At 38.0% G+C, this 269270-nt stretch overlaps 1 protein-coding gene across 1 annotated transcript; it reads right to left on the bottom strand.

Annotated features, from left to right (window-relative positions):
- Positions 1–117349: 117349 nt before the first annotated feature.
- On the bottom strand, positions 117350–255173 carry TTC39B (tetratricopeptide repeat domain 39B). Its single transcript, XM_078152486.1, is given in 21 exon segments — positions 117350–121138; positions 124687–124803; positions 131203–131320; positions 136941–136983; positions 136985–137028; positions 140955–141066; positions 145261–145384; positions 149200–149291; positions 149830–149991; positions 151036–151095; positions 151186–151253; positions 152011–152119; positions 153145–153210; positions 154019–154124; positions 156372–156436; positions 159572–159639; positions 164254–164330; positions 165417–165548; positions 168570–168674; positions 202164–202202; positions 254933–255173. Coding segments are annotated over 21 exon segments (1830 nt in total). The 5' UTR covers positions 254959–255173; the 3' UTR covers positions 117350–121041.
- Between the last annotated feature and the right edge of the window lie 14097 nt (positions 255174–269270).

The following is a 269270-nucleotide window of genomic DNA, read 5'->3' as shown; positions in this document are numbered from 1 at the left end:
AATGTGTTAAATGAGTTATATGACTCTAAGATTCAGTTTCTTTGTCTGTAAAATGGGACTAATAATGTCTTACAGAGAGGCTTACAGGAGACAATATATGTAAAGCCTTTTGCAAAACATAAAGGAGTTATACATGTCAGCCAATATTATAGGAATTGAGTCGATTCCAGAGTTGAGAGGCATGAGGGCTATAAAAATTAAGGTAACAACAAACACTTAATGAAATTTCTCCCTAAATCTAGAAATTTAAGGCAGCATTTTTAAAGAAGCCAACAAATTTATAGAGGTCAATAACAAAATATAATAATAAATGTCCACATTGTACTGTGTCTAAAATCTATGGCCAAGATACTCTGAAAAAAATTCACATACAACAACTTTTTGCAATATGCTCTGAACCCAGGCTAGCATTCCAGTCCCATGATTGAGTAGAGTTAATTCAATATATCTATGTATGAAGGACTTCACTTAACTACAGATAATGAAATGTTAGGAGGAAATGTCCCACCACACTATCACTTCTGCATTTGCCTGAAAAGTCAAGTCCAGAAATGGAAATCAGCTGACTCATTCCATTCCTTGCAGATTTCATAACTAAAAATCAAACATGGAATGTAGTTCTCCATGATAATTAGCTAGACAATGGCTTGAATGTACTGGGATTGGTGCAAACAGCCAGTAGGCTTTCCAGATGCTTTCCGTCAGCATGAAAACAGTTAGAAGCCATTTTTATCCCCACGTTTTATAGGGAAGGGGAAAATGCACCTTATTAAAAAACATTTTTAAATGCTTTTCATATTAAAAGTAATTGATGCCTTGGTAACAATACAATCTGTCCATGCAAACACAACCTCAGGAGTCAAGGTGTCTTAGCCTAGTGACCAGATGCATGTGACCCTGGAGAAAATATCCCACCTCATCTCTCTTGGGCTTATTACAATTTGATTAATCCATAGAGCTAATTAGCAAGTTAATGTTCCTTTTGTAATTTAACACTGAAGCCCACAGCATTTGGTTTTATAACAATAAAGTATTCAGCCCTGTAAAATCTATGAGGCAGCTTAGCCCAAATAATGTACTCTCAAAATTGCCACACACACACAAAAAAAGGATAACCAATCTGACCCTACAAAACTCAAAATATTTAAAGTGTTTTGCTTCTTGGGAGTGAGGGGCATAGCCTACAATATATCTATTAATGTATTTAGGAGGGCTGTGACCATTTTAGTTACATCCTAAGCAAGTCCTAGAAGAACTGGGTATCCACCCCATCCAAGTACATTGTCATCATCATCAGGTATTTATTGAGTGGGATATTTTCTCCAGGGTCCCATGCATGTGGTCACTAGCCTACTAGGTATATAGCAAAAACACCATCCCTGCCCTCAAGGAGCTCACATTCTAACGAGGGAGACAACATGGGAATAACTATATACGAAATATATACTGTGACCCTGTGCACAGAGAGAAGGCACTAGCAGTAGTGGAGAGGTGGGAGGATGTCACATATGCAAAGTCCTCTTGCACAAGGTGGCATTTGATTCTTGAAGGAAGCCAGGGAAGCCAGAAGACAGAGGTGAAGAGGAAGAGTATAGGGGGATAGTAAGTGAGAAGGCCCAGAGTCAGGACATGGAATGTGATGTGTTTGAGTTACATCAAGGAAGTCAGTGTCATTAAATCGCAGTGTGTTAAGGGCAGTAAAGTATAAAAATACAGGCAAGATAGGAAGGGGCCAGGCTGTGAAGTGCTTGTGTAGTTGATGTTTTTTGAATCAAATGTCAGAATAAACCACTAATGGATATGCCTTAGGGCTTTACTTTTATTCAAATTTCATCATCTTTGTAATGTTGTGAAAGGGGGCTGACCTTTAATCCAGGAAGACCTGGCTCAAGTCCTACTACTGTGTAATCTGGGGCAAATCACTTGGGCAAGAACACTCTTAATGTTCTAGACAATTCTCTAAGACTAAGTTGCTGAGGAAATGTTGAACTGCCTTAGTAAAGGGAATTTTCTCTCAAGGGAGTTCTCCTACATCAATAAAATCACATATCTAGTCTCTATCCTCATTTTCTATGAGATCCTCACTAAAAAGCTCAAGGAAGAGCCCATTAAATGGAACATACTCAGAAGTAGGAAGAGTTAAAATTCCCAAATAAGATTTTTTTAAATGATGTGATAATACCCTTGGTCATAGTCACTGGAGCAATCATCAGTGAGGAAAGGAGTTCTTGCAGATTCTACAAGTATGAAACCATTAAGAGCTGGCAGTATTTGGATCATGGCAAAATATGCCAACCACATTTCTGTTCTAATTTTTTTTTTAATCCATGTGTATTCACTTAGAAATACAATCATATGTTCCTGATTCACTTATAACCAACTCATCCCAAATGGTGTTTTTATAAGAACTATTTGAGGTTATAGAAGTTATTTTTCCTAAAACTATTTTTTTCTTAAAGAACCAGAGACTTAAAACAAAGGAGCCCAAGTTTGGGGAAGCCCTTGGTCTGCTGTAGTGTTGCAGTGGAATGAGCTACTGGGTTTGGAGAAAGATGTTCTGGATTCATATTACAATTCTGCCCTTTAGTACACATGTAACTTTGGCCAAGACACTTCACCTCGCTTGGACTCAGTTTCTCATCTGTAATAGGAAAGAATTAGACTAGATGACCACTAATGTTTCATCCAGCTCTAACATCCCTTGATCCTCTAAAAGTACCTGCCTTATTTGAAGCCATTTATATTTTCTGAGTTCTGACTTTAGCATTTGGGAGGTAATCATGCTGGACCAGCCTGAGGTTTCTTCCCTATAGCCCCATCTCCTCAACTCCATCACAGCTTTTTTGGGCAATATGGAAGCAGGAGATTTTTTAAAAAATAATCTCTCCTACCCACCAATACACACGATTTCAGAAAGTGGCTTCTGCATTTTAGACACAAACTACAAACATCAAAGCGTGTACATGCCACTCTTCTGGCCGTAACCTCATCTCTAAGGAAGGCAGTAGTTCTGTCTATTGTAGAACCTTGCCCCCTATACTGTGCTCCTTTGAGGTTTTCTATTTCAAGACCTAAACAGTGAGGTCTATTGAGGATATAAAGATGTTAATAGGCTATTTAATTTTGTATTCCAGTCAGCACTCTACCACACAGAGATAAAGAACACAGAAGTGTCACCAAAAACAGAGATATGATTCTTAGAGTCATAGAATGTCAGAGCTTGAAATGGAATGTCTACTTCTCCAGGGCAGCCGGGTGGCACAGTGGACAGAGTACCTGGGCTGGAGTCAGGAAGACTCATCTTCCTGAGTTCAAATCTAACCTCAGATAATTACTACCTTGGTGACCCTGGAAAAGTCACTTAACTCTGTTTGCCTCAGTTTCCTCATCTGTAAAATAAGCTGGAGAAGGAAATGGCAAACCATTTCGGTGTTTTTGCCAAGCAAACCACAAATGGGATCACAAAGAGCCAGACACGACTGAAAATGACTGAACAACAACTCCTATTCCCTCAAGGATAGGAGATGAGGTCACATAGATAGTAATTGGGAAAGGTGGATCTAGAACCCAACTCTTGACTTCCAGGGTGCGGTCCATTTCTGTGCTAGATGCTGCCTCCCAATGTCTGTGTTCATACTTCAGCATTTTGTGATACTGTTATTTCATTGATAAAATGACTTCCTCCTCCTCCCATTGTCACCAAGCTTTTATAAAGTAGCTACTATGTGCCAAGATACAAAGGCAAAAATAAAATCATCTTTGCCCTCTTATGGTACAATGGAAAGGGTCCTATCACCTGGGTTCAAATTCCTCCTCTGAAGCTACCTGTAGGACCCTACATCAGGGGTGGGGAACCTGAGTTCTCAAGGCCTAGATAAATCAATTAATCTCCTTGAGTCTCAGTTTCCTCATCTATAAAATAAGGAGGTTGGACTAGTGGCCTCTGAGGTCCCTTCTGGCTCTAGTTTTATGATCAATCAATCAATAAAAAATTTATTAAGCACTTATTGAAAGCCAGGCACTGTGGTGATCCTGCATCCTATGCATTTTGTCATCCCTCCATAATTTGATATTGTTTTCAAGAGTTTCTGTGGGTAGAAAATTCTTAACCCTGTAGCCAGTCTGATGATGAGCCTCCTCGAACTTAATGAGCCTAGTTCTCAGATAACATGCACACAATCCATGCCCAGGCCAGTCCTGGCTGTATTAGCCAGGTCTCTGTATCATGTAAATCCAGGCTCAAAGTGAGCACACTGTAGCCAGACACTGGCTGGGTTTGGAAGCCCATGAACTCATGAGACCTGTGTTCCAATATCAAGCATAATAAGGCATGGCCATGGAGAAGCCAGGGTCAACTCCACTCCATAATGAGGCTTCAGATGAGAGGCCTGCATGTACAACAATCTTTAAAGCTGTAGAAGGGTCTCTCTCCTAACTTCCAGCAAATCTGACTTCACAGGATCATAGATTCTGAACTAGAATAGACTAAGAGGTCATCCAGTACAACCCCCTAATTTCACAGATGAGGAAACTGAGGGCCAGAAAGTTTGCATGACCCGCCCAGGGCCACCCAGCTATTAAATGTCTGAGGCAGAATTTCAACTCAAGTCTTCTTGACTCAAGTTCAACACTCTATTTATGATACCACCTAGTCCATGTTCTCTAACTCCAGTATGAAAAGTGGGTTCAGGAATGCTAGTCAGTTATATCCATTGAAAAGTAGTCAGAGAGGGACTAATACTTACTAGTCAGAGGATTAAAGATGCAGCTGAGAAGGAAATGCAATTTGGGTACTGCTTGCAATACTACCTCCTTTCATTTCCTTGTCTAGCTTGATGATACAAAATATAATATATAAGTAGAGGTGGCTATATCCCAAGCATTCCCTACAAAGCTTGGAAGTCCAGTAATTGAGTGTAAAGTGTGGCATAGTAGAAAGAAAACTGGTTCTGGAGTCTGAGGGCCAGGGTTCAAATCCTGCCTCACTAACTTATTACCTGGATGACTATAGACAGATGATTTAATATCCCTGGGCCTCTGTCTCAGCACATATCTCTCTATAGCACTTCATTTATAGATAAAACTATTTCCATGGAACAGTTTCATTTTATTTCTTTTGGTCAAGACATTTGGCAACAAAGGTTTCTAGTTCAATACTTCACTTAATCTAAATGTCTTCCTCTTGTTCACAATGTTAGTATGGGGGTGGGGAGGAATGGAGAATTTTTTAAAGCATGTATTAAACATGGGTTTACTGCAGCAAGATGGCACAGTGCAGACTGGAAGGCCTGAGTTCAAATTCAGCCCCAGACACTTAGATGCTGTGTAACCTCAGGCAAGTCACGACCTTTATTTGCCTCAGTTTCCTCATCTGTAAAATGGGGGTAATAATAGCACCTTCTTTGGAAGGTTGTTATGTGGATAAAATGAGACTGTATTTGTCAAACCCTTAGCACAGTGCCTGGCACATAGTAGGTGCTATATAGATGCTAGCTATTATTACTAAGCATCTTACTATGTGCCAAGCTCTGTACTAAGTGCTAGAGACACAAGAAAGGCAAACATAGTCTTTCCTCTCAAGGAGCTTATTATAATCTAATGGGAGAGAAAATAGTCAAACAATTGTGTATCAGGCAGAATTTCTGCCCTTTTCCCTTAACACGGTTCCTTAGTAAGCATTTCACACCCGCAGCCACCACCAGTACACCACAGTTTATATTCATAAAAGAATTTAGTTTAAGTGTTCATCTCTGAGGAGTAGGAATTTAGGCCCTTTTAGCGCTCAGAGGACGGCTTCCCACATAGAAAACATAAGCTGATTGCTCCCTCAGAAAGTCAGCATAGGCATGGAATGCTGTTGGGCTCCATGAGAGCTAGGCTGTATCTATGGAACAGCTTTACAGCAGTGACCTGGGGTCTGACAGACACCCAGCTACCAAATCTCCAAAACTACATTTCTGTAACTGAAGAAAAAAGTGTATGCCACCAAGTCGCTTCCCTTCAGCAAACAACCATCAAACACATTCTTGGTAAAGAAAGCATGGCACAATGGATAGAGCTCTGAACTTGGAAGACCTGGGTTTAAATTCTACCTGAGACATTTACTAGCTGTGTGACCCTGGGATAGTCACTTAACCACTGTCTGCCTCAGTTTCTTCATCTATAAAAGGGGGATAATAACAGCACCTACCTCCCAGGACTGTTTGGAGATTCAAATGAGATAATGTATCTAAAGTCCTTCGTAAACTTTATGATTATCATTATTAGATTACAAACTCCTTGAAGATTTTGTAGTTTTTCATCAGTGTATGCCCATCCCTAAGCACAAAGACTGGCATATAATAAATAGTACTTAATAAGTAAACCTCATTAATTCAAAGTACAATTGAAAAAGTGGGAAATTAAATTGACCAGTTAATGTTAGATAATATTTCTGTTAAAGAGCAACAGAATGGATTAACCATCTAGGAGCTAACATGCTATTTGTAACAATACACATTTAGCGAGGTTTTCTTCCTGTGCATTCAGCTTCAACTTTTCTTTTTAAGGCCCAGGCTTGCTACAGGATCTTTGAAGAAGGTTTATTTACTTAATTTTATGACTGAAGGTTTTAGGTCCTGACATAGAACAACAGCCTCACTGCTCCTCACGACACTGAGTAAAATTCATCCATTCATCCCGCAAGTAATGTAAGTGCCTAATAGCTGTCACACATCGTTGTATATTCTAGGAATACAATGACAATAAAATGAACTGCTATTTCTGTCAACAGTGTCACCAACCCTATTTTTCTTACTTCTATAAAAAGTTTTATATTAAAGGTTTCCCAATTTAATGGACACAGGAGGATGGCAATAAGAACATTCGATTGGGTGCCATAGGATCTAAGTCCTTTTTCTCATCTTTGTCCTCTAACTGAGAGACACTCTCATTTCTGCTGACAAATAATTGACCTGTTGACCTTCTTCATTCTTGACCCATGATTTCTCTGTTTCCACCCCTCCACCCACCTAAGAAAGCCTACAAATGTGGCCTGATGTGATGGAGAAGCTTCCTTTTGTAGAGGCCTGAGGAAAGTTTGTTTATTCCAGGAAAGAAAGGAAGCTGCCTTTATCACAGAAACTGATAGTGCTTGGACAGCAAGTTGATCTTCCTGTCCCACCCCCATTTGGGATAAGTAAACAGAGAGGCTGCCCTTGCCTTGTCAGAGAACTACGGCTTGCTGTTGCTTTCATGATGTGCTGATAATTTCTTTTCCCCCCTCTTTTTTTAACCTATAGTTTTGTACAATTGGATTTCATTTAAACTGGTGAATTAGCAGTCTCCAGATTCTCATTTTTACTTGAGATTAATAACACGTATGCTTCTAATTGACAGCAGTCATCTAAAAATGATAGACCAAATGAAAATGCTTGTAAATGATGTCTGCTGGTTAAGGAGCACTGGCCTTAATTAGGTAGGGTCCTAAGTGTCAAGTTTCAATTCAACAAGGCTGTGTGAATGAATGGTTTTACCTACTAGGGAGAGATCAGGTTTAGTGAGAGGGCCCTAAACTTGAATTCAGGTGAACCAAATTTGAGTCCTGGATTTACCATTTCATATAATATACTCCCTGAAGGCAGATAGCAAGTCTTAAAGTTCTTTGTGTCCCCCAGGTGGGGCAGCTAGGTGGCATAGTGTCAGGCCCGGAGTCAAGAAAACCTGAGGTCAAATCCAGCCTCAGACACTTACTAGCTGTGTGACCCCGTTTGCCAAAGTTTCCTCACCTATAAAATGAACTGGAGAAGGAAATGGCAAACCATTCCAGTATCTTTGCTAAGAAAACCCCAAATGGGGTCATGAAGAGTCAGACAGGAACATGACTGAAAGAAAATGATTGAACTACCATGTAAACTCCTTGGGGGTAAGGGATTATCTTTTGTCTCTTTTTGTATCCAAAGTTTTGCATAATGTGACATTTAGTAGGTGTTTAATGAATTTTTGATGATGGATTGATTACCTTCTATATACTTTATCTCTCTCTCTCCACATACACACACACACATACACACACACACACACACACACACATCTTATGTATACTTTCTCAGAAACATTCATCTAACCAAATTCATGTCAATTTCTGGCAGTTTCATTTCATATCAATAAGCATCCCAAGATAGCATGCAGAATACTGGATGGCATGTCAAGAGACCTGGGTTCTAATTCCAACTCTGTCACTCACTAATGGATAACCACTTCCCTTCTAGATGTCTCAGCTTCCTCATCTGTAAAATATAGGCAATGGACTAGATAACTGTTAATGGCCTTTCTAGTGCTAACGTTCTGTGAGAGGACAGCTGTTCTATGATCCTCTTTGGTTGCTATCACCACTAGAGAGTAGTTGCTTGATACGATGGATCAGATCGATGCAAGGTGGAACGCATCTGGAAAAATGAATACTTGGCAAGTTCCCTAAAACTTCAGCATATGAATGAGAATCCATTCATCTGGAACTGTGTTTTATAGACTATGATGACCCAGGATATCCTAGAGCTTGTATGAGTTCATAAAACCACAAAATCATAGGTTTAGAGCTAAAAAAGAACCTTATGGGCATCCATGGCAACCCCCTCATTTTACCAATAAGGAACCTGAGACAGAGAAACTAAGTTACTTGTTCAGGGTCACATGACAGACAAATGAGTCACAACAAAGTAAAATAATTAAAATTTTATCATTTTTATAGCATTTGTATAGCACTTACTACATGCCAGGCACAGTGCTAAGGACTTTCCAAACTATCTCATTTGATCCTGACAACATTGGAAGCTAGGTGCTATTATTATCTCCACTTTACAGACAAGGAAATTGAGGCAAACAGAGGTTAAGTGACTTGCCCAAGGTCACACAGCTAGTGTCTCAGTCTGGATTTGAACTCAGGACCAGGGCTCTATCCACTGAACCACCTCGCTGCTTCAAAAAATTACATAAAACTAGGTCTGCTCTCTCCTTTCTCCAAAATCACAACCTTTTACGTGCAGAATTATCCCTGTTATCACAAAGAATTTCTGCAAAGTAATCCTCTTTTGAGTAGCTGTGATGTTTCAATTTAGAGATTCAGTTATAAGGCCAGTTCCTATGAATTACTGTCATTGGAAGACCAGACTAAGCCCTGTAGTTCCTCAGATCAGGCCCCATGGTTACTTGGAGAATGCTATTGTATATGGGAGGTCCCAAGACATATTTTAAAGAACTGTTGCAATTCAGTCAGACCTACAAGAATTGTGCCTAGGAAATTCTAGGTCCTAGTGACAGTTCACTAAAATACATGATAAAATTTTGCCCCTCTTCCCTTTTTGTTCCCCCTAAGTCTTAGGGCCTAGAATATGGCCTTCATCTATGACACTTTCAAACACCTTACTGCACACTAGTACCATCCTAAATAAGTCATTGCAAAACGATTTCTGTACAATGATTAGAGGCAGCAAGGTATAGGGCAAAGAACTTGGAATATGGAGTCAGAAGGCCTGGGTTTGAATTCCAGTCTTGCTATTTAGTAGTTGTATGATCTTGGACAAGTCCTATCCCTTCTTTGAAACTCAAATTCTTCACTTGTGACACAAGGGATATAAACTAGAAGATGAATGGATAAGGTTTTCACCTTCTAGCTTTAAACTCTCTGGGCATTTATCCCTACGTGTAAAGGAAGCTATCTGTTCAAGGTAATGAAATTGGGGCACCTACATGGCACAGTAGACAGAGAAACAGGCCTGGAGTCAGGAAGCCCTGAGCTCACATCTGGCCTCAGACACTTACTGTGTGACCCTGGGCAAGTCACTTAACCCTATTTGCCTTGATTTCCTTATCTATAAAATGAGCCAGAGAAGGAAATGGCAAACTGTCCCAGTATCTTTGCCAAGAAAACCCCAAATGGTGTCATGAAAAGTTGGACATGACTGAAACAAATGAACAAGAACAACAACAAATGAAATAATAGATTTTGAACCGGGAGAGATTTCAAAGATCGTCTAGTTAAATTGCCCTATTGATGGAGAAACTGAGGACCAGATAGGTTAAGTGAATTACCTAAGGTCATGGAGGTGGCAAAACTTAGATGTGAACCCAGAGCTTTCTGATTCCAGGTCTAGTGCTCTTTCTACTACACAAAGCTGGCCATATACAGCAATAGCCCCCAAGTAGGGACCTCAGGAAGCTGAAAGGAAACCAGAGAAATCTGTGGGCATATGGAATTCCTTTGTCTAATCAATTTCTGTTCCCTTAGAACACAATGTCAAAATAAATTTATTTTATTTAGGGTGCTTGACTTACCCAAAAGCTTAGAATCTGGGTGACCACCTTTTATCCTCCTGCTGAAAGCTCTAAACTTTCAAATGACCAACATCTTTAAGCAATTTACAAGTATAAATAAATATTTATTAAAGGAACTTTCTTTTTAAATTGAGATTGATTTCTAGCCTAATAGAAGTCACCTTGGCCAAGTAAACACATTCAAATCTTTCTGGCAGATTCTGCCCCACGGGGCAAGGGATTTTGTGATGAGGTTTTGTGTTTTTATAGATGTATATCTGCTTACTGTCAAGAAGCAAGGTAACTATTTCCAGGAGAAATGTAAAGAACTATTTTTCAACATGACATTCTTTTTAACCTCAAATTAGCAGCACTTTTACAGCCACTGACCTTGTTTTACAATGGGACTCTGGAGTTGGGAGTAGATTCATTATAATCCCTTTGAAGTAGACCAGTGCCCTACAGAAGAAGGTGGGGAGGGGATAGGGGGAATGAGGAGGCAGAGATAATAGGTACATTTTCATGCCTTTCCCATAGCAGAATTGATTAGAAGACATTTTAAATTTTTGATCCAGGATCAAATAAAAGTCCTCTGCTTAGCATTTAAAGTCTTTTTTTTTTTTATATACTTTACTCCCATCCGTACACTTCACTATTCAGCTATACTGGTCTATGTGCTCCCCCTCAGACATGATATTCTATTTACTGACCCCACGCATTTGCATTAGCTGGCTGTCCCCCATGGCTAGACTGCTTCCCCCTCCTCACCTCTGACTCCTGTTTTCCTTGGCTTCCTTCAAGACTCAGGTCAATCTCCTATTCTGCAGATCTTTTCCAGTCTCTACTCTCCCACCACCCTGGTTGAAAGAGCCCTTCCCTTGAGGTTACCTTCTATTTACACTGTATATGTCTTGTGTATACATAGTTATTAGTGTGTTATTTCCTTCGTTAGAACGTGAGCTGTTTGAAGGCAGGGACCATGTTTTTGCCTTTCTTTATATTCCTAGCACTTAGTACAGTCCCTGGCACAAAGTAATTATAAACTAGCTTTCATTCTGACTGGCGTGCATTTGTTCATTCAGCAAACACATATTGAACTTCTACAAGACATCATGCTACTCAGTGGAAATACAGAAATAAAACAGTCCCAAGCCTTTAAGACATGACCTGTATGAAGATCCCTCAAAGGAGAATGAGAAGAAGCTGCAGACAAGTGGGAAAAGAACTAGGTTAGAGCAGCCAGAACCTAGAGTGAAAAGAGTATCAAGAAGAGGGTGATTGACAGGGTCAAAGGCTACAGAGATGGCAAGCTGGATGAGAACTAAGAAAAGGCCTTTAGATTTAACAATTACAAGATCATTGCTGTTGTGCTATAAGAAATGATGAGGGGAGTAGTTTCAGGAAAACATGGCAAGACCTACATGAACTGATACAAAGTGAAGTGAGAAGAACCAGAAGACCATTGTGCGTAGTAACAGCAATGTTTAATAATGATCAACAGTGAAAAACTTGGCTACTCTGATCGATACAATAATGGAAGACAATTCCAAAGAACTCATGATGAAAAAAAAATGCTATCTACCTCTGGAAAGAAAACTGATGTACTCTAAGTGCAAGTTAAAATATAATTTTCTCACTTTCTTTGTTTTTCTTTTTTTCTTTTTGAAATATGGCTAATATGGAAATGTTTTGCATGATTTTGCTTGCCTTCTCAGTGGTGAGGGAAGGTTGGGAGGAAGGGAGAGAATTTGGAACTCAATTTAAAAAGAAGAGAATATTAAAAACAAGTAATAAATTATTTTTTAAAAAGATCGTTGGTAACTTTGGAGAGAGCAGTTTCAATTGAATGATGAAGTCAGAAGCCAGGGGATGGAGGCAGGTGAGCTTGGGAGGTTTGAGAAAGGATGAAAAAGGCTTTGGAAACACTGCTGTGCTGAGTGGGTGAGTGAATCAATTAGAGAGGTGAGAAAGAAATGCCATGCCACAATGAGGGCTCAACTGAGATTATATACCATAAATTTGTAGTTGACCCAGTCATTATGCATCATTATATTTTGTTATGGCTGGTTGGCTTAGTTAGTTCCTATGCTACAGAAACTAAGGTCATAGACTCTACTCCCATGTGAGCTTTTACCTTTGTTCTATTCTGAGGTCACTCCCAGAAACCTTCCCTGGGATAGCAGTGTGATTGATATCCTGGAAAGATCACTATTCTTGAAGTCAGGAGAGCTGGGGATGACTCTTGTTTCCATACCTCATGATTAGGGACCAGAAATATGATATATCATTGGTCTAGGGAACTTCAGGATTGAAGAAACTCCTACCAATTAAAGTCAGTACCTTTTCTCCAACTTACAGTCTTGTCTGTCTAGAGCACTCAGAGGTTGTGTGGCATACCCAAGGTTACAACATCAACTATGACCTTCTACCTCTGAGTCTATGATTCTATAGGCAGTGATTGTCTATAGATAAGGGAAACAGTGTTTTTTAGTGAATAAAGCACTAGACTTGGAGTCAGGAAGATCTGAGTTTAAAACCTGTCACAAATACTTACTGTGCAACCTTAGGCAATTAACTTAAGCTCTCTTAGGTTCAATTTCCCCATCTATAAAATGGGGATAATAATGGCACCTATCTCATGGGGTTGTTGGGAGGATCGAATGAGATAACATAATTGAAGTACTTTGGAAACCTTAAAGTAAGCTCTTATTGGGGCCAGAACTGAAATGCCAGACTGAGTTTGGACCTTCTTTAGTAGACTACAGAGCATCATTGAAGATTCAATCACGCCAGAAGGCACCGGAAGCCTAGCAGCTACTTGGTCCCAAGAATTCAGGCAGAGTAGGCCAATAGGTCTGGCAGGAGAGCCAGATTGTTGTCTGGTGGCTATTTTAAGATGAAAACTTCAAGCAAAAAGATAAATGGGGGAAAATATAGATATATAGATATATATTTTGTTTCTTTCTTGAAAACCAGCTGCTCCTTAAGTCATAACAACTTTCAACAGTCTGCCAAGGCAATCTGCACCACTAAGGTAGGAGCACCCAAGCCAGCCTGTTGGCAGCTGCTAGAGGCTTTAGAAGTTTGCAAGTGTTTGTGTTTATTTTAAGTGGGAGAAGAAAAACAGTGGGGGAAAACAGGAAGTAAATATTGAAAAGGTGACACTTTAGAAGAGCCATCATGCATACTGAAACCAAGTGACAACTTTGGAAAACATAGACCTTATCAGGGTATCTCCTTCTGAGGGCCTTTCTGAGGGTTTTGCCTGGTAGCTTAATTAGAGGGCTGATTCCCACTAGGGTTACGATGTCTGGGTGCTGAGACGCATTAGGTGGCAGTGGGGCATTAACTCAACACAAAGGAGGAATCAGCAGAGCAGGTCTAGAGGCACCAGAATGGCCACAATATTGGGATAGTATTATCCCAACAAATCACTGAATGGGAGGTTCTCTGCAAATGAATTGTTCTGGTATGCATCTAAAGGGGATGAAAACGGCCATATCACAACAATTAGTATATATTGTGACTTTGACTTTACTTAATTACATACATTAAGACTGTTAAAACAGGGAGGGATCCTAAAGATAATCTAGTCCAACTCCTTGATTTTACAGAAGAGAAAACTGAGGCCCAGAAAGGGAAGGAAGCAAGCATCTATTAAGCACCTACTATGTGCCAGGCACTGTGCTAACTGCTTTACAAATATTATTTCATTTGATCCTCATGACAACCCTGTAAAATAGGTGCTATTGGGCTATTATTACCTACATTTTATGGCTGAGAAAACTGGGACAGACAGAGGTTAAGTGACTTGCCCAGGGTCACATAACTAGTAAGTATCAGAAGTGGGATTTGAGCCCAGGTCTTCCTGACTCCAGGCCCAGAACTTTACCCACTCTACCATCTAGATTCCTAGAGATTAAATGACTTCCTAAAGGTCATATACTTAATAAGTAGTAGAGTGTGGATTTGGACATATCTTCTTTTTCCAAATGCAATAATCTTAAATATATATATGAATATATGTATGTATGTATGCATGTATGCGTGTGTACATGTGTGTATGTATGTATGTATACCCATATGTATATAAATATATGTATGTGTATACACACACATACTGTATATGCTTTCTATTGTATTCTCCAAACTAGATTGCTGATTGCTCCCCATCCTACCCTCATCTATTTTGATTCTTTTCCTCCCTCAAACTGACCTTGTGCCTAGACTTTATTTCTATACGGAAAAATCTTTCTCTTTTCAGGTCAAATTGCCATTCCTCCACAAACCTTCACTTAACATCATAATCTCAGTTTCCTCATATGTTAATGTGAGTATAATAAAACCTAAAGGGCCTATCTCACAGGGTTGTTATAAGGCTTAAATGCATATAAAGCTCTATAAAAATGCTAGTTATCACCAGGATTATTGACTGATCTCCTCCAGCTAATCATCCTATCTTATATTTCTCAAATTTGCCCGAAATACTTTTTCTTAATCTACTCTTCTTTACACCATCACATTCTGTTCTCTGCATATGGTTTCAGAGTAAGAAATATAAATGATCAATAGCCACATGAAAAAAAATTATCCCTAATAATTAGACAAATGAAAATTAAAGCAACTCTGAGGTTCTAACTCACATCCATCATACTGAAGATGAAAAAAAGGAAAACAACAAATAGTAGAGGAAATATGAATAGATAGGTACATTAATGCAATGTTGGTGGAACTGTGATTGGTACAGACATTCGGGAAAGCAATTTGGAGCTATGTCTAAAAAGTTGCTAAACTATGCATGCCCTTTGACCCAGCAATACCACTAGTAGTCTATACCCCAAAGAGATAAAAGAAAGACGAAAAGGATCCATATGTGAAAAAAAATATTAATAGCAGTTCTTTTTTGTTTTGGAAAAGAACTGAAAAATAAAGGGGTACCCATGAAGTGAGGAATGGCTGAAAAATTATGGTATAATAAGTTAGTGGAATGGCATTGTCCAGGAAGAAATGATGAAAAGAACAGTTTGAGAGAAATCTGGGAAGATTTATATGAACTCATGCAAAGTGAACAGAATCAGAAGAAAACCTATACATTAGCAACAACACTTGGAAGACAAACAACCTTGAAGTATTTAAGAACTCTGATCAATGCAAAAACCAGCCACAATTGCAGAGGACCCATGATGAAACATTCCACCCACCTGTTCACAGAGAGATGAAGAACTCAGGGTATAGATTGAGACATTTTTGGACACGGTCAATACGGGAATTTGCTTTGTTTGAATAAATATTTGTTAGAAGGATTTTGTTTTTTCTCTTTCTTTTCCCTGGGATGAGGAGAGTTGGGAAGGAGAGAAAACAGATTTTTATTGTTTAAAAAAAAATTTAATTATATATGTATCGATTCCCATTCTTCATAGTAGACTGTAAACTCCTTGAAAGCAAGCATTATGTAGTTTTCCATCTTTGTATCTCCAGTGACTAACATGGTACTTTGAATATATTAGGAGCTAAAATATGCTTTTTGGATTGAATGACTGACTTGTGAAGAGCCTTAACACCACTATCCAATATAGGCAAAGCCAGTCCTAGACAATGCTAAGCTAGAATCTTTTAGTAACTTGGGATTTAAAGATAGTCTACAAAACCCAAAGCGGTTCTCCTAACATTTTCCCTAGAATACAAATGATGGTTTTCTGTCTTGGTCTGGAAAAGCAAAACTTAAAAAAAAAACCTTAAAAAAGAAAAGAAAAACTTGCCAAGTATATATCAAGTTAACAGATAACGGAAAAGAATATCAAGATTCTTCAGCTGATGTGAGCCAACACTGTCCAAAACACTAGGAGAAGGGCAGGGAAGGAAATTAATTTATAGCTACAGGCACAGGAAAGGTACATTAAAGACAAAGAAGAGAATGTAGAGTCAAAAATGGCTCCTGCCCTCTCACCATTAACATGCAACAACTCAGAGGATTTACCAACTGGACTACAACTATTTGGTCCCCAAGACAGTGCTCGTTAATTCAACCTGATCTTGACAAATATAAAAACCTCAATACAAGTCTTACCAAAGAAACTACTGTTATCCTCTTACATCAGTCTCAAGTTACATATGCAGTTGTACCAATGGAAATTACATTGACATGTAATTTGGACTCTGGACTCAGACTTGATATGGCATTTATAAGACAGTAAGTTTCACTACTTTAAGTCTGTTCGCTGTGGCTAATTACTCTTGTCTCCTATAAGGAAGGATAGAAATGGCTTTAAACAAAACAATTAAAGGAAACTAGACCAGTGTTACCACCTACTGAGAAGTGTGTGCAAAGCTGTAACTAGGAATTTAATGAGGAACAAAAATAGTTAGGGTAGACAAGAAGACAGTTCAGTGAGGGCAGGGTAAGACAGGGGGTGGTCTGACCACCTGGGCAACTGCAATGGGAAAAGGGTTGACCCAAAAAGTCTCACCTATACACTCCAGTACCAGTGCCCTGCAGCAGAGCCCCCACCGCCCCATCCTTGTTACCTGGGTGTTTCTTTTTTCCTATAAACTCCTTTTGTGTTACTTAATATGTTTAGTAACTCAAGACTGTCAGGATATATTGGGGGATCAGAAGAAACTTTCCAAGTCCAAAGAAAGAATGGCAAGTTTACTAGACAGCCAGCTGCAAAAACTGATTTAAATTATTTCCTATGAACTTTCTGAACTTCCTACTCCTAAAAATCAGGAACTCAAATTCTGAATTGTATAACCCTTGAGAGATTCCACTAATGTTCTCTCCAAGTGGAGTGCAAGCTCTGACTTGAATGTAAACTCCAATAGGATTTTCTTGAAGGCTGAGAGTGATTTCCCTGCTTCCTCTGACCCTTATAAAGTATATTTTAATCAGCACTCCTATTAAGGTGTTTCACACTCTTCCAGGAGAACAGTGATGGAGTGCTCTCATGTCAATGTTTCCTAAGCCCGTATCTTGGCAAAACTGTAGTGGGGATACAAAGGCACAAATAAAAGTATCCACATCCTCAAGAGGTGTGATTTCCTAATTACTTGTGAGCAGGTTAAAGGGGGAGATTCTGAACAAGGCAATTCTGAGGAAGATTTATAAGCATACCCCTAATCAGTGTCTCCACATGGTTATTGCAATATGTCTACCTGTATGTTTCAGACAACAGTTGACATGATAAATTAATGGTGTTCATCCTAATCAATTGTTCTTCCTAGCTTAAAATTCTAATAAACTGACTTCTTTAAGTAAGTAGGATACTGTCCCACGCAACCGGTGACCTCCACCTGCCAAAAGTAAGATCCAGGTTCCAATGTTTGTTTACAGAAAATCAAAGGGGACTAATTAATGGGATGTGGCAAGAGCAAGGTGAGATTGATGCCTGAAAGAATTTGGGGAAAATTAATTATAAATGCTGGTTTAAAATAATTAAAAAGAAAAAAGAAATTAAGTGTCACTAACACCGAAAATTGGAGAAAGAAATGGCAAACCACTCTAGTATCTTTTCCAAGAAAACCCCATGGACAGTATGGTCCATAGGGTCATAAAGAGTTGGACACAACTGAACAACAATATCAATATTAAAAATGCAAATTGATACTGATGCCTTACTTGGTCCTTTTGACAGAAGAAAGTAAATAACAAATATGGTCTGTAAGGTAGTCTAAGACAAGAGTAGGAGTTCCATAAAGAGGGCTAATTGGTGCCCTCAATAAGTTCACTTACTTTCAATACATGGCAATATGTTGCTGCAAAGTGTTAGAGATTTTGAAAAATAACAAAACTTAATCATATTTGCAACACTAAAAATTATTGATATTTTTATAACATCAAAAAAGCTTTTGAACTATAAATAAAACTTAGAAATATTTTTAAAACATTGTTTCCATCATCTATCTTTTTATGCCTATTTTATGTCTTATAAAATATACCTTATATTAGTATAGAAATACATTATATAATTTATAAATATATATGTACGTGTGTGTATTGGTGACAGTACTCAATTTTTTTTTACTGGGAAGGGTGCACAACCAAAAACATTTGGAGACCACTACCCTAGAATACTGTTCTCTTAGCTGTACTCCTTTATTAATCCCTTCCCATATCTAGTTTATCTCTGATTCCATGTGTCTGCCAGGACTCTCAGCCTTGCCCCTTTCAGGCCTGGTGCATCCTCCCACAGTCATATCCCTGGTTATAACACCAACATTTCCCAAATGCCATACATTCTAAATGCCAGGAATATGTTACTAACTGCATCCACATTATAATTACAGATGTTAAATAAGGTCATAAAATGTTTAGACAAATATTCTAGAACATGTTGCTAATTACATACACATATTAGAGATGCTAAGGTCAGAAAAAGTTTAGACGAACATTCTGGTTGTAGATGTCTTTGATGGTTATAAGAGACAATAAATAAGGTCAATAAGAATACAGAAAGAACTAGTTCAGTTTTCAAGGTGATTATTGGAAAAAGTCTACTATATAGGTATCCCTTGCATTATGGAATAAACGCATTTGCTAAAAGTACATTAAAAAGTTCGGACAGAGCATAGTATAATAGACAACGAGCTTGCCTTGAAGGCAGGAAGATCTGTGTTCAATCCTGCCTTTGACATGTGCTGACTATGAGATCCTGGGCAAGTCGCTTAACCTTTTATTCCCTCCCACCACCACCCCTCACACTCCATACCAAAGAGCTCCCTAAGACCCTAAATTGAAGAGGCAATGATCTTCCCGGCTAAAACAAGTTCCTCACTAGAAATTCCCAATAATAATGAGTCACTGATCCAGTTCTTTTTAAAAATGTTACAAAATACATATCCATCTTTACCTCTATCCGCCTTTATGTACATGTGTGCTTGTTATATTTAAGGTACATTAAGAACTGCACAGTGCTGTATAATCTGAACTGGTCTTCAAAACAACACTGTGAGATAGATAACGGAGATATTTTTATCTCCCTTTAATAGCCGAGAAAATGTAGTCTAGGGTTGAATTCAAGGTCACATAAGTATTACATATCAGAGCTGCATCATTCTATTAGACCACAGTATGCCTCTTAAAGAAAATTTTGCTTTCCCTTTGACTTACATTACAAAATCAGAAGTGTATTCCATAGGGAAAATAGTACCCTAGATTAAGGTGAAAACTTTTGATTAGGAAACTCTAAATCATTAAATAACAAAATGATAAAAAATGACAATACTACTAAAATTAATTTATAGATTTAGTACTATACCAATCAAACTACAAATAGGATTCTTTATAGAGTGAGACAAAATAATAACAAAATTCATTCGGAGAAGCAAAGGATTGAATATCAAGGGAAATAATTTTAAAAGTGGGTACAAAAGGGGAATAACACTGTTTTCAGACTTCAAGCTATATTATAAAGAAGTAATTGTTGAAACTATTTAGTACTGGTTTTAAAAAAAAAGTAGACCAATGGAAAAGACACAACAAGGAAAAATCAGAGATAATTGAATGCAGTATTTTATAAACCTGAAAACATAAATTACCTAAGAAAGACTTTCCTTTGACAAGAATTCTTAAGGAAATTGAGAAAGCAGCCTAGGAGAAATTAGATTTAAACGAAAATTTTACATCAATATACTACAATAAATCTAAAATGGATATGTCTTAAATATTAAAGATAATACCTTAAAAATTAGAAGAAAAACAGATCATATCCCTTGGACAGATATAGCTAGGAATTGAATTCTTAACCAAACAAGTGATAGAGGAAAGTAAAAAGGTAAAATAGATCGTTTTAATCACATGAAATTGAAAAGCTTTTGCATGAACAAAGCTCATGTAACCAGGATAAGAAAGGAAGTAGTGAAATGGGAAAATTTTTGTATCAAATATCTCTGAGAATGGTGTTATATCCAAAATATGTAAACACCTAGTAGAAATATTTAATTCCAGAAGTCATTCCCCAATAGTGAAGAGGTCAGAGGATATAAACATACAGTTCTCAAAAGAAGAATTCAAACTATTAACAATGATATGGGAGAATGTTCCAAATCATTGATAATAAGAATCACAGTTCAAAACAACTCTGAGACTTGACCTCACATGCAGAAAATTGGCAAAGATGACAAAAGATTGAAACAGTGAATCTTGGAGGGGCTGCAGAAAGATGGGCACACTAATGCACTCTTGGTGGAGTTTAAATTGGTCTAACCATTTTGGGAAACTAATTATGCAAAGAGAATAACTAAACTATCCATACCCTTTGACCCAAAGAGTTCCCTGCTAGGCTTATACTCCAAGGAGATCAATGATGAAAAAATTCCCCCATATACACTAAAATTTTAATAGCAGCACTTTTTTCAATAGCAAAGAATTGGAAACAGAGTAGATGCCCATCTATTGAGAATGGCTAAAGAAATTGTGGTATATGAATATAATGGAATATTACCATGCCATACAAAGGACAGGTAAGATACATATAGAGAAGCATGGAGAACATACATGAACCAATGTAAAGTGAAGTAAGCAGGAGAAAAAATTTGTTTGGCACCAAAGAAGAGATAGGAGACAGCAATTCCTTGTCCCTTCTTCTTTGAAATGATAAGGACTACGACTGTGGAACACCATATATAATCAGGTTTTCTGATGTGTTGGTCAGTTTTGTTGAACTTTTTTGTCTTTAAAAAAGAAGGCAAGGCTTAAGGGGATGGGAAGGGGAAAGAGATACATTAGTAAGCGTAGGTGATATGAAAACATATGGTATGAGTACCACTAAGGTGTTGACCGACTCTGACACGCTGAGAACATCATAGTACAACAGTCCTCTGTCTACTAGGCATCATAGACATCACCTAGTATTTCCTTTTCCTTGATAGCACTAAGCACTTAGAGGATTTGATCATTTTCTAACACTTTCCAGATTTCAGTATCTTCCCTCACCCATACTCCATCCCTCCAATATCTCCAATGATTTTTTTTTCTTCTGTCTGAGAAAATCTAGGATGTCAATCTAATCAGGAGTGGGGCAGGCAATCAGCAGAGATTTGAGCGAGCAGACACTCAGTTTATCTTCAACATTTAGATTATAGTCGAAGGCTAATGGAGAAGTTCACAAAATTCCAAATGGGCAGGCAAGACCCCCTCATCTTCTCACTGGAAATCTTTTGGTTTGTCTACAGAGTTTCTTTATTGAGAGTAGTAGAACTGAACTGGAGCTGTTTTGTGAGCCAAGACACTGTAGAGCAGACCTAAGGCACAAGATCACTTTGCCCCTAGCTGAAGTTATCTGGGATCTAGCTGTGGGTCTTTTGGCTGAGGAAGATGTAAAAAGTTTTATATGAGGGCATTGGCAAGGAGCTTCTGAGGCCCCAGGAAACTTCCTTGCCATATGCTTTTAATTTCCCTGTCAGTGACTCTTAACTTTTCCAATCCACCTTTTGGACTGCTGGTCTTAGGGATGCTTATACCTATGGGCTGTTGAATATGTTTTTTATCAAAAAAATTGAATATCTGAACCTCAGGCTCTGAGTGATCCATAGTACCAGAAACGGTACCATAACCAATACACTATCCCTCCTGAACTCACTGTAGGATTTTAGGCCAGGGGATCCTTCTGATCATTTCTCTGAACCCTTTGAAACCTGCTATCCCAAAATCTAGGACAGATGCCATTCTATGAAGGGGAAAAAGAAGTAAGAACAAGGGGTAGAAGTTACAGAGACAAATTTAGGCCTGAATTAAGGTAGGATTTCTTAGCCACTAGAGCTATTCAAAAGTAGGATGGGATGCCTCAGGTCACACAAAGAGGGTTCCCTTTTGCTGGAGACCTGGTTGCATATGCTATATCAAGGATTCTTGTTCAGATAGCTGATCTCTGGGTTCCGCTCCAACTCTCAGATTCTGTGACTATGCCTGGATTTCCTCTTTTTCTTAATCTCAAAAATCTAAGGCAGTGATTATTCTTTCCTTTCCCCTCCTCGCCTCAAAGGGCCATAATATCTCCTTCATCAATCATGTTCTTCTTTTTTTTTTGCCAGAATCAAGAATAAAATAGTGGTTTCTTTCATTGCTTCCCTCCCCCCTTTTGTTGGATAAGATTATCATTAAAATAAGGCAAGAAATTGTTAACTGCCCCAACCCTGGCAGAGTGAATTCTATCAGATGTCTGAATAACTGAGGTTCTCCCATCACTCCTATGTGATGCTCCTATGCCAGGTTTGTGATGTTTTCTGAAGTTGTTATCTATTTCTTCCTTTTGTCCAGGTAGGCTATAGCATACTCCCACAACAGCATTGCCTGTGTTTCTTCACCCAAATGTTCTATATCATGCTTCTCCTATTTTTGGCTCCTAAGATATTATCATATAAGTAATGCTTTCTTAACATACAGTGTTGCTTTGTTCCCCCAGTCCTGTTCCTTTTGAATATAATATATCCTTCCAGTACAATATTCTAAGCATGGGTCTTATCAGATTTCAGTGATATGCATGATGTGCATGTCAAATGTATTCCTTACATTAGGCTCTCTAGTAAATCTTGCTAGTTACCTATAATTTATGCAATTGTACATAGATATCTGAGCCTGAGGGCTTTATTAATGGTCTTTAGGCATTTCTACTACTCTTCTTCTTATATTACAGTTACTTTTTCTGGTAGCTAGCTTAGTAAATATATACAGAAAGACTTCTTTACCCCCTTTCCCTTCCTTTTCAGTTTAAAGTCCTTTTCATAGATTTGCAATACTCCAGGCTAATATATTTTTACCAGTTTTTATTAAGTGTATTTCATCCCTGGTCCACCATTCTTATATTTTAAATTGTGGTCCACAAATCAAAATTCCATTCTTAGACGCCATCTCATTTACCAACTGTTTACTTCCCAAAATGCCTTTCTCTTCCTGTTGCCTTCAATCAACAGCTATAACAAAAACACCACCTGTGACCTAAGGTCTTCAATTTCTTGCCTAGGACTTCATAATTCATAGCAATTCTTTCTAGATGGTTTCTAGTAGTGTCTTTTGCTTCCATGTGAATTACCAGAAGTCATGATGATCGTCAGGTTAAATACGTCATCCTCTTTATAAGATCATAGACCTGGGCGGGGGGAGGGAGGAAGGTGGCACAGTGGATAGAGCACCAGCCCTGGATTCAGGAGGACCTGAGTTCAAATCCAGCCTCAGACACATAACACTTACTAGCTGTGTGACCCTGGGCAAGTCACTTAACCCCATTGCCTAGCCAAAAAAAAAAAAAAGTAAAATCATAGACCTAGAATAGAAAGGACATTAGATGGGATAATCTAACCCCCTCCATTTTACGGGGTTTGGAGTTTCTCCATTATGGCTTGGATGTGAGCTCTTCAAAGATAGCAAGCTTCTCGGTTATATTTAGGCAGGACAAACTGTTGCCCTGACACTCTTCCAGCAGGGTATCTCAAGCTGCAATTCATTTCTTCTTCTTTTGACCTGCACAGGATGCTCCATGCCCTAAAGCTCCTGTGGACCCACATCTTCATTCCTTGGACCCTTCCTCAGCACTTCCAGCTCCTCACTCTATGGGAAGAACCTTATAACTATAACTTAACTCTGAAACAAGCTACCACGAAGGAAGAGGCTGAAGTGTAACAGCAGTAAATCATGCAATGGGTAGCCAATGTCAAAATTAGGGCTAACAGCAAATCAGATGATTCAATTGAATTCAGTAAATATTTTTAAAATAGCTGCTACAAAGACTATGCTAGGTGTTTAGGGCTATGAAACTGGAAAAAAAGGCAGTCCTTGACATCAGCAATCTTACAGTCTTATAAGGAAAACTACTGTAATCTAGTTCCTTATGTTTCTAAAGTTAGGATTGATCTCAGAGATTAAACCAAGGCTTGGCAAGGAGAAAGTAGGTAGCAGGCCCAGCACCCAGAATTGGCATGTAAGTGAGGGGATCCTAGAAGATCACTACACTCACCATAATAACAAATGTTTACAACAACGACTCTTACTCATAAAAAAGATTATTTTTGACGTTATTTAAGAAGGTAGGAAAATATGGAATATGTTTTAGAATGACTCCTCCCAAATGAAATTTTGAGGCACTTTAATTGTGCTAGTTTCAATTATCCAAAAAGTCCATCTATGGTTGGTTATCTTGGATTAATGAGGTGATAGAATTTAGGGCTAAGAAGGAATTTGAAGTACAATAATAAAGATGAGGATACTCAGAGAGATTAAATGATTTGCACCACATCACACCAGATTTAAATAAGTGGAGATAGATTTTTAACCTAGTTCTGTTTATTCTAATCTAGGGCTTTTCCCACTATCACATGGGTATAGCTTAATTTTTACATCCAAATTCCAAGACTCCCCCTAAGAAAGTAAACCTGAGGCAGAGCAGGCTTATTAAATCTGACAGCCCCAGTCTGGTTTCTAATCTGAGTCTCTCTACAAAGCAGGCCAGGAAAATGTCCAGGTTGTCATGACACTAGTCAGTATTTCTAAGGATTGACAAGAGGTCTGATTTAAGTCTTTCCCTCCTGGCAAAGGGTCAAAGAGGCCCAGATTATAGAATCAATACCCAATTACCCTCTGAGGGGCAGCCCCCAAATCTTTTTGGTCCCATAGAAAAAAAGATTCTTCATAGGCTAGACTATACTAAACAACTAAAAAACAAGAGGAAAGAGAATGAGGCTTCCAACTAAATTTAAAAAATTGAAAGGATTTGTGTGTATATGTATTTAGAATGTTAATGAGAGCAGGGTGGCTTCTCTGAGTGGGAGAGGAAGAAAGAGGCAGAGAGGAGGGTAATGAGGTTTGAAAAACTCTGAAAGGAGGCCTGCTAAATACGGCCAAATTGAAAGGGGTAAAGCAACTCTACTAAAAAAAAAAAAAGGAAAATAGAAGGCAGCCTCCTTTATCCAATCTACTTCTCCCACACAAACTAGTGTGAGCAAGGCTTCTGCGGAAAAGGGCAATTAACGCACTCAAAGTGAACCTCACACAAAATCTGGGGAAATGTCAAGTGATGATGATGAAGGAAATGTCGAAGAGTAAAACAAAAATGAAAAACATTATAAAATTAGTCTCAGAAAAAGAATTTTTAAGATTACAAAATAAAAGATGTTGTATCGAAAGGGTACTGTGAACTACAGGCCAGCAAGGGGACTGAAAGAACTTTCCAAGTAGCAAGGCAAAGTCTTCTTTCTTTCTACCAAGCTGCTAATTCTACAAGCCAAGAGCAAAGGCAGCTTCTAAGCAGGACTTAGTTAAATAGCTCAAAGAAAAGACAAAAATAAGAAAAATGAAATTAGTTGGGCGTCCCCAGATTCTTTCCCTCTCCAAGTGTCTGTTGATCCAAACAGGGAAATGGAAAGTGATGTTTTAATAAAAGTATGCCTGAGTTCCCAAGTCTTAAAGTCTGGTGACCTTTGCCAGCACTTAAACTGCACTGAGCACCCCCACCCCAACATTTGGCCTTCATAAAGGATTCAGATGGATGATAAAGCAAACCATGTGTCCCATTTTATAACCAATCATAGTTCATACAGTGCTTTCAATGTGCTCTAAATCAAAGGAGCTACAAAATTTAAGACCAAAAACTTTATTAGGACATCAATTCTCTTGCATGGGGACAATGTACTTTTTAGCTACTAGACTAATTTGGTTTAAGACCATGAGAAATATATCACCCATCAACTAGGTCATTATAATTAATATTATTATTACCATGGCATTGTTTGTCATATTTTCATTTCACTGCATTTTTGTTGGAAATCACCTATCCTACTCTCAGAGAATAAGTATACCCATTATAAGATAGAAGAGGAAAAGAAAAAGGAGGCAAAATTCAAACTGATCAATACTTAGAGTTAGCATGCACTGGGATGTAAGCTTCTTGAGAGCAAGAATTTGGGTTAACTTTTGTCTTTGTATTCGCAGTTTTCAGCACAGTGACATATAGGTGCTTCATACATGTTTGCCTAATTTATTGAAATGTACTGAACATCTGAGAAAGAAGACTCAAAGTAATGAATGGATAATCAAGTTAAGAAATTAAAATCTTGGTACAAAAAGCCTGTAAGATGGAAGAGAGTGTACAAAAAGCAGAAAATTAATCTGAGCAAAATTAAATGACTTGCCCAGGGTCACACAACTAGTAAGCATCTGAAGCCAAGTTTGAATCATGGTCTTCCTGACTCCAAATCCAGTAAGCTTTCCATTATACTACCTAGTTGTCATATCCACATGACATGTAGATATACACACCTAAATATCCACATACCAACGGTCTCCCTGGGTCCAAAAGGAACAGGAAGAGTCCAATAAGAAAGTAGAACACAGTAGCCAGACACTATAATTAATTTTCAAGGGCTTTCTTAACTTTTTTCAAGCTTCTGGGAGATAAAAATATATGTTGTGCACACCATTGTTCTAGAAACATGTCTGATGCCCTTGTCTGTATACAGACACTCAATATCTAGGCAGACAGATGGAGTAGAGCTAGGATATGTGCCTATTTTTGAAACAAAGCCCAAGGCTGAGCCTTGGAGATAATCTATCAACTTCAGTCATCTATGGCATCTTCTCTATTAAAGGCCTCCTTATAGCATGGAGGTGACCATAGGCTTTCTTTCTTTCTTTTTGCTAGGCAATGGGGTTAAGACTTGCCCAGGGTCACACAACTAGTAAGTGTCAAGTGTATGAGGTAGGATTTGAACTCAGGTCCTCCTGACTCCAGGGCTGGTGCTCTATCCACTGCACCACCTAGCTGTCCTGACCATGAGTTTTTGAAGGCAAATCCTAACCAAGCTGAGCCCCAAGCAGTAAAATGTGTGTCTCTTATACAAGCTAAGTTCAGGGAGGATCATATCAAGTAGTGAAACTATCCACTATGAAATGGCAGATCTATGATTTTCCTCAGTAGAGGTGGTACATTCTTGGATAAAATAATTGATTCCTAAAGAATTGAAGATATATACTATTTATAAGTAAGAATTATTGCGGCGTAGTGTATAATATGCTAGCCTTGGAATTAGGGAAACCTGAGTTCAAATCTTTCTCTGGCATAGACTAGTCATACAGCTGTGAGAAAGTCATTTAACATCTCAGTATCCTGGGCAACAATTTAAGACTATAAGTTGATAGTTTGTGTCAGGGTTCCCCATGCAAATGAAACCACAGGTGTAGATTCAAAAATATTATCTAAACCCACTTCATGAATCATTGTCTATAGCAAAGGTGCTTAACATGGGGTCGATAGACTTATTTTAATATTTTGATAACTGTATTTAAGCATAGTTTGTTTCTTTTGTAATCCTTTGTACTTTATATTATTCATTTAAAAACATTATTCTGAGAAGGTATCAATAGTCCTCACCAAATTGCCAAAAGGGTCCATGACAAAAGGAAGATTTAAAAACCTCTGGTCTTTAGGGATATAGGAAAATATATTTCTTCTCAAGCAAGAGATCAAAGTTCTGTTTGATCTAACACTGTTTTCCAGAGTTGCACACATAGTGAGTCGATGCAATGAGCCCCACCAGACCCTTAGATTCTCTTCTTTCATTGTGCTCTTCATGACATAGTATGCAGTAATCAAAGCTACAATATGAATTTGGGCCAATCAATCAGTAAGCATTTATGTATTAATTTCTTACTACATACTAAACACTGTACGAAGTTCTGGGGATTTAAAAACAAAGATGAAACAGCCCTTGCCCTCAAGGAGCTCACACTCAATGAGGTCCTCTTTTCAATTACATTCACATACACATACAAATATACCTACAGGTTTAATTTTCTAATATTTGTGCCTTATGTCCCAAAATCAACTTGAAGTCATGCACCAGGTCTCACTCTTCTTTGCATTTTCCATAGGACCATACATAAGAACCTTACACGTAGAAAGCTCTTAATGAATAGTTGTGATTGATTTTAGCCATTTAAAAAAGAAATTTGGGGGACAGGAAGCCAGAAGGAATACATGGGACTATGTCTATTTAAAAAACTAATTCTGGTAGAAGATTCCCATTCATGTGACAAAGAAATATTTATTATATGCCTACTGTGTGCAAGTCCTTGGGAATCCAAGATAAAAACAACAAAGAATTAACTCTAAGGATCACATAATTTAATGAGGGGAGGGAAAGAAGACAGACACAAATATCTCTGATAACTTCCCAAAGTGAAGAAAAATGATCCTGGCCCTATTCCTGAACTTTTGATAACTTAGGCCAGACTAACCAAACAATTCCACATCCCATTTCTGGGAGGAAATTAATTTTCTAATGAATGCGCTGTTGGGCATAAAGCCACCAAAAATATGCAAGCCTTCATTGCTGTTTGAGCTGACCTGGTCCAAGGCGATGTTAGAGCAGGTAAAATTCAGTCACCAGAAAAGCTGCCAGGCAGGGAGAGGTAGGTGCAGATGGCAATGATTAGAAGCCTGGGTGACATGGGTGAGCACTGATGTTTACATTCTCAGCATCCTCTGATGCTATCTGATGTAACCACAAGTAAATTGCATCTAACAAATGCTTTTCAAAGGGTTTATGAGTGTTCAAAGTTCCTTCCCCAGGGCTATGACTTCAGCATCTTGAATATCCATATTAATAAGGATCCCTGGCTTTAATTCTCCTGGATTAACCACATTGTTTCCTGTGCACAGACCAGCTGAACACCATCTACAAGAACTCAGAATGAGGCCCTGGTTTTTCCTAAACAATAGGTCTTATGTGCTGACTGACCTGCTCGAATCAATAAATTCAAAGCTGAAAACCCCCTCTCTGCAACAGAAATGAAACTTTTTAAGACACACAAACATGGTGATCACAGTACAAGACTGTGAATTCCCCTAATGACTTTCAGGCGATTTGTATGAAATGCTATTTCAAACTGATTGCAATTTTAACTCTCAGCAACATAGTTTTGCTTGGTGAGAGAGAGAGGGCAGCTAGGTGACACAGTGGATACAGCACTGGGCCAGAAGTCTTGAGTTCAAATCTGCCATGAGACATAAATCACCTAACCCTAATCTGCTTCAGTTTCCTCAGCTGTGAAATGAAGGTAATAATAGCACCTACCTCCCAAGGTTCTTGTGAGGATCAGTGAGACAATATCCGTAAAGCACTCAGCACAGTGCCTAACATAGTAGGTGCTTAAAATATGTTTTTTTTCCCTTCTCTTTCCCCTACCTGAGAGCTAGAAGTCTCCACAGAGATCACCTAGTGCAGCTCTCTGGCTTTACATATGAGTAAACCAAAACCTAATTCATTCATTAAAATATGCTTGAAGAATGGCTGGATGTTAGGCATTCTTTTTTGTTTGTTTTTTGTTCTTTGTTTCAAAATTCTATTGGTCTTCCACACTGAAAGTTTTCCAAATGACTACGAACATAAGTGATGTTCTAACATCCATGCTGAAGAAAATCTGAATGCTGGAGTTTCAGTTTAAAGCTATCCCTGAGGTTGATCTGTAGTTTTGTAAGTAAAAAATTAACTTCACAAGTACAAGATGGGGGGATGCAGCTGTATTCTTAGGGTTTTAGTGGACTGCAAGCTCAATATAATTCAGTAATGTCAAATGGCAGCTGAAAAAGCTATTGTATTCTTAGACTGAATTCAGAGGCCTAGTACTCAAGACGAGGGAGGTGATAGTTCCACTATACTCTGCCCTGGTCAGATGACATCTGGAGCATTGCATTCAATTACAGGTGCCACATTTTAGGAAGTACATCAGTAAGCTAGGGAGCTTCCAAAAGAGCATAATTAGGGTGGTGAAGAGCTCCAAAAACATACCATATAAGGGTAAATTGAAGGAACTGGCAATGTTTCATCTGAAGAAAGAAGACCTTAGTGGGAAGTGAAGAGTGGGGCTGTAAAGAATGAAAGTTATAATGATGCCTTCAAGTATTTGGAGGGTTGTAACATAAGAGATCTGCCGCTTTTGTTGCTGTTTTCCCACCAAAGAATAGAACCAAGAACATGGTAGAAATTACCAAAAAAAAATTTATTGAAGTTTGATGTAAAGGATTAAAAAAAATTCCCAACATTTAGAACTATCCAAAAATGTGCTGAGCTGCATCAGAGAGCAGAGGGTCCCCCTCCATTGGAGGTCTTCAAGAAAAAGGCCGGGTGGATGCCTGTCAGTTATGTTATAAAGGAAATTCTCGTTCTCATACAGAATATACTAGACAGTCTCTGAGGACCCTTCCAACTCTGGAATCCTATGATTCTGTAAACCTGTGAGGCAACTAGCATTTTAGTTGTACATATGAAGAGATTAAGAGAGCTAAGAGAAATTAAGTGACTTTTCCATGGTCACCCAGCTAGTAAATGTCACAGCCATGGCTTAAAACCTTCTTCAAAAGTTTTCTCTATGCAATGTCCTCTCATACCATGATTCCAAAGTCAGTTTTTCTTTCCCACACAGAACAAAGACAACTCTACATCTTTGTAAGAAGGTAAGCTCATTTTGAGTAGGAGCACTTTCATTCTTTCTGTTTGTGTGCCCAGCACCTACCACAGTGCCTGGCACATAATAGGCATTTAATTAATGCTTGTTGATTGATTAATAAGAGACAGCCTTGTAAAGCAGCATTTTGATGAAGCCAGAGAAACCCAAGTATTGCATGGAAACATACTCTCTGAGCGGAGACACAGTTGTCATTTATAGGATTTCAAATCCTGATAAATATAATTACCAAGATGCTATTTTCCTGTTCATTTAAATATCAATTTGGCCATTTGACATTTCCACCATAGCGATTATGAAAGATAAAGAAGTGCTTTACTGAGGAGTAAGTATGAACTGGAGGTAAGGAAAAGGGGTAATGGAGTAGATAATAGACCCAGAAGGAACCACAGAAGTCAGCTAATCTAACAGCCTCATTTTACAATTAAAGAAACTGAGGCTCCCAGAGCCCAAGTGATTTACCTAAGGTGACATAGGTAATAAGCTATGGAGGTAAGAGTTGAACCCAAGTTGTCTGAATCCAAATCCAAGACTCTTTCCCCTTTACCACATTGTCTCAAGAAAGAAGTCAATACACCATCACAACACCATCCAATCCCAGATACAATCCTGACCCTATAAGCTTTTTTCAGGTACCCTTTTTCTAGAAACCATGGCAGAAAAAGAGGGATTCCAGTGGGTTAAATGGTTTGTTTGTTTTTTTTTTTAAAGATAAATGAAGTCTGCCTCGTATTTGTGATTCAACCTTATGTCCTGGAGCCAATGAACACGACTAATCAAAAGGCAAGTGACCAAAAAGCACATGTACATTTCCAAACGGACATGTTCCAACCTGCCAGACAGGGTCAAAGGTGTTGAAAACTCTCTGTGGTGCCAACTTTGACCCCTAGCCAATCTCTCTGCAGCTGCCACAGAAAGAGTTTGGACACACGAGGACTTAAAATTTGGAAAAACGAGAAGACAAAGCCATTTTTTTTCTTGCAGCTACATGTCCTCCCTTCCCCCAAAGCAGGGGAAAAAACAGTCAAACAATCGACCTGACCAAGGCCACAGAAAACATCCATCATTTCCAGTGCACTGCACTTTTAATTAAAAGCTCTACATTTGGCAGGGAAGGCATTTAAGTCCTTTAAGGAGCCGGGGATATTTGAAAACAGGTCTCAGCGGCATTTACATTGAATTTTACACAGGGTCATAAAGTTTAAATAAAGGCCAACAGTTAATAAAACACATACTGTACTACTGAGCAAGACTAAAATGTGGGCGTCCACCTCATCTGTAATCCAATGTTAATAAAACTAGAGGGAGAAGACTAATACTACCTCCAAAAAAATGTTACTCCCCTGACACAGCAGATAACTCTCAAAACAGATTACTGGGTTATTTTAAATGGCAAATTATATCTCTTATGCTTGGCTCCCTTCCATGTAAGGCATTCTCTGAAGCCTCATTGTGGTATGGAGGTGACCCCAGGTTCTAGAAAGCTATATCAATGAAGTGCACATGCTTTCAGATCCTACCATTCTGGAAAGGTTTTGGGAAAGCAGTGAAGAAAGAATGTGTGGTCTAAGTATCAGTGTACAATTACACAGGGGTTTATCACCAGCTTGGTCATAAGGCAATGATGAACTTTTCAGCCACAGGACCTCTTAAAGATTGTGGACTAAGTCATGGAGAGGTCACCATCTCTATCAGTGAAGGGAGCACACTCATTAAGTAATGCATGATGCGACCCTGACATCAGGAATAATAAAGCTACATCTCCTAGCTATGTGATCCCAATAAAATCATCTGACCCCTTTGAGCCTCAGTTTCATCTATAAAATAGGACTGATAATATTAATACTGGCACTACATGCATCACAGGGTGATTGTCATGAAAGTGCTTTGGAACCATAGAGCACTATGTGACTGGGAGATGTTACTGTTCTGATGGAAATTTCCTTCGCCTCCTAAGCAAAGGCACGATCCTCTGTGGTGACGAAAATTTTAATGGCAACCATGATTTTTGTTTCTCAGGACAGGAACTTCAGACATTTTGTCTCTGAAGCCGTCAGTTTATCCACTGTACTACACTGAGTCTCAGTCAACATCATAAGCAATTCTCTAAAATAGTAAGTTAATGTGAGTGGCTGATCTGCATCAATAGTTTCCTCAACAATGAAATCACAGGTCTAGACCAAAAATAATAATTGACATTTCTACAGAGTTTCAAGGTTTGTGAAGCACTTTGTTTGCATTGTCTTATTTTTTTCCTCATGCAATCTTTTGATATGGGTACCATGGGTAATATTTGACAGATAAGGAAATGGGCTCAGAAAAGTTGTCCCTTGCTGAGGGTTACACAACTGGTAGAAATTGAACCTGGGTCTTACTGCTACCAGTCAGCAGATAAACAACAGAGCCCTGGAAGTAGAAGTGCTTACCAAGCACCAATTCTGTTTTCCAAACCCACTCTCACAGCTTGGAAAGGAACCCCTATGAAGAAGAGCCCAGCCATCTCCATCAACTGCCAATCAACCATCACCCATGGAGCAGAGGGAGATGGAGGAGGAAGGATGCACCAAGCAGATCAGACCTCTGCCACTATCTGCTATGAGACCCTGACGGAGACAGCCCAGGATCCTGAATCCAACAGCCTTGAGAATGAATGGCTATGCTTCCAACCTGGTACCCAAAGCCATCATCCTGGTAAACAATCCCTTGGAGATACAACCTGGCAAGTGCTCCTGTAGGTGCTATAGACACATCTATTAAAATGCCAGAAAAGAAAGTTCTTGTCACCAAAGTCTTTGGCACTGTCAAATTAATCAGCATCAGAACCATCAGAAACTGATGTGATTTTATCAGTGAAAATGACATTAAAGAAGAGGCATTACCATCTGTTTTGCCCTTACACCCAAAGGACAATGGGACCTTTCTATCTGACTTGCAGCTGAAACCTTTCATATGGATTATCTCCCCCATTTGAATGTCAGCTCCTTGAGAGCAGGGACTGTCTTACTTCTGTGTAATCCCAGCTGTACCCCAGTGCTTTGTAATTAAACACGTCATTCTTTCATTCATTTTTTCCTCCTTCCTAGGACGCCTTATAACATAATATCCTCTAGCATTTTATAATATTTATCTATGTAATTTTGTGCTGAAGGTCAGAATAGTCAGAGTCAAGAAGCTTGAAATGGATTCCCAACAACTTAACTCTGACAACTTTGAAGTCATGCTTAATTCAGCTACATGACCTGATGAGGCATTACAAAGCCGATCTCTTGCTAAGTTCTTTGAGCTCCTCCATGGAAAATCTCACAGATGAGGATTCAGTCTTTATGCAGGTACAAATAAGGCAATTTTAGCAATGTTTCAAGATGTTTTCAATAAAGAAGTCTCTGGTAAATGCACAAGCTTTTTCTCACATCAGAAAAGACCTCTTATACTTTTGTTGATTTTGTGAGTCACCATGGCCACAAAATTCATCATTTGATGACTTACCTATTGGTGGTGAGCCTCTTCATACTTAACCAGGCTGATTTTCAAACTATAGACCCAAGCTATTGCTGGACCTATCCTCAAAGTATTTAAAGATTGGTAGGGGACCTACCCATCAGAGCTGGCACTCCACTGACATAACCTTGTAGAAGACAAAAGCACTGGAGGGTGTCATCAGACAAATATGCTAGAATAGAAAAATTTAGGCTCCACATTCTCCAACTTGCTTAACCTTGGCAGTGAAGAAGTTTCTCAAATGTTTCCAAGAAAGTTGACAGCCACCCTCATTTTAATATCTTGGCTTCAAAAATTCTCTAGCCCAAGTGGGCAGAAAATTAAAATAAGGGGAAAAAAGTTATGGGCCACAATTCTGAACTTTCACACTGTCCTATAGAAAAGGGATGAGAAGATATCGGGAGGGAGAGATTCACATTTGAATGAAATCTACTACCCTGTCAGGTTTTCTGCTGAGAGAGCTCAGTGAGAAGTTCAGGATACTGATACCCAGAGCAAAACTGAGCAGCTGCTATGAGGATCACATTGAGTCCAATTACTCTAATTGTTTCCAGGTCTGGCCTAGCAAGTGGTTTTTCCAGTCTTAGGATGGATGAAGGCTGGAAAGTAAGCCCTGATACATGAAAAGGAAAAGGAAGAAAACCAGTACACCAGAAAAACATTTTCAGAGCATCCTTGGACAGTGTGATGATTCTCATAGGCAGCTAGGAAACACAGTGGATAGAGCACTTGGAGACTGGAATCAAGAAGATTTGGGTTCAAATACAGCTTCAGACACTAGCTGTATGTCCCTGGGTGAGTCACTTAAACTCTGCCTCAGTTTCCCCAGCTGTAAAGTGGGGATCATAATAACACCTACCTCCCAAGGTTGCTGTAAGGCTCAAATGAGATACTATTTACCAAGTGCTTAGCACAGTGCCTGGCATATAGAGGTGCTTTAAAAATGCTTCTTTCCTACCCCTCTTCCCCTTTAAAATCTTGAGTTTCATTTAACTCTAGGATTCTAAAATCTCATCCAGCTCCTATCCTGACCGTGTATCGCATCCATAGAAACCATTCCAAGGATTGCATCTTCTCTTTTCAGAACTAGCTGAAACATATACCTTTTAATTCCATTCAAATCAATAAACCCGTATTAAATGCCTATGGTACTTTGTATTGTATCGGTCGTTAGGTATCAAAGGTGAAAATAGTCCCTGAAGCAGTTTCTTGCCCTCAAGGAACTTACACTCTATGAGGTGGTATACAGAATATACAGATACACAACCGTGTACAAGTTAATATGATATAATAATCAAGAAGCAGAATATGCTAAGACCTGATGGGATCAAGGAAGGCTTCCTCCTCTAGCAGGTGGCACGTGAGCTTTGAGAAGTTGGCAGGAGGTGTAATTGTAACAACCAGTCCTGCCTTCGGAATGCACCTTCCCTTCCGTTCTTTCTCCAAGGTAGGAGGTATGCTGAGTCAGCTGAATTTACTGCATCATTTGTTTGCTTAACTGTTTTTCTTTGTCACAGGCAGAGGCTCCGTGGGTGAGTTTGTGGTGGGGAGGGAAAGAGAACAATGAGGAATATTCAAAAATGGCCATGATATAAAAACAAAAGGTATTAATAAAAATTTTAAAATAATTTTTTTTAAAAAGACACAGAGATATAACTATGGTAGTTTGAGTTTTCCCACCCAGTTACCTTCAGTGCTGCTTTATGAGGTCCTGAATGCTACATGTACTATGAGTAGGGTAATCAGAAGCTCATGTGGCAGACCTGCAGTTCCTACTAGGTGTCTTGCATGAACCAAGCTGGGGCCTTCAGCTCTTTTGGAGTCAAGACACAGGCAATATTCAAAAAGGATTCTAATTGATAATGACAAAAGAAGCCAGATGTGATTATCCTCAACTAAACTCTGTTCCCTATCACTGAGGAAGACTGCCCAGAGGTGGACATTTTCATGACCTAGGGTACCCTATGCCCATCCAAAGAAATAGCTGAATAGCATTTATTCATTCATTCAACAAGCATTTATTAGGAGCCTACTTTGAATACAAGAATAAAAAAAATGATAGTCTTTGACCTCAAGCAACTTACATTCTATTGGGGGAATAAAATACATAAACATATGATTAGAACATGAAATAGGATATAGTAGGCACAAAGGAAAGCCAAAGCAGGTAAATGAGTGTGGAGGCATGGTTTGGAAATGTCAGGGAAGTGACCTGGACACCAGGTAAAATAAGTCAAAAGCTCACCTCTCAAAACCCAGGGTGGTTCCAGGGGCAGAGTCCTAGATATGGGTGAAAGGGGAATGAGATGGATGGCAACTGGGCCAACAACATCATTTGGGAATGAAACAGAATGGATGGTAAAAAAAAATACCCAAAAATCTATAAAACTATGCATACTTTTTGACCAAGCAATAACACTACTAGGTCTGTTTCCCAAAAAAATCAAAGAAAAAGGGAAATGACCTTCTTGAGCAAAAATATTTGCAGCAGCTCTTATTGTGGTAGCAAAGAATTGGAATTTGAGGGGATGTCCATCAATTGGGGAATGGCTGAATAATTATGATATATGATTGGGATTAAATACCATTGTGCTATAAGAAATGATGAGCAGGATGTTTTCAGAAAAACCTGGGAAGACTTGTATGAACTGGTGCAAAGTGAAGTGAGCAAAACCAGAATAACGTACACAAAAACAGCAAAATTGTAAGAATGTGAAAGACTTCGCTATTCTGATCAAGACAATAATCCAAGACAATTCCAAAGGACTCATGATTAAAAATGTTGTCCACCTCCAGAAAGAGAACTAATGAACAGTAAGTGCAAATTGAAGCAAAGATTTCTCACTTTATTTTTCTTGGGGCTTTTTTGTCTGTATTTTCTTTTGCAACATGGCTAATATGGAAATATGTTTTGCACGACTTCACATGTATAATGGATAACAAATTGCATGCCTTCTCAAGGGGTGGAGGAGGTAGGAAGGAGGGACAGAATTTGGAACTCAAAACATTTTTAAAAGAATATTAAAAAATGTTTACATGTAATTGGGAAATATTTAAGGAAATAAAAATATTTTTTCAAATTTTAAAGTAGTCCTGTAATTATCAAATTACACAATGAAATAGCCTCTAACATGAGCTAGCTTCATTCTTTTGGGTCAGAACCAATTTTTTCTTTGTAAAGAACAGAATCTGCGGGTGGACTGAAGCTTCTCAAGGAGTCACAAGTTTGTGACTCAAAAAACAGTTGTGTTTTAAAAAAAGTGGGACTTTGCTCCAGGGAGCAACCGGGGTAGGAATGATGTGGGAGTCTTCATCCCAATCTCCATTCCTTCCAAAGCAGTGAATGGGAAAGCAATCTGTTCTGTCAGGGAAATCATCTCATGGCCTACAGTCCATGAGGAGCCCTGGGCATCATTTTTATTTATTCATGAAGGGATGAAGTTGATATATCTTCCCTGTTCTGCCCTTTCCACGGACCAGTTGGTAAATTCTAAAGTTAACTCCCCAACTGGACCTGCTGGGAATCATGCTGTAGAGCTTTAAAGTAATAGGAAAAACAACAACAAAGAACAGAGAGATCTTCAGAGGCCCCCAGCAAAATGTTTCTCCAGAGCAGTGCCCGGGAGAGAGAAGAGTCAGTGTGTGCCGCAGGCCTCTTGGCAAGCGTATTGGCTGACTGTCTCTTCCATGACAAAAGCCAGTCAGTGTTCAGCGTGGAAATGTCTATGAAACCAGCAGCAGGAGACTGAAGTGCTTCTAGCCACTGAAAAGTCAGGGGGATGGGGGCAGAGGAAGGAGATCCTGACAGTTTGAAATATTGAAATAGGAGATAAAATTTAATTCTGGATCAGCTCAAGCTGGGCACTGCAGCACAGCTGTAGATAAATAAAGCCCGACTCTGGCAGCAGACAGTCCAAGGGGAGGGAAGGTCTAATGCTTCCAAATGATGGATGGTAATCATCATAATAGTTTAATTTATAGAGCACTTCAAGACTTTCAAAACTCTTTGCATCTGTTATCTCACTTGCTTTTCAAAAAAAAAAAAGAATCCCTATGTGAGAGATGGGTCATACAAATATTCTCCCCATTTTACAGATAAGGAGACTGAGGCTGGAGAGGGTAAGCAACTTGAAAAGATCACAGGGAAGATATGTGGCAGAGCCAGCTACATGCCCAACCTGAGGCAAAATTGTGAGGTAGGCAAAGTCTGTTTTCTGCAAATTTTTAGACACTGGGTGATTATGGATGCCTAACAGGCAAGTCCCTACACCAGCAGTTGCTATGAAGATAGAGATTGAGGCATTCCAAACTTGTGTGACTTATAAGGCTTAATATGTTACCCCTCTCAAGGGTATTTACATATTAACCAAGAAGCAATTAAAGGATTAATCGTCTGGGGGGGGGTTGTTTGTTTTTGTTTTGGGGTTGTCGGTTTTGTTTTGTTTTGTACTGTTTTTTTATGCCAGGCATCAGCAAACAGGTGAAGAGAAGTAAGGAATTATGACTGAGCTGAAGAAGTTGAGGGTTAGTGAAGGATAGGACCTTCGAAGTAACTCTGTTGTATGACCGTCCTGGGAGTAATTATGGTGTTTGAGATCAAAGTTGGAGGATTGTGGAGAGAATGGGAAGCGTTATCTTGTCCCACATTATTCCATGGAAGAGAAAATGAAAAAAGTTAAGAGGAAATGAAGAGGTAAAGAGGGGAGGTAATTGAAAAATTAGGGTAGGATACCATACTGTACAATACAACACAATATAGTTCAATACTTCCAGGAATCTTTTACCTCTTCCATCATCAATTTGGGTGTTCCTCTCATAAGTACAAATAGAAAGTTTGTGCTGTCTTAGCCAGTGTGATTATTCTTCACATTCTTCCATAGATCCTAACCAAAAAAGAGGTCTTCCTCCTGGGTCTTTTTACATTTCTTAGGTACCAGTACAATACTTCAATTCGAGCTCTCACTGATTGAGAAGTCCACCTGCTTTTCCCACCACACACTTTCTTCTCTTTTACTCCTTACAACACTTCTTGAATGTAAGTCATCAATAAAAATATAGCAAGTCTGCTTGTCCCCACTGTGGGTCTTTTCATGGTCCTTTGAGTCACTGATAACCTTGAATCATTAGAGATAATGCTCTTAACAAGGTTTAAAACCAAATAACATAATAGGGAGAACAGTTGTATTTTTTTTAAATGAGGCTTTGCTCCATGAAGTACCTTGGGAACAAGGCTATTTCCCAAAATGAAATCCAACTTCCTTCCTTCCTACTATTTCTGGGCTCAACTCACTGTCTAATTTCAGTATCTGGTGAATTTCCAGACTTTGTATCCTCAGCACCTCAGTCGGAGTTTTGCATATGGTAGGTACTTAATAAGTTTTTGTTGAATAGAATTGAATTGAATTTGATATTGTACCCAAAATGCATATCAGAGTCTGTACAATAGAATAATAGAATGTATTATCCATTTAGTTTTTCCAGTATGATTGTTAGGCCAATCTCTTTTGAATAATCGTGATTTTCATGGAGGAGGATTGATAATGTTATGAGGTTTGATTCAATCACAAATCATATTCAGACAGTTGCATGTAGAGGACTTCACCACCTATAGCGGATCTCTCTTCCATTATGCTATGTGGAAAGCAACCTACAGTGATGATCACATTTTGTGAGAATGCACGTCTCTTTTCTTGATATCGATAAATCATGGGTTTATCGAACAGAGCTAATTATCTTTAGAGTTGCATCTATTAAGAAACTGTTGCAGGCCAGTATGCTGATGGAACTGGGGAGACCCGAGTTAACCCTCCCAACTTCTGATGCCTCACTCCCCACTCTGCACCCCATTTCCACAAAACCAGCCAGGAATACTGTAAGAAAAGAATGGTATAGATCTGGAGCAGTTTGTTAACTTTACCCCAAAATGGATCGATCTCAGATCCAGCTGTGAGCCATTTGAGCCAAAAGAATGTAAAACTGGTTTCTAGGACTTCGGTGGGGATCCCCTGAAATTCTAGTGAACCTCTTAGTCAATCACTTTAAATGTTTTTGCCTGCAGCTTAGGCCTGCTTTTATGTTCATGAACTTAGCTTTAATTCTATGGGGAATTAATTTTACCTGGGGCTATATGTTTATATTTTATTAAAGGGATTGATTATTTGGACCCTCACATTCCCAGTAATCCATTGTACCAGATGTGTAATCTGCTATCTGAACTGAAATCCTAAATAATATTAGTATATTCATAAGTCATTAAGTTTTCTCTCTGCTCTCCCAAGTCAGGTATGGTTTGTTTGTTTGTTTGAGATAAAAGTGGATTTAGTAATCAACAAAAATAGTGAGATCTTATATTCTCTGCACCTTTCAATATAGTGTGTGGCTTTAAAGACATCCTCCATTAGAGAATTTTTTATGAGACCTTGTCTGTGCCTTTCTCATATTTCCACCAAGGATACCCTCCATACATATGTAGATCATTCTCACAGAGATTTCTATAAATGTCTATAGGGTCGTAGTTATCCATGGTCTCTAGACCATATTTTAAGGGTAGTGATATCATCCATTGTTTTTTTTTTCCTCTTGTATTTGTTGTGCTATTTTCTCCTTCCTGAGATATCTTGTAAATACTTTCAAGATTATATCACTTCAATCACAAATTCTCTCAATGTGTATGTGCTCTCATTTAGCCATTTGATCCAACTTAAACACACATACCAATGCTATATTATATTAAGTATGAAATACATTAAGTACCTACTGTGTGAAGAGATCTGTGCTAGGCATTGGAGAAGAAATAAAATATAGGAAAGACATGGTTACTACCCTCATGGAACTTTTAGTAAAAGGGTAAGAAACCAATAGCAGGACAACATACAGAGATGCATTTTTTTTTAAATGGGACCCCTGCAATAGGGAATTACAAATTCCTGTATAGGGAATTCCTGATGAAAACTGTTCGCAACTTCTCTATAATTTACAGTCTCAGAGAATTATTGAGAACGGGAGGGCACTGAGAGGCTCTGTGAATTGCCAGGGGTACAGAGCCGTTATATATCTCAGCCATGCCTCAAACTCAAGACTTCCTCACTCAGAGGCCAGTTCTCTATCCACTAGACCTCATTTCCTTTCAACAAATGAATTTTAAAATAAATTTTTAATTTAATTTTTAAAAATGTAAGTGAAAAAAATTACAAGTATAGAATTTAAAACGTGTAAGTGCTCTATGAGGGGAAGGTCTCTGAAGGACATCTGAGACAACTATTCTGGAAAGCAATATGGTGCTATGGGAAATAAGGAGTCAGAAGGTTTGAATCCTAGTTGGGTTATTTACTACCTGTGTGACCTTGGGCAAGTTACTTCACTGCTCTGGGACTGAGTTTCCTCATCTGTAAAATGGGGTTAGGCCAGATTGGAGGTCAGTAAAGTTCTTCTATAAAGGACCAAGATAGTCAATATTTTAGGCTTCATGGAACAAAAGACAAAATTGAGAATATTATATAGGTACTTATGTAACAAGAACAAAAACATATTTCCACAAATTTTCATTGACAAAATTCTAAATATAATCATAATAATTGAGTATAATTGTTTCTAATACAGGTCTAATAAGAAGAATAGAATTCTTTTTGGGGATAACATTACAATTAATTGGGGTTCAAAGGTAGTTTTCCCTGTCATCAAAATTGATTGCAAATGTTCATCTGTTAATGCTGATCTATAATGAGATTTTACATATTTCGTCTTTAAAATGTTTTTTCACATATATAGGAACTGCTAAATACTGATACCAGTCCCTGAGCATGTGATTTTAATTAAGCATGTTCATAGCTTGATAGGCATTTATAGAATTCTTTTCAGTTCTTTTCTTGATGTTTGCCTTTTAGCATGTCATTACATGGATGTTAATCACTTGCAGTTGAAAGTTAGGCAGAAGTTCCTCAACTACACAGTTAAATGGATTTTGAAATATGGAAATTTCTTTTGCACTTGCATTAAAGTCCAAAAAACTCTGTTGCAACTGCAGTTTGAGCTCAGAAAATATATCTGCTGAAAAGTTGTGTAGGAATGATTGTACTTCTGTTTTAACTTTTGACAGCATGGGAAGTGTATAAAGCATTTTGATATTACTTGTGGTTCAAACAACGTTGGTTGTCAAACTGACTTTACTGAAATATGTTTTGCATAAAAGCACTATTTTGCCTTGTGATTTTAGGTTGAATTCATTAAAAAACATCATCAATGTGATTTTAAGTTGAATTCATTAAAAAATGTCATGTCTGTACCAGTAGCTAATTTCCAAAACCAGTGTTCAATAGTAATAGTCGAAGAGAGTTCTAATTCAGAAAAATTTCAGTCTCATCCCTGAGCTCTAAAAATAATCATAATAAAATTTTTTTTCATATTCTTTTCTGGTTTCAACATGATAGCCATGCACCGATAATTTTTTAAAGTGATAGTAGAGAGATAGGCATTGCATTTGAAATACTGTCAAGTCATAACTTTGTCGCTACAATCTGGAGTGTCTAGGCAGCAGTGCAAATCGATGAGAGTAGCACGTAGGGTCTCTGTCCCAACTATCCAGCTCTGCTATTGTACCACAAAAGCAGCCATAGACAATATGTAAATGGATGAGCATGTATTTCAATAAAGCTTTAATTATGGACACTGAAATTTAGATTTCATATAATATTCATGTGTTGTGGAATATTATATTTAATTTTGATTTTTTTATCTTTTAATTTTTTTCAACCATTTAAAAAGGTAAAAACTGTTCTTAGCTTGGGGGCAGCACAAAAACAGATGGTGGGTTGGATTTGGCCTGCTCACTAGACTTGGCATGTGCCAGATTCTGGACAATGATCCTATGATCATGTATATGGGAGAACAAATAGAGTTAAAGTTGGCAGAACCAGCGTGTTATACCCTTTAGGCTTCTGCTCCTCAAGAACTAGGAACACCAAAGAGTCAGTATCATGTGTATTAATAAATATCCGGATCCCAGTTCTTCTGTACCATGTCCCCCTACCCGTCAGCAAGCCACAGGGTGATTGTGATTAAAAATAGTAACAACTAATTTTAATACAATTCCCCTCCCTATACCTTGCCAGGGTTATACTTTCCTTGGTGGAGGTATGTGTGGGGTCAGGGGAACTCTAGGGTATAATTTCTTAGAAAATATAATTACTATCAAGTTCAATGGACCAAATTCATAAGGGTTCCTGAGGCCTCCAAATCATCACCATTTTAACATTTATTGAAATTCAGTTGCTTGTGAATTGAACCTTTCATGTAACTCCCCCATCAAATGGAAGAATAGTAAAGACAAAAGAAGTAAATGAAAACAACAAAAATGACATCAGATTTCATCAAGTAAGTTGAAATAATGTGGAAAGATAAGAAGAAAATAAGAAGATGAAGTGAGGTGGCTTCAGAAGACATTCACAGTAACACTTTCTTCATTTTGTGAGGAATGGAGCATAAACTTATCCCACTACTATACACCAGAAAATCACGAGTATTCTGAGGGGAGAGTTTAATGAAACCAATAGCCACTTATACAAGGCACAATTATACAGCTGCAAAGATGACCTGGCTTTCATGGTGTTTGCCAGACCAGCAAAATGCAAATCAGTCCTCATAAATGCTAAGAAACGCCTGGTGAACTCAAGCAGGAATATTAAATGAAACTCCTTGTAAAGTCATGTCGCCAGCCTAAATGGGCTCATCTTGGTGAATGATTAATAACTCACACTTAGTGCTTTAAGGCTATTGACCTCCTTCACAGCAAACACCCAGCAAGGCAGGTTCCACAAGGATTATTCACCCCATTTTGCAGAGATAAAAATGGAAGGTCTAACTCACCCATCATCCCATGGCTACTTAAAGTTTAAAGTATGATTTGAGACCTGGTTTCCTGGCTCTGAGTCTCACTATCCTATGCTGTCCCTCAACTAAATATGATGCCTCCTGTGATGGAAGAAACTTTATGTGGAGTAACAAGTAAATACATTGATCTGATCCCTAAAACCATAGGTAAAGGCAATCAAAGGTGAATTTAGATCATTAACTTTGTCCCTAGGCTTTTTGTGTGTTTTCCAAATGTGTTCCATAGATTTCATGAAGCGATGGGAGTGAAAACACTTTCTCTGAAAAACTTTACTATGACACTGTGAAATCATTAGCAAGGGAAATGAGACAGTGGCCCTTTAATTTCCCCTCCACTCTTGCCTTCTATTTTACATGGTTAGTCACACACAAAAATTACAGTAAAGGGGAGAAAGTGATAATCTTATATCTAACAGTACATGAAATATAAATGCAAATTTCATAGTTTTCTAATAAAAATAACTTATGTTTCTATCACTCTTTAAAATTTCCAAAAAATTTTCCTTTCAGCAACATGATAAGATAGGTAGTGGGAGGATTATTATCCCAAGCAACCAATAAATCAACACCTATTGCATGCCACCACTAGGGATACAAAGACAAAGAACGAATCAAGCCCTATTTCCCAAGTTTCCCAAGTGGGGAAACTGAGGTTCAGGGAGGTTATAAATTACTTGTCAAAGTGGCATAGTTAGGACCAGAATTCAACTCCAGGTCTACTAATTTCAAACCAACTGCTCTTTCCTGGACATCACACTGCCTCTGCTTTATTTCTTTTATTTTTCTTTTTGTTAGTTTTCAAGAAGTTCACAAGCTAATAAAACCTACTCAGAATAATAGAATTAGAGGGGCTTAAAAGATCTTGATTTTATAGATAAGGAAACTGAGGCCTACAACTATTAACTGACTTGCCCTAGGTCACAGTTAATTAGCAACATCTGGGGACTCCTATGCTTTCCCCATAGCACCACAAGAAATGAATGCTATGTACTGTTTGTCCTTGTCTGCTATGATTTTATTATCTGTATTAGATGAAGGGGATAGCAGGGGTCAAATCTAGGGCTAGCAATGAGGGGAAGATGACCCCCTGTGGTCTCAAAAAGAGAAAAACCTACAGAAGCAGGTGAGGAGGAGGGAGGAAAGATTTAAAGGGAGAGGAAGGAAAAATGGGGGGGGGAAAGAAAGGAGACCCTGCTTTGGTGGCAAGAGGGGGTTATACTAATGAGTACTTCTATGAATGAAGAAAGATGATCTATGAAAAGAGAACCATGGGGCAGTGTCCTCTCTGACACCTACAATAACTGGCATTGTTCTGGGCAAGAGGCACAATGGAAAAGGGGAATCCACAATGCAAGTTCTACAAGGCAGTGGCAGAACTGCCTAGAGAGGAGAGCCTAGAACAGATACCTTGGAAATTTTGATTACATGAAGAATACAGAGAAAAGAGAGAGTTATAGGAGTCATGAATCAGAAAATGAGGGTCTAGAATAGAGAGAGAGGATTGATAATGAAGAAAGTGAGAGAAATCCTTTTTGGAAAGGGGTTAAAAAATGAAATTTTAAAATCTAATTGGAGGAGAGAAGGGGTAATCTACTTAATTAACAAAGAAGGGAAAAGGTAAGGAAGAATTATATAAACAGATAAAAGCAGGAAAGAAAAAGGTCCTAATAAGCAAAACCCCAAACGGAAAGATGTAATTCATGAGAGAAGAGGATCAGGGGTATGAGGAACAGAGTTGGTAGAAACAGGGTCTCCTTAAAAAAAAGATTAAGGTAAAGTAATTAAAGGGACATAGTACTATGCTTACAGTAGAAGAAGGGAAAATGATAACTTGGAAAAAAAAATGTTAGACACAGATGGATGAAAATATAAGCCTTATTCTCATAACTTTAAATGTGAATTGATTGAATGATCCAATAAAATAAAAAAGAGTGACAGATTGGAAAAGAAAACAAAACTACAATCTGTTGCTTATATTAAACACATTTTAAAAAACAAAGATATACACAACATAAAATTGAGGGGAAGAAAAAAATGTACTAAGTGTCAAATAAATCCCAAAAAGCTGGCATTGCAATCATGCTATCTGACAAAGCAAAAACAAACATATGAAAAATAAAAAAGGATAAGCAAAGAAACTATATTCTGCTGAAAGGAACCACAGACAAAAAAACCAATATCAGTTATAAACTTATATGCTCTAAAAGCCTTAGCATCCAAATTCATAAAGGAAACATTATCTGAGCTACAAGAAGACATAGACAGTAACACAACAGTGATAGGAGACTTCAATAACCCTCTCTCAGTTTTAGATAAGTAACAGAAAGATAAACAAAAGGGAAAATATGGAACTGAAAAAATTTCTGGAGAAACTTGAGTTAAAAGACTTAAAATATTTCTAAATGGAACAACAAAAGAATATACATCTTTCACAGCATCGCCTAGATTTTTTTTAATTAACCCTGTACTAGGGCACAAGAGCTTTTGCAAACAAATATAAAAATATTTTTAAAAAAGAAAGAAGAATCACAAGAAATAGAATTTACTATTCCAAATAACTATAAAATGTATAAAATATCTGGGGATCAATCTACCAAAACACAAAAGAATTGTATAGATTAAATTGTATGGTACTCCTTAAAGAAATAAAGAAAATCCTAAACAGGTAGAGGAATATTTTCAGTGCTTGGGGCTAGACCATACTAATATAATAAAAATGACAATACTACCAAATTACTAAAGGGATATTTTATAGAACTTGATGAAAATAGTGACAACATTCTTTTGGAAAAACAAAAGATTTAAAATATCAAGGAAAATGATGAAAGAAATAGGGCTGAAGACAGAATAGCATTTACAGACCTCAAAGCAGCAGTAATCAAAAATCATCTGATTTTGTTCATAAAATAGAAAGATAGATACATGGAATAGTCCCATCAGCACAATTAATCAATACATTGAAAAAGTCCAAAAACATGTGCAGTGTGATTGGGACTGTCTTCTCACATCTCTTCAATCGAGTGCTACTTGATCTTTATATTTTGTTACTTTTACTTTTGATTTTTGGGTGTGTGGTTGTTCTTTCTATTTACATTGTTGTAGTTCTATCACAGTCATTAACTTGCAGGTTTTAACCAGAGGGTTCTATGATTAGGAGCACAGAGTTGGTTTTACTCATGCTTTTAGTTGGTAATGACCACCTCCAAAGGAAGATTACACCAGTCTTGAACAGGAAAAACTGAGCTTCCTCTCACAGTTAAATGGGGGCCATATTGGCAGCTCCTGGTCCTTTGACCTGTAAAGGTAGGAGGAGATATAGTAAAATGAAAAGAAAACTGGACCTGGAGTCAGAGGATCTGCATTCAAGACCCCACATCTGCCGTTTACTTCCTGTGTAGCCTTGGGCATATTACTTAACTCTCTAGACCTCTTTTCCAAAATATAAACTGAGATTGCAGACCAGACAACTGTGGCACAAAGTGTAGATTATTGGACTTGAAGCCAGGAAGGCCTGGATTCAACTCTGCCATTCAGTCAAGCAACTAGCTAAAAGGAATGAAGAATAAAAGACATCATTGTGCCTGTTGACTATTTTTAAAAAGCATTTTATTTCATAGAGTAAAATGAGACCTTAAAGGCTTTCATCCAACATGGATTCACAAATGTATATAGATATAGATATAATTATAAAATTTTCCTTAAAAGTTACATTAACTGAGATGATTTTGTTTGATAACCCCTTGTTACAGATCACATGAGACATAAGCTTGCCAAAAGTGTTTACCACCATCATGGATGATGTCCAGTGTTGACTCCAAATGGAAGAGTTATTTCCTAATTATGGTGAAGTCCACTAGATATTCTTGTTTGTAGATGACATTGTACTAATTACATCCAGCACTGAATTTGCAGTCTTCTAGATGAGATGCATATGAGAACTCCAGAGAGTTTGGCCTAACTATCCACATTGGAAAATATAACTAGAAGAAGGCCTGTTTTCCAGATTATGTTATTTAGTTGAATTGAGATTCCATACAACCAGTCAATAAGTAATAGATACCTTAGACAGATACTTCCAAGGAATAATAACTGGGCTTACAATTGGAAAGGAAGAGCAAATAGGCTATATTGCTTTGGAAAGATGAACAATGCTTTTAATGACGGACTCCAAGCTTCATCTTGAAATAAAATTGAATGGTTTTAACCCCAATATTCTTCAGGGAATTCTATATATCTAAGCACAGAATAAACAATATCCAAATAATTAAAGTTGCAGATCAACCAAATGTCAAGGAAGATACGCATAGTGGGTATGAGTAGGCCTTGACACATTAACAACAAGGAACTATGAAGTACAAGCAGACTAAAAGATATGATCAAAGAAATATCAAACCAGAAAAAGAGATGGATTAGCCATGTGGAAAGTTAAGTATGACTTATAGACGGCCTGTGTGCTCCATTGGTATCCAGGCCATCTCAAGAGACATAAGGAATAAAACGTTAAGTGGATCACCTGTTGAGGATGGGAGGACATGGACAAAGGATAAGAGGCCTGGGTCGGTTGTAATTAGTACCAATGGACAAAGCGCATACATTGATTAGATCATAGATTCATCAATCCATGGAAGTATTTAATTATCGTCATCATTAACTAGAGAGTCAGCCTTACCAGGCTGATGGGAAAAGCCTGAGAGTTGGATTCATAAGATCTTTCACACAACTGTCAATTCCACAGCAATAATGGACAATATTAGGAAGAGATATCAATAACTTCAACTTCTTCTGAACTGTGTGATCTGGATAAGTCATTTAGCCTCTCTGCATCTCAATTTATTTGTTTGTAGAATAGGGAATAATAACGTCTGTTCTATCTCAGAGGGTTGTTGTTGGAATCAAATGAGATTCTGTGAAAGAGTTTTGTTAAAGTGTCATACAAAAATAAGGCAGCATCATTAATAATAATTAATATTTACTGACTATTCACATACCATTTCTGAGAGACAGACAGAGACAGAGACAGAGACAGAGACAGAGACAGAGAATGAGAACACAGGGGTTTGGACAACTTTCTCTTATTTTCCATGTAATCTTACTTCTTGCAATAAATCCTCCTGTAAGATGAATACCCGGCTCTAACTGATTTTTTTCTTATGAATTAGGATTTTCTTTTATTGAAACTTCTTAACTAAGACATGTATATTTGTCTAGTAAGTTATAGAAATAATTCATGTTCAAGTATGGCCTAGAATTGATGGCCTCTGAGGCTCATTCAAGCTCTTAGATTTTTAAGACTTCATGATTCAGAAACATAGTGAAATAATTACTTCTTACTACCAGATCTTCTTAGTAAGGCTAATAGTCCAGGGATTTACTGAAAAGTTTAATTACTTTGGCTTACCTAGCAACAGAGAGAAGAATATATTTGAAATAGCTCAAATAAAGAGTTTAATAGTTTTATAATCAGTGAAACCCCAGTTTGTACCTGTTTTGTTGTGGGTTGTTAAGGGGAGGTGGTAATGGCAGAAGGGAAAACTCCAATAGTTAGACTTGCATAAATTTTTAAATATTATTATTATCATTACACAAAAAGTAAAATGAGTATAGCAGGCTTTTTATTATGTGGCAAAATCACTCATGGGTGAACAGAATAAATCTGTGTTTCTGCATTACTGAATGACGCAGAATTATTTTTCCAAATACTTTAGTCTCAGAAAAGCCTCAAATGTCTCCCCTCCCATCCCCTTAAGTCCATATTAATTTACAAGGAAATTTAATCCATATGTCTTTGTCTAATTTTCATACAGGTCAAAACGTTTTCTGGGAGGGAATTTATTTCTATTTGAGAAAAGTTTTGTTCATTTGTTTGTTTTTTCCCAGGCCAGGGACAGGAATATAGAAATAAGGAAAGGACCATAATGAGGGAAGAAAATAAGAAAGATCATGGAATCATAGAATTTAGAACTACAAAGGACTTCACATATCATTTAGTCCAGTGATGTGATATAGCGGAAGAGCCCTAGATTTGAGGTAAGAGGACATAGTTCAGATGTGACTCAGCCACTTATGGTCAGTGTCACTTAACATCTCTAGGTTTCAGTTTCCTCATCTGTAGATGAGAAAGTTGAAATAAATGGCTTCTCAGGTTGCTCCCTGCTTGTCCTCAGACACATACTACTATGTAACTCTGGGCAAGTCACTTACCTGCCATCTGCCTCAGTTTCCTGATCTATAAAATAGGGATAATTATAGCACCTACCATGGTTGCTGTAAGATAAAATGAGATAATATTTATAAGGTACTTTGTAAACCTAAAGCTCTTTATAAATTATAGTTATCAGCATTATTATTGTTGTTGGTGTTATTATTTCATAATCCCTATTATTTTAGGATGGAGAAAACTGAAGCCCAGAGGTATAAAATAACATACCTGAGGACACAGAACAGCTAAGTAGAAAAGCTGGATCTTTACAAAGATTCACTATATACCAAGGCATTTAAAAAACCTCATAAACAAATATAGAAAAACACAACAGTTACTGACCACAATGTTATAAGAATTATAATTAATAAGGGGAATTTAAATTAAGAATTCCTATTTAAATGCAAGTAAATAATAAAATCCTAATGAAAAAAAGAAGGTCCAAAGAGCAAATTGGGGAAACAATAAATAATTTTATCAAAGAAAATCATATGGGAATAACATACCAAACTTTTGGGGTTTAACCAAAGCAATCATCAGGAGAAAATTTCTGTCTCTAAACATTTTCATCAACAAGAAATAAGAGATCAATTAATTTGGGCAAGTAAAAGTAGAAAAGTAGAAAACAACAACTAAAAAGCCAAATACATACAAAAATGGAAATTCTAAAATTAAAAAAGAGATTACAATCAAAAACAGAAAACTACCAAGTTGATAAAGAAAACTAGAATCTGCTCTATTGAAAAAAATTAATAAAGCAGTGAAACTAATAGTTAATTTAGTCAAAGAAAAGACAGCAAAACCAAGTTAACAAAATAAAAATGAAAAGGAGAATTTATAACAGATGAAGAAAAAAATAAAGAAAATTATGAGAAACTATTTTACTTGTTTACATGCCAACAGAACTTGAAATTTAAATAAAAGATTTAAACATTTTCAAAAATATAAAATAAATTAAAAGAATAAGGAATTTAAATCACCAAATCACAGGAACAGAAAAAAAAACCCATAAACTCTGAAAAGGAAAAAAAAAAAGACCCAGATAGACTTACAATTGAATTGAATAATCAACTGCAATATTATATAAATTATTTGCAAAAATGGAGAATTTTGCCAAATTGTTTCTTTGAGACAAATATGGCCATAATAGCCACACCAGAAAAAGACAAAGCAAAAAATATTACAGATAAGTATCTCAAGTTAAATATTGATGAAAAAGAATAGCAAAGAGTCTACAACAATATATTCAAAAATTATTCATTACATGTGGGTTGGATTTATGCCAGGAATTAAGAGTTAGTTCAATAGTATGGAAATTATAAACAGAATAGACCATATTATTAACATAACAATAAAATCATATGATTATATCAATACATACAAGAAAAGCATTTGACAAAATACAATTCATTGATTTTAATACTAGAAATTATAGAACTAAACAGATTTTTCCTTAATAGAGCACCTACCTAAAACCCAGAATTATCATGATCTGTAAAGGAGAAATACTACAGGTCTTTCCAATAAGATCAGTGGTAAAACCAGAACATTCATTGTCACCATTATAATATTGCTAAAAATGCTATGTAAAGTTGAAAAACCATAAAAATCAATTAAGGGAAAAACAAAAAGGAAGCAAAATTATCACTATTTACCAGTTTATTTAAAGAATCTTAGTAATTCGACTAAAAATTAATTGAAACCATAACCTCAGTTAAGTAACAAGATATCAAATAAGTATACCAATTACCCATCTTTATGTATATTACAAAAAAAAAAATCCAGGAGGTAGGGATTAAAAATAACCACAAAAGATACAAAATAACTAGGAGTAAATCAACACACACTTTGATTTTTTTTCTTAATTTTTTGTTTTTGTTTTTAGGCAATTGGGGTTAAGTGACTTGCCCAGGGTCACACAGCTAGGAAGTGTCAAATGTTTGGTCTGAGGCTGGATTTGAACACAGGTCCTCCTGACTTCAGGGCCGGTGCACTATCCACTGCTCCACTGCTCCACATAGCTGCCCCAACACATGCTTTGAAATCAGATGAATATAACTACAAAATGTTATTTCCTGAAATAAAGGAATGAGTGATTTAAACTGTTTATGGCTGGACAGCAGTATAATAAAAGTAACAATAGTAACCAAATTAGTGCATAGATTTAGTTCTATTCTAATTGAACTAACAATGAGTTACATTACAAAAATAGACAAAATAATAACAAATTTCACCTAAAAGAATAAAATGTCAAGAATTTCAAGGGAAAGTATGAAAACAGTAGAAATGAAAAAAACTTAGCACTGGCAAATCTCAAACTAGAGTACTAAGTAGTAATAATCAAAACTATTTGACACTGGATTAAAGCTAGAAAATCTGGCACTGGCAAGTGGGGTCAATGGAGGGATGGCTGCTACAGATTACAAGTTTCTAGTGGTAACCCTGAGAGTGCCTATCCTCCTAGCACTAGCTCACAAGCCCCCACCACAGTAACTCAGTCCTTTAACAGTTATTTATTCAAATGACATAGCAAGAACATTGTTTATAAAGCAATATCCCCTAAAACCCAGGGCATATTCTCCAGCAGCTACAAGCCATAGGGGTGAGAAGGGGTACCAATTTAAAATACTATGGAAATGAAGCATACATATAAGAACACATGGTCAAGGCAACTCAATATTATGGAACTACAGGGCCTCAATGTTCTTTCTTTCTGTAGAGGGTCCTGGAATTTGCTGTGGGTCATGTTGTTTGTGATGAATGAGTTATTCTGCTACTCAGTTTGGACTGGCTCTTCAGTGTAGTGTATTGACTGGATGACTTCTAGGCTACAAGTCTAAGGGATTGGGAGGTTGGTGTTACCCTCCACAGTAATAGGAAAGATAGGAGCGGGATGGGGGGGAGGATTTAGGGGGAAAGATAAGGAGCTTTAGGCAAGTTCATTGTCTCACTGACTTTAGTCAGCATAATTGCACCAAAATTGTGCGACTTCGGTACCAGTCCTTTTTGTAAGATAGAGGATGTCTATATCTGAAGGCCTTCTTTACATTTAAATGGTTGTGTTGTTCAGCCATGCCAGACTCCCAGCTTTTGCTGAAATCTCATGGGGCAAACCTCTTACACAAGGAATTAATACAAATATATAAGAACAGGAACTATCCCGTAATAGGTAAGGTGTCAAGAAATATGAACAGAGAGTTTCTAAAAATAACACACAAAAGCTATCAACAACCATATTTTGGATCAATGCCCCAAATACTCACAATAAAAATTGTGAGTTTTTAAACTCTTAGGTTTCACCTTCCATCCATCAAATCAGCTATCCTATAGCCCTTCCAACATTTGCTATTTTTATCTTTGCTAATTTGATAGATGGAATAATTATTGCGTTGTAAGAAATAACCAACATGAAGAATTCAAAGAAAAATTAAAAGACGTATATGAATTAATGCATAGTGAAACAAGCAGAACCTGGATAATGATCACTTGATGACCACAATAATGTAAAGAAAAACATAGAAAGACTTCAGAACTTGCATCAACTTAGTGGCCAAGAATGACTTTAGAGGACTAATGTTGATGCATGCCTCTAGCCTTTTGTCTGAGAGGTGATGGTCTAAAGGTACAGAATGAGATATATTTTGAGAAATGGTCAATGATTTGATTTGTTTTTGCTTAATTGTATCTATTTGTTATCTATTTATTATCAAAATTATCTATCTATTATCTAAGTTATCTATCTATTATCTAAATATGTTTGTTTCTATGATGGGGGTGGAGGGATTGTGAATTAGTGGGACATGATAGAAATGCAAAAAGAGGAGACAGACAGAGGAGAGAGAGAGAGAGAGAGAGAGAGAGAGAGAGAGAGAGAGAGAGAGAGAGAGAGAGATAAAAGACCACTAACAAAATATTAAAAATACTGAAGAAAACAACCAATAGTCCCAGAGAGGGCACAAACAAGAAGGACAATTTTGTTACTACCTTGTTAAATTTAACATGTATTTTTTTTTATTATAAAACAGAAATGGAGGGTTTCATACCTAATTCTCTTTTTGGTCCTTTATACGTCAAGGATTTGGTCCTTTGTGTTTGTTGATGACATTTAAATTCATAATAAAAAAGAAAAAAAATTTTTTTAAAAAAGCAGCAGAGCCAGGACTAAAATAGGTAGCATTTCAAAACTAGGCCAGAGATGGAATGTCCGTTACTAACTGGATATCAGATACAGTTGAAGACATAACACAGTTTCTATACTCTTTGACATTCCTTATTTGCAGCTGAGTCATAGCAAATAATTTTGCCTTAAGCATAAGAAAATGTTTTAACCAAAAGAAAGATTAGATTAGAATCTTCACATAAGCTTTAAGCTAAGGTTTAAAAAAAAGTTTCATGCTCTTAATCACATATGTTATGATGCTATTTCTGTTTTATTTCTTAAGGATGAGCCAGCTGCATTAGAAACATATGGCAGCTGTGCAGTCCTTTACAAATACATTTAGATACTGAGAGGAAGAGTCACCGAGTATTGGAATGGGTTACTGCATAAAGTTAGAGGGATGCTTTCTCAGGCCAGGGAATGAAAGGAGCAAACCTCAGAGTCAGACAGACCTTGGTTCAAGCTAGACCTCTGACACATACCAGCTGCATGACCATGGGCAAGTCACTTAACCTCCCAGCGTTCCGGGCAGCTCTCTATGACCAAGTAACATAAGCAATCTGCATCACCAGGGAAATTTCCATACTGGGAGTTTCCCACAGGAATGATTTCAGGAGTCTAACAAAAGACAAGCAAACAAATCCCAGTTGAAGAGGATTTTATAACTGATCATTGCATTGTCAATTACTTAATCAAATAACCATGTTTTAGAATCACAGTACCCTTGGATTCAGGAGGAGCTGAGTTCAAGTCCTAAATCTGACACATACTATCTGTGTGACCCTGGCCAAATCATTTAACTTCTCAGAGCCCTCAGGCTAATTTATTCTCCAGGAGTCCCTATCACCCATGAAATCATAGATCAAAAAAAAAAGAAAAAAAAGGAATCACAGTATCTCCCACAATGCCCTCTCACATCCCCACAACAAGAATCCGAAGAGCGATCTACAGGCTACATAGGGAGGCAGTTTGGCACAATGGGGAAAAACCTCCCTCTAGGGTCAGAGGACCTGGGTTCAAATTTTCCTCTGACCTTCCTACCTGCATGATAATGTTAGTAAGTCACATAACTTCTCTGCGCCTCTGTTTCCTCCTCTGTAGGGTGAGAGAGTTTGACTATATGGACTCTAAAATCCCTTCCAGCTCTTATTCTGTGATTCTGATCCACCCCCTCCCAATTGTTAGCACTCTCTTCAAAATCACTTCATATTTATCTTGAATTTATTTATCCATGTCTATATTGTTTCCTACCAAGAAAATGTAAGCTCCTTGAGGGCAATGACTATTTAATTTTTTTCTCCCTATCTCCCGTGCCTAACAAGTGCCTGGCGCATAGTAGACATTTAATAAATGCTTTTTGGATTGCATCAAATTAAGTAGATAAATCGATTTGAACTTCCCACAGCTTCAGTTTTCCTAATCTGTAAAATGGGAATAAGAATAGATGTACTACCTACCTATAAGACTGTTATGAGAAAAGCATTTCATCAACCTTAAAGTGCCATATAAATGTGAATTATAATTCATAATGAATCTGAGCTATTAAGTTGTCAATCATTATAATTCACATTTCTATAGTGTTTTAAAGCTTACAAAGCACTTTCCTCACAACAAAACAGATAGTGTAAGCATTTTATGCTCATCTTACAAAAGAGGAAATCAAGGTCAGAGAATTATAGAGACTTGCTGCAGCTAATAAAGATCAGAGCCAAGGTTCAAATCTGAATCTCCTAACTCCAAATCTAGTACTATTTCCATTATACCAGGTTGTCCTCTCCTCCACGAAACTACCCAAAAAGAGATATAGGATCCCTAAGGTCACAGAAGCCTGGATAGAGGCTGAGGAGCAAGGAAAGATACTTGAAGGATTCCTGGATAGTTACAAAGAAGGTCAACTGTAGTAGGAAGAGAACTGATTCATTTAGAAAACAAATGGCTAAGGCTAGGCGTGGAGAAACCCGCCAGCAGTCCTTACCATCAAGGAAGCTGAGGCTGGTGAATCACTGGAGCTTGGAGTTGTGAGTTGTAGTAAGGCTAAACCAGGGGTGGGCTAAAGCAATCAGATGTCTGCACTAAGTCTGGCACCACTATGGTGAGCCCCCTCCTGGCTCCTTAAGGAGGGGTGAACTGACCCAAATTGGAAGTGAAACAGGACAAAGCTCTTCTGATGAATAGTAGTGAGAGCTGGCTGTGAGTGGCCACCCAGTATACTTCTAGCCTAGGCAAGATAGGGGGAATTTGTCTCAAAAGGTGGGGGGGGGGAAGAATAGGGAAGAGAAGGAAAAGAGAGGGGAAAAAAGGAGATGAGATGGGGGGAGGAGAGGGGAGGAGAGAAGATTTCAGGGAGGTCTCTTTCCTACATGGTGCCAAGCTTTTCTCAACACTCACCAAAGGCAGAGGGGAAAATGAGCTCTAAACTGCAGCATAAAAGAATTCAGTTTAAGTAAAAGAAAAAATCCCCTGAGAGTGGAAATTGGTGGGCATGGGAATGTAGGAAGCTGGAGATGTTTCTTCTTGAGGAAGAGGAAGAAACCTATTCTGACCAATCTAATTTAAGTGTAGCCTGAGGCTTGGAGGGTAGGGGGAGTTTGTAATGCTTCCAAGTGCCTAACCACTATGAGCATCTTATGAAGCATATTGCAGGGCTGAGCTCCCACCATCTTTCATGTGCATCATGAAAAAAAGACAGGAAGTTCAATAACTCTACAGATCAAAGTTAAGCAATCCAAGAATTCTACAGTATTGCCAAGAACCTTCTGAGCTTATTAATGAATGTTAAGGATGAATGAACAAGTTACAGGAGGAGAAGAAAAGGAAAACAAGCTGATCAAAAGCTCAACCACTTCTCCAAAACGTTCACTCTCTTCTCTCTAATTACACCTTCTTCTACCCTTCTTTCTCCTGTTGCAACTGCACCTTGAGAAATCATGGTGTCATGATGTGTGATGGTTTGCTGTTTTCACCTCCACATCTCTTACATACATCTCCTCCCCTTTATTCCTACCAACACCACCCTAGCAGAGTTTCTTATTATTATCCCCACCTAGTCTCTTTCTCTCTCTCAATCTCTCTCTCAATCTCTCTCTCCTCCTCCTCCTTCCCTACCTTATTTCACCGGAAAGGGTACCCTCCTCCCTCCCCAGCTTTCAGCTCCTTTTTGTGTATTATCTTCTCTGTTAGACTGTAAGCTTCTTGAGGGTAGAGACTATCTTGTAGCTTATATTTATATCTCAATGGCTTAGCACAGTGACTAGTACATACTAAGTGCTTAAACAATGTTTATTCTCCATTTTCTCCCTCCCTCCCTTCCTTCTCTCCCTGCCCTCTCCATTTCTGTCTCTCTCTCTCTGTCTCTCTCTCTCTGTCTCTCTCTCTCTCTCTCTCTCTCTCTCTCTCTCTCTCTCTCTCTCTCTCTCTCTCTCTCTCTCTCTCTCTCTCTCTCTCTCTCACTCCTTGCTACCTCTCCCCTATCTTATCCCTCTTTCATGCACTACCAGACTAATCTTCTTCACTTTTCAGGCTGGTAATGCCTCTCCTCCACTCAAAATCCTTCAAAAGATCGTTTGTTGTAGATGTCATAGGAGCCAATTCTGCCCAGGGACTAGATGACATAATAGGTCCCTACCAGTTCTGAGATCCTGTGAGCCTATATGAACCTATGAGACTGAAAGAAGTTTCTGTTCCTTATGGCCATAGGTCCCCAAAATAGGAAACACTGCCCCCTGGGGGGCACTGGAATGACCCAGGGGGATGATAGTAGCCTCAGGTACAATTGTGGATCATTGAATAAAAATAGGGGGTGGTGGAAGCATAAAGAAAGAAGAGAAGAGAAGAAAAATTTGGAAAACCATTTGTACAAGTTTCATCTGTTGTGTAACAGAGTTAAAGTCATAGTGATTACATTATTTTCAAAACAAACACACAAAATGCAAGTTATAAATGATTAAATCTGCCAACAGGTCTTAAGAAGCAAGTGTTGGCAGATGAGCATGCTGCGCATTGTCAGGGAGTCCAGTATGCATCAGCAGGAATATGTGCATGTAATGACTTGTTTATAATCTGATACTACACAATTACATGATGAAATATTGTGTCATCAAAATTTCAATGCAGGAAAAAAAACTCAAACTTACAATAAATTATTAAATTTAAGATGCATCTTTTAAAAAATATTTTATATTTTTTTGAAATGATACTAAATTTTTTTAAAAAACCATTAAAGGGTTAAAGAAAGTAGATTTCCAGGGGAGTGCTGAATAATTTTTTAAAGGGGGAGGTAGGCCAAATAAGTTTGGGAACCTCTGATTATGGCTAGTTAAAGGAAACAGGAAAGAAGGAAGGGGAAGCATGAAAAAAGGGGAAATGAAAATGTGAGAAGGGAGAGAGAGAGGGATATAAGCACACCCACAGGGAGAGGAAGAAAGACAGATACACGAAGGAGAACAGAGATGCAAATGTACAGAAAGAAGCAAAGAGCTGAGAGAGAAGAGACAGAAGTAGAGAGTCAAGTGTACAGAATCTTGGGAGCTTCTGAGGTGAGTGTTCATAGACTTCTCTTGTCACACTCTGCTCTTCACTTGGGCTCTAGCCTTCGGAGAACTTCATTAATACTTTTTTAAGTTATAGAGGTGGGGGATTGAAGGGTGTCTAGAATTGCGATTTCTCCAGTTAAGGGAACTCTCAGTGTGGAAACTCTCATTTCTGTGGCAGAACAAAGTCTTAGTATCTCTAGTCTGTGGGTATATAGAGATTATGAATTGCTAATGTTCACACAGCTAGTATAGGTCAGAGGCAGTACTTGAACCCAAGTCTTCCTAACTCCAGTATCAACCCTTTATCCACTATGCCTATCATTATATCCTATCATTAATATTCTTATGGCTTCCTTTGACAAGGCTAATAATTAGATGACCATAACTCTTCAACTGCTTTTATTAAATATTCAATGATTCTGTTCCAAATTCATTCATAGCTTCTCAATTCTGTAGCATATCAATTAAGCTATTTGATTTTTCAATTCAATCAACATCTGTTAAGTACTCATTAAATACTTACTAGCTGTGTGACCATGGGTAAGTCACTTAATCCTATTAGCCTCAGTTTCTTCATCTGTAAAATGAGCTAGAAAAGAAAATGGCAAATTACTGTAGTATCTTTGACAAGAAAACCCTAAATGGGTTTATGAAGAGTCGGGCATGACTGAAAAACGGCTAAACAACAAGAACAAATGTATAAGTTGTGATGCTGGGTGCTGGGATTTAAGAATAAATGCCATACATATTCTGATGTCAAGGAACTTAAAGTTTTTTGGGAAAGGAAAAGTACACTCATCACTGGTACTACGGAGACTAAGATAAGAGCAAAGGAAATTACCTGCCTCCACCCCTGGTCAAAGTGGAGGTTCTTATGATGCTTTGCCTGAATTCGTTTGGAGAAGGGGTCAGCCATCTCTACCAGCTACCAACCAACTGTAACCCACATAGGAAGCAAGCCAACCTAAATGAAGTTGGTAAGGCACCTGAGGGAGAAACAAGAGGCATCACCAGCCGGACAAGTTAAACCACCACCATCACATTAATAGAGACATCCAGGACCCTGAATTCAAGAGCCTTGGGAATAGCCATACTTTCAGGCTCAAAGCCATCATCCCAGGAAGCAACCCCTATGGACCTGCAGCCTGGCAACTGCTGCTACTGATGCTATAGCCACACCTACTAATGCCCTAGAAAAGAAAACTCTTTCCACCAAAGTCCTTGGTACTATCAAATGATTCAACATTAAAAGCTGATATTTTGTCAGTGGAAATGGCATTAGAGTTATTACCATTTGCTTTACTGTTTTAACCTAAGGATCATGGGACTTATCCATCTGACTTGAACCTGAAACCTTCCCTATGTCTTGCCTCCCCATTAGAATGTGAGCTCTCTGAGAGCTCAAACTATCTTACTTCTTCCTTTTGCAATCCCAGCACATAAGCACAATGCTTTGCCCATGGTAAGTCTGGCTTCTTTTATTAATTCTTTCCAATTTTCCACCTGAGTTCCTGGTAGGGTGGTGGCATGTTACCCAAGAGAAAGAGAATTTTCCAACCTCCCTAAGTCTCCGCAGGCAACTTCACAGATTTGTATCACAGGAAATGGGCTTTCCAAAGCACAGTTTAGTTGCTTTTGAATTGTCAGAAAGTCACCAGATGTTGCTATTACAGTGAATATAAAACATTTTGTCTAAATGTGTGTGTGATTAGATCTAGGGGAAATACTCTATCATTACAGTAATGGGGAGGAATTTTTTTCCCTATAAAGTTGAGTTTTTTCTCCTCAAAAATCTCCTTTGAATGGAATAATTTCCCATGTGTAACCAAAATATTGTTGGTGTCATTGTGCTTGGAGCTATTTTTGCTCAAATTTACCCACATGGAAATTTCACCAGAAATGTTCCTTGACAACAATTTTTGTGAGCTAGATAAAAGCACGTGTTTTAAATAGAACCACTCTTGCTCCTTCATCTCCAGTACTTTTCTTGAAGCAAACAGGCGTCCCCAGCTGCAAAATGTTTAAAGACATACTTCCTATGGAGGCTGGAATCCCTTGTTCACTCTGATGTAATGGTCTGATGCTTGTATTTTGTAATGTGGGGAAACTAAAGCCCACTTCCAGACCCCAAGCAACCTAATGTTAAAGATTTTAAAGGAAATGAAATTTAAAATGTATCACATTTTTTGTGGGGCAGCTAGGCAGTGCAATAGATAGAGCACTGGGCTTGGAATTGGAAAGACTCATGTTCATGAGTTCAAATCCATCCTCATACCCTTACTAGTTGTGTGACCCTCAGCAAGTCACTTAACCCTGTTTGCTCCAGTTTCCTCGTTTTTAAAATGAGCTGGAGAAGGAAATGGCAAACCACTATAGTATCTCTGTCGAGAAAATCCCGAACAGGGTCATAAACAGTCACACATGACTGAAATGACTGAACAACAATAAATTCTTTTACATTTACCTGCCACTGTTTCCTATCATAGTTCTACTACAGGTACAGTATTTCAGTTCAGTTTAGCAGACAACTATTAAACATCTATTAAGCATATTAAGTATGCATTAAGTATGCAGGGTACTGTGCTAGACAATAAGTAAGATATAAAATCCGGACAAAACGTGGTTCCTGCCCTCATGGAGTTTCATTTAAAAGTGGACCAATGTAATAAAATGAAATTTAATGGGGTTTCAAAACTTGGGTTGAATCTACTCCACAAGGACAAATTGAAGGAGACAGAATATAAAAAACATCTTTGGGGATTTTAGTGGACTACAAGCGCAATATGAATCAACAGCGTAATATGGGAACCAAAAAAAGCTAATGCAACATTGGTGTGCACCTTCCACAAATAAAGAAGTGATGGTAGTCCCACTATATTCTGCCTTGGTCAGACCACATCTGGAACATTGTGTTGAGCTCTGAATACCATATTTTAAGAAGGAAATTAATATACTAGAGATTGTCCAAAGGAAGGCAACCAAGATGGCAGAGGGCCTTGAAACCAACAAAGACTTGGCTGACAGAACTAGGGATGTTTAGCGTGGAGAAGAGAAGACTCAGAGGAACATTATATTTAAGTATTTGAACAATTTTTTTATGTGGAATGGAAATTAACTTCATTCTGGTTGACCCCAGAAGGCAGAGATAGGAGCAGTGGATAGAAGTTGCCAGGAGGAAAATACTGGCAAAATGTCAGGGAAAACTTCCAACAATTGAAGCTGTCCCAAAGCAGAATGGGCCATACCTCAGGAGGTAGAGAGCTCCCTTTCCTGGAGGACTACAAGTAGTATCTGGACCAACACTTTTTTATGTTGTAGAAGGGATTCTTTTTTAAGGCACAGGCTGAACTGGATGGCCACTGAAGTCCCTCTCAGCAATGGAATTTTATGATTCTGATCATCCAACCTCAGCTTAAAGACCTCCAATGAAGGACCTATTACCTCCAGGAGCAGCTCCCTCCACTTTGAGGTAGCTCCAATAATTAAGATTTTTTTCCTTACATGAAACCAAAATCAGTTAGTTTGCAAATTCTACCTATTATCCTTAATTCTGTCTTCTGGGACAAAGCCATATATAAAACTCCAATCCTTCACCAACATGGCAGACCTTGTACTTGAAGAAACCTATCACACATCCCTTAAATCTTCTCTTCTCCATGCAAAATTTCTCCAGTCCTCTCAGTCAGTTAAATTTAATTCAACAAACATGGTTTCCAAACCTCTCCTCCTCCTGGTCTGCATCTGATACAGTTTATCAACGTCCTTCCTAAAATTTGACACCTAGGACTGAATAGTACGCTCCAGATGCAGTCTGCCCAGAATAAAGTACAGATAAGCCTATCACCATCCATGTTCTCAATACTGTGCTTTTATTATTTACTCTTATTAAATTTCATCTTATTAGATTCAGCACAGTTTTCTACTCCAATACCCTAATCTGTTATCCAATATGTTAACCATGTCTTCTGGCTTTGTGTCGGCTGCAAAACTAGTTAAGTATGACATCTGTGCTTTCATCCATGTGTGACAGGGATGTTATGCATGCCCAGACCACCTCAAATGGAGGCACCCATATGGGAGAGACAAGTGATGTGGTTCATCTGGAGTTAGTGACTTGAACTCATTGAATGCTGCCTTACCAGCTCATTTACTTAGGGCTTCAATTCATTTTTAACCATTTTTGTTATAGCTTTCCTATGCCCTGTATTAGCTATCTGTGTTTTTGGTGCCTTACTACAGTACTCAGCACATTTTGGTTGTTGTCCTTTGTGCTTGAAGAGGACCAAAGCATGTCACTATGTTGGGGCAATGTACAAGTATGTCTGACTATGGCTGATCAGACCAATACAAGCTCAGAAGGCTCTACCACAGGTCGAGCATAGATAGTCCACATGAACATTTGGAGTGAAGATGTCTCTAAATTTGCACATCTCGTGTTTCTTTTGAAGTGCTTAGCAAAATCTGCCTGATTCTTGTCCAGTCATTTAACTTCTCTGGTACTCAGTTTCCTCATATGTGAATTAAGCATCTGGAACTAGATTATATTCCAGTTCTAAAATCTGGGATTCTTTTTGACAAATGCCTTTTGGAGTATTCCACTTTAGTGTCTTCATGTATAGCTTTGTGAATATAACGATCCCTTCTACAACATAATAAAGTGCCCAGATATGTTTGTAGATGTCCAGTGAAAGGGAGCTCTCTACCTCCTGAGGTGTGGCCCATTCCACTTTGGGACAGTTCCAATTGTTAGGAAGTTTCTCCTGACATCTTGCCAGTATTTTCCTCCTTGCAGCTTCTACCCACTGCTCCTATTTCTGCCTTTCTGGGGTCAACCAGCATGAACACGTACTAGCTTTATGAATCTGGTCAGGTCACTTAATTTTTTAGTGCCCTAAGACTCTAAGTTATAGAACGATTGCCTATCTCCTTGGTAGAGGGCATTTCCTTGCCAAGAATATTGTACATCAGTGAAATCACAAGTTCAATACAAAAAAGAAAGCTATGGAGGAGGGAGAGATGGAGAAGGGAAGGAAGAGAGAGAGACAGAGACTGAGACACAGAGAGAAAGATACATGATATATCATTGATTTGGATATGATTCAACCCATTGGATAACCAATGAAAAAGGATTTGCTATTTTTAAATTTTTCATTAGAGTTTTTTAGGTTGCTCTTTATTAATGGCACAGGGAACAATGTGTGATTAGCTCTTCAAACTTAATCCCATCCCAACATACATATTACAAAATCTTTAAAGATTCAAGGTAGTTTCATGATAGATAGGATCTACCCAATTTGGTTTAATTAAATTCAATGCACATTTACTATGCACCTAATATGTGCAAGGAAAGCACTGTACAAAATGTTAGGAATCCAGATATGAAAAACGCTGTCCCTGTCTGCAAGGCATTTATGATCAGATGGGAGTGGTTAAGCCACATATGCATGTAACTAAATACAGAATAAAATATCATTCAGTGCATGGAATTAGGTAGAGTAAAATGAAAGATATAAAAAAGTTGGGATGTTCTACTAAGGGGATCAGGAAAGGGTTTATGGAGGAGAGGGACTTAAAGGGAGAGAAATTCAATAGGTAAAAATGTGTGAAGACCATGTTCTTGGTATACAAGTATGCTTTGTGTAATTAATAATAATAATACTAACAATATCTAACATTTATATAGCTCTTAATATGGGCTAGGCACTAAAAGCTATTCTAACGGCTTTATAATTATTATCTCATTTGATCCTCACAACAACCCTGGGAAATATGTGATATCATTATATCTTCATTTTACAGATGAAGAAACTGAGGCAAACAGCAGCTAAGTGACTTGATAGAGGTTAAGTAGAAACATGGATATGGAAGTAGGCAGAATTTTAGAATAGGAAACCACCAATAAACCAATTTGGCTCAAACATGTGTGAAAGGTTATAAAATGAAATAATTCTGTATATATAGATTGCGAAAATATTGTAGAGAGCCCTGAATGCCAAGCTAAAGATTTATATTTATATTCAGCAGGCACTAGAGAGCCACTGAAAATTTTAGAGTGACTTGAATAGACCTATGCTTTAGGGAAAATGAATCAATGCAAAGGATGAACAGTAGAGGGAAGAGGCTGAAGGCAGGGAGATTAATTAGGAGGGTCTTGTAACTGTCTAAAAGTACACTTTATTAGAGAGTGTACTGAGATAGCAGTGATAAACATGGAGAACGTATAAAGAAAGGAATGGGTATGTAAAGTATTACAAAGATAAAATCAACATAATGATGAAAAAATGACTGAATGAAACAACAAAAAAGAGCTATCATTCTAATGTTTCTTCCACATGTTCCCTACTATTTAGATGCTCAGCGTCATATGCACCAAATATGCTAAAAATATGCTAACTTTTCACTTTTTATATGGATTTTGCATTATATGGCCATAACCTCCCTATTTTTCCCATTCATTTCAGAGCACTTTATCTGCTAATTCTAAACTAATGAACCCATAAATGAGCATGTCTTCATGTCTGTTTTAGGATAGTACAAGGGATTTCATATAATCTGAAACTGTGTCCAAGGATTTGGTCTGACTTTAGCTGACTTTGTGCATCTAATACATAGCATGTACGTGATAATCCAATCTGGACGAATGGCTCTTGGGTATCATTTTTAAAGTCAATAGGGAGATATAAAGTATTAACAGGGTACCTTGACATTTGAGCCTTGACCCAGACTGCCCTAATGTTAAGCAATGGGGATTTGGAGCATTTAAGAATGGTGGGACCCAGATCTACACTAGAAATTTTAAGAAACCAAGAGCCTCTGTGAATTTATGGATTAACCACGGAGAATTGAATTTTGAAGTAATTTTGCTTCTTTCAAAAATTACCTAAAATTGCTGCTGAATATTTTCTTTTAGTGTGAGTCCCATTCCCCAAGGACACACACACACACACACACACACACACACAACACATACACATACACATACATATGGAAATTCACATGCATGCCTTTCAAACTGTCATAGTGTTACTCTGAAAAAATAACAAGAAAAAAATGCATTGAGTTTGCCATGACCTGACCTATTATACCAAGGAAGAAGTGAGTATTCAATTTTAAAATACGCCCAGCCAATGCCTTTTGGAGGACTCACAGATTTAACCTCTCTGGGCCTCAGTTTACTCCTCTAAAAAGTGAGAGGGTTGGAACAAATGTCCTTTGAGGTCCCTTCTAACTCTAAATCTATGACCCTGTGATCCCATGATTAGTCAACAAATGTCTTTTGACGTAAATTCAGGACATCACACGTACCCTCCAAAGGAATAGAGGACAGCTAAGATCATGTCTGCTTGGGAGACTTCTGAGAGGAGGTCAGTATTCCTACCACTCTCTCTGCTGAAAGAAACCAGGACCATATTTTTTTTTCCCTAGGAACTTTTCCTCTTGAGCCTCAGACTATGGAAAGAGCACTCAGAGTCAGAAGACTTAAGTTTGTATCTTGACTCTTGATTTAGAGTCAGGGGGCCCAAGTTTTAATCCGGGTCCTGCCACTTGCTACTTGGGCAATTCATTTTGCCTGTTTCTTCATCTGTAAAATTATGAAATTGAGCTAAATGACCTCTTAGGTCCCTTTGAGCTCTGAATCCATTATCCCACTTATACCTCTGTGACCTAAGGCATCACTTAACTCCTTAGGCCTTGGCTTCTCTTAGATTATACATAAGTAGCTAGGTAGCTCAGTACATAGAGTTTTAAACTTGGAGTCAGGAAGACTTTGGTTCAAATTCTACCTCAGACACTTAATAGCTATGTGACCCTGGGCAAGTCACTTGAGGGTTTGGCCTTGGTTTCCTCATCTGCAAAATAGGAAAATAATAACATCTACCTCTCAGGGTTATTATCAGGATCAAAGTAAACAATCAAAACAAAGCAAACAAAGCACTTTACATATCTTAAATATGTTTATTGATATGTTTAAACTATGTATAAATTATTTTGTTATAATATAAATTATATTATATATAAATTAAATTGTTATGTATAAATATGTTATTACTATTATATGTTTATTATTATTACATGCAACAGCTAATAATTACATAGTGTTTTAATATGCTTTTCGTATATTTTATCATTTCATTTGATCCAGAAGACCCTGTGAAATTAAGTGCTATTATGATCCCCGTTTTATAGATTTGGAAACTGAGACTAAGAGAAATTAAGTGACATGCCCAGAGTCACACAACCTACAATTACGTGAGGCAAAATTCCCTCTCAGGGTCCTCTTAACTCCAAAACCAGCACTTTCATCCATGGTGTCACCTATTATTATTGGATTGTATGTTCCTTGAGGAAAAGGACTCAGTTGTTTTTTATCTTCATATCTCCAGCACCTAGCACAGTGCTTTACACAACTGAGGTATGCCGTAATTTTTTTTAACCCAACAACTTACACTGTGTGCCAAGCATAATTCTAACTGCTGGGAAGGCTAGGTAAGAGCATTGCAACAGCTTTGATGTTACATTACAGAAAAAGTGCATTAGAGAAGTGCAAAGTCCTCTTTGAGGTTGGGGGGACATATTCTTATTCCCACCCCAACATTTATCCTCACTTCAAGATTTGTTTGGCTTGATTTTTTTTTAATTCAAGATTTTAAATGAAAGAAAACAGCTCCTCTTCTAAATGTTTAAGTTAGGATATAAATTACAGGTAACTCCCCCTATAAACACAGCTGCAGCATCTCTTTGCATGACATTGAAGACAAACACTCCTGCTCTGGGCTCTCAGGAAATGCAGCAGATTCTTGCCTTTGTGAGAGCGGAATCAAGCCTGTCCTTCTGCCACCCCCCACGCTCAGTTCTTTTTGAAGATGTGGGCAAACAAACTCCTTCCTCCCTTCCACCCACCCCCATCTCTCTTAGGGTGGGAGATAAGTGGGAACATTTCCTCTAAACAGTTTCTACATGAAAGGAAAGGGTTTCCAGCTGGAATAGGAGACTGTATGTCAATTATAAACACATGAGCTAAATGGCAACAGCACAACAGAAAGGAACAGGGCAGAAAGAGCCTGCCATGAGGCTGTTAAGTGTAATGGTGGTTTCTTTGTGTTGTTGAAACATATTTACAAAGGTTGGAGGGTACATATTTCAGGAGTTGCATCACAGGTGGCACAGTAAATAGAGTGCCACACCTGGAATCAGGAAGACTCATCTTCCTGAGTTCAAATCTGGCCTCAGACACTTACTAGCTGTGTAACCCTGGGCAAATCACTTAACTCTGTTTTCCTCACCTATAAAATGAGCTGGAGAAGGAAATGGCAAACCACTCTAAGATCTTTGCCACGAAAACCACAAATGGGGTCATGAAGAGTCAGACACAACTGGAAAAAAAACCAAACAACAAAAGACTAGCCTTTGTTACTGTAAGCTATAAATTGGGGTGGGGGGGGGGCTGGAGGGAGAAGTCATTAAAAAAAAAAAGTAAATGATTTATTATTCCGATGCGTCAATGGATCAGTTTTCTTATTTTCATGGGTATTGGGTATCACCCTTTGGTGATACAGATTTCAACCCATTCATTCTTGCCTATCCTCTGTGTCTCTTGTTCATCATCATCTTCACCAGCAACAATAAGTGTTTATTAAGCACTGTGTGCCAAGAATAGTGCTAAGCACTTGTGATGGAAAACAAAGAAATGCAAAAAACAGTCACTATCCTCTAAGAGCCCATGTTCTAATGAGGGGACAACATGCAAACATATAGACAGATAGATATAGATATAGATATAGATATAGATATAGATATAGATATAGATATAGATATAGATATAGATATAGATATAGATATAGATATAGATATAGATATAGATATAGATATAGATATAGATATAGATATAGATAGATAGAGATAGAGATAGAGATAGAGATAGAGATAGAGATAGAGAGATAGAGATAGAGATAGAGATAGAGATAGAGATAGAGATAGAGATAGAGATATAGACGTAGATAAACATATATGTATACATACATATTAGTATATGTGTATGTGAGTACATATATATAAAATATACATATTATATATATATATACATATTGTATATATATATATAAATATACACACACACACATGTATGTTCTAAAATGAAGACAATCTCAGAGGGAAGGAAATACATCCATGTGTTCCCATAAATTGGTTTTCAAACTATGAAACAAATGATTTGCTATAAATTCAAAATCAATCAACATAACTAGTTAAACCTATTTTGTTACTACTTACATTTAAATAAATTAGTTTCAACACAAAATGCCAGGAGATTTCAGACACTTTCTTCAAATCTTTATTAAGATTCTTTGTCTATTACTCGATTGTGGGTATTCTGTTCTTCTGCTTATGCTTTTGTTTTGTTTTGTAGTATTTCATAAAGGTCTTTCCAGATTTCATTGTATTCCTCATACTTGCCTATCTTAATTTCATTATGTATCCTATTTGCATCAATATGCCATAATTTATTTAATCTTTCCTCTATTGATAGACACTAGATTGCTTCCAGCTTTTTTCTCCCAATTACAAATAATGCTGCTATAAAAACATTTAATTTTAATATTTTTTTTCTTTTAATAATGCTTTCAGGGCATAGTACCAACAATAGAATTACTAGGTCATAAGGTTCAATTGTTTTCCCAACTTTGATGTTGTTGACTAATTAGGAGAGTTTCCTGATCAACTTAATGATCTCACAGGAAAGTGGTCATTTGTTTGGGACATTGAGTTTCTATTCAATTGGGGATGAATTATTTGGCTCTGACTGCTACCCTTTTGGGTAGGATCTATAAAAGGGAGTCAACAGAATAGCTACTCTTATTGCCTTTTTTACCCTGAGGGTGGATCTGGTCTGTGGAAGGTGCCCTCATATTGGCATTACTACACACACACACACACACACACACACACACACACACACACACACACCCTCCAAGGAACTAATTAATGGTCCACATTCAGCCCACTGGGATGACAATAGCTCGTACAATGATGGAATATTGAGAGACCTTGAAATCGTGGACTAGCCCTGAAGAATCAGGAGCTGAATCACTCATGCTTTCATCTATGTGTTCCCAGCAGAGGAAAACCAAGAAGTCAAGCAGTGGAAATTCAGCCTTCTACCCTGAAAAGGAGTGTTTCCTATGAAGTATCAGCCTCTTAGAGAGAGAAGAGGATGGTGCATGTGGTCCCCATAGAAGAGATGACCAGTAAGATAACTAAAACCATAATATAGGTTGGGGAGAAGTTGAGTCAAGGCAAAAGACCTACTACACCTGAGATATTCCAATAGTGAAGGTTCAATGGGAAGAGGGTTGCCATATACAAGTTCATTTCTCTCCCAGGGAAAGTCCAAGCCCTCAAGAGAGTAAATACCATAAGGGTGGCAGCATACATATGAGTCTCTGGGGTGAAAGCAAGACTCACCAGAGTATCAAGAGTTGCCCTATTAACAACCTGAATTTGTTTTTCATCTGAAGAGAGTCCAAGCCACAGGATGTTCTGTAAAGTCTGGAAGAATGCAGAGCTCTGGGTAAAGTTTAGACACACTGGAGGAAGAGAAATGTATTGATTGTTTATGGGCTACTGTGAGTTTCTTTTGTCTTTTCTACTTTTTTTCTGGAGTGAAATAAAGTCTGTCCTGTAGTACCCAAAATTAATTTTTTTAAACTTGTGCTTGAATGGAATATTGGAACCCACATTTATGAAGAGCTTGACACACGCTTTATTTTGAGATTTCCCAAAGTAAGATATGGGCAAGGGCAGAGTGAACCAAAGACTCGACCCAGTCTATGTAACCCAGAGTTACAAACAGACTTTTGAATAGAGGACCCATGTGATCTTTTTTTGAGGCAGTTGAGGCTAAGTGAGCATATGATCTTAATATCAATGAATTCCTTTCTAACAGCTCTATTGAATTTGGAATAAAAACAAAACACAGTAATTGAACACACTTCATATTACTAAAGGAACTAAATCTTTAGTGTCTCAGAAGGAGTTAGCCAAGGAAATTATAATAACAGTAATAATAGCTCAGAAACACAGAATCTGAGAATTGGGAGGAATGTCAGGGGCATTCTAGTTCAATCCACACACCAAAAGAACCCCTATTGTAACATACCCACCAAGTGGTCGTCTGGCCTCTGCTGGAAGACCTCCAGTGAGGGAAAATGCATCACCTTTGCCAGCAACCCATTCCAGTTTTGGACTGCTCTGATTGTTAGGAAAATTTTCCTAACATCAAGTCTAAATGGCCTCTTTGAAACTTCCTCCCTCAGCTCCTGATTCTGCCCTCTCAAGCCAAAATGAAATAAACCTAATCCATCTTCCACCTAATAGCCATTCAAGGAGTATTGAAGACAATTATCATCCTCCCCTTCCCAGCTCCACTTATTCTTCTTTTCACCAGTCTAAAATGACTATTTCTTTTAAATGATTTTCATATATCATGAACTCAAAGACACCATTCTGTTTGTCTCCCCTGGGCACTCTTCTGAGTATCAATTTCCTTAACCTTTAAGCCATGATGCCCAGAACTGAATACAGACTCCAGGTGAGGTCGACAAGGGCGAAGTACAGTGGAACCATTCCTAATCCTGGAGACCATGTAGCCCAAGATCACATTTGCTTTTTGGATTCATATCATGGCAGCTGAAACCTTCAGATCATGTTTCAAAACTGTTGATACATGCCTCCCATCTTATACTTGTAAACTTGATATTTCTGTATTCAAGTGAAACACCTTAAATGTGGCCCTGGATTCAGGAGGACCTGAGTTCAAATCCGGCCTCAGACACATAACACTTACTAGCTGTGCAACTCTGGGCAAGTCACTTAACTCCACTGCCTAGCCACCCCCCCCCAAAAAAAAGATAAGATATATGAGTTGCTTGAGATGTACAACTGGGATACCAAAGGGATCCATGCTTATCCCTGTGCTGTTTAACATTTTTACAAGTGACTGAAATTAAGGCATAGATAATACGCTTATCAAATTTGTAGGTAACACAAAGCTGGCGTTGGGGATACAGAGGATGACAGGCATGATCCAGAAAGATCTTGATGTGACAGAGCATTGGGCTGAATCTATTAAGATGAAATTCAACTGGCCTTGTCCTGATCAATCAGCTATTGTTTCCATGTTCCTTTCATTTTCATAGACACCTAGGGGGAGTGGGACACTTTTCCCCCTCAATTTAGGGAATTGCATCTGTTCATTCTCCCCCTCCCAACTTGGAAAGTTCTTAATTTTTCCTCCAACTAGAAATCAGATTACCTAATGTTGTACTGTTTCCTTTTAATTAATTGGTCTTATTTGATTAATTGTTATTAATGTATAAAAAGGTCTATCTCTCTCCCTGTATTCTGGGTCCAGGCCTAAGCTGAGGAGTCTACTGGAACCAGTTGTTGGGCAATTGCCATGCATTGCTTAATACAAATAAATATATTATAAATACATAAATATATAACATAAATCAGTATGCTCAGAAGATCAAACCTTTTTCCTCAGTCATTTCATCTTTCACCCACCATACCTGGGAGGAGGTTTCCTCATCTGTAAAATGAGAGGGTTAGACTAGATTAGCTCCTAGATCCCATGACATGCCAGCATTCATTAATTTGTGATTTTTTTTAAGGCACTAAATATTTGCAGGGTAAACAACATTATTTTAGTAGAAGCAGGCATATAAACCATAAAATGTATTAGTGGACAATCTCGGTAGCATTTAGCCTCATGACGTAATTGCATACAGTAGTACGAAGATTCTACATAAATTCTACCCACATAAATTAGCCAAGGCAGATATGGAGACCTCAACAACAAAACATTCAAGAGGGACCTACTGTCTTAAAGATACGAGGCCAAATATAAAAGAAAACTGGCAGTAAGGAAATCATCTGCTATTCTTTCATGAAGCCAGGGATGTCTAGAGTATGCCCTATGGCTGTGTTGGAAGCAGAGATAAAGGAGGGAAGATACCAGAGTGTCTGGGGGAGGGTGGGGAATGACAGCATCACTACCTGCCTGCCGGCCAGTGGAGGAGTACATATTTCTTACTGCCCTGCTCAGCACACACTGGCCATAGATAGAGAGGGACAGCACCAGAGTCAGAGGCTTCCACACTCTAAATAGCTGTGTGTCTCTCCTCAGTTCTATTATGTTCTTTGTGCATCCCAGTGGGTTTTCTTATGCACCCTTCTTGGGAGACCACTGCTGCAGACCATCTTAACAGGCTTCTGGGAAACAATGAAAAGAATCTTGAATGGGGTGTCGGGGGACCTTGATCTGCTACAGCAGCTATTACCTATGTGACCTAGAATGAGGTGTATTTCTTCTCTGAGCCGCAGTTCTTTCCTCTGTAAAATGAGGGGATAATACTAGGTCATTTGCAAAGTAACTTCCAACACTGATATTACCTAATTCTGCAATTCCTTGGTTCAAGTACAGGTTCAGGTACAGGGACACTACAATTTGGTATCCAAATCGTATGTCAAAAAGTTAAATAATTACGTTAAATAATTATCTTAATTTAGCTGGTATTCATAGATTCATAGAAAAGGGACCTTAGTCTCCAACCCCCTCATTTTACAGATGAGGAAATTACGGCACAGAAAGGTACAGAGATTTATTTAAGAAAACACAACTATTTGTTGCTAGACCTGGGACTAAAATCCTGATCATTAAAGCTCAGCCAAGTTTTTTTCTCTTCTTACTATACCTGCTTCTCAATATTTGGGGTCAGGAGTGGGGAGATCCTGAAATAATTTTTACTCTCTAGAGGGAAAGAGGACAAAACTACTCTATCATCTACCCTGTCCTCTCAGGTTTCTCAGAACACTTTGCCTCATCTCCTTTGTCCCAAACACATTCTCATTTTTATCACATTAATTTATGTACATTTCACACCCTTTCTCTTCCCTAGGAGATTGTAAATTCCTTAAGATCAGGGACTGTATGATTTTTCATCTTTGTCTCCCTGAGGTCAAACACAGGACACGGTACATGGTAGACACAATAAATGGTTCGTGGAGTCAAATTTTTAAATCAATTCTCATGTCTTTAAAGTGATATTTAACACTTCACTGTCTCTTTCCCACTTCTTAAGAAACCACAATGCACCATCATGTTATCCAAAGCCAAGCGAATACAGCTGCTATATTGCAAACAAGGCAGGGGATGCCTTTAAACATTGACCTTGACAAAAATGGGGAAGCCCAATCCAGAAATGAGCCTCTGGGGAATCCCAAATATAATGGAGTACGATTGATCGACAGAGCTGTGCACTGATTCGTACTACAGCCCATCCATTTGTCATACAAATTATAATGAATCCTTACTCTTGATTTACATTTAGGTCTTCACACAATTTGCTGCTCCTGCCATGTTTACATGGACCATCTGGAAGAACTAATGAGCCAAGCCTCACTAGAAATTAGAGTTGCTTTGACCAAACCTAGAAGAGTTTTACTGGCAGGAAATGGTTTGCTTTTCTCTGGAATTACAAAGAGTTTAAAACATGAATTTCACTAAATGCAGGGAGAGAATATACAAGCTGAACTCAGGGTCAGCTGGCATCCCCAGTTAGCTCTCAACTCTTTGGTCATGGCAAAGAACACGTTCAGACATTAGAATTCATGGGCTGAACTGGAATAGACCTTCATCCAAGCACATAGGATCAAAATTATCATTCATGTCCTTCTTATTGTTAAACAAGGGGCAGTTTCTCCTTCTAGATTTATGAAGTCAAAACAATTCTAATTTAATCCAATCCTTTCATTTCACAGACGAGACAAATGAGACCCAGAGAGGTTAATGTAACTACTCAAAATCACCAGTAGTGAGGAGGAGAAATGGAATTTAAACCCAGATTTTCTGATTTAAAATCCAGGCCCTTTCTATTACTCTGTGTTTTCATTTAACAACAAGAAGTGCATGAATGATAATTTTGTTACTTTCTGCTTGCTTAACTACCGCCATGGCAACTGTCTCTCCTATAGCCAGAGAATCTTGGGACAGGTGAACTGTCATTTTTTTTAACCTTTCTCCCACCTATCTTTTAGCAGCTCAAACCCACTCATGCTTCTCCCACTAACACTGATTGAAAAACCTTGCAAAAAATAATAATACATAGGAAGGAGACAATAAAATGTTAAGTATTACTTTAAAGCCATGAGAATTAATTTGAAAGTTAACTCCATAAGCCATTTATTGTGTCTATTATGTACCATGTCCTGTGCTTGATGGTACAGGGACAACAGGTGCAGGAACTCTGGTGTGTGTCAATAAGATTTGTTTTCTTTTCTACCTTCAGAAGCATCGTGATGTATGACAAGAGTGCTGGACTGGTATTCAAGAATCCTCAGATCAAGTCTCAGCTTTGCTTCTAACATTCAATTCACTTCATCTCACTGACTCTCAGTTTCTTCACCTGTAAAATGCAGTTCAATTAGAATTTCTCCAAGGTCTCGTTAAGCTTTACCAATTCTATGAGTCTAAAAGAAAAAGTGGAAGTTAACCTATGATTTTCAGATTCCCTGATTACTGAGCTAAATGTGGCCCATCTCTTGGAGAGGAGATATCCATGGTAGGGAATCTTGTAATGCCCAGTCGCCAGGATGTTTATTACAGCCTCATGAAAATGTAAGAAGGGTCAAATGGAACACCTGGAATCACTTACCTAGCTAGCAGCAGAGCTAGTCAATATTGATGGACTACAAGATTCAAAATAGCTACTACTTCCATTACAGGAACAGAGACCATCAGCTTCCATGTGTTCACAAAGTGGGAGAGATACTGTTTGCATTTCCCTGTACCACCCTAGAAGCAGTAACAATCAAGATAACACAGAAGGAACTGAAGACGGCTTGCCTGATCAATGTTTATGCTCTCCCCCCTCCAAAAAAAGAGTAATCTTTTTATACTTCTCTAATTGATTCACTATTTTTTTCATCCTCCTCAAGCCTCCCACAGCCCCTCCTCCCTACTAAGAACCTTGCTTTTTATCACTAAAAAAAATTGCGACCATTTATTGAGAGCCATCTCTTATTCCCTCCTCATCTTACTTCAGATGCCTTCAGATACTATTTCCTTCACCACTGTCTCACATGAAGATGTGGCCCTTTTCCTTCTCAAGGCAAATGCCTCTCCAAGCACAAGTAATCCCATTCTGTCCCACCTTCTCCATCAGTTTGCTTCCTTTATCATCCCTACTCTCTTGCTCTCTCCCTGCCTATTGGGTGCTTCCCCATTGCCTACAAACACATCCATGTCTCCTCCATCTTTGAAAACCCTTCAGTTCATCCTGCTAGCTTTCCTATATCTCTCTTCCTTTTCATTGCTAATCTCCTTGAGGTTATCTGTAATCTGCTTCCACTTCATTTCCTTTCACTCTTCTGAGTTCATCATCTTGATGAAATTGACCTCTCCAAAGTTACCAATGATCTCTTAATTGTCAAGTTTAATGGGTTTTTTCTCAATCCTCATCCTTCTTGACCTCTCTGCAGCCTTTAACACTGTCAATCACCCTCTTCTCCCTTGACACTTTCTTCTTTGTTAGGTTTTAATGACACTGCTCTATCCTGGTTCTCCTCCTACCTGACTGATTTTCAGTCTTCTTTGCTGGGTCTTTATCCAATCAGGGGTGGAGAACCTGTGGCCTTGAGATCACATGTGGCCCTCTAGGTCCTCGAGTGCAGCCCTTTGACTGAATCCAAACTTCACAGAACAAATTCCCTTACTAAAAAGATTTATTCTGAAAAACTTGGAGTCGGTCAAAAGGCCATACCCAAGGACCTAGAAGATCACATGTGCCTGGATTCCAGATCATGACTGTTAACTATGGGTGTCCCCCAAGGCTCTGTCTTGGTCTTTCCTCTTTTCTCTAACACTTTTCAAAAACACTTAAGAGTCAATATTTAACATTTTTATGTAAAATGCATTAAAAATTAACTTCACAAGCACAACATGGAGGACCTATGGTTAATTTTTTTTTCCGAAAAAGATCTGAGGGTTTATTGGATTGCTAGCCTCATTTGAATAAAAAAAAAAACTAATGAAATCTTAGAATGCAGAGAGGCTTAGCTTCCAGGAATCTGGATGTGATATGATGGTCCCTCTATACTGTGCCTGGTTAGACCGCACACCTTGAACATTATGTTCCATTCTGGGCATCACAATTTAGGAGGGACATTGATAAACTGGAGATGCTCCAAAGGAGGACGACCTAAATGATGAAGTACCTTGAGTTCATGTTATTTGAGGATCTGTTGAGGAAAATGGGATTATTTCACTTAGGGAAAAGAACACTCAGGGGAACACATAATAGTTCAAGCATCTGAAGGACCATCACATGAAAGGATTGAACCTGCTCAGTTTGGCCCAGAACGTCAGAGCCAGAAGGAATGGGTGGAAGTTTCAGAGACAAATTTAGACTCAACAACAGGAAAAACTTCCTTACAGCAAGAGCTAGTCTAAGGTGGAATGACATCTTGAAAGGGAGCAGGTTCTTCCTTCTTAGAGGTCTTCAAGAGGAGGATATATGACCAGTTTGGGGATATATTGCACTAGGGATTCCTTTTGGAGTATGAGTTGGACTAAATGTCCACCGAGATCCATTCCAGCTCTAAAATTCTGTGATTGATTCTGTGTGGCTCCATAGGACAAAACTAGGAAGATGGGTGGAAGCTACAGAGATGTATTTTTTGGTTCAGTATGAAGAAAACTTGCTAATAATTCAAGCTGTCCAAAAGTGGAATGGACTACTTCAGATGGCAGTAATCCCTCCTTCAGTATATAGTGTGTTCTTCAAACAAGACACTTTATCTCTCAGCTCTGAGATTTTCACTGCCTGTCCCCCATGCCTAGAAGGTTCTTTCTCTTTATCTCTGTCTCCTGGCTTCCTTCAAGTCCCAGCTAAAGTCCCACCTTCTACAGGAAGCCTTTCCCAGTCCCCCTTAATGCTAGTCTTCTGTTGATGATTTCCAATTCATCCTGAATATATCTTCTTTATACATAGCAGTTTGCCTATTTTCTCTCCCATTAAATCTTGAGCCTCTTGAGATCAGAGACTGACTGTCTTTTGCCTTTCTTTGTATCCTCAGGGCTTAGCACAATGCCTGGAACATAGAAAGCACTTAATAAATGTTTATTGACTTATTGTGGAAGCTGATGTCTACTCGTTGGGAAATGGTAGAGAGTATTCCTATTTAGGTAAGGTTAGAGCAGATAATAAATCTCAGAGTCCTCTCCTTGGTCTCAGATTCTGTGATTTTGATTTTGACATGATTAGAGGGATCAGCCACATCACTCATTGTCCAGTGTCCTTTCCCTCATAAATATGTATTTTGATGCTTCATTAAATCCCACATAACCAACTTAAAATTATACATTGCTTGTTTACATAGAGGCTATACCAGGAGGCCCCAAAAATCAACATTTGGTTTCAAAATGACTAGACCCTGGGCAAGTCACTTAAAACTCCTACTTTATATAGTAATAATAATTGCACCTGCCTCCCACGTTTGTTATGGAGATCAAATGAGATGTTGTAGATAAAGTCCTTTGCATACCTTAAAGTGATGTATAAATGTTAGCTATTATTATTATGGGGTATAAGAAAAAAAGTCATAAATCAATTAAGGAAAAGCTACCAGTTTCCTCCTCAGTAAACTTGAAAATGTAGTAATACATTGCACAACACTCTTACCGTTATATGCATAAAGCATATAAATGAGGACTTTGTTAATCATTCATTCCCAAAGGAGGATGCTAATATGATGACATATCTCTTGTTCAAAAATGAGAAAACATGTAAAGCTCTTTGCAAACCTTAAAACTTTTGACAAGTGATAGCTGCTGTTATTATCTAATATGAGCTTGGAATCAAAATAAAACCAACAGCGTTTAAGCTAGAGAAGAAAAGGCTTGGAGATAATGAGATCATGATAATTGTCTTTAAATGTTTGGTGGGTTGTCACATGGAAGGAAAAGAATACTTGATTTGCTTAGCCTCAAAGGACAGAACTAGGAAAAAAGCGTAAATGTTGAGGCAATTTAGGCTTAAGGAAAAAAAATTTGGAATGGGCTTCCCCAGAACCAAAGGACTTTTTCTTTCCTGAAGGTCTTCAAGCAAAAGCTGGGTTTCAGCTTTATTATAGAGAGGATTCTTATTCATACAAGTAAGGGATGGAATAGTCTCTGACATTCCTTTCCAACTCTGTAGTTCTGGGATTCTGACCTAGGATCCAGTCTCGACTCTAATACTGCCTTAATTTTTTTCTATCATGGACAATTTATTTATCCCCTCTGAGCCTCAGTTTCCACATCTGTAAAATAGAGACCTGAACTATTTGCTCCATATGGTTGGTGTGAAGAAAGACCTTCATAAACCTTGAAGCAAAATTATAGGATTATAATAATAATGATAACATGCATTTATACAGGACTTTTAGGTTTGCAAAATGCTTCACAAATACTGACTCATTTTAGCCTCAGAACAGCCTGGGATGATAGGTGCTGTTGTTATAGGATTATAGATTTAGAGTTGGAAGTCAGTCAGCCAATAAACATTAAGTGCCTACTGTGTGCCAGGCATTGTGTTAAACACTGGAGATACAAAGAGATGCAGGGATGGTTCCTGTCCTTGAGTTCACAGACTAATAGGGGAGACAGCATGCAAACAGCTACGTGCAAACAAGCCATTAACAGGATAAACTGAGATGATTTCAGAGAGCAGGCACCAGCACTGAGAAGGGCCAGGAACGGCTTCTGACAGAAGGTGGGACTTGAGCTGAAATGTGAAGGAAGCCCAGAAGTTTAGGTGAGGTGGGAGAGTTCCAGGCCCTAGGAATGGCCAGCAAAAATGCTTGGTTTGGGAACACGAAGTCTCTTTTCTGAAAAAAGCAAAGAAGCCAATATCACTGGATAGCAAAAAAAAAAGTGGAGTGGAGTTAGAATACTGAAAGGTAGGTAGAGGGTGGGTTTTCAAGGGCTTTAAAAGCCAGACCAAGGATTTTATATTTGATCCTGGAGGTAATAGGGAGCCACTGGAGTGTAGGGGAGTAGCGTTTACTTTAGGAAGACCACTTTCATAGCTGAGTACAGGATGGACTGAAGTAAGGAGAGACTTGAGGCAGAGAGACCATTTTTTAGATGAAGAAACTCCCTCTAGGGAAGTTAGGTTACAAAGACAGTAAGGGGAAGAGGCATGAATTTGAACCCAGGACCTCTGAGCCCAGAGCCCATATTCTTTCTACTGTAATCTTCTCTCACTCCTCCATCTTCTTCCTTTTTCACTTCTCCTCTTCTTCCTTACCCTCCTCCTCCCCCTGCCTTTTCATATTTTCATTATTATTATGCACAATTTAAATTATAAAACAAAAGACCCTAACAAAACACAAGGAAACCAAGTGGAAATCTCAAAGGATAATAAAAGTAAATAAAGCAGAAGACTAGCACGAATCACCAAAAGAAGATCACATTTAAATGATTTTTCCTTATCGGTTAGCAGACCCCAGCCTGGCTAGGATCAGTGGGTTTCATGGGACTGAGTGAAGATACAAGAAAAACATCTGGATGGAGCATTCCACACAAACTCAGACTCTTGGAGGGAGGGACATGAATAATCTTGACAATTGAGCTTGGGGAGGAATGGAATTCAGGTTTGCCTCTGGGCTTGGGCAACAACAGCCTGTCTGTGATAAGGCTTTCTCCGTGATGTTTCCCAGCTGAAGCCAGGACATCTCTTCCAGACTGGGACTTCAGCACAGAGCCTTTTCTTTCCCATATCTAGCCACCTACTTTTCAGCCGAAGTCACTCCAGTCGTCCTAAATTAACATGACTTCCATTAGGGCCCTGGAGTCAGGAAGGCAATTGGCCATCCTATAGCTCCAAACAACAATCCGCATTCCCTGGCCCCTACTCCCTATCTCCTTCTATTCAATATCTGACAGTCAATTTTGGATCATAGATTTAAAGGTGGAAGTGATGTTAGAGTCATTCAGACTTTAACTGATGTAAAGTTAGTTAGAGGCTATTCAGTCCAATACCCTTATTTTAGAAAGAAAAAATAAAGCTTAGGGAGATTGAGTAACCTAAGGTCCCTTAAGTTGTAAGAAGGAAAGCCAGGATCTGAAACCAGGTGTTTAGACTCCAAAATCCAGCACCTTGGCCCTGGAAAATGCTGTCCACATTGATTTTTAGTGTTATGCAAATGGCTAAATAATCAAAAACTTTTATGAAAAAAAAATCACTGTGTACAATTGTCAAGCACATCAACTCCATGTATGCATACACTTAAATTATAAACATGAGTGTAATAAGTTTATAAGGGCAGCTAGGTGGGTACAGTGGATAGAGCACTGGGCCTGAAGTCAGGAAGACCTGAGTTCAAATCCAGCCTCGGACACTTACTAGCTGTGTGACCCTGAGCAAGTCCCTTAACCCTGTTTACCTCAATTTCCTCATCTATAAAATGAGCTAAAGAAGGCAATGGCAAACCACTTCAGTATCTTTGTCAAGAAAACTCCAAATGGGGTCATGAAGAGTGGGACGAAATTTACATATGTATTCCTCCTTGTGTCTAACCTGTCCATTTTGAGGTCTTTTCCATTTAAATACATGCATTTAAAAGCCAAAGCTTCTCAGTAATCTGATTTCTGGGCATATATACCAAGGAGATTGAAAACAGAAAGAAAAGTCCAAAATATTTTTAACAAAATGTGTGTGTGTGTGTGTGTGTGTGTGTGTGAGAGAGAGAGAGAGAGAGACAGAGAGAGAGAGAGACAGAGAGAGAGAGAGACAGAGAGAGAGAAGACAGAGAGAGAGAGAGAGAGACAGAGAGAGAGAGAGAGAGAGAGAGAGAGAGAGAGAGAGAGAGAGAGAGAGAGAGAGAGAGAGCGAGCAAAGAACCGGAAGCAACATGGTCAGCTGGGAATGGCAAACTATGATATATAAATGTCATAGAACATTACTGTGCAGTAACAAATAAATAATAGGAGAACTTTAGAGAGATCTAGGAAGACTTATATGAACTGATACAGAATGAAGCAAGCAGAATCAGAAAAAAATAAAGATTATAAATGAAAAGCTCATGAAAAGGAAAGGTGGCCTAACTCTGAGTAACTGAGAAACCTATAATAGCAGTAGGGAACAGAGAATGAAACATATCTCTCTCCTCCCAGCAGAGAAGAAAGAGGCTATGGGGAGGGAGGGAGAATAGTATATACCTTACCAGATGTGGTTACTGCATTGATTGTTTTTACTAATTTTTTCCCTTTCTTACAAAGGAGGGTTTAATTCCTGGGCGAGAGGTGTCTATAACTGTGCTGTAAAAAAAAAAAATTAAAATTAAAAATAAAACAACCAAAACCAAAAAGCACCGATAAAACATGATGTTTTAAGCTTTTTGTTTGTTTGCCAAAGCTTTCTTTTCCCTGGGGGCACTCAGAGAGTTTGTTGAGAATCCATTTTAACTTGGCAGGCAAAAATGATAGCTCACTTACACTTGGTGACAAAGGAATGGCCAAACAATATGGCCACAGCCCTATCTCTCGTTGTAGAAGACCGGACCCTGTCAACACTTTCATTTTCCTGGGGAAGGAAACAATGAGCCAACACCCAAAGGCCAGTCTCAGCTCATTGTAACATAGAGCCCTCCATCACAGCCTCAGAATTCTTGTACTATTATACTTCAAGTGTGTCAAGTGCACCAAACATTTAGCTTCACCACCTGTTCTGGAAATGAAATATCCAGGCCAAAATTCTCCCCACCAAAAAAAATGCATAGATATTTTCAGTGTGGATTCAAGTATGTTCCACATTAGAGTTTGTAAATTGCATCAACGCTGCCTGCCACATGGTTGCTGGGTGAGCCTTTTTATGCTTTGGGTCTGAGCCTTGAAAAAGCAGGGCTCTGCTTTCCCCGAGTTTTTAGATTTATTAAAACCATAAAATCTCTTGGTAAGTCCCTTCCCTTCTGCCCTCCAAAAACAAAAACAAAAACAAAAAACACCTCAACAATCTACAAACATTGATGATCTACACACAGAGTGAGTAGAGTGCAGGACATCCAAGGAAGACCTGGATTCCAATTCTACCTCAGAATATATCTCATTTATACATAGGGGTTTGCGTGTTGTCTCCCTCATGAGACCTTGTGTGCTCCTTGGGAGCAGGGGCTGCCTTTTAGCCTTCTTCGTATCCCCAGCACTCAGCACAGGGCCTGGAACATAGCAGCACTTAAGAAATGCTTGCTGGCTGACTGACTGACCTCTGCCAGTTACTACTAGCTGTATGATAATAGGCAAATCCCTTAACCTCTTCTGTGAAATTAGGGAACTAGATTAGATGATCTCTAAGATTCCTTGCAGCTCTAAGTCTACGGCCCTCAGTTATAAAGGTCTTTGTGGATCTTTGTAACTGGAGAATGTTGCTACACTGACCTCAATAAATTGACCTACTTATTCCTTTGGGGGGGGGATTGAGGGAAATTTGAAAAAGAAAACATGCTCTGCCCTCATGGAGTTTACAGTATAGTTGGGGTGATGGGACAGGCATGTATGAAAAGTTAATGCTCACTCGTATTCCTATAGTGCTTTAGGGTTTCCAGTATACTTCCCTATAAGTAGGTATCAAGAATTATTATCAGCATTTCAGAGACAGGACAATCAAGGCTTACAGAGGTTAAGATATCCAGAGTCCCAGAGCTAAGAAGTATCAGAGCCAGGATTCAAACCTAAACAGATCAGCAATTCTGCCTGTAACTAACAGTCTGAGAGAGTTGCCTGGGTCACTCAGGCATTGTGATCTGCCCATAACCATAAAACTAGCATTTGAACCTAGAACTTTCTGACTTTTAAGGCTCACACACACACACACACACACACACACACACACACACACACAGCATCTAGCACAGTACCTTGAGAGTTTTCAGTCACTGTTTGTTAAATGAATGAAATTGAATGCTATCAACACAGAAAAAATTCCATAAACTCACACTTCTAAAGTGCTTTAAAGTCTACAAAGCACTTTCTTCACAGCAATCCTGTAAGATAAAGGGATAGACATTCAACCACTTCAATATTGCAATGGATCTAGAGTCTTATCAATCATGAGTATTCCCTCCAAGGACTCAGATCACAGTCCATACATACCAGTTCCATATGACTTTAGCCTTGTAGTGACAAACCCAGGTAGGCCACTAATCCATGCATAAGAAACCCCGCAGGCTACATATGTTTTGTTGTATTTTTGTTTATTTTGTTCAAAATTTCCCACCCGCTTCCCACACTACTCAGGAATGTTGATGGTATGTTGATTTCCTCTGCTCTAGTCTGTGTCCTCCCGTAATATTGCCTCAGAGAGTCCACCAAAGGTGCAGGATTGCTCTCTCACATCCTCCTGACATCTTTGGGCCCAGATTTGAACAAGAACAAAAAGAAAAGGAGCAGGAGAGTTAACCCAATTGCCTTTGGGAAGTTCAAAGGTCATTTAAAGACCCCAAGCCTATGGAGACAAATAATAGCTGAAACATCTAATGTACTTTCATGATTTATAAAGCACTTTATGTTCATTATAGCATCTGATATTTACAACCACCCTCTGAGGTAGGTAGCAAGAGATTATTAATTCCATTTTACAAACAAAGATACAGAAAAGCAGAGATGACAAAAGAGACGAATAATCAATGCTGGTGAAGTTACAGACAGGAACAATAATGCATTGTTGGCAGAGCTGTGTGTTGGTCCAACCATTCTAAAAAGCAATTTCTTATGAAGGGTTTTGCAAAAAAGCAAAATGTTATGAAAGTGACTAAAATATTCATAACCTTTGACCCAGGTATAGGTTGCAAGGAGGTCAATTGTAAAAATAAAGTCCCCATATTCCCCAAATATTTATAGCAGCATGTTTGGTAAGCAGCAAATAACTGAAAACAAAGCAGATGTTTGGGAAATGGCCAAACGAGTTGTGGTATACAACTATAAAGAAACGTCACCATACTACAAGAAACAATGGCCATGTCAAACGCAGAGAAAGATGGGAAAATGCTTATATGAACTAATGCAAAATGAGGTAAACAGAACCAGGACCACCATGTACAGAGTTCCACAATGTAAGTGGAAAGAACATCTACAAATTAATCAAATTTGAATATTGTGTAGCTCCAATGACAAAACTTTGGCCCCCAAAGAAGAGAAATTGAGAAGGCACTTCCCACCTACCCCAACCCCACTTGTCTTTGAAGAGGTGGGGGACCATGGATGTAGAAAACTGAATACAATATCAAACCTTATCAATGTATTAGTTTTGCCAAATTGCTTTTTTTGCCTCTCTTTTTTATTTTTGTGATGGGGCATGGCTTTCTGGGTTTGGGAGAAGTGAGGGATACATTGGAAAATGTAGGTGATTTAAAAGCAAAAAATACCAATAAAAATGAATTTAAATTTTTTAAAAAAGTGCATGAAATGTTGTGGGAAATCATAAAAAGAGCAAGAGCTAAGGAAGATTATATAAGGGGATGGAATTTCAGTTGAACTTGAAAGATGAGTAGGATTTCAACAGGTACAAATTTGAGGAGAAGGTAGGACAGGCATAGATCCTGTGGTACCAAGCCCAGTGTCTTAATAGGACAGGCACTTGGTGAATGTTCAGTAAGGAATAGCAAGGGCAAAGGCATAAAAGAATAAAGTATGAGAATAGCAATAGTATGGATAAAGTATGGGAATAGTAACAGACGTAAATGACAGGGATAAAGGTTTCTAGTCAGAGGTCCTGGATTTGAATCCTGCCTCTGTCACTAATTAACTATGTAATCTGAAGCAAATCACTTTTCTTTCTCTAGAAAGTTTTTTCATCTGTAAAATGAGGAGGCTGGATAAGACAATTTCTAAGGCGTCTTCCAACTCCAGATGACATAACTTGTGTGAGATATTAGCATTCTCTAAATTTTGGTACCCGAGGGATAAAGACCTAATTTTCTCTCCCTAGTTACAACCTTGACTATAGCCAATATTTGTTTTAAAATTATTTCCCAAACTGCCTATAATATACCTAATCATAACAAGTTTATCATTTCCCAATATCAATCAATCAATAATCAGTCAATAAATATTTATTAAGTGCCTAATTTGTGCCAGGCACTGTACTATGAGCAAATGCTGCCAGAATTATAGAATCCTGATACCTTTCTAATAAGTGAAGAAAAACATATACGTTTAACCCACAAAATGAGATATTCAAAATATTTCTCATGCTTTTTGGTATGGTAAATCCTGGCTCTGTACAGTATAACCGCGATGCCACGATGACTCCTATAGGTTCAAATCTCACTTTGGACACTTCTTAGCTCTATGACATTGAGCAACTCATTCATTCTCTTGGAGCCTCAGTTTTCCTTTCTGTAAATGGAGCTAATAACTACACTTCCCTCACAGGATTGTTATAAAGATCTACCCGGACAATGCATGTAAAATACCTTTAAAAACTGCTGCTGTGTTGTTATTATTATTACTTTGGGGACTTTACTTTGCCTCGGAGGTGGACAACCAAAGAAGAGGCAGGTAGTGGAGGTCTTTGAATGCCAGAATGAGACTATGGATTTTATTCTGTAGGCAATAGGAAGCCACTGAAGGATTTTAAATAGAGAAGTGATATGATTAATGCTTTGGACAGAGAAAACTTATCTGGCAGATTCATGAACAGATTAGAGGAGGAAGAGAAAAACTGCCTTCAGAATCAGTTCATGGAAAGTTAGTCTCTGATCTTTGTAGTCATTCCTAGGGTTTGACGAAAAGTGATGCTATCGCAGCTTCATCCCATGCTTTGTTGACCAGGTTTTATTCCAAATGACTTTTCACTGCTTCCAAAAATCAAATTTGTCCTCAAATGAGGAAGATTTGCCCACCACTGAGACGTTTAAAAGAATGTGCCTCTGAAAAAAATTCCAAAAGAAGAGGTGGTTTGGGGCAAAGACACTGTCATTGAGATAGTGAGTGTTTAATAAGGAAAGGCAGCTTTCCAGCATCCAGTCTTCCAAAGAAACTCCTCTGAAGGGGACAGTGGTCATTTAGGTAGATGAGTTTTTGCAAAGCTGTAACTGGCATTGGGCAAATGGGGGATAGCTCCAAGGCAGCAACATCTGAAGGAGTAAGTCTCTTTGGAGGGGTAGGTGCATTCCTCCCTGGTTCTCCCACCTCACTTCAAGGTCCTATACTGACCTTGCTGTATATAGCAAAACCAGCCCCACACCACAGATCAAGGTCCTACCACTATGGTCTCCCTCCTACAAGTCTACGGGCGTAAGAGTGGTAACGTCTCTCTTCTGGCCCAACTGCATTGATGGTCAGATTGTCCTCTGCAAGCTGTCACAGAGAAAATATTCCTAATCACAGCTCTGAATTCTGACGTGCTTCTTTAAAATGTCTACTTAGTGTTTCTTACAAATAATATTACATTTTCCACTTTCCTGACTTTGTTCATAACTGTCTCCCAGGGCTAGACCGCTCTCCTTCTTCACCATCCCTTCTTAGAATGTCTAGCTTCCTTCAAGACTCAGGTAAGGCACTACCCCCCAGTGGCCTTTCCTGATCCTCCAGTGGTTGGTTACTCCCTATCCCCCAAATTTACTTGGCTTTTTCTTTATATATTTACTTGTCTGTGGAGATATTGTATTCTCTTCCCTCAGTAGAATGTGAGCTCCTTAAAGGCAGGGAATATTTTTTTTTGTCTTTGTAACCCTCCCCTCCCTGGAGCACCTATTATTATTATTAGGTCATTCAATCATGTCCAAGTCTTCAGCGACCTCTTGGACCATAGCACAACAATACTGTCCATGGGGTTTTCTTGGTAAAGATACAGAAGTGGTTTGCCATTTCCTTTTCCTGTGGATTGAGGCAAACAGAGGTTATGTGGCTTGCCCAGGGTCACACAGCTAGTGAGTGTCTGAAGCTGGATTTAAACTAAGGTCTTCCTGACTCCAGGCCCAGTGTTCTATCCACTGAGCCAACTAATTGCCTCCGTCTTGCATCTAGTAGGGACAAGATAAATGCTTATTGAAATTAATTGAAAAATCAGACTGATTACTTTGTAGTCACACTTCTCATGCCCATGAAAGTGAGGGTAGGTTAAGGGCACTATAATAGATCATTCTAGATTATACATGTGTAACCTATAAGGTAGATTTACAAAATATGGCCCATTTTCATGGATCGTGAACTTAGAAGGCTGGCTATGTCTTATGCTTATGCCCCCAGGTGGAGAACGAGCTGTCTAACCACGTATTGGCTGGGATTTGAGCTCCTCACTAAGAAAGATCCCTCACTCCTATGTGGCCTCCAGTGCGTCCTCACGCTGTAAACAAAGGGACATCTGGAAACATATGGTTCAGCCACAGGCATGTATGAGGAATAATATTATATCCAAAAATATATTCTTCAACAGAATAATCTTTTAAAAAAAAATAAGTGTAAGTAAAACTAGGGAGGGTTAGGGCCTAGCCATGGTGAACTTGTTTCAGCTCTTTCTACCAGAGCCAACACCAATTACACACACCTCCTGGTTCATCCATTTCAGTGTCTTCTCTCATGGTCTAAAGAGAGGAACAACATCCCTGACAGACACCAGCTGCTGCCACAGTCAAGGTACTGTCATGGGATGACCATCATCTCTCCCTTTTCTCCTCTTGACTCCCCAAACTCCCTCTGTCAAGGTAGGTGGAAAAACTCCCTCCACCACCAACCTCCACTTCTAAGGTTCTGATCTTGTATAAGTTTCCTCTCTTCCCCAGCTGAGTACTACAAATCCCAGGGATTTTTGTGTCCAGTCAACTCATTGGCCGGGGTTGTTACTCATGGAAGGAGATGGATTGTGAGCTGTACCCTAAATGCCGCAATCAACACTGATTGGTGGCAGGGGACAGTGGCGTCAATGACTGAAAGAGCAAGAAGTTAAAAAAACTTTGTTCCTATGAGTGAATATTTGGATTCTACCCCAAACCAAAGGGACAAGAGGCTAAAAAAACAATCCTTATGTTGGAAAATAAAACAGTCAAATCTGGATTATTTATGCAAAAAGAGGGAAAGAGAGAAGAGAGGGGAAGGGAGTACAGGCATAAATAATATTTCAGGTCAGCTTTATAAATTATTCTTCTCTTTTAAAAACTGAGTTGCTCTGTTCTGCTTGACTTTTTCTTTATCGCAAGGGAGGTTTGGAAGAATATGGAAAGGGTATACCAAGAAATGATGTATATGCTTTCAGATATGTCTCTGTTCATTTGTCTTGCTTAATTATACTTCTTAAATAAAAGGGAGAGTTCTGTTGTGTGTTGGGTGCAGGAGTAGGGAGGTGAAGAGGAGGTCAAGTCAAGCCAGCCAACATTTATTAAGCACCTACTGTGTTCCAGGTACTCTGATAATGGGTGCCTTTTGGTAGATAAAAGTTATGTGTATTTCCTCATCGATTAGGAGGAAGTTATGAATTTTGAAATTCTAGCAGTAAAATGTGGGTGTTTTTTAAGCATCAGTAAAACCAAATAATCATGAGTCATTTAAATAAGACTTTAAAAGGGCACTTGCATCCTAGACACAACTGAAACTAGCAATATCTGAGCCTGAGGCAGATGCATTACTAGAAGAGATGGGGGACACTTGAAATCCCCTGATGGGAGGGGCAGCAGAGCTGGGCAGGAGGACATGAAAGAGCATACCTAGGGGGCAGCGATGACAGGAATTATTCTTACTAACAGTGCTTAGCTCAGTTGTTTCTCCATTGTATAAGCATCCCAAGTGCTGTCACTGCCCCTTAAATTTGGGGGGGCCTGGTCAACAAGGCCCTAATAGCCTTATCCTAGTTATAGCTCTGATTAGATAAATTTAAGACGCTAATATTTAGCTTCTTCCCCCCCAAAAAAAGGATTATCTCTCAATTGAATTCAATAAGGCCAACTCCAGCATATTCAACATTTTTATGTATTCACTCCCCAATCAGAGCAAATGCTGCCAAAATTTCAGATTTCGTGACTTCTTCCTAATCAAAGAAAAAAATGTAACTTTTACCAAACACCATTTAAAGTATTTCTCGTGCTTTTTGATATGTTAGGTTTAGGTTCTGCTATAACCTAATTCAGTGACTAAAGCAGATTCAAATCCCACCTTAGACACTTGCCAATTGTATGCCTGACCCAAAGCAATTCTACTTCTTCTTCTCAATCTCCTTCTTCCATTTGCAAAATGGAAATAATAATTTACATTTACCTCATAGGGTGTTGTAAAGATCAATTGAAATAATATAGGTACATAAGTAGCACTTTGTAAATTATTATTATTATTAATTGTCACTCTAGACCTCACAGTTTCCTTATCTGTAAAATAAAGGCACATAGAACTAAATTATTTTTAAGGGACCTTCCAGATCTGAAATCCTATTAATCTACAAGTCTCTCTTTTGATACATTCTAGCCTGGAAAAGGGAAAGATTTCAAAAACAGCAAAGGGAATGATTTCAAACACCGGATTTTAAAAAAAATAATAATAATCGGGAAGGGGAAGAAAAATAGCTAGGTTTTTCCAGAGACAGAAAACGAGAATAATAGTGGGAAATTTTTTCGTGACTCCGAGGAAGCAAATGTTTCTGATTAGTAAACAAGATCAGCTGAGGTAGCTCGCCCTGCTGCATCTGTAACTTCCATTATAGAGGCTGAATTATTGACATTCAAAACAGCCCATGATGGTGGGATCGTTTGTGAAGGCTGCCATCTAACGAGGATTGGAAGGAAGCACAGCCACACTCAGAGTCAGTAGGGAAAAGGCAGAGCAGGGGAAGAGGGCATGCTGACAACATTGCCTAGGACTCCAGGCTTCACATTCTGTAAAACAAAGACCGAGGCAAAAGGATAGTTCTGTTGCTGGTATTGCTTGGTTGGTCGGCTATTTTTGTTTGTTTCTTTGTCTGGACCTGGACCTGTAATTTGATCAGGGTAGGGATGGCCCAGTAAGGAAATGTTTTCTATGCAACTTAGAAGTGCCTCTGGCGTTGCTTACCCAACCTCAGTCACACAACCAGTATGTGTCTGAGGATGATTTGAACCCAGGTCTTCCTGACTTCAAATCCATTGCTTTGTGCTGCGATGCTGCACTGCTGTCGTTAGATTCTCAGTCCTAACATGGCAGAGCAGGAGAAGATCAGCATTGGCTAGATGAGGCAGAATAGATGTGGAGTCACAGGTCCAGATCAGCAGTGTGGGTCCTGATACTTTTACCTGCATGACTTGGGCACGTTCCATGAGATCAGAGGATTTAGACCTAGGAGGGTCCTTAGAGATCAGGTGATTCAACTCCTCATTGGTTTGAGGAAGCTGAGGCCCAAATAGGGGAAATGAGTTTTCTAAGGTCACTCAAGTAGTGAGAGGCTTAACAAATAACAAGAAGCAGGGAAAATACTTTTGTTCCATGTTTCAAAGTTAGGTTCTTTCTCATGGATTAGTTAAGAAATTGTGAAGTCTGAAATCCTGGCAACATGTATTCTTTTTTGTTTGTTTTTGGCTAGGCAATGGGGTTAAGTGACTTGCCCAGGGTCACACAGCTGGTAAGTGCCTAGTGTCTGAGGCTGGATTTGAACTCAGGTCTTCCTGACTCCAGGGCCAGCGTGTTATCCACTGTACTGTAGCTGCCCCAACATTTATTCTTAAATGCTGGATAAAGTTGTTGGAGATGCTGGGGACAGTAACATTGAAACTAATTTGGAAGACAGTCAATCTATTTTTTAAAAAGGAGCTTTCCTACATCCTATAACAGTTCACATAATAGGGACCCGAAAGAAGTTGAGTGGATTGTTTGTACCAGTCCTCCCTCTCTTTCTCTGTCCTCCACTGACATGAATAACTGAGAGCCAACTGTGCTGTAACATAGGATTTACATTATATACGCTACTCTTCTTTATGTATTTTTATTTATTTCATTAAATATTGCTCAGCCTTCTTTTAAGCTGGTTGGACAGTACTCAGGAGCATTAGTCAAAAGACGGGAATAAGCTTTCATATGGTGCCTACCACGTTCCAGGCACTGTATACACACACTCTTGATTGTTTTCTTTATTTTTAAATAAATTTTTGACATATTGAGTTTTTACATTGCCTAAATTACTCCCAGCATCCTTCCCTATCCTCCCTCCCGGAAAGCCAACCTATGTAACAAAGACATATCTAATTTTAATTTTTAAGACGAGGTCTCCCTATTTCACCCAGACTAGCAACGCATCAGCCATTCTGTCCTGACTCCACTACTGATTGACACAGAAGCTTTGACCCGTTCTATTTCTGACTAGGACCTGTTTGCCCCGTCTTTGGCGGTCTGGTGTCATAATATTTTCTCTGTTCTGAGATGGACTCAGTTCAAAATTTATCTCTAGTAGAAAACTTTCCCTAAGAGATTACACGACCTCGTCTGTAAAATGAAGGGTTCGAGGTCTAAATTCGGTAATTGTTATCTAGAAAGTTTTAAAGAAGGGGGAGTTGAGACAGATCTAAAATCATGGGAGAATGTAGAGGGTGGCCATCTAGTTCAACCCATACTTGAACAAGATTCCCCCTACAACCTACCTGACAAGTGGTCACCTAACCTCTGCTTGAATACCTGCAGTGATGGGGAACTCATTATCTTTCATGGCAACCAGTTTTACTTTGGATAGCTCTGATTGCTAGGAAGTCTTTCCTTATATTAGGCCTAAATTCTTACTTCTGCCCATTCACTTAGTTGTGTTTTTCTTTGGCCAACAAGTACAAATCTAATTACCCTCTTCTACATAAGGACCCTTTAATACTTGAAGACAGCAATCACTTACCCCCGTATTCTCTTTTCCAAGCTAAATATTCCCAGTTCTTTCAATCAGTCTTCATGTGTTATGAACTCAAGATCAGAGAGATTTGGGCAACCAGTATTTTTAGCAAGTATACAATATGTAGCTTATGCCCCAACCTGAATTCAAAATTGCTACCTCTAAAGTTAACTCAGGTCTAAATACTCAATTATTAATGTGCTAACAGTAACCTAGGCAAACATTAGCATAGAATTGATGGGGAGGTTTTAAGCATTTAGTTAAAATGGCAATGGAAAAAAATACATTAGATACATTCTTAGCAAGCTTTTCCCAAATAAATACATTTGTACTTTCCCTCTTCTGCAACAAAATTCAGAGAGTAAGCTCCCCTTTATGCAGGTTCTCTACTTCAAACTATACAAAATTATGTAATACTTCACCACCCCATGAGCTCCTTGAGTGCAAAGACTGTTTTTTCTTTGTATCCCTAGAGTTCAGCACAGTGCCTGACACATGGCTGGTGCTTAATAAATACTACTTTACTGATTGAAATGTATTTGAGTATCATTGGTTTCCTTTGTGATCCTATATATATATTTATGTTTTGTTTTTTGCTTTTCAGTCACGTCCAACCCTTTGTTACCCCATTTGGGGTTTTCTTGGCAAAGATACTGGAGTGGCTTGCCATTCCTTCTCCAGCTAATTTTCCAGAGGAGGAAACTGAGGCAGAGTAAAGTGACTTGTCTAGAGTCACATAGCTAATAAGTGTCTGAGCTCAGATTTGAACTCATTAGGATAAGTTTTCCTGACTCTAAGCACAGTGCTTTATCCAGCACACCACCTAGCTGCCAAGAAATTATGCTCAAACAAGATTAGATAGATAGATAGATAGATAGATAGATAGATAGATAGATAGATAGATAGATGAATAGATAGATGGATGGATGGATAGATGTTATATATGTATGTATGCATATATGTACTAAGTTAGGGGTAGAAGGCATTGAGATTAAAGATGATTGAGACATTTATCAAAACATAAGAAAAAGAAAGTTCAGGGATCCCATTTTAAGGATGTTAGTGTTCCCTTTCACCCTTCCCCCAAATCACGCTGTATTTAGATAATAACACCTACTTCTGAGGGGTTTTTGTGAGCGTAAAATGAGATATTTTTAAAGTGCTTTGCAAACTTCAAAAAACTATATAAATGCTAGGTACTTTGTACTTATTTTGTATTTACTTATATGTGTACATATGTTGTCCCAGCAAAACACACACTCCCTCTGGGCAAAGGCTGTTTTGTTTTTGTATCCACAACACCTAGCACAGTGCCTTGCCCATGGAAGATGCTTAACGAATTTGAGTGGAATGGAAGAAAGGCACTTGGAAGGATGGACATGCAAGGGGCCACTATTCCAGGCATAGGGGACAGTAGGAGGAAATGCAGGGATATGTAAGAGAGAGCAATAATGGAACACAGAGTAGTTTCTTCATTTGTAAAATAAAGAAAATAAGTCTGGTTCGTCCTTCTTCTAAGGGCTGTTGTGCAAATCAAATGAGATTATGTATTTAAAGTGCTTTGTACATCTTGAAGATGCCAATTGTCATTCTTTGGTTGCCTTCTAAGAATTATAATCTTGATGCCCGTCTACCTCTACAGGTTAAGGGAACAAGTTAAATATGCTTGTTTCTGATTGGATTCTGTCCAATTTTTACATTATTTCTCTTTTCTCTTTCTTCATGACAAAGGGCATCTTCATTATCTCTCAAGATCCTCCATTTCATGAGATAAAGTCCTTTTTTATACTGAAAGCCTGCTGGTGCAGCTCTGTGTCTGGTAACAGTAACTAATCCTGCCCTGGGAATGGCTTCCTCCAACCAGATCTGTTTGACCCTAGTAAAGCTGGCCTTAGAGGTTCTCCAGTCTCATAATTGGGTGCCACTGTGATTGGGGTTAAAGAAAAAAAAACTATATGAAGTACATATTTCTTTATTGTTTTTCCTGCCTAGTGAAGTTAAAATAAGGAGAAGCTTCTTTGCTTCCTGAGCGTGTTTATAAACCTCTTCTAAAATTGGAAGTAATTTATGACTGAATGTTCTGTAAAATTCAGCTGTGTATCCATCTGGTCCTGGTGCTTTATTACCTGATATGTCTTGTAGGGCATGTTTTAATTTCTTTTCATCCAAAGAACTTATTTAATTTTCCTTTGCGTCTGGCTTCAATAGTGCCAAAAGCTCTATTTCATTCCTTCCTCCAGACCCTCTATAATCATCCCCTCCGTGCAAACACACCCAAACCAAAGCCATCCCATAATCCTAGTATTCTATCTTCCAGAGTTCGTTTTTGGAAGAGTCATAAATCAACTAAGAGTTATACGTATATGAGTGTGGTGTAACTAAAAAAGCACTGGTCTTGGAAAGATCTGGGTTAGGTCTTGATTCTGACACTTAATAGCCATGTGACCTTGGGCAAGGCATCATCTCTGAAACCTAGTTTCTTCTGTAAAATGAAGATAAAAAATAAACTTGAACTACTTCCCTCTAAAGCAGGGATTCTGATAACTCACACAAACATATACATGAGTATATCTATAGTTGCTATCTTATTAAATGTTATAGTTAAAAGAATTGTATATAAGAAATGTCCAGTATTTCTTTTTCCCTTTTTTTTTTTTTGCAATTCTGCAAGAAGAAAGTCTATTTTCTATCAACATATTAAACAAAAAGTAGGGCATGAATGCCATCCCTTCCCCTCTCGGTTTGGGGGAGTCCTCTGTACAGGCCTTGTAGTGAGGAGGGGGCCACATGAAAGCCACATTCTTCTAAGTTTAACAGCAGACTTTTGTTTCCCATTAGCTCAGGGCAGGAGCACTTGGACTCTGCCCTGGGGCTTTTCCCTGAGCTGGCCCAAGAGCCCCCACCCTTGCCCCATAAACACAATCTTATTTGTTGTTCTCTGTTTATGGATATATTTATACTTGTTGATGATTGTAAAGTTCATAAATAAAAATGAAATTTTTAAAAAAAAATATTACCATCAGAATCAGATGCAATTCAGGAAATTCACTACATCTACAAGAGTGACATCTGGTGGGTTTCAAGGCCTATTGCAGTTCCTTATGAGGAAGGAGAGGACAAAAGTATAGATAAAATCTAAGCAAAGATGAAACGGTTGTACCAATAGCTCGTCATGGATATAGTCAAAATAGAGATAGCCAGATCTACAGATTAGTCAGACCTGGAGCAAAACAGAGGCTCTGGGAATGTACAAGTGTTAGACCATGAGAAAAAGCATAGACAGGTGGGTGGAAGGTCAAGGTAATTTGGCATCCTAAATTTAACATGTTCCACGTTGAACTTACTGTCTTTCTTCTCTAACCTGACCCCTTCTCCAGTCTTCCATTTCTGTTAATGGCACTACTATTCTTTGTCACCAGTGTTTGCAATCTGAGTTATCATTGACTCTTCACTATCATGTCATTGGAGCATCATTTTGTTCTTCCAATTCAAATGCTTTTCTAATAGTTTGCAAACAATAAGCACCGTGGGATTTTCTTGTCCTCTGCACCTTGAGTAAATGTAATGATGAGGTAGGCTGTAGAGTATCATTTGCAAAAACCTGACCATTCCTTTCTCATATTTGCATCAAGTATACTCATAGTGCATATGTAGATGGTTCTCATAAAATATTTTAGAGGTGGGAAAATAGGTATATAGTTGTTATTGATATTGTCTAGGTTGCCTTTTTTATGAAGTCCAAGGTTTTTATGGTTTCTTTCTCTCTTTCAGATACTATGAGAATTAGTTCTTCAATTGCCCTCAAAAAATATTTATTACCTCCAGTTCAGCCATCTTTTTTTGTACACTTGGTCTAAATTTTTTTTTCTATTTTGTTTTCTTCAGCACCATTTCTAATTCTTTTAGAAGCCCTTCTGAGACTGATATTAACATTTAAGTGGGTTACCTCCATTGTCCTTGCCGGTGAAATGAGTTTATTATAATAATCTTTACAGATCTTTCCCATTTTCCATCTGTGTATTGTCCTTCACCCAGTTTCATCTTTAAATGGCTTTGGAATGACTTTGTTGAGTTTCTCCCCAGCTTTTCCTTAAACTTGTTTTTGCCTCCAGTAATTCTTCTTTTGGCAGACATATTGCTCTGAATCTTCTAACATTGTCCTCTATTAAATTTTACAATTCAGTTTATATTTTAAACTGGTTTTGTCCTTGGCTGCCATCTCTTTACTACACAAGAAGAAAAGTTGTCTGAGATGCTTTATTTTCCTCATTATAGCAAGTGACCTATAAAGCTTCTTTAGGAAATAGTTATTTTCTGTGATAATGTCCATTCTTCCATCCATTTCTCTTTTTTGATGTCAACAGTTTGCTTAAATATGTCATGTTGTAGTCCTTTTGGTTGCACACATAGTCATCTCATCTCATATCACACAATAATATTCTGTTTATGTGTGACAATTTTTTTAGTCACTTCCAAATTGATGGGCATCCACTTTGACCCAAGTTTTTGCCACCATCCTCCTGTATCTTTGCTAGCAAGGAGATAAAGTACTTTATAATAGGTGCTGCTATAAATATTTTGGTACCTATGAGACCTTTCTGTCTTTGACTTCCTTGGGACCCTTAATGAGTAACGGAATCACTAGGTCAAAGGGTATAAATAGCTTAGTACCTTTTCTTGCAAACTGTTTTTCAGAATAGTTGAAGTATTAGTCCAAAGTTCTACTAATACTGTATTGTTTGTCTGCCTTTCTATATAGTCCCTGTAGGACTGTTTCCACTCTTCAACATTATGCCAGTTTGATGGGCATGAAATGAAACCTCAAAGTTGCTTAAATTTTTATTTCTAATTAATGAGTTGGAGTTTTCATATTGTTGATGGTTTTTTTAAGTGTTGATATCCTTTCACCACTTGTTATATTTGTGTCAGTTTCCTATATACTTTAGACATCAGGCTTTTTTGTTGGAATATTTTTAACAAGGTGATAAGAGTGTTGGGTTTTATTTTCTTTTTCACTGATGTCTGCCCTCTATGTCTTTTTGTGATTTTAATTTCTTCAAAGGCCAGGGCCATGTGTAACACTATCCTTATCTGAATCATCCAATCTCAGAATTGGAAGGGACCCGAGTTCATTTAGTCCAACTTCCTTCCTGGTTCATGAATTCTACAGCAAATGGAAGCTCCCATTTTCACAGCTCTCATGAAATGCCTAAATAACAACCATCACAAGTAATAACAACTCCGGTGTCTGTTCCACGTGATTGTCCAGAAGCCCAGGCTCACATGCCAAATGCCAGCTCACTCAGTCTTGCTGTGACCTATCCGTCTCGTTCTGTAACTGGTCCTGCCAGAGTACCAAAGGAAGATGCTAAACTGTAACAAGCTTCAGCTTTGTCTCCGGGTCCTCGCCATGGCTCCTCTGGCAATGACGCATTCTAAGATACAAAGGGACGTGGGGCCAGGCACAGAGAGGCTGGGGAGTCTAGAAATGTTAGCAGCATCCAAGGAGAAGCCAACACAAAGCAGCAATAAGGAGACAGTTAGTAGCTGGCTGGGCTCTAGAAGCCATCTGGAGTAAGAAATCTGTTAACAGCCTTGGAGTGGGAGAGTTTGGGGTTTGGAACAAGTTACACTGCCCCTCCCTTACAGAACAGATTACTTCCCAAACACATCAACAGACACAGGGGTATAATGAAGAAAGTGCTGGACTTGAAGCCAGGAGATACCAGAGTTCAAATCCCACCTCTGACACTAGTCAGTAAGCATCTTCTTGCATTGAAAGACCACGCAACTTGAGAGTCAGAGAACCTGGATTTGAATCTTAGCTCTTTCACTTACTACCTCTGAGTCATCTGACCTCTCTGGGCCTCAGTTTCCTCAACTGTAAGAAATGAGAAAGTTGGACTAAACGACCTATAGATCTCTTCCATCTCTAAATCTATGATCAGACTATCAAAGAGTTCTGTGACTATAGACACATCAAAATTGTCCTAAACCTCAGTTTCCTCATTCTTAGAATTGTTACAGTAACATCTGTATCGCTTACTTCAAAGGATTGGTAAGGCCAAATGGGAAAATATACATATGTGCTCTGGAAACTTTAAAGGCACACATATAGGTCAGGCATCAAAGGAATAACCTTACACTGAGACAAGAGAAGGGCGAATGAACTACTGAAACAGTATAGCCACTTTGGCATGTCTCCTTCTATGATAGAGTCAAGAAACTCTGACTTCTTAAATAAGAATCTTTATTTAAATAAAAGGAAATTCCATACATATGCAAACTAGAAATGCATGAAACTTTGAACTATATTCAATGGACAGGAGAATAAGGAAATGTTCTTTTGACTACTACAGAAATATAACCACTTGCTAGGTTTGGAATCTAATTCTTTCTCCATTCTGCTTAAAATGATGGCCCCTTTTTACTATGTACATCTTTCTCCATCTATCAGCATGTCTCACTAGTCTTTTCCATACCAAAGGTGAGAGAGGGGACCAGGTGGATCACACGTAATAAAAGGAAAGCACTTCATACATGGAGGTCAGTCAGCCAACAAGCATTTATTAAGGATTTACTATGTGCCAGTCACTGTGTTAAATGCCAGGGATACAAAGAAATGCAAAAATCATTCCATCTTCAAGAAGTTCTCTAATGGAGAAGACAATATGCATAAACTGTACACACAAGATATATGAGGGGAACTGGAAGGAAATCTCAGAGGGTAGGCACCAGAAGTGGAGAAGACTTCCTCCAGGAGGAAGAATTCAGGCTCAGTCTTGAAGCAAGCCAGAGAAGCCAATAGGGGGAGATGAGGAGGGAGGACATTCCAGGTATACAGAATAGCCAATAGAAAGGCATTTGATCTGGTGATTGAGTATTGTGCGTGAAAAGGCCAGTGTCGCTGGACCATGTGGTACACAGAAGGTAGAAAAAAAAACCAACAGGAAAGATAGGAAGGGGCAAAGTCAAATGGGCTTTTAAAGAAAAACAGAGGACTTTTATCCTTTCATCCTGGAGGTAACAGGTATCCATTGCAGTTTACTGAGAGAGGGGTGACATGGTCAGATCTCTGCTTTAGGAAAATCATTTTGATAGCTGAGTGGAGGATGAATTAGAATAGGAACTGAGGAAGGGACACCAACCATAAGGGTATTTCAAAAATCCAAGTGTGAGTTGGTGACTGTGAATGAAAGGAGAGTTCATAGGTAAGGGATGTCATAAAAGTGGAAATGACAGGGCTTGGTCCCTAGAACTGAAATGACTTACCCATGGCTAAGTAACAGGGCTGGGATTCAAACATAGGTCTTCTGTCTCCAAAACCAGTTCTCTCTCTACGAGACTGTATTCTTCGGAGCCACTGAATCCCTAACACCAGATTTCTTTACTACATTTTGTAAATAATGTTCCTTCCCAGTGCAATGAGATCAGGTTCATTCTACCATAAAGGACTTCTCTAGGATGTATCTGCATGAGATTTGATATCAGCTATTTCAGAGAGAAACTCGGTTGTTGATTCCCAGTTTTGTTTTGTTATGTTGTGTGTTTTGATTAATGCCCCATAAAATATCCTACTTCTTTGTACCTTTCCAAAGGGGAATTATATTCCACTGAGTTCAGAATAATAAAAATTGCAGGTGATCTGTGATAAAAAAGAAAGACACCACGCACACTAAAATACTTAGAGCAGAACTTTTTGTGGTAGCAAAGAACTAGAGACAAAGTAGATGGCCAATGATTGAGAAGAAGCTAAACAAGTTGTGGTACATTAATGTAATAGAATGTCACTGTTCTGTAAGAAATAATGAATACTAGTAATTATCAGAAGATTTATACAAACCGATATTGATCACAGTGCCATATTCATAATAAGAATTTGTTGACTTGATACAAAGTGAAGTAAGAAGAACCAGGAAGACAATATACACAATGACTACAATAATGAACAACAAAACAATTGACAGTAAATATTGTGAAATTCTAATGAAAAAGCTTGGCTACAAAGAAAAGATATGGACCTCCTTTCCTTCTTCACAGATTTGGGGGACTATGGTTGTAGAACCCTGCAGACTTTTTCAGCGTGTTGGTTAGTTTTGCTTTCTTTATTTTATTTTATTTCTTATAAAGGCTGGCTCTCTAAGAGGAGTTTGGGGAAGGTTACACTGAGAAATGTCAGTGACATAAAGCAAAACGTATCAATAAAGTTTTTTTAAAAGAAGAAATATGATTAAAGATAAAAACAAATCATTGGTGAACCAGAGGGTAATGGGAAAATACATGAGCTATACAATAGTGACTTAGAAAATACCCTCAAAGATATGTATGACCAGGAAAAAAAATGTGGTTAGTCATGTATCAAAGAATGTACAATTGGAAGGGACCGTAGTATCCATCTAGGCCAACTGATACCTGAAAAGGAACTCCATCTAACAACATATCTAACACATAGTCATTCAGCCTTTGCCTGAACATTTCCAGCGTAGAAGTGTAGTCCTCTCTCCTCAAAAAAGCCATTTTCACTTTCAGATAATTCTAATTGTTAATTAGGCAAGTTTTGTCTTACCTGTAGACCTTTTATGTGACCTTTTATAATTTCCACCCATTTGTGCTAGATCTTCCCTCTGGAGCCACGCAGAATAACAAAATAATAATATGTCTTCCATGAAACACCCTCCAATCATCACCAGCAGCTCTATCAACTGATCCTTCTATTCTTCAGATTTTTCATCATCCTGGTTGCCCAGCCTCTGAAAGCTCTGTAGCTTATCAATGTGTTTCCTAAAACGTGGTGCACCATGCTCCAGTTCTGGTCTGATTAGGGCAGAGCATAGCAGCAGCATCTTCCCTCTTGTTCCTGGACTCCATGCCTTTCTTCATGTAACCTTCTTGGCTGTCATATACCACCCTGTTGACACACATCAACCTTGCAGTATATCCACTAAAATGTCCATATCTTTTTTTTTTAAACAAACCTCCAGAAAGTTAGATGGACCTGCCATAAATTTATAGTAGGACATAGATGAGAATGACACAGAGTGGGCAGGCAGGGATGGATTGCAATCTGCATACCCACATCAATGAGATCACAGATCCAATTTGAGTGTTTAAATAAGGAAGTGGGACACATTATACATTCTTCAGAGAAAAGAAGACAGGAGGTTTGACTGTTATTGGGGTATTTTTTAAATTTATTTTTACAATTTACTGAATATCTTAGACACAGAATAAAGGAAATTTTGAACAAATTACAAATTTATTCATAAAAAGGGCAAGTATCCCAGCTGTTGTGTGACTAATATCCAGAACTACAGATATGATTCATCCGGTTAGTTTAAATTCAAAACATCTTTCAGTCAGTTGTTTTCAGTCACGTCCAATTCTTCATGACTCCATTTGGAGTTTTTTCAGCAAAGATACCAGAATGGTTTCCCATGTCCTTCTCCAGCTCATTTTATAGATGAGAAAACTGAGACAAACAAGGTTAAGTGACCAGGGTCACACAGCTAGGACTTGTCTGAGGTCACATTTGACCTCAGAAACATGAGCATTCCTGATTCCAGTCCTGGCACTCTATCCACAGCGCCACCTATCTGCCCTTCAAACATGTTAGGTATCCTAAATTTCATGTGCTTCGGCCATTAGTAAAAGCAATTTAAGGTGTTTCTGCTGCCTTCTTACAGGTCTTTCAGTGCTGTTCACTCTTGCATTACTCAGGACACTTCCTAACTGAAATCCTGAACTATCTGTAGGTAGGAAATTGTATATGTAATGAGAATCTTTAATAGTCATGAAAATTAGTCTTCTGTCCTATTCAAGTTATGAAATGTCTAAGATATAACATCCTACAATATAACTTTCTTCCCCTCCAAAAAAAATTCTAAAGTGCATGGATGTCTTTACTACAGAGAGCAGTGTGGTATAATGGAAAGAGCAGTGGACTGGGAGTCAAGGGAGACCTGGATTCAAATGCCACTACCTCTGACACTGTGTGATCATGGGCAAATCACTTAACCTCTCTGACCCTGGGGACAATAATCTGTAGTATTGACCTCATACCAAGAATGAAAATAGTATAATGTCTGCAAAGCACTTCTCACCCCTCAAAACTTGTCCTCACAGAGCTCATAGCTGTGACATTAAATTAGGAAAATATATACATGAAAATTACTTAGATATTTAATAGGAATTTAAGGAAGATAAAAAGTGTTACATACACACATTTCAGAACACATTTACTGCCTTCCTTTTTAGAGTAATGAGTAACACCATTAAATTTCACAGGGTCCATATTAAAAATGTTCTTTATGTGTTTATGACCTAATTCTCTCTGGGGGGTGGGGACAAATGGGAATTAAGATTTATCAGTACTACTTTGCACAAAGGAACGTTAACACCATGATCATCAGAAGATTTCCAAATGACATTAATGTATCTTTCCAGAGAAGCTATTTTATGAACAAAATAAGGATAAGGTTTGATCAACTCACCTATTTTGCTTTGATGAGTACCTTTTTTGATTTTTATTACCAAACTCACTGCATGTTCTCTGGATCCCCCTCTCCCAAACTGAGATCTGAGTATCTGGTTTGGTTTTAGGGGTTTTATTTTTTGGGGGGAAGGGGAAGTCAATGGAGAGAAGCCAAAACAATCTCTGGACAGACCTTACAATGAGCTTCTAGAAACCTCACTGTGATGAATCAATGATTTTACCTCAAGGATGCATGATCTTATTCTTCTGTGTAATCAGTCTCTCCACCAGTACATATGGTGGCTCATCCATACCTTCCCATCCTGTGCAATTCTTGATCATAGCTTTCCTGTGTTCTCCCTAGAGCATCCAACTAACACACTAGAGATATTCCTCTGGTTCAGTTAATATTTTGTGAATCCGATTGTTGTCCCACTTAGTCTGCTAGATGAGCAGGTCACCTCCTTTTCCTGTTATGTTCATCCTTGATGTCTTCATCCACTTCTCATGAACAAAGTTTTTAACCCTTAAAATCTGGGGATGGGAAGGTAGAAGAACACTCTTCCTATTTGTTAGTAGGATAAATTAAAAAAAAATTCCCAATTATTTTATCATCCTTGTTCAAAATAACTATCAATTTCAAAATTTTAAAAAATCTATTAATATTCATTGTTTTAAGTCAACAAAAGGAGAAAAGTTTCTGGTCTAAATTACTTTAGTACAAAGTTTATGGACTGCATAGTACTCATTTCATCTGGGAAATTTCTTCTCTTCTGTAGATTATTTTGCTAGAAACAATCCTTGGAGATGATTGCAAATGCAATAATTACTGAGTTAAATGAAAATAGATTTTTGAACTAATTCCTTTTCGTGTTATTTTTGGCATGCTTGCTGGAGCAGAGGCATGGTGTAATGTTGACATAACTGGTTTCTTGGAAAACAAAATTTGTGACAATTTGCTCCATTCTGTTTCAGAGACAATCTGAGGCTTTTAAAGTGGGGCTAAAAATGCACATAAATCTGCCCACACACAGCTGCTTCTTGTTTGACATTGTCAAATTTTTTTAATTAAAATTTGAGGTTTTATGCTCAGCCTTTTTTTTTTTCTTTTGTAAATTCCAAATGATGATAAGCTTCTTTTAGATCTCTGGAAGCCTGTGAAAAGTCAGATTACAAAGGTCTTAATTGTTTTATCTGAACTCCTGATTCTTAACTTTATATTTAGTGCAGTTATGTAAATTTTTTCCCTTCCATCTAAGCCCGAATAGACTCAACTAATCCTTGGTAGGGAAATGGACATAATTTATATAGACAATTCGAGTGCTGGACGTAAAGTCAGAAAGACTTAGGTTTGGATCCCATCTCAGACACTCACTGTATGATCTTGTGCAAGTAACAACCTATTTGAAACTCAGTTTCCTCATCTGCAAAATGGGGATTATAGCACCTCCCTCACAGTGCTGTTTGTAAGACTCAAATAAGGCAATCTATATAAAACTCTTTGCAAGGGAAATACAGTTAACAATAATAACTGTGAAAAACTTTAAAACAAGTTTCTCTGATGAAGGCCTCATTTCTCAAACATATAGAGAACTGAGTCAAATTTATAAAAATAAGAGCCATTCCCCAGTTGATAAAAAATCAAAAGATATGATGTTTTCAGATGAAGTAACCAAAGCTATCTATAGCCATATGAAAAAATGTTCTAACTCGCTATTGATTGAAGAAATGCAAATTAAAACAATTCTGAGGTACTACCTCATACCTATTAGATTGGCTAACAGGACAGAAAAGGAAAACGATAAATTGGGAGGGGATGTGGGAAAAAAATGGGGCATTAATGCACTGCTGGCAAAGTTGTGAACTGATTCAACCATTCTGTAGAGCAATTTGGAACTAGGCCCAAAGGGCTATAAAACCATGCATACCCTTTGGCCTAGCATCACCACTACTATGTCTGTATCCCAAAAAGACAAAAAAAAAAAGGAAAAGGACCTATATGTACAAAAATATTTATAACAGCTTTTTGGTGGCAAAGAATTGGAAATTGAGGGGATGTCCATCAGCTGGAGAATGGCTGGACAAGTTGTGGAATATGATTACGATGGAACACTATTGTTATGGGAAATGCTGAGCAGGATGCTCTCCGAAAACCCTGGAGAGACTTGCATGAGCTGATGCAAAGTGAAATGTACTGTGTACAGTATTGTAAGATGATCATCTGTGCAAGACTTAGCTATTCTCAGCAATACAATGATCCAAGACAATTCTGAAAGACTTACGATGAAAACTGCTATCCATCCCCAGAGAAAGAACTGATGGTGCCTGAATACAGATTGAAGCATACTTTTTTTGCTTTCTTTATTTTTCTTGAGGCTTTTTTTGTCTATGTTTTCTTTCACAACATGACTATTATGGAAATGTTTTGGCATAACTACGCATGTATAACCTATATCGAATTGCTTGCCTTCTCAGTGCTGGGGGTGGGGGGCAGAGAGGGGGCCTTCAGGAGGGAGGGAGGAAGGGAGAGAATCTGGAAGTCAAAAGTTTTAAAAATGAATGTTAAAAATTGTTTTTACATGTAACTGGGGAAAAATAAAATACTTAATGAAAAGAAAACTCTTTGCAAAACTTAAAAGGATATATAAATGTGAGTCATTATTAAACCTTATTAACATTACTTTCAAGTTCATTGCAAGTACTACATAAAGTATCCATTTCTAGGAATAAAATGTGGCTTAATGGTAAAAGGTATTGAAATGAATCCAAAGTTAAAACTTCTGAACTATTCTGCATATGACCCTACTCACCTCTTTAGCAGAACTTTGGGTGGGAATAAAGATTAAAACTGGAGTGACCCTGGAGGCTAAGGTTTTCATGTCACCTAAATTTGAATTTGCTTCACAGCTGATTTTATCAAGTTCTTGACAACTGAGTTACGTAGGAATCTTACAATGGAAACTGTTTCTTGGTTACTATGAGAACCCTGCTTTATAGACAAAAGGAGTCAATCCCAAGCATTCTTCATATAACTGGAGCAATATGGATTATAACTGGATGCTTCCTCTCTTTTCACATACTTTTTTCAGTCCTTTGTAATCCTGTTTCCAGCCTCATCCATCAACTAAAAATGTTCTCTCCAAAGTTATAATGATTCTTAACTGCCAAATCTGATGTCTTTTCTCAGTCATCATCCTTTTCAACCTCTCTGCCAAATTTGACACTGCTAAGGACCCTCTTCAAGATGTTCTTTCCTCTCTGGGTTATCGTGACACTGCTCTCTTTTACTTCTTTTCCTACCTGAATATGACGAAACTTCATCAGTTTCGTTTTCTGGATTAGTATCCACATTATGCCTCCAAATTGGGGGTGAACTTGAAGGTTTTGTCCTGGACTCTCTTCTTCCCCCCATCTCTATTATCCACCACCCCCCCTTATCATTATCCTCCTTCCCCCTACCTCCCAGGGGCACATTTCTGCACAGTTGACTCTAAAATCTAAATTTCCAACTTGGTCTCTCTCTTGAGCTCCAGTCCCATATCAACAACTGCCTATTGGACAGTTCTAACTATGTCCCCACAGGTACCTAAAACTCAACATATTCAGAATGTAATTTATTATCTTTTCCCCAAAATCCACTATTTCTGGACTTCCCCATTTCTGAAGGGGGCACCATCATCCTTAGAGCCCCCAAGGTTTGCACCTTTGGTGTCATCCTTGACACCACACTCCGTAAACCCATATATTCAGTAAGTTGCCAAATCTTGCCTTTTTTACCCACATGTCTCTTGTACCTGTCCTACCCATAAAGTCAGCACCCTAGTTTAGGGCCTCATCACCTCTCACCTAAAACTATTGCAACAGTTTCCAAAACGCCCCATATCTCTCTCCAGTTTTTTCTATCCTCTAAGGAGCTAATTTTCCTAAAACAAATGTTTGACCAGATACATATTCCTACTCCTGTGAATTCTTCTTAGCTTTTTGTTCTTCAGTCATGTCCAACTTTTCCTGACCCCATTTGGGGCTTTCTTGGCAAAGATACTGGAGTGGTTTGCCATTTCCTTCTCCAGCTCATTTTACAGATGAGACAACTGAGGCAAACAGGGTTAAGTGACTTGCCCAGGGTCAGGAGCTAGTATCTAAAACCACATCTGAACTCACGAAGATGAGTTTTCCTGATCCAGGCCCAGTACCCTGCCCCGTACACTACTTAGCTGCCCTCTTCTTACTTCTAGGTAGGATCAACGTATAATTCTCTGTTTAGCATCTTAAGCTCTTCACAACCTAGCCCCAACCTATCTTTTTAAACTTACTATACCTTACTCTCCCGCCCCCCCCGTTCCGGTCCAGTATGATGGACCTTCTTGGTGTTCATCACATGACATTCTACTTCCCATCTCCCTTCTCTTTGCCTCTGACTGGCTGTTCTCCAATATGCCTCTTAGAATCCCTTGTTTCCTTCAAGGCTCAGCTCAGGTGCTACCCTCTATATGAAGCCTTTCCTAATTCCCCTAGCTCTTAATGTGTCCCCCAAACCCAGCCTCACCAATTCTTTTATATCTACTCCTTGTGTGACACAAGAAATACCCCAAGCCCTCCCCATCCTACCTGCAGGTTAGACTAGTTTTTCCTTAAGAGGTATCGAGACATTCCTTGAGAGTTGGTTGACTTAGTTAACTAAGGGCTCAGACTGTTGATGTCACTTTCTCATTACCTAAGTACAAGTATCTCATTTTATTCCAGTATTACACCTGAACTACTAGGGCACTGGCCTGATTTGGGCCCAGCCCAGAACACCCTGTTTATGTTGTTGTCATTTTTCAGTAGTGTCCAACTCTTTGTTACCCTATTTGGGGTTTTCATGGCAGAGATACTAGAGTGGTTTGCCATTTCTTTCTCCAGTTCATTTTACAGATGAGGAAACTGAGGTAAACAGCATTAAGTGACTTGCTCAGAATCACACAGCTAGTAAATGTCTGAGGCTAGATTTGAACTCAGAAAGATGAGTCTTCCTGATTCCAAGTGTGGCACTCCATACACTTCATCACCTTGCTGCTTACCCAGAACACCTTGCTAGAGTATAAATTCCTCAAAGGCAAAGACTGTTTGCACTTTTTGTCTGTCTATATTCCATTTCACTTAATTCCAATCATTCCCTAAACTCCTACCCGTTCCCTTGGGGCTAATCTCACTTTGCTAATCTCACTTTCAATTACCTGGCCCCCTCTCACTGAGGACATAATCTGTGACCATGTATCTGGATAGACTCCCAGGTTCATTCTTCGGGACTTTTTTAAAAATAGTATTTTATTTTCTCCCCAGTTACATGTAAAAATAATTTTCAACATTCATTTTTTTAAAGTTTTGAGTTCCAAATTCTCTAACTCCTTTCCTTCTATGCCCCCTCCCTGAGATGGTAAACAATCTGATACAGGTTATACATGGGCAATCATGTAAAACATATTTCCATATTAGTAATTTTGTGGAAGAAAACTCAAACAAAAAAACAAAGTAAAAAATAGCATGCTTCAGTCTGCGTTTAGACACCATCAGGTCTTTCTCTGGAGATGGATAACATTTTTCATTATGTGTCCTTTGGGATTGCTGAGAATATCTAAGCCATTCATAATTCATCATACAATGTCTGTTACTCTATACGGTGTTTTCTCCATTCTGCATCAGTTGATGTCTTTCCAGGTTTTTGTGAAATAATTCTACTCATCATTTTTTATAGCACAATTGTATTCCATTGCAATCATATACCACAACTTGTTTAGCTACTCTCCAACTGATAGGCATCCCGTCAATTTCCAATTCTTTGCCATCAGGAAAAGAGCTGCTATAAACACCCTTGTACAAATAGGTTCTTCCTCCCCCCCCCACTTTTTTTTAATCTCTTTGGGATACAGACCTAATAGTGGTATTACTGGGTCAAGGGGTACATACAGTTTTATACTCTTTTAGACACAGTTCCAAATTCCTCTCCAGAATGGCTGGATTAGTTCACAACCCCATTAACAATGCATTAGTGTCCCAATTTTCCTACATCCCCTCCAATATTTATCATTTTCCTTTTCTGTCTTACTAACCAATCTGATAGGTTTGAAGTAGTACCTTAGAGTTGTTTTAATTCACATTTCTGTAATCAACAGTAATTTAGAGCATTTTTTCATGTCCATAGATAGCTTTGATTTCTTTGTCTGAAAACTTCCTATTCATGGCCTTTGACCATTATCAATTGGGGAATGACTTGTACTATAAATTTGACTCAGTTGTCTATATATGTGAGAAATGAGGCCTTAAGAAAAAAGAAAGAAATGAAGCCTTTATCAGAGATACTTACTGCAAAAATTTTTTCCCAGATTTCTGCTTTGCTTCAAATGTGGGTTGCCATTCTTAGGGACTTTTACAAGAAATCCCTCCTGGCCAATGCTCTTCCAGATTACCTGTTGCATAACTTTGTTGGTGCCACACATGGAGGGAGACTTCCTCCAGCTCTCTTATACAGATGTGAAACAGGCCAACAGATTGGAAATACTGCAGTGTATTGGGGTAAAAAGGGTGGAATTAGAGTTGGCCATTCTGGGTTCAAATCTCAGCTCTGCTTCTCACTAAAGAGGTGATGGTGTACAATCTACTTCACCTCTGTAGCTCAGGTTTCCTCTTTAGAATGAGGAGACTGTACTAGAGGATATCTAAGACTCCTGATAGCTATAAAATCCTATGAGTAAATGAGCAAGTCAAGAAGCATTTATGAAAGGCCTTCTGTGTCCCTGACACTGTGCTAAGTGCTGGGAATGCAAATAACTGGGGAAAAAAGTGAACAGCTCTTGCCCTCAAGCAGTCCACAGCCTAAGAGGCTGTGATAAATAGGAGTTAAATTGGAGATCTTCTCAGGGGAAGAGAAGACATTAAGGCTGAGAAGGACTGGGAAAAGTTTCTTGCAGGAAGCAGGACTTTAGCTGAGACTTTGAAGCTAGGGAAACCAGGAGGCAGAGATGAGGATAGAGTTCCAAGCATGGAGGATAGCCAGAAAAAATGCCTGGAATTGGGAGATGGAGTGTCCTGTGCAAGGAACAACAAACAGGCCAGTGTCAATGGATTGTGGCGTATGTAAGAAGACTGGAATGGTAAGGAGATAGATTATGAGGGTCTTTTAAAGCAAAATAGAGGAAAGCTAAGAAATGTGCCCACATAGGCAAAATGAATCAAAAAGTAAACTGTTTCCTAAGATATTTAAGCATTAAAAAGAAAAAATAACTGTTAGGACATATATCCCTTCTCTACCCCAAAAGAGCTGTTCCTCTTCAGAAAAGAGTCTATTGAATGGGTAGAGTTTTATATCAGAGAAATGAGGGTTAAAATAAGATGAAAATCCCATCTAGAAACAGAACTTGAAAGGCAGCAGTAAAACACAAAAAAGCACAACTGCTGATTGGCTCATGTCACCCCTGGACCAAATGTTCTCAAAGTGTGACCTCAAGATCACAGAGGATCAGGTTCCCAAGGCACTTTCAGGGAGTTCATGAGGTCAAAACCATTTTCAAAATAATTCTAAATGTTCTAATTTCTAATCTGGTAAATATAGATAGACATAATCCACATACACAAAAACTTTTTGGCAGCCCTTCAATAATTTTTAAGGGTGTAAAGGGGTCACTAGACTAAAAAGCTTGGCCCTAGGTGATCCTGGGGCCAAAACAAACAGAATCAGATTTTAAGCCCTTTCAACATCAGTTATACAGGAACTTAAATCAAAGGAACATAATGTAGAACTGTAAGGCACTCTGGAGGCCATAGACTCTAACCCCCTCAGCTTACAGATGAGGAAACCAAGGCCCAGAGAGATTAGGGTGTTTGATTCAATGACCTCTGAGGAACCTTCTAGCTCTAAATCAATGATTCTGTCTGTGACTTACCTAAGGTTACACAAGTAGTAGCTAGTAGAACTGAGATTTAAACCCAAATCAGTCCACTCCAAATCCAACTTTCTTTCCAATGCATCACACTAATTACTATTCCCTATGCCTGTGGTGTGTCTGATGAAATGTCACAATGCAGCTAAATGGCCTGTGGGACCGGAAACAAAAAAATCTGAAAACCAGAGTAGGTTGCTAGAAATTTCAACCCATAATACAAAAACAGAAATAAAAAGTAAAAAGCAAGTTTGTATCTTTGGAGATGAGATGGTTTATTAGATACTTTAAAAATACAGCTTTATGTGATATGGTTTTTAAGTATCTCAATGTTAAAAATCAAAACACAGGAAACTGTTGTCTTTATCTTAAAGGTCTGAGCCCATATAAGTGTCCACTTACAAATGACAGAGAACATGAAACACAAAATACTCTGAGAAGAATATAAGCTTAAATAGTATAGAATAGTCATTGGAAATATATTAATTTTATTAAAAAATATCTGAGGTTTATATTTTTCTTTTGGATTAAGGATCATAGAAAATTTTTATATCTGTAATTTTTTTTTTGGTTACTCGATTCCTCTCCTATTTCAGCAATAAAGGATGTTACTCCTCTATACTCATATTTGTCTTCCAAAGAACTCAAAACATCTTCAATCTCTTAATCTATTTTGCTCAGCAAAACTGTAATCTTTGGGGTTCAGAGAAACAGGAGAAGAGGAGGAGAGTAGGAGGGATAAGATATTGACATTTGTCTAACATAACATTTCATTATAAAGTGCATCCGTGTGACTTTAACGACTCATCAGCAAAGAACTCAGCTAACCGAGCAGCCCGTTATATAAGCCCCATGCAGCATCACATGGCTCCTGTTAGTCCTCAATCTAGATTTATATTTTGGTGTGTTCATTCAGAGAATGCAACAGTGAAAGATAAAATACATGGCTTGACAGAACTCTCGAAAAGCTCTCAATCTCAAGTTAGAACACTGGTTTAAAAAAAAAAAACCCACCACTACCACGAACAAATAACCTGTTCACAAAATATCAAAAATGTACTTTGAAAAAGTAAGTCAGAGTTTCCCAGGTAAAGACACTACAAAAATAACTCCGGAAAATAATTTTACTCTGAAAAATGAGTTGCACTTAATAAAATAATACTTTTCACTTATAAGTTTTGTGTTTTGCCTCTATGTGGGCTCTAGCAATTTACATCCAGAAGTCTCAAAGTGCTCTATGAGCATTAGCAAATGAAGATTCAAAACACTGGCACACAAGTGAGTCATTTGGTATTCATTAAGGTGCTGGGATACCATCTGTCAATGAAAGGGGGAAAATGGTACAAAAAATAAACCTAGATATAAAAATATCACCTAAAACATTGAAAGAATACAGCATATTGTTAGAAGTTAACTGATTTCTCTGGATAGATCAGTGAAACATTTATATGAACCTTCCTTCTACAAATTTTATTTGTACAGAGGACTGAACAGTTCCCTGAAGCCTCTAAATTTTTAGAGTTGTACAATATTTAAAAATTGCACATGGTATAAATCTCTTTTCATGTAAACCAGTTTCTTACAGAAGAAACACACTGATAAGGAAAAAGTATCTGACAGCCACAGAGGATAAATCATTAAGAAAAAAATGATATCATAATATACATTTTTCTAAATCTATTGAACCAAACACTGCCACCTGAACATTTGGCTTCATTAAAGTTTTTTTTTTTAAAGCTATAGCTATAAGGGCAGCAAGGTGGCACAGTGGATAGAGCACTGGTCCTGAAGTCTGAGTTCAAATCAGGCCTCAGACACTTGACACTTACCAGTTGTGTGACCCTGGGCAAGTCATTTAACCCCACTGCCTAGCCAAAAAAAAAAAAGTTATAGCTATAATGTATACATTACTTCCAATGTAGATAATCTCACTATGTTCAATTCAGGCAGAATTTCCTGCATTTCAAAGGACAACTTTCTCTAAATGTTGAATTATCTAACTTTATACCTAATTTTCCAACTATTCTAAGGTTTTAGTTCTTCCATCTCTAGAACACTTTGTTTTTTAAAATAATCTGCCATTAGTCTAAGAAAATTTACTAATAACTACTGAGGAGTAGTGAATTAACAGCTCTTGAGAAGACACCAAAATTTCTCAAGTTCTCATGTTCCAAGTGAGGTATGTCTAATAACTATTTCAGAAAAGGCAAACTAGGTATTATTGAGAAAAATCTACTTAATAAAGCTTGGCATTAAAATACCCCGACTTCTACTAAAGCGCGCAATTTGTAAGCATTCTTTAAAATCTAAATACAATAAGCCTGCTGTTTTAATTTTCTGGTATACAAGGCTGTTAAGTATTATTCTGTAAAATATAAGCAAACTTGAAGACTGTAAACACAATGAAAAGGCCTATTGGGATTCCTCAGAGGAGAGAGGGTGTTTGCCTTACTCTGAGAATAGGTCTAGATAATCGATCTAGACCAGGGCTTCTTAAACTTCTTCCACTCACAACCCCTCTTTGCATTTCGGCAGCATTTGTTGGTGTTACGTAGCCTGAGGGCATGCACAGAGCAAAGTGTGCGTGCTTCTCTTTCAGAACCAAGGCTGCACAGCACTGCCTTAAACCTTAAACCTCGAATTCATTACACATTTGATTTTGAACTAATTTTTGGTTATTGTGTGTTCAGAAACTTTTTTACTGTTGCTATGGGGTCACAACCCACAGTTTAAGAAGTGCTGAAAAACACCAAGCACATGCATGCTCTACCCACCAAATCAGCAGTGACCCTGGGTTCAGTAGTTGGTACTACCGTTTATTACAAAACACAAAAAAAATAGCCCTGGAAGAGAATTAAAGAGATCATCTGGTCTAAGCCCCTGTTTTCAGCAGAATGTCTAAACCCTCCATGGATGGTCTAAATTAAATTTCTAAACCTTTGGAGATGGACAGACAACTAGTCTTTTCCTATGTCTCTGTGAATTAAATAATGGTAAACATAGAAATTAATTTTCCATACTCCAAATTCTTACAAATCATTCTCTCTCTCAATCTTTCACCCAGTAATTTAAAACAAAGAATAAATGCTCACATTTCTACAGAACCCAGTAGTTTATGAAGCACTTTTCTCACAATTCTCTGCCTGTAGGGTAGGTAATAATAAATCCTAATCCTAAAAAACAAAGTATAACTACAGTAATGAAAGGCAAAAGTACTGAAAGGTATTTCCCTCTTCCCCTTTTTTTTTGACAGTTATAGGAACAGAAATGGAGGAGAATGATATAATATGCATATTCTAGTCTAAACAGACACTATAACAAAATTTGGAAAAATAAAAAGCTGGGGTGGAACTTAATTTTTTTAAGGTCAGAATTAGATATTGGTCTGTTTACTTTTTGCATGCTGATATGTCAAAGATCTATCCAAAGCCAATTTTAAATGATATTTATGCATAACATTTAGCTACTATATACAAGCACAAAAGTTGATAAAAAGGCAAGAAATTTATATTTTAAGTAAATAGCCTACCAAATTATTCTCAAGTTTGACTACAGTATAAAAATATTTGCAGAGTATAGATTAACTGGGCTAGCACTGAAATGCTGAGTCCAAAATTAACAAAGTAAAACTTTCCCCCCAAAACCTACTGAATTAAATGCTTTTTAAAAAAATCTTAGAGATCATTTTGTCTAACCTTATTTGAAAGACAAATAAAAAGAAGCCCAGAGGTAAAATGACTTGATACTTCTCAGTCCTTCTACTGTATCATTTAGTGCTGCCAACTCCATTTCACAAGTGAGCCAAATTAATTCCATAACTAAATTGTAGATGACAGCATCTAGCTTGAGAATGATAGGACCCACATTTAAATACCACTGCTACTTACTACCAGAGTCTTTGACTTTGGTCAATTCCCTTTCCCTCCACAGGGCTCAGTTTCTTCCTCTGCAAAATGTAGGAGTTGACCAGAAAATGCCAAAAGCTTATGATCCTAGCTCATTAATATAATGAGTAGTTCCAGCTAATAATTATAGCATAGCTCGTAATCATCAGGTCAGTTGCTGCCAAATAACTATTTAGAAGATATTTAAATACTCTGAAGACACTATTACACTGACCCAAGAGTCCATGGCACAAGTGAAATTATGGCGAATGGAGACAATTAGGTTATGATGGCATCCACTTAGCAATCCTGATAACTGAACTTCAGTGAAGGGTTCCTATGCGAAGGCTTGTTATGTTGATCTCCATGCAACAGGTTATATTATAGTGAAATTCCAGTTTATATGGTTTGGTTGGTATACTTTTTGATCGCTTATTCCCAAGTGGCCATAAAGAAAAAGAAACTTCCCCTAACCCACAGAAAAATGAGGATAAAAAAATAAATCTCCCAAGAGTGAATTTACAATTGGTCAGAGGCATTTATAAACTGAGAGTAAGAAAGCAGTAACAAATGGAAAACACTTGAAGTACAGGACACTTCACTTAAGAGAGAAAAAATAAGCAATACAAATACAGTCTGAAGCAAGATGGACTTGGTGCAAAAAAATGAGAAACATCTAGTGATCTCATCTAGCAGTCTACATGGTAGAGGTGTCAAACACTCAGCTTCAGCAGTTGGAACCAGATTAAAGTGTAAATGGGAAATAGTTAATAAAATAAAAATACAACACAAACACAGAAAATATTAATGTGTTTTTCAAGTCAATATGAGGCCTCCAGGGATCGTTCTTATGGTACAGTAGGCCCATTTCTACTTGAGTTTGACTCCACTGGTCTACTGGAGCAGTACTGAGATGGAGTCCTCTAGTGCTATACACTAAAAAATGAGCATAATCCTGAGATGGAGACTGAAATACAGCATAACAGAATCATTAATTAATCCCCCTTCACTAATTAGCACTAATTGAACCAATCCAAGATGCCACAGCTAAAGGTATGATATAAATTCTAAACAATTTCTAGTGCTAAAAAATAATTACTAATAGGCAGGGGAATTAATTCTACTCCTTTAAAAAAAAAGACTAAATGAATAAGTTTTATTTAGCCTGGAGAAAATGAAGATGGTAAGATATAAAAAAGACATTCCAAGCACATGAAGTTATTGTTAAAGCTAGCTGTGAATGACTATTCTGTTTTATCTGAGGACAAAACACAAGCAGAAGTCAAACTGTGCCTGATTACATTTGGATCAGACAACAAAGAACTTCTTGACCATACCAAAGACAGTCAAGAGTCTTCTTCTGAAGAAATGATAAAGGACTAACCAATACTCTAATAGAGACCACACTAAATTCTATTCAAAACCAGGGGTATTAACTAGATGTCATAAGAGCTCTTTATAGTTCATGAAGTATTAATTACTACCAGATGCCAAGAGAATACACTGTAACCTTACTACATTTTCACCAGGAACAGCATAAAGAGGTAGGTAAATTCAAGGATAAATTAATGAGCATAATTCCAAGACAATCTCGAATTTTGTCAGAAAGAAACTATTTTTATATCAATGAGTAAAATCATTAACTGTTATACATATAATACAGACATCAAGAAATTAATTTGAAAAGAAAATGTACATAGGGCTTCAAAAATGAACAACTGTGACTATCTGTATGAGCCATAATACAACTGTCTGAAGATAACTTCTAAATTGAAAAAAAAAAACCTTCATTAGAGAGAGGGAATTTTTCCATGAAATACCTTCCCTCTTGAAATCACAGTTCCCATCAATCACAACCAACTGGAGATTGTTAGACCCATAAAAAACATACAAGACTAGGAATGTGAGAGTTGATAAAAGATACTTTTTCATTACTTGTCAAGTACTAATGGGCAGTTTCTCTGTCAAAAGATTTAAAAGAACACAACTTCTTGGTATCTATATTTAGAGACTGTTATCACTCAGCTGCCATCAACAAAGGAATGAATGTACATTAGGTACCCTACAAGTTATCAAATATACTGATAAAAACATACTATACAATCACAAATCTTGACCAATATGGCTCTGATTTCAAACACAGTATGATTAACAGATGATTTAGCAAGGTACCCTGTAAATAAAAGAGTGGGTTGACAGTCAATTTAATTCACTCATTTATTATGCTCCTACTGTGTTCAAACCACTGATAAAGTTTTTTGGGAATTACAAAGATCAGTAAAAAAGCATGAGTCCCTGCCCTCAAGGAGCTCACAGTTTAATCGGGAAGATAAGACTTACACACAAATGAATAAAATACAAGGGATGAAATACCAATAAAGGACAATGAAAGATATAGAGAAGGATAAGGGGAACCTGAACTTCTCTCTTTGAAGTGGAATATGATCTGGGTTTTGAGGACAGTAGACTTTCAACAGGTAGAAAACAAGGATTTTGGGGGAGGGAAAGGCAGAGCAGATTGTAGAAACACACACACAAACACACACAAAACCTTACATTCATATGGTGCTTTAAGGTATAAACGAAATGCTTTCCTCCTAACATCCCTGGAAAGGAGCCAAAGGCAAAGACTAGGATGAGTTTGGGCAACAATTAAGAACATGAAGTATACGAGATAAGGCTGGAACGGTAGGTTACAGACGTGAGTTTCTTGAATATCAGGATAAGGAGTCTGAACTTTATTCAGGAGACAGTGAGAACCCAATGACGGCTTCTGAGTAGGAGAATGACAACATGATCAGCACTATCCATTAGAAAGACCACTCTGGGACAGGTGTGTAGAATAAATTGGATTGAAGAGAAACTGGAGAAAAGGAGATGAATAAGAATACCATAGCAATAATATAGATATAGCAAGATACAGATGAGAGGCTGTACTACGGTAAAGATGATGGGAATGAAGAGTATGGGACAGATATGTGAATTATTCCACCAACTGAGAGGATTTGGGAAATGATTCAACATGGGGGAATACATGTTTGGAAGAAGAAAAGGTCAAAGTAATCCCGAAATTTTAAGTTTCAGTTATAGGTAGGACAGTGGTACAATGAACAGATAGGGAAACGTTAGGAAGTACAGATTCAAGCAAAATGGAAAAGTAAGTTTGGGACATAAATATGAGGTGCTACCTAGGGAATGTGGTAGAGATAGTTAAAGATCAAGTCTGAATATATAAAATTGAGAGTCACCTATAGAATGGTGATTATGGTGACAGCTAGTCACAGAAGTGAAAGAGAACCCCAAAGGAGAGACTCTACAGGGAGAGAAGAAGACCAAGGGTAGTCCTGGGGAATTCCTCTACCTAGGAGGTAGGAAAAGGAAGAGTCTGTGAAAGAGAAAAAAAAATGGTCAGAGAGGTTAGAAGAGAACCATGAGAAGAGGAAAAAGTTTTAAGGAGAGGTAGTCAACAATATCACAAGCTACAAAGATTCAAATAAAATGAAGATGAAGGAAAGGCTGTTGGATTTGACAGTTATGAAATTCATTGTTGACCACCAAGATAATAGTTTTAGTCAAGTAATAGAAGTGGAAGCTGGACTGCTGGATTTGGGGAACAAGTGGTTGAGTGAGCAAGGAAAAGCAACTAGTGTAGACTGTTACTCTCAGAGGAGACTGGTGCCTTATAAAAAGGTGGCACTTAACAATTATTTGAAGACTGAATGAACCATATTAAGACCTATAAAATTAATTCTTGCAAATTTATCCATATTGCTTAGCATTTTAGGAAATAAATTAAAAGCTGAAGGTAAATATGAACATCAATTACTTTGGAGTTATCAGATTTTTTAAAAATGTGGTTGGCAATTTAGAAATAAAATAGTTTCTAAAAACAACAGAAGATTTACCATGGGTTTTTTAAAAGGCTGTCTTACCTTTCTTAAGAAAGAGAATTTTTATTGACTATGTGGCTCTGAAAACTGCCTGTAAATAATGAACAGGGGTGCTCAGTTAAAACTGATGCAACCAAAACAAGTCCAACCAAAGCCATAACAGAAGTGTTGTTTTAAATGATGTCATCAAGGAAAAGTCACTACAAACGTGTAGAAATTTTGGATTTACTGCACTTTTCCAATCTAATTGCCACAGCTGAATTTTAAAAATTATTTTTCTGAATTCCTTTTTCTCTATAATTATATATAGCAAACGTACTCATCATATTATTAGACCAATCAAAATTTATCATCATGGTATTTTAAGTGTCACCATTTAATATCATATAACTGCTAAACATGAGTTAATAACTAGGAACAGGATAGTTAATTTCTGTTCCCTACATGTCTTATTGTCTATTCCAATTTGGAGATGCTAAATAGATATCTTTTGAATGAACAAAAAGGCAAATATCAAGCACTTAACTGTGTATCAAGCACAATATATTTTTTAACCTGATTAGTTCCATGAGTCAATATAAACATGTTTGGATTTTCACATCTTCCAACTCACAAAAGCAGCACTTGGACCAGCCAATAATCATGTGCCAATACCATCCCCAAAAAGGGCATAGTCTTTTAATTAAAGTAATAAATGCTATTTCACAATATAAATAAAAGAACTCTGCTACATACATGAACTACCTGACCTTTCCTGCTGTAGTCCTTAGCAGCTGGTATTTGGTCCTAAGCCAGAAATATCCCTCCTCTCAAAAGAAAAAAGTGGTGGCAATTGTGAAATATGATGTGCTTGAAAGAAGTAATTTTCAAATGTTTGAAATTCTATGTCTTATGTATTTTGATATCAACTATTTTTGAAAAATAAATGTTAATTTAAGCGCACCAAGACGGTAATTTTCAAATAAAGGACTGAACATATTACTAATGTATACGAATAGAACTTTAAAAAATTAAGAGCAATGAGAGATCATAAAATCAGACACTGAGCATCAAAACATAACAAATATAAAGACAGTACAAGATTGTACAAGCAACGTTAATTGTGCTTTGCTTCCTGAGGAGAAAACAAACAAACAATCAAATTTATACTTTCAGGCCTTCCTTTCTCACTACTGAATGCCTAGGAACTCCATGGTCTTCCTTTTCTCATTAGAGAGACCCACACATTCTGGGAAATACAAATGAAAATGATTTCAATACATTCAAGGAGAGGCCAACATCTCTTTCAAAAAAAAAAAGTTGCTTCCTCTTATCAGATGGAAGAAAAGGCAACACTTTGGTTTCAGTTCAAGTGAGGGAATGCCTTTAAGCCTAAAACATCAATGCAACAATCATTCCTGTCCTTTGTTAGTTTTGTACCATATTCTTCAGAAGGGTATAACTGTAAGAAATTTCATATTTCTAGATGAAGGTGATTTTTATTTTTGTATTAAAAGTAAAATATCAGGTTATGAAATGCTCATGGAGACTAACTGGCTGATAGGAGACTCAGCTCTGGAGCTCAAAGGGTGTAAAATAGCCCAGTACAGAAATATCATCTCCCCTGAATACTGTAGCTGTGATCCAGGATCACAAGATTTCAGCCTGCTAGCTCAATGATATCAATCTGCACATAGAAAAAAATTATCTAAAGTAGACTTTATTGCACCTGCAAGTCTTAAAATAAAACCCTCACACCTCAATTCAATTCTTCTTACGAGACAAAATTAAGACTTTCTAATAACAGACTGAACAAAGCTATGGTAAAATTCCATAGGAAAACATGGAAACAAGAAGACAACATCCAAACAGAGACAGATGAAAGAAAACGGTGATAATAAAACCAATTTGCTTTTCCCCTCTCTCTCTCTCATGTACATGATCATTTATCTACTTTAATACAAGGACTTCTCTAGAGTAGAAGCTCCTGCCAGTTCAGAAAACTCTTCCCTCTATGGGGCTTCCATCAAGGAGTAGAAGCAGGAGAGCCCTTCAAACTGCTGAGTGCTGCATGGATCCTGAAGTGCAGTCTGGATTCCATGGAGTAATCTTTGTAGTTGGTTCTAAAAGGCAAAAAGAACAAACTGTCAATAGGAAATCAGAGCCCCTCACACTCAGATTAGCCTTTTTCTTGAACTTGGGTTATCTTTTCTCTACCAAGCATATTTCATGAACAATACTAAGTATATAAACTATTCCTAAACTGTGTCAACTCCCTAAATTAGATGGAAAAATCTAGGGCAGCCTAGCTCTTTAAACATATCACAGGATCAAAACAAAAAAAAAAAAACAACATTAAATTGGCACAAATCATTATGGTAAGAGTTAAGAAAACTGTATTCTAAGAAATGACAGGCTGTATTCTAAATTCAGGCAGCTGGGTGGCAAAGTGGATAGAGTGTCAGGCCTGGAGTCAGGAAGACTTATTTCCCATAGTTCAAATCTGGCCTTAGACACTTATTAGCTATGTCACCATGGGTAAGTCACTTAACCCTGTTTGCCTCAGTTTCCTCATCTGTAAAATGAGCTGGAGGAGGAAATGGTAAACTATTCTAATACTTTTGCCAAGAAAATCCCAAATGGGGTCACGAAGAATCGACACGACTGAAACAACTGAACAACAATTCCAAATTCATCTAAATTCAGCACATTTTTGCTAAATGCCTACTATGGGAAATGCTTGGTGGGAGGCCTTCAGCATCAAAAGAAATAAAGAAACAGTTCCTGTCATCAAGGAATTCTACCCTAACTCCCAGAATACAGCAAATAACTTCAGCTATTAATTAGGGCTCTCACGTTTCTGCTTTAACTAGCTAACAGTCATCCCCCTCTGCAAGAAAAAGTTTGAAGCCAGTAATATCAAAAGAGGAAGGAAGAGGAGGGAATATTTTCAAATATGCCAGCCAATAATCCAGTTGTTCCTGACAATGGCTCCTACTTCAAAATTACTGTATCTCTGGACTGTCAGGGATCTTAGAAATCACTTAGTTCAACTCCCACCCCGAAGCATGATTGCTCTAAATCCATGACCATCTATGATTTTACTACCTAGAGCCCTTCTCACCATTCATCCTTCCCATATGCCAGATGTATGTTGTTTACTGATGTAATTCTACTTCTCAAAAATCTTCATGGGCATCCCCTGGGGAAAGCTCTAACTCTCTTCTCTGTCATTTAAAACCTTTCACAATCTGCTACCACCCTCCCTTTCCAGTCTGTCCTCAACACACTCTCCAGGAAAACTGGAGACTCCTTGAACCCTCTAAGTTGCGTCTCTAGAGTGTTCTTCCTCTCTTTTCTTGCCTACTGAATCCTACTTTTCAGGCCTGCCTCCAAAGCCAACTCCTCCAAGAAACCTTCCGTCACCTCCATTGGTAATGGCCATGCATTACTCCTACCTTAGACCTCTCATTGGTATTTCCCACTCCTCCTCCCGCCCCAGGACTGAGCATAGGAAGAGCTTTGGCAAGTAAGTAAAGTATCCCTCCTTATTATCCAAGCTCCCTATTTGAGAGGGATGATATAATATTAAGAAATAACAAAGAAACAATGGAAAGACAGTTGATACTTCACTTCTATTTAAGTGGCAAGGCACCACAGTATCCAGCAGTACCCATTGATAAATGTGTCCTGTGTGGCTGAACTAAGGGAAAGCAATCTTCAAATTGGGAAGAGGAAAACAAAATTATTAAGAAGAAACTGAAGGACAAAAGAGGCATGGAGCTATTTTGTGGGGTCATTGTGACATACGTGAGGGAATTCTGCACATGAATTCAGGAGTGCTAGACTTTGGTCCAGGTTGTCATTAACTAGCTGTGTAACCAGGAGAAAAATCACTTAACCTTTCTGGATTATAGTCACCCAAGAGAATTAAGTCACTTAAGTCACTGTTTCCTTTTTGTCTTTGTACTCATACCCAATGCCTAGTACCGTGCTTGGTGAGTAACAAGTGCTTAACAAATGACTACTGAATTTAATTGGGTTTCAGTTTTCTCATCTATAAAAAAAGTGAGTTTTACCTGCATGACCTCAAAGGCTTCTTCCACATCAAAAATTCTGATTCAATGATCTTACAATAGTAAGAGAATCTTACTGATTTAAATGACTTCAAATATCCTAGTCTAAATGAATTGAATCCAGTGCACTAAAATGATTTGCAGATATTTCAAATATCCCATCATTAGTGATTTTTAAGGAATTATAAAATCTGGAAGTCCTATAGGATCTGAAATGGCCAAATTTCCTAATGTTTTCAAAAAGGGCAAATAGAATTTCCAAACTATGGACTAGTGGCCTGGAAATTCATTCCCACCAAAATTCTAGAATGCATTGTTTTAAAAAATGAATTGTGAGTGCTTAGAAAAAGTAGAGCAATGATAATCATGCATCAGCATAGGTTCAATAAGACCAATTCATGGCATTCCCTTTTGACAGTGTCGGGGAAAGGACAGAGGTCTGGACTTGTAGTTAAAGTTGGTTCAAATCCCACTTCTGACACTAGCATTGTGACCATCATGCAACATTTCTAAGCCTCAGGTACCTTTTTAAGACAGATTTATTAAATTACAGACAAGCTGTAATCCCTGATAACTTGACTAGTGGATCAGGTGAATGCTAGAGTTAAAGCATTTGACAATATATGCTATGTGGCCATAGTAACTGTCACATCATCTGAATTTAAGCCAGACATTTATCTAGGCTGTACGTTAGTATAATCAGTAGATTCACAGCTGGCTAAATGACTGTAAAAGGTGTTAATTAATTTGGACTGATGACTACTATCTGGTGACATGCCTTCAATGGTAGTCCACCAAGACTCTGTCCTCGTTTATGTTTGTTTTAACATTTTTATCAATGCCTGGGATAGAGACATAACTGCATGCTAATCAAATCTGTAAATGACAGGAAACTGGGAATAACAGCAAATGTGGTAGATGCCAGGATCTGGACTTTAAAAGATCCTAACACCCCGGAACAATGGGATGAATTTTATATGAATAAATTTAGTAAGGATATGTCAAAAAATCTTTCAGTTAGGTTAAAAAAAAATACAACCATGCAAATAGAGTAGTGACAAAGGGTAGCTGGGGTGGGCAGAATGTTGGTGTACACACCTGAGTCATTCCACCATTTTCCTCAGTATGCCCAAAGCCAGGGTTTACATAAGTGTTAATATACATAAAGAGATCCAGAAAAAGGAGAAGCACAGATAAAAGCCCAACTGTAACAGCAATCATGAAGTCCATCCTTACACGTGTCTGGGATTTTGTTGGCTTCAAGCACTCGTGGTTGATAGGAACTAGAACTCTATTCAAGTCTACAAATGTTTATTACACATAAGATACAGAACATGCTTGAAAAACAATACAGTTTCTCATTTTCAAGGATCACAAAACACTTGACAATGATTGGGGAGAGAGGAGGATATACCATACATGCAAATAACTAAGACTTAAGGTAGAATGTGATGAAACAAAAAGAGACCTGAGTACCCAGAGAACTCTTTAGAGAAAGAGATCACTTTAAACAGAGGTAATCTGGGAACGCTTTAAACAAGCACCTGTCAGTGACTATGTGATTAGCAATGTGAAAAGCTACTAGCACAACTTACTTTGCAGTTTCTATTATCCGTAAGGCCTTCTCTGTGTCTCCTTGCAGTTGGCATAAAAGTCCCAGTTCATACAGAGTAAATGGCACAAGGTAGTGGTCAAATTTTAGTTGTTTCTCACTAGAAATAAAAATAAACCAGTTAGTTTTGACAGTTGGAAGAGGGTACATGTACACCAACATTTTATGCATTCTTCATTAAGACAGATATAAAAACAGGCCTATTTTCTGAACAAATATAATTATTTTTAAGTTGACATGCAAAAGAATATAAAAGAAAAAAACATAAAAGAAAAAACTTCAAATGAAAAAAAAATTTATTGTGTTTTTATTTTAGGCAAAACATTGTCACTGATATGTCAGGTATTTCGGCCTCATGATTTATTCCAGAAATGTAAGTCTCCATTTTGAATAAAAACATAACTGACATTTAGGGGAAACCTTCCTTTTAACCCCTAAAGATGATTTCAGAATTCAAAACTATTGCGTTTCATTGGGCAAAAATAAAAAAATTGAGAAAGTTAGCATCTGTTCCCAAGACAACAATCTAGTGACCATTTTTCTGATTATAAAGAAAAGCTCCTTTCTTTCAGATATTAGACCATGCAATCAAAATGGGAGTATACATTTCAAACTTCCCTTAAAATATTTTGGTCCTAAAATCCTCAATTCTAACATTTACTTTTATTATAGCATCTAATACTGATACATGCTATAGGCCCACACTTCTTATGTATCTTACCTTTATACAGATGCCAGATCTCATTTTAAGCACCTCTCTCAGAGCTTTATTTTTTTCATTTTCACTCTTTCAAACAATCCACACATACATATTAAATTTAAAAAAAAAGAAACTAAAGCTTTTCACCTCTTCAGAAACAATTTAACTAGTGCCTCACATTCTCTAATAGGAAAAGCACTACTGCCACCCAAAGATGGCTGAAATCACATCTTGATTTTTAATATTGAAGCTTTTTTTCCTAAAAGTAATTCACTATAAGTGACTTTATCCATAATAAATGATAATCTAATTTGCCATTAAGTAACCAAAATAAACCCAAAATCCCACTTTTACATTTTTCTTGAGCTACTTTATAATTTTTTCCATTTCCAACAAAATTTTCTTTCTGAAATTTCTCTTTAAGTGAGAAGCATAATGAGAATCAACAGTAATTCTAGGATTGTGCTAGGGTTTGGATTTGTTTTAAACCACATGTCATACATTAAAATAAGCTCCTATTTCTAAAGCTTTTGAGGGTTTATAAAGCACTTTCCTCACAACCCTGCAGAGTACTGACCAGGGTCACATAACCCTTATTTTTCATGGGAGGAAACAGAGCTCAGAGCAGTTGTGACCTGTGCAAAGTCAGAAAGCTGGTAAGGTGCTGGAGCCCTTTCCATTCCGCTGGGTGCTTCTTCTTGGTAGCTCATGAGAACATGGCTCTCTGGCACCCACAGACAAGTTTACTCCTCCCGGGAGTCAGCTTATATGGGTGTTCCAAAAGTCTTGGTGCAGTTTTAAGATTTAATAGCTTCGAAATACACTAAGAGTTTTTGGATGCCTCCAAGAGCTCTAGGCTACAACCATCTGTTGGAGCTGCTGCCTTGTTCATTTATGCTGGTAGGTTCAAAAGCGAGACACAGTGTAGTATAGTGGATAGAGGTGACAGATTGGCTGTGTGACCCTAGGCAAAACATGTAATCTTTCAGCATCCCAAGAATCTGATTAAGGCTCTAAGCTGCAGTCAGAGTTCCCAAGTTGTTCTATAGCTGTTACTACATAAATTGCTCTCCTGGTCTTGCTCCCTTCACTCTGCATCAGTTCATATAAGTCTTCCCAGGTTTTTCTGAAACCAATCCTCTTCGTCCTTTCTTAAACCTCAACAGTATACCATCACATTCATATACCATAATTTATTCAGTCATTCCCCAATTGATGGGCAAGAAATTATTATTATTTTTTGCGAAGCAATTGGGGTTAAGTGACCTTCCCAGGGTCACACAGCTAGTAAGTGTCAAGTGTCTGAGGCAGAATTTCAACTCAGGTCCTGCTGACTCCAGAGCCGGTGGTCTATCCACTGTGCCACCTAGCACCCCAAGGAATAATTTTTAAACACAAAGTTTATCACATTATGAGAAATGGCAACAAAGCATAAGATAGTGGCAAGAAGATGACTAGGATTACCATCAAGGACCACCACTGGTACCAAGATTCCTGTCCCTACTTCTACCTGGACTCTCATCAATGGATCCTGACTGCTGGTTGTCCAGCTCACAGTCCCCTGAGGGAGTAAATTTGGCCTCCCTACCCTGGAATCTACTGACACAATGGAGGGTGCCTTTAGTTTTCCAGTCTCACCAAAAAGCATGAGAAAAGCAATACTACCTTAGGCCTCAGGAACCATGAAGGGCCAAGACACCAGAGCTTCTTGTCAGTAGGACCCCATCCAGGACCAGAACATGCCCCAACACCAGGCTCGACCAGGAGCTAATTACATGTTGTCTTTTGGATACGTTCCATCCCCCAGTATCTCAGCATGAGACAAAGAAACCCATCGCCGAAGCTGTAGTTCTTATTGGCTCAACCCCTTCGGCTCTAGCTTGGGAAAGAACAGATTGAAGACACCTTTGGCCACCCCAGAAGCTGAGTATGGAAACACCAGGAAACAGGTACTTATCCTGACCTCTGGTTAGCAAACTTCTGCTTTCTGCTTCCCTCTAATCGCTCTGTGAATCACTGTACACTGAGGTGGGGGAAAAAAAAAACCTGGGGCAGCTAGGTGACGCAGTGGATAGAGCACCAGCCCTGGAGTCAGGAGGACCCAAGTTCCAATGCAATCTCAGACACATAATACTCACTAGCTATATGACCCTGGGCAAGTCATTTAACCACAATTGCCTCACCAAAGAACAACAAAAACAAAAACAAAATAAAAACCTTCTAAAACTTCTCCTTGCTGTCTCATTCTCATAGATGTTACCTCTCTCCCTCCCTAGTTCCTTAATTCCCAACTTACTCTGCTCTCTCTTCCCCCATTGTGTGCTCTCAAACCTGGAAAACACCTTCTCTAGTACTGGCTGCAGCTCCTCTAATGCACTCAGTGTGAACACCTTGCTTCTCACTGCCTCTGAGAACTCCCCACTGCCATTCTTCAGTAACCTCGCCTCCTTAGCAGTTCATCACATCCCACTCTATCTCCCTATCTAGAACCTGATGGTAGTTATATCCCAGTTCAACTCAGTAAACATTTATGAAATGTCAATGTGCTAGATAACTTGTCAAGTGCTGGTGATACAAAGACAAAAATGAGACAGGCCCTGTCTTGAAGGATCTTGAATAGCCCCAAGTCATTCTCCCATCTTTCTTGAGTTCAGTACCTGGCTCACAGTCTTCCTCTCTATTCCAACCCCTAGTCTTACAATCAGGGACTTCAATGTACTTGCTGATACCCCTCAAATACCCAGGCCACCCAATTCCTCAACCTTATCAGCTCCTATGACCTGCACCTTCACTCTACCTCAGCCACACACAGTCCACATCTCAGATCTCACCTCTGCTGTCAATAACTATGGAGCCTCCATGATGCTAAATTCTGCAGTTCCTCTCTCTTTTCACATCCTCCTACTCACCTGTCTCCTAAACCTACTCACCCTCTTCATCACAACCACTTTATTTCTCCCAACACATCATCGTTCTTCTGGACTCACTTTTTGCTTTGGCCCCAGTTAACTAGTTTAGCCATACCCTTGCTCCCTTGTCCTATTGCTACTAATGTCTTTAGTCAAATAAGTTACACAACTGGGCCAATGCATCCAGATTTATGCCACATGCTCTTACTCACTGCTGCATGGCAATATTTTTATATATTCTTCTCTGATTAGCACATGACTCATATCAATTATACCAAATCTTCTCTTTACTCAAACCCCCCCAAGTTTATTCTCTGCTTCTTCTCTCTTTAGCAGAGAGGTGACATAAGCTCCCTCTCCTTTCCTATTCTATATCTAAAGCATCTCAAAATCATTTCTCATTCTCTCTTCCTTTGCTTCAGCCTTTGAAGAAGAGGTACCTTTTTTCCTTGCCAAAGCCAATCTCTCCTATTTGAATCCATTTCCTCTCTTCCCCCCTCCATTATCTCTTGAAGTTTGCCTTTTCAATCATTTCCTCTCTCACACTTATTGTCAATCTCTCCTTACATAATGGCTCCCTCTCCAATATCACTCCTATAAATTACACTCTCCCATTGCCAATGTCTTAATGGATATCTCATTGGCTGGATGCCCTATTAGCATCTCAAAATCAAAGAGCCCAAAATGGAACTCTATTTTTATAATCAGCTGGCAAATTTTATTTTTCTATCACTTCCTACAATATCTCTTGCATCCATCCTTTTCTTTCCACTCACACTAATATTCATCTTAGTTCAGATTCTCCTTACTAACTCTGACTCCTACAAAACTCAGTACCTCTTCTAGACAACTGCAAAACCCTCTAAATGAGTCCCCAATTACAGTCTGTCCCCTCTCTAATCCATCATTCACACAAATACCAAAATAATATTTGTAAGGTTCTGCTCTGACTATGATACATCCCTGGTCAAAAATCTTCACTAGCTTCCTGAGGCCTCTGGATTAAAATGTAAATTATTCCACTTAGCATGTAAAGCCACCAGCAATCTGATCCCCAACCTACATTTCCTGATACACTGCACGTTACTACCATCATAGATTTCCTGCTCCTGCCAAACCAGCTCACAAGCTGTTCCCTGACCTTAGAATTCCATCTCCCATCTCTATGTCTTTGCAAAGGCCATTCTCCACATCTGGAACATACTCCCTCCTTCACTTCAGCCTCTTCAAATCCTTAACTTCCTCCAAGGTACGGCTCAATTGCCACCTCCAGTATGAATCCTTCCTTTCTACCTCCAAAACAGTTAGGAGCATTTGCTCCCTTCTCATATTATCTTGTTTTTAGTTATCTGTATAAATATTATATCTCCCTGTATAAAAGAGCTCCTGGAGAGCAAGAGTTGTTTTCATCCTAGTCTTTGTATCCCCAGTACTGAGCACAGTGACATTTGTCTAGTGGTGGTGGTGGTGGTGGTGGTGGGGCTGAGTCATTTTCAGTTGTATCCAACTCTTCATGACCCAATTTGGGATTTCTTGACAAAGATACTAAAGTGGCTTGCCATTTCCTTCTCCAGCTCATTTGACAGATGAGGAATTTGAGGCAAACAGAGTGAAGTGATTTGCCCAGGGTCACACAGCTAATAAGTGCCTGAGGCCAGATTTGAAGTAACAGAGATGAGCCTTCCTCATACCAAGCCTGGCACTCTATCCACTACACCACCTACCTCCCCATTCATCTAGCAGATAAGAAGTAAACGTTGGTTAAACTCAGGGCAAAGAATAAAGAGCAGTACTTGCCTATTATCCCTCACAATGCACTTTTCCATCATACATCCCCAATCCCACCCAAAATGAATTTAACATGGACATTCCTTAAGTGTCTGAAAGTCTATGTTCACATGAAACAGATCTCATCCAAACAAACAAGTCACTTCTCAAAGCAATTCTCAGCTCAGTTAAACAAATATCACTGACTCCAGTATTTGAAAATAGAAATGTCTGGCCTACCCTTTATCCAGAGTTAAAATACCTAAATGGAAAGTAATGAACACAGAATCATGTTTCTCTCAGCCAAGGTCCACATCTACATACTGCAGGTCCTTAGTTAGAAAGGATTTACTCCCATTTCTCCATTAACTCTTTCTTTTTCTCACTGTGGGGAGACAGTATGCTGTAGCTGTGATAGTTGCAGTGATGAGGAACATTTTCTTTTGACTCTGGACTCTCAGTAAAAATGGTAATGGCAATAAAGAGGCCATTGGTGAGGAATGTAGGCACAGGAATAGGCCAGATCCAGGAACAGAATCACCAACCTGCTTATCCATATCAGTGGAAAGAATATTCCTGTTTCAAAGAAGATAGAAATGCTCTACAGAAAATGAGCAGACACCATTGAAACTAGTCACCTGGAATTCTTACCTATTCTGGAATTGTAAACCTTAAATATCAAAGGCAAGGTACCTCCATTTAAGTGTCCAGTATCCAAGGACCAACCCTAGCTAACTTTGAAAATACAGATCCCCTGAGTGCCGAACAACTCTTGTGAAACTTTTTCTTCTTTCATCTTTTTCTTTTGAGGGGAAGAGGGGCACAGCAATTTGTGAAAATATCTATTAAAGCATATAAGGGTTGGAGTACAACTGCCATCAGTGGAAGAAGACCTACACTGAAGAATTCATGTATCTTTTTAAGTAAATTCAAGACACTGAGGAAAATTCAAACTTCAATTCAACCAACATAAAAGTTTTCAGGAAAATCAAATACACACAATAAGCCACCACACTGTATTATCCAACAGCAAAGAGGCAGTAACAACAAGAGGTCAGAGTACTCTGCATCCATCTCTCAGAGCAGCACTCAAATAACCAACAACAGGATATCCTTGTTTTACCTTTGAATAACCTGATTGAAACACAGTTCAGCTTGTAAGAGTCGTCCTAAGTGCTTCAGACAGAGACCTTTCAGTAACTGCACCAAACAGTGGTCATCCGCGAAGTAATCATTGCACTCTTAAAATAGAAATGAAAAAAAATTATTTTACAATTAAATTTAAAATCAAAAGCTAGAGCTGTCATTTGTGACATTTCTAATAAAGGACCTGCTTAAAATTATGGGAAATGTTTGTCATTTCAAATTATGAAAACTTATGCTCTTTCTCTCAAGACAGTGCCTCTGATACTCCTGGAGAATATCAACCCTATTTTAAAAAACAAATGTTTGTTCTTAAAGGATGTTTATTTTTATTTATCAAGAATTTAAACTCTACCTACTTTAAAATGGATTTGAGACAAATGTGGGCCAAATTTCAAGGGCCCAAATGCAGTGTTGGGGAACCTGAAAGGCTAAAAAAGCCTAAAGGCCCAAGAGAAGGCTCCAGGAAGTCTATCAGAAGCAAGAAGGTAACAAGGGGGCTGTCTTAGCTTGTTGTTGTACCTCATAGCAGTGTTGGCTGCAACAGGAGGAGAGGGTAACACACACATATGGAGAGACAGATGGCTTCACACCCATTAAAAATTCAGGAAGTAAAATACCCTCTTCAGATCATCATGTTTACAACTCATTATCAATTCTCCTAGGTTCCATTCTTTTTGAAAAAGAACTACCAAATAAAAGTAGACAAAACAGTGCTAAGGCAGATGAAAGGCATTTTAGGTTTTGATCAAACTCCTGACTACCTGACTAAAAATATTAACAAGGACTTTTCTTTCTCCTTTAAAGATTTATCTTTACCTTATACTTAGACCATAAGAAATGAAAAGTGAGTTTACTATTTAAGTCAGGGAACAATGTGTGACATCCATACAAATAAGATGGCCTTGGATATGATCTCTTTGCTGTGTTTATTTTTGTGAACCATTCAAACCGTTTTTTCAAGTGAGGTGAGGCGAAGAGGATTGGGGGATTGCAAGTGTGCATAACGGAATTTTTTAGTTGCTAAAAATTCAGATTAAATGAGGCTAAGACTAAGGGGGGGGGGCAGGGGGCAGGAGAGAGTCATTCCAATCCCAGAATAAGGTTAAAGTGCAAATTCAAAGACCAGGTAAGAATTTCTAGTCACACCCAAAAAAGGAAGAGAGGAAGGGATGGAGGGAGGAAGGGAGGAAGGAAGGGAGGGAGGAAGGAAGGAAAGGAGGGAGGGAGGGAGGAAGGGAGGGAGGGAGGGAGGGAGGGAGGGAGGAAGGAAGGGAGAGAGGAGGAAGGAAAGGAGGGGGGGGGAGGGAGGGAGGAGGAAGGGAGGAAGGAAGGAGGAAGGAAGAAGGAAGGAAGGAAGGAAGGAAGGAAGAAGGAAGGAAGGAAGGAAGGAAGGAAGGAAGGAAGGAAGGAAGGAAGGAAGGAAGGAAGGAAGGAAGGAGAACAGACTAGAGAATCTCTAGTCCCTTTCTCTTTCCATCCTGAATTCTCTTCTCTACAAACCTGAGAAATATTTCATGCCACCTACTGAAATGTGTAACATTTCAGAGAATAAACTGCTACCTGAAGGAAAGTTGATGATACTACTTAGTGCCCTGGAAAGGAACTCCTTTACTCTGAAGCAACTAAAATTCACTTCCATGTTCTGGCAGTTGACTTTTAACTACAGACTTGGAAATGATGCTACTTTTTCAAAGGTTACACCAAGAACTCTCAACATTGTTTTAAGTGTCAAGGATACTTACAAAAATAAATACTTAAGAAAGAAAAATTCTGGAGACCCAGAGGATAACCCAATTTCTCTAACAGGAACAATGGAATAATTTGCAACCATAGTTCCAGTCACTCAGGTGACCTCTCAGGCCCATAATGAGGAATCCATGTCTAAAGAAGCTGCAAAAAGTAATGTATAAAAAGCAATACATAAATATCTATTATTGTTATTATTATGATTAAGGATCTTTCACCTTGAGCAAATTTTAGTATCTTGAGATTAAGAGCTGGAAGAGATTCTAGAAATCATCTCATTTAACTCACACATTTTACAGATAAGAAACTTAGGCCCAGAGAAGGGAAGTGACCTGTATTCAAGGTTAGTCAAACAAAATAATCAGCATGGTCAGGATTCTTTCTGAAGTCCTCCAACCTCAAATCCAATGTTCTCTCCCTTCAATTATACTACCTCTGTATCATTTTATGCTATAAAGAGTTGTGGTAACATTTTGTCAATTGTGCTACCAAAGTGAGTTTGGACACCATGGAATAGATTTCAATAAGTAAATTAATAGGACAGACATTCCAAACATGTCATCAGAAAACATGGGCCTTCCTTTCATTCATAAGATAAGAGCAGAAATAAAATAGATGGCTCAAAGTTACCCTATTTCTCCAAAATCCTTACTAAAATAATTGTCCTTTTTTTCAAATTGCACAGCTTTGTGAGAAGCATGATAGTTATTTAATTCAAAATATAAATCATGAGATCATGGGACTCAGAGCTAGAAAGACCCTTAGAGATTTTACAGATGAGAAACCTGAGTCCAGTGGAGGGAAAGTGACTTGTTCAGTCACATTATGAGCAGTCAGGTTTTAAACCCAGATCATCTGATTCCAAAGCCAATTTTTTTTCACTACACCAAATAACCTCAGAGATTAGAAAACATTTATTTCTGCTAACATACCAGATTTTGGAATCAGTTAAAATAATGCTGAGTAAGACCTGCTGACATTTGTATTATGTTAAACTAAAGGACATTTTTTGTTGTTGTTCAGTCATTTTCAGTCATGTTCAACTCTTTGTGACCCCATGTGGGGTTTTCTTGGCAAAGATACTTGGAATGGTTTGTCATTTCCTTTTCCAGCTCATTTTACAGAAGAAAAAACTGAGGCAAACAGGGATAAGTTACTTGCTCAGGGAAACACAGCTCATAAGTGTCTAAGGCCAGATTTGAACTCAAATACTCCTGACTCCAGGCCTAGTGCTGCACCCATTGCAACACCAAGCAAGAAGTTATTAGGTCTCTCTCTCAGTGAATCTCAAGGTTAAAATATGGCATTTTAATTTGTATATAAAATTCATTTTTAAAAACATGAAATAGGTGTAGCAAGTGAAAAATAGGAGAAGCAACAAAGGAAAACAGACGACTTCCTTTTCTATAACTCAGGTAATCTTTGTGACATGTGGCAATGTACCAAATTGAGTCAGCTTTAGTGTCAGGAAGACTTGGGTTCCAGGCTTACCTCTGATGCATACTAAATGTGTGACTATGGGCAAATCACTTAACCCTTCAGTGCCCCAAGCAACTGGCAAAGACTATAAATTACAGGAAAGTTGTCAAGATACATCAGTGAATGGAGTTTCCACACTTAGAGTTCTCTATACTAATAAAATCATAGCTACAACCTCATACCATGTTTATTACCTACTTTTCCATTATGCCAATTAAGTTCAACAAGCCATAAGTTAACTGACAGCTCCTTGTCAGATTTATTTAAAAATTTAAAATAGACCTCCACTAAAAATGATTATAGGCTACTGACTCAAGGCTGGCTAAAATCCCAACTTTTATGAAAGACCTGGAAAATCAGTCTTCATATCTCCCAGGCAGAACACTGACAAGAGAGAACACCAAATGCTTCCACTATCATATGTGACTTGGGTTATTTCTCTTATTTCCTTCAAAGGTCAGAGACACAACAAACAAGTCACCCACCAAAGGCAGGAAATGATGAGGCTGAACCAGCCAGGTTCACAATTCCATTCCCATTTTACAATAACTGATTTCCCCCTCTAAGGTCAGCAGCATGGCTAAAAGGTCAATACCGCCTCTTGATTAACTGGAGGGAAAAAAATCTTCCTACAGGTACAGGCTGAACAAGAAGCCCTGTCAGTGAGGCACAGTGAAAAGAACACATCTGGAGCTACGAAAGCTAGGATTAAGTCAGAATCAAGGCATTTACTGACTGGATAACTAGCAGCAAGACACAAATTCTGAGCCTCAATTTATTCCTCCAAAATGAGGATAATAGTACTTGCATGAACTGGAATTATTAATACCCGCATTTCTCCAGGATTGTTTTCAGGAAAGCATTTTGTAAACTTTGAAGCACTACCATAAATATCTGGAATAATAACACAGCATCTGGAAAGTGACCTTTAGCAAAACGCCAATGCTTTCACCTAATGCTTTGCCTCTCCACTGCAATAGCCTCTTCCTGTTTCTAATGACATTTATGCCCTTGATATGAAATTCTACACCTGCTGCATCTATCATCTCATAAGGTCAATATATGAGAACAAGGGAAACAGAGGGAGACATTCTGAATTGGGTATTTAATTATTCTCCTACTCTAAGAAACTACTTACATTTTACCTTTTTGTTCATATTTTAATACTATGTATTCTTGCCTGCAGTTAACTATTTTCCACATCACATGCTGGGCACACCAACATATATAGAGAAAACCTGTTTGATTTGGTATGGGTCATGCTCTTCTCTGGCAGGAGTCCCTGCTACCCAAAGTTTTGAACTGCTCTCAATTAGCTGGGCAGTAGGCTCATTGAAAGAAAAGACAAATGCTTTCAGGCCTTGAACAGAAAATTCATAATACAGAAAATTCACAATTAGAAACTTGTTCTATTGAACTAACTTGCAAGAAGCAAGAAAAAAGCCTACATTATTTGTTACTGTGTTTTCAGAAAATTTAAGTGATGTTTTATGGGAGAAAAATTATAATAAAGGAATACTTTTCACTCAGTGAAAAATAATTTCTTCACCCCTCCATGGACACTCACTCATCCAGCAAATACTTATTATGATTAAGTACCTTAAAGGTGGCATAATAGATAAAGTGTTGGGCTTGGGGTCAAGAAGATTTGAATGTGAATCCAATCTCAGAATCTGTCACTTAACCTTTCTCTCCTTCAATTTCAATGGCGATAGTACCCACCTCGTAAGGTTGTGGTGAGGATTAAATAAAACTGAACACGTAAAATACCTTGTAGATCTTAAAGTAGTATAGTATATAAATGTTAACTATTGTAGGCAGGAAGTCAAATATGGACCACATTGTATTAAACACTGAAGGATGGGGGGAGATGGGAACGACACCTGGAGATAAAAGTCATGAGTTTTATTTAATATCTCTAGCCTCTAAGTTTTGTCTATAAGATAAGGATAATACCAGTACCGCATGGAGGTTGTTGGGAATAGAGCATTTTATAAAACTTAAACGATTATATAAATGTAAATAGTTGTTAGCAGAAGTATTAGTAGCAATGATACCTGCACATATATATTTGACCAATGTGGTTGTATCTGAATACTTTAGTTAGCTTGTAATACCTAAGGACAGGAACAAATGCCTTTTCTATGTGATTTGTTTCTGCTCTGTAAAACTGTATATTCACAAATTAATAAATACAACCAAATTAGGTGAATAAAAAGTTAATTTATTCACGAGATTGCACAGATTTTGTAAAGCCAATTTTTAAAAATCTTAGCTTCAAATTGGTGTGGTCATTTATTTGTTCTTTGAAATGTCATGCATTTGGATTCATTTTGCATTAAAGTCAAGGGGAAGCTGTTTTAATCTGGCATTTTCACATCAATATGGCAGGTCTGTCAGATTAGTATGGTTACAGGATTGTAAAGCTGAAGACAACACAGAGGAAGAAATGTGTTATCTTCATAGAGTCTAATATGTTCTTACACATACTTTCATGTGACCCTTTTCCAAACTGTGAAAATCTTTCTCTCCTTCTTTGTGTGCTCCCATCTTGTTGCATTCTCTTCTTCATGCTCCCCTGTAGCCCAGAATTCAAAGGGATCGTTTTTATATCTATTGCTCAATTCCTGCAGATAAACAATTCAATTTTTTGGCTATTCTACCTAAGCTCCAGCCCAGCTATGACACTGAAGTTTTATAACTTTTCTGTGAAAAGGGGGTGAGGAAAAAAGAAAAAAAAAGTTGTATAGTTTTAGTTGCATAGTTATTCTTTCGGAAATTCACTGTCCTTCATGTATAAGGTGACATTAATGATCTATTTGTCAGCAGAGTCATTTTAAATTTTTTCGGTAAAAGAACAGAGTCATCTATTATCTCTTACCTTATCTTCCCTGTGACCAATGATCCTAGTTGTGAGATGACTGGATGGGGTTAAAGGCTCATCAGTGGCCATTTTTCCTCTGTGATTCCAAAGTTCAGTGGCCCATTTGGGGCCTACAGAATGATATATTCTTAGAGGATATGGAGACTTTAGGTTACATCTAGTCCAGGGGTTCTTAATCTGGGATACATGGACCCATAAAGGGTCTATGGATAGACTTAACAAGGTCCATGAACTTGGATGGGAAAAACACATCTTTATTTTAATATAATTGGTTTCTGTTGTAATAATTTTATCTTGTATATTTTAAAACATTATGTCCATAGGCTTCAACAGACTGCCAAAGAGGTCCATAATGCAAAAAAAGTTAAGAACCCCTGATCTCATCCACCTTTCCACCCAGTAAAGGAATCCCTTCTGCAACTTTCTTAAGAAATGGTGTAGACTTCATTTGAATAACTCCAGTGATAACAAGCTCCCTAATTTGTCAGACAGTCTGATCTGTTATTTAACAGCTCCAAATACTAGAAAAATCCTTATGATGAACCATTATCTGTCTTCCTTTCAATTTTACCTCTGCCTTCTGGGGGTGACACTGAATTACCATATTCCCATTTTCCCATTATATACTTTCAAATAATTAAAAGAGTGCTATCCTTTCAACCTTCTGTCTTTTCTTTTTCAGGTTAAAAATGCCCAGATACATTAACAGCTTTTCATTTAACCTGATTCTCAGATAACTCAACCTTCTGGTTACCTTTACATTGATACTCTCTAGTTTAACTAGACCTCTAAAAATGTGGTTCCCAGGACTAACCACAGTATTCCAGACTGGTTCTGACTAGGTCCTAATTAGTGTGAATAATGAATCCTGTGAATGATCCCATATATTCAAATTTACACTATTGGAAGTTATAATTGTGTAAACATGGTGAATAGTTCCAGCCCAATGGAAATATGCAGTACATATTTAAATGATGCATTAGATTCACTGTTGTTCTCACTAATTGGTACCAAGCTTTAGTGCAGAACACAGTGGGACAAAGTCCTCCTCTCTTGATGTCTTTTAATAAAACCTAAGTTTGCACTAGTTTTTATTAGCTTTTGTATCAGAATGGTGGCTCATTTTGCAATGAACTAAAACCCACATAGCTTTTTATCATTAACTTCTATTCAAGTCTTTCTCCCCTCCTATAGCTGTACAATTCATTTTTCGAAACTAAATGTAGGACTTTATATTTATCCCTGCTAAATTTCATTTTTTGTTTCAACCCAACATTCTAGCCAATTAATATCCTTCTGAACTCTGATTGTCATACAATATATTAGCTAACCTCTACAACTATAAATTTGATAACCATGCCTTCTTTGTCTTTATCCAAGTCACTGATTTTTTTTAAATATTAACTAGTAGAAAGTCAAATATAGAGCTTTGAACCTACATCACTAGAAAATTTAAAATAACTAAAAATTTCACTCCAGAATAACAATACATTGATCAGCATTTTTTTTAGCATTGTTACTCAACTAGCTTCAAATCCACCTAAGTAAATATAGTCTGCATTTATCCACCTTGTTCACAAGGATACCATGAAAGACACTACCAAATGCCTTGCTGAAATTAAACAATATACATCTTTATAAAGGCCCTCTAATCTACCAATCACATGATGCTATTAAAAAAGGAAATGACATTTTGATTTAATGTTCTTAGTGAACCTATGTTGGTTCTCATCATCGCTGCTTTTTTTCCCTTCTAAGTGTTAACAATCTAATAATCCACTCTAGAATTTTGCTAAGCATCAACATTAACTTCACCAGTCTATCCCATAATCTTAAATTTATTAACAGTATGCATTAACCAAGGTAAATGATTTATCTGTAATTATTTGATCATCAATGGAGGGAAAATGTAATTTATGACCAAGAAGCAGTAATTTTAGCAGTGATAAAAGCTTTCACAATCCCAGTTCTCCTTAATCTTAATGCCTCTCTCCTATGAGATTATTCTAATCTATACTCCGTATGTGTGTGTGTGTGTGTGTGTGTGTGTGTGTGTGTGTGTGTGTGTGTATTTGCATACTATTCCCCCAACCCCCGTCAGTGAGCAGGAACTGTCTTTTTGCCTTTCTTTGTATCCCAGTGCTAAAGCACAGAACCTGGCACATAGTAGGTGTTAATAAATGCTTACTGACTGATGATAATTTTTTAAAATGTACTTCATGTTGAAGAATTAATTTAATACTCTATATTTTCTTGGCTTAGCCAAGGCACTTTTATTACTTGTGCACATAAGGAGAAAAACTGGAATACTGACACTCAAATATGTCTTATAGATATGCTTTTCACTCAGAGTATGGCTAATCAATTTATAGTCTTACAATTGAGTTGAGAAAAAAAAGAATAAATTGGAGAAGGTACAGAATTACAAGAATAGGGGCATGCTAGGACTTGGAAGTACTAAGTTAGGGGATTAACAAAGATAGCAGATAGCAGAACAGTGACTGTTTTGTGACTATAACATTCTAGGAAAAAGCTTCACAAAAAGAGCAGAGGTTGTCCATCCACTGTCGTGCCTTGAAGCAGCACTGTCTCCCATGGGAATACATTTCCCCATAGTTTCTCAATAACTAGTCTACTCATGGGCTTTTGCAGTGATGTCAGTCTTTCCAGAAGCACAACAAAATCAGACGGGCCATACTTAGTATCAGAGGAGAAGTAAGAGAAAATACACTAGCTTTCCATTTTCATTTGGTTCATGTAGTTTAAGACTGAGAAAAGCATTCATCAGCCAAACAGCCACATTTATTACTATCTATCAAAATAGAACCAGATCTAGTTAGTTGTAACTTTTTCCAGTCAAGAAAATTATAAACTGAAATTTGGACCAAACCGATGTGTCCCCCTCAGAGATCCTCAAGTGCCTTTGCTCTTTACCATCCAAGAAGTTGCACTGACAGATTACAATTCAGCTCCAATCTATAAATCATGACTTTTTTCCCAATAATTTCTTGAATTTGTGGTTTTTACTATCTTTGATATTGACCACTTCAATAAAATCTTATGTCCAAGTGATATATGGCCATGTACGAAGTAGTTATGCTGTTATAATAGCCTTAGTATTTATGGTAACCTCTTTACTTTGGTAGCATTACAAAAATGATTCGGAGGCTGCTGGAATGTGAAGGCAACAACCCATGGAATTTATCAAAGACAACTCCTTAAGACATGGAAGTAGTTTACAACAGGTAACTCTCCTTCCAAAGTGGAGAAACATTTAAATTTTGATAATATCTCAATATGGAAACAAACATTTCCCTTTGCATTTCAGAAATCCAAGATTCTCTAACAGACTTCAACAAGATTTCATGGAAATCACAAACAATCAGAATCTAGGTTAAAGCAAATTTGGCTGGTGGCACTCTAACCCAGTAACAATTGCTCCATGCAATACAAATGAAGCAGAATCTTGTGGAGAACTTCACTTCAGTTTCTTCTCTTCTCTCCCAATGTTTGTCTATGACACATATAAATTGAAATCATTGGGAAATGAGCTAGAAGGACAAGTGGAAAAGACAGAAAGAAAGAGGTACAGCTTTCATGTTCTTACCTTTCATACTTACTTGTTTCATTGTGTAAAGCCGTTTCTGCTTTTTCAATGGTGATCAAGAGATTTTCTGTGAGGTCAGGCCTTTTGCCTACTACAGTAAAACCATTCCAGATGTACATCATTTCCTAGAGGGAGAAAGAAGGGAAAGAGGCAAGAATCATATTTAACTGATCTTATATAATAAATGATTCTGTATAATCTGGATTTCTGTTGATGATTTTTAACACATTTTTAAAATGTATGCCTGTTGTTTATATAAAATGTTTCCAAGAAATTCACTGAAATGAACATTAGGAATATTTTATTGGGCTCATGTTCTTTTATATCATTAAAACATGTTGCAGCCCAGTAATGTAATCCAATATGTGGAAAACTAGTTTATTCAAAGACCATATGGCTAAATGACAGCTCCTGAAAATGTAAACTAATGCTCTCTCACTGCAGGTTACACTTAATAGGCCAAGAGATGAGAATTTTTTCTGACGAAGAACAAATGAGCTTCTTCCCAGAAATATTTCCCTTTTTTATCTGAGAATACTTAAAGGACATAAACACTAAGTAGGAAAAAAAATTAAAGAAAAGAAAAAAGTAACATTCTCTGAAAAGATTTAAAATTGAGAAGTGATAAACTGGAAAAGAGGCCTTTGAAGAAAACAGCAGGGAAAAAAATCATTTTCACTCACAGCACTGAAAACTATACTGAATCCAACTCAGAAAATTATTTTAGAAACAATAATTATGCATATCTAATACAGCAAGTCATACCTTGTATGCTATGGCTGGTACACTATAATTTTATAACATGGGGAAAGTTACAAATAAACAGCTTTCATCAGAAACTGAATAAAGACCAACATCTTCCAGGGAATGCCCTAGAGTCAGGATGCATTTATTCCAATCTCCTACACTGTATCCTCTACCAAACTTAAGCTAGAATATTTGGGTATTTCATCTAAGCAGAGTCAGTTACATCAATCAACCAATCAACAAGCATCCACTAGATCCTTACTATAATAGGGGCACATTTTAGAAAGACTGTACACAAAAACCACTGAAATAACGTACAGGTTGATAATTAACATACAGGTAAACAGCATATTCTGCACAAGTCAATTACCTCTCAGTGTCCACAGGCAGCTCTTAGACAATAAACTGCAAAGGGTTCTATATTCCAGGGTAAATCTGAATTTTAAATTAAGCAAAATGCCCAGAGTTTTGTACATGGTGCCTGTGGGTCTCATGTTTTCACTGTAAAATGAAGAGGATTACACTAGATTACCTCTGAAGTCCCTTCATGTTTGAATTCTGTAATCTTCTGACCCCGTCCTAAAGCACTATGACTAACTGAGGTTTTTCTGCAGTTACTTTCTAGTCATAATTTCTGATCAAACTACATAGAATATGAAAGCAACAATCAAGTGATTTTTCAAATGTCAAAAGTCAAACGTTTTGGATGAGCTCATACCTTTAATTCAGCTATGCAAGAACAAGAAGGGGAAAAAATCTTATGTCTGGCAACTGTGAGCAGCCACAGTGGCTACAACAGCTGAAGAAACAGCAGAAGAGATATCGTAGAAGAGGCACTCTCCATTCTTGCCCCCAGGTGTGGCAAGCGGAATGGCCACTAAGACAAACTAAATAAAGAAGGAAACCATAAATGGAGCAAAGGTAACTTAACTTGAGGACTGGACGAGGATCACAGAATTCAAGTTTGAAGGGACATCTGAGGTTATCTAGTTTAATGCCTACGGGACACCCCCCCACCCCCAACCCCTATTCTACAACAAAAACCTGAGATCCAGAGACCTTGTGACTTTCCCAAGTCATCTAGGTAAAGCCAGGATTTGAACACAGATTTTAGGACTCTATGTACAAAACTCTGAGCATTCTGGTTAATTTCAAATTTCAGATTTAGCCCTGGCTATAAGACCTCTCTGCATTTTATTGTTTAAGAGTTGCCTGGGGACATGGAGAAGTTAAGTAGGAAAGATGCTGTTTCAAATCCAGGGCTGTCCCCACACCATACTTGTCTTCTTACACTGTTGGGAAGGTACTGTATATTACAACAATAAAAGGGCAAGATTTAGAATCCTAGGACCTGGGTTTGAATCCTGGCCCTACTACTTATCTGTCTATGTGACTCTAAATAAGTCCACCAACCTTTCTTGGCTCTTAATTTCCTTATTTATAAAATAAGGGGGTTGGAGGACTGGATTATGTCTAAGATTAATTCCAACTCCAAATATATGATCCCATGATTCTCATGTTATGACTCTGGCCTCATCTATTTTTTTTTAAATAAAATATGAAAAAGTCAGTTAAAACAAGATGTAGTGAATTAAGTGGGGTTGGGGTGCAGGGGGACACAACAATCTTCTTCTGAAAGGAAAAAATCATTTGAACAGTGATATTACTTTATATTCAAACTCCTGACAGAAGTACACACCACCAAGAACCATCCCGAAATCTTACTGTAACACTGTCTATTTTAATAGTACTGTTTTTGATTTTTAAAAAGTACTATTTTTAAAAGATCTAGAGAGTACTGCAGGTTCCATCCCAGCTAATCTTTTTAAAATCCCTTCAAAGTATAAAGGCAACAAGTGTTTCTCACACACCACACCTAATAATAGTAAAAAATCCATCATCAGAAATCCATGTGTGTGCAGCTGAACTTTGTACAATTAAAAACACTAATTATTTCAGGAATTATAGCTTGATACTAAAACACTGCAGAGGTGAGTAGACCCTAATGGCCCTCCCCCACCAAAAGACCACTTCTTTATTGTTATAAGGAGTATAAAGCATGTTTCTCTCAAAGCCCAGTGAGTAAGGTAGTGAAAATCTCTCCCTTCTTCCACAATGGTGAATGACGGCAGTAAAACCTAGGAGGTGACCTGGGTCTCAGATCCTCACCCAGTCCTCAAGAGCTAAAGGAGCATAAACTCTGACAGGTCCAGTCAAGCTGGAAAAGGTTAGAGTTGGGACCCCTTGATGAACACTGTGTCTGTCATCTGAGGACCAGCCTGACTAAGTTCAAAGAGGTTCACCATCAAGGCAGTTGCAGGGTAATGAATTTTTTCATTACAACAGCTCTCTAAGACCATTGATTAAGTCATAAAAGTGCTTCCATCTGTCATAGGAAAGAGAACCTACACAAATAAACATCACATATCACTGAAATTAGTATCTTATAGATGAGGAAACTGAGATCCTAAGAAATCAATTGGTTAACCCAAGGTTATAAGAAGGTGTTAAAGTTGGGATTGGAACCTGGTCTTCCTAACTCCAAGTCTAGCACTCTAGCTTTCAACTACACCATGCAGTGACTAATTTGTGCTAACTGATTAGGTGGAAATGACTTAGCCAAAAATCTCAGGCAGCCTGTACTTCTGGGATCAGTAAAGCCACATGTTGGATGACAAGGTACTACAATATTATGCTGTTCCTGAAAAATGCCATACAAAAAAATCTAACCAGGATTAAGAAAAACTATTCATCTTTGCTACTGATCTGAAATTAGAGGACCTGAGGTTGCATCTTCCATTCAACTACTTCCTATATTACCTTGAGTTTAACTTAACATCTTAACATCATCAATATCCTTATCTGTATAACAACAACACTGACACATGCAATATTGTCCAGAGGCCTGCTGTGAGGAAGTCCTTTGTGAACCTTAATTCACACCTACAGAGTAAGTGTGATCATCTTTACAGATATTAAAAATTAAGAGGGGTACTCAATTCTATGCAATTTAACTTATATAGCTCAAACAGCTCCCAAAGTAATTCACAAAGGACAGACTAAATAAAAAATGAAAAAAGTACAGATCAGATACCACTTTCTAACAAAATTGTACCAGCCAGATAAACTGTATACATTTAAATTTACAAGAGATAATCCAGATGCTTAAAACAAAGCTCATGAAGAAAAGATTTCCCATTACAATTCCCAAGATAAAAATAAAACCACAGGACCTAAACTCAGCACTGCTGCTGATGGCTGGCATTTCTCCATTTTTTGTGTGTGCAATTTAACTCCTTAGAAAAACTAAAGCTTTAAAGTTACAAGTGATAATTTTGTGAAGAGAAGTTACTTTTGGGGAGTAGCTTCCATTAAGAAAATCCCTGAATTTTTTTAAACAGAAAAAAAAACCTGAATGTAAATGTGCAAGTTATAGAAATCCTTTATAAATGTGTGAAATTGAATAGAACTGCTAGGAAAAAATTAGATGGAAAATGATTTTTTGCTGCTGCTAAGATACAAGTTTACTCTAGTCTTCAGACACAAACAAGTAAAAAGAAGCTCTGGCTTACCAGAGCAGGTAATATCAGCTTTACGGGAAAGGCTGCACTGGAATAACGCCGGGACTTCCTCACTGCAAACTTCTCTGTTGGGATAGATTTGCCAGCAATTCTCTGCTTCAAGCCCTCCACCTGCCTGTAAGAATTGCCAATCCACAAAAAAAAAAAAAAAGACAATTAAAAAACAAATATCTGCAAGTCTATGTCCTATCATTTGACTTAATGTGTTAAGGTCTCTAACATCAAAAACAGTTTTACAGGTAGCAATCTGCTTATGACCTTACAAAGAGCAGCAATTTCTAAAAGGTTCAAAAATCATTTCGAATTTTCTTCATGTGACCATATATGTGTCATGAGAGGAGAGGGAATTAGCTACCAGAATTAGCCACTGCATTCACCTGCAAAGCTAATAAAGATTTGTAGAATAAAGCAGCTCAAAAGAGTATTTGTCAACTAATTTAAGCCCAAGTTATTTATTATCTATCATTATCTATTTAGTTCATATCAATCAATCTTAAGGAAATGAAGGCCTCTGGAAAGGCAGAACGTACATATTCAGCCTCTCAAAGTGACCTTTTTTTTTTTTTTGGTGAGGGAATTGGGGTTAAGAGACTGGCCCAGAGTCACACAGCTAGTAAGTGTTATGTGTCTGAGGCCAAATTTGAACTCAGATCCTCCTGACTCCAGGGCCATGTTCTATCTACTGCACCACCTAGCTGCCCCCAACAAATCATTTTCTTGTGCTATAAAAGATTTCACAGAATTAACAGAACCACTCAAATGAAGAGAGATAGGGCAGTCTTGGGAGATTTTTTTTTACTTTGTAGTTTCTCTTTCACATTACTTTCATCTCCTCAGCATATACCTTGCACGTATCTAGTGATTTACCTGCTGCCTTCCCCATAAGAAAGTACACTCCTTAAGGCCAGGGACTGCTTTCTGCTGTCTTCTGAACCTTGCCAGTGCTCAGCAGAGGGTCTGGCACAGAAGAAGAATGGGCTGGATGCTTGTTTGGCTTCAATACTCCCTAGGGCAGGCACTCCCACCACTGCAGCAATTTCCCTCTAGCCTGGTATCTGCTCTGCGAGCTGCTGTGGCTATAAGATTCATCACCTTGAAGCCATCCTGGTGATGAGCCTGGCCAGATGTTAACTACAGTAGCAAAGTCTTGGAAAACACAGACCCAGAGTGGAGGGGCTGCAGGGAAACGGGCATGATGATGCATTGTTGGTGGAGGGAACTTCTCCAGTCATTCCAGAGAGCAATTTGGAACTATGCCCAAAATGTTACATGCATGCTCTTTGTCCCAGAGATACCACTACCAGACCTATATTCCAAGGAGATCAAAGAAAGAATGTCCTATATCACAAAAATATTTATAACAACTGCTTTTGTAGTAACAAACACCTAGAAACTAAGGAGGGGGGGAGTGATGGAGGAGAAGAGTGTCCATCGATTGAAGGGCTGAACAAATTAGGATATATGACGATAATGAAATACTACTATGCTTTAAGAAATTAATAAAGATAATTTCAGAGAAACCTAAGAAGACCTGTACAAACTGATACAGAGTGAAGTGAGCAGAACCAGGAAAATGATTAATACTATAACATCAATATTATAAAAACGAACAATTCTGAAAGACTGCTTCTTAAAACTCAACACAATGATTAACCATGATTCCAGAGGAATGAAGATGAAGACTGCTGCCCATCTCATAACAAATAAGTGATGGGTTAACAAGCAGAATGAGACACACATTTTCAGATGTGGCCAATGTGGGACTTTTTTTTTTGCTTGAGTATACTGTACTTATATGGTACAAAAGATTTTTATGGAGAATCAACACAAAATAAGCACACACATGGAAGTCAGAAGAAGCAATACAAGGACACTCTCAAGGTCTCTCTGAAGAACTTTGGAACTGATTGCTTGACATGAGAGACAATGGCAAAGCACTGCCCAACATGGTGCACCCATATTAAAGAAGGCACCATGCTCTATGAGCAAAGCAGATTTGCAGTTGCTCATGAGATGTGCAAATTTAGAGACATATCCACTCCAAATGTTCATGTGGGTTATTTGTTCCTGACCTGTGATAGAGCCTTCCAAGCTCACATTGGTCTGATCAGCCATAGTTGGACACACTGTACCTTGACACCAACATAGTGATGTCATTTTGGTCTTCTTCAAGAACAAAGAATGATAAACAATGTAACAAGGGTTTTATATTTCTTTCTCTCCCTTCCAGTAGGATGGAGGGGAGATAAGAGGCAGAAAAAATAAATACTAGATAAATGAATGAAACATTACTGAAAATTTTTTAAAAAAGAGGGAAAAGAAAATGCAGAGCTAAGCTCAGTGCTATGATAGGACATTAGAGGAAGACAGTGTAGAGAGAATATTCCATGGTTTTAAAACATAATCACAAAAACCTTTTTTAATGCTTTACTTGAAGCAACTTAAAGCCCAATATAATAGTCAATTCCCCTCTACTGATCTGATTCTGAGTCACTGACAGCTGTGTATACAACACGCTACAAAAGCAAGCTCCAGCAGTTCCTACAATTTGGAAAGAATTTGAGAAAGGACCCAAGACCAGATTCCATGAGCGTGTCGTATAGAGACCAGCCTAGGCTAAGTTTGGAGAGGCTCATCAGAGGATATGATGGAGGATGATGGATTTTCCAGCACATTAATTATCACAGACCACCTAAAATATCTAGTAAGGATGTGATCTGTATACGCAAAAGGAAGACCCACACTGATGAAAAACAAATCCCCAAAATACTTGAGTAAAAATATAATCATCTAAGAAACAATCTAATAATAATCACATGAAAAAAATGTTCAAATTCACCCATAATCCAAGAACTGCTATTCAAGACAATCTTAGGATATCATCATACACATGAGAATGGCAAAAATAATAATGATGATGATCAATACTAATGTTGGCAGGACTGCAGGGAAAGGGGCCACAGAGTTAGTACAAGGAAAAAGCATGGATTTAAATCAGACCATCATGGTTTAAATTCTGGCTCTGTAATTTACTGCCTATGCAACTTTGAACAAGGCATTCAACTTCTCATCTATAATGAAGGGTTTGGATTACATTACTAGTCAACTACCTTATAGCTCTAAATCTATAATCCCATAATGTGCTATTAGAGAAACTGCAATAAGAATCACAAAACTGATAGATCTGTACCTAGGAATTCCACTGCTAGGATTCTACTGCAAAAACCAGATCAAAAAATAAAAGTAAAAAAGGACCCATGTGTACAAAAATATGAGTATGTACTCCCTTTGTAATAGCAAAAACAGCTGAAAAATGTAATGAAATGTTATGGTGCTATAACTTATTAGCCATGTGACCCTGGGCAAGTCACTTAACTCTGTTTGCCTGAGCTTCTTTATCTGTAAAATGAGCTGGAGAAGGAAATGGAAAACCACTCTAGTATCTTTGCCAAGAAAACCCCAAATGGGGTCATGAAGAATCAGACATGACTGAAATGATTCAACAACAAAATTAAAATTATAAACATAAAGAATACAAGGAAACATAGAAACATGTATAAGAGGTGATGCGAAGTGAAACCAGCCTAACTTGAACTATCTATATACACGTGGACAATGACCACATAAAGTTAAAAAGGAAAGAAGGAAAACAAAGCCAAAGGCAGGAAAGAATTCAGCAGCCCTATTAGGAAACAGAACACAAACATTTTGATTCTTTGAATTTCTTTGGTTTTTTTTCTTGGTCAAGGCTAAGGGTTTGGAGTAAGATTCTGTTTACTGCACTAAAGAGGTTAGAGGTTCCTCCTCCAAATGAAGGATTGTCCTAGGGAAGGGGAGAAAAATCCATGGTAGGGGATATATCAGTGTAATGATAGATAGGGCCTGCCCCTAAAAAGTGGCCTCCTGTTGCAGTGATAATACCCTCTTTACCTAAACAGAGACACAATATTCTCTCCAGTTGGCTTCACCTCTTCATCTGGGAGCATACTTAGGATTGCAGCTTTCTGAAACACATATGTTGCCTTTAAAGAAAAGAAAAAGAAGTCAATTTTAATGCAATTCTAAATTCCTGGAATTTCCACAATACTGCATTTCAAGAATAATGTGCAAATTTTCCAGAAGCCACATAGAAATGAAAAGACTGTCAGGAAATTTTAAAATATCACCAAATGAGAAATAATGACCAGTTTCAATTGACTCTGCTAAACCAATAATTGTTCTAAAACACAAATAACAGTTCACTTCAGTGAAAGAATAATAGAATACAATACATCGATGCTCCCAGACATTTATAAGTTTCTTTTAAAGACAATCAATTTTTTCCTCAACAATGAGAAAATGCAGGAGGTAGAACTAGGTCGAATACCCAGGTATTTTGACTCCATGGTCGGTAAGTACTCTTTCTACCATTCCATGCTGGTTCTCAATAATTATCAGCTGATTTTATCAACTCCATGTATGAAGCCAGGATTTGACATACTACTCAATTAAATGATGTCCAACCAAACAAAAGGATACACTGTGATTCTCCCGAGAGGTAAATGTGCTCATTCTCCTTACCTTGGACCATCTACTTTCTTTGCAAAGCAGATCAGCATAATGATATGCCTTAAGCCATTCTTGCTGGAATGTATAACACCACATCAGTTCCCAGTAACAGAGGTGATGAATCTGTTTCCATTCTTCCTGAGATTTAATACAGTTTTGGAATATCACCTGTGCCTACAATTAAACGTTATAAATATGATCCTGTAGATATCAGACAACAGTATAAATAATAAATGGGAAAATTCATACAATATTTTGTGCAAGAAGAACAAAACTACCACTCATTTAATCATTCAATAATACAACAGCTTCTTCTCCTTAAATGAAACAATACAGCCAAGTACTATTTTTTAAATTAAACTTTATCTTTTCAATCAGCAAAAATCTGCCTTTTCTCCCTCTCACACTCCACCCACAATTGAGAAAGAAAGGAAAACAAAATCCCTGCTACAAACAGATATAGTTAAGCAAAATAAATTTCTACATTAGCCATATCTGAAAAAAAAAACAACCTATAGAATGTCTGATTCTGCACTGTCTTTTACCTCTCTATCAGCAGTTGGGTAGCAGGTTTTATCATGAGCTCTCTGGAATTGCAGATGGTCACTACACTGATCAGAGTCCCTAATTCTTTCAAAGCTGTCTGTCTTTATAACATTACTGTCACTGTATAAATTGTTCACCTAGTTGAGCTCACTTCACTCTAAACCAGCTCATACATGTCTTTCCAGTTTCTCTGAAACCAATTCTTATGTTACTTCTTATAGCATGATAGATTCCATCACTATCATACAGTATGACTTTTTCAGTCATTCATCAACTGATGGGCACTCTCTCAGTTTCCAATTCTTTTTCACCACAAAAAGAGCCATAAATGTTTTTGTACATCTTTAGTCAAGAGTTTATTTTGCTTAGTACTAATCCCTCCTTAATCTACCCTCCCTCTTGTTCCCCCCTTCTCCCTTTTCCTGTTTGCCTCCTGTCTCTTTGTTGAGTGAAATCTATTTCCATATCTATGTACATGTACTCCTATACTTCTTATCCTGGGCTGCTCATTAAAAGTGTTCCTAACACACACACACACACACACACACACACACACACACACACACACACACACACACACACACACACTCCCCACTTCTTACAGAGCGGCAAAAAAAAAGTCAAGGAAAAACTAACATCAAAAGTAATGAAGTAAAATCTGAAATTAATTACCTTTTCAAAATTCCCTTTGAGTAGCTCTATTCTTGCAGAATAAAACAAAATTAGAGAGCCCTGGAGAGAAAGAAAAAAAAATCTGTTCAATAACTCCAGAGTTAGTTGACTAATTGTGACTGGAAAGCAACGTAAAAGTACTGAGCATACATTTGGAAACTTCTGGAGATAGGGTTCAAGGAGAGTCTCAGCTTCCTCAATATTGGCTTCTCCTGTGCCTAGAAATTCAACACACAACAAACACAAAAACAACACTCAGTCTCCACAGAACACAGTATGTGCTTACAACCTACACCTCAAACTTCATTACTGCAAAGATGTATGCCTAATGAACTGGTAATTTCATATGAAAGGAGAAAAACTTTATTATTGTGTCATATTAGTTTCCATTTGGGAAATAAGATAAATATCACTGGACTTTTTTAGCGCAAGATTTTCTCAGGGCAGAATGACTAAAAGTAATGTAGGAAGCTGCTCTTAAATTCTAAATCTGATTCTTTTTTGTTTTACTGGCAGTCATGATCATCACACTTTCAACTTTATGCTTGCAGCTCTAATTTAAAAAAAACAAAAACATAAAACTAGAAATCAAGTGATTAGAAGCATGCAAACACTTTGTAGACTCCTTTACAAGAAAAGCCTGGCATTTATTACTACAAATAAGACTAAACCAATCTAATCAATCAATCAGCATATATTAAGCACCTACTCTGTGCCAGGTACTATGCTAGGTACTGGGGGACATAAAACCAAAAATAAAACAGCCCTTGTTCTCAGACCACACGTGGCTACATGCACATCTGATTAAAACTTAACTGCTTACTCCCATGATGCTTTCTCAGTCTTAGTACACAGATCTAACAAGATATATTTATCTGCTGCTATTTCTCCTTACTGACTTTTCTCAATGATTTTTACTCTCTTCATGAAAAATAACCAACTTTCAGCAAAGTCAAAATGCAATTTAATCCTTACCAAGGACTAGTGAGACATAAGTATGAAATAAGAGTAAAGTTAAACTGCACAGTGTAGACCGCAAACTGGATCCAGATGCACCCTCTCGCAACTGTACAAGGCCCAGTTCCTGCAGAGAACAAAAATCTAATTATCTGCTTTATAGATCTTCATAATAAACTACAAGTCATTTCTATTCAAAAAATTTAAAAATATCAATCTCTTCTTTTCTACCACTTTCACAGTTTGCATCAATATCGTTTATAGCTTCCATGGCTGTTTTATATGATGATAATGTATTTTTTGTCACTCTTTAACACAAAGAAAATACTCTGTTTCGTTTGTTTTTTGAAAGCATAAAGGAAGTCTAACAAGTATTTTATACTAATTGATTTAGCAGTTTCAGGGGAGAAAACCAATACTCATTTCAGAAGAATAATGTTTCTCAGACAGATATGAACAGTATGGATATTAAAGTTATAAAATGCCGTAAGACTTTTGGTGTGTGTCCCCTCCCACCACAATATATATGACAAGCACTACAAATAAAGTGATGAAGAAATTAAAACTTATTGAAATAAGTTTCTCTGTGCTTGCTTTCTTGAACACATATTTTGTAATGGGGCAACCGTTTTTAATATTTAGATGAGAGGTATGATGCATAAACCAATTACACCCTATAATAGCTATACCTATAGTAAAAAAACATAATAAGCATCACTAAAATTAATAAAATTCAGGGGGAAAAGGGTTCTCTCACTTAGTGTTGTGATACAACATATAAGAGCAAGGGTATGTTAAGTACTGTTGCCATGTATATCATATATTGTTTGAACCTTAGAAGTATTTTTGAAATTATTTACCACCTAGAATAATCTGAAATCAGCATATTGCCAAAAATATTATTTTTATATAGAAGCCTAGCTTTAAAGGGGTAAAAGATTAGTTTGCATATTTAATCAATCAAAAATATTTTTCAATCACCTACTATGTACTAGGCACCGTACTAGATGTCATATTAACAACCGTGTGCAACTACTAAAAATATGATCAATAACTGACATCCCTTTGACTGATCTTAATTGCTAAGTTGATAAGCTCTATGAAGAAGGGATTTATCTTCCCTTTGAGAATACTTAAAAGTTAAATTTATACCCTGTTGCCAGAAAACCCAATAAATTCTAGTAGTCGGAGAACTCTTGCTGGTAAAAGAGATAGCATCTGAAAGAAGAACAAAGTGGATAAAGAAGTATTAGACAATTGTAAAATGTCTAACGGGGCTCAAAGCCTTTTCATTAATATGAAAAAATAAAATTAAGTGAAGATTAATGAATGCCACCAAGAGAAGAGGTGATCAGTTATACAAGTAATTCTTTCACTGAAGCAGATGTACAACCAAGAACCTCAGAAAAAAAATACAAGATCATAAACTTTCCCAGGACATGCTTATTCTCCAACTAGCCTGAATGTTAATTACCTGCCCTCTCATTCTAAGCCCACTTCCAACATAGTTTCTTTAAAACTGGCTTTCCTGGGTTGATGCAAAGACTTACCAAATAGTACCAAAGATACAGACAGGATGTCCCATAAGTCTCAGTACAATTTTGTGCTTTAATAACTTTAAACTGCATTAAGACTTTTGGGACACCTGGTCTATTCAGACATTCTGTTCCAATCACCTCTCCTAAGTTCTTCACACTCTTCTTAACCTTCTCTACTCTCTCAACCACTTTCATTAGCAAAGCAACAAGTATTTTTCATTAAGAAAAAGCTCTGACTCCCAGTCTCATGCTTCTTGAAATTCTATGCTCAACTTTCATTCCTTTAAGCTTTTTTTGGTTTTGAACCTTGCAGGGGCAACAACGAAAGTACTGAAAACCTGTGAAAAGCCTGATGATGCAAAACTTTCAGTACCGCCCTGCGGGCTCGCTTGGCCCTGTCTGTGCACAGCAATCCAGGTGGAATCAAAGAGAAAGGGTGGCATCATTTCGTACAGTAAGGTTCTGGTATAGATATAAATATATCCTACCAAATTAAATGCTCCTATTCCAAGCTTCACTCCCCCTTCAAATTGATAATAGGTTTCCTTCTGTTTTTTGTTGCCCTGAGTCATCTGCAGAACAGAATAACATTCCCTGGATTGAAGAAAAGAAATAAAAAATATTCCATTTGTGTGACACTTTAACACAAACCTAATTTCAAATCAAATTTCATATTTGCATATGACATAACAAAGTCTACCCTCCAAAATATTAAGGGGATTTTCAAATTGCTGAAGCTATAATGAAACTACTCCAACTATTGCTAAATTATAATCACACCAAGGAGGGGGAGCTTCCACTTCTTAAATCAGCAGACACCTTATACCATCAGCACATAACGTGACTCTAAGCAGCATCCTTTATCAAGTCTGACATTTCAGTTGTAAATACGGGGGGGGAGAGCGTCAATTATGAGAGTTCCATGTATCATTCATCTAGGAACACCACTATCACTAACAGGAAGTTTTATGGGAGGTAGAAAGAGAAAGATCTTTGATTTCTTCAGACACACAGTTGGAAAAAACTACTGCAGTGGCCTGAAATCATATTCCTCTCAGAAGTGACCAGGAAAGACACCATCGGTAAGTTCTGAATTTCAGTACGTAAGTGCTCTAATCACTTTGGCCCTAAAGTGACTCAATCCAGTTATTCTGGTTTGGTGGAGAGGGATTATAAATGGAAGAAAAGTGGTTATTTCCACAATTATCCTTCATCTATGCTCTCGTGTTGCTCTTTTCCACAAGGCCTATCTCCCTAACTTTTCCTTTCCATTTTAATTTTTTTTTTTATTTTTCCTTTTCAAACCTCAAAAAAAAAGCCTGAAAGTGAGATTTTGCAAGGCCCTTACCACCTGACATTAAAAGGACGAGGGAGGAGAGAGACACGGATTCTATTTAAAATCCCTAGCTTCCTTTAAAGGTTCAGGTGTCACCTCCAACATGAGGCTTCTTCTGATCAAACTTGCCCCTTCCACTCTCCCAATTATTTGTCTCTCTGTCTTGCAATTCCTTTGTCATTTTGTTTTTTTTTTTTAATTTTCTGGTATACGTTGTCTTCCCACTCACCCTCCAATCCCCTGGGGAATGTAAGTGCCTTGAAGACAGATACTGTTTCATTTTTGCTCTTTGTAAATACAGTACCTAACATTGTGCCTTGCACACAAAATGTTTGTTGAATTAAAATACTATGAACAATCTCTGAGAAAATTAAGAGACGTAATTACTGATATTTGAATTGTTGGATGACCTACATTGGCTGATTCTAGATTAATGTACTTCACATACACAAAGTGATGCTGGCGAACCATAAGGGAGAAATGCACGCTGAATTATTATCACAGTACTGTGCTTCTCCTCTGATCTGGTGACGCTTTTACCTGGTCCTCCTTGTAGATCATCACTGTCTAGACAACCAAGAAAAATTAGAGGTGTAACCTGTAGCTACAGAATGAAACAAAGATAACTGGTCCATGTAGATAATGAGTCAAAGACCATGGCTTCATTAGCACTGACCTCTAAGAAGTTTAGCTTAAGACCCAAGGTAGTAGTGATCAACCTGAAGACTGACAGAATACAGTCACTACTATCACGGCAACTTTAGGTAATTAATACACAAGTCTTATGAATAGGGTTACCATACTGCGTGGGTACATTGGCAAATGTGACTAACTTACACTGTATGCTTCAGCCCAAACTTGCTTTCAAAAGGTTCTTACCACTGTTTTAGGACTGAATAAATAATAGCAGTTATTCATCAATAATAATGCTGTCAGTTACCAACATAAATTACCTAATTTTAAGACCTCCTTATAACAATACTTCCAATGATATAAAGTCCTTCTGCACAGAGTTGACACATTGACTCAGTACCATCAGACAGTTAGGTCATCAATCTTCAATCACCAAATATCAGTGAAGATGCATTATTATTACTTGATTACTTTTCAAGGGTCCATGATTTAATGAGTATTCCCTCCACTGATATAGATGTAACCCCTCTACAAGTTGCTAGATGGTCAGTAACAGTTGCATGGCCAAAAAATCATTACTCTAAAGCCCACCTGATGACCTTTATGCCTTCACCAGTCCAGTCATCAGATAGACAACATACATTCAGTCGGCTGAATGTTTCACAAAAACAAATATTGCTTTTGTCCACTAGCTTAGCTATCAAAAAACCCAGTACCAACTCGATATATCTCAAAGCTTTAAAGGAAGAAAAATTAATTTTTAAAAATGAAAAGTTTACTATACTTAAATTATTAATGCTGTGGGAACTAATGTTTTTAAAAATGGCCTGAATCACAATCATTTATTCAAAATATTTGAATTATTAACTTACTTATATATTTGGTAACTTGTTCTAATTTTGAGTCCACCTTTGATGAAGTTGATCATGTTTTCATCCTGAAAACCATTTAATGAATAATTAGGTCATTACACACACACACACACACACAAAAATCCTTGCACTGTCTCCACTGCTGTGCCTAGCATATCAAAATGTTAACTTTGGAGACAAAGTTTTTCAAGAAAGCATTTTTTGCATGTACCTTTTGAAATAGTTTCTTCATTATTTTTCCCTAAGCTAGAAAGGGAAGAGGAAGGAAGGAATGTTTACAAGTGCATTTCAGCATTAATTACTCACAAATCAGTCACTTTTAAATTACTAAAACAGTGATCTTTATTAGTCAGGGATTGTGAATCTTTTTAGGCAGAGCATGAACTTAAAATTGTAAAACTTTTTTTTTTGCATTCAAACAGCATTCTAACAGGTTTAAAGGATATGCTGAAAGGTCAACTTTTCTCTTTCTCACCAATAAACAGCACTTACTTTTAACTGTACATGTTTCTCCTTCAAGGAGACTTTTATTAGTAAGTGATTTCTGTTTAACATCCTTTCCAGTCCTAAGGTAGTGTGAGCTCTTCATGATCCTCTTTGGGCAATTCAATCAAATATCCCTGGGTCTCATTTCTATAAAAGTAGGGTGCTGCATTAGAAGTTTCTCTAAGGTCCCTTTCAGATGCAAATTTCTATGATCCTATTACAATGCTTTAAGTAAATTATAACAGATAACTGCTTGAAGGAAGTTCATCACCAGTAGATGGTGCCATAGGAGATTTTTTTTCTACAGTGTTTCACACTGGTAGAGTCAGAATGCCAAAGTTGAAAGGGACCTTAGAGATCACCTAGTACACCCCATCCATAACACACAAGTGGGCTGCAGCAGACTCATACTATCATTGAGAGCCAACTGTTAAATTTTCAGTGTGATTATTTATTTCTCAGGGATCAGAAAGCTACAAATCAGAGCTTGATTTATTATCTTCTTGATTATCGTGATTTTTGGAAGTGATGGAGAAAATGTTAATAATGCAGATTAAACTTTAAAAGTGTGCCATGCGTACATTTTGTTTTCTTGGAAAGCCAATTATTAAATGTTTATTAGCACACCACTGCCGATAAAAAAACAAGGACCCAATGGAACTAAAATTCAAGTCTTCTGATTCTTAATCCTATCTTTTCATTATAATTTTCTAAAACACAGTAATTTTATTTTATAATAATGTTGGGAAGACTCCAGCCTTTAATTTCTTGTATACCTAAGTGTCCCACTAAAGTTAAAAGCATCCAATTTAATTCTACCATTTTCATTTAAATGAGTAACATTTCAAACTACAGTACCAATAGACTCAGAGTCTGCCACTTTCTGCACAATTATCATAAACAAAAGTATTACTGCTCACTTAAAAATCTGAGAGTTTCAACTAAACAAATGCAATTTTGGCCAGGAAAGAATTTTCTGAACTATAAGAGGACTTCCTTCAAGTAATACCCACTTTTCACTTTACAATTTAGCTTGTGAGTCCTCAAATAGCTACCAAGAACTAGTTATGCAAATCTGAACCTCCAATTTTGAAAATAACACATTAAGAACATTTTTAAGGATTCCATGGTAAATGCCATGTCAACATTGTTCAGTCAATAACCCTCAGTTATTTTCAACAACTTTATAACATACTACTACCAGGGCTTAGAGATTTCCCCCAAGAAGCCATAGACCTAGTCATTTAGACAACTGAGTCAAATTTAAGAATATCTTTACTAAACAGAAAAGCAATTAGTAAGGTAGAAAAAACGAACATTTTAAGGGTGAGTCTGAAATAGTATAATGTCTCTAATCAAGACTCCTGGACTGAGGTTCCTTTTGTTTATATCAGGAAGATTTGCTTTCTATGAAATATACTTCCGCTCCCCTTCCTATATCTCTTCTCATCTTTCTCACCTCACTGTACCTGCCACAATTCTCCAACATGTCAAAGATTTGGTTTTTAAAACAGCAGAAAGGTAGTGATGAACCTAGTGACTGCTGCTGCAGCTGTTCCTAGAGCAGAAGTAACAATGCTCTAGAGTACAGACTCTTTTTCTTCATCAAGGGCACCACAGTGTACTGAATAATTTTATTCAAATTCTCTCCCCAAAGGAGAGGCACCTAGTCATAGAGGACAGTGTGCCTATCTGAGAGTCAGGAAGACCTGGGTTCAAGTCCTACTCCTGGCACTCCTGTGTGTGTGAACCTAAGCAAGAGACTCAATGTTACAGTACCCTTGGGCAAACTGCCAGTTTCTATAGGCAAAAGGAGTTTCTTTACAGGGAGTTCTCTACAATTAAATCATATTCTCCCAAAATAAGAATAAAACAAGTATGAAGAAATGAAAATGCATAAACATGAAAATAAACATGAGAAGTACAAAAATTACAACTACCAGCTTATGCAAATACATACAAATGAAATTTAAAGGAGTTTGGGTGAGGGTTGATTCAAATGGTGCTAGGTCTAAATAAACAATTATTTACGTCTAATCTTCACTTGAAATAAGCTGAGAAGAAATACCATTTAAAAGTCTCCATGATGTGGGTAACTTGCTAATTAGCCAATCTAAAAAGAGTTTCTAGCCAGTTCTCTGGGCTTAAAATGACATGACTAATTCCCATTCCACTTAAAAGGGACCTTAAAGAACTTCTAAAAACAAGGGCTGGTCACTTCTAATTATCAAAATCGTTCTCCATCAGATAAAGGAGCAAATAACTTTTAAAATAAGGAAGACTTAACCAGAGTGCTTTTAGCCTCTTACAAGTACACAAAATAATGAAAAAGAAGAGTTTAATAATGTGCCAGAGCAATTACTCCACTACATTCACGCATGAAAGAGCCTAGAAATTGGGGTAGTTATAAGGGTTTTCATTTAAAAGGTAGTGATTAACACCATATGGAGTTTAAAATCAGACTAAAGACAATGAATGCAAATGAGAAAGCTATTCTTGGGTATTTGGGGGGCAGAGGAGGGTGGGAGAAGTGGTAACCCAAAAAAATGAGAATACCACTGGTTCTAGCAATACCTTTCTTCGTATCACCCATTAAAATTAACAAATGGCCCTACAAAATGTTCATTCAAACAGCTATCATGATAGTCCTAGCTGCACTTTGCTGTTAAAATGAAAAGCAACAAATGGACACTGAATCCCACAATATTCATTACCTGTAAAAATGTCAGTGCTGCTTTCTGTAGTAGACATTCTGCATAACAGATTTCTGCGTGCATTTCCTCTATTAATAACAAACAAAATATATTAAAGAAAATCCCTGAAACATCACATATTTTTGTCTTAAGATGCTCAAATGAGATCTACAGTAATACATGATCTCAAGTAATTCTCTACAATCATGAGAAACAGCTGCCTGAGAAGACTGAAGTTTAAACATCACTTGCGGTCTTGGAAACTATGGGACCATGAGAAAGTCATTTAATCTCTCTAAAGATCAGCTTCCTTCATCTACCTACAATGAGGAGACTGGACAATAAAGTCCCAGTTCTTAGAGAATGAGCAATTTGCTCCATCTCCTATAAACCCAGTTGGAGGCTCAGTGAACCTGCTTTCAGGAATAGGCACCCCTCCCCAGCCTCCCATAAAAAACACTCTCACATATCCTCAGCATAGTAACAAAAAGCCTTTTAACTGATTAATGGGCTGAACTAAGAAGACTTGTAAATGGCTGTGAGGAAGATTTCTCTCTCTCTTTCTTACCAGGAAAAAGTAAAAAAGAAGTGACAGAAGAAAGAAGAAATGTGAAAAAGAAGAAATGCTGGGAGGTAAAATTCAGCAGCAGTCAGTATCTCTGAATATATTTCTATTTCTCCAGTCTCTTGTGTTTATTCTTTCTTGATTCTAGGTGAGAGGGCATTCAGAGACAGAACTGACTAGGTTACAACCCTGGGAGCTTTTGACAGAAGAGCCACTAGAGTCTAGCTACAGGAGTTCACTGCAGTCTATCAATATTTTCCTTTGCATCTCTGATGTAAAAATGGAAAGGAAGAAAATTTTGACATATTCAAAAAAATTTCTTCTTGCCCAGCTTTTAAGGCAGGCTCTTATAATCTGACTGCAATCTACTCACCCACCCTTTGGCCCACACTACTCTCTAATATAAATGCTCTACTCATTTGGTTATTCTAACTATACAAACTGGCTCGCTTCTGCTTTTATGATCCTTTTTTTCACTATAACACCTCAATCCTCTCTCTGTGTCTGTCTCTCTCTGTCTCTCTTTCTCTTCCTCCTTTCTTCCATCCTACCCCACTCTTCGTTACCTATTCTCAAAGAGTGATTGTTCCTAAAGGCCCAGCTTAAGTCTTCCCTCCTTTCTTAACTATTCCAGCCCACATGGATTTCTTCTTTGTCCAACTAACTATTCCCTAATTAAAACAGTCCGGGGGGGCAGCCAGGTGGCACAGTGGATAGAGCACCGGCCCTGAAGTCAGGAGGAACTGAGTTCAAATCTGGCCTCAGACCAAATACTTGACACTTACTAGCTGTGTGACCCTGGGCAAGTCACTTAACCCCAATTGCCTTAAAAAAACAAAACAAACAAAAAACATTTTTGGGGCAGCTAGGTGGCACAGTAGATAGAGTGCCAGCCCTGGATTCAGGAGGACCTGAGTTCAAATCCGGCCTCATACACATAGCACTTACTAGCTGTGTGACTCCGGGCAAGTCACTTAACCCCATTGCCTAGCAAAAAACAAACAAACAAACAAACAAAAAAGCAGTCCTGGGCTCATAAAAGACAATTAACACATATTTGTTTGTTGATTGAGTCTCTGAAAATGCCTTAACAAAAAATAATCGGAAATCATGCCCATGAGGGTCAAAATATAAGAATTCTTTGTATTAAATGTCTAATTTTAACACCTACTTAAAACCAATTCAGGGCAATAAGCCAGCCAGCTAAAGTATTAGGTGGAAACTTTTATCAAATGTAGAAATGATGAGTGGGTGTAAGACATGTTAAGCCCATGGAAACTTTAATTAAATGTATGCTCTGCTGCAAACCACCAGCCATTCAAGAATGTAAATGAAAATTACCAAGTGGAAAAATAAATCACACACAAATGCTACAATGTTTTGACTCACTCTGTTGGAAAAAGAAAGTCTGTTTGGGTTGTAGTGGCAGCCAAACACATACACACTGGAAATAAGGTGAAATAATTCATAAAAAGAGCCTGGACTAAAGTCTTAAGTTTATTTACTGTTTGCACTGCTTTGCTGTATAGACCAGGATGAACAGGAGGATAAATCCTATCACTTTTCCAGAACATTCATTTCAGAAGGCAAAAGTCAGGTGTTGGAGGGGTCTGGACTTAACACTAGCAATTTCAAAGGGTTGTTCTCAGGAAAAGTGCATAAGACATTCTAGAAATGGCAGCTGCCATGTGTTAGACCCAGGTGCTTCCAGAAGCAGGGTTACATAAATGACCTGCCCAAGAGCACAGAGATGGGAAGTGTCAGAACAGAGACTCAAACACTGAGAGTCTTCTGTCCAGTAGATCCAGAATTCTACCTACCACACACCAGATTATCTCTTGTAAACAAACGATCTCTTGTAAACAAACGAGCCATAAATAATTTATGTAGCACTTCAAAGTTTACACAGTACAAGTGGATTTAAAGTGCTTTCCTCACAATGCTGGATAGTAAAAATAATATCTTTGTTTTATACTTAAGGAAATTGAGACAGAGAGAAGGTTAGTGACTTGACCAAAGTCACACAGTAAATGGTGGACCTGGAAATCAAATCCAGGCCTCCTGACTCCATGACCAGGACTCTTTGTATTACAACAAATCCTAAACTAATCTGAATTCCAGTGTTCACTGAGTAGATGATGAAAATAAAAATTTTCTTTAAAAAACAGTACTCAGTAGATGGGCACTTATTGGTCCATTTGCTTTTGTTTGCTAAAATAACATCTCCCAAGGATAACACAAGATATACAAACTGCCTTCATCTATGTGGTCATACCCACAATCTCCTTACTATGTGATCCTGAACAAATCAGTTTCCTCAAACGTAAAGTAGGGTTAATGACAGCATCTACCACTCAAGGTTGTGTGAGACTCAAATAAGATTATATTTGTAAAGTGCTTAGCACAGTGTCTGGTATACACTAGGTGCTTAATAAATGTGTATTCTTTCCTTCCTTTATACTATTATCCCCCAAATTGTCCATGGTTTCTCAATACATCACTAAAGTAAAAGAATCTGAGCCATTCTACATGACAGGAAGAGTACTCTAAAGAACAAATTTATAACAAAAAAGGAGAGAGCAAGACGGAATAAAGATAATAATAGAAAAGAGAATTTTACATTTGTCTTGGTCCTAATGCCCAATTTCTTAGTAATATAATAATGGCAGCTAAGATGGCTGGAAAACACTCTGTAAGAAAACTATTTGAAGAAATAAGGTATATTTAGTCTATAGAATGGAAAAAATTGAGAGTGGGGTAGAGATATGCAGTAACTTTCTTCAAATATTTCAGGGGTTGTAAGGTGAAAGAGGCATCAGATTTGTTCTGCTTGGCTCCATAGAGAAGAATTAAGAATAATGGGAGAAAGCTGCACAGAGATGGATTTAGGCTTGAAGTGAGAAAAAATTCCCAAACAATCTGAGTTGTGTAAAGATGATATATGGGCTGCCTGGGGAAATGCTGAGCTCCCTATCACTGAAGCCTTTCAAATAAAGACTGAATGAGCACTTGTCAAGGGATATTATCTAGGGGATTTCTGACCTTGGTTCAGTTTTGACCAGATGGTTTCTAAGTTTCCTTCTGAGATTCTGCTTTAAAATTGTTCTATGTGAACTGGGAATGAATGAGCTATTCTCACTTAAAAGGACTATCATGGCTGCTGGTCCTCATTGTGTCCTATCAGTGACAACAGGATTCTCCAGATAGGCAGAGATTAGCACAACTGTCCCTTAATAACAAGCCCTTTGTTCATGCAGTACGCACAGTATTGCTCATTTTCCTTTTTATTTTTATTTACTTAATTGGGGGGGGGGGCAATCGGGGTTAAGTGACTTGTCCAGGGTCACACAGCTAGTGTCAAGCACCTGAGGCCGGATTTGAACTCAGATCCTCCTAACTCTAAGGCAGAGCTCTATCCACTGTACCACCTAGCTGCCCCCCTCATTTTTCTTTTTAAAAGCTATAAGAGACAGGATGGCAGAGTAAGAAGAGTACTTGCTCTGAGCAAAAGGATATGGGTTCAACTCCCACCCTTGATGTTTATTACCTGGGTGACTTTGAACAATCACTTAACCTCCCTGGCTTGTTTCCTCACCTATAAAACGAGTGGTCTAGACTAGCCTCTGAGAGGGCCTTTCACATGGCATGATTTAATCTCTGACTGGGTCACTGTAGTAACTCCCCCACCCTCGACTGCCCCCACCACCTATAAGCCAATAATATTATTCTCTGAGCGTAATGCTAGAAAAACTCATCCATTTACATGCTTGAAACATCTACCATGGCAGCACCACAAGCTAGGGAAACATAAGCTGAGAAGTGTGGAGTCTCTTGCCCATCATTAGCCTTATCAATGTTATGTAAAAATATATGGGTTCCTAAATATTCATAAACGTCCACATTCCAATTACCACACCTACTGCCCAACTTGACCAATATTCTCAAGAGACCTCAAGGTGCTTGAGAGGCAGCCTAGTGAAGTGGATGGTATGTTAGGCTTACATGTCAGGAAGACCTAGGTACCAATCCTGCTTTACTTACTAGCTAGGCTAGCTTACCAGCCTGGATAAATCACATAAAGATGGATCTGATGATCTCTCAGGTACCTTCTTTTATGTTTTATGATTCTCTGACTCACCTTCACTCAGCTGATCCACTGATGATTTGGAAACAAGACTTGACAGAGATTCTACCATTGTGTTTCTTTTTCTGAATCTACATCAAACAAGTGGGAAAAAAAAGAAAAGCATACAAAATGAGAAATTGAGCTGAATTCATTTCATTTCCATTTAGTACTCATCTCAGATAGAACCCCTTGATATAACCCCTAGAAACACAAAATAGTATTTCTACTCAACTATATTAAAGAATGACCAAGCTAGAACCCTAAACCTTTGATGCTGTTTTCCTTAATCCCACAGGACAAGATCACTATTTCTGTGGTAAATATACAATAAGTAACAGAAAAATCTCAGAAGCTTGGGAAAAAGTCAGATACTCTTAAGTTCTCTGAATCTGGAGGGTACAATATTGGGAAGGAAGAATGCTTGAAACACTAAGACCAGACTAGTCCTTATGAATTTTGATACTAAAAGAACAGCCCCTCCTGAGATATTTCTTCTGTATTTGTACATCAAACATAGGAGCATGATTTTTAAATCCATCTAATTTTCAGCTATCAAAAGGGTTCAAAGATGTTCAAAAAAAATTCTAAGATGCAGAATGCTACAAATGAACGTGTAAAACATACAAAAAGAGGGGCAGCTAGGTGGTGCAGTGGATAGAGCACCGGCTCTGGAGTCGGGAGGACCTGAGTTCAAATCCAGTCTCAGACACATAACACTCACTAGCTGTGTGACTAGGCAAGTCACTTAACCCCGACTGCCTCAACAACAACAACAACAACAACAACAACAACAAAACATACAAAAAGAACACCGCATTATTGTTTAGCCTTAACTGCCCTTCCTGAACACTAAAACAACAAAAATGAAGAGAGGGGCGTGTTTGTTCAACCCAGAAAGCTGACAGAACTGTGGATCAAAATACCATTTAACCAAATCTACCTGCCCTTTAGCCTACCTGGAAATACTGTTTTGACATTTTTTTAAAAATCTTGACACTGAAAATACAGAGAATAAGGGAGCATAGAAGCTGAAATCTACCTTTCTTTTCCTATTTAAAGTAACCTACTACAGTGAAGAATACAGCTCTCTAATTTTGCAGTTATCATGAGTTTTGCCACACAAAATTTAAGGCTGATATTCAGTCTTCTCCCGTAGTTAAATTACTCAGGCCTACTTTTGACAGGTTTGTAAAGCTTCCTTCATTGTGGAAATGCCATTTTGGATGTCCTGGTGTTCAAAGGTCATTGCTGCCTGCATTACTAAAATAGTGCTATAGCCCAGAGCATGATACATACTCTCTTTCGACCTGAAAAAGACATAAGAAAACAGAGCACTTACATTAGACTCCAGAACTTTTTAAAAACATCACATTGGGACTATACACAGAATTATAAAGCTATTATCTACTACTTCTCACAACTTCAATAGTATTTAACACATCATCTGGATCACTGATCTGCTGAGTACTAAGGACCATGCACACTGTATTGTAAAAACTCAGCCATTTAAAAACTATTTTGAGGACTTCTACATTTAGACCTATAATAATCGTCTTAAATCTCTGCTTCACTTTGCAATGATCTTTTCTTTACCACAAGGGGGCACATTCATTATGAACTTATTTTTTTAAAAGGTGTCCAAGCAATGCATTTTTCCCTACATCTTTACCTTTTCATCAACCAAAGATCAAACGAACAGTTTACTGGATTCAATTCTTGAAAAACAACTCAGCACAAAGTTTCCTTAAGTTAAAAACATGATCACTTCTCTCTCTCTCTCTCTCTCTCTCTCTCTCTCTCTCTCTCTCTCTCTCTCTCTCTCTCTTGCTTCTTCTTCCCCTTTTTGTTTCCCTCATACCCAAAAAAAATCAAAGATCCATGTAAATAAAAATATTTATAGCAACACTTTCTTTTACAGTAAGAACTGGAAACAAAATGGGTGCTCACCAATTGGGAAGAAGCTGAACAAATTGTGGTATATAAATGTTATATACTTGTTACAAAGATCTGTGGAGGGTTTTTTCCCCAAAGAGAGGAGAGATGGAGAGAAAATAGATTTTTTTGTCCATTGAAAAGCAATTAAATTAAAAAATAAAAAATTATGTGAACGTAATAAAGTTAAAAAAAAAAGACAAAAGGAATGAATTCAGAGAAACCCAAGGAGGAGTATATGAACTGACATGAACTAAGCAGAACCAGGAGAGCAATTTCAAAATGACAATACTACAAAGAAAAACAATTTTAAAAGACTTAATAACTCTAATCAACATAATAATGAATCATGAATTCAGAAGAATGATGAAGCATGCTTCCTACTTCTTAAGAGAGTTGATGGATTTTAAGTAAAGGATGACACAGTTATTTGTTTGTTTATGGGATATATGTATACATACACCCACAATCACCTTTTTCTATTCTCTATAGATAAGTGTTAATTTTTGTTGATGTTTGTCAAGTTCATAATTTTAAAATTTTCCTACCACAACGGGAAAATAATCTTTCTCTGGCTATATAAGAGAATTAACATATTTACAAAAAAAAAAAAAAGAGCTGTTGATTCCAGGTGGGAGGGGCTCTAGAGTTCAAATTTGCAATGATTAAGTGCCCACTCATCTGCTTGTATAGCTGAGTCACATGAACACTCCTGTCTTCCTTTACCCTAGTTCAGGAAATTGCCAAAAAAAGCCCACAGATCTTATGATCAGGCAGTGAGGAGCCATGGCAATACCAACCCACAAGTGTATCTATCATTTAGACAGAAGAGGGAAAAGTTATGGTAGGGAAGGTGAGTCAGCAATTACCCAGGAACATGTACAGAGGTGGTCAGAATAATCTTAGATGTCTTTTAAATAATGTAGACATGAGAAGCCAGCAATTTATTTATCTTGGTAAGAAAAAGGCCAGGGCTAAGAGACTGGGAATCACAACGTTTTTGAAGTGAGGGGCCTGGCATCAATCAGGAAGACTGCTTACCCCAGGGCTGGGAAAGCAAACAGGCAATTAGCATGGCAGCTCAGCAGAAAAGCAAGGTGGCCCCAGCCAGAAGCTGAGAGGACAAGGAATGGCAGCTACCAAGAGGGGAATGGGAGGTGTAGAAATGGGGCAGCTGCTCAAAAGCCTCCCAGAAAAATCCTTTTACCTACTCTCAATGAGACCCAGCCACTTAAAAGCTATCTGGCCTACAGCAAGTCACCTGACTTCATCCTCTTAGCACCTTCAAGCTCCACATGAATCCCATGATTCTGTGATTGTATTTCTTAGCTATGAGTAAGTTTTAGAAATACTTTTTATCTTCCATTTAAATATTAATACCCAAATCAAGTTTCTATGGAAAACAAACCCAAAACACATCACTCCTTTCCTGAATGGGAACAGCCAAATTAATTTGCCTCCTTGTTCTATGTGCACAAAGCATAGGTTGTTCAAAGGCACTGCCCAGGCCAAAAGAGCAGCACCAAAGTAAAGGCTTTATAGAACATTAACTGTGGCTTCAAAACCTCAAATTTGTAACCCAAAAACATACTTCTTAGAAGAAAGTTGTTGCTTTTTTATTATTGTTTTTCCAGGTGAAAATACTTTTTTTTTAGTTAGAAAACAAATATTCCCATTTTTTTTGGTAGTTACAATAGCCAATCATTGTTTAGCTTAGCAGCAATACCACCCTCACCCACCTACCTCCATTCCTAAAACTGGAGTAGTCCTACAATGCAGTAATATCATTATGGAGTACTGGAGTATTTTAATGGCATTTTAGTAATAGCTAAGAGAAAGAAGGGCAGTGTTAAGTCAAACAGGAAACATATCTTCAAAAATCAAAATGAACTGAAATAAGTTTGTTTTTAAGAATAAGTGACACTGTAACAATGGAGACCCCTCAGAATACTGCAAAATAAGGAATACTTGGAATGGGGGGGAGAAGCCACTTCACCCCTAATAGCAAAATATATATTCTTCTAATCTGTTATTCTGCAAGCCATTCAGACAGCATAAAACGAAAACAGAAAACTGTCATTATAAGGAACACTATGCCCTGTTATAATTATTCCCCTATTCCAACAATGCAATCGTGCCACCCAATATGTATAGAGAATCAGTTTTTTTTATATCAAAGGATAGTTATTCACACAAATAAAGTAAATCAAGATCCATATACAAAAAGCAATCCAGCTATGAATTCAAGGAATAATAAGCATACTATTCCATCAGGAAAGCAAACAAACTTTTATGTAGCAACATAAATAGGCTAAAAGCCAGAATGTTTAGAAAACTCTCTCTGCATGACAACTATCTGCGTTACCTGTAATTGAACGGAACTAAGTTAAACTTACCAAGGACGAAGTAATTCCAAGGCTTCTGAGAATCTATTATTTAGAAATAAGTTTAATGCCATTGTACATTCTTCTAGTGAACACCTAAGATCCATCTTGTTTTCCCTAAAGATCAAGAAACATAACATGCATTTACTGTTTATATTAGCTCATGATTTTTACTTACACTTTTAAACATAAAATCTGCACAAATTAGTCCCTCTCATCAATCACATCAGACGTGAAATTGGTTTTAAAAGTGGAAATCACCTGCAGAATTTTGGCTTTGCATAGTGCTTCATAACAGACATTTCAATAAACAGATGGGCAAACGGGTTAATGTGACAAAGCTGCTATTGAGAACGTGCTACAAGTTTAATAATCAACACTAGAAATCATTTTAGATGGAACCTCTACAAATTTCACCAAACTATACATCTGAAAAGCTAGTAAAATGATATAGCACTTAGCTATCCCCACAGTTTATAAGATTTAGAGTTGGAAAGAACCTTATTAGATCATCTTGTCTGGAGTTTTCAAAGCTGTAGGATATGCCACAACTGAGGAAAGTGAGGTGGGGAGACATCTTCTCTTGTGTGGCATGATGCAATGGCCAAAATTATTGGTTATTTTCAAATGTACAGTTTTTTCCACAATACACATAAATACACTTTTTTTCAATTAAAATAAAGTTCACATCCAAATTAACAAAAGCATATTCAACACAGCAATCCTCTACAACTGGCAGTTTATGCTGATCAGTGATTACCTAATGCAGTCAGCACAAATAAGGGGACCATCCCATCAATAACTTTGAGCTCACGACACAGATTGTGTCATTGTGCTCCTTGCTCCATTTAAACATGAAGTGTGCAAATTCAAAGTTAGGCAATTTTTGTGTGTACATTTAAAGTATCATACATATTTCTCAACATTATTGATTTTGGCAAGTCCAATACAATATAATATTCTGTTTCATTAAAATTTTACAACATTTAATACATGAAATAATGAGAATAGTAAACAGATAACTGCTTTTTAAGTAATTAGGTTTGATTTGTCTGAAATTTATATCTAATTCTTATAAATGAAATAATATTAAATAATATCCCTTCGTAACAGACAGTTGGAAGAGCAAATTTAACTGAACAGCACAGATTAGTACAAGCAAAGAAAAAAAAGAGTTCAAATAGTAGAAACACAGAAAAACAAAGCAAAAAGTCCAAATTAAGATATCATTCGCTTCATCGGTGGGTACCAAGCCAACAGAATAAAAATGACAATTCTACCTAAATTAATCAACTTACTCAGTGCCATCTCAATTAAATTACCAAAAAAATTTATTTTACTGAGTTAGAAAAAATAATAAAAAAATTCATTTGGAAGAACAAAAGGTCAAGGATATCAAAGGAATTAATAAAAATAAAAATGTTAAGAAAAGAGGTCTAGCAGTGCCAGGTCTTAAACTGTATTATAAGGTGGTAATTATCAAAATAATCTAGTACCGACTAAGGAATTGAATGGCAGATCAGTGGAACAGGGTAGTTACACAATACATAGTAGTAAATTATTAGGGTAACCTTATGTTAATAAATGTAAAGACCTAAGCTTTTGGGATAAGAACTCATTTGTAAACTAACTGATAAAAGCTGCTGGGAAAAGTGGAAAGCAATATGTCAGAAACTAGGTACAGACCAGTATCTTCCACCATTTATCAAGAGAATGTCAGAATATCAATATGACCTAGATATAAAGAGAGACATCATAAGTAAATTAGAAAAACATGAAACATATTACCAATGGATAGGCAGAATGGATAGGAGAAATAAAAAAGAGATAGAGAACACTGTTAGGTATAAATGGATAATTTTTATTACATTAAACTTAAAAGGTTTTACACAAATAAAACCAATGTAGCCAACATTAAAAGGAAAGCAGAAAATTGGGGGAAATTTTTCTATCAACAGTTTCTCGAATAAAGTATCTCAAATATTTAGAGAACTTATTTATAAGAGAACTCAAATTTAAAAGAATGTAAGCCATTCCCCAACTTAGAAATGGTCAGGGGGGCCAGAGCCAAGATGGCGGAGTGAAAGCAGTGACTTGCTTGAGCTCCCCCCTAAAACCCCTCCAAATACTAATAAAAAATGGCTCTAAACAAATTCTGAGGCAGCAGAACCCACAAAAAGACAGAGTGAAACAAATTTCCTGCCCAAGACAACCTGGATGATTGATCAGAAAGGTGTATCCGCGCCGGCTGGGAGCGCAGCGCAGCGTGGGCGCGCAGGCCACAACAAACCTGGAGCAGGCCTCAGAGGACTGAATCACGGGGCAGCTGTGGAGGTTTCCAGACTCCTCAATCCACCAATGCCAAAGACAACTTAGAAGGTCAGTGGGAAAAGTCTGTTTCTGTCGGTGCAGAGAGGAAGGCGGGGTCTCAGCTCCATTCCCCAAGAGCGGGGGGGGGGGGGGGCAGCTGCAGCTGCTTCCCAGCTTCCAGCCCACAGACTGAGGGGGAATCCAGTGGCTGATCAGAGAGGGACTGCAGGGATCTCTTTGCCAGTGCTGAGGCAGGAATCTCTTGCTTTGCCCGTGTGGATCTGGGTCACAGTTCTGGGTGGAGTGCTGGGGTGAGGAGGAGCTGGCTGGTGGAGCTTGTGTGGCTGTGAGAGAACCCCTCCTCACAGTTACAGGACAGAAAGGAGTACTTGTGGTCACAGGCCAGGAAAGGAGTAAACACCTCGCCCCTTATCATACCACCTTGGAAGAACTGAAAATTTACAGGTCCCTACAAGTATCTCTGAAAACAGCTACACAAACCCCTGAAGCTTGGGACAGTACACTCTCCACATTGGAAGCAGACTCTTACCTTAACAAAGAGTTTAAAACTCAAGTAATTGGCTGGGATCATGAGCAAGCAGCACAAAAAGAGTCAGACTATATTATCTTACTTTGGTGAAAAAGAAGATCAAAATATACAACCAGAAGAAGACAACAAAGTCAAAGCTCCTACATCCAAAGCCTCCAAGAAAAAATGAATCAGTCCCAGGCCTTGGAAGAGCTCAAAAGGGATTTTGAGAAGCAAGTAAGGGAAGTAGAGGAAAAACTGGGAAGAGAAATGAGAGTGATGCAAGAAAATCATGAAAAACAAGTCAACAGCTTGCTAAAGGAGACCCAAAAAATACTGAAGAAAATAACACCTTAAAAAAGCCTAACCCAAATGGCAAAAGAGGTCCAAAAAGCCAATGAGGAGAAAAATGCCCTAAAAAGAAAAATTGGCCAAATGGAAAAGGAAGTCCAAAAGATTACTGAAGAAAATACTTCCTTAAAAATTAGAATAGAGCAATTGGAAGATAGTGACTTTATGAGAAATCAAGACACTGTAAAACAAATCCAAAAATGAAAAATTAGAAAACAATGTGAAATATCTCATTGGAAAAACAACTGACCTGGAAAATAGATCCAGGAGAGAGAATTTAAAAATTATTGGACTATCTGAAAGCCATGATCAAAAAAAGAGCCTAGACATCATCTTTCAAGAAATTATCAAGGAAAACTGCCCTGATATTTTAGAACCAGAGGGCAAAATAGAAATTGAAAGAATCCACAGATCTCCTCCTGAAAGAGATCCCCAAAGGAAAACTCCTAGGAATATTGTAGCCAAATTCCAGAGTTCCCAGGTCAAGGAGAAAATATTACAAGCTGCCAGAAGGAAACAATTCAAGTACTGTGGAAACACAATCAGGATAACACAAGATTTAGCAGCTTCTACATTAAAGGACCGCAGGGCATGGAATATAATGTTCCGGAGGGCAAAGGAGATAGGATTACAACCAAGAATCACCTACCCAGCAAAACTGAGTATAATCCTTCAGGGGAAAAAATGGTCATTCAGTGAAATAGAGGACTTTCAAGCATTCCTGATGAAAAGACCAGAGCTAAACAGAAAATTTGACTTTCAAATACAGGACTCCAGTGGAACATGAAGAGGTAAACAGGAAAGAGAAATCATAAGAGACTTGTTAAGGTTGAACTGTTTACATTCCTGCATGGAAAGATGATATTTGTAACTCATGAGAACTTTGTCAGTATTAGGGTAGTTGAAGGAAAAAAAATTGTATGTATGTACAGATAGCTAGATAGATAGAGGGCACAGGGTGAGCTGAAGATTAAGGGGTCATATCTGGAGAATGAAATTAAGGGATGATAGAGGATGATACTTGGAGAAGAAAGGGACAGGTAGAATGGGGTAAATTATATCACAAAAAAAAACAGAAAAGTCTCTCACAGTGGAGGGGAAATAGGGGAAGGTGAGAGGAGGGAATGAGGGAATCTTATTCTCATAGGATTTGGCTTAAGGAGAGACTAACATACACACTCAATTGGGGATGGAAATCTGTCTTACCCTACAGGAAAATAGAGGGAGAAGGGGACAAGAGAGCAGGGGGGTGATAGAGAGGATGGCAGATTGGGAAAGAGGGTAATCAGAAGCAAATACTTCTGAGGAGGGACAGGGTCAAAAGAAAGAATAGAATAAATGGGAGGGCCAGGATAGGATTAAGGGAAACAGAGTTAGTTTTTCACAACATGTCTACTAAGGAAGTGTTTTGCATAACTGCACATGTACAACCTATATTGAGTTGCTTGCCTTTTCAATGAGGGTGGGTGGGGAGGGAGGAAGGGAGAAAATTTGGAACTCAAAGTTTTAAAAACACATGATTTAAAAAAAAATGTTTTCACATGCAACTGGGAAATAAGAAATACAGGAAATGGGGTACAGAAGTCTATCCTGCTCTACAGGAAAATAGAAGGGGAAGGGGATAAGAGAAGGGAGGGGGGAGAGATAGAAGAGAAGGCAGACCAGGGGAAGGGGTATTCAGAATGCATGCCATCTTGGGGTGGGGGGAGGGGTGAGAAATTTGGAACTCAAAAACTTGTGCAAGTGAATATTGAAAACTAAAAATAAATAAATTTATATTTAAAAAAAAGAAATGGTCAAAGGATATGAACAGCAGTTCAATCAAAGCTATATAATATATATATATATATATATATATATAATCATATGAGAAATTCTCCAAATCATTACTTATTAGAGAAATGCAAATTAAAGTAACCTTGAGATACCGTGTCATACTAATCAGATTGGCTAAAATGATAGAAGGCGGAAAGGACAAATGTTAGAGGGGATGTGGAAAAACTGAGACACTAATATACTGTTGGTAGAACTGTGAACTGATCCAATCATTTTGGAGAGCAATCTGGAATTATGCCTAAAGTATATAAAATTGCACATACCAGCAAGATCACTATTAGGTCTGTTTCCCAAGGTGATCGGGGAAAAGAACCTATATGTTCCAAAATATTTATAGCAGCTCTTTGTGGTGGCAAGGAACTGGAAATTGGGGAATAGCTTAATAAGGTGTTGGATATGATTGTGATGGAATATTACTGTACTGTAAAATATGATGAGCAAGCTGATTTTAGGAAGACATGGAAAGACTTGCATGAAATAATGAAGAGTAAAATTAACAGTATATAGTAACATCAATATTGTTTGAAGAGTAAATGTGAATGACTAAACTTTTCTCAATTATATGAGCATTCAAATTAATCACAAAGGACCTATGAAGGGAGATGCTATCTACCCCCAATGAAAAAAGTGATACATGGAACAATATACTGTATTGTTTCACATATATATCTGTGTCAAATACTGGCCCTCTCTAGTGTGGGGATTGGTAGAGAGGGATGGAAACCGCTTGAAACTCAAATGTAACAAAAATATATTTTTTGTTAAATTTTAAAATTTTTTTTTAAAAAAGATGCAATTCAATGTATTTACCTTGGAATTCACAAGTACTATAATTAATAGAGCCACCAACCACAACAACTACACTTCCCAATACCCCCCCCCACTGGTTGCCTTATACAAATGTTTTAGCTGCAGATATCATTAAATTTTATGTATTAAAATATCTCAAATGTGTAGTATGTTGAAAATGTTGGTAAGATTATTTTCTAATAAAAATTAGATTCTTTTAATATGCAAAAGCCAACTTTTCAAATACCATATCTATGATATCAAAAGAATTGTTTGCATCATAGAAAGCTGCTTAAAGAATTGCTAAATGTTAAATGCTTCATTTCAAAGGAGAAACACAGATGCTTACCTGCAGCTATTGACATGGTCAAAATAATACCTGGAGAATGCCATCCAAAGCAATTTTAAATGACTCCACTTAGAGGTAACAAATGTAGTGGAAAACTGTCCATCCATCTGAAAACCTCGGTATTTAATTAACAAACTAAAATCTTCCTACTTTGTATTACAAATAAAGAAAGAAACAGATGCACATTTGATGACTACATATTATACATACATATATACACATACACACACACACACACATATATATATATGTAAACATGTTGTTGATAATGTTAGAGAAGATTTGTTAATATGCAAACGTATTGATGGCAATACCACTGACAGACCAGTTGATGTCACGACAAAATGTAGGTCTATAATCCATAGCCAAAAAAAAGTAGATATTTCTTCAATTTGGATACCATTTGATAAGCATTGCAATCCTTTACATGGGGAAACTGAGTAAGGAATTTTGCATAATTTCTCAAGTTGTTAACCAAAAAAAAGTCAATTTTTAAAAATCTATTAAAAGGAAGACTCGGCAAAATTATGTGAAGACATAGAGGCAGAGCCTTTAATATTATTGTGACACATGCCAGCTTTCTCAAGCCAAATTATTTCCTAATGATAAAAAAGATGAAGCAAATTCATTCTACTGAAAAAAAAATTCCTGAAGCTACATTTTACACACAAACAAGATGTATCTGATTAATACAACAACCAACTTCAACTCCAGGAGACTAATGAGGAAAGACTGCTACCCACTTCCTGACGGAGGGCTAATGGACTCAAGATTCAGCATAAGACTTACATTTTTGTACATGGGCAAATATGTGGATTTATTTTGATTAACTATGTTTGTTAAAAGGATTGAGTTTTTATTTCGTTACATGGGTATGGAGGAAGTGGAAACAGTATCTACTGACATTGAACCCTTATTCCTAAACAAATAAAAGAGGTTCACTGAAGCATTTTTAAAATGCACAGAAAGGAAGAGAAGAAAGTTCATAAAGAAATACAAAAAAAGGACAGCTTTAAAAGTAATCCAGTATGATATATCTTTTTCAAAAGAAAGCAAACTATATGCAACAGTTTCACAGATTCCTATATAATTCTACTTTGTACATGGAAATGCTCTTTTTTCTTTTTGTACTTCATTAAGTTCAGAAAATCTGTGTCTGACAAGGAGCTAGTGAAGTGGCCAAGAGACATGCCTGCCCTAGCCCAGAGGTGGCTATTTGCCCCAGCCCCATCCCACCCCCAGCTAAACCATCTCATTCTGTGAGAAGCCAGCACAGCCCAGGAAAGGATTAAGCCACCAATTGTGAGGGGAGAATTGAAATGTGTGCCCTCAGATTGGCGAAATTATTTTGTACCAACTACTTTAAGTTTGGGCCCATTCTTTGCAAGTGACATTGTAGTACTGGGGAGTGAGGAGAAGGGGGGTTAAGGGGAAAGAATATGGGTTGTTTTTGTTTTGGTTTGGTTTTTTGGTAACTTCCGTCCTTGCTAGATCTTCTCAGTAAGTACCATTTTGTAAAAGATAATTGGTTTCAGTTGGTGAATAATATCAGTAGAAATCCTAGCCCCTCAGGGGCTGACCTGAAAGGAACAGTCACGACCCTCTCAGAAGGAAATCATCCTACTATATTGGAGAGAGCTGGGTGAACCCAGACGCAGTACTACAATAAGAACAATTCATTTATATAGATTTTTCAAGTTTACAAAGCACTTTCTTCATCACAATCCTAGGAGGCGGATAGCTTAATTACTATCCAGTTTTTACAGATCAGAAAATTGAGTTTTAGGTTCCAGGACAGATGGATTAAAGAGGTGCAGTTAAGTATCATGTGTAATCTAAAAGTGAGAAAAATCAAAAAGAGTTCATGAAGAAGAAAGCATATGAGTTGCACTTTAAGACTAAAACGACCAGATATGTCAAATGACACAAAAATTTTGTTACGATATTGCTCTGAAATAAAAATGTTCATTTATTTTCTTTATCTTATAAATTTTAAAAACGCACTGCATCAATTGATACAAATTAAGTCCTTTGAGGTATTATTAAATTCCTGTCCTTTTGAGGCAGCTAAGTAGTTCAGTGGACAGAGCACTGGGCCTGGAGTCAGAATGAAGTGAGTTCAAATCTAGCTCTGACACTTACTAGCTGTGTGGCCTCTAGCAAGTTTTCTTAACCTCTATTTGCTTCAATTTCCTTGACTTCAAAATGGGGACAGCAACACCATCACTAGGTGGTACAGTGCACAGTGTGTTGGGCCTGAAGTCAGGAAGATTCGTCTTCCTGCTTTGTACACAAGAACAGCCACATCACGCAATGACTAATATTGTTGAACTGAACCCTTCTCAGCATTACGAGGATCTAAGACATCTCCAGAGGCCTCGGGATGGAAAATGCTGTCCACATCCAAAGAAAGAACTATGGAAGTGGAATCGCTTATCACTTATTTTTACCTTCTGCTGAGTTTAGTTTCACCTTTCTGATGGTTCCTCCTGTTGGTTTTAATCTTTACTTACAACTTCACTAATGTGAAAATATGTTTAATGGGTACGTAAATGTAAAGCCTATATCAGATTGTGCGCCATCTTGTGGAGGATGGCGGGGAGGAAGGGGGAGAAAAATTTTCAACTCAAAAGCATATGGAAGTGATTGTTGATAAATCAAAATAAATTAATAAAAAAAAGAGAAAAAGAAAAAGAAAAAAAATTCATCTTCCTGAGTTCAAATCTAGACTCAGACACTTACCAGCTGTGTGGCCCTGAACAAGTCATTTAACCCTGTTTGCCTCAGTTTTCTCATCTGTAAAATGAGCTGGAGAAGGAAATGGCAAACCACTCCAGCATCTCTGCCAAGAAAACCCCAAACAGGGTCATGAAGAGACAGACACAACTGAAATGACTCAACAACAACTAAACCCTCATGGGGCTACTGTAAGGATCAAAAATGGCTAAGTATGGTACCTGGCACACAGTAGGTGCCATATAAATGCTTGTTCACTTCCCCTTTAAGTATTCAAGGTAGACAGGAACTCAGGGGAAAATGGGAGAGAGACTCTTCTGGTACAAGGCACAGTCTAAACATGATACATAAAGAGAAAAGCACATGGAGTGTTCTAGAAACAGAGCATATGCTCTAGCTAGAAGACAGAACAAATGAAGGAGAATAGGATGACATAAAGCTAAGAATAAGAGTGGCACCCGTTTATGAAACACTCCTCTCCTGGCCCTATCCCTGGCTTCCAGATTTCCATATCATGCGGTTTTATCCTGAAACTTCCCTTTAGCATCTAGGTCCTCCTCAACTAGGGACATCAGCCATGAAGCCTGCCCTGCTCTCCCACTGATGAGTTGCTCCTGAAGCCTCCATTTTCTGGAGAGGCCAAGGCCAGCCTTCATTCCCTTCCCAAGCCTGAACTAATTCCTACCTCTAGGATTATAAACCCATTCAATTACAAAGAAGGTCTTCCCCAACCCAGGATAATCCCAAAGCTGCAAACACAGGAGACTAATAGTGAAGTTTGGAAGAGAAGAGGTACTGCAGAGGTTCCCAAAGTGGGCCCCTTGGAGGACGCTGGAAACATCCAGGGGGGCAGGTTAGTAGCCTCCAGTGCAATTGAAGGGTGTTGAATAAAAATAAGGGGGCAGTGTAGGCATGAGGAAAGAAAAGAAGAAAATTTTGAAAAAACTGTGTACATGTTTCATCTGCTAAAGTTGCCGTGATTACCTTATTTTCCAAATAAACACACAAGATGCAAATTATAACCGATAGTCGTCAAGTTCCCCAACAGGTCTTAACAAGGGATGTTGGCAAGGGAGCAAGTTGGCCACTGTTGGGAAGTCCAGCATATGTAGACAGGAATGTGTGTGTAACAACTTGTTTATGCAATACTATACAGTTACATGAGGCAATATCGCATTATCAACATTTCAATACAGGGGAAAACCCACAAATTTGCGATAAATTATTAAATTTAAGATGTGTCTTTTTTTAACATTTTATATTTCTTTTTGAAATGACACAAATTTTAAAAAAATTAAAAGATTAAAGATTTCCAGGCGGACACTGAGTAATTTTTTTAAGGGGGGCAGGAAGTCCAGTCTTTCCTCTGCTCTTGGCCATGTAGTAAGGGCACCATGAACAACCAGCTTATTGGAGAAGACTATAACCAGCCAGGTGAGACCCACGCCCCAAGAAAAAGGCCCTCTACAGTTCCTGGCAGAGGCTCGGCTCATGGGGGCCCTCATAGGGATGAAAGAATTGAGGATTCGAGCAATGGAGACCCTTTCCAGAGTTCAGATTAAAATAGATCTATTCAATCAATATGAAGATGGTAAAAAGCCTGAAAAAGAAGAGGTACAAGTTTTTGAAAGCAACCACTGTAGAATTAGAGGAAAAGAACTAGTTGAATGTATCATCAGATGGTATCCACCAGCCTCCCTGGTGCTGCAGATGAAGCACAGAAGGCTGTTGCTCAGATGTCTATTCAGAAAAAAGAAGTAATGTGCAGCCCAGCTGGGTTTTGTTAATTTTATACAAATAGATTACATTTCCATTTAAGAAAAAAAGAAAAAGAAAGGGGGGCAACAGGCCAAATAAGTTTGGGAACCTCTGGCTTAGGGCAAAAGATAATGAGCTCAGTTTGGTTTATTTTGAGTTTAAACTCTCCAAGACATCCAGTTTGAAATATCCAATAGACAATTTGTGATACAGAGCTAAAGCGAGTGGGGCTAAGAGCGGTCTAGGATATAGATCTGGAAGTTATCTGCATAGTGTCTTTCATGAAAACAAAATCCCAAAATCTGAAATAGGTTTAGAAAGAAATTGATTAGGTTGTTTGGCAGAAGACAGCAAGCCAGAAAGGGTATGGGAGATTTAGGCTCTGGGGGGTTCATATTATATCTAGAATTAAGACAAGGGTATCCATATACAAACCACCAGAGAGGGCAACTTGAAAGCAAAATAGATTGAAATGGATATTAGTAAATACAAACATTCAATAAAATTTGGGCAAAGCCAAAACACAAGGGCAACCCAAAACACAAGTTGGAGAAGAGCCAAAACATTTTTGGGTGGATACAGAACTTGGGGAAACCAAAATTCCTTGCAGTCATCTCTGGCATTCCTGGAAAATTACTGAGGTCAAGGTAACATTCTAGGTTCAAATAATCTCTTGTCACATAAAGTTAGATTTAAACTATACTTATTAGTAAGTTATCCAACTAATAAAATTAAGCTTTTTCCACAGTAGACATGAAATTTAAATCCCTAGGAAGCTTATGATTTTTCCAAGACGGAAAAAACAAACAACAAAGGCCATAGGGAAGAACTTTGTGGTATACCCAAAGTGGGGCAAGATGTGACTAAGCCAACAAAGGAGACAGAATAAGCAGTTAAGTGAAAGGTGAGCCAGAAAGAGTGATGTCATTAAAAGTCAGAAAGTAAAAATATCCAGAAGAAGGTGGTCTACCGCGTCACAGCAAGAGATAGGTCAAGAAAGACTAAGACTGGGACAGCTAGCTGGCACAGTGGATAGAGCACTGGCCCTGAAGTCAGGAGGACCTAAGTTCAAATCCAGCCTCGGACCAAACACCTGACACTTACTAGCTGTGGGACCCTGGGCAAGTCACTTAACCCCAATTGCCTAAAAAGTTAAAAAAAAAAAAGGACTAGAACTGAGGAAAGGCTATGAGATTTGGCAATTAAGAGATAACTGCTAACTTCGAAAAGAGAAGCTTCAATTGAGTGATGAGGTCAGAAGCCATACTGCAAAGGGTTGAAAAGTAAAAGGAGAGGAAATGAAGTTAGAAAAGTTTTTCAAAGAGTTGGCTAAGAAAGAGTGGAGAGTCAGAGGATACAGGATGCACTGACATAGAATTCAACAAGTCCAGTTTGAACAAATATTTGAGGACCTATTGCAAGTCACAAGGAAAAAAGAATTATAGGCTGTTAGAACCAGAAAGGACCTTGAGGATAATCCAAGTCCAATTCTCTCATTTCACAGATGACAGATAGGTGGTACAGTGGGTAGAGTAGTGGCCCTGGAGTCAGGAGGACCTAAGTTCAAATCCAGCTTTACTAACTGTGTGAGCCTGGGCAAGTCACAAGGAAGGAAGGAAGGAAGGAAGGAAGGAAGGAAGGAAGGAAGGAAGGAAGGAAGGAAGGAAGGAAGGAAGGAAGGAAGGAAGGAAGGAAGAAAAATAGCGAGGCCCACGAGGTAGAAGGGTCTACCTTCGGTAACACAAAGTCAACCACAGATCAAAAAAAACAAGATCATTGATGCCCATGTCTTCCCACAATACCTCAAAGCCTTTAGAAACCAAGTGCATTCATATATAGAGAGTTGTACATAAAAGAGAAATTGTTGAAAATTCTCCTTTAGAAAGAGTAGAGGCTTTTCATGGTGGCAAAATATTGGAAACTGAAGGGAGGCCCATAAACAGCAGAGTAGTTGAACAAGCTTTGGTATATGAATGTAATAGAATACTATTATGCAATAAGAAATGATGAACTGGCAGATTTCAGAAAAACTTGGAAAGACTTGTACAAACCGATGCAAAGTAAAATAAGCAGAACCAGGAAAACACTGTACACAGTATCAGCAACGTTGTGTGATAATTAACTATGAACGACTCAGGTCTTCTTAGCAACATAATGATCCAAGACAAATACAAAGGACTCACACAGAAAAATGTCATCCACATCCAGATAAGGAACTGATAACTCTGAATTACTTTATTCTTTCTCATGTTTTTTTCTTTCCTCCCTTTTGATCTGTTTCTTCTTTCACAACTGTGTCTAACACGGAAATATTTTTACATGATAGCACATGTATAAACTATATCAAACTGTCTACCATTTTCAGAAGAGGGGAGGGGAGGGATGTAGGGAGAAACATTTGGAACTCAAAATCTTGTAAAAATGAATGCTAAAAATTTTCCTAACATGTGACTGAGGAGAAAAGAAAATACCATTTTGAAAAAAAGAAAGGGTACAAGGCTTGTTGTTAGTAGTGATAATAATACATTTGTGTTGTGCTTTAAGGTTTGCAAAATTCTTTACATATGTTAACTCATTTGATACTTATTATTATACTCATTTTAAAGATGAGGAAACTGAGGCTGAGAAAGGTTAAATTTCTTGGCCAGAGTCACACAGGTAGTGTCTGAAGTGCAATTTAACCTCAGGTCTTCCTGACTCCAGTTTCAGGGCTCTATCCATTTGCCACTGAGCTGCTCTCATGATCAGAAATTAAAGGGTACATTTTTTTCTAAATACCATGCTGATATTTAGAAAAAAATATACACTAATATTTGGCCTTGAATAAATTACACATTAGGAAACTGTCTTTCTCTGGAGTGTTCATTTTCAGTGAATGCTTCTGTCAATGCACTTAGGTCACTTCTATGATAAGAACTACCTTAAAGTTAAAGTTTTACTTATGTTAACATAGCTTTAGGTCATTGGCTCAGAAACCCCACCCATTTCCTACACAATTCAATCTTAACTCTAAAATTTACTCTTAACTACAAGGTGTATTAATTTTATTTTCCACCTAACCAGCTTATCTTTATTTTCTCCCATGTTCTCTAAAGAGCAGACTCAAAATTTATTTGGTATCACACTCCTACTGGGGTCTTTCCAGGTTTTTCTGAACTCTGTCTGCTCATCATTTCTATTCCATTACATTCATATACCACAACTTGTTCAGCCTTTCCCCCAATTGATGGGCAGCCCCTCAATTTCCAATTCTTTGCCACCACAAAAATAGCTTCTATAAATATTTTTGTACGTGTGGGTTTTTTTTTAAACTATGGCAACCCATGTTACATGTGAGGAGGTTGCAACATATAACCAATGGTGAATTGTATGATAAGAAGAAAAGACGGAAATCACATTGCAAGAACAAAGGAAATTATAGGTAGACAGCCAAAGTACTTCACTGGTCCCTTTACAATTTAGGAGAAAGAGAGGAAGGCCTCCAGAAGGTTGGGCGGAAACCTGATAGCCAACTTTGGGGAAAATTTGGATAAATACAGAATGGACAGGCATGAAAGAATTACAGTTTGCATCAATGGTGTGAACTTCCAAATAAATGAGATCCTGGATTCATCTGAGTATGAAAGTTAAGGAAGAGAAGCACTAGCATTTGGAAATCATCAAGAAAGGTTTCATACAGAAGATAGCCCTGTAGCTGCACTTCTAAAACAGTGATTTTCTGAAGTGAAAGTGAGGAAAGAATGCGTTCCAATGAAAAGGCACAAAGACACAGTGCCCTGTGAGGAGCAAAGAGAATGTTAGTTTGTCTAAATCACAGAGTGCAGGAGGGAAAATACTGTACAAAGAAGGTTGTAAAGGGCTTTAAGTTCTAAACAGGGGAATTTCCATTTATTCATCCTGGAAGCCACAGAGAACCACTGGAGTTCACTGAGTAGGGAAGTGACATGGTCAGATCTGTGTTTAAGTAAAATCAATTTGGAAGTTGTGTGGAGGATAGATGGGAGAAGAGAAAGACTTGCAGGGGCAGCAACCAGGAGGATCTTGCAATAAATAATCTAGGTAAGGGGTGATGAGGGGGGCCTGAACTAAGGTGGCAGTTCTGTGAAGAGAGAGAAGGGGATGGATTTGGGAAATGTTGTAGAGGTAGAAATAGCAAGATTTGACAACTGATTCAATGTGAACTGAAGGAGAAAGGAGTTAAAGATAATAAACCAGAGAGACTGGTAGACTTACAGTACCTGCTATGGAAAGAGATCAGTCTGGAAGAGAATTGGGTATGGGGGATAAAAATAAGAAGTTTTATTTGAGACTAGTCAAGTTTGAGATGTCTCTGAGACATCTACCTGGAAATGTCCAATAGGTAGTTAGTGGGCCAAGTGAGGCTGAAGCTCAGAGAAGGGGATGGAGCTGAATGGGCAAATAATTTTACTTCTCTGGGCCTCAGTTTCCTCATCTACTGAATGGTGGAAGGAGCTACATACACAAGGAGGTTATTGTAAGAAAAGCACTTTTTTAACTCTTCAAGTTTATTTTACTTAAGTTTATTTTGAGTAAGATGGTAATTCCCTAAAACTTTAAAATACCCAAAAATTTTAAAATACCCTTGGAGATATAAACCATTCATATTAGCAATTACGAAAGTTTATCCTGGAAAAACCTTCAATGTGTGAAAATATAATAAAAACCTCCTTTTCAGTAAAAGGCAAATATTAAGAAATATTTTCTCTGGTATAGAGGCCCTTTACAGACACCTCCCTATCTACACCCAGGCCCCTTTAGAAATGTGGTTAATAGGTTGAGAATAAAGGGTCTTTCTTTAGGAAATGGATGGATAATGGGTAAATTTTGAAAAAAGATCACTTCCTGTCTATTTCATATCATTGTGCTCACCACTCTGTCACTACCATCCCCAAATGTTGAGCTATACATTTATCAAAGGATAGTTTCCTCTCTTCCCATTCGTGAAAGTGATGGCAACAATCCTCACCTTTCTTTCTACATTCAAGAAGAATGATACAGATATTGCTCAGTAGGGAAGAGACCTTTTTCAATCCTTGAAGTAAACTGTCCAGGAAGGAACTGAGTAGTAACTACTGTTTTGGATTGTTAACCCAAAACTATACTTTAACATTTTATGATCTCTTCCTTGTTCAAGATTCCTATTAATGTTACTTCAAATTGCCTCCAGGTAGAAATATATCAGAGGGCAGGTATAGGGAAACTATCACAGTTTAGAAATCTCTCTAAGCTAGAAATGCTTAGATATTAGAATAATTTTAGAGTGTTTCTGAAAGACATGGCTAAAAGTCAGAGTACAACATTACTATTATCTCTTTGACAAATGTACATAAAAATCACCAGCAATGGCATACTCATATATGTGATTTATAGTTACTGAGAATCAGATCATCCCCCAGGAAAGACAAAGCTACCACTGCCCACATCACCCTCAGTGTTCTCTGGCAATTTCTCTCAGCTGCTTCCACTTGCTCCCTGACTTTCTACATCCTCCTCTCCTCCTCCCAAAAATTCCTCTGCTTGGACACACCTGACAAAGTGAAGGAGCAGGCACAGCACTAAGCTAAAGGCTTCATCTACAGGTGATGCCTCTGCTTCCTTTCCACTTAGTCTCTTCATTTTCTGCATTTTGACTTCTAACCTCTTCATCCAACTAAACGTGCTCTGTCCAAAGTTACCACTGATCTCGTAATTGCCAAATCTAAGGGCCTTTTCTCAATCCTCATCTTTCTTGACCTCTCTAAAGCCTTTAACTATTATCTCTATGTCCAATTCTCTCTTTTTTGTAACAAAAATCTCTCCTGATTCCCTTCCTGTCTGACCACTTTTTCTCTTTTTCTTTGCTGAATCGTCACCCAGGTCATGGCCATTAACCCAAGTTTCTTTCCTGGGCCCTCATCTCTTCTCCCTCTATACTATTTCACTTGATGATCTCATCAGTTCCCCATTGAGACAATTATCAGATCTATGGATATGATTCTCAAATTTATCTGTCCAGTCCTAACTCTTTCCTGACCTCTAGATTCACATATCCAATTGCCTACTGAACAACTTAAACTGGATGTCTTCTAGACATCTCAAGCTCACTAGGGTCCAAAACTAAACTCAATATATTTTCCCCAAAACCCTTCTGTCTTCCTAACTTCACTACTACTATATAAAGTACCACCATCCAGTCACCCAGGCTTGCAACCTAGGTATCATCCTTGACTCCCATTTAGCTTTTAAAACCTTTCATAATATGGCTCCTTCCTAGCTTTCCAATCTTTTTACACCTTACTCCCCCCAAGTACTCTGTGATCCAAAGCCACTGGCTTCCTGAGTGTTCCTTGCATAAGACAATCCATGTCCCCACTCTGTATTCTTTATCTATACCCCCTTACACAGAACACTCTCCCAGGATCCTTATCTCTGCCTCCTAGCTTCCCTGAGTTCCTTCAGTCTTAGCTAAAGTCCCACTTTGTACAAGAAGCCTTCCCTGATTCCCCTTAATGTTAATACCTTCCCTCTTGTTGATTATCTCCAATTTTTATGTATACTAGCGTTGTTTTTTGCCTTTCTTTGTAAATCCTCAGATGCTTAATAAATTCCTATTCTAAATTCCAAAGTGGTTTTAAGACATTATTTATGCTTAAAGCAACACCTAAGGTGGGTGCTATGATATTTTCAAGCATGAAGTTTTCAGTATTATCCCCACAAGATTTTGCTGAGATGTTATTTTCCTCCAGTTTAATTATCTGGTTTATACTAACAGATATCACACAGTATTTAAGCCTGCATGGCACTACATGGACTTTATGATAACACAATTAAGTGAATTCACAAAGCTGAACCACTATATTCATTTTATTTTTGTTTAATGATACCATGACAACTTGGGATACCTCTAGGGAGGTGCCACGGGGCTTTGTCTTAAACTCTATTTTGAATTCAATTCAAACAATAATTTGTTAAACACCTACTCCGTACAAGTCCCTGGGGATACAAAGAAAAAGACAACAGACTGCTCTCAAGAATCATTCTCAGGAGGGATACATGGATACAGAAAAATAGGCTCATACAACGTCTATGTGAAGGGACAAAAAAGTGATCCCCTTTCCATTATTTAAATTCCAAAGTGATTAAGACATTTTTTTACACTTAAAGCAATACCAAAGGTAGGTGCTATGATATTTTTAAGCATGAAGTTTTTGGCATCATCCCCACAAGAATTTGCTGAGATGTTAATACATAAGAATATGCAAAAGCTGGCAGAGGATAAAGGGTAAGCAAAATAAGTAGCACCTATGGTGTTGAAGGTGTTGTTACCAGTAAGTTGGGGTAAGGGGATAAGAAATTTAGAGCTGTAATATAGAGGTCATCTAGTTCAACTCCCTCTTTTTAAAGATTTTCCAAAGTGTAGAGAAGGGTTTGAACTCAAATCCCATGTTCTTTCTACTACAACACAATGAAAGAGGAGTTTTTTTTAATAAATGCAAAAAATAATTTTGAAAACCAGAAAATGCCTCTCCATAATACAATGTCCTTTTTTTTCTTTTTGGGGGGAGAGGGTGGGGAGTAGAGGAGGAAGAGACAACTCAGGCAGCAGCGTCTTACAGTGACAACTAAGAGACTCCTGGGGACTAACATTGAAGGTTCAATTTTCAAACCTTGTCAACGATTCACAAATACCTTCACCTACTTCTGTATAAAATTTATAGTTATGTCACATCTCTACTTTATTCAGGAAAATTAAATCCAGTAGATCAAGATTCCATAATTTATGGTAAAGTACAAATTCTTTACAGATACCATACCACCTTCCACAGAGCAAATGAGAGATACCATACAAAAATAGTATATGGAAATTACAGCAATACACTTAACTATAGGTTGTGGTTAAAGCTTTTCAGTCACTCAGTCAGTGAATAAGTATTTATTAAGCAACTATGTGCCAGGCATTGTACTAAGGACTGGGGATACCAAAAAAAAGAAAAAAGAAAAAAGAAAGAAAGCAAGACTCCTCCTGTCCTGGAGGAGCTCACAATCTAATGGGGGGAAAAACATGTAAGCAATTATGCACAAACAAGCTATATACAATGAATAGGAAATAATCAATAGACGGAAGGCACCAGAATTAATAGAGATTGGGAAAGGCTTCCAGCAGACACTTATTAAACATTTACCAAGTGCCAAGCACTGTGCAAAACAATGAGTATACAAAAAAGAGCAAAATTCAACCCCTGCCTTCAAGAAGCTTATCTTCTAATGCAAATTAGTTTCTTGGAACATCAGAATAAATTTTCCCACAGAAACAGCATTTTATTGTCTCCTTTTTTGGGGGGGGGTGAGGCAACTGTGGTTAAGTGACTTGCCCAGAGTCACACAGCTAATAAGTGAAGCTGGATTTGAACTCAGGTCCTCCTGACTCCAGGGCCAGTGCTCTATCCACTGCACCACCTAGCTGTCCCCCAGAAGCTACTTTTAAAAGGTAATTTCCTAGGACAGCCTATAAGTGTCAATTTAACCCAAAATATAGCTGAACTATATAATACCAATCTGAGATCTGGGTGTTGGTAACAAGAGAAGAAGGGGAGGGGGGAAAGAGGCTTGCTCCCCATTTCCTGGGTTGAGTGGCCCTAGCAAAACTTTGAAAAAAGTTGTTTATCTTCAGCATGTGCTGCTTGGTCCCTTCCTGAGACCTAGAACCTTTTTGTTCATCACACTCTAACATGCTACTCAGGTCACCCTATTTCCCTCCTAAGGTGTTCCACATATTTCAAAACTAACTAGCACTTTTAACCACAACTTACCACAGCCCAGTCAATCTTAACTAGGTATTATGCAAAATAATCTCCTCAGACTGATTCGTTTTAGCTCCTTAAACCTCCTAGGCCATTTGAATTTGTAAAAGAGAATACTTGTTAACTCTAAGGAATCTCTAATGAGCTGAATTTTACCACTATAACCCAAAAAAAAAGGGTGGGGTTCAAACAGTCCTCAGGAAAATCTGAAGGTGTCCCTGCCTGGGACTCTACCACCAGGGTCAGCTCCCTTAATCTACACTGTGCTGAACGTGTGTGGCTCCTCTTTCTCTACTTCTGAGCCCACACATCCTGTCAAAGTTTCTGATTTTTGCAAAGGACATGTGGAGGGAGGGGGAACCTGGATTAAGAGTAGGAACGTTATATATAAAGCTCGGAGGGAGGCAATCAGTGGATCACCAGTAATTTGGGTGTTTTTAGGTCAGGGTCTGTCTGTCTATTCCTGAATTCTTCAACGATAAATTCAAAGTGCAGCAGCATTTAAGGTATGACAAAATTGTTCTAAAAATAAAAACAGCAGCTGTTTTAACTCTGGGAGGTAAGGAAACCCCCCCAAAAAAAATTTACACTTAAGGAAACCAAACAAAATACTGGCTCCAAAAAACTAGCAAAATATGTCAGTGCAAGTCAAACACATTTGGCATTGACAATGCTACCAGGTGGTATTTTTAAGTATTTTGACCACTGAAATTTCAACAGGACAACTTTTGTAAATAATTAAACTGAGATTTTTTTCAAAAAAAGATAAAAGACCAAGATCAGCCATCAAAACATACAGCTGGTTTTCTACATATGTCACAAAAAGAAAAGCCAGGGCAAAGACAACTTAACAAAGACAACATGGAGAAAAGTCAATATCAAATCACAGGGTTCAGGGCTAGAAGGTGGTCCTTAAAAATCATTTAGTCCAAATCCCACGTGCTACATATGATAAAACAGAGACACAGGGAAAGGAAATGACTTTCCCAAGGTCATACAGTAGTAAATGAGAGGCAACACTAGAACCTGGGTCCTCAGACTTCACATATTCCTACTACATGATGTCTCATTTCCTATAAAATGTTAATAACTTAAGATATATAACTTAATATAATAGACAATAACTTAAACATAATACTTATCTATTTTTCCTCAAAATCCTCCGAAGTAAAAAAATGGGTGTATCCCACAGTCAGCAAGGAAGACACAATGAATCAGGCCAAATGTCTATGATTGTAGGACTGCGCCATAGAAAGCTGGCACTGATTCAGAGACACAATTAGAAATGAGTAGTAATGCAAAGACCACTTTTTTTTTAAACTCCAATTCACTGTGATCAGCTACAAAGAACAGCAACTAACACTGTGTTTTCTGAAATTAAACTCATTGCTAGCAATGCTCTTTTAAAAAGGCATACTACTTTTGCTTAGTTTTTCTTTCATGAAGGTTTTAATTACACAAACACAAAAATAGAACAACACAAATGACAAAATACCTGAGCTAGTCACAGGAAATGTGAAGTGAGCCATCCTTATGCTGCTATTGTTCTATGGCCAAAATCTCAGCATCCCTAAATGCATACCTTGCAGTAGCTGAAACCCAGCCTCAGCATCCTGGAGGATTAAGTCACAGACAGCAAGTGGCAAGAAATTCTGTTAGCTCAGAGCTCAAGGCTTGCCCTTAGTAAAAAATAACAATAAGTGAACAAGGAAAAGAATCTAGAAGTATGTTCTAAATTAAAATGCAAACCTGAAACCACACATATAAAAGGACATTAAATTATTTTTTAAAGAGTCTGCCACAGACACAACGAGGACAGTATAATAATGACTTCTGAAGCTGCTAAAATGATGTTAAAAATATACTTACAGATTTGCAGTAGCAATAACTTTAAAGGAATGAATGAATACAGTCCCACTATTAAGATGTCTTTCTTCCCCTCTGACCTAGCAGATATTTTCAAGCCAGCAAAAAAGACAAAGAAAATTCAGTTTCTGCTTTGTCCATTGACATCCATAAGGCTGAATGATTATCAAGCAAAATTTCAAAATAAAAATGTAGAGTTTATAAGGCAGAAGCAGCTTACAATATTGCAGGACGCTCCATATCAAAATTTAAAGAAATGTCAGCTGTAGTGGAAGCAACCGTTCCTGCTGTATAGCTGATGCCTCAGCAGGAAGAGGATGCTGGGAGATTTTTTCCAATCTGTACTGCAGCCTAATTCTAATCCATCACTGCTGAACTAGCAGAGGGAAATACAGACGAGAAAAATATGTATGCCTTGGATTTTAAAACTGAAGTTCAATTAAGCATTTTCATAAGTAATTGGAAATTACAATAAAGGAAGGGGGAGGAGTAGAAAAACCATTAAGGAGGAAAACAGTTATCAATCTCCTATTTTTTTGTGTGTGAAATTAGAAAGCAAAAGAGGTAACTATCTAAGCACATGTGATGGTTTATACATATAGTTTATACATGACTCGTTTATCTTTGTTAAAATCTAAATGAGCAAATGCCACAAAAACATACATGTTAATTGACTGGAAAGGCTGTTAAGAAACATTAACTAGTACGTGGTGGGTCACATTACAAAAACAGTGCAGTGAGCCAGCGCCAAGAGAAAGAACACAGGACATAGACCTAGCATTAAGCAAAGGGTTTGGAGCCAGAAGCCTCCTTTAAAGATCATCCAGCCTAACACCCTCATTTTTCAGATAAAGACCACATAGATATTTAGCAGTGAACTGGAGGTCTTCTGACTAGAAAGCCAGTGTTTTTCCCAACAATCCCATACTCCAGCTAAGCACATTAGCATGCAGATTTTGCTGGATAGGGGCAGCTAGGTGGCGCAGTAGATAGAGCACTGGCCCTGGATTCAGGAGGATCTGAGTTCAAATCTGGCCTCAGACACATGACACTAGCTGTGTGACCCTGGGCAAGTCATTTAATCCCATTGCCTAGCCCAAAAACAAAAAACAAAAAAAACCATAAAAAGTGTGCTGCCTTAACAATAAAACATTTCACAGCAATCTATGGGATATTTGACTAACATACTCATTTGAATTGTAAGGACTAATAAAGAGGTTTGGATTTTCCCTCTTAACAAAAGTGTAGCAAGGAGGCAGCAGACAATACCCACTTAGACATTCTAATCAAAGGTAAACAGCAAGCACCCTTCAGTGAAAAGAGCAGACCAGCCTCTAGGGAGGATGTTACATTCGTCTTTCTGTATTTTGAAAATAGATTGCTTTTCTCTATCCTGTTTACTCCCAGCTTTCCAATGAGTTTTGTGCCTTGACTACCATTTCCAGAATTCTGATATAAATACCAGTTGCAAAAATCTGGCAAAAACTCCCTGCTCCAGACCCAAACACCATGCATCTAACTAACCCTGAAACACAAAATAGGGTTAAAATGGAAGCAATGGAAATAAAAACGAAACTCAGGACTTTGCTGCCAATCACTTCTTAAAATTTCATCATGATTAACCTTTTATATTTAACTTAATTTTAAACAAAACCAATTTTTAAAACCTTATGACTGAAGAGATGAACTCAACTGTACATTTAACTTAACATTTTAATGTGGGTAAATCTTTTTAAATTCTTTTTGTGCCCCTTTAATTATCTTTTGTTTCATTCACCTTTGTATATTTATATTCCCTTCAGTACAGTTGGAATCAGTATATACTGATTTATTTATACTTTGTTTCATATCATTTCATATTTTACTGTGAGAATTTATTAAATTTAATTGGATGAGCCAATCCCCAGGGGTTTTCTTCCCTAGTGGGGAAAGGGAGGAGGATCCACCATAAAAAATAAGGCAGCTATAAACACCTGTCTATATAGCTTTTCCTTTTTTTTTCACATGGGAGAGAAAACATCATAAATCTATGGTACAAATCTTTTAAAATTCACTCTTATAGCTTGAAATCACCTGGCAAATTTCTGCTGATACAACCTCTAGAATTAAGGAAAAATTCATGTCTCACAAAAATGTTAGGAAAATGCCACAAATGGAAAGAAGCAACACATTCTTAGTTCTTAGACACTTCAGGAACAAAATCTTACACGTTTATAGGATTTCTATTCATGTCCTATACCTGAACGTCCCAGAAGTACTTAAAATTCAATATTTCTAAAATTTAACTCATCTTTTCCTCCTCCCCCACAAAGAATTACACACTTCCTCCTAACTTTATTCCACCAATCTCCTAGTCCTGGGTTTGGATCCTCCAAGTCATCTTTGTTTTTTCCCTAGCTTTCACATCCAAATGTGCCTTAACCTTTTGATTCTTTCTATAAAGTATTTTCCACTCTCACTATCACCATCGTAGATCAGGCCCTTATTCCACCTTTCATGGCTACAAGAACTGAATTTGAGTCAGGAGACCTGGATTTAAATTGAGGTTCCAATACTTCTTTGTTATGTGTCCATACTTAATTCACTTCCCAGAATCACAGTTTCCTCATCTATAAAATGGGTTTAATAATACTTGCATTCCCTCTCTCATTGGGTTATTATGGAAAAAGTACTTGATAAACTAAAATGCACTGTATAAATGTGAGCTATTATTATTAATATTAGAAAACTGCCTCGTCTCTCACCGTTCAACACCATCCTTTACATAACTGCCAACGTAATTGTATAGTGCTAGTCAAACCTGCAAACTCCAACTATTATTGGTAAAGACTAAATATTTGACAAAAACTCCTGGGAAAGCTGTAAAGTAGTCTGGCGGATGTTAAATTTAGAACATGAACCACAATGAGCTACAAACAGATATATGGCATAGGACATAACAGGTAATATTATAAACAAATCTGAGAAGGAAGGAAGAAGTCTTTCATATATGAAAAGTCCATGACCAAACAAGAAGAATCACAGGAGATAAAAAGGGCAATTTTGATTACATAAAATTTAAGTTTCTGCACAAACAAAATCAATGGAGTTAGAATTAGAAAAAAGTTAACTAGGGAAAAAAATCTTTCCAACAATATGGGAAAGCTCTAATTGAGGAGGTAGCATTTGTATACAAAGCCAAAGAAACTATAAAATTAGATCATTTTAGGGAGAAAATTCAGAAGTCTCTTGTTAACAATACAATTAACAGTAACAACAACAACAACAACAGCAAGACTTCTTTCAACTCATGGAATCTTTCTCCACTGATATAAAAAGATCATCATTTGGACTCAGTAAGTACAAAATTCTTATCATATGTCAAGGAAAGACAAGAGACTGAAGGCTTCAAGCTACTGAACCAATGACAAAGGCGATATTTACAAAAACCCTTGTCTCCACACTTCTTAAGAACAAAGCTATCAAGGAGAAAACCATTGCTAAATGTTAAAAAAAAATTAACTAGTATCCTGAAATCAAAACTCAATAGGAACACATTTAAAGCAATTAACATCTACATAATACCCATTTCAATGTATACTTTCTGAACAATAAAATGAACAATAACAGATTTGGAAAATGTCTTAACAAAAATCCATACAATATTAACAATATGTTATTACCTTATTACTTATTACCTTAAGAAAGCAATAAAAAAAACTTTTTAAAAATAAAAATTTTAAAATTTTTTTAAAAAGAAAGCAATAAAAAGATGAACACTTCCTTGTCAAAAACAAGTTAAAAGATTCATAGACATTCTCAGAAAACATCACAAACACGTCAAAAGTCTACAGAAATACTTTTGGAACAAGCACACATGACTTCATCATAGTAAAGACTGACAACAGGTGTTTGCCGACAGGTCAATGTCATTGCATTCGTCAAATATAACCTAAAGTACTTTGACTCCAGATGGAGAATATGAAGTAGCTAAAATCACAAAGTGGAACCCAAAGGCCCTTCCTGGGCAACATCCACATGAATGCAGCCAACAATGTGGACAAAATATCCAAAAAATGGCTGAGTCAGTCAGCACAAGAATTTTTTTAAGCACCTGCCAAGTATTGTTCTAATAAGCACTGGGACTATAAAAGATGGTCCTTGTTCTCGAGGAGACTACGCAAACAACTATGGGGAAAACAATGCCCAAACAACTATGTCCAGTCAGATATATACAGGATAAACTGGAGCTAATCAAGAGCCTGTCAGGAGGATTTGTTCTTGGAAAAGGAGGGAGGAGTTATGATGCCAAATCAAGATGAGGTCACTGCTACCAGATTTTACTGAATGGTTATATATAAGGAGTCCAGACTTAGTGATTAATGTAGCTTTTGTAAGGAAAAGGTAAAAATTGTGCAAAACATAACTGCACGCTGTAAAATTTTAGCACTTCTTACAATAGCAAAGATATGACCTGGTGGCTACAATTAAATACCAAAAGTAAACCATCTTTCATGGACTGATAGCAAATTCCCATATAACAAAGAGCTCAAAATATTCTGGAGAACTCAACCAACCATACTAGAATTACATCATTATCACAGACCAAACTGTTGCCACAATCACCTACACATAGCATTGATCCATAAAAACTTGAGGAGGTGCCACCATGCCAAATATTCAATCTCCAAGCTACATGGAATAAAAAGTTGTCAGCATATGAAGACCCAGAAAGAGGAAATCAAAATTATGTAGGAACAAGATGAGGTGCATGTCATCCTTTCTGCTTTTGGAGTTGTACCAACTAGAATTTGACACTTTCAGTATAACTACAAAAGATGAATAGTTTTATTCAACTGGTAAAATCGATCATTTTAGCAACCTATTATAAAAGCCCACAGAATATTAAATACAAAAACAATAGAAGGGTAGTGATTTGTCCCAGAACTATTTCTATCTGAACATCATCAAAAAGAGATGAAGTCTCATAAGAATGAGATAATGATGACGATAAGAGTAGTAGCAATAATAATAGCTCACATTTCTAGGGCTATAATTAGTACTTTGCAAAGTACTTTCACCATGACACAGTGTGAGGTATATAATACAGTGCTATTATTACTCTCACTTTATAGATGATGAAACAGATTCAGAAGTTATGACTTCAGCATATCTATGTACAGACTATAAGCTTCTTGAGGGCAGAGACTCCGTCATTTTCACATCACACCTGGAATGTACTTCCTCACCTTGTCCTCTTCCCTTAAGACTCTCCAACACCACCTTCTAAAAGAAGCCTTTCCTGATCCCCTCGACTACCTTATATTTAACAACTATATATTTATTCTATATGTTTATTTATGTAGTTACTGGCTCTGTCATTAGAATATAAACTCTGTGAGAAAGGGATAATTTCATTCTTTGTATTTTTATCCTCAGCAACTAGCACAGTGCTGGCACACTGTAGGTCCTCAATAAATGATTTCTGATTGACTGATTTGTACTCCCAGCACCTATCAGAGTATCTGGCACATAGTAAACACTTCATAATTTTTTAATAACTGACCTCCATCAAACTACAGCATACCTATCCCTCCAAGAACCAATTCAAATGCTACTTCCCCTGGGGCAGCTAGGTAGTGTGGTGGAGAAAGCACTGGCCCTGGACTCAGGAGGACCTGAGTTCAAATCCGGCCTCAGACACAAAACTCTCCCGAGCTGTGTAACCCCATTGCCTAGCAAAAAACAAACAAACAAATGCTACCTCCCCCATAAAGGCATTCCCAGATCCCCCCATTTGAAAGTGATTTTTTCCTTATCTGTTCTATTACTTTACACCTTTCTTACATTATTTCCTAGGAGGATGAAGTCCCCAAGAATTAATATGAATTTTAATTTTAATAAAAAGACTATCAATTTTAATAGAGGATCAAAATAAAACTTTAACTATCTTTTCTCCTAGTTAACTTTTTTCAGCAAAATTGCCTTTATTGACAAAGTATTAAAAGGCTTGTTTTTATGCAACCATATTCAATTTATGAAATTCATATTCTCAGTCAGGTTTCTACTTCCTCTCACATCCATTGAGGCCTTAAAATTAGTATTTCAAAACAAATACAATGGCAGTTGGCACTTTAAATAGTTTTTGACCAGAGGCACTAGGCTAATTTCACATATGGATTATACCATACCATGTCATATCAGAGTTACACATATTACAATTTTATTTTAAATATAAAATGAAACTTCATTATTTTATAATTATGGTAGAGAGAATACTGAGAGCATTTCTACTTCAGATTTGTATTTTTAGATATAAAGAAGAGCAGTATCTCAAGGAAAAACTAGCCAAAAGCAAAATTGTATATCAAATCCCATTTTTCATATAAGAATAAGAGATACAGTTGGGTTAGAGGAAACTATCTTAGGTTAAGTCCTCATCACATATTAAATCTTTAAATCCAGCCTTCTGATGGTAAAAAGTCCTAGATAAGTCTAGTGTCTTTCATTCCTGCTCTAGGACAAGCTCTACCAGAATCTGTAGGGCTTTCCTTCTCCCTACCTACTCCGTGGTATTGTTCTAGTCAATTTTTACTGTTGCTTATGGAGCAGGAAGCATAAAACTAGAACACAGAACAAATAGGCTCTGACTTAGAATCACTGTTCTCTAGGACTGCTCTCTTGATCGAAGGCTTGCTGTCTTCGAATTCTCAATACTGGTTCCTTACCACTTTCCTACTGTGGTCTAAGCTTCTGATCTTAGACAATTCACTGCAAAGAATAACAATCAAAACCCATTCCTCCCTTCTCATACCACCCTACTGATGTACTTCCTGCTTGTGAGACACCACATGGCCTTGGCAGCAGATAGCTGCTTCTATTTACCATAACCACAGCCCATGAAGATGAGTCATAAGAAATAGTTTACAGCAGAGGTGTCAAACATGCAGACAAAAACACTCCAGTGAGGACCAAACCAGATTAAAATGCAATTGGGAAATATTTAACAAAACAAATAAAACACAATAAAACTTAAAAAACACTGCATTTTAAAATTAAGGCAATGTGCAGATTAGTGGTCCCATTTCTATTTGAGTTTGACACCATTGGCTTACAGTTTGAGACTAGAAAAAGCATGTATATCTTAGCAATCATCTGGTCCAACCATCTCATTTTAAAGATGAGATGAAGCGACATACAAGTGGTAGGTAAGTAGAGCAGAAAGAATTCAAACCCAGATCCTGACTCCAAATCCAGGGCTCTGCCAGTATAGTGCTTCCTTGATCAGCTAAACCAGGGCTTCTTAAACTTTTTCCACTGGTGACCTCTGCAGCACTTCTTAAACTGTGGGTCACAACCCACATGGGCTGAACTAAACCATGATGGATTCCAACTTCTCCTTGAAACCAGTCCAGAAGCCCCTTTGCCTATGGCCCCAGAGTATTCCCCTCTCTGATCTCAGAACCCCCAGTCAAGGAATCAAGGATCCTGACCTTCTTGGCCTCTGGGCCACTTTAACCCCCTCAGTACAAAGACCTACCACATCTAATCTCTACTTATCTTTTCCTATTCTGCCACTGCCACCACAAATGGATGTTAATTCTGCCATTCATTCCTTTCTCACACATGCTGGACCACAAAAAGACTTTTTCTTGGGTTTATTCATAAGGAATACAGAATACATATAAATTCAGAAATAACACACCAGGGAATAAGAACTAGAAGTATGCATAAAATAAAATTACTTAGGCTTATTTATTTAGGAAGTATCTAAACTTTCAAACCTCATCTTTAATTCAAGTTTCCCAAACCCAGCTCAGCTTTCATGATCCTTAGCCTAAAGCATACTCTATAGTACCCACAGCTGAAAGGAGATAAAAAGAACTATCACATACAATTAAAGCTGTCCTTAGAACCCAGAAAATAGGGTAATTCAAACTGACATCCAGTCCCTTCTCTCCTTACCTCCCAAAACTACACACAAACACACACACACACACACATTCCCCAAAATATCAACTCCATTCCTTGAAATGTCCATTTTAGGAAACAGTCTATACTAACTTTAACTGAAGTTTTAAGTAAAACCAGCCATACAAGTTACAACATAAAATTAATTCCCCTATTTAACAATCCTGTAATTTCAAAAACAGATGCCATATCATGAGACTTATTACACTTCATCCAAAGAATTCACCAACAAATGACCAGTCTGCTGTTACTGGTGACAAGCTTCTTTGCACTTAGCTAAAAGGATCCTTGGAAAATGTGCAAAGACTATTGCTGGGACTGTATATGAAGTCTTCCCAGCATGGTAAAATTTGTCAGACTATCTCCATTGCTGTGGCCTTTGAGAATCAATGGTAACTTCCACAGCCACTGTGACACATCAGAATATAATTTATGGAAAGGTAGATATGAGTGCATATGTGTGTGTGCATATACACATATGTATGTGTGTGTGTGTGTGTGCATGGGTGTGGGGGCAGACACATGGTAAGTTGACATGGATGGGCTACAATCTGCATTACTGGCAAAAACTCCCAGGTCAATGAAATCACAGATCCCTATGAGTAGGAATACAGTTTTCAAAGTACTTTCATATGTAAATTATCTTATTTGAACCACACAACAACCTAGATTTATTAGACTTTGCATGCAGAACTGGAAATTGTATCCCCATTCTATAGATGAGAAAACTAAGATATGAATGACACCCAGGATATGAGCAATTTTAAATCATACAACACTATGTTCAATTAAAATTAATAATCAGGAAATTAGCTAGAAGCAACTGAATAAAAATTCTTTTTTCACCTTTGGTGACAGAAAGAAAAAGGGAGAGAAAATGGCACAGTGTTACAGAAAGTACAACACATTTGGTATCTGAAGACAACAGTTCAAATCCTGGCTCTGCCATTGTGCCAAGTTGTGGGACCATGAGCGAGTTACCTGATCCATTCAAGCTGAAATTTTAATTAAAAAATCAACAGAGGAAAAGTACATGGAAACAAAGGAGATAATTCTTTTCCAATAATAGGAAAGGAAAGTTACTTGAGGAACAATTTTTTTTATATAGTAATCTATCTCAAATCAACAGGAAATGAAACATGCAGCATATTTTTCAGGTAAATGAAATTTATGCCTTTTAAGTATTAACATTTGTAAAGACCTTTTTGGATGTAAATTCTTCTAAAATGTGGCATACTTTCCTCTCTTCTGCAGCACAGCATAATGAATTGCCTTTTCCTTGTTGATTCAAGGGCATCATGAAGAAACATCAATTATCAAAATGGACTGCAACACTATGATAACTTTCAAGGGTTACTGAGGTATGGAAGACTGTTTGTCCCTGCATTGAATACGCCAAACTGCTGTGATTTTTCTTTAATTTTGTAAGGCTAATTTTATAATTCTTCCTCCTTTCTCAGTAAGGCACCCAGGTCTTAGGAGGGTCATAATCTTCCTTTCTTTCAAAACCTTCCAAGAATACACCTCCACCAGGAGTATTCTAGCACTGGCATTTATATATCCTCCCATCTTTATTATCCACTTGACGACGGACTACCAAACCATGGGAATTAGGATCTCAGCTAGGGATAAGAGACAGTTCATTTCAGGACTTCTATCTTATACCCCCCTCCCAAACTTTTCCCAATAATCAGAACTTACTCCCAAGCATTCTAATCAAAAGTCAGTGGGTGTGTTATGGCTCAAATCTAGAGTGGCCTAGGGCTAAAATCAGCTGGCTATTCAGAAACATCAACCAAGATGAGATGCTAAGGACCAAAACAATCTTATTCTTCAATAGAGAAAAAAAATGAAGATTCAGAATAAACATGTTACATGTTAGGCATAAAAGATCTGTCAAAAGGGGTCTAACTTTTAGCTCTATTTACTCTATCACTACAGATGATATAAAATGAGAAAGTGGAAACAAGGGTGGCTTAGGAGGTAAAGCACTTCACTCTAAATCTCATCTCCGCCACTTATTACATTAGGCAAGTCATTTAACTTCCCTAGGCCTCAATTTATTTATCTGTCAAATGAAGAATTTGGACTGGATGACTTCTTCAAGTGCCACACAGCTCTAGATCTATGATCTCTTTACTTGTTCTCAACTATCACTTCTTCCTGCTTGTCAGAGCATCTGCTTCTAGTAGTTCTTAACCCTTTAATTTGCCATACCTAATCTGCTATAACGTGAAAAAAAATTACTAGCACTAATAGAATTGTGTTCAAATTAAAAGCAAAGGATTTAAGTGAGAACCTCGGTTATAAATGAAATACATGAACTGTAACATTTATTTTGACTGTTCAGGGTTGGTTTTTTGTTTGGGTTTTTTTTTTTGCTTGTGCTTCACAAATCAAAATAAGGAGAGTATAAATCATGAAAACAGACTGAATTTTAGCAAAAGTAAAGAAAAATACATACTTTAATGGATCCATGATCTTGCTAATTTAGGTATTCACTTTACTAAGTCTATACCACACACATTTTGTACGTTTTTTGTCTGGCTTTTCATAAATTCTCCATAAAGAATCTATCAAATACAATAAAAACCTTTCTCTGGCCCTTTTAATATTTCAAACAAATTTCAGGGTCTCCATCTGTTTTTCCTTCATTTTTTGTTACACGAGCAGTCTACCTTTTCTTTTTAATTATTTATGTCCTCTGTGTTATGATAGGCTATGGACAGGTCTGAGGAAATGGTCAAAATTTGAGGGGGTAATTTCTAGGCTTTGGTGAGGACAAAATTTCAGATTGGAAGTCCTCAGCCTACAGAATAGATAGGATTACAAGGGACAGAGAATAAAGTGATGCTGATAAACAGAACCCTTTTACCATCCACTTAGGTCATCAACAGCATAAAGGTTTCTTTGTTTCATATGTAACTTAAGGCTTTGGCTGAGTGACATAGCATCTAGCAGTGTCCCTGACATATGAAACCACCAGCACAGGGGGCTGTGTGCCTCCTCATGCTTGACAGCCCTCCCACAGCATGCCAGTCCTGTGTGACCCCAATGGCCACCACTGTAAATGTTACTTATGTGGGGGAAAAGTAGACTGAAGGAAGAAGTGGCATTAAACTGAACTAGAACTATCAACATATATTATTTTCTGTATTCAGCACCTGAAGCCTTATAAGCTAAGTAAACCTATTCTTTTATAATCCACTTAATCCTGTCAGGACAATCATTTGTGCAATCTGGATACCTGTGTTTCCTAAGCTTCCTAGGACAGGTGGTGTTTTATATACCACCTTGCATTAGAGCCATCATTGGAAACATGCTCCAGGCCTACATACACCCACAGATACACAGAATTACTGTGGGGTTTAGGGAAGGAAGACTTCAGACATATAGCCTATGAGCTCTTAACTTTTTTGTCATATACCCCCTTTGGCAGTCTAGTGAAGCCTATGGAGCCCTTCACAGAATCATGTGGGTGCTTATATTTATAATTGAAAAAATGCTAAGTTTCAGTTAGAGGTGGTGAAAATGAATATTTTTTTTTCTCATCCAAGTTCACAGACCCCCTGGATTCTATACACAGAGACCTTAGGATCCATGAACCTCAGGATAAGAATTCCTGATTCAGCTCCATCCCTTTATTTCATGCAAATAAAGAACCTAAAGCCCAGAAAGGCTAAGGTCACTTGTTCAAAGTCATAAGGTGGCCCGGAGAGCAGGGACATGACCCCAGGTCACCTGATAAGAAATGAAAATGAAAGTTAACCATAGTTAAGAGATAAATTTCATCAAAGAGAGATCTTTACACTAGCTATCTATTTAGAAGATAAAATCAGGATTGGGACATGGAGACATCGAGAATTTGGAGAGAAACATGGAAAACTGTATTTGACATACTTGAGGCTAAAGGAAATGGGAAAACATTAAAAGGAGAGACAAAAAGGACAGTGGTACTAAAGGGCTTTTCTCTTTCCCTGTAGAAAGACTTGAATATGCTCCAAAACAGAATAAAAGGAGCCCAGCCAAGCAAGGTTGTTCTTTCTTTCTTAAAAGTATGCCCAAGATTTCTTATATAAAAAATGTAAAAGGCATCGCTCACACAGCTGACGCAATGAGAATGCTGTATCTCAAAACAATTCTTGGTTTAAATATCATTATCTCTGTAAAGAACTCTGTAAAGAATCTTAAACTGTGGATTAGATGAATATTCCTTCCCAGTCCTACCTACACCACCACAGCAACCATTACCACGAACAAAGGTAGAAATAAAACCTATTTCTTACTTAAAGAATCAACATAAAATTCATTTTTAAAAAAATATGACGTACTTACATTGGGAAGTTTTCAAAGGCATCTTCAAAGGTTTCCTGGAAGAAGAAAACAAATACAGTGGGTATGCCATAATCAGAGGACACTGATATTTAACAGTGAGGAAAAAAAATCAATTACTGAGTAAAACTCAGTAATTAAATTATTTTAATTGATCATATCACATCATACTATTAATTATTCAATATTATCACTACTTAATGACTTTTTCATGTGACCTTACTGGTCAAATACCAGAAAAAACTAACATCACACATGTGTATTTAATATAAAATCATTCTGCCTAGCCATAATTGTGAATGAGCAGGTTTCTCTTCTAGTTTCTGTATGGTGTGACATGTACTTTACAAATTCAGAAAGCATATTTCAAAGCATTCAGAAAGATAGGTACAAGAAGTCAACCCGGGAGAGGCAGAAAACTCACAAGACAAATTCTGAATACACAAAGGGAAACACCAACAAATAGCAAAACACCAAGTTTTTTTTAATATGGATTTTCTTTAGATCTTTAAAACATGTTCACAATAATGGAAAGTAATGTAGTATAGAAGATAGAAAGATAGACAGACAGACACATAAATAGATGACAGCCTTGAGGCCAGGTCTCTGGATTCAAGTCCCATTTTTGACACACACTGGTTGTTCATGACCCTGAGCTAGTCTTTATTTAGGGGGCGAGTCAGTACTCTAGCAACTCTCTAAAACTGTAAGTTGCTGAGAAGCTATGAACTTGCATTGGTTGAGGGAGTTCAAGGCCACCTTCCTAAGTGCCCTCCAATGGATGCGCTTATCAATGTCTTGACTACAATGGCACGCCCAGATTGGAACGTCATGTTTCAAATGTTGTCTAAACAGAGAATGGTACAAAAGGACTAGTACCTCTTTATTTTAATGCTTAATGTGGCCCAAGACCACATTGGCTTTGTTGGTTGCCATCATCATACATACTGTTAACTCATATTGAGCTTGCAACTCACTAAAATTTCTGAACCTTTTTTCAAACAAAACTGCTATCTAGCCATACCACCCCCCCCACCTTGCACTTGGGTTTGAAAAATCATCTTCAAAAGTGTAAGATTTTATATGTATCTTTCATACATGTACATGTTTACAGATGCCCCCAAAGTCTTAATATGATTTTAAGGTTTTAATCTTCACTAAGACTTTTAGTATATGCCATTTTTCATCTTATTCAACTCAAATCAATGTTCTAGCCTGATAAGATCTTTTTGAATCATAACCATATCTTCTAGAGTATTAGTTTTCAGTCATAAGACATAAAAAATATAAGCTGAAATGACAAATGATTCTCCATCTCTCCAGTACATTATTATACTTAGCATCACCTGTATTTAATGTGATGTCTAACACACAATGAGTGCTTAATAAATAATACTTGCTGGTTGATCAAATTCATATGGTATTTAGGAAAATGATTCTTAGTCTGATTTTATTATCCCTCAAAGCATACAAGTGATTTCTCAAGAAGTATCACAAAATTCATGCTCATTTGCATTAATTTTTTTAAATATTGCATGGTACTTTTAGAAGGAAAAAAGTGCAATGTAAAAATCAAAGATGAGCTATGAATCTTTGAACAAAGAAATAACATTTCTGATAAGCGTGCAACCTATGTCTTTAGCCAACTCACTGATAAAAACGTTAAACAGCACAGGACCAAGCACAAATAACTAGGGCATTCCATCAGAGACTTCCTTCCAAGATGACATTTGAGTTATTAATGACTTCTCTTTAGGTTTGGTCATCCAACCATTTTTTTGGTTTTGTTTTTTTCTCCCCCCTCTTTCCCTCCACTGTAAAAGCTTTTTCTTGCCTCTTTTATATGAGATAATTTGCCCCATTCTACCTCTCCCCTTCTCCTTTTCCCAGTACATTCCTCTCCCTCACATCCCTTAATTTTATTTTTTACGTATCATCCCTTCATATTCAACTCACCCTGTGCCCTCTGTCAATATATATTCCCTCCTACCACCCTAATAATGAGAAAGGTCTCATAAATTATAAATATCATCTTTCCATGTAGGAATGTAAACAGCTCAACTTTAATAAGTCCCTTATGAGTTTTCTTTTCTGGTTACCTTTTCATGATTCTCTTGAGTCTTGTATTTGAAAGACAGTTTTTCTAGTTAGCTCTCATTTTTTCTCAAGAATGCATTAAATTCCTCTATATCATCAAATATCAATTTTTCCCCCTCATTGATTATACTCAGTTTTTCTGGACAGGTGATTCTTGATTATAATCCTAGCTCCTCTGACCTCTAGAATATCATACTCCAAGCCTTCCAATCTCTTAACATAGAAGATAATAAATCTTGTGTTATCCTGATTGTGTTTTCACAATACTTGAATTGTTTCTTTCTGGCTGCTTGCAATATTTTCTCCTCGACCTGGGAACTCTGGAATTTGACTATAATATTCCTGGGAGTTTTCTTTTTGGGATCTCTTTCAAGGAGATGATCAGTGGATTCCTTTTTTTTTGTGGATTCTTTCATTTTCTATTTTACCCTCTGGTTCTACAATATCAGGGCAGATTTCTTTGATAATTTCTTGAAAGATAATGTCTAGGCTCTTGTTTTGATAATGGCTTTCAGGTAGTCCAATAATTTGTAAATTATCTCTCCTGGATCTATTTTCCAGGTCAGTTGTTTTTCCAATAAGATATTTCACATTGTCTACTACTTTTTCATTCTTTTGGTTTTGTTTTGTAATTTCTTGATTTTTCATACAGTCATTAGCTTCCATTTGCTCCATTCTAATTTTTAAGGAATTATTTTCTTCAGTGAGCTTTTGGACCTCCTTTCCCATTTGGCCAATTCTGCTTTTTAAGGCCTTCTTCTCCTCATTAGCTTTTTGGACCTCTTTTGCCACTTGGCCTACTCTGGTTTTTTGTTTTGTTTTGTTTTTTGGGGAGGGTTTTGGTGAGGCAATCAGGGTTAAGTGACAGCTAGTAAGTGTGAAGTGTCTAAGACCACATTTGAACTCAGGTCCTCCTGACTCCAAGGCCAGAGCTCTATCCAATGCACCAGCTAGCTGCCCCCTTACTCTGTTTTTTAAGGTGTTATTTTCTTCAGTATTCTTTGTGTCCCCTTTAGCAAGCTGTTCACTCATTTTTCATGATCTTCTTGTATCATTCTCATTTCTCTATGTCTAGCTCTTCCATGGCCTGAGACCAATTCATATTTTTCCTGGATGTAGAAGCTTTGACTTTGTTGTGTTCTTCTGAGTGTATGATTTGATCTTCCTTGTTACCAAAGTAAGTCTCTATAGTCCGAGATTTTTTATTATTGTTTGTCATTTTCCCAGACAATTTTTTTTACTTTTTAACTCTTTGTTAAGAAACAGTGTGCTGTCTCAAGCTTAAGGGTTTCATGCAGCTGTTTTAAAAGATACTTCTAGGGACATGTAAGTTTTCAGTTATTCCAAGATGGTATGATCTCAGGAGAGGTGTTTACTCTTCTCCTGGCCTGTGCTCTGCTCTGTGAGTTACCACAAGCATTCTCTCCTGCCCCAGAACTGTGAGGAGGGTTCCCTCTCCAGTGCTGCCACAAGTTTGGCTATGCCAGTGCTCCTCCTTGCCCCAGGATTGCCACCCAGATTCAAGTATGGGCAAAGCAACAGAATCCTACCTCAGTGCCAGCAAAGAGACCCCTGTAATCTCCTTCTGACCAGCTGTTCAATCCCCATACAGTCTGTGGGCTGAGAGCTCCAGAAGGAGCCACTGTCACTGGGGCCAGGACTGGACTGCGCCCCTCTCTCAACCAGGTCTGACAGACTTTTTCTACTAAGCTATCTTTGGCGTTTATGGGTTGAGAAGTCTGGAAACCACCACAGCTGCCAGTGATTCCATCCCCTGAGTCCCACTCCAGATGTGCTGGGGCCTGGTCTGTCTTGGCACAGACTGTGCTCCTCTCCCAGCCCAGTGCAACAGACCTTTCCTATAGACCTCCCAGGTTATCTTGGGCTGGAAATGTGTTTCACTCTTTTTGTGGGTTCTGCTGCTCTACAATTTGTTTAAAGTCATTTTTACAGGTGTTTGGGGGAGAGTTCAAGCGAGTCCCTGTCTTTACTCTGCCATCTCAGTTCCGCCCCACCCCCTCCGACCATTTTTTAATCCACCTAATTGTAGTACTGCCTAGCACACATCTCTCCATATTTTCCACAAAAGGAACATGAGAGACTTTATCAAATTCTTTCCTAAAATAAAGATAAAATGTATCTGCAGCATTCTCCTGGCCTAACAGGACAGTAACTCAGTGTATAACTGCAGTACTTGGAAAAGACTTAGAGGTTCTACCCAACTATAAGCTCAATATGGATGAACAGTATAGTACAACTGACTCTACGGGACAAGCCCACCAATCCCTTTGTCAGCCACACATTCTAGGCTCTCTTGCCTCTCTCCTTGCGGTTACTGTTTTATGCCATTTTGTCTTTACAGAAATTTATGATCAAGGTCAATCTTTGCTTTTTTCCACTTTCCAATTATCAGTACCAGTAAGTTATACCTTCCTGCTACACCAAACAGATCTGCAGCCTCAGGAGAAAAGAGGAGTCCTTCCTCTGACTGGCCTCCCAGATGTTACTGGAGCAACTTCCATTTGTACCAAAAGGCAAATTCCATCTCCTGCTGCCAGCCTAATCTCCCAACTAGGATGTAGAGAACCTCCAGTGCAAAGAGAAGCAACTTTCCCTTTGACCTCAGGCCTTCCACCTCCTGCTGCATCTGTCCCTTGAGGGAAGAAGAAAATCAGTCGGGAGTAGGACTTCCATCTCCTGCTGCAGTTTCCTACCTAATCTCCAGCCTGTGGAGTGAAAAGGAGTAGTAAAATGGGGTCTACCATCTGACCATCTATCTTCCATCTTGTGCTCTATCTTATCTCCAGCCTCCTTTAGGAAGAGGAATGGTACCTTCTACTCAATGACAAACACTCTCATACCTGGTTATACTCTATACATCCCAGTGATTTCAACCCCTGTAGGTCATCACCCAAACCCCATTCCCTATCCTCAACTACCCAATTCTGTATTCCCATTCCCCTCAACCTTCCCACCCCAAAGTTCCAACCAAATGCCACTCTCACTCCTTTCACTATGTCCTCAGGAATGCCTAATCCACAACAACAAATTTGACTTCATCCTAAATTATTTCCTTTCCCACTCCTTCCATTTTCTAGTTATTATGGAAAACTGATTCTCCACTGATGACACAATCCTCCTTGGCCACCATTTCTTATTCATACCCCTCTGCTTACTAACTGAGGCAGAGGAGTTGGAATATCCCTTCACCCTCATTGCCACTTCTAGGTTCTCTCCTTACTTCCATCACTCAGTTATCTCTCTTCCTTTGAGGCTCATGCAATCCATATATCCCCAATCAATATCCTAGTAAGCTGTTGGCTATAGACCTCCAAATCATTTTCATTCCTTTCTCAATGAGTTCAGTACCTGGCAATTCAGTACCTGGTACAATTTTTCTCTCTTCTCTAACTCCTATCCTCATATTTGAGAACTTCAGCATTTCTACTGACTCTCCCTCAAACACCCTAACCACTCAGTTTTTCAACCTAATTGTTTCCCATGACCTACTGCTCCACCCCACCTCATGTTCACACAAAGATAATCATACCCTAGATCTTGCCTTCATGTTGCCCATGATGCATGTTGTACCACCTCCATACTCAAGAATTACAAAACCCCCTTATCTGACCATAAACTATTAGCTTTCCACTTCTCCCTCAGACTTCCTTTTCCAAATCCTGCTCTTCATCCACACTGTGACCTTCAATCCTTTGACCCTTCAGTTCTCTCAGGCCATCATCCCAGACTAGCAAACAATTTTGTTTGCATCTCAAAGCGCAGCCTGTAAGTCATTTTTTCCATTTATCTGCAACTTCCCTTTATTTTCTTTCTTATTTATTAGGAGATTGGTACAATTCTATTCATCCAATGATATGTCAATTCATTCACTGGACAAAAACTTCACATGTACAATGCCAATAGTTAAGCTGTCAGATAACTGTTTCTCTAACCATTTTCTCTTTTTTTAATATTTTATTTTTCCCATGACTACATGTAAAAACAATTTTTAACATTCATTTTTTTAAGTTTTGAGTTCCAAATTCTATCCCTTCCTTTCTTCCCTCCACGCTCCCTGACACAGCAAACAATCTTATATGGGTTATACATGTGCAATGCGATATGGGTTATATATTTCCATATCAGTCATTTTGTGCAAGACACAAAAGAAGGAAGGAAGGAAGGAAGGAAGGAAGGAAGGAAGGAAGGAAGGAAGGAAGGAAGGAAGGAAGGAAGGAAGGAAGGAAGGAGGAAGGAAGGAAGAGAGGGAGGGAAGGGAGGGAGAGAAGGAAGGAGGGAAGGGAGGGGGAAAGGGAGGGAGAGGGGGAGAGGGAAAGGAAAAGGGAGAGAGAATGAGAATGAAAATGAAAATGAATATGCTTCAGTCTGGATTCAGAAAACATGAGTTCTTTCTCTGGAGGCAAATATATAGCATTTTTCATTCTGAATCCTTTGGGATTGTCTTAGATCACTGTATTGCTGAGAACAGCCAAGTTATTCGCAGTTGTTCATCATACAATATTGCTGTTACTGTGTACAATGTTCTGCTCACTTCACTTTGTATCAATTCATGTACATCTTTCCAGGTTTTTCTGAAAATATTCCTGCTTGTCATTTCTTACAGCACAATAAAATTCGATTACAATCATATACCACAACTTGTTCAGGCATTCCCCAACTGATGGGCATCCCCTAAATTTCCAATTCTTAGCTACCACAAAAAGGGCTACTACAAATATTTTTGTACAAATAGGTCCTTATCCCTTTTTTTGATCTCTTTGGGATACAGATCTAGCAGTGGTACTGCTGGATCAAAGGATATACACAGTTTTCTTGCCCTTTGGGCATAGTTCCAAATTGCTCTCCAAAATGGCTGGATCAGTTCACAACTCCAACAACAATGCATTAGTGTCTCTGACAATTTTCTATCACCCTCATTATGGAAGGGAAATACACAGCAATAAAGACTAGGTTTTTTCTTTGTTTCATGCAGAAGTGGCCACCGCCATAGAATTCATCACTTAGTAATCTAACTACTGGTGGCAGGATTTCTCTCTACTTAACTAGGTTGGTCTTCAGACAGCAGATTTAATCCTACTCCTGTTAGCACACCTGAAACCTTTCCAGCTTGGCCAAACCTGCCAAAGCTTTCACTCCACTGAATTAGTTTTACAGAATTTAGCATCACCCAACCAAGAATCTTCAAAAGACTTTTCTGAAGGAAAAAGATAATACTCACTTAAAGAAAAGATTACTGTATTTACTAACCTACTTCTCCTTTTCCATCAATAGTTTGAGAAAAATTTTTTAAAATGTTCTTCATATAATTTTCTTCTTTTTTTTTTTCCTTAGCTACTCTAACATAGGGACCATCCTCCCCCTAGAGAGATTTTAAGCAATTTTGTGCCTCCCACAGTATTTTGTGCCTGCCAGGGCAACAAGTGAAACTTTTAAAGAGGCAATTAGTAGATTTGTAGGAAGTTTTAATCCTTGCAAAATGGGAACAAAAGAAAGAATTACTTAATCTACATGCTAAAAAGGAACTCTGATCACCCAGTCCAAACTCTTCATTTTACAGGTAAAACAGACGGCAAAGGCCAGAGACTCACTGACTGCCCAAGGTCACATGGTAAGTAAGAAGCAGAGCCAGGACTAAAAGTCAAGAGTACTCCTATGTCCAATGTTGTTCCCCTCTACAACACACAGTAAGCCTTCACTAATTTATTCCCCGTCAAGCTATCTCTCATCCTCCTCTCTTACTTATCCCAATTTCTTAAAAGGGCTATAAATCTTTTGGATAATCTAATACACTTCTGACTCTAGAAAAAGACAAAAAGAATGAGAGGGGGCTACAGAAGATGACTGCTTCTTCTACTTTATTAAATATCATAATTACTACTGGAGATGAAAAATGAGAGGAGATTCTAGTAAAATTCACAACACATTAACTATTTACCATGAAGAAGGCATCAAGGTATTAAGATATAAAGATGGATGACAGAGGCTAGGAGTAGAGATAGATTTGTGAATCATCTGCATAGAGTGAGAGTGAAGCCAAACGAGTATATGAAATTGTTAAGAGAGAATGGTGTGGTAGTGGAATGAGCATTCAACCTAGAATTAGGGCACCATCTATATCTTGCCACTGGACCCAGATGGCTCCGGAAAAGAAAGTAAGGCTGGTGACTTTGCACAGCCCTCCCTCACTTAAATCCAATTCACTTGCATGTCATGACATCACCTCCCTGATGTAATGGTCCTCTTCAAGAATAAAAGACAAACAAGGGGACCAGGGTTCAAATCCCAGCTCATTTCTTTTACCTTAGAGAGAACAGTTATTTTGTGAAGTGGTGGGGATGAAAGTTAGAAGGAATAAGTAAGTAGAAGGCAAATATAGACCACTCCAAGCAGAGGTTTAGCAGAAGACAGAAAGAAAGAGAGAGTAGATGATAGATAATTTGAAAGGGCAGCAATGTCAAGGGAAAGTATCTGGGGAGAGTGGGGAAGACATGAGTTTATTTACATCAAAGATGAATTAGAGAGAAGCCAAGATGACAAGAGTAGTAGCAAGCAATACAGTGAGCTGTCTCCCACAAAAAAAAAAATCCTCCTGACTGATCTAGGAAATGAACCAGATCAAATTCTAATGAGAAAATCTAAGAAAAACCTCAGTCATTTTTCCAGCTCAAGTCAGCAAAAAGGAGGCAGGGAAGCTTCAAAAGGGACAGAACACCTCTGTAGAACTCCAGAGCTCTGGAACAGGTTGTGTACCAAGGCAAGAGGATGTCGTAAAGGGATTAAGGGAAGGATTTATTCCTAAGCAAAATAAACTGCAGATGTACAGAAATAGTCATAGCTTTTGTTGAGATGGCAAAGAATTAGAATCTAAGGGAGTGCTTGTCAATTGCGGAATGGATGAACAAGTTACAATATATAAAGGTAATGGAATCCTGTGTACTATAGGAAATGATGAAGGGGATGGTTTCAGAAAAACCTTTTAAGATTTATATGAACTGATACAGAGTGAACAGAACTAGAAGAAAAATTTATACATCAGTGTTATAGTAAGTATTATGGTACAAACGATGTTGAAAGAATTAAGGATCAGCGTAATGACCAACCAGAATCCCAAAGGATTAATGATGAAACAAGCTACTAACATCCTGATAGAAAAATAAAGAACTCAGAGTGCAGAATGAGACATATATATATTTTTTGGACATGGCCAATGTGGGAAATTTGTTTTGCTTGACTACACATTTGTAACAGGGGTTTTGTTCATTCTCAAGGCAGAGGATGGGATCCTAAGTATAGGTTAGTTTAAGTTAAAAGGCAGACTACCTCTTCCTCAAAAACAAATGAAAAGGAGAAAAAGAGATGATACTAAAAGATTTTGAGGTATGAACAAAGAGTAGAAGTTCACAAATGATCTAGATAATAATCAGTTATCATTGGTTGCTGTATTATTCTGGATTAGCCATTTATTATTTAGTAAACATGGTTGAGAATCTCAAAGGTTACTCTAAATTTAAGTAGGGGAGGGGAGGAGAGCAGGGTTTAACCAGGATTCCTATGTTTATATCACTTTAGTCATGTTTTAGAAGATAAGAGTACAGTGAGCAAGGTTAGATGACAAAAACAATGGAAATATTTGGTATTTAGAGAAATGATTCCTTGCCTAGTTTTATTCTATATAAAAGAGTTCAAGTGATAAACAAAAATTCATGTTAATTTGCCTTATTTTTTTCCAAGTTCATGGTATATGGTTCTTTTAGGGAAAAAGAAAGAAAGAAATGTTTGATGTAAAGGTCAAATATGAGCCACAGATCCCAAATGAGAACACTTCCCTCAGGAGGTAATTATTTATGATCTTATCTTCTACAGCTCACCTCTAGCGTATTATTCTCCTCAACAGCTAACTCCATAAAGTTTTGTAATGAGCTGCCATATGGGTCTTTATAGTTGTCCATTTTATGAGATCAATCAACTAGAAGATGGGCTAAGGTTTTCCAGAGACCTTTTTACTTGAATAAGTTATCCCTAATCTGATGTCCCTCAGCCTTCCACTTCAGCTTTCACTAAACATTCCACCTGCCTCTTTACCAATGAAGCTGTGTGTTTAGAATAATAGAATCAAAGAACCCTAAGGCTGTAAAGAATGTTGAAAGGTCACAGAGTCCATTGATTACCTTTGCATTAGGCCACACTTGAACTATACTAGAACTAAACTTACCTATTTTTAGTCAAGAAGACAGTCAGAGGACATCCCATCATTTCTCCCAGAATTAAAAGCAGCATGGATTTCTGAGAAGCAGCCTAGGGTCCTACAGAGATACATTCTGCAATCCTAGCTTCAATCCTGGTCTCTGACATTTACTAGCTGAGTCACTTAGCCTCTCAGTGCTCCAGCCACTTCTGAAACCATAAGTGGTAAAGAAAGTGTCTGCTTGTCCTAGTAAAGTGCCTTATCTGACAGTTCCTTTTACCAAGGAAATCAAAGGTCCAGTTCCCATCAATCAACTAAGTGCCTATGATGTGCTAGACCCTATACTACAGCCCAAGACTAAAAGCACAAAGAATGAAACAATCTCTAGCTGCAAGGAGCCTACATTCTAATGAGGGAGACAACAATAACATATACAAACATATAAGGCACAAAGATAAAGTGAATAAATATATTAATACAAAGTCATTCAAATATAAGGTAGTTTGGGAAGCAGGCCACCAGTAGTTGGGAGGATCAGGAAAGGATTCATGCAGAAGAAGGTACCTGATCTGCATCTTAAGGGAAGAAAGAACCTCAGAGTCAGAGGCAGGAGGGAGAGTGACTACGATGGAACATCCCCATGTGGAGTATTATTTGTGAGGATCAGAGAGAAAACCAGCTTGACTTGATTGCCAAGTACCAGGTGGGGGTGGGGGTGGGGTTCAGGGTATTAACATCCAACAAGTGTGGGAAGGTAAGTAAGTAGGAGTCAGGTGCTGGAGGGGTTTTTTTAATGCTAAAAAGAGGAGTTTATATTTTATCCTTTAGGAGTTCTTAACATTTTTTGTTAAGATCCCTTTGGCAGCCCAGTGAAACTGAGGGACCCCTTCTCAGAATAATGTTTTTAAACGAGTAAAATAAAATACATAGAATTGCAAAGGAGACCAATTATAATGTAATAAAGATGTCATTTTTTTCCCATCCAAGTTCATGGACCTCTTGAAATCTATCCATGAGCCCCAGGTTAAGAACCCCATAACCTAGAAGAAAGGGTATATAGTTAAAAAATTAGTGTGTTTTGCACTGCTGTGCCTTCAAATGTTATATAAGTCACTTGAAAAGGTTTTGATAGTCATAATCATCTGTATGGTGGTGGTGGTGGTGGTTGTTCAGTTGTTTCAGCTATGTCCAACTCTTCGTGACCCCATTTGAGATTTTCTTGGCAAAGACACTGGAGTGGTTTGCCATTTCCCTCTCCAGCTCATTTCACCAATGAGCAACTGAGGCAACCAGGGTTGAGAGACACAGCCAGTAAATGTCTGAGGCCAGATTTGAACTCAAGAAGATGAGTCTTCCTAGCTTCAGGCCCATCACTCTATTCACTGAGCCACCCAGCTGACTTTTATCCAATATGAAAGCCTTCTTGCAACCCAAGGCAACTGGTGATACAATGGAAAGAGCACTAGGCCTGGAGTCAAGAAGTCTCAAGTACAAATCCAGCCTCAGATACTTACTAGTTCCATGATCCTGGGCAAGGCACTTAACCCCCTCAGCTCAGTTTCTTCAACTGTAAAATGGGAATAATAACAGCACCTACCTCACAATCGTTTTTGTGCAGCTCAAGTAAAAAAAAAAATGACATTTATATTTTTAAAGACTCAGAACCCCACTCTATTTGCTACAAATAAGATAATATTTATAAAAAGTATTTAGCATAGTACCCAGCACGCAGAAGGCACTATGTGAATGCTTATTGCCACCCCCTTCCCATCTTCCCCCTCCCTCTTCCCTGTTACTCTTTCACATTGTTGTCTTATCTCTCCCACCTCCTCTTTAGTGCCAGCTTTCCAGGAAGAGTCTGCACTTCCTGCTTCCACTTGTTCCCTATCCTAGTCATTTCCCAACTTTCTTAGACCTCAACCTCTTTGAACTCTCCACAACATTCACTCCTGTTAACCACGCCCTCCGTTTTGATACCCTCTCTTCCCATGGTTTGGTGTGACTGACAGTTCTTCTACTTTCTGACTGATCCTTCTCCACAATTCCCCAAACTCATTTTATCTTACCATCTCTTTTGTGCAAGCCACCTTTCCAGCCATGCTGAAACAGGCTAACTCCCACCGAACATCACATCTCCAAGAGAAATTCTTCCCTTCTTTAAATACCTCCTTCTGGGAGTACCACCTCCACGAAACCTCAGAATCATCGAATCTCTCTGGATCTCTTTCGTAAATTCCACCATGATACAAGTTAAAAAATAGCATCCATGTGACCTGTCTCATCCTTAGTTACCGGACCTCTCCGAGCTTCAGCTTCCTCCTGCGTTAATGGTGAAGGGTCTGGGCTAAAAAAAACCCTCTCAGGTCTCAACCTTACAAACCTACGAATAAGCAGTATTTCCATACTGGATCACTGCCAATTCCACACTTCGTTCTTCTGTCTCATAGATTCTTATTTTTGCTGGTCTCAGAGAATAAGGTAACAAGTACATACTGTCATCAATAACTATCTCAAATACCTTTCACAGCATGGGTCCTACATTCAAAAAGAACCTGCCATTCAGAAATCTGCTGTACCATCTTGGTCAGAATGTATTATATACAGCCACCTCCAATGGCACTGGAACAGAACATTTAGTTATATGCTTCCTGACAGTTTGACCTTTTTTCTCTTTATACAAATTTATTAAAAGAACATTTTCGCATCTGGCAACCTATATTCCCTAAAAGCTTAAAAAAAAAAAAAAGAAGAAAGGGGAAAACTGACTAAGAAAGCAAACATTAACAATTATTCTCTTCGAATAACCTATAATAATTTTTTCACACACTCAAAGAGTTCTAATACTAAAGCTTATCTCATTTAAAATACTTGCTGAACAACAGAGTTCTTAATTAGACTGAGACAAAGGAATTGGGCTCCTATCAGTCAAGAAGCATTTACTGAACATCTACTATGTGCCAGCAACTGTGCTAAGCCCTGGATACAAAGAAAAGAAAAATAGTCCTCCTGCACCCAAAAACTTGCACTCTTGCTGGACCTGTGTTTTCATTTCCCATACTGTAGAACCCAGAGAACACTGAAGGTCAGTACCTTCTCTACAATCTAGTCTGAGACAGCTGCCTAGGTCATAGACAGGTTAAGTAAGTGACTTGCTTAGGGTCACAAAGCCAGTAGTGTCAGAGTGGAACCTGGACCCAGATCTACCTGGCTCCAAGATCTCCAAGATTCCCTAAGCCTCTAATGGGGAGACATCATGTAAATTAAAAAGTACATACAAGATACACACAAAGTCGATGGATATTTACAGTATAGGAAGAAGCCTTCATAGCTGGGGAGATAGGAAAGGCCTAATGCAGAAAGATTTGCCGAATGCAGAAAGTGACACTTGAGCTGAGTCATAAAGGATGCCAGGGACTCTAAGAGGCAGAGGGGAAGAGGGGAAGCAGAAATTAATCCTCATGTTTCCAGGAAACAAGGAAGTCATAACAAGAGGTCTGCCTTCCAAGGTTTAATTCAATAAATACATCTTTCTCTTTTTGGTCAGGACTTATGGGTTTCTTCAAGTACCAGAAACTCCCTCTGCAATGTAGGCAACTGTTCTGCAATTTACAATCTTAAGAAGTTATTTAAGGCACTGATGGATTAAGTTACTTGTTTGAAGTCACAAGAGTCAGTCTTTTTCAGAAGTGGCACCTAAGCCTAAGCCTTGACTCTGAGTCCCACTCTTAGCTGCTACAACTATGAACTATAACTGACAAAGATGATCATGGTATACAGATTTAATCTGTAGACTACTAAGAAATACCATTAAATGTGATGCTGGGAACATAAGTAAATAAATAGTCTCTGTCCTCAAGGAACTGGCATTCTTTTGGAAGGAACAAGATAAGATGTATATGTGATACATATACTAAATATGTTTATACAAAATAATTCATGTACTAAATATGTTTGTACAAGATAAATACAGATCCAACAACCTATGAATCTAAACCTTCACTTCCTCTTCACCTTTACTAATCTATTTCCAAAAAACTACAAAGGATAGATATCAGAGCTAATTGTGCCGGATGCAGGGCTGCCAAATACAATACTTCACTTCATAAAGGAGTGAAAAAAAACCCTGTTCCAAAATAACGCTATAGAAGGAAAGTAACTCCTCAATGTGATTTCTCAGAATCATAGGATTTAGAGCTGAAGGCACATAGGCATTGTGCATTATTAATACTGTAATAAAATACCATACCCATCAAACTGAAGCAGAAGCCGATGAATATCTTTTCCTCCAAAGTTAACTGCAGATTCATATGAAGAGGAATCTTGAAGGCTGATCCAGGTAGGGCTGATAAAATAGCTACAGAGTTCTACACCCTATAAATTCAGCCAGGGAAGTTTCCTTGCCAGGTCATACATTAACAGCCCTGGCACTTTTACTGTACTCTTTTCCCCTTTTCAACAAGTAGTTCTTTACCTTCCATGCTCCACCCACCACGTCCTAATAACAGTTCTCTTGTGACTTAAAACTGCTATCAACCTTCTACTTGGAATGTTTTCTGACTATTAAAATAAACACAGCATATATCAGTCTGTAGTTGTAGAATGACTATAATATCAATTAGCATACCAAACTTTATTTTACATAAACAGCAGAATATCAATTATAAAGGTAATATTTTGTGGTTTGTTGGCTTGCATTTATTTGGAGAAAGGAATAACATTTTTCTAAAAACTAACATTTCAGTCATCCTATACTTTAGCAATAATTTTCAAAGGAGTTATTCCTAAATTCTCTTAAATGCTTACTCTCTTTCTCATAAAATAGCAAACACTCAACCCCTTGATTTGCAAAATGAAGACTGACAGTATCTATGAATCAAACTCTCATCTCTGAGAAGTATAAGCTAAGAAAGGTGGTGTCTGGACAAGTACCAGGTGCCTGGGCATCAGAAAAGAGAAGCATGACAAAAGGCCATTCTGAGGAGATATACATAAGCCATAAGCAAGTGGGACCCTCATTTTTCAGGTGTCACAGTGGAAAATGGCAGCATCTTCCAGCACAACCAAAAACAATTCTACCCTTAAAAGGTTGTCACAGAAGACTCAAACCAACCACCCTGCCCAGTAAACTCAGGATCACAGAATCATAGATGAGAGCTGGAAGGGGAACCTTGGAGGGCATCAAAGTTAAGTGGTTCGTCCAGGATCGTACAGTTAGCTACTAAGCATCTGAGGCAGGATTTGAATTTCTCTTTTTTATTCTAAAACTACCATTCAATTGGAGCCTAACTTGCTATGTTGACCTTTAGTAGGAAGCTATCCTCACACTGGCAGGTCTAGATTCCAAGAGAACAACCACTTTGTGGCTACAATTTAAACTCACTCAGAATCCCAGGGGAGCCCTGTTATTAAAGAATATATTGTCTCTATTCAATACATCTTGAGCATTTGAGCAATGGTGCACTTCCAGTTATGCGTATCCAGCTACTCACCATGATGACACTATTAGATCTGAAATGTAACCATTTAAATAACAACAAAGGAAAAGCAATAATAATAATAAATTCATCACAGGTACTCAATATAAAGCAAATTCAGGAATAATCAATACATCATATCCACATATAAACCTCATTCACATTCTCCTACCAATACACTAAGTAACTATGGATAGGGTGGGCACATACTTACAGATACCTGGAAGGGAGGTAGGTATATGTTAAAGAAAACCCAAGTGCTTGGGCTAACTCACAAGTCTGGTCTGCAGGCCTTGCTATCACTGGTCCATTCTGCAAACACCAATACCACAAAGCTGTTTCTCTTTGAAATATTCTCTTTCTAATCCTCACATACTTGCTGGGCAAATTCTTTTAGACTCTAACAACTGAAGCACTGACAAACTCTTTTAATTCCTAATCCCCATTAGAAATGCACTGAGGAAGTGTCATGCTATTGCATAGGCTAGTTATTCCTTTAAACCAGATAATGGCAAAGCTCATCAAGCAGACAACTCCTACCTTCAGTAATCAGGATTCTTCAGGTGTCCAATCAGAAGTCAGTAAGTCAATCCAACAGCAAATGAGCTCCAAAGCCTCTATTGCCTCTTTCTACTATTTCCTCCCTTGCTGGAGTGGTATGCCAGAGGGTGACAAGCACCCAGGAGAGGTTTGGTTTGGTTTGGTTTGGTTTTTTGTAGATGATGTAGGGGTTTTTTTTTATTGTAGATGATAACAAAGGCACCAATCAACAACTAGGAACCGAAGCTTTCTCACCATCTGAGTCTCCTCTACTGTGGTTTCCCTCAGAGCTGCCTTTTCCATTCCCTTCTCATGTCTCTCTCCTCCTCAGTTCTCCCTTTTAACCTATTTCTTCACCATTCAAGCATCTGTAGCTCAAATCAGAGCTTCCAGGCACTCAATGACTCTCTTTTCCTTTTTTTTTTAATTCATTCTGAACTTAATTACAAAAAGAAAAAAAAAGAATATTTCCATATACACAGTGCAACATAAAATAAGATTCAATATATAACCATGAATTTCCATTTCACAGTTTACTTTTTTTAATACACCATGTAATAAATACTACACATCATTTTTAAAGCTACCCTGCTTTTTTGTGCTTCCTTCTAAGTTTTCTTTTATTCTCAGCTGTACATTTTTTTCTCCCTCCCTTGTCATCTCATCCTAGAAAAGGCTACCATTAGACCGTGTGTGTGTGTGTGTGTGTGTGTGTGTGTGTGTGTGTGTGTGTGTGTAAAACCATACAATACATACTTGTATTTATCAGTTCTTTCTCTGGATGTCAATAGCATCTTCCTTCATAGAGCCTTTGTTGTTGATTTGAGTATTTCTAATATTCAAAGTGACTTAGTCATTCCAAGTTGTTCTGGAACATTATTGCTGTTACTATGTACAACATTCCCTTGGTTCTACTCATTTTACTTTTCATTATTTCATTAAAGTCTTTCCATGTTTTTCTAAAATCAACCAACTCATCATTTCTCATAGCACAATGGTACTCCATCACAATCATATGCCACAATTTGTTTAGCCACTCCCCAACTGACAAGCATCCCATCAATTTCCAGTTCTCTGTCAACACAAAGAGAGCTGCTATAAATGACCATATAACACATAAAATCTTCCCTTTTTCCTTAATCACCATGAGAAACAGACCTAATTGCTAGGTCAAAAGGTGCACAGTTTTATACCTCCCTGAGCATAATTCCAGATTGCTCTCCAAAATGGTTGGATGAGTTCACAATTCTACTAACAGTGAATTAGTGTCCCAGTTTTTCCACATCCCCTCCAACATTAGTCATTTTCCCCTTCTATCATTTTAAATCATCTGACAGGTATAAGATATCTCAAAGTTGTTTTGATTCTCATTTCTCTAATCAATAATTTAGACCATTTTTTCATATGACTACAGTTTTGATTTCTTCATCGAAAATTTTACTATTCATATCCTTTGACCATTTATCATTTGGGAAATGACTCATATTCTCAAAAATCTGACAAAGTTCTTTATATATTTGATATGGAGGCAGAGCCAAGATAGTAGAGTGTAGGCAAGAACTCAAGTGAGCTCTGCCTAAAATCCCTCTGAACAACTTTACATAATGCCTCAAAACAAATTGTGCAGCAGCAGAACCCACAAAAGGATAGGGTAAAACAATTTTCCAGCCCAAGACAACTTAGAAGGTCAGCAGGAAAGATCAGTTGCACTGGGGTGAGAGTGGAGCAGAGGCCAGCACAGGCTACACCCCAGCAAAGCAACAGTAGGCCCTGGGGGTGACCAAATCAGCAGCAGCAGTGGCCATTTCTGGACCTTCCAGCCCACAGACGGTAAGTAAGTAAGGGTCAGATAACTGGTCAGAAGGGAATTACAGGGGTCCCTCTGCAGGCACCAGGCTTAAGCCTCTGGGCAATGCAACACACTTCCCCATATTTGGTGGCAGTTCCAGGGTAAGAAGGAGCACTAACACATGAAAGCTTGCAGCTGCATGGGAAGTGGGACCCTGGTCATAGTTCCAGGGCAAAAAAGAGTGCTTGTGGTCGCTCACAGTTATTTTAAATAGAGTATCTTTTACTATCTCTTCTTGAATGGTGATTTTATAGATTTGTTAGTGAGATATAGAAATGCTGATAATTTAAGTGGGTTTCTTTTATAACTTGATGCTTTGCTAAAATTATTGTTTCCACTAACTTTTTAGTTGAATCTTTAGGATTTTCCCAAGTATATCATCATATTGTCTGCAAAAAGAGAGTTTTATCACCTCATTGCCCATTCTGATTCCTTCAATTTCTTTTTCTTCTTTTATTGCTATTGCTAGCACTTCTAGCAAGTACTGAATAACATTGGTAACAACGGAAATCTTGTATCACTCCTGATCTTATAGGGAAGGCTTCTAGCTTCTCCACATTACAAATAATGCTTGCTCATGATTTCAGGTAGATGCTTCTTATCATTTTAAGGAAAAATTTATTTAGACCTATACTCTCAATTGTTTTTAATAGGAATAAGTATTGTATTTTATCAAAAGATTTTTCTACATCTACTGCTATAATCATATGATTTTTGTTGCTTTTTTTTTTTAAGGTAATTGGGGTTAAGCGACTTGCCCAGGGTCACACAGCTAGTAAGTATCAGCTGTTTGGTCTGAGAGTGCATTTGAACTCAGGTCCTCCTGACTTCAGGGCCTGTGCTCTATCCACTGCACCACCTAGCTACCCTGATTTTTGTTACTTTTGTTATTGTTATAATCAATTATGTTAATAGTTTTCCTTATGTTAAACCATCCCTGCATTCCTGATATAAATCCCACTTGGTCACAATGTATAATTTTTATAATATATTGTTGTAGTCTCATAGCTAGTATTTTATTTAGGATTTTTGCATGCAGATTCAGTAATGAAATTGGTCTATAATTTTCTTTCTCTGTTTTTGCCCTTCCTGGGTTTAGGTATCAGTACCATATTTATTTCACATAAAAGGAGTTTGGTAGGACTCTTCTGACTACCATTCCAAATAATTTATTTAATAATGGAATTAACTGGGGCGGCTAGGTGGCGAAGTGGATAGAGCACCGGCCCTGAAGTCAGGAGGACCTGAGTTCAAAAGAGTCCTTATTTGAATATACCATAAACTTGTTATTTTTAATTTTGTGAGTTTAACCTCTTACACCTAAAACAATTACATGCAAATGAGTCCAAGAATCACAAAGCTTCCCTCAACTACATCTCCCTTCAAATAGTCCTCTTAACACTCAGATCCAAACTGTTTCTTGAAACTTGTTTTGATGTTTGTTTGTTTTTTCTTTCATTCAGCAAAAGATTCACTTACAAAAGGGACATGAATCTGAATCTTTCACAAAGTGTTATATACGCAAAGTTCATTTTCTGCCCTTCTTGCAACCAAAATCTCATCTTATCTGAAAACTATTTCTTTAGACATGAATTTTAGCAGTTAATATTAAAACAGTTTTTGTTAAAACTTTTTCTGTTCCTTTTATCCACTAAACTGTTTATCTATTAAAGAGGCAATTCCTTACATTATTCCCAAAGTGATTTATTTCTTTATATAAAAGTATTAGTTTGCCCCTTTCAGCAATCAAATTGCTCACATCTTACAGGGATAGTACCTTAAATTGGCAAAGTTGACAAAGGAAAAAAGTAAACACTGGAGGGGCTACATACAGACAGGTATGTTCAGTGTTAAAAGAACAGTAAAATTGGTCCAACTGTTCTGAAAAACAATTTTAAATTATACAAGAAAAGTGACTTATCTATCCTTATTCTTTAACACAAAGATTCTATTGCTGGGAATATACCCTAAGAAAGTCAAATTCAGAAAGGACATAGATGATAGAGAGGTAGAGAGAGAAATAGATGGACAGACAGATAGATAAATAGATAGATAGACAGACAGACAGACAGACAGATAGATAGACAGACAGACAGACAGACAGACAGACAGACAGACAGACAGACAGACAGATAGATAGATAGATAGATAGATAGATAGATAGATAGATAGATATGTATACACATTCATGCCTATCAACTGAGAAATGGTTGAACAAATTATGGTATATGACTATAATGAAATATTATTGCACTGTTAAAAATTATAATCAAGAATTCAAAGAAACATGGAAAAGTTATATGAACTAAAATAGAGTCAAGCAAGTAATCAATCACTAAACATTTATTAAGTGCCTACCAGGTAGAATGCACTATGTATGCTAGGTGTTCAGAATACAGAGACCAAAACTTAAAAGTCTCTTCCCTCGAGAATATTCTATTAAATATCATGTACAGACATATATAAATATATTCAAAATAAATACAAGGTAATTTGGAGGAAGACGAGACCTAAGAAGGGAGAGGGAGGAAAAGTAAAGGCTTGGTGGAAAGTAAGCTGAGTTTTGAGGGAAATAAGAGATTCTAGAAGGTGGAGATAGGGCAGCATTTTAGACAGACAGTACAAAAGCAAAGCTACAGGAGATAGTGTCATCTGTGAGGAACGAAAAAAAAGCCAGTCTGGATAGACCCCAGAGTTCAAGAAAGAGTAATATAAAACAACACTAGAAAGGTAGCTGGAGAGGGTCTTTAAAAGCAAATCAGAGGAATTTCTATCAAATCATAAAGGCAATAGGAAAGCCATTGGGGTTTACTGAGTTGATGAGTGGGATGGTCAAAAGTTCATTTTAGGAAATAACTTTAACATCTACAAAAATGATACATTGTGGAGACAAATCAGGAACCTCTTGCAACAGTCCACATAAAAGGTGATCAGGGCTTGAGCTAGTATGGTAGCCATGTGAATAGACAAGGGCACATATAAGTGATGTCATGGAAGAAAAAATATTAAGATTTTGCAACTGAGGACAGAACCAAGATGGCAGAGTAGAGGAAGCAACCCAACCAAACTTTCCCAACATACCCCTCCAAACAACTTGTAAATAATGCCTCAAATCGAATTATGGAGTGGCAAAGCCAACAAAATGTCAGGATGAGGCATTTTTCCAACCTAAGATAACTCAGGAGGTCAGCAAGAGAAATCTGTGACACAGGACTGGGGGTTGGCTTGTGAGCACACACAACAGCAACAACAGTGGTGGGTCTTGGAGGCAGCACAACAGTTGCAGCAGTAGCTTTGGAAGCTCTCCGCCCAGAGACAATAAGGGGGTCTAACAATAGAAAGACTGCAGTGGACACTTTACAGGTACTGGGTGCAGGGCCTGGCACTGTTTGCAACTCTATAGTCCATACACAGTTTTAGGCTGCAGTTTCAAGACAGAGAGGTATGCTTGAGGTCCGTCACAAGGAAGCAGGGACCTAGCCTCAGTGCCATGGCAGAGGGGAGTGCTAGCACTTATGCCTGAAGGGGAATAGGGGCCCTGCCTGGGTAAAGATCAGAGTGCCGACCAGAAAAGCAGTAACCACACCCCTCCCCAGATCCCATGACCTTGGAAGTGCCAAAAACTGGCAGACTGTCAAAACTAGCTCTGAAAACAGCAGCACAAAAAAGCCTGAAGATTAAAACAATGCCTCCACACCCCAAGGTGAGCAGAACCCAACTTTAACTTAAAGTTCAAAGTCAAGAAATAAGACTAGGAAAATGACCAAACCACAAAAAAAAGAACTTGACCATAAAAATCTACTACAGCAAAAGTGAAAACCAAGACAAAAACTCAAAAGATATCAATCTGAAAACAGCCACAACAAAAGCCTCAAAGAAAAAATGCTGATTGGGCCCAAGCCCAACAAGAATTCCAGGAAAGGTTAAAGAAAGAGATAATAGATTGTAAGTAAAAAATAAGGAAAACAAATGAGAGATGCAAGAAAATTATGAAAAGAGAATTAACAGCTTGGTAAAAGAGGCACAAAAAATACTGAAGAAATTAACACATTAAAAAAACAATGGACTGATGGTAAAAGAGGCACAAAATTCACTAAAGAAAAGAACTTAAAAAGCAGAATTGTTCAAATGGAAAAAAAGGTACAAAAGCTCACTAAAGAAAGTAATTCTTTAAAAATCAGAACTGGACGAGCAGAAGCTAGTGACATCATGAGACATTAAGAAACAATAAAAACAAAGTTAAAATTAGGAAAAAAATAGAAGAAAATGTGAAATACCTTACTGGAAAAACAACTGACCTAGAAAATAGATCAAGGAGAGATAATTTAAGAATTATTGGACAATATGAAAGTTGTGATTGAAAAAAAAAAAGCCTAGACACATATTTGAAAAAAATCATCAAGGAAAACTGCCCTAATGTCTTAGGTCCAGAGGGTAAAATAGATTTTGAAAGAATACACTAATCACCTCCTGAAAGAGATCCCAAAATGAAAACTCCCAGGAATATTATAACCAAATTCCAGAGCTCCCAGGTCAAGAAAATGTTGCAAGCAGCCAGAAAGAAACAATTCAAATACCATAGAGCCACAGTCAGAATCATACAAAATTTAGAAGCTTACATGTTAAAAGGGCAGAGGGACTGAAATATGATATCCTAGAAGGCAAAGGGGCTAGGATTATAACTAAGAATAACCTACCCAGCAAAACTGAGTGTAATCCTTCAAGGAGAAAAAATGGATAATTAAAGAAACGGAGGACTTCCAAACATTCCTGATGAAAATACCTGAGCACAATTAGAAAATTTTATATTTAAACCCCAGACTCAAGAGAAGCATATAAACGCAAACACGAAAGAAAAATCATAAAGGACTCAATAAGTTTAAACTCTTTATATCCCTATATGGGAAAATGATACATGTAACTCCTAAGAATTTTAACATTATTAAAGCAGTTAGACGTCTACATAGACAGGGGGCATGGGTATGAGTCAACTAGGTTGTGATGATCTCCAGAAAAAAAAAATCAAGGGGTAAGAATGAGAAAAGGGGGAAAGGAAAGAAAGAAAGAATATGGAAAATTATGTAACAAAAAAAGTAGCACACAAAAAATTTTACAATGGAGGGAAAAACAGGGAGGGGACGGTGGGCAATGCTTGAATCTTACTCTCAACAGAATTGGTTCAAAGAGGGGAGAATATATGTGCATGTGTATGTGTGTGTGTGTGCGTACATAAACATACACACACAAGTTAAAAAGAGAGAGGAGGATAAACAGAAAAAAAATTGTCTGGAGGTAAATACACAATTGATAATCATAACTGTGAATGTGAATGGGATGAACTCACCCATAAAATAGACACAGAGAGCAAAATGGATTAGAAACCAGAATCCAATAATATGTGGTTTAGAAGACATACACTTGAAACAGAAAGACACACACAAAATTTAAATAAGGGACTAGAACAGAATCTATTATGCTTTAGCTGAAGTAAAAAAAGCATGGGTAGCAATCTCAGACTGCAAAAGCAAAAGTACAATTAAAAGAGATAATCAAGGAAACTATATTTTGCTAAACGGTCCCAAAGACAATGAAGTAATATCAAAAAATTTTACAGCAAGTTTCTCTGATAAAGGCCTCATTTCCCAAATATATATAACTGAGTGAAATTTATAAAAATGAGAGCCATTCCTCAAATGATAAATGGTCGAGGGACAGAAACAGGCAGTTTTCAAAAGAAGAAGAAATAAAATCTATCTACTTTCATAAGAAAAAATGCTCTAAATTACTATTGATTAGAGAATACAAATTAAAACAACTCTTAGTTATCATCCCACACCTATCAGAAATGGCAAATGCTGAAGGGAATGTGGGAAAATAGGTATACTAATGAACTTTTAGAATCGTGAACTGGTCTAACCATTCTGGAGAATAATTTGGAACTATACTCAAAGGGCTATAAAACTGTGTGTACACTTTGACGAGGCAATATCATTATTAGGTCTGTATCCCAAAGATATCAAAGGAAGAGGGAAAACACATATTTGCACAAAAATATTTACACAGCTCTTTTCATGATGGCAAAGAATTAGAAGTTGAGGGGTCATCCATCAATTGGGGAATGGCTGAACAACTTATGGTATACAATTGTGATAGAACACTATTTTGCTATGAGAAATGATAAAAGGAATGAATGGTTTCAGAAAAACCTGGGAAAGAAATTCAAGGGAATGTGGCCTAGTTGTACCAGATCTAATATTGTATTATAAAGTAGAAATCATCAAAATTACTTCTAAGGAATGTATTGCTGGTGGAGTTGTGAATTGACCCAAAGATTCTGCAGCATGATTTGGAACTATGCCTGTGCATACCCTTTGATCCAGCATTACCACTTCTAGGTCTGCATCCCAAAGAGGTCATAAAAATGGAAAAAAGGACCCACATATACAAAAATATTTATAGCAGCCCTTTTTGTGGTGGCCAAAAATTGGAAATTGAAGGGATGCCCATCAGCTGGGAAACGGCTGAACAAGTTGTGGTATATGAATGTAATGGAATGCTATGGCTTCCTAAGAAATGATGAGCAGGCCGACTTCAGAAAAACCTGGAAAGACTTACATGAACTGATGCTGAGTGAAGTGAGCAGAACCAGGAGAACATTGTACACAGTAACAGCCACATGATGTGCTGACTGACTGACAGACTTAGCTCTTCTCAGCAATGCTACGATCTAAGAAAACTCCAAAAGACTCATGAAGGAAAATGCTATCCACATCCAGAGAAAGAACTATGGAGTCTGAATGCAGATCGAAGCATACTATTTGCTTGCTCTTTTTTGTTGTTGTTGTTTTGTTTTCTCTTTCTCCTGGTTCCTCCCATTCGTTCTAATTCTTCTTTACAACATGACTAATGTGAAAATACGTTTAATAAGAATGTATATGTAGAGCCTATATCAGATTGCATGCTGTCTGGTGGGAGAGGGTGCGGGAGGGGAAGAAAATTTAAAACTCAAAAGCTTATGGAAGTGAATGCTGAAAACTAAAAATAATTTTTTTGAAAAAAAATAGTAGTGATGACATCTGTTTGAAATTAGGTAGCCACAAGAATAGGTTTAGGGACTAACCCTTTAATTTCATTGATAAAAGAAATTTCCTTAAGAGAAAACTGTGTCTACCAATTCATATCAACACCTTCTCTGCAATTTATGGTCAAACAAGAATTCTTAAAACACTGAAGTTTCAGTGACTTATTTGCCCAAGGTCACACAGATAGTATATATCAGAAACAGGTCTTGAAGCCAGGTCATCCTGGCTTCCAGGCAAGCTCCCTATCCACTACATGAGAAGGAGCAAATAACTGGAAATGGGTCACTGGAATAATCAGTTAATATGACTAATGGGGCTTTGTCATTTCATAACAACAAAACTCCATGTAAACTATAGCATATTCTAAAATTACCTAAGAAAACAATGAGATCACTCACAATTGATCTGTAGTAACTTGCTAGTTTTTCTGGCTAGTAATGGCAATTTCCACAACTAAGTAAACTGTATCTTTAAATATTATGCTTCTTAATATTACAGGTACTATGTTTGCAAGACATATTATCCTTTACCAACCTCACAATGAGTCATAAATTTAGGAATGCCACACCTAATTTTACAAGCTTACCAAATTCATAGAATAAAAAGACACCAAGCATTTGTTGCTATTTCAGCCTAGGAATAGAAACCAGATAGGCCAAAAAATAAAAACCACAAACAGGACAAACTCATCTATTCTCCTACCTGGGGGGTAAGACACACCCAGCTTCACTGAAGCAAAGACTTCAGAGTCTCTCTCCCGCTCTGGATGTAATCTGCTTGCTTTAGAAATCTGTAGTTACTTACTTCATTTGGTCAATGTCCAAAACATTGAGTTTTAATATTTACAGCCAATTTAAACTATTCCACGTAATAGGAACTAGGGTTTTATGAGGTCCATATGTAAATAACTGGAAAAAAAGCATAACAAATATTCGAAGAGCTGTAATTTTCCAAGATGAACTTGGGGAAAATGTATACCTTCACATAAATTTTGTAAGTTATTGTTTCCAAGGGATAAAAAAAAAAATCTTACATGCACTTTAGAACTAGACCAAAAAATGTAAACTATTCATCCCCTGAATTAATATGAAATGAACAACTTTAAAATTCTGAAAAGTTTAGGCATCATTTTGTTCCATCAGGTTAAAGTGACTTGCCATCAACTAATGCAGTATGGCCCAGTGGAAAAAGCTATAAAGTTACAGAACCTTAGTTCAAACCCTACATTTGACACTTACTCTCTGGTGTTAGTTTGAACAAGGTACTTAACCTCCCTGGGTCTCAGTTTCCTCATCTATAAAAAGAAAATGTTGGACTGAATCAACTCTGAGAGCTCTTCTAGCTCTAGACAAGATCTATTATCCTAGGTGACTGAACCTATAATCAATACCTGTGTTTACCACAGGATATAACTTTCCATGAATACCAAGGAGTCCCAATTCAGCACAATCATTCTTGGTTTCAAGAGCAAGCTTTTCTTTCCTAATGCTGCAAAACAACATCCTTTCGTCTACTGCCAAATCCTGCTGCTTTTCCTTTCAAATTTTCTGGGTCTTCCCCTTCAACTTCATCACTACAGTCGCAATCTACTCCAGAACCAAAAACAGATCTTCCTGCAACCATGTCATCAGAATACTTCTGGCACTAAAAGATAAAAGGGAAGAAACAGATAAAGAAGGCAGGACTTGGCAGCGGATGAGATTACTGGAGTTAAAGCATACCACAGGTGAAAATTACTCTAAATGTTCACCCTTAACACATCGGAGGAATGGATAGCATTGTCCAATAGACTAGAACAGGGCCATATAAGCTACATTCACAAAGATGGACAGAGTACTCTCTTTTCACACTGCTAAGCAGGAACTGGGGATAGAGCAATCTAAAAAGGTGTTGGCATTGATAATGCCATACAGAACCTAACTGAGGAAGAGAAGTTGATGTAGAGGATGTCACAAATAGCTAACAAATAACAGAAAAAAAACTAGTTAATGAATTAGAGGCCAATTCTAGAGCTACTGTACAGGTTAATTTGTTAATTAGAGATAGATTCCACCGTTTGATTCCATCTGGTAATCTTTAAAAATATCAAGGAACATGGCAAGAGGAGACAGGTCTTATTAGGGAAGCAAGTCAGATAAAAATCAAAAACAGATAAAAACTATTATTAACTGGCACTAAGAACTATTAACTATTCACATATATAAAGCACTTTCCCCACAGCAACCCTGAAAGGCACTTGGTCAAGAATTATCTCTATTATGTAAATGAGGACACTAAGCCTCATGGAGGTAAGGTAACTTACCCAGGTCACAGAACTGATGTCAGGAGTCAGGATTTGAACCAACTGTCTCCCAACTCCATGTTTAGTGCTCTTTCCACAACATCAGCTGTGTCTAACAAAACCAATATAAATTCACCAAAGATCAGCAACGGCAAGTAAAAGCAGAACCATAACTGAAAATTCACTGTTTCTTTTCTACAGAATTAGTGGTAATTGAATCTATGCTTGGTGTTCTGCTGTATATTTAGAAACAATAAGATTAAAGACTGAGCCCTAGGGTATTTTTATTGTCCATGAAAGTTATCACACTGAGATATGTACAACAGCAACAGACAAATCAAGAGAGAACAGGACCCTTATGTAGGAGAAAGCTGTCAGATAATGGTTGGGAATGGCTTGAAGTCAGGTGATTTGGCTAATACAGGGCAGCAAATGATATCTTAGCCAGAAAAGACTGTCTAGGACAGGGGTGAGGAACCTGCGGCCTTGAGGCCACATGTGGCCTTCTAGGTCCTTGGGTGCAGCCTTTTGACTGAGTCCAAGTTTTACAGAACAAATCCTTTCATTAAGGGGATTTGATCTGTTAAGTTTGGATTCAATCAAAGGGCCGCACTTGAGGACCTAGAGAGCCACATGTGGCCTCAAGGCCACAACTTCCCCACCCCTGGTCTAGGAAGCAGCAGCAGAGAGGTACCATAGGTTCACACATACAGGCAAAGACCCAAGTCTGAGAAGGTCAACAAAGTCATCAGGCTTGGCCTGACACAGTAGGCAATTAATAAATGCTTGCTGATTAAGAACAAACCAAAAAAGATACAGCACTATGTAATGAAAGAAAAAAACAAAAACACTGGATTCGGAGTCAGAGGGTCAGGGTGCTATTATTAACTGTATAACTTTGGGCAAGTCACAATTTCTACAGGACTCAGTTTCTTCATCTGTAAAACAGAGGGGAGTAGGCAGAAGCGAACTTGATTACCTTTAAAATCCCTTCCAGCTCTAAACCTTGTGCTCCTAAAAGAGAAAGGTGCTAATAAATAAGGCTGCACATTAATCCTAGGGTTGAAGGCATTTACTCTCTGCCCTAGTTTTACATTTTCTATGAGTAGGCAAAGGGTAACAAAATCACTAATGTTAACAGATCATAGCAAATAATTGCTATATTAATAGATTCCCATATTAATACAGCAGTGACATGGGATAAGTTTTCTGTATGATTTTTATAGGAAATAAGAGTAATGAAAAAATTTCAGAGCTACTTCAGAAACAGCAAAAGAGACAGGAAGAAAATCAGGCAGTAACCATGTCCTAGAAACCAAACTGAGGTTAGATGTGGAGAAGTAAGTGGTGATTCATAGAACCAAAAGATGAGAAGGAAGAAACAACTTTTATATTGGCATTAAAGAGGTTACCAGTAACTTGAGTATCATCTAAGTTACGTTTCAGCCCTAGATCACAAGTTCTAATGCACATCTATTTCCATTTATATAGAGCCTACCAGTTCTGTAGACACTAACACATTATCTTTATGATTATAATCTGTGTATCCTTCACAAAGTCCTACTGACGCCTCATAACAGCTAAGAGGAGACCCTGAATTTTTTAAGGGATGCCAGCAAAACACAAGCTCTTCCAAGTTCTAATAGTCCAGAAAGGTTTCTTTCTAGCATGATCCCAGAAACAGAACATGCCTGTTATCCAAGAAACAGACTAGCTAAACATGGAGAAGCTCGTGATAAGTAGGTGGACCATGAAACAAAGAAAAATGCAGGGGACACTGTGCCAGGGCACAGTGGATACAGCACTGGCTCTGGAGTCAGGATAACCTGAATTCAAATCCAGCCTCAGACACATAACACTCACTAGATAGCTGTGTGAATCTCAGCAAGTCACTTAACCCCAGTTGCCTCACCAAAAAAAAAGGGGGGGGGGGAAGAAAAATGCAAAATGATTCTCAGTCCCCTTCCATCTCTGCAGGAATAATGGTAGAGACAGAGAAGCAAAAGGCACTTAATAATCACACAACTTTTTTTAGAACATCTATAAACTTACTTATTAAAATCCTAATGAGACATCCTTGTCCAATGACCAAAAAGCACATATACTAGTGAGGAATAGAATCATCTTAATCTTGATATTCTAGTTATAAATAAAACGCAGCTAAATGAAAGGATGTTCAAAGGCTCTCTTGAGACAGTCAAACAAACTGGAAAAACTGGCAATAATAAACATTTCATATGTCATTGGGTTAACTCATATTACAATGTTTATGGTAAATACTTTCACCAAGACCACCATAAAAATAATCACAATTTATGCATAACTATCTGTTGCACAATATGAAATTGAAATTTTTCATAAACAACTTGATAAGAACCTCCAAATTAAATCAACACATATGTTGACTTCAGTGACTTCAATGCCAAAGTTGAACAGGTAAAGATGGTGAAAAGCATGAAGCAAAATACAATGCACGAGTTAAGACAGTAGAGAGGCCAAAAAGCTTCTAGAGCATACAAAAGTTCTACATGTATATATCACTAAAGTTTTCTTTAAGAGAAGGATCAGAAAGGCCTAAACTAAAAGATCTCCAAAAAATATTTTTTGAAAAATTAATTGTATTCCAGCAAATATTCATTTGAATGAGTTATTTCACATTTCTCTGTACAGTTGAAACCACAGACTTGTTAAAACAAAGATCCAAAACTAGAAGAAAAATATATGGCTTGAAATTAAAACTCCAATCTGATCTATTTTTCATTACTGAGGCCAAATATGGGAAATGGATAGAAGAAATAACATCAACACCATTTATAAAAATTTCACAAATCAATTACCAAAACAGAAAGACCAATTTGCCAAAAAAAGGCAAATTAGTCATAATTAGCAAGTATTTGACTTACTTACCACATGGAAAGATATGGTAGCCAAGGTCAAAACCAGCTTAAAATATAAACTGATACATAAAACTCTTTGAAGAATGACAAAAAATTATTATCACTACTGTTTCATAAAATAGCAATAGAGGAAAAACACAGTTTAGAGAAAGTTTGGCAAGAGATGCCACTAAGCAAAATCATCCTTAGGGAATTTAAAGATGGAAATGCAAAGAGAACAATACAACACATTTAAGTAAACACAAAACACATAAAAAGTGAATACAAACTGGGAAGAGCACTACTGACTGGGAGGTGGTAAAGGCCTCAGTGACATAGGTATTTAATGAGCTTACTCTAGAAAGGCTAAATTACATATTCAAATAGGTAAAAGAGAGGAGGGGGAACATTCCAGATGTGCTGGAAGGCCTATGCGAGAAGATACAGGTAAGAGGTAAGAGATACAGTGTTATCTGTAGTGAACAAGTAGGTTAGGTTGGCTAAGGAAACAGGGTTTCCGGAGTAAGGTGAACTCACCAGGAAAATACAAATAAGAACCAATTATGAAGGTCTTTAAATGCTAAACAAAAGAATCTGTATTTGATCTCAGGGTGATAGTGAGCCACTAAAACACCAGTCAGAACTTTGCTTTAGGAATACCACTTTAGCAATTGTGTGGAGGGTAAATTGTGTGTGTGTGTCGGGGGACTCACCAGAGGCCATTTCATGAGAACCACCTCCACAATATCAAGACTGTCCTGAATGAGGGTATTAGACGGGAACAGGCTCTCGTGTGATTCCCTACAGATGGGAAGGGCCTTCAGACATGCTTATTTGTAAATGACACTGTGCTGATCCCGTCGTGCCCCAGAACACTGCAAAGCCTCTAATCATTCAAATGAGTTTGACCTAGCTAAACACACAGGAGAAACAAAAGTTATGAAAAACATCCATTATCCAAACTGTATTCAATTGAACAGATAACACACAGAATTCACTAGTCTATGTATCTGTGTGCAGTATGTGCCATAGATACATGTCATAAATTCAGAATTGTAAAGAATCTAAGGCTATCTACACAACATCATCTCTAGCCCCTCATTTTACAGATGGTGAAACTGAGGGCTAGTGTCCAAAGTCACTCAAGGACGTGAGTAAGAGTAAGAAATGAGCAGGATGTGAACCATGGTATTTTTGACTCCAAACTCGAGTGCAGTTTGCTCTCAGAAAATTCTGCCTCCTCACGCCCATGACATAGAAAAATGAGCCCTTTTCTCTATTGGTATGTGTATGCCTGTTACATGAAATTATTTTCTTCACAGTTCCCAAACTGTCCGCTACTCTCTCTGGTCTCACAATCGTCTTATTCCCTTCCTCTCTTTTCCTATGTATCACCTTAAAACAGAGAGGTCAATGTGGCCTAGTGGATAAAGAACCAACGTCAGGCAATTAGACAAATGAAACTGCAGAACAGTTGCAGCTCTGAACTGATAAAGAGTTTCCCCATCAGGAGCTCCCAAAATTACCAGTGTATGTCTGGATCTTAAAAATAAAGGAGAGGCAGAGCACTAGGTAAGAGCCCTTAACCATCATGACCCTAGTCCTGGGTCTGCTACAGACAAGAATCTATCCTGGGAATATTTCTCCCACTTGCAAAACAATCTTTATATTCCCCTACTCCCAACATCTCAAAAACATTAACTACCAACTTTCAATCATTCATCCTCTCTTTTCTGAAAGGTAGAAAGAGAATGAATTATATTACACAGTACTATGCACATAGCCTTAGATACTCGGTAAATATTTAATTAATAAATGATAAAATCAAGAAGGACCAGGTAAGAGTCATCATTTGAAGTTACACAAGTACTGTCTTTAAGCAGAAATATCAAGATTTTCTATGTTTATTTTTGGGAAACAAAAAAAAATCCATTTTCCTAATATGCTTGTTTTTCCCTATTTTTCATGCCCAAATTTTTTTAAATTTGGTGCTATATTAACTCAGATTTCTTACAGATGCAATTCCTAGGAAAGAAAAATATAAAATGCCCACTGATAAAGGGAACTACTCACTATAGATAAGGATAAAAATAAAATCTAGTCAGGAAGTATTAACTTTTAGATATGCCATCTGCTTTTCAGAGTCTGAATGATACAAGTATTTTAAATGCTGAGAAATTACTAGTTCATACAATGCTTTACTGGAATTTCCTACAACTTCTAGGCAAAAAATTGTTTAAAATTACCAAAATTATAAAGGAACCACCAGATGTCACTATTATCATTAACATTAACTTTTAACCTCAAAATCACACACGTACAGATTTTTCTAAAACAGTAGTGATATAAGACTCCTGAGGAACTGGAATTGTAAACTGGTCCAACTATTCTGTAAAATAATTTAAAATTATACTTCACCAAACTTCATATGACTAGCTCTCTTAAAAATGTGTGGTACCCTTCATTTTATTTTTTTAATTTATATATTGTCTTAACATCACAAATACTTCCTAACAAATACTCAAACAAAACTCCTTACAAGTTCTGTAGCCTCTTCTGATGACTAAAAAGATTTAAGAGATATAATTTCAGGGTAATATAATCACTGTATTAAATAATACCAGTATTTTAATAAAAGGATGGTCCTCTGTTAGGACAAAGATCACCATGGCATCTGCTCAGAGTTTATATATCCTTTTGGAAGAGGAGTGTTCTGGAGTGGCAATCAACCCTGACAACAATCAATGAGAGAATAAATATTACAATGAGGGGCTGAATCTGAACTTTATGTCATTTAATTCTTAACTTCTTCACTTTTTTTAAGCTGAAGAGATGAACTCCACAGAAAAACAATCAGAACCATACCTAAAAAAAGTTTTCCCTATTTAAAAAAAATTTTTTTTTGTGGCTTACTATATTGCCTCTTAAAATACAAAGGCCTCGGGACAGCATCTAAAAGCCTTCCAAAATATGGCTTCCACATACTTTCCCTACCTTATTTCATATTATTCCTCTTCACTCAACTCTCCATTCCAGCTAAACTAGCCTAATCTCCCTTCCCTATAACCTTCTATCTCCTCCCACCTTCACACATTTCTATAGGCTGCTCCCAATATCTGAAATGCACTCTTTTCACTTCTACCTCTTAGCAACTCTATTTTCCCTTCAAAGGACAGCTTTACAACATATCACCTACAAAGAATCATAGTATTACGACAGCACAGTACAATGGGCATAGCATTTGGAATCTAAGAACCTGGGTTTGAATCAGAGCTATGCTACAACATCTCGACCTTCCTCATCACAGTTTCAATATATTGTGGGCTGCATAAGAAATTAAATGCGAATTTTTGGGGAGTTTTGTGGAAACTGCAGACAACACGCAAAGGCCAATAGAAGACACAGAAAAAGTTTAGAAACTCAGAAATGTATAATATCAACCAAAATTTTACAATAAAATACTGTAAACACCTCATAAAAGAAAAAAAAGATTCAGACTTCTCTGGTAGGAAAGGAGGGCCAAAAAATTTTATGCGGATTTTCCAGCTTGCAGGAGCACTATACCTCTAACCCCTGTGATGAGTAAGAGATAACTGTATTAAGTGCCCACAGGCAAATCACTTAAATTTCTGTGGGTCTCAGTCTCATCTACAAAAGGAGGACTGGACCAGATGCTTCATAAGAGCCCCGCCCCCAACTACGATCTAATAATCTTAATGCAGCTATTGGTCCTGAAATCAAGAAGACCTGCCTCAGACACCTACTAGCTTTGTGACCCTAAACAACTCACTTAACTTCTCAGGGCTTCAGTTTCCCCAACTGTAAAATGAGAATAACAGCACTTGCCTCCCAGAGTTGTAAGAATAAAGTGAGTTAATATCTATAAAGCACTTTGCAAAACCTTCAAGTGCTACATAATGCTAGTTATTAATAATGTAAAGCCCCCTCCTTCACTCCCTTTAGTGAATGCTTAGTGACCACTCCAGTCAATTTCTTGAAAGCTTGGGGTGAGCCTACTCCTGGACATATATTTTAGGGGGGCCCTTCCCACTGTCCCCCATTTCAGAGCAAGGTCAAATAACCTCTAACTGCTTCCTATTAGCCATGAGGATTCATTTAACTGGCTGCTGAGGCAGGATTCCATGGATACACTAGCCAGCCAATCTCTGCCCCTCAGATCTCTCCTTCATTCTGGCCTTGAAATGTAAAGATGCCCCTGAACTCCAGAGGGTTGGTGGGTGGGAAAGCCTTCCTTTCCCACACCAAGCCAAAAGCCATTAACTCATGACCTTTTAGGTTACTTAGGATGGGTCCACTTCTTGTTTTTTGTCTTCTTTCCTTTGGTACAAGGCCTCCTTGTAAGATCTCAAAAGACAGCTGACATCTTCCCCAACCATCAGCATCATCAGCTACTGGAACAGTTGTGGCAGAAAGTGTTAAGAGACAGACTACTCAAGAAGAAATGACTCATTCACAGATAGAAAGACAGAGAGGAAGGCGCCCACTCATCACTGAGTAAGCTGTACTCAGTGTTAGAAAAATGTAAAAGAGCTTATAGCAGTCTGGTTATAAATGTCTCTACAAGCCTTATATACTAACCACTCAGCTGACTGTAGCCTTTCTATGATTGTTTATTGCTTAATATTCTCTTTTCTGTGTGAGAATAAAACTGACTTTCCATACCTGATTCATGTTTGTACTTGGAACACCTTTTTACTTCGTCCTCCCATTAGAAGAACCCCCTTAGACTAAAGCCAAAAAATAGAATTGTTCCTCAGGAATCTTAAGGGGCTGGGAGGAATGGAAGCACCAGAAGCCTAGCTCCTCTCCTGAGGAGACAGGCACTCCCAGAGCAATGAACCCAGCCAGGAACAGGTAAGGGGCAGCACTGTAGAAGGTCACCAACCTAATGATAACTGGTTACATACTGAGCCAGAAAAATACCACAATTTATATCTGGAAGGGACCTCAGGAGCCATCTACCCCACTCTGCTCATTTTAAAGGTGAAGAATACATGAGACTTTTCCTGATTCTCCCATCTGTTAGTGCTTTGTATTATTTGGTGAATATGTTTATCTGTATTTGTACTGTATCCTAACTCCCCAGTAGAATATAAGCTCCTTGAGGGAAGTGACCATTCATTTTTGTCTCTATATCCCTAGTCCTAGCACCTTGCCTTGCATATATAGCAGGTACTTAACAAACGGTTTGTTAAATTTATTGAACTGAGAAAGCATTCTTCAAAAGTAAGTGATTAAAACAAGCTACTTTTCTCTAGCTATTTTGGAGAAGTGTCTCAACAAGTTATTAGAATCAAAGGTCTAATACAATATTCCCCAGCCTCTTCATACAAAAGACTCCTAGTCAATATCAGAAACATTCAAGGACCACTTCACACAAAGAACTATTCTGCCATACCGACTGAATTTCATTAATCACAACAGCATCCACATAAATTTGAAAAAGAGCTTAATAGGCAAAATATCATTTATTCAGGTTACAGAAGGTACATGCACTTACATATTAATGGATCATTCAATGAGCTGACCAGTACTATTCTATAGCTTCTAGATATTAGAAGTCTAATTGAAGCAATGAAAGTTTCAACCTTAAATCAATCTGGTCCCACAAGCACTTTGTTTTGGCATTCAGATTTTAATGCAACAAGTGCAGAAAATCCTCTTTCACAAACATCTTCTGTGGGAAGTAGAATCCAGCATTTCACAGCTTTTATCAAACAGATCTGGGCATCCAGAATAATAATGTAGCCGAAAGGTCAGCAGGGTGTTTTTGTGTGAAGACTAACTTTTTTTTCCTATTAGGCATAAATGAAGCACCAAAAATATAAAAGCATCAATACACAAACCATTATACATGTCACATATTTTACTGGAGCTAAATACAGATCAAAATGGCACTGTCTAGTGCCTACATGGATTTGTGGGCCTATTACAATAAATTCTATAGCCCCCAACAAGTACAAAAGTTAGGAAATACTGATCTAATCTAGTGGGAAAATAACAGGCCTAGGAGGCAGGCAGCCTGGGTTCCAGTTGCTGACTCTGCCATAAGTTAATTCTGGACAGTCACAATGTGCCTAAAGCTCAGTTTCTTCATTAGTGAATATGGAAAATAATACCAAGACTATTATGAGGATAAAGTAAGAAAAGACCCCTGAAACTGTCCATTTTGTCATTTTTTGTAGCACAATAAAAACAACAATAATGACACCTAACATTATATAGCCAAAAAAAAAGTAAGAAAACAGATGTAAGCACACTTTGAAAAACTTTCTATAACTTTATATAAGGAAATATTCTTTACTCAAAAAAAATTATTTTCTCCAGCTATTTCATGTGAAAAAGCATCAAGTTTCCAAATACTCACCACCCAGGATGCACATAATCTCTTATAATATCCTATGCTAAAAAAATAAATAAATACAGAGGGTCTGTAACATGGGTTGTTAAAGACTATGCATGCTGAGAAACCTAATCCTTCAGGATGTTTGAAGAGAAAAACTGATCCCATCTCAACAAGTACATTCGTATTTTTAAAGAGTAAGCTCTGAAAATAAGCTTACCCCAAAAACTCAACATTAATCACTTGGGGGTGTGGGCAGGGAAGAAGGGAAAAACCTGTTCTATCTCATAATGCTATTTATTAAACTGATTGATATATACCATCACTATAGATCAGGGGTTCCCAATCTGGGGTACTCATAAAACCAGAAGGCAGGAGAAGCCTGTCAAGCTATTTGTGTAGGGGCATGAGTTCATAAACAATAACGTTTTGTACTAAATAGCTTTCCTTATGGAAAAATTACTCTTTTATTTCTGCGAGGGGGCATGACACAGAAAATGGAAAGCTAGCCTCAAAAACAAGTATTCAAGTTCTAGTCTCACCTCTAAAACATATTAGCAAATCACTTAACCCCTCAGTGTTCTAGGTAGCTCTAGAAGACCATACATAGCAAAGAAAGTGCCAAACTGTACTAGGAATTTCCTCACCAGGGAGCTTCTCATACTAATCACAGGTCCAGTTTCTATCCCAATCCTTTTTCAATTCTTGTGTGCATATGTCCCTCTAGAATTTATTTCCCTTCAAACTTAATAAGGTGTACAGGAAGATTCACTAAAACCCAAAGAGTACATTGACAGAAAAAGGTTGTGAAGCGCTGCTTTAGGTCATAAAAAACAAGGATTCATAACCTAGGGTCCATGAAGTAGGTTTGTTGGGGTTTTTTTAATATTTTGTTAACCATTTTGCAATACATTTGGTTTCCCTTGTAATCCTCTGATTTTTGTCTTAAGCATTATTCTAAGGAGTCCAAAGACTTCATCAGTCTATCAAAGGGGTCCATGAAACAAGAAAGATTAAGAACCCCTATACACAGCCTATTCAGACACTTAAGCATAGATAGGAATTCAGAAAACAAAATTAGTTACTGTATCTTACTTCATTGTTTCCCAGTAGTTGATATCAGGTCTCTTCCATACAACTAATTATTCCATCTTTTTCATTTAGTAACTGACTCTGTAAAGCAGAAGGTATTTTTTAAAGTTCTCACACAATTATCAACTTGAGGCAAATACAGATGCAGCACTTGGCTACTTTAAGTATATGGTGTGTTTCTTTGTGGATTCCTACAAAAAATATAATTAAATCCAAATTCCAGGAATAAGATAGCATTTTGCTTTACTCTCTTCACTAAGCTCCCCAAATAAAAACTTGGTGATTTAAATCACTTATATACTTCAAAACTTCAATGGATCTGTAATCTCATTGAGGTGGGTACTCTCTACAACAGTGAAGATCACAATGCCTCCCCTCCAATGAGCAAGGAGACTTCTAAGGCTCTTAACATTACTATATGGTTTGCCTTTACAATGGGTGGGGGAGTGGCTGGTAGGAAGGGAGAGAATTCAGTACTCAAAATTTTTAAAAATGAATGTTAAAAAATAAAAATAAAATTTAAAATGTTTAAATAAAAACATTACAAGGATACAAGTACAATACGTGAGCTATTTATCCCTACCGTTGGCTACACAAACCACTTCCTTTTCCAGTCTCTCACATATATATGTGTATGTACACATACATATATATTCACATATATACATACACACATCTGTGTGTATACACACATCTGTGTGTATGTATATATGTGTCTTTATTCTATTTTACGCCAATTCTAGAGTGCAGTTTGTCAATGCTAATATGTTACAATTTATTTATACCCTGCATTTGTATAGCCATTTCCCACAATTTTAATTCCTTCGTAGACTCCTAGTAAGATTCTCTTGACTTCTAGTAAGACTCTGATGGCTCAAAAATTTGATTCACAGCTGTATAGCATCATTGGAAAAATTCACAAATCTGTAACGATCTGTGAACTCTCAAGAAAAACTCCCAACATAGGACTTCCTTCCACAAAGACAAATAAGGATAGTTTATGCCTTACTGTGTGGAAATGGAATGGTTAATGACTTTACCAACCACCTTGATTTGCTTGAGCTCCCTTACTATCCAGAGGAGGCCAGACTGACCTGGTAATCAGAATTGGCCAATCAGGAGGCAGACCTCACGAGCATCCTTTGAGCCTGACATACCAAAGATTCTCTGCAGTGTTTGCCTGATGAACCTGGAAATCCCTCTGCTGTACCAGCGACCGCAGAACTGAATTAAGCCAGTTTGTACCAGCTCTAACAGAACTAACACAAGCATCCTAGTTCCAGGACCTTGGGAACTTTTCACGCTGACCCTCTTCCTTGTTCCATGTAGGCATCTCATGATCTCTGTGAAATGGCCCCTCCTTGGAAAATGAACCCAAGGAACTGTGGGAATGCCTGATTGAGCCACAACACAGCCATTTCCATCCAGTTTTGTAGTTTCTTTCTGTCTGGATGATCTGTGCAGCCCAACCCCAAAGCAAGCTCAGTTCTGACTGCAGCTCCACATGTATTTGGCCAGCTTGAGAGAAATAAAACAGCCGTACAACTAATTCTGTTTGTCTTTCTTCGACTGAACTCTGGGGTTGACAGCAGATCAAAGAGAACTGCCTGAGGCACACAAATTAAATAATCTTTCCATGGTCACACAGGTAGTAAGTATCCGAGGTGGGACTTGAACCCCGGTCTTCCCAAATCCAAGTCCAAAAGTAATTTATTTTGCTCTCTTCCTCTTATTTAGCCCAGCCCCCTCTCTCGCCTCTCCCTCCTCTCCTTCCCTTCTCTCTGTCCACATAAGGAACCCTAACCTTGCCTGCCGGTATTCTGTCCAAAGGAATATAAACTGTGACAGCTGAAATCTCACAAGATGTATGGCGGCTTACAGGCTAGTTATCTTTTTTAAGAACCATGGCTTAAACCCAAACCACTCTGGCTCTCACTAACTGGCCAACAACAAGGTCCCAGACCCAGCCTCATTTGGTCCTTGTTTGGATTTGAAGGCTCAGAGTGAGTGTAAATAGCAATTGTTCTGTTTTGGCCAGAAACCCTGAGGGTCTTCCCCTCCCAGACTGATTTTTTTTTTAACTAGGTAAAAGAGATATTTTTTGCCTCATTTCTTACCTAGTCTTAATCACTGATTTGGGCAGTACCTCAGATAAATTGAGACCTAGGAAAAAGACCGTAGCTAAAAAAAGCCAAGGTCTCCCACTGCATCCGAGGCCATCTCCAATCATCCTGATCTATACTCGCCACTGGACCCAGATGGCTCTGAAGGAGAGAGTGAGGCTGGAGACTCTGTATAGCCCTCCCTCATTTAAATCCAATTCACCAGCAAGTCATGACATCACCTTCCTGATGTCATTGGTCCTCTTCAAGAATGAAGGACAAAGGGGCAGCTAGGTGGCACTGTGCATGAAGCACCGGCCCTGATGTCAGGAGGACCTGAGTTCAAATCTGACCTCAGACCAAACACCTGACACATACTTGCTGTGTGACCCTGGACAAGTCATTTAACCCCAATTGTCTTAAAAAAAAAAATGAAGGACAAAACAACAAGACCCAGCCCACAGTTTATCTAAAGCATCCTCCAAGATATGCCTACTGATAAACCAGTTTTGCTGCACAGGACATCATGCTAAGTTGTCAAGGAAGATCCAAGAGCCTCGTCCATTCTGTTTGGCACATGGGGTAATTTAGTCAGGAGTGTGAGATAAGACCAGAAAGGCAGAACAGAGTCATATTTTGAAGGACCTTTCACTGCCAGACTCAGAAATGGAATGGCAGGAACAAAATTTTTTCTCATTTCCTCAATACTTGGCACACAGTAGGCACTCAAAAACTCTAGCCAAATTGAACTGAATCCTACACACACACACACACACACACACACAGAGAGAGAGAGAGAGAGAGAGAGAGAGAGAGAGAGAGAGAGAAGCAGGAAAACTCTTTACAACATTACAGACAAAAAGCCATTAAGTTTTTCTTTTAATTTCTTCAGTGATGGATAATTCACTGCCTCCTTCAAGCAAGCATATTCCATTTTTAGACAGCTCTAATTGTTAGGAAATTCTTTATAATTAGCTGAACTCTACCTTCCTGTAGCTTGAACATAGGAAGTCAGGCAGAGAATCTCAGCTGGAAAGTATCATGGAAGTCACCTAGTCCAATCTTTAACAGAAGCAGGAACCAACTCTCCTATACTGTTTTTAAGTTCAAACATAAAAAAAGCAGACTAGATTAGAAAATTTATCAATTCCTATCTTTTTTTTTTTAATACTTACTTCCCGGTTAACACACAGAACTGGAAACTCTTTTGAGCCAAATAACCTTCCCTAACTCAGACAGGGAGGGGTGGGGGAAGAAGGTGAGGATCAACATAACAAATACCAATCTCCAGCAGCTTATCTATCCTATACTTGTCCAGTACATCAGTATGAGAAATTAGGTTATCTCCAGCACAAAACAGGGGAAACAGGCAAGCGTCTTGAGCAAGAAGGCAGAAGGAAAAACTAGGCAAATCTCTGGCTGCTCCTAAGATCGTTGCGCACCTTATTATTAGACTCACCTATGTTCAAATGTAAGATATTCATCCCAATGCCAAAAATCAAAGATATTTTGATACTCCAATGTTTTGGATTGCTTTCCCCCACAATAATACAGTTCATCAAGATGTGACTGTAAGAAGACAAAATGAAACTTTCGTGATAACTTTTATTGGAAAAAATAAAAAATAATAAATAATAAAATTATAAGACTGTCTCTAGGAATTAGAAAGCAGAAATTTGTCTGCTCACTTTCATGCCCAAGCAGTTGGTTCACAGGTACATAAACACCTACTAGTCTAGACAATTGTACCACAAACTCCTACTTAATCAGGACAGCTTGAGAAATGGTCTTTTCTCAATCCTCATTTTTCTTGACCTCTCCTGCAGCCTTTGACACTGCCAATCACTCTCTTCTCTCTAGGCTTTTGGAACACCACTCTTTTCTGATTTGCCAACCTATTTGACCAACTCCTTTGCTGGATCTTCTGCTAATGTCTACTAATGACTACTAGTCATGTTTACTAATGATGGATGTCTCACAAGACTCTGGCCTAGGCCTTCTCTTCTCCCATTGTACTATACACTCTTCAGCTCCCATGGATTTAATTATCTTTACGCTGATGATTTTCAAATTTACCTTTCCTATCCCAACATCTCTGCTGACCTCCAATCTCTCATCTCCAACTGTCCTTCAGACATTTCTAACTAGATGTCCAATAGGCATCTTAAATTCAACATGTATAAAACTGAACTCATTATCTTTTCCTCAAATCCTCCACCCTCCTTCTACCTTTCCTTAGTACTATTGAGGATACTACCATTCTTCTAATCCCTCAGATTTACAACCTAGTGTCATCCTTGACTCCTTCCTCACTATCTTTCACCCTCCATATTCAATCTCTTGCTAAGACCTGTGGATTTCATCTTAGCAACATCTCTTGAATATGACCCCTTTTTTCCTCTTTTACTTCCACCACACTAGAGCACCCTCATCACCTCACATCTAGACTACTGCAACAGTCTACTGGTTGTCCTCCCTGCTACAAGTCTCTCTCCACTCCAGTCCACTGTCCATTCAGTCACCAAAGTGATTTTCTTAACATACAGGTCAGACCATGTCATTCCATACTTTAAATTCCAGTGGCTCCCTATCACCTCCAGGATCAAATACAAATCCTGTTTGGTGTTCAATATGTTTCATTGCCCAGCCCCTACCTTTCTTACACTTCACTGCCCACCACATACTTTTTTTAAAAATACATTTTATTTCATTAAATATTTCACAGTTACATGTAAAAAATATTTAACCTTTTTTTAAATTTTGAGTTCCAAATTTTCTCCATCCCTCCCCTACCCCCGATAAGGCAAGCAATATACTAGCGATTAAACACTACTACACATTTTTCAAATCAGTAATACTGGTCTTGCTATTTCACATCTGAGCTGGGTCTTAAAGGCTATAAGAGTTCAATTGGGACAGACTGGCCAGCAAAGGAATGGGGGAGAAGGAAGGGTGGAAAGAAGCTTTGTAAACAAATAAAAAAGTATTAGTTATTCTTGAGAAATAGTAAATAGACCTGTTTGGCTGATCCATACATAGGGCACATGAAGAGCTAAGCTAAGAAGTCTGGACTTGATTTAGTAGGCAACAGGGAGCCAATAAAGGAAGGTTTTGAGCAAGGAACTGACATAATCAGACATAAACAAAGACCAATCAATAAAGCATATTCTAACTACAGAAGCACATTATTTAAATGCTTGTTTTGTTTTTTGCTTTGGCTAGGCAATGGGGGTTAAGTGGCTTGCCTAGCATCACATAGCTAGTAAATGTCAAGTGTCTGAGGCAGGATTTGAACTCAGGTACTCCTGACTCCAGGGCTGACGCTCTGTCCACCGTACCACCTAGCTGCCCCTTTAACTATGTTTTAAAATACAAAGATACTGGTTTACAAAACCTTCCATTTTCTAAATTTCTATTCCACCAATTAGAACAGTAGCAATGATGTTTTAAAAGAGAATTTTCAAAGCCTGGAAAAATTTTAAGTTAATTTTGCATAGTAATATACTAAGTAATTCCAGATGAAGGTATGAGTTTCCCACCTTATTTCCTCTATACAAACAGGCAGAATTGAGGAGGTCCTTTTATTTGTTTGGTGAGTTGTTGGGTTCGGGTTGGGTTTTTTTTGGGGGGGGGGGGAAGTGTAGTTCCAATTTTGTTTTTGGTAAAATACATATATCATAGCCTAATAGAATCAAAATGCTATGGGATAAGATTGTTCTGTAAAGAAATGGTTATAGAGAAAAGACTACTGATGTAATGTGGCTGCTAACTTCTGACTTTCTCAAAAGTTCTTAAAAGTCAATATTCCAAAAAAGCTTATTTCACGGCTCTGGGTATGCCCTCAAGTAATGCTAACAGATCCCCACCTGAAAAAAATATCATCACCAGATAACAAATCCTCTGCTTATAAGCCTCTCTGAACTTAACTAGGTAGGAATGATGAGGGACACACAGCACAAGGGGCCACATTCAAAAGGTATGATTTACTGACATGGTATATTTATAGCAAAATTTTTTGTAACACCATAGAACTGGAAAAAAAGCACATATCAGGGAAGGGCTAAACAAATTGGTATACATAAATGTCAATCAGTCAGCCAACCACTGTAAAGAGTACAGACAGAGTAGCAGAGGACTTGGAATCAGGAAGAGTAACGTATGAATCCCACCTCAAACTCTTACTAGCTGTGTGATGGATATGACAGTACCTACCCCATAGGGTTGTTGTGAGGATCAATGAGTTAATATACGTAAAGCACTTTTGCAAACCTTAAAGTGCTAAGTAAACGCTAGCTATGATTATTGTTATTATTGTTTTATATGATGTTGTTGTTGTTGTTATATCATGTGCCAGCATGGAACTAAGTGCTGGAAATACAAAGCGGAAAAAAAATGTATCTGCCCTCAAGAAGTATTCATTCTAAAGGGGGCAGGGGGGGAGAAATATGTAAATAATTAGGTACATACAAGATACATACAGATTAGATGGAAGGTAATCAGATAGGGGAAGCATTAGCAGCTGGAGATATGGGGGGAGGCCTCCTTCAAAAGGAGAGCTCTGAGTTGAGTCTTAAAAGCCAAGGGAAGTAAAAAAGTATTGACAGACTGGAATAGCACAGTAAAGTAACAGCAACCAGGCCATGAAAGGCAAAAAAATAAGAAAAGACTGGAAAGGCAGGAAGGAGCCAGATTATGAAAAAGTTTAAATGCCAAATCTGACCCTAGAGGAAAATGGAGGCACTGGAGCTCTTTGATCAAGGAGGAGGAGGGGTGCGTGTGCCATAGCCATGTTTTCTTGCTGTAGAAAAATCATCCTCTGGTTTCAGAAAAACCTGGTAAGATTTATATGAACTGATGCAAACTGAAATGAGCAGAACAAGAAGAACATTATACACAGTAACAGCATATAGTTAAGGATGATCAACTGTGAAAGACTTAGCTACCCCGATCAAAACAATGATCCAAGATGATTCCAAAGAACCAATGATGAAAAATACTCTCCACCTCAGAAAGAAAACTGATGGCCTCTGAATACAGATTGAAACACATTTTTTTTAATTTTCTTTTTCTTGGGGTTTTTTGTCTGTGTTTTCTTTTGCAATATGGCTAATATGGAAATATGTTTTACATGACTTCACATGCATTAACTGGCATCAAACTGCTTACCTTCTTAAGGGGGAGGAGAGACAAGAGGGAAGAAGAGAATTTGGAACTCAATTTTTAAAAATTTTATATATAATTGGGAAATAATGAAATAAGTAAAAACATTTTAAAAAAAGAAAAAAGATAAATCATCTTCACTGAGTAGACGATATATGGACTGAAGGAGAACTGAAGCAAGAAGATGAGTTAGAAGGTTATAGCAGTAGTCCAGAAAAGAGGTCAACAGGGTGGAACCAGGTTTATGACTGTATGAGTGGAGAGAAGGAAATATACTAGAGATATTGTAAAGGTAGAAAGGACAAGATTTTGCAACAGATGAGATATATATGGGGTGAGACTGAGATGTGAGGATAACACTGAGGTTAACAATGCAAATGACTGAGAGAATAGTAATAGGGAAGTTTAAAAATGGGAAAGAACTTGGGAAAAAGATAACAAATTCTGGTTTGGACATATGACTTTGAGATACCTGCAGAACATCCAGTTACAGATGTCCAGTAAGATGCCCAAGAGGCAGCTGGAAAGGAAAAAGATTAGAGCTAGATATACAGATCAGGGAATCATATGCTTAGAGATGATAATTGAACCCATGAGAAATGATGAGATCATGAAGTGAGGTAACACAGAATAAAAAGTGGCCTTGGGGAGCCCTGGAGAACTCCCACAGTTAGTAATGGAATGAAATGGAATATCACAGTGTTAATAAACTACTGATACAAAGAATATAAGCAAAACATGGTAAGATTTATGTGAACTAATGCAAAGTAAAGTAAATAGAACCAGAAAAACAATGTACACAATGACTACAATAATATAAATGGGAAAATCAACAATAAAACAATCCAAATTGAATGCTGTCCAATTATAATTACCAATCCTGGCTCTAAAAAAGAGATGTGGGAAGGTGCCTCTTACTCGTTGGCAGACATGAGGTACTATGGTTGCAGAACACAATATAATTTCAGACTTTTTCATTGGGTTGGTTAGCTTCACTAAACTTTTTTTTCCCCAAAGAATGGCTCTGTGGGAGGAGGAGGGCAGGGGGAACATAGTGAAAAATGTAGGTGAGATAACAGCAAAAGATACTAATACAATTTTTTTAAAAGAAGAATCCAGTCACTGTCACAGAAAAATGAGGCATTCCAGATAAAGCCATATTTCAGGTGCTGAGTATAAAAGACCGTGTAATGAAAAAATGAAACAGGCAATTCCTATAATGGAATATTACTGTTGAATAAGAAATGAGAAATATGAAGGATTCAGAGAAACATGGAAAAATTTGTATGAATTGATTACAGTGCCAAATACACAGAATCAAAAAATAAATATACAATGACAATATAAATGAAAAGATCACTAAATGGTAATTGAACTCAAGAAAAAATTTTAAAAACCAGTGATGAGGGGTAGCATGCCACAGTTGACAAGGAGCTGAGCTATGAGCTAATAATACTTACACTTAAGCCCTGCCTCTGAAACATGTAGTTCTATATATGACCATTAGGTCAGTCACATCACTTCTCATCACCTGCAAGGATACTCTCTAAAAACTATAAATTTCAAAGAAGGTACAGGTCTTCACTGGAGGAGTAAATTCCTCCCTGAGCACTTCTGGTCTGGTTAAAACAACCACAAAAAAAAAATACCAGGAGAACAGAAAATGAGACAACAAATGAGACAAAATGAGACACATTTCTCACCAGGGTCATCTAGTCATCACACAAGCAAGAGCAGGAAGATCTAGAAGGTAGGAATGCTAATGCACAATGAAAGAAGAGTGATATTTACTTAATATACTAAGAGGAACATGGTAAAAGGATAAAAGCTTGTGCTGTAATCCAATTCCCTCATTTTACAGATAAGGGAACTGAGGCCTAGAGGAATTAAGCTACTTCCCCAAATAATAAGTAAAATACTGGAGATTCAAACCCAAGTCATGACTCAGGGGAAAGACTATGACTTTGGAGTTTGATGGGACTCACAATCCACCTCTACTATTCAGTTTCTGAGTGAGCTTGTCACTCAAAACACCTATGGGCTTTAATTTCCTCATCTGTGAACTGAGATTATTCGACTAGATGATCTCTAAGATCTCTTGCTGCCCTAAATATATGACCTTATGACCCTAGAGTGATCAAAATTTCTATCACAGCATACTCTATAAGAGGTGACATGTGAGCTGGGCCTTTAAGAATAGGTAGGATTCAGGGCAACTAGGTGGCCAAGTGGATAGAGCACAGGCCCTGAAGTCAGAAGGACCTGAGTTCAAATCTAGCCTCAGACCAAACACTTGACACTTACTAGCTGTGTGATCCTGAGCAAGTCACTTAACACCAATTGCCTTAAAAAAAAAAATGGGTAGGACTTCAAGAGAGATTAAAGCACAACATATCCCAAGAAAGGCAAGTTTGTTAATCTGGGCTTGAGTTGATGCTATTGGTAAACTGATGTGTTTTTCTATATTAGTAACTTATCAATTTACAAATATCAGTTTACATACTCCCCTCTCAACAGGAAAATTAAGTTACAAGGATTAATTTTATAGTATTTTTAACCTGTGCTATTCAATTTTATCTAAGCTTAATTAAAGTAAGTAGGAAAAAAAAAAGCCTCATCCAAACCAGGATTAGATTTGTCAACATTAAACTTTCTAAAACAAAGCCTGGCTTGAATCACAGAGGCCTTTCCTCACCCTTTACCTTCCCAAATCCCCACTTCCACTCCAAGCACCTAGAAGAAAAATACTAATGTCAGTTTATCCATTCCAGTATTGACAAATTTAATAAACTCCATTGTCTCAAGCCAGGTACCACATCAGAAAATTCCAAAATCATTTCTCCTAATAAGAAACTTCCCAATTAAAAAAGACAACATGTAATTAGGGGAAAAAAAGTTTGAAAACCTTTCCAAAAGTTTACAGTAGCATGATAATTTTTCCTTAATACTCACATATACTATGACCCATCAAGAGGGACAAAAGGAGAGAGCTCTCCTTTCTCTACAAACAGGCCTTAACAATCTATTCAGGCACAGGTCTCCATTCTATGGCCTTAGAACTATTCCCTAGATGTTTCACGTACCTATCTTTTTCTCTCCAACTAAATTAGGAGTTACTTGAGGGTAGAAATTATTTCCTTTTCTGTGAGGCAACTGGGGTTGTGAGAAATTATTTCTTTTACTTCTATAGCAATCACTTAAGAACTGTTAGAGGCTTCTTTAAATGTTCATTGAATTCAATTCATTGAAGCAGTCATGCAGTGCTCAAGGACACACCTTCTTCTTCCCTACTTTTAAACCTACCCGTTCCGTTACCCAATTTAGAAATTCACCAAGAACACTATTTCCCCAACACAGATCCTGTCTGTGCCTTAGCTCATCTTGAAATTAGAATGTCATGGCCACAAAAGTTTCCTCTCGCGGGAACTAAGTAGGCATTGATAAAAATTATTGTGGAGGAAATGTCTGGGGCAAGGCAGGGGTTGAGGAAACAGTGGGAGATGTGAAGTAGACAACCGGATATCTTAACTGGGGCCCACAGACTCCAAAGAATCCATGGCTTGATTTTGGGGAGTTCATAAATGAGATGGGAAAAAAAAATTACATCCTTATTTTCACTAACCTCTAACTGAAGTTTAGTATTTTCTTCAATTATTTGAAAACACTTCAGAAAAGGGCTTTACCAGACTGCCAAAGGGGTCCCTGACACAGAAAATGTTAAGAACCCCTGGTATAGATGGAGGGATGGCTGGGTAAACTGGATACCTGAACTTAGGGAGGAAATGTTCATAAACAATGTCACTGACTTTTAAGTTTCAGAAACACTAATCTTAAAAGCACAGAAGACTTGATTTTCTGAAATCACTTTGTACCATCAGCTGTTATTCAAGGACTGACAACTCAGTCTATGGATTATCCAGACCCTTCTCTTCTTTCTAGTCCATCCTGCTAGTCTAGTCACTGTTATGTGAAAACGCAAGGAAGCATCTTCAAAAATAGTAGGAAAGGAAAAGAAAAAGTGGTCAAGCTCAGGTAAGTTACTTTAGCTTCCTGCTGGCAAAAAAGACTGACAAAAAAATGAATGTAAACTTGACTAAAATGAAATTTCTGACCTTTGTGTATTTTGCTTATACGTCTTCTCAAACTTACTCCCATTACTTTAAATGAGTAAGAATTAGGGAAATTCATTTTTTTCTCTAAGGATTTAGGATTCCACTGGTCATTAACCCTGTCCTTCATTGCAATTGTGCACTTACATAGCCTTTTACTCCCTACATATTTGCTCTTGAACTGCATATACTTCAAATATTTTCACTGTTTTGCAATATTTTGTTTTATTCTTTTGTCTGTAATTCCTTTATGTGGTCATATATATTAGTTCAGCCTTTCATAGATTCTAACTTCCAGAAGGCAAGGATAATTTCTGTAATTCTCTCTGTCCTAACATAGTGCCAGGAGTAATTAGGTATTCAATATGTTTTTCTGATGGAAAGAAGGAAGATAACGAAAATGATAATGTAGATATCTTAAGAAAACACTGGAAGAAATCAACCTATGAAGAAAAAAGTTGTAAATATGAAATGGGAAAGTAGGCCACAGTAAATGAGAAAAAGAAAGCCATTCTTCAGATACTAGATAGAGGAGGTTAAACAAATCAAGTTATAAGGATCATGAAAGCTCATTTAAAAAGATATATTCTTCCCTATTTCCCAAAATATCTTTCTTCCAAGGATCTATCTCTCCAACACTATGTCATTTCTCACAGTAGCCCAGGGAGGAAGTTAAGTAGTCACCACCCTAATTGAAGAGAAAAATTAATCAAGGCATAAAGGGAACTTGCTAGCCCCAGGTCATATCAAAAAGATACCCAAAAGCTATGAATAATAAAAAAGGTCATAATTCCTAAATACAGACTTGAATGGCAATAAAGAATCCATTTAAATAATTTGTTTCATCTTTTGCCTTTATGTGTGGTTTACAAGTTTCATAAGCAATGAAGACATTCAATTAATCACAAGGCTATATGATTACAATTTTGGCATTCCTAGATTACTGGGCAATGTAATTAAAAATACTCTTGAAAGGTAGGTTCAGGCTAGAAAGCTCTCCAACCCCTCAAAATGAGGATAATAACAGCACACACCTTACAGGGCTGTTATGAGGAGTTAGTCAACAAACATTTATTAAATGCTTACTAGGTACAAGGAAAGGGCAGCTAGGAGGTGAAAGAGTCAGGAAGACCTGAGTCCAAATCTAGCCTTTAGACACATACTAGCTGTGTGACCCTGAACAAGTCACTCAACCCTGTTTGCCTCAATTTCCTCATCTATAAAATGAGCTAGAGAAGGAAATGGCAAACCACTCCAATATCTTTGCCAAGAAAACTCCAAATGGGGTCAGACAGTCAGACACTGAATGACAAAGGTGCAAGGGCTGAGTATCAAACTTTAATGAGCTATATATAAATGCCAGTTATTATTATTAATCAATCAATCAATCAACAACTATTTATTAAGCCCTTACTATTATGGAAGACATTTTCTAGGTTATTTCCTCTGTTTTGCTGGCAATTTTTATTCAGGGAAACAGAAAAGAGATAGTGGAGATTTCTCCCCCAACTCATCTAATTCTTTGCATGTTCAACATTTAGGCCCAATAAGCCTAAATATGAGATTCAAAATTAAACAAGGCTTAAGATATCACAGTAAATAAAATGTTGGACATGCAATCAGGAAGCTTCCCATCCAAACCCCCATCTCTTGTCACTTTGTAGTTATGCAGCTATGAATTGCTTAAATTCTGAGTCTCAGGTATCCTCATTAATATCCTCAGGTATCCTCATAAAATAGAACTAATAATACTTGTACTGCCTACCTCACAGGGTTACGAAGCTCAAATGAAATGATGTGCCCGAAAGTGTTTTGCAACCTTTAAAGCACTATAAAACTTCAAGCTGTGTTTATTATCAAACCTGCTTCCTCCTGTTTAGTTATTCCATCACTGTAAATTAACCCAGCAACGTGCAAAATCCAAATGGTTTTCTTAGTCTATCACAACTTTTATTACGAATTGTGCCTTCTCCCTCAACTGCCAAATGCGAGAAGGAATAAGTAAATAAATCAACAGGTCTGGAGTGCTGGCCCTGAAACTGCTCAGACAGAAGCACGAAAGAGGAAGTGACAGCCCATAAACCTCCTTTTCCTCACACTCATGAGGTTTCTCCTGAGCCAAGGAGGACGGCATAAAGGAGCAAGGAAGAGGTGGGAACGGCTCTCCAGCCAGCCTTCCTCCTTTCCTCCTTCCGTTCCTCCATCCACCGCTGCCTCCTCCTCCTCCTGCATCCAAGTGTGTCTGGGGACTCACTGTCACTGCACTTCCCAAGCCAAGGGCAAGATGGGCAGGGCGGCAAGTGACCCCAGAGACTGCAGCTTGGGGAGGGGGAGGAAGGGGAGACAGGACTCTCCTCCCTCGGGATTCTTGTCCCCCAAATGCTCCCCTTTCCTCATCGCCTAACACGGAAAAACAAGCCCCCCCCCCCCCTTGCCTGAGACGCACAAGAGCCAGGCGCAGGCAAAGCCCCAAAGCGGCCTCGGCTCCGCAGCCCATTTAGCCCAGAACCAACCCCTTCCTTCTCCTCCTTCAGCTCTTCTCCCCTATCCTTCTCCTCTCCTTTCTCCTCCTATTCTTTCCTTTTCTCTTTCTCTTCCTCCTCTTCTCCCCTCTCTTTTTCCCCCTCTTCTCCTCCTCTCCTCTTCCCTTCTCCTCCTCTTCCTCTTCCCCTCCCCCTCTTCTCTCCCCCCTTTTCTCTCCTCTTCCCCTTCTTCTCCTCTCCTCCTTCCCCTATTATCCTCTCCTCTTTCCTCTCTTCTCCCTCTTCTCTCCTCTTCCCCCTCTTCTCCTCTCCTCTTCCCCCCTCCTTCTCTTCCCTCTCTCCTCTTTCTCCTCTCCTCTTCCCCTCTTCTCTTCCTCCTCGTCTCTTCTCCTCTCCCCTCTCTCCTCTTTCTCCTCTCCTCTTCCCCTCTTCTCTTTTTTTTTTAGGAAGCTATGTAATCTTTTTATTGAGTCCGAACTGCAGCTCAGCACAGAAACCTGTCTTTTAAGAAAAAGAAACCACAAATATTTCTCTAGTGATGCTACATGACTGCAAATATTGGCAATTCATAATCTCTGAAGAATCAAATAGCGGATGACCCAAAGGTTAGAGTAGAGATTTTTCTCTTCCCCCTCTTCTCCTCCGGTCTCTCTTCGCACTTCAGCTTCTCCCCCGGCTATTACCCTACTTGCCGCTCCGCCCCGCTGGTGCCCGCACCGGACCTCAGGGCCACCTGCCCGGTCACCTCCGGGGCCCTCCGGGAGGGAGCTACCCTCGCCCGAGGCCTCAACAATCCCGGGGCTGGCTCCCCAGCTCGTGGCCCCGGCCTCCGCGGGGCGCTTCGGGCTCCTCTTCTCTGCGCTCCGGGGTCCCGGCACCCCCAACCCCGCGCCGCCGCGTCCCCCTCCACCTCTCCGGCCCGGGAAGCTCGGCTCCCGCGGCCCCGGCCCCGGCCCCAACCACCGACGTCGCTCAGGGAGCGCGGCGGGGGGACCGCGCCGGTCGCCTCCCGGGTCTTCCCGCCCCGTTGCGTACCCCCAGCCGACCCCGTACCTCGTCCGCTTCGTGCTCCGCTCCATTGCCCACAAGCGCCATGTTCCCGCCGGTCGTCCTCCCGCTGCCGCCGCCGCCGCCCCCGACCAGTCCGGAGCCGGAGCCCGAGCCCCAGTCCCTCCAGTCCCTCCAGTCCGCGTCGCGGCCGGCGGACGTCCCTGTTCCCCAGTCCCAGCGCAGCGGCTCGGCAGCTCTCGCCGTCCGGGGGGCGGGGGCAGAGGGGGCGAGGGCCGAGGAGGAGCGGCCATCCCATCCTCCAGCCCCAGGCTCCGCCCCTTCACTCCATCCATTTCCCTCTTGGGCTCATTCAGTGGGACCCGTCTCAGACCCCGCCCCCGTCCCTTCCGGCGCAGCAAACCAGTTCTCCGATTCCGCCCCCGCCCCCGCCCTCTAGCCCCTCCCACTCAGCCGGGCTCTCGCCGGTCCTCACCTTGGCGGCTCAAACCGCAGTTGGTTTCCCCACCTGCCGCGAAGTTTGCAGCGGCAGCTAAAACTCGGCATCATTGACGTTCTTCATATTTGTTTAGATTCCCAGTTACGTTGCACTCCGCTTCCCCTTCCCCTATAGCCATTCTCTCTTCCGCCCCTTACAAGATCAAAGACTGAGAAGGGTGTGGAGAATTGCTCCATCCCTGGTTGACCTTTCCGGTTGAAGACCAACTGGGCTATTTAATGAGGGATAATGAGAGTCCAGGGCTAGTGGGATCACTGCTAACAAAATCAAGGTCATAGGTCCAGTGCCTGTTTGGAGGCAGCGAAGTGTAGTGGAAGGACTACTGAAATGGAATCCAAGAAACCTGGTTTCGATTCTGTCACCTAATTACTGTATAACCGCGAGTGAGTGAGTCATTTTACCCGTAGTGCCTTAGTTTCTTCGTCTATGAAAAGAGGGAATTGAAAGTGCTAGGCTGGGAAGCCGAGAACCCGTGTTTAGTTTACAAGTTGTGTTACCTTGCACGAGTCACTTAACTTTTCTGAACCTTTCCTCAACGTTAACATGAGGTGGTCAAACTGGGTGATCTCTAGAGTCATTTCCAATTCTAAACCTGTGATTCTGTGATCTCAGTGGTCTCTTCCAGCTCCAAATCTTGTAATGAGATTTGGAAATTGAGAAGAGAGCCAAATGGAGAAATGAAATCCAAGTTAATGAGCAAACATCCTTATTTGCAATCTTTCTATTTATATTACATGTGTTGCACACATTTAGGAGTCATAATTTTCCTTGAAATTCTATTTTTTAAACCAAACCCTTCCTTAATTGAAAGAGAAGGAAAATAGTTATTGCACAGAATTATTCAGAAAAAGCATAACTTTTTTTATGCATCAAAGAGTGAGGCAAGATTTAGTCATGCATAATGACTCATTTATAAGGTTTCGTTTCCAGCCTGAATTCTTTGGTGTACACCTTCCCTCAAAGATGGCATCTTTCATTTATCCATAACTATATATTTCTCTCTTGTTTGTAATTTTCATCTCTTTAAATTCTGAAAGGATACAAAAATAACTTGGTTTTTGTGATATGTTCTAACAAAGATGTAATCTTTTTTTTAAAGCTATTCCTAATCGAAAAGACGTCAAATTCCCCCCCATAGATTCTTGACATAAAGAATCAAATCCAAGGTGAATTATTTTTTGTATATAAGATTTTTTTAAGCTCTAGATCAATCTCTACTATTACATTCTGTGGAGCCATAATGTTCCTTGCTATGTAAACAAGAGTTCCATAAGAGCTTTTCTGATGTTGGTGACTCATCTAGAATGAGCACCCCTTATTCCCACTCAGTAAAAGAGTCCTCAGACTCAAGAGTGACTTCAGGCCAAAGGCCTCCATCCCATTTTCAGTCTCTTTTCTAACTCCAGTTCAAGGTCCAAAGGAGAAGGCAAAGGCTGGGACAATAAAGTCATCTATCCCAAATATCTACCTCCTCCTCCTCCTCCTCCTCCTCTCTCTCTCTCTCTCTCTCTCTCTCTCTCTCTCTCTCTCTCTCTCTCTCTCTCTCTCTCTCTCTCTCTCTCTCTCTCTCTCTTCTCTTTTTCTTCTCTCTTCCAGGCAAAGCAACTCCAGGTCCATGCACACACAGCTCTCTCATGCTTATTCCTTCCAATTCTCTCCACCCCCTAATACTTTTTCCTGCCCATCGTTCCTGACCCACACATAACCCCACCTTTTCCAAGAATATACCAATTTACTTTCCCAAATACTCATCTCTGTCCACATAGTAACTCTGGTCCTGGATAATATGCTCACACCCCTAACTGTTACTACTCTGGGAGTTCACAAGAGGCACCTACAATACACACAAACACACACCCGTTTGGTAACCAAAATGTTGACCAATCTGCATTCATAAATTCCATAAATAAACTCAATCTCAATCTGAAACATGAAATAAGGAAAATACTACTCTAAAAATTATTTAAGAGAACCAATTATAACCAATTTTGAATTAACCACATTTGTAGTGAGCTCAAGCACCTAAAATAACTCATCCTGGAAAATGTCAATTTTCTTTTTCTGTATAGATGTGATTTTGCATGTTCATGAATCACAAATGTAAATCAGTCCTTATCCCATAAAAGAATAAATTCATCTTTATAATGGATTGCTGTTGCACACAGTATGCTGTTATATCACACTCTAATTGTCAAGTGAGATTACTTGGATATTCCATTTCACAAGAGTAATTACCGTAAGAATTGTGTATTTACTGTAACAATTATTTTGATGGCTGTCCTACCAAAAGTCATTTGTGATTATATTCATATAATCCCATGTGACTAAGAGAATTCGATCTTTAGTGTTTATTCCTGAACCTATTGAGGGTCACAATCAGGATGGTTTCAGTCGTCTTTTGCTGTTGTTTCACTTACAAAATTATGGTATGATGGCGACAGTATATATTGGAATTTGAGTCAAAGGCTCTGAATTTTAATTCCTGTTTTCCTAATTATTACCTGTGCAAACCAGGGAGTGAAAGACACTTTGCCTCAACTTCCTCACTTATAAATGAAAGATTATATAGTCCAACCCCTAAAATTCCTTCCAGCTTTGACAAGAAAATGAAATTGTGCAACATTTGTATGCATCAATGAAGATGACTCAGATAGTGATATCCAGCCCTCTAAGCTCTCTGCTGAGGTCCAGCCCTACATCCCCAACTGCTTGGTTGGTTTTTTTGTTTTGTTTTTTTAGACAATTGGAGTTAAGTGACTTGCCCAGGGTCACACAGCTAGTAAGTGTCAAGTGTTTGGTCTGAGGCTGAATTTGAACTCAGGTCCTCCTGACTTCAGAGCTGGTGGTCTATCCACTGCACTACCTAGCTGTCCCCAAACAGCGCTTTCAAAGACCACAAGCTGTTCTTTGTCTGTAGGAGCTAGTGCCTGAGTTAACAAATAGAAAGAGTGTAACAAAAATCTTTGCATTTTCCAGCTAGGATGGCTTAAAGCTAACAGCACTAAGACTTTTGTGACGTCCTGTCTTTTCCCAATGGTGCTACATAAATGCAAAGTGTGGAATATTATGATCTCAAAAGAATAAAAATTACTGCTGACTAAAAGGGCTGGTCTAAGAACATGTCTAGAGTCCTAAACTGGAATAGTAAAATACAGAACATCAAAAATTTAAGAGGAAGATTTCAAGCAGGTTGAATAGCAACTCTACAGAAAATTTACAAAAAGAGATGGACTTAAATAGCATAAGATAAGGGGTATAATGGGTTCAGATCTGCATTAATGGAGGTAAGACTCACTTTGATGAGACTGAAGTACATTAAAATATTTTCTCCAGCGTCCATGATAGTGCAAGGTGAATAATACATTTGACTGACTTTTTTTTTGTCTAATCCGCAGGACTGGTGTAGGGAGCTTCCAGTGAGGAAACTTCTACCAAGGCAGATTGGCAAGAGCTCTGCAGCTAAAACAGTTTCTCAGTGGGAGTGAGAAGTTAAGTAATTTGTCTAGCATCACATGGCTGTTACATATCAAGTCTTCCTGACTCTGGGACTGGTTTTCTGTTTACTAGGCCAGGTTACCTTAATATTTAATATCATAATCTCACTTACAACAAGAAGTATTAATGATACATGTTGAGGCATTGTGCAAAACACTGGAGATACAAAGAAGGTAAAAGTGGTCCCTGCCCTCAGACAGCTCACATTCTAATAGAAGAGATCACATGGAAACAACTATAATCTTGTATACATACAAGATACATACAAGGTAAACTAGAGGAAATCTCAGAAGGAAGGCATTAGCAGTGAGGGAGAGTAGAAGCAGCAGGAGAAAGAAACCTCTTGCAGAAGGTAGGGTTTGAGTAGAGTGAGTGAAGGAAGCCACTGCAGCCTGGGAGACAAAGAGAGAGCATTTCCAAAACGGGTGGGAAGAGGAGCAGCCAGTGAAAAAGCATAGTGTCAAAAGGTAGAGTATCTAGTATAAGGAAAATAAGAAGGCCAAAGTTACTGTATCATTGAATAAAGAGATGAGAGTGTAAGAATAGAAAACAGGAAGGAACCAGGTTGCAAAGGTCTTTAAAAGCCAAAGAGAGGGCTTTATATCTATATCTAATCCTGGAAGTAATAGGGAGCCATTGAATATTATGGAGTCGGGGTGGAGTGAAATGGCAAGATCACATCTGCACCTTAGAAAGATTACTTTGGCAGCTGATTGGAGGATAGACTCAAATGGAGAGAGACTTGAAGTAGGGAGAATCAGAAAGTTCTCAAAATAGACTAGGCATAGGTGACACAGTGGATAGAGCTCTGGCCTTGGAGTCAGGAGGACCTGAGTTCAAATCCAGTCTCAGACCAGACACTTGACACTTACTAGCTGTGTGACCCTAGGCAAGTCACTTAACCCCAATTGCCTTGCCAAAAAAAAAAAAAAAGGAAAAATAGACTAGGCATGAGATGATGATAAGAGCCTAAACCAAGGTGGTAGCAATGACTGGGGAGTAAAGGGGACCAATACAAGGGATCTTGGGAATGTAGAAAAAACAAGATTTAGCAACAGGTTGGATATGGGGACTAAGTTCAAGTAAAGAGTCAAGGATGACATCCAGGCTTTAATCCTCAGTAACTGGGAGGATGTTGGTGCCTTCAACAAAAATAGGGAAGTTTGGAAAAGGGGCAAGTTTTGGGGGAAAGATGATAAGTTCTGTTTTGCACATGTTATGTTTAAAATATCTACAGGATGTCCAGTTTAGGATGTCTGCTAGTTAGTTGGTGATGTGATCCTGAAGAGACAGATTATATGATACAGGAGGGAAGTTACAACTGGAGAGACACTGCAGAGAGACGATCGAATCAGTGCGAGCTGAAGGACAGTATGCAGGAAAAACAGAGAAGGTAGTCTGGGACGGACCCTTATGGGATACCCTGTGGTAGTGGGCATGACCTAGAGGAAGATCCAGAAGACTGAGCAGCAGTCACACAGTTAGTAGGAGAACCAAAAGAGAGTAGTTCCACAGGAAACAGAGATACGAGAGTTTCGAGGACAGTGTAGTGGCTGAGTGTCAAAGGCTGCAAAGAGGTGGAGAAGGATGACCATTGGGAAAAGGCAATTAGACGTGGTAATTAAAAAGTCAATGGTAGCTTTGGAGAGAGCAGTTTCAGATAATGATAACATTGAAAGTCACATTACAGTGAGTTAAGAAGAAAGTGAGAGAAAAGGCAGTGGTGGCACCAATTGTAGATGGCTTTCTCCAGGAGTTTAGCTTCAAAAGGGAGGAAAAACATAAGACAATAGCTAGTAGAGATGGTCAGAACTAGTGACGGTTTTCTAAGAATGGAAGAGACCTGGGAGTTTTCATAGGCAGCAGGGAAGCAGCCAGTGGACAAGGAAAGATTGAAGATTAGTGAGAGTAGGGATGACTGAGTGGCGATATGTGGCAGAAGACAGGGTAGAATGGGATCAAAGGTGTGTGTAGAGGAGTTTGCCTTTTCAAGGAGGAGGACAACCTCTTCATATGAGACAGGGGTGAAGGAGGTGATAGTGGAGGAAGATAAAGGTGATATGGAATAAGGAGAATAGAGAAAAGGATCATCTCAGTGAATGGCCTCAATTTTTTCAGGGAAAGATGAGGCAAAGTTTTCACCTAAGAGGGTAGGGATAGAGGGTGCCGTTGGAGGTTTGAGAAGGGATGCAAACGTTTGGTGACTGTGCTAACTAGAATAATGAATCATTTACGTCAAAAGATTTCCTGAGTCCACTTAAGATTATATAACAGAGGGGGCAGCTAGGTGGCATAGTGGATAGATCACCAGCCCTGAAGTCAGGAGGACCTGAGTTCAAATCCAGCCTCAGGCAAAATACTTGACACTAGCTGTGTGACCCTGGGCAAGTCACTTAACCCCAATTGCCAAAAAAAGAAAATGAAAAAAAAAAGATTGTATAACACAAGCTAGTAGTGGACCCAGCTATCATGGCTTCATTGCTTTTCTTGAGTTCTATTTAGCCGCATGTGAATAACTGCAAAACAAACAGATGGTATCAGTTATACATGGTTGGGACTTGCTGAGAGACATGATCAGGGAAATCTGATAAAGGAACAAGTGACTCAAGTTTAGAAGATAATGTAGAGATGAACTACTTCACCAAAGTGCGGACCCAAGGAAAGGAAATTAAGTCCTAGAAGTCTGGAGCTTAACAGATGGGTATATAAATCTGGGAAGCATCTACATGGACATGATAATTTAACCAATGAGTGCCCACCAAAGGAGAGGGTATAAAGAGATAAAGGAAGGTGACCCAGAACAGAGCTTTGAGGGACAAACGCAGTTAGGAGTCAGGATCTTAATTCAGAAAAGAAGAATGAGAAGTAGTTAGACAGGTAGAAAGAGAAAATAAACAGAAAACAGTCTTAAAAACTCAAGGATGAGAGTATATAGGAAGAGAGAGTGTTCAACAGAGTTTGACATTGTAGAGAGGTCAGGTAGAATGAAAACAGAAAAATCCACAAGATTTAACAATTAAGCAATCATTAGTAAACTTGGAGAGAACAGTTTCAATTGAGCGATGGGACATAAAGCCAAATTTCAGAGGTTATGAAGTGAGCTGAGGAATTTGAAGCAATCAGTACACAATCTACAGATTGCAATCAGTGTTTTTCCAGGAACTTGACATTGAAAGTGGGAAGAAATATAGAACAATGCTTGAGGGGATGGTTGGGTCAAGTGAATTTGTTTTGTTTTGTTTTATTTTGTTCTGTTCTTAATGACTAACCTGCCCATGAGTGTAAACAGCAGAGAGCCAGCGGATAAAGAGACATTGAAGATTGGGGAAAGTGGGGGATGATTAAAGGAGCAAGCCCCCAATGGAAGCAGAAAGGAATGGGAAGAAACACTGAATTAGGAATGAGGACAATTTGGTTTTATTCCAGCCTCTGCTTCAAAGTGACCTTAAGAAAGCAAGGTCACCTTTCTGAGCTCCTATTTGCTCATCTATTACATGAAGGGCTTGGACTAATATTCCTTCTAGTACTGAGTCCTAGGGAGCCACCTGACCCCCAAATATACTGTATCACTGTTAATTACCCAGTTAATCCTATCTCAACCCTAGTGAAACACTGTTTAAGTTATTTTTAATTAGATGCATAAATTTGTATGTTGACATTCTTTTAAAGAAATAATAAGGCATGCAAAAATGTAAACTAAAATGTTTCCTTTGGCTTAATTCTTTTCTTTGATTTCATTGTCAGAAATCTTTAGTAATCTAGAACATAGATAAATTCTTCCTTTTTAGGGTCCAGTGTGATGGCTTTAATATCTTATATATCTAGTACCTAAAAAGACTGTATCTAACTTGTGGGAATGTGAGAATATCTTGTGATCAGTAATAGTATTTCTCACTGTGAGGATTTTCATAATTCTTTGAATTCCCTAGGATCAGAAGAAACAGCATGGGACTATGTAGGTCATGGGGGTTTACAGAAAAAAAGAGAAGTTAGAAAGTCTCTAATTCAATCCTCTCATTTTACAGCTGAGGAAACCAATTCCCATAGAAGTAATGGGATTTGCTAAAGGCCACACAATTAGCAAGTGGTAGAAGCAGGATTGTAAATTAAGTGCTCTGACTTCAATCCAGGGCACTTTCCTCTACACCACACTGACTGTTTCAACAATTAGTCAAGTCAATCAACAGACATTTATTAAGGACCTACTATGTGCCAGCCACTGTGTTAAGCACTAGGGATACAAAGCAAGGCAAAAGACAGTTCCTAATCAAAGGAGCTCACAATCTAAAGGGAGAGACAACATGAAACAATATGTACAAACAAACAAACATATGTGTGTGTATAAATATATATACACATATATAAATATAGATACATACATATATGTATATATGTGTGTGTGTATATATGTACACATATACGTGTGTGTGTGTGTGTGTGTGTGTGTGTGTGTATTATATATATATATATGAAATAAAGGGGAAATCAGGGAAGGCTTGTTGAAGAAGATGGGTTTTAGCTGAGATTTGAAGGAAGCCAGAGAAGCCAGGAGACAGAGAAGGGAGTTCCAAACATAAGGGACAGATAGGGTGTTATATGTGAGGAACAGCAATGTCACTGGTCAAAGAGTACTTGGAGGAGAGGAAGGTATAAGAAGTCTGGAAAATCTAGAAGGGGATCAGGTTATAAAGGCTTTGAAGGCCAAACACGGGATTTTATATTTGATCGTAGAAGTAATAGTGTTCTGGGGCTAGCTACAATCAGTTCTCAAAGGCCTACAGTTAAAATTTCAGAGTAAGCATTTACACCTCAGAAATCTCAAATGCTAAAATCAGGGCTTGGTGTTGATTGCATAGAATTAAGAAAACGATGGAGAAAATTTTAAAAACGCAGATTGAACTTTAAAGTGTTTTCTTCCTACATTATTTCTCTTTTTCCCCCTTCCCCACCCCCACCCCTTCCAAACCACTTCCAACCTCCACTTATCTAGTTGTTAAACATTTACCTACAAACCTATTGAATGAGGAGGGGGTGACAATTAAAAACTGTAAGGCCTGGGAGAGATTTTCTGCTTTTAGGGACCATGTATTGGAAACTTTTTGGCAGAGAATAAATGAGCTTACACAAGGCTGCTTACCTAAATAGAGCCAGCATTCCAAGGAGGATTCTGTAAGGCAGCATCATTCCCTCCACTGGAGATCTATTTATTTTCTTTGTAAGAAATAGGGCTTTTAAGAGGAATTTTTTGTTTAGGGAACACAGATTTTAAATTTATTCCATTTTTAGGAACTAAAGATGTTGTGATGATAATGAAATGTAAGTTATGTCTGATAATGATAATAACACTTCATATTTGTAAAGTGCTTTACAATTTCCAAAACACTTGTATGTATTCTCTCATTCGATCCTCACAACAAACCTGTGAAGCCTTCTCCAATTTCTCTGAATTCTAGTGCCTTCTTTCTGTTAATTATTTCCTACTTATCTTCTTTGTGATTTGCTTTGTATATAGTTGCTTGCACACTGTATGCCCCATAGGGACTGTCCTTTGTCTCTTTTTGTATCCTAGACATGTAGCACAATGCCTGCCACTATAGGTGCTTTAAAAATGGGGATTGATTGCTAGGAAGAGATTATTATCTCTATTTTTTATATATAAGGAAATTAAGACACAATGAGCTTTTATAATTTCTTGCCTTTGCTTACAATAAGTACACAGTTCTTCTGCCTATTCACCATGCAGAAGTGGAAAGAATATGAAACTAATACCCTCTATTTAGGCAAGAAGATCTGGATCTGAATCCCATGTCTAATTATTATTTATCCGTGTGATCTAGGGTATGTCCTTTACTCTCTCTGAGCCTCAGTTTCCCCATCTATAAGATGAAGGAGTTTGGCTAAATAATCTCTAAGGTCCATTCCAGTTCTATAGCCTATACTCTTTCCACCATATCAGGGGGCCTCTTCTGCCAAGAAATTTAGGATCACAGACTTTAGAGCTGAAAGGTTCCTTAAAGGTGAACAATGAAATTTTATCACATTCCAAAAGGATTACCAGGTAGAAAAATTTTGGAACTGCTGACCTTAAAGGGATCCTTACAGGTATGGGAGGGAGGTTTTCCAGTGTTTTGAGAAAAACCATTAGGCAACTTTTTTCTACACACAACATCAGGAAAACAGTGCTAGGGAGCAGCTAGGCGGCACAGTGGATACACCTCCAGCCCCGGAGTCAGAAAGACCTGAGTTCAAATTTGGTCTCAGACACTTGAAACTTACTAGCTGTGTGATTCTGGGCAAGTACTTAACCCCAATTGCCTCACACACAAAAAAAAGAATATTACAAAAGGGGCAGCGAGGTGGTACAGTGAATAGCATACTGGCCCTGGAGTCAGGAGCACCTGAGTTCATATCCAGCCTCAGACACATAACATTTACTAGCTGTGTGATTCTGGGCAAGTCACTTAACCCAAATTGCCTTGCCAAGAAAAAAAAAAATACAGTGCTACAACCCAATATGAGTAAAGGCTGAGTAGCTTCTCTAGCATAAATTAAAGGCTTCCAGGATGGAGTGTAAGGAGCTGTTATTATCCTAAAAAGCTTTGAGGCAGACCCATGTCTTGGTAAGTACTCCATTTCTGAACTAAGGGCAGCTAGTTGGTAAAGTGAATAGAATGTCTGATTTGGAGTCAGGAGGACTCATCTTCCTGAGTTCAGATCTAGCCTCAGACACTTACTAGCTGTGTGATCCTGGGCAAGTCATTTAACCCATTTGCCTCAGTTTTCTCATCTGTAAAATAAACTGGAGAATGAAATGGTAAACCACTCCATTATCTTTGCCAAGAAGATCCCAAATGGGGTCTCAAAGAGTCAGACACAACTGAAAAAAACAACTGAAGAGGACAATTTCTGAACTACATCTCCCAGAAACCTTTGGGGCAAAGAATGCACTTATTGGGAGGGAGTACCTCCCAGGTGGTCTATATGAGGCACATGGGAACTTTTAAAAGATAAAATGACTGAACAGACCTATGGAGCAAGGAGGTTTGGCCATTTTTTGCTGCAATCAGATGTTTTTTTTTTTTAATGCCCTGGCCAGCATTCAACTGATACTGCCCTCCATCAGAAAAACCCCCATCTCCAACCTACTCACTGGTTTCCATGAGAACATATGATGCCAAGTTGGGGCAGGCACTGTCTGCTTTTCAGAAACTAATGACCATGTGGACAAAATGGTTACTTTGACTTGAAATGAAGGGATGTTATTAGATCGCAAGCATACTGCCAAGACTCTAGCAAGTACGACTTTGGCTGAATGCCTTATAACCTACCATCTGAGAATTTCGTTCTTCCAACCAAGAGATTGTGATGCAAAGGGTACATTTGAAAAGGTATAATTTGTAGCCTGGCTAGATTAGAAGTCATGCCAACTATCGAGACCCTTAAATTTGCTATGTTTAATCCAACTACAAGACTCTACTCAACACTATGCTAGTGGCCATGGGGAATACAAGAGTATAAAAAAATAGCTTCACCAGTCAAGAAACTTATAGTGTTGCTGGTTGGAGAAGATGGACACAGGAAATAATATCAGACTCAGCTACAAAGACAAAGCTGTGTGACTGAAACTATTAAAACTGAAAGACTTCAAAGAAAGGGGAATTCAAGGAACATAAGTTTAGCCTGAGAAGTTTTCATGCAGCAGATGAGATTTCAGATCTAGATATTACAGAGGCTTTAAAAGCCTTTAGCTACAGAATAGCAAGAGAAGTGGTCACCTGAGGAAAGGCTTTGCCTCAAAGATCTCTAATAAAGGTCTGATATAAAGGATATAGAGGTAAAGAAGACAAATATAAAAGATCAGGAGCTATTTCCCCAAAGGATAAGTGGCTTAAGTCGCTAAAGGATACAAATAGTCTCAAAAGAAACTGTAAAGATTGCGTGAAATTAGTAAGTATAAGAGAAATGCAAATCAAAATGACTCAGGTTTCACCTCACACTCAGCAAACTGGTAGAGATGCTAGATGGTAATAGTTAATATTGGAGGGTCTATGGAAAGATGGGTACACCAATGTGCTATTGGTAGAGCTATAAATTGATCCAAGCATTTGAGAAAGCAGTTTGGAATTATGCTAATAAAGTGATTACAATTTCCATTTCCCTTTGACTCACTGTAAGATTATATTCCAAGGAAATGGAAGACAGAAAAAAAAGGTTCATAGCAGCACCTTTTGGTTGCAGTAAAAAACTGGAAACAACAGTAGATGCTCATCTCATAGGGAATCACTAAACAAATTATGATACCTGAAATGTAATGGAATATTATTAAATCATAAGAAGCAATGAATATAAAGAACTCTAAGAGTCAATGGGGAAAACTTCTATAAACTAATGTAGAATGAAGTAAGCAGAACTAGGAAAACAATATGCACAGATTTCAGCAGCATAAATGAAAAGAACAGCAACAAAAATGCTGAATAGGAACAGTATTTAATCAAAATGGCCAGATTTTGTCCTCAAGAAGAAATAAGAAAATGTACCCCACTCCCTTCTTTGCAGAGATGGGGAGCCATGGGTGTAGAACATTGAATATACTGTCAGATTTAATGTGTTGGTTAATTTGATAAGCTGTTCTTTTTTCCCTCTTTATTTCTTTACTCTGTTGCAAGGGATAGCTTGCCAGGTAGAGGAGTGGAAGAGGAACACATTTAGGAATAAAAAGTGATATTAAAAAACCCCCAAAATATATCTATTTTTTCATTTTAAAAAGTCATTACTCTAGTTATAATGCAAAGCAATGCTGTTCAAGAAGAGTAAACCTCCGTCTAATTTCCAAGTGTACATGGTGACCATGAACAATTTTAAAACTAATTTTAAAAATTACTATATTGATACATAATTAAAACACCACTTCCTAAAACATAAATACAAGATTCCCATAATTTCTAGGAATACATACATTAAAAAGCTAAATAACAATGAGATAATAACACAACAATATAAGATCATTGTATTACTCAGATTTCAAGCAATAAGGAGCCAGCTGAAGAGGCATCAAGTCTAATACCCTCATTTTACACATGAAGAAAATGAGGCCAGGAGGACCTGAGTTCAAATCTGACCTTAGACCAAACACTTGCCACTTACTAGCTGTGTGACCTTGGGCAGGTCACTTAACCCCAATTGCCTAAAAAAAAAAATTGAGGCACAGAGAGATAAAGTGATTTGGCCAGTGTATTTTACAACAGTAGATGATTAATTTCTTTTTTTTTTTTTTTGGCTAGTCCTTGGGGTTAAGTGACTTGCCCAGGGTCACACAGCTAGTAAGTGTCAAGTGTCTCAGGCTGGATTTGAAGTCAGGTCCTCCTGACTCCAACTCGGGTGCTCTATCCACTATGCCACTTAGCTGCCCCTAGATGATTAATTTCTATGTAAATAGTATAGGAAATAAGTGCTATGAGTTCAGAGAAGGTATGAATTACTGTGGTCTGAAGTGGTATTAAAAGACTTCATGAAGGAGAAAAAGATTGATCTGAGCCATCTAGGATAAGTAGAATTTTTGCATATAAAAATAAGGCCAGGAAAGACATTTCAGGTGGGGAAAACCATGTGAGCAAAGACCTGGGGATGGTAAAACACAAGACATCTTCTGGGAATAGTAAGTAAATAGGCCTGTTGGTCCAATGGGCAAAGTCTGTATTGGGAAAGAATGATAGACCAAACTGAGGACAGTAATAATTAAATATTCTAAGATATGATCCAGTATCTTAGTGTTAATTTTTGGTTTTATTCAGACTGGTTTTCTGACCACTATATCAGAAGTTGTGATAAGAAGGCTATCTACAAAGTCCCCCACTGTGTGTGTAAGGAAGAAGTCCCACCTTCTGCAAGAAACCTTTCCTAGCCCTCGTTAATCTTAACTCCTTCTCTTTGAGATTATACCCAATTTATCTTGTATATAGCTTGTTTGTATATTTGTCTGCATGATGTCACTTCCATTACAGTGTGAGCTCCTTGAGGGTAGGGACAGGGTTTTGGGAGTTTTTGTGTGCTCAGGTTTTTTTAAGGGGGGTATTGGCCTTTCTTTGTATCCCCAGCTTTTAGCTGTATGCCTAACATATAGTAAATGCTTAATAAATGCAAATGGACTGATCAGTAAGTTCTCTTCTAGCTCTAAATCCTGTGATTCTGAGAATTGGTCATGAAAGTTAGTAATACAAGTATGTTTTTCCTCATTCTTCAGATTAAGACTTAGAGTCATTAAGTGGCTTGCCTAGAATCACACTGCTAGTGTCAGAGCTAAGATTCAAACCCATGACTTCTGACTCCAAGACCACAGCTTTTGACACATATTATGCTGCCATGGGTCTCCATGCAATTCTCTTTTCTAGA

Source organism: Phascolarctos cinereus, unplaced genomic scaffold (assembly GCF_003287225.1).
Source record: "Phascolarctos cinereus isolate Bilbo 61053 unplaced genomic scaffold, phaCin_HiC Scaffold_4;HRSCAF=312, whole genome shotgun sequence".
NCBI lineage: Eukaryota > Metazoa > Chordata > Mammalia > Diprotodontia > Phascolarctidae > Phascolarctos > Phascolarctos cinereus.
The sequence above is the reverse complement of the archived record's forward strand: the minus strand, read 5'-3'. Positions and strand labels throughout refer to the sequence as shown.